The sequence below is a fragment of the Columba livia genome, chromosome 3 (genome assembly GCF_036013475.1).
Source record: "Columba livia isolate bColLiv1 breed racing homer chromosome 3, bColLiv1.pat.W.v2, whole genome shotgun sequence".
In the NCBI taxonomy this organism is placed as follows: domain Eukaryota; kingdom Metazoa; phylum Chordata; class Aves; order Columbiformes; family Columbidae; genus Columba; species Columba livia.
Window position 1 is genome coordinate 52,119,526 of NC_088604.1, and position 264,116 is coordinate 52,383,641.

The 264,116-nt window shown below is 40.5% G+C and overlaps 1 protein-coding gene across 3 annotated transcripts; it reads left to right on the top strand.

Moving 5' to 3' along the window:
* Window positions 1-2,245: 2,245 nt before the first annotated feature.
* On the top strand, window positions 2,246-243,217 carry SLC35F1 (solute carrier family 35 member F1). 3 transcript variants are annotated; one of them, XM_065056741.1, is made up of 8 exons: window positions 2,254-2,888; window positions 137,147-137,322; window positions 189,523-189,650; window positions 203,654-203,813; window positions 209,474-209,630; window positions 212,564-212,616; window positions 220,719-220,873; window positions 239,117-243,217. In XM_065056741.1, exons 1-8 carry the CDS (start codon window positions 2,686-2,688, stop codon window positions 239,339-239,341), a joined length of 1,257 nt encoding a protein of 418 aa, XP_064912813.1. In that variant the 5' UTR covers window positions 2,254-2,685; the 3' UTR covers window positions 239,342-243,217. The 3 variants fall into 3 exon arrangements, with proteins under 3 accessions (XP_064912814.1, XP_064912813.1, XP_064912815.1); XM_065056743.1 differs by lacking the exon at window positions 2,254-2,888 and adding an exon at window positions 36,100-36,279; XM_065056742.1 differs by lacking the exon at window positions 220,719-220,873 and having other exon boundaries at window positions 2,246-2,888.
* Window positions 243,218-264,116: the final 20,899 nt, after the last annotated feature.

Consider the following 264,116-nt stretch of genomic DNA (forward strand, 5'->3'; position numbering starts at 1 on the left):
GCTGATATTACTAAACAGAATACATCCAGTATAATTGTTCCTCTCAGTAGCTTTGTTTAATAATGGAAAAAAAAACCAGCATGGCTAAGCTGCAACATTAAATGGATGAAACCATGTGATGGCATAACACTATTAATACATACACGGTATGATAGTGAGACAAACTGAAAAATAATTGGAAACAATTTTATTCAACACATCAAAAGTTTGGCATCGTATTTACTATAGACCCACCTGTGCAAGAAATCCGTCAGTCATGATGGCTGCAAGGCTGTCTGCACAGACCCACAACTACCCTCTGCATGAGTAAAAAGGGGGCTGCCAAATAAGGGGACTGCCCTGAGGAGAGGAACTTCCCACAGCCCCCCCCCACCCCGGTTATTGGCAGATACCAAATTGGACTTCAGGTATGCATTCATTTGGTTTAATCAGTAGGAATAAAGTTACACAAACACTGTTGTTCTGATCTGCTCAGCTGTCGGATCAGTCTGAAGTGACCACTGAGCACCCAGAAGCAAACACATCTCTTATCTAAACCCTCTCATACCAGCACAGAGAGTATTTCCAGAATATTTGCAGCTGGCATCCAGCCACAGCTTGGAGAAACAGCATGTTTAACCAAGGACATGGAAGCATTTGCAAATAGGTGCTGAAGGTACATGGAACAGTGATGAGCATGTGAGTTGGGGGTGCTACAGGTGGACCCCCATGGTGACGGCACACAGTGGCCTTGGCTGCACCCGGTGGCCTGCAGGTACCTCATACCACCCCAGCTGCAGACACCAAGGCTGCAGATGCTCTGTCCCTTCCACTTCCAAGAGCTGCCAGGGAGAATGAACCTCATCTTCTCTCCACTTATGGAAACATGTGGTTGCCATGGGGGGAACAGGAGAGAGGAGAATCTTTTAGTAGCATAATCCAATTCAAGAGAGGTTCGGCTCGTGCTGAAAACAGCTGGCTTTTTGCCCAGAACAGAGAATGAACTTTAGAGGATTTTGAGTGAGTGAGCCCCATCTTCAAAAGCATTCCTCTGATAGAGCAACATGCTCCACTGGATCTTGTCTGAAGACCCGTTAGACTAAGGCTGCTGAGATGCTCAGAGAAAACTGACACACTAAGTATTAATATCGGCAAAAGGAATAGTTCTTATAAACAGATATTACCGACCTGAAATCTAGTAATCAGAAAAAAAAAAAGGCAAAAGTAATTTTGAGTATTACATCTATCTGATTTCCCTGGAGGACACTCCACAGCTTTATAACCACATTTCCCAGCTTTTTATGAATGTTCCTCTCATCTTCACACCTTTGTGTGAGATGCACACGAACAGGAATATAGGGAAAGAATCTTTGACAAAAATAAGTAGAGGAAACAATAGAATGGAAAAGGTAAAATTTCAGATTTATTTCACTTAAGAGGACTTTGCAAAATTATCAAGTAAAATGTTTCAGTGAGACATGATTCATTTAAAAGGTATATATACGTTTTACCTCCATGGAGCCTGATTCAATTTTTAAAGCGAAACATCTTACTCTTTAGAATAAGAAATACTAAAACCACGTTCATTCCATTTCTTTTCAGACAGACTTCCTGTGTTTGGAAGAGACTAACACAATAGTCTGTAACAAGCCTCGACCAGGCACGAACTGGAAGTGCACCGTCCCTATGAAAAATGTATGGAGCTCTGAACTTTATGGCAACTGCCATCGCTCCCACAGTCCCTTACGTGCCTCGCTGGCAGTGTAAGAGCAAGGGTGGTGTTCAGAGGCATTTTTTATTTACATGTTTTCCAATCCACTGAAGACAAGACAGGCCATGCCATGTTTCAGAGGACAAATGCATGTCAGTTCTGAGGTGCTCATGTCGATGGAGCAGATGCCTTGTTGCCCAGCTGCAAAGAGGCAACTGACTAACATAAAAAACACCCCCAAAAGGCAACTAAACACCCCAAAAGAAAACCGATGAGTATTTAATGGGGTGAAGTTTGGAGTAAGCAAGTGCTCAGCCGGGCATTCCGCTGGCCCCGTACCCCCGAGCCCTCCCAGCCCAGAGCTCAGCGGGCGCGGCGGGAGGGCGGCACAAGGGACCCGGGAAAGGAGCCTCCCCGCACCGGCAGGTCCTGCCCGACTCCGATCGCTCCACGGGGCGACCGCGGCAGAACCGGGCGGGTGCGTGGGGGGGGAAGCGCGGACGCTGTCGCCGGCGCCCCCTGGCGGCTGCCGCCGGCGCCTCCGCCCCGCTCTCCCGGCGACACCACGGCGCGCAGGGGCGGGCGCCGCCGCTCACGGCTCCGAGGGGGCTCCGCCGCCGCACCGTGACGGGCCGGGCCGGGCCGGGCCGCGGCTATACCCGTGCGCTGTGGAGGTGCGCGGGGCGGCGGCGAGCGGGAAACAAAAGGGATCGAGGCAGCGCAGCGGTGGCAGCTCCGCCGGGGGGAGGCACCAGCTGGGCGCAGGGGGTGTGGGGAGGAGGAGGGTCGCCAAACTGCTGCCACTTCGTCGACCGTGAGCGGCACTCGCTGGCGGCGGCAGCCCGCCCCTCGCTGCATGGCAGCCCAGTGAGGGAGGAGCGGGCGAGGGTCTGGCGCTGTCCGGAAGCCGAGGGAGCCAGCGCCGGTGGCAGCAGCGCCCGCCGCCCTCCCGCCGGGATGCGCCCCGCTCTCCGCTGAGGCGCAGCCCCGCCGCGATGCTCTCCCCCGAGCGCCACCGCCACCACCGCCACCCCCCGCCGCCGCAGCCGCCGCCGCCGCCGCACCACCCGCCGCAGCCCAGCCATGTCGTGGCCACCATCGAGAACCTGCCGGCGGAGGGCGGCAGCGGCGGCGGCAGGAGCGGCATCTCCGCGCCCTCCTCCAGCGTGCGCCAGCGGATCAGGAAAGTGCTGAACAGGTGAGGCCAGGGGATGGACCGGGGCTTCGGCGGCACGGCAGGGCACGGCATGGTACGGCGCAGCTGCCCGCCCCGCTGCCTCTCGTCCTGGGGCGTGGAGGACCGGAGGCGGCCGTCGGGGGAGCCCCGGCCCAGCCCCCTCGGCGGGGTAAAGCGGAGAGGGGCGCGGATGCTCTGGCGGGGCGGCTCGTCTGGGCTGGCAGCGCCTTTCCCCGCTTAAGCCGCGGGCAGGGGGCGGCAGCGCGGAGCCTTCCCCGGTCCATTGTTGCCTCCGAGGCCACGACGTGAGGCGCAATGCCGGTCCGCTACCTCCCCGCCGGGGCCGGTGCCGATCGCACCTGCCCTGCCCGCAGGCACACCCCAATAGCGGGGCACCCGCTCCTCCCGCCTGCTTCGACTTTCCTAGCCCGTCGCGGACACGCGGGGGGCGGTGGGGAGAAGGGAGCCCACGTTCCCGCAGCCGGAGCCCGGCCAGTGGCGGAGGCACCGCTGGCCAAGTCGGAGCGCGGGCGCCGGGCGAGCGGAGTGGCCCTTTGCCGTCCCGGCGGGGTCCGCAGCAGCGGCCGGGCAAAGCCCGGTGCTCCGGGGTGCCGGGTGGCCCCATGTGAGGTTTGTGCCTGATTTGAGACCAGCTGGCGTGGTCAGAGGGAAGCGCGCTCTGGCTGCAGGAGCGGGATGCTGCCGAGACACTGGCTGGTCGGTTCTCCCGTGCGTGTGGCTCAGCATTGCCAATGCAAAGATGAGAAAGCTGCAGGGTACTTGGGGTAAATTATTTCACCGAAGGCACAAGAAAACACTGGAACCATCTTACTTAAATCCTTTATGCTCGCCTTTTTGCCATTTATTTCTTCAGCACTGTGTTTTATTAGGGCTCAGGTTGTTACTACAAAACAGTGTCTATCCAGAGCCTAACTGGCTGATTCTGTGAGCCTCTGAGCTCCTGTTTGAAAAGCCAGCTGAAGATATCACTTCTGCCTAATGACTTTTACGTGCTAAATAGAGCACTTGCAGGGTTTTGAGCAGCAGTGGGATGGTGCATACCAACGTTGGTCTCACTGTCCGCACTTTAGTTTCAGATATGTGTATTATGGATGACCTACTAAGAAAAACATCAGCTCATCTATCTGGATATACTAATTTTGAAGATGAAGCCTGTTGACTCTTTCAAGCTTTTAAACATTAGGAAATGATAAATGTTCCTGTCTTTGTTAGAAATACCTGAAGGTATTTGATTGCTCACAGATCATTGCTATTATTTGCAACAGTAACAACTGTTACCATTCTAGGAGGATCCTCAAAAGCATCAATAAGGAAGGAAATATTTATCCTTTGTTATTTGAGCACGAGAAGGATTGAAATGAAGCTGCGACAAGTAAGAGCTGCTTCAGCTCAAACTCAGTTACACATTTTCTTATACATGCACATTTGTAACTCTCAGTATAGTAACATTCACGCAATTCCTCAACCAAACGGTCTGTGTCCTCTTAGGTGTCCAGTGCTTGCAAAATCCTATTCTCTTTCTGCTTGGTCATCCTGGGGTGTGTGTCAGTCCTGAGTTAAGCCACCAGAGAAAAGAAGTTTTCTCAGGGGCAGCACGAGATGTATGAAGATGTGGCAAGGCTATCAGACACAGAAGCAATAGGTACTCTTGTTCAAGTGTGGTGATAGTGACCTCTGGGTAACCATCAAATTGACCACAGTGTTTGTTCATGGTTAGGAAGTGTTCAATTAATTCATATCGTTCAAGCAGTTACCATGCTTATGCATATATGTATACCATAGCTAAAGAGTCAAATATTTGTTGTTATATATATTATTGAAAGGATAATTGTTTTTGTTTGTTTGTTTGTTTGTTTGTTTGCTTGTTTGTTTTTAAGGAGGAAAAAGATAGAAATTGGCTTTGGTGACCAAAGACCACATCCCTGTTCTGATTCACAAACTTGAATCTAGAAACGAGGTCTTGCATCATCCAGATGCCCAGCTCTGTAATGAACAGGAGCCCAGTCACTTTCTCGCAAACATATTCTTTTCCCCTCCTCAAACATGAATCAAGAATAAAGTTTTCCAAATTTATGCGATTTATGTATGTGTTTTTATGGAAAGGGAAAAGACTCATAACTGTGGCATTTTAAGACAGTATTTTCTTTGTGTAAGAGAATCCTTAGCCCATCCCAAAGTCTGTATCAAGCAAAATTTTTCCTGAGTTAGATTTCCTTCAACTTTGCATGGGAACTAAGAACTCAGCCCATGTAAAGTCATGTCTTTCATGTAATATTTCTATTGATAAAGGGAAATGAATCCCAACACAATGGAATGAATCCTAACACAATGTTTATGTTTTCATCTTCTGTGGAAACAATAGCATGGAAATGTTTAAGGTAAAGGAAGAAATATGTATGCTATATCCCGAAAGAAGTAGGAGCCCAGAAAAAAACCCAAGCATTGACTTCTTGAATAAATGTTTTTCTACTGGAAAAGGGTAACACTTTCTCTGTGCTGTCTATACTTTGTGTTCACCATCTGCCTGTGACCCATTTGTGACAGGTTCCTGATTGACTCGTTGAGTTGAGCACATGTGCTTCTGTTTTTTGCTAGACAAAGTGGAGGCTTCTCAGGCAGATGAACAAAATAAAAAGGCTGACAACAGCCAAGGTTACCAGAAGCCTGCTGGTAGAATTATAGAATGGCTTGGGTTGGAAGGGACCTTCAAAGATCATCTAGTCCAACCCTCTTCAACGAGCAGGGACATCTTCAACCAGATCAGGTTGCTCAGAGCCCCATCCAGCCTGGCCTTGAATGTCTCCAGAGATGGGGCATCTACCACCTCTCTGGGCAACCTGTCCCAGTGTTTCACCACTCTCATCTTGAATAATTTCTTCCTCATGTCTAACCTGAATCTACCGGCTTTTAGTTTAAAACCGTTACCCCTTGTCCTACTGCAAGACGCCCTGCTAAAAATCTGCCTCCTGGGAGGGGACAGACTCTGGTATGTCCTGGGAAGAAGCAAGACAGCAGGAAAATGGGGATTGACACTGGCAGAAACTGAGCATAATTTCTCTCTCACTTTTTATGTAGTAGTTCGGTCACCTAGGCACTCAGTGATTCCTGAATTGCCTTTGAAGGCTCCTCTTAAAATTGCTTTACAAGCTGTGGAAACTTATTTTAACTTCACCTTCCAACCCCTCCTCCCTGTTCACTCAATAGATCCCGAGGTAATTGAGAAACACTGGCACAACCACCCCCCACGGTGTTTGAGAGAGAACATACTGAAAGCAAAGCTGGTTGGCTGTAAAAATGTATTTCAGTGATCACAGTGAACACTGCACTCTGTGAAAAAGTTTACCATAACAGAAAACCAAAGTAAAATGCAAAACCAAAGGTCCAGGATCATGGAGGACCGGAGATGCTCAATGAAATTGTAGGTTTTAGTGGGACAGTTTGGATATAAATTCTGAGCTGCCAGTGGTGGTGAACAAGACCTGCTGCAACAGGAGAGAGCTTTCTGTTATCGTTGAAGTCTGGAGAGGATGACTTTGAATTGCTGTTGCATTAAGGGCAAATGTCGTGGTGATTACACTTTGCAAATACGTTCCTGGACCTGTGACTCACACCCATGGTCCATGAATCCCAGCTGCAGGGCCCTGCCTGGCACCTTTCTTGTGACGTTTGCTCAGCAGCTCTCTCTGGCTGACCCTGCCCTGCTATAGTTTGCAGGGGAGAGAAAGAATAATGTTGGCTGCTTGATTGCTTGCTTGCTTCCCCACAGCCTCTGCAAAGCCAAAATTGGACTCCACCAACTCTGTCTGCTTGTAGAGGACCATTTAATAAGCAGTGACTCACCTGCTCCGTATTGCCTCCCACCTATAGCAGGAAGCAAGAAAAAAAGGAGAAAATCTTGCTGTCTGGAGCTCTGTGGTTCTCCAGGCCTCCATCCTGGTGCCTCCAGATTCCTGAGATACCTGTTGGTGGGTCTGAACTCACCCTGTCTGTCTGGATCCCAGCACAGAGTGGTGGCTTGTGTCCCTTCTTTGCACTCCCTGAATGACCTGAAGAGCCAAGAGTAGAGAACCACCTGCATAGCACTGTGTGTGGCCTCTGAAGCTTTTTAAACTAATTTACGGGTTGATCTCATCTTAAGAATGCTGGTTACCGCCTCCTCAGAGGAACTGGGCAGAGAATAAATGTTGCTGCGCCACAAGGGGAGCAGGTTGCCAAATGATCTCTTTGGGCGATCCGTGCAGATTATTTTTCCAAATGAGATCCAGCAAATGGGGTACCTGCTTATACATAGACATGATCTCTGTAACCCTGGGCACCAGGACACAGAGAGAAAAATGAATTTTCTGCAGGGAAAATTCGTTAATATCTTTAGATACTATGACAAAGTTATTTTATCTAAGTAAACAAGATTATTCTGGGAAAGAAAAAAATATTGTAGCCATGTCAAGGAACTTGGGTCTCCAAAGTAATGTCTAAGGCCCCACTATTGTATTGCTTACCCTGATGAGGACTGGTTTAGAAAGCTGGATGGCACATACATCTTTCTGGGTTTTCCCACTTTGATCTTCTAGTACTTTCTCAAGGAATACTAGCTATAAAATCTAGCCGTGCCTTACATTGCTGTTTCAAGGCTGTCTTCATGTGCTTTTTCTTGCTCTCTATTGCTAAATGGCACTTTGTATTTTTTCAGAAGTTTCCTACAAATCGTATCAGAATATTAGAGACATATTCAACTTGATATCTGAAAATGGAGCAAGAGTAATTTCACGCACTCAGTTCCATGCCATCTTTTAAATAGCTTTGTAGTTACATTCTCTGCACTAGTGGATTGTGAAAGCTTTCTCTGGAGCAATGTGAGTCTCTCTCTACTTTGCCTTCTTATTCACTTTCTCAGATAAATTTTAGCCTTGTACTTAAAGCCAGTGTATGGTCTAATTACCACTACCTTTCTTAGGAAAAGGAAGACAAAATAACGTTGCTAATAAATATGATTCATTAAGCTAGGCAGTGATTTAGTGAATCAAAGTATATGAAGAAAAGCATTTTGGATGCTTCTTGTCAGAAAGCCTGGCTGTTTGGGTATGGTCTGAGTAAAACTTTTGCATCTTTAGCATGTTACAGGCCAGATTCATCCCTGATAATGGAGTTCAGGAAAAATTTGGCCCACTAGCTGATTAAATTTGAACTTGAACCATGTGTCAGGGCTACTAACTTTACAGAGATAAGAGTTGTTTAAATGACACTGCAAGCAGCAAAAACTATGACCCAATTATTATTTTTTTTAATAACGCGTATCCACATAGTAAGTCAGAGTGAGTTTATGTGCTTAAAAGAACCTGCAACTGAATAATAATATGGTTGACACATTGTATTTCATTGCCCCAAAGCAATAACATCTTTCAGTTGACTGATCAGAGACGCAAACAAGCCAAATAATTTATGGCATTTTTCTTTAATTAAAAGCAAGTCAAGGATCAAAGGTATCATTTTTGGAATCCAAAAAAAGAGTGAGTATTCATAACCTTCAGTTGCTTTGCTTTCTTCTTCAAAACAAAAGGATTGGCTTCCTTTGGGATTTTTATTCTTAAAAAGTACAAATAGCTTTTCAAAGTCCACCCAGAATAACAGCGACTGTAGAAGAATGAGTCTGAGCCCAATTCAGATAGCTGTAGCTCTCCTTTTAGGTAAAAATATTTGTACTATTCTGAAGTAAGTAAAAGAAAATGAGTTCAGAGCATAGATAAAGCAACTAGGTTGGCTTTCTTGTAACTGTTAGTATTATTCATTTCAGTTGGGAAAATGGGAAGGTCATATCTGCCCATAGGAAAGCATCCTGGCAGAGAATATAGAAATCAACCAATTAAAAATTGTCCACTGTTTCCTTTTCTCATTAGGTTACTTGTAATTACCATTTTGAAAGCAAGTGATGTCTGTGAATTAGCTGCATTCCCAATAATTTGGGTGCATAAGGGAAATACCTGTAAAACAGGAGAAAAAGATGCTCTTCCCCTTCTCCTCCAAACAACTTATTTCAGTGAATACACACTTATTGGTAGGCCGTAGTACACTTAAAATGCATTGATTTAGGAGTGGAGATGAGCTAAAGTACATAAAGCTTCCATATTGCTGCTTTAGCAAGTGCTTGGAGCGTGTCGGAGTGTGGTTTCCTAACAGGTTTTGGAGTCAGTGTTGGAAAGTTTTGTCCCCTTTGACTCGCTTTTGCTCATGAGAATTTGTACCTTAGGAGTTACAAGACTTGCCGGTTCTATTCTGAAACAGGAATTGTTTGGGGTGATTTGATACGATAAGTACACTGTAATCTAAACCTGACAGCCCACATACTGATTGGGAAAACACTTTTCCTAGGAGGGGCAGTTTGGCAAGGCAAAATATATGGGTGTCTTCTGTCTACCTGTGACACTCAGAAGGCTGGTACTTGTTGGATGCCTGCCTTTGTCACTGGATGTGCTATGGGCTTTGGGAAGGGGTTACTGCCTCTTGAACTAGGCGGGTTTCAAAAGAGCAGCACTGTAAATGGCTCCATAGAGAAAGCTGGAGGAATGGACAGAGTGGCTCTTATGGAATGGACAGAGCAGCTTTAATGTGCTAATGAGGGGAAGGCCAGATGCCAGCAGCGATCAGAAGGGCTCTTTGTGGCTCTGTCTCTTTGGAGATGGCTGGAGTCTCTGTCCTTATCACCGTTGTTTCTGAAGGCAGAGGGAAACACTGGGGCTATTAGTGAGGTGTTCCCTTCCTTTAAGTCAGAAGATAGCCTTATGGATCAGTACTTGAATACTGATTAGGGCTGATTAACAGAAAAGCTTAGGGAAGAGAACTTGCTGAAGAAGCTCGACTTAAAAAACTACCAAAAATCACCCCCAAACCGAACAAAAACAGAAATCTCATGCTCAAAGGCTTGCAAGCTGAGCTCAAACTCAGCTGAAATCACCTCTTGTAAGAACAGCTGTATGGGGACTCATAAATTGCTATGACTGTAAAGTGTGTGAGTATTGGTGGTTGTGAAATTCATGTTGTGAACCACCTAATCTACCTGTCTCTGCTTGTTTATGTCTGTCATCTGTCTCTCTGGGATTTTTACTGAAAACATGCCAGTTTTGAAGCTTGTCTTTCAACTTCCTCTGACTTGGTTTCTCTCATGATTTAAAAAAGCCTCCCTTCAATACATATTCACTCCCTCTCATTTTCCTCAGAGACACCACATGATTGAGGTAGTGGGTTTGGCTCCCATGCATCACATTCTCCTCAGCATGGCTGGAACTAAAGAGCAAAGAGATGGAGGAGGGAGCATCCCCACAGCCTGGCTGTGCTTGGTGAGAGCACCCATGCAGCAATACTGTGCCATATTTCTGCAGGGAGCATGCCTGCTTCTTGGGATGTGTCGCTGTACACACTGCCAGCCAAATAATTTCCTAGGCGGATGACCCTTGATCTCACGAGAAAGGTCTGTCCATGAATGATGCCATATAGGTGCCACTGTAAAAAATAGGGACACTTATTAAGCCAGGCTTCTGTGGCTGATACAGCCATTTTGGCCCTTAATTTAAGTTTTCCCTTGGTGTGGTGGTCAGTTGCTTCCTTACACTGCATTTTCCCGTACTGATGTGGGAGGTCATGCTCTAACTTCAGAAAAGTCTGACCCGTGGCAATACGTAGGAACTTAGGAGCCAGACAGCAAATCTTCTCTTTTGCTATAACTTTTCTTTCCTGTCAAAAAATGTAGATGAGTCAAAACTTTGGCAAGATGGACTAGATTTTCTCAAGACTGCATGTTCAGCAAGGTTTCTTATGTCCAGACTAGACATTTGGGATGGAGGGTAAGACTTCATGGTAATCTGGTGATGGGAATACTTATGTAGGAGATCATATTTAACTCTGCTTTGCTGTGTCCCTGAGGGATGCCATGAACACATGGTCTGTGAGGTTCTCTTGGGATGAAGAACCTCAAATGATTGTGGTTTTGACTTAATGCAAAATGGGGGAAGTTTTGAAAATTAAAAGTTTGGAACCAGGTGATGCTTTTTTGCCCAGCTCATCTCCCAAGACATTTCAGGCTTCAAGGTGTTCATTTACAAAAGCCCACTATGCTTGAAACAGATTGCTGCATCTCTAATACAGATAAATGAGGTAATTTATGTGTCCAGTAGCAAGACCATAATTATTACCTCCCAAGCCCTAGTGTTAATTGCAACCTATAAGCCAGTATTACCTGATGACAGAATGAAAATAAAATTTGAAACATTTGTAGTGATGGTCATTAGTTTACTCAGCCCTTTCTGGTGTTCATTTGTCAAAGAAACTGTCACATGTGTGTCCAAAAGCCTGCTTTACTGTCTTTTTACTAGGCCGCATTAATTTTAAAATGGTTCTGTCTTCTGTGCCACATTCATTCTCATTACTTTGCCTCGTCTGACATGTGTTTTGATGTGACCTGACTTTTTCTGGTTTCCATTGGGTAGGAATGGAAAATGAGTTAAGAGGGGACTAAATGTTTCTGCGTGTTTGGTGAAATGGAGGGGAAGCCACTGGCAGCATGGGAGGGAGATACCAGGATCTGTTTCAGCTGTGGTGGCCCTTCTTCATCCTCATGGAAGAGGAGGAAAGCTCCTGATAACGAAAATCCTGATCTTTAACTTAGCCTCAGGGCTGGTAGCTCAGACCCTTTCAGGTGAAGGGAGAGTCTAACTGGGATGGGCTGAACAAGAATGGTAACTATGAGGTAAAAGCAAGTTCTTGCTGCCTTTTTCTGAAGAGAAGAGGTAGATGTCCATGTCCAGCTCTTGAAGACTGTGTCACAGACAACGGAGGCGAGGCCTGAAGTGAGTCACTTACAGGTAGGGGCCTAATGCTCCAAGGGGGGTAAGACATAAGCTGTACCCTATCCTGTGCTTTCTGGTTTTTACCAAAACTTGGATCTTTAAGGTGTCAGCCTAGGTGCCTCTGTGGCTATGCCAGGGTGCAATATTCTTCTCCATGGGTCTTTGCTTTCCACTCCCCCCCTCCACGGTGATGCAACAAATGCTGAAAAATACTTAATACAATTAAATTAATTTATGCTGTGATTATTTTAAGTTCAGGTATTTTAAGGAGTTTAAATAGCTCTGTGTTTTCAGTGGATTCTGCAGCCTGATTTGGGCCATTTACCTTCTCAAATATCTTCTTACTAGAAACTGTAGAGCTGTAATGAAACTGAGCAAGTATTTCTTTCCCATTGCTCTTTACTTTTCTCTCTCTTCTGCTGCTACAGACATGAAATGCTTTTGATTATGTTTTGTTTTTTTTTTTACTCCCTGTTGTCAGGATATTGTGGTCTGTAGAGTCCATCCTGGGTAGATTGAAACTGAGGAAGGACAGCAAATAGCAAGTAGGTTGGGAAGAGCTGAGCAGGGAGCTGGAAAATACTTTAATGGTTGTGGGATTTGATACTTGAAGGAAATAAAACTTTAATATTGTAGATATAATTTTCATCAGGCTAAGTATGAGGATTAAGTACCATCAGGCAGGAAAAGTTTCCAGGCTTTATCTAATGTGGTGAGGAAAAAGTAGCTGGGCACCCAAGTATAGGTAATGGTCAGACTGAAGTGTCTCCTTCTCTTGTGTGACCTGCCTGATATGCACAGGTAATTTCCAGTCAGAATTTGAATACCTGATCCCTGCTGGTTGGTGCTAAGGGGGTTGCTTTGTAGCAAAATGACTTTTTCTGGAATTTAGAGATCAGTTTGCAGAAGTTCATCCCAGAGTGGACAACACCTATGCACAGCCCTGGAGCCTTTGTTGCCTCCTCTTCAGGTTTTTCTACCAAAGCTGCTTTGCTTAGATTCAGTGCTCACCAGTGATTTTTTTCTGTGGCATGGGGGATCACATCTTTCAGTAGAGTCCAGGACATTTGGAGGACTTAGTCTAGAAGCACTGGAGAAAGGTGGTGTGGTAGCTGTAGTACATGCATGAAGGCACTGCTTACTGGCATTGAAAAGGAAAATTCCAGGTTTTCCCTCATTTAAGCAAAACCACGACATCTTACTGGAACAACTGTTCAGTAGCAGAACACTCTCAAGGAGTGAGGCACCGTGGTCAGGGTGAGGTGCAGTGCCATGCAGTGGTTGGAGCGCTGCCCAAAGTGGAAGAGATAACCAAGCGAAATCTGAGATTCAGAGTTTCTCCCTTTCTAAAGAGGTTATTTGTATTTAAGACACCAAATCATTCCCTAATAATTCACTTTAAAAGAAGCACTCTGTGTGTGAACTACAGAAGTTACCCAAATTTAATGTTCTGTTATAAATTCTAGCACATTCTAGCTCATAGAAGAATTTCTGTTAAATTTGATGTCTGAAATTGTTCATACATATCGATTTGGTAGGTATTACCGTGTTAATGGAACTTATTATTACTCAGCTAGATTAATTTATTAGATTTATTCCTACACTTTTACAACCTATAGATGTATTGAGACATGAACCTGCAGAATCAATACCAATTTCTTTTCTCATTTATGAATGGTCTCACTAACATCCAAAGTACTTTTACACTTGAGAGTATTTAGCTGCAATTTGTTTTGAAGCACACACTGACAGTTTTAAATTTGTCTTTTTTCTCAGTCCTTTAACGATTTTATTTTTTTTTACATGTATGTTGGCTGTATTTTAGCAAAATACCATGCATCAAGCATCAAACGAGTCATGACCACACTCTAGTCATTGGCATTAGTTGGCAGCTTATGTGTTTGCAGGATGAGGGCTCTGAGATGCATTTTGGCTGTTGTTCTGCGTGGCAGGTGCAAAGCAGGAAGGGGGAACAAAGGTACAAATTTAATTTACGACTAAGTTGCCTGCCAAATGTGGTATATTGGCATTTTATCCTGCAAGCAGTGGCCATGCATGTGTTTTATCTTTTGAAGCAGCGGTGCTTGTCTGAGGAGCAGTGGCAAAGAACAGCCGAAGTGAGTAATTCATGTGGGGTTTGTTCACTTCCTTCCAAAGCATGAGGATCCCATGGGACCTGCTGAAGGCTCATGGTAGGAAGTCAGGGAGGTGAGAGCTTGATGAGGGAAGAAAGCTATTTGGTCACCTCTGCTCGTGCTGCCAGTTCAGGACTGGTACACAGCACTGACAGTAGAGATCCATCTTCAGGTGATCCTAATGCAGGCATTTCTGCTGCCATCACAGCACCAGCGGTACCTGGAGATACCATCCTTTCTTCCTTTGGATGGACCAGAAATATTCTGTAACTTTTGGGAAGAGACTTACAGAGATCAGTTGACCTCAGCCCCCAGCCTTCAAATCCGGTAACTCACAAACATTTCTGTGGAGAAACCTCCAGCAGCTGCAAGTGCACAGAGATGATGTTTTGTCCAGTGGTCTGGACTGTGAAGCTCCTTAAAAGTAACTCTTCTCCAGTCAGCCTTTCTTTGTTTTCTTCCAGTAAAAGTTGCCGTATCCACTTGATATACTGCTCATCTCACCCCTTTTTGGTTGTTACTTACTCTTGCTGCCATAGCTGCTGCTTGTGCACCACTGTGGTTGGTTGCTGAGCATTAAAAGCTCAAGCCTGATAAATAAACAACAGCATGCACAAAAATACCAGCCAGATGATAAGGGAAAAAAAAACCCAGCAGCTCATACTTAAGTATGATGCAGAAGTAGGCATCAGAGTTAGAAAGATGGGGAGATGCCCTGTGAGTACACCCTGCCTGATTCAGGTGCGGGGTTTGGGTCCAAAGACAGAGCGTGATGATTTGTGTCATCCTGTGTTTGACTAAAAGTTACAGGAGAGTTGGTGGGCAAAAAGCAGCTCAAACAGCCCTTTGCAATGAGGGCAGGGAGGGGTGGGCTTTTGCCTGCTTTGTTTTCAGGGAAAACTTGCATTACAGCAGCTGATGAAGGGAACTCTGCTGCTGCTGCAGTGAGAGGCTCAGGAAGACGTTACACATGGCAGCTCCTGATTTACAATCCAGGATTGGACACCAGTTGGTTTTTCAGCCTTGGGCAAATCTCTCAAGCTCCCTGGGTCTGGTTCAGCACCTATAAAATTGCGATAATTAAAGTTAACTACCTGGAAGAGTTGTTGATTAGTTAATGCTTGTAAAATGCTATACAGTGCTATAAAATACAGCGTAGTACTCAGTAGCATCTGGTCTACACTCACTGTGGTGCTTCTCTGAAACTTTATGGGCAAACATTTGCCAGGAAACAAAATGACTAATGTGTACAGTATGTACGGGCTTTGGGAGATGAAGCGGTGGCATCTTTTCAAAGGTGGCTAACTTTCCAGAGGTACCTGCTGTCAGAATACAAGGGGAGGTTTCCTGGGGGTCCTGCAGTGGTCTGGCACTGAAACTGGTGTTGGGTGGTGCTGGGACTGCAGAGGGGAGCTCTGGCAGGTGGCAGAACTTCTTCCTCCACTCCCAGCTGCTCATTCTTACTCTTGTCCTCGTCTCTAGCTTCTTCCCCCTTTGTTGTGCTGGTGGAGCTATTTGCACAGCGGCATGGGGAGCCAGGTTGGTGGCGTGATCCAGATGGGAAAAAAAATTGAAAAAAGTTTCTGTTGTTGGTTTGTATTTCCAGATGGAACCTCTGTCCAGTGGAGTTTATGATGTGGCTACAAACACATGGCACTAGCACAGGGGGGAAGCTGGTACAGGGGTGAGAACAAATGCCTGGAGAGAAAGTGGGTCTGGGGCTGCTGGAGCTCTCCTGGCACTGGAGATGATGCCACAAACTGTTACCCAAACACAGAAGACGTTGCCATCACAGGGGTTTGAAGGTGCGTTAGTGAGCTAACCTTCTTTCCTGCCTCCTGAGACATGTTACACTGATTTCATTGGAGATATGCGTATGGCAGCATAAGAGAGAGCATTTTGTGAAGAGCTGATCTTGGCTGAAGCTCAACGTGCTGTGTGTGAAACTTTGCTAACAAGGGGGAAGGAGCTACTGGTGTATTAGTGATGAGCCTGTAATAATTTCTGAGATTTGCATCTTTGACAGTATTGCTTGGGGTACTTATGATGTGAATATTTGACTTTATGTCAACAATGCAATGCACACACAGCTATTGGTTTGGTATAGTAGGAGACTGTAAAAAAAGCAAAAAAGGTGGTGGTGGGAGGAAGTTATTTCCTAATCAGCCACTGCTGAACAAATACCCAGAAGTTTTTGAGAGAGGCAACTGAGTTATCAGATGTGAAGTTTCACCCTCTCAGCCATTTCACAGAACTGGATTAAGATAAACATGAGCTAAGGCTGAGGAATGAGTTTGTTCTTAAATCACAGTTTAGAGAACTGCCAAAAGGTGGTCTAGTTTCTGTTTCTTCCGTGTTTCTGGCCAAATTGCTCCTTCTGCTAAGCCACGTTTGGTTCCTGCCACATCTCACAGTCAGCTCACTAAAAAAGCAAAGAATTAACCAGGCTGAAAAAGGTCGTTGTTTGTTGCTGGGTCTTTAGGTAACTTTTTATTAGACTAGTGCCTGGATGGATGAAAGGAAGTAGCATGCGAGCAAGGAACAGGGAGGAGCAGGGGCAGAAAAGGTGAGGAAAATAGGGATTTGAAGTAAAAAAGAAAAAAAGGGAAAACAGGAAAGTATCTCTTTTTGTTTGGCACATCTATATTGTAATGTTGTGCCTGTGCTGCTTGTTGGAATGATCCTTAGTTTCCTGTTGTCTTGCCTTCCCCTTATCACAAACCCCAGTGCTGATGTTCCTGAGAAGAGTGATGATGACCCCAGGTGAAACCTGGTGGGTATCAACAGTTGGTAAACAGTGAGCTGTAGCCAATTCCTCACTCAAATAGGGTTGAAGTAATGTGATTATAGCCAGAGCAGAAAAAAAAGAAGGTGGCTTGACATCTGGTAGTGTAAATCTGGATGGAGCTGGGGGAAAAAATCTGCACTGTTAGGCTTGTGAGTACTTGCTGTGTGCTGTTGGAGGTGATGGTGGAGGTGTGATGGAGCCCTAAACAGACATCAGTCTTCCTTGTTATACCTTTGGTTTGTTTATTTTTAGAGAGGGCTCAGCTTGGTGAGTATGGACATTTGTGGAAAGGCTTAGTGTAAGCATACTATGTATTTCCTTGTTTCTAGAAGACAGAATGGGAACCTTATCCCTGATACTTTTTTTTTTTTTTTCAGTGACTAAAATAGAGCTGCATGTTCATCAGGTCTGAAATCTTTATATCTGGAGTGTGGTAGTGCTATTGTGGGCTTTATGACTCACTTTTGTCTCTTGAGCAAGCCATGCAGTAGTTTCCCTGTTGCTGCTTATTAGAAAAATAGCAATTGATCACACAGAAACACAGAATGTTAGGGATTGGAAGGGACCTCAAAAGATCATCTAGTCCAATCCCCCTGCTGGAGCAAGAACACTTAGATAAGACTACACAGGAATGTGTCCAGGCAGGTTTTGAATGTCTCCAGAGGAGATCAATGACCGCTGAACTTGTTCATCCCACTTTTCATCACGGTATGCTGTGTATGCTGTGTTACAGCCTTCCCATGTACAGGGCTCTGTGAAAAGCTGTTTTTATTTGGTTGATGTGACTTTGGAGGCCTGTTGCCACTCCCTGGCCTCCATTTTTCTCTTCTTTTTCTCCCTAGAGCCAGCAGCCATGTGCTTTCTTTCCCAAAAGCCATGTGTTTGAGGGAGTGCTGTCATCAGCAATCCCATGGCTTCAATTACAGGAAGAATTTCTGAAGAGCTGAACATTGACCAATTTGATCACTGTAGGAGCAGTCTCACCAGAGCTGCTTCTGGGCAGGCAGATTGCACTGACAGAGAGAGACAGTTTTCTGGGAGCATTTTTAGTCTTGCTTCCAGAATCACCCACTGTCACTGGGCAGTACCATTGTGGAAAGGTGCTGCACAGTCCGTCTGTATTGTTTCACAACACCTTCTCCTCTTCTGCATCAGGTAAAGCTGTTGGATTTGGAGCACCTAAAGCACAGGCAGACAGAAGTAAGGAGGAAAATGTGTTGTAGAAGACAATAAGCATAAAGCAGTACAGTTGTTTCCTGTTCCTGAAGACAGGTGAGGGGTTAACAAATCCAGATAGAGAACATCTCCCATTGTTCAGTTCTTCATTGTGATCCTACTGAAAAAAAGATGGAAGTGATAATAGAAGTTCCAGATCAGGGCCTAGAGCCTCTTTGGGTTGTGATTTTTCTCTTGTGGGTGAGGGGGGGCAGGGAAAAGGACGTGGTAATTTATACAGCTTTTAGCAAATATGAGGTTGTGCTTGAGTTTTTTGGCCAGTTATTTTTTTGACTACTGGTGGATGACTACGTTCTGATTCCTGAAGTGAAATTTTAGGAGGTTTCACTTTTGTGGTTCAAGTCAAACAGTTGCATTTATGTCCATATAAATAACTGAATGTTTGATAGGAGTAAAAAAGCCTAAACAGTAATCCCAGGTGTCCCATGGGCAAGTCCAGCGATAAGCTTCGGGCTGGGAAGGTCTCCATTAGTAGGAGCACAGCAGTTTGTGGTTTGATACCAAAGTGAGTGAGCGGGAAACTGGGGAAGAAGGTAAATTCTGTCAGTGTTTGAATCCCAGTTTTTGGGAGTGGGGAGGTGCAACACAGCAAAAATCTTTCTCGTTTTGTCTCTCTGTGTCTAAGTATGCTTCTGTAGCACAGAAATAAATCGGGAGATGGGAAGGAAGAACCTGTTTCTTTGCCTTTTGGGTGTTCCTAATGATTATAGCTGTGCTCTGGCATCAAGTAGGCAGAGACTGACATGTGGCTTGCCATGAGCTAGCTTGCACATGTGGATATAGCATGAACACATTGACCATTCTTGTAAGTGCAGTGATGGTGATGTACTGAAAGAGGGAGGGACATTGTTTTTTATAAAAGACCCCTGAAACATATGAAGAAAATACAATAGCAGCAAAGGAAAAAGTGGTGTGACAGTTCTTAAGATGAATTCCTACCTGGATCCCAAAATACATGGTACCTCAATTTTTGTTGACCCTGTGCATCCAACATTTTCTGCTTTTCTTCCTTTCTCCTGCTACGTGCAGCCAACCCTCCAAAGCCCCAGCAGTGCCACAGTTGCAAGATGTCCTGTGGAGGAAGGGGGAGCCCGGGCAGAGACCCCATCCCCAGTGAAGAGGGTGTATTATAAAGGATTAATTGTGCCCAAACAATGCGGCCCCTCGAGGAGCCGGTCATCCTTTTGAGCTGTGTGTGTGGGTAAGAGGGCACACTGCTGTCCCTCTGTCCCAGCCCATGCGTGTGCGGTGATGCTCTGGTTGCCATAGCAATTAATCGCCACTTTTAAGGGCTGGTGTTTACTATAAATCCCTGTGAATTGACCAGAACACTAGTTAAAGCTGCTCTTTAGGCATCTTTCTATTTGATTTTTTTACCCAAAATTATGGGATGGAGGGTTTTTTTGGTATGTGGGGTTTATTTTGTTTTGTTTTGGCTTTTTTCTCTTCATACTCATGAAAAAAGCCAGAATAACTTGGTGCATGCTGTTGGGTTGGCTTTTACCTTCCTGGGCTTGCTGAGACACAGGGAACTTCTGTGAGTAATAACTGCAAAAATAGATGGGGGTGTGGTGACTTCTAGCTCTGTGCATATAATCTTCATGTGACCAGCACATCGTGCATGCCTGAGAATTGTATAGTCTTTGAGATGTCCATGGATTCATTTTTTTCTTATCAGGAGATGTACATCAGACGATTAATGTGTATGTGTTTGGTTTTTCTTTATGCTGTAAAAAGAACAACTGGGAATTACTGTGCTGCTTGTATCTATTTGTGTAACTATGATGGAAATGAAAACCAGCTACAGCAAGACTGTATTCTGTATTTGTCTGTTTGCATAGGTAAGGGGAGAGACGAGATGTTTACTACATTATTATCCCAGAAATGTGAACAGTGGTGAACACAAATTCTTCTTAAAAGTCTTCCTATAGGTTAAAGCCTCGTTCATTTGAAAGGCAGTCTTAACTTCCTCAGTACATTATTAGAACGGCTGGAAAATCTGTCCAGATATTTGAGAAGTTCTTTTTCCCTTGGAGGCATCAAAGTCTCTCTTACCTTTAATATTGCTTCTCAGGGGAAAAAAAAAAAGCAACAAATAAAAGCAAACAAACAAAAAACATGAAGGGAAACAAGCTTAAAGGAATAAGTTATCAAATGCACAATATTCTTTCTTAGCCTTGAACAAAGGGATAGGTACGATTCAGCACAGTCTCGTTTTTTTTTAATGAATGTCACCTTGATAAATATACATCGTATGCATAACATATGTGCATCTTCACAGCTAAGTTGAGGAGGTGTGGTCTAGACAATAGAGTAGTGAGGTGGGTTGCAAACTGGCTTAAGGAGAGAAGCCAGAGAGTGGTAGTCAATGGTGCGGAGTCTAGTTGGAGGCCAGTATCTAGTGGAGTGCCTCAGGGAACATTGCCACTGACCAGAACCCCCAGATCCCGCTCTGCAGAGCTGCTCTCCAGCATCTCATCCCCCAGTCTGTATGTACAGCCAGGGTTCCCATGTCCCAGGTGCAAAATCTGGCACTTGTCCTTGTTGAACTTTATGTGATTGGTGATTTCCCAGTTCTCGAATTTGTCCAGATCCCTCTGCAGGGCCTCTCTGCCCTCAGGAGTGTCAACAGCTCCTCCCAATTTAGTGTCATCAGCAAACTTGCTTAGTATTCCCTCAAGTCCTGTGTCTAAGTCATTTATGAAGACCTTGGAGAGTGTTGGCCCTAAGGAAAATCATTATGTCTGGGGAGGAAGACCTCACCGACATCTCTAACACAAGGCAGCTATTTTCTGAGGGGCTTACTTGCTAAATGTGGTGGAGCTGACAGATTCTTGTCCTATTTTTAGAAAGGTGGAAGATGGAGAGAGAGAGGGGAAAATCAACTGGTATTCTCAGACAAAACAATACTTTGGTATAGTGTTGGTGAGCTGGTAGCTGGCTTGTTCCCACAGTCTCCCACCTACCAAAGCTGAGCTGCACCAGGAATGGGGGTGAACAATGGGGCTGGTGGGGTGGGAAGAGAAACCTGAGTCCCACATGTGGAGCAGTCCATCTCTGATTTTTTTTTTCCCTGCTGAAAGCCCTGGATCCCCACCACTGCCATGTCACCAGACGGCTGGCAGGAACCACTGTGGTGCACAGCAGGAGCTGCTCCTGCAGCTCCATGTCACACACATGAGACAGCTTTTGCACTGAGCCCTCCCATGTCATGCCTGCTTCACCTGCCCCAGGGCCAGCACTGAGAAACCCATTTTATTTTATTTTTTTGTGTTTTTAGTGCTCTGTTTTTGTGAAGCGCTTAGTTGGTTGTCCCTTTTTTATCTTTTCCCTGTGTGGTCGCTGTTCTGTTCAGCCTCTCACTTGCAGCTTCCTCTTCTTTCTTCTCCCCAGCTTTGCTGCCTCTTCCTTTTGTCTGTCCCAGAGAGAAGATACTCTTAGGCAAGGGTCAAATGCTCAGGGGACTGGAGGAAAGTAGCTCAGGGTTTTGAGACTGAAATAGCACTGCTGCATTTTGGTGCCTGCTGGGAGGAATTGCTAGCCTGTGTCCTCTTCCCTGACTTCTCTGGGCTCTCTTGGAGGCATTCGGTTCTGCTTAAACATGTACGTGCTTGAAGGGACTTTGAGGAGCAGAAGTAAGCAGAGTCTGTTTTCCCATAGCTTTAATTTAACTTTTTAGTATGTCTCACACAAGCAACATGTCTGGTTAAAAATAAATACAAACTTACATTAAGATTTTATTGCTGTGGTTGACTTTTTTTCCATGTGATAATAACCATTGGGTTGGAAGAGATGCCTTTGTTGCAGCAGCTTCTCCATCACCATGTACAGGGCTTTGAGTTGCTGTTCTGATGTCTTGCCCTTGGAGCTATGGATCTTCCAGGCACAGAGAAAACTACATAGAGCACAGCATCCCCTCTAGTGGAAGAGCAGTTTTGAGCAATTTCATTTATATCCTTGTTAAGTTATTTTTAGATATTGAGATTATTGCTGTAGTGGGATAATAACAGTGTAGCTGCATGAACATAGAACAAAGCCTTTTTAGTTTTAACCCACGTTCTGACATGCAGTCCTTACCTCTCAAGCAAGGCATTTCCCTGGTTTGCTTCTGGTTTTCCCCCTTGGATGCAAACACCAGCCCTACATCAGGAGACTTGAACTATTTAATGGAAAAACAGGAAAGATATTTATAAATGCTTCTAATTTTTGCTGTAAATACAGGCTGGCAAGGGAGAGGAGCAAGCTATGGTGAAGGAGAGTAAGAGGCTATAAAGGCCATGGCACAGATGATGAAGAGTCTCTTCCATCTCACGATGCAGTTCAAGACAACATAAAAGGGCAATGTAATTGGAACATTGAATTATGTATAATATTGGCACTGAGTTCTCTATTAGTTTCATTTTGCTAATGCTTTCTTTCTTGCCAACAGAATAGTCTCTGTAAATAAGCTGCCTCCTCATTTACTTGCATGGCCTGATTATATGCAATTATCCCTTGGCTGTTATTTTTAAATAAATATTGAGCTCAGCTGGGTAGGTATTCTGTGATTACGTCTGAAATATTTCACTGCTTTAACTGACCACGTAAAGGCACATTTTCCCAAAAAATTGGGAAAAATAATTCTGCTGAAGGCTCCACTATCTGCCTTCAGTTTTCATAGCACTGGAATAACTTGTAACAATAAGACTGACCTCCGACATAGTCTTAAATAGACTGTGCTTTTTTTCTTTTATAGAGTATAGTATATCATGAACATTGTATTTCTGTAGCCTTTATGTCTTAAAAGTTGACCTCGAAAGAGCAATAACAAACCTGGGCAGAAGGTTGTTGTACAGCTTCAGATCCAAACTTGTCTGCAAGTACATTTTGGTGCCGACTTTGCATTCTTCTTTAGCTGAGGAAACTTCTGTTCCATATCTCAGTTCTGTGTCTCTCAGGCACTGGTATCTTGCTTAAGTGATGGAACACAATTTTTTCTTCTCTCAGAAGCAGAATAGTCATCTACAAATGCAGTGGTCTGACCATGATATGATAGCCTAATATATGCATTCATAAACCCAGATAAGCAAAAAAGATTGAGATTAGGATTTCAGGGTTTAGAAATCTACAGCAAGCAGTGTTACTTGGATGAAGAGGCAACTGTTGACAAGCTAACATTAACTGCAGCTAATGAACCTGCAATTTCACTCTTAAGTATTTGAAAAAGCTTGTCTTCAGCATATAGAAAATAAAGATCATTGTGGAGTGAGTGTTTGAAAAACAGGTGTTTTCTTGTAAAGCTTGTGAAATTTGGCCCTACAGAAGTAGGAAAAATCGACAGTTGCATCCTCTGTGTTGTCTGAAGGAGGTAAAGAAATGAGAAAGACTTTGTATTCTCAAGTGTTTTGGTATCTTTGTGGGGTGGTGTTGTGTACTCATGAAAATCAGCTTCAACGCAAACCTCACTGTTCATCCTGGACTACAGTAATAAGCTTAACATAAGATTTATTAACTTCCTAAATAAAATATTAGTTCTTCATGTGTTAAGTTGAATTTTGCTGGCTGATTTGGGATAGAAATTAGCCTCAAAATGCATTGAAGGAAGTCTGTACCCTCCAGTATGTCAAAGATTGATTTAGCCACAAAAAGCTCCCTAGTTTTTCATCAAATTTTCTCCTTGCTGTCTTTGGTAGAAATTTTTGTGATATCATCTTTTTCTGTTAAGTCCTAGCTCTGTTGTCTTGCAACATGCTCTTAGAAAAGAGGATGTGTTCGTTTTGGGGTAGGAAGGCTGAAGGATGTGATGGAACCTGTACTAGCTAACCTGCATGTGCTACTCACTTTTATTTTCAAGGGACAAAATCTGAAAGTCTTGCTTATTTTCTGTGCTGTACCAGAAGGCATTTGGGATATCTCAAAAAAAGACATAATTAAGACTAATGGGATAGATACAAAAGCTGGGTAATAGGAAACGGGACTTCATGGAGTTATCTATTTGAATGTGGACTAATCTTTCATGGAAAAAGAGATATTATCCAAACTAAATTGCAGAAAGCCTTTCCAAACCCACGTGGAGGAAATAGTTCTGTGCTGATGGGAGGAAGGAGGCAGAGATGATCCAAAACATTCTTTGTATCTCTGGATTTTTTTTTTTTTTAAACTCTTTGTCAAAGCTGCCATTTTAGAGTTATTAAAGAAAAGGATATAGGATTTGCATTCAGACCCGAGGTTTGTTGCATCAGTACACTGTACCACTCTTTAATTGTTTCTCTCGGTGCAGGGATATCATTTGTCATGGGCACCTCCCTGTGTTTGGGCAGGTTTGAGACCCTGAGCAGTGGGCTCTGGTTGTTCCCCACAGAGACCCCAGGCCCTTCCCCTCCAGGCAGTGACAGGGATCAGAGCAGCACCCCAGACCATGGCTGGTCTCCCCGTGATGGGGAGCAGAGCAGCACTGTCCCCCTTGGCGGCCGCCGCTGGGTGGGAGCTTGTACATGAGACCCGGCACAGCCACAGCTCCCGTGGCTTTGATGTGCTGCTGGGCCGCTTTGTGCGGTGCCGTCCCTCGTCCCCTCCTTTGTGGCACCTAAACTGCGATTAAAGCCTCAATGAGGATCCCACCGCTAGGCAACGGGGGGAACGGTGCCTGGAATCCGCTCAGTTCATTGATAAAACCCGAGCCTTAAAGAATGACGATGCCTTTGTGTGAGTGCACCCAGGCCTCTGCCGCCGCCAAATTCTGCTGCCCGAGCCCTCTGTCCCTTCATCCAAGTGCCAGGAGGTTGCCTCTTGGGACCTGTCATGAGGTTTTAACATTTCTTGTGTTAAAATAACGTATCGCCACAAGGTGTTGCATGAACGTGGGGGCCGTGATGACTTTTTCCATAGAACTATGAGTATTTAGGAGCAGAAACATAGCTGAGACCTCCTGCATGAGGAGGTGAAACTGCACTTTGTAGGCTGCTTTGAAGGATTACAAAGAAAAAGGTTCCCCCCCACCCTCCCCCACCTAAACACGAATGTGAAACAATGGCTATCCCCTGGTAGCCAAACAAAAAAATGAGTATGAGGACCTATTTCTCCAGTTACTGGCCCAAGGGCAAATATCATATCTAGAATAAATGAGTGAAATTCCATTGAGTTAGCAGAGTAGCACTGGCTTGAGGTAGTGCTCTCCCTACTCTAATTATTCTTATGGAAGCCCCAGTCACACTCTGAGGCTGCGAATGAGTGGAATTTTTCTTCTAAAGCAGATAATCAAACTACTTGGCTATGAATGGGGAATGGCTTGTCTTTCAAATTACCACACAAACTCTGAGAGCATAATGATTTTTCTGAGATTTACAAGTGGAATTGTTAAATTAGTTTGTGATTTTAAAGTGAATTTAAAAAATTTCAAATTTGCTCTCCTGAGAATTCTCTGGCTGCTTCTTTTTTATGGCCTAAGCAGAAAAATAATGCAAAGCTTGCATCTTCTTCTTTTCTTTTCTTCCTTACCCCTGATTTGTTGTGGTGCCTGAAAGTATGATGCTTTGACCTTCAGCCTCCTGATGCTGATGGATAGACACTTGAGAACTTTTCTTTCACAGAATCACAGAATCACAGAATCGACTGGGTTGGAAGAGACCTCAGAGATCATCGAGTCCAACCCTTGGTCCAACTCTAGTCCGTTTACTAGATCATGGCACTAAGTGCCATGTCCAAGTGCCATGTTCTTTGTAGCAGAACTGCTGCTTAGAGTAGGCATCTTCATGCTGGAAGAGCGGAGGAAAACTTTGGCTCCCCAAAGGTTAGCCAAACTAAAAAAAAAAGGCCAAGAAGGAAGAAGAGGAGGGAAACTTACCCTCACTTTTTGGCTGTCTTAAGATGCTAGCCATGATGCAACTATCAGTTGGCTGTTTTTTCTTCTTGGTGTGGATATTGTATTTTTCATCTAAGCAGGCTCTGCTACCTGACGTAGGCTTGTCACAGCCAAGAGCCTGAGTTATTTCCACAAGCTGTGAAGTGCTAAAAAATTGAATAACTTTCACTGATGAATTGCCAGTGTAATTAAAAAAAATTAAATTATTTATACTTTTAAGCTCTGAGTTTGAGTACATGTTTAGTAAATATATGTGCATTTAAGAAACTGAATCTGGCTGGTGGGGAAATCACACATCCTATATTTGTGCCCTTCCTTGTTCTCCGTGTGAGAACTTAGGCTGCACTATATGTTTTGTGAAGTGGGGTTTAGACCACTAAATGTTTTCTGCTACTGTGACAATTTTTTCTCCTAGATTTCAATGATCGTCAAGTGTTGCCAAGTTTCATGGATGTAGGGTCAAATTTGATAGTGAACCCATGTATAAAGAATAGCTTATTAATCCTAATGTAGATAGGGGTTTGTTTTGCCTGACTTTGGCCATCTCTTCACTGGACCTTTGGTAGCACATGTTCCCTCTGTGCTCAGTGGCGGGAAAAAATCCTCCCAGAGAATAGCTTGTCCTGTTTTAAAATGGGTCCTCGTCTTCTGAATGTGACTTTCCCCTTCCTTCAGGGAATAGTGAGTAGAAGTGACCTGGCAGGTGGGGTTTTGATGGCTTAAAGTAAATGGCATGGATTGCCCTCTTAAATTAATAGTAATATATTGTTCTCTTTGTCTTCTTGAGGGAATCAGAATCCTTGACAAACATTAACTGATCAAGACTGTTTACCTCCTCCCCAACACATATGCAAGGTAAACCTGTGTTGTTCAAGACAGCCCTAGAGTTAAATGAAAGGACATGTGCTTATCCAGGAATATTCGAGTGGTGCTTAGAACAAGGTTTCCAACGTCACGTTGTAATGTCTAGAATACGGTCTCTTCTGTGCCCCGTGAATTGGCGGAAAAACCACCTTGTTTGTTTTAGAAGGAGTATGAAAGGGTGGAATGATGCTGGCAAGAGCACAGGAAACGAGAGTGATGAGTGTTTTTATAAAACCTTTTAATTGATTTGAATGTCTTGCTTTTAATAGCAGCATTTAAAAGCCTTTTAGTAAATAATCTTCTCAGTACAGACATTTATTTGGAGAAGAGACATCTCCATGAGAGATTTTTAAATGACAGTGCTTCATGCTATAGGTAAATCAACTAAATGGTGTTTTAAATACCCATCGATTTCCTTCTCCCAGCCCCTGTACTTCTGCTATATTTCATGCTGCCATGCTATGTGATAGTACTGGGCTGTTGTACAGCTAACAGTATCTTACCACTCTGAACACTTGCAAATATAATCCCTTATTTTTGTGTTTTGGACACAGCATTGGAAATTTTCTCAGCTAGATAATACCAGGGTAGTTCTGCAGCATTCACGCTGATGGGTGAGTAGTTGTGGAAACCTGTCAAACCTAATCCTTGTTGCTACTATGTAATCTTTTCCTTCAGCTTTAATTTCTATCGATTTTTGAGTAATTTTAGGTGAGTGTCTGTGTTATGGAGAAGCAGCAGTGAGTACTAGACTGAAGTCATTTAATAATTCTTGTAACTTTAACGAGGGCTTCATATCAGCAGAGCCCTTCAGAGCTTTCAGTGAAACCTTAGCACTGAGCAGGTGTGGAGGCTGAGGGACTGTATCCACTTGCTTTATGACAACTTGCTCCAATTTGGCTAAGTGTTATGCTTCTAAAAAACCACAAATCACATAGAGATGTCATATAATATAGCTTGTGTTTGGTAACATGCCAGACTTCGAAAGTTCCTCTAGTAAGACACAGATGTGTCTCCTACTTCAATAATGTAACTCTGCCATGGAGCCACCCAACAGGACATGGGGGAAGTGTCGTCTTCCTCCTGCTTTTGCTTTCTGCTGTTAAATCATTATTGACATCAGGGAAGAGGTACTACTGAGCATGGATAGCCCATTGTAACCCATAGATACCTTATCTCAAACTACCTTATTTGTCAATATGATATTAATCTATCATCACTATTTGATACCATCATGTTGATATCTATATGTTGTTTAATAGATGCCTGGCATCTAACCATTGAGATGGTTTTCTTCCTAGCAAGTGTTTCAGATTCTGAAACCCCATTCAGTCAGGGCATGGGTCCCTTTTAAACATCAAGCCTTTAAAATAATGTCTTTTGTGAGTGTCATCTAGAACCTTTGGACATGTGTCTCCTACCAGCACTTTTAGAGCTCTGTAAATACGTTCCTGTCTTCAGGAACAAGACCCGAGTTTGGGAAATCTAACTTGAAATCATGGTACCATAAATGTCAGGGTCAGATTCAGAAAAGGAAAATACATTCAGATTCCACATGAACAACTAAAAGGTGTGTGGGGGTGTATGTGTGTGGTGTGTTTTTGGTGTGTGTGTGTTTGGCTGGTGTTTGTTTGTTTGGTGGTGGTTGTTGTTGTTTGTTTGTTTGTTTTTTAGAAAAACAGCAAAGAAGATAAAGTTTTCCATAGTGTGACAGTACCATTCTCTGGCCTGCTAATGTAAAGTCTAGTATCTTGCAAATCAGCAGCAAAGTTGCATAAAGATGGTGGCTGCTGTACAAAAGGGCTAGATAAAATTAATTCAGCTTCTAGAAAAATAAAGGCACATATCTTTACCTCAGTGACTTTGCAGTAATTACCCTTAGCCTGCTAAATCTTGGTTAATCTTAATTGATATACTCAATTATAAAACGATAAATTTGGGAAAGGAAGGACCTCCCTTGTCTTTAGCTGCAATAGCATAGCTAATTCTAATAAGGGTTTGTTATCTCACCAAATACACTTAGCAAAAGATTTTCTGATAGTTTGATGTCCCTACAAGAAAAAAAGAATATGCACAATCTCTGAAGAATATAAAACATGCAATTGATAAGTTAGTAAAATTGATTCTGTCAGTCAGTAGAGAGGAGGTGGGGTTCTCCTGCTCTCTGACACTGTAGTGGCTGCAAATGTTGACAGCTGAGAGAAAACAATGAGATTGTCTGTGCAAAATCAGAGATCTGTTTCGTGGCTGAGAATAATTATATTTTGAGTTGTGTGGACTCTCTTTACATCTAAATACAAGTTTTCCAGTTTTACAAATGGAACTTTCTTTAATCTTTGACTTGGAGGCAAAAAAAAACCCCAAACCAAACCAAACCAACAAACCCCACCAACAAAATACACCACAAAACCAACAACTGCTGAAAATGCCCAAGATTAAATTTAGTGAAAAAGTTTAAAGCCTCATTCCAAGTTTTGCATCATGGTCCTGTAAAATGTAGTTTATCATACCAAACAAAATATTTAAAGCAGCAGCTTCTATCTCTATCAATATTGAATACTATTTAGTTTCTGAAAAGACTTGCTGCTACCAGCAGCTTTGGAACATTCTCTTGGTTTGGCTGCTTCTCAAATGTGGGATCCTTGATGCATATTTTGAGGAAAGAGGCATAACAGGTAAGAGCATTTCTACTTTGTCTAAGTATCCTAAGTAGAAAGTTGTGATTTTCAAGAAGGGCTGTAACTCAGCCCACTTGTTGATTCTTGTCCACCGAATACAGATCACATGATACAGGTTTACTGAGAAGAAAGTTGTTGGACTTTTCTCTGAAGCAAATAACTGGTGAACTATAGACACCTGGATGTACTTAGTAAATCACTAAATATTTGCCTGCATACAAGTTTTGGGTGCTGTAAAGATCACAAAGCAAGCCCAAATAATCTCATATATCATTTTGAGGATCTGCATTCCCCTGAAGAGGTTTTACAAGATGAAACTGGCTGCTGCTTCCATATACTCTCCATGTGCATGTTTGGAAGTGCCTTCTCCAGGCTCGTCTGTCCCAGCAGCAACCAGGTGTGGCTTTGAATTTCGACCCCCTGCTCTTCATGTCTTTTATTTTTGGCACTTATGAACTGACAGGTGGGTCCAAGTTTGGGAGTCATGTGCTGCCAGGCTTTGGTGGAGGTGTGTGTGGTCCAGTTCCTGCACAAAATACCATCTCCAGGGCTGTTCAGGAGAGCTGTTGGTGCCCAGTACCTATGGTGGGAGCTGGGGCTTGATGCTGTGGTGTGAGCAGTCATGCACTGGTACAGATAGAGCACACCAGTGGGGCAGGCACCTGCGAAACTGTTGCAGGCAGCATCCTTAGCGAAAAGCAGTAAAATAACCGAATGGCCAGAGCCTCTGATGTTACACACAGATGGGCTATGGGTTATATTGGATTTTTGAATCTGATTTATACTTGCAATTTAAAAGAACTTTGCTACAGCTGCCTTTTTCTTTTTTTAATCTCTAAGGGCTATGGAGGAGAACAGAGATTCTTTTTACTGAAGTTGGCATCACCCTTTTTTTACTGCTTTCTACGTGATTTTCCACAACAACCATAGTGGTAGTTTCCAGCTGACTTTCACGTGAACTGGACAGAAGCAGGAAGAAATTCTGTCTCTGGCTTTTATAGCTGGTTTCTTGGCATGGGAAAATGAGAGAGCGTGCAGACCACGAACACAGGCAGTATTTCTTGAGATGACTTTGAACAGCAGCAGCATCTGATCAAGTGGAAAAATGAGCTTTTCTTTTCCAAAGGTTTCATATTTTCTAGGGCAAGGCAGGAAGTGTTCTTTTCCAAAGGGAAAGGAAATTGGAGAGAGGCTGATGAAGTGATATGCATGCTGACAAAGGAAGAAAAGGCAAATAATACTTCTAAAAAATATTATACACCCCCAAAAAAGTCTTAGTGGAGTTTTTAGTGGTAGAAGTGGTTTTCTGTCTTTTTGATGCCATTAACTCACAATGGATGACTGCATCAAAACCAATTGTAATCTGAAAAGACAGTTGTGTCCTTGTTTCTTCCTATGTTTAATTTTGTGTTTTGTACCAGAGAATATAGACTTCGAGCTCTTTAAGCAAGGACCGTGTGTTCAGGAAGCGTTTGCCATATTGCAGTAGTTATCAGTGATGAATACATTATTACTAGAAGCCTTTATGAACTGGATGTTTCTTTGACTAAGCAGTATCCTCCCACTATGCCTTTGTCCTGGGAGTTTTACAAAGCCATGTTTTGCTGTGGCTGAAATAATATTGAATGCTCTTACTTAGCATTAAAGTTACTGGGTGCTGAGGTTGCTTGGTCTGTAGCTGATACAGGTCTTCAGGCTGCTACAAATAATGAGGCGTCAGGATAATCAGCTTGCACTAATGGGGAATGGTGATTTATTCTAGTTGATACCTTTCCCGAATAGTTGATCTTTCAGTAAAAAAAAAATAAATAAAAAAAATCTGTTTGCCTAGATATACAGCAGTGTTGGCTCCCTGGGTTAGTAGCTAATTATAAAATGCCCCGCAGTTCTCTTTCAAAGCAAGATGAATCTAAAAGGGCTTTTGTATGTTTTATTTTTTGGTGCAAGGTAAGAACTTAAAGCTCTCTGGGCTTCAGGAGCACCTCGAGAGCCTCACAGAGGTGGCACAGCCAGTGCTGCGGGGCAGGCAGCCGGCAAGGGGTGCAGGTCTCACTGCCCAAATAGGTGGCCAGGGCAGGGTCTGAATTGGGGTCTTTTTGTCTTGTGCTTTTTTTCATTTTTTTTTCATGGTAGTTATGACGTTACAGCAGACTTTTCTGTGGCTTCAGTCAGGTGTGGATCAGGTGCAGTGGGGTGTGCTCTTCCAGCAGTGACTGCAGTGTAGGAAGAAGCAATTCTGCACCCAGGGTCCAACCAGGACAAGTTGTAAGTGCTGAATGCTCTTTGTCAGGGTGCTAATAAATAAGACTGAATCAGTCACTTAGGTTCTTAATTTGTCAGAGAGAAATACCCGTGCTGAGAGAGAAGCTTGTCCAGCAGTCAGTGAGGTCATGGGTGTCCTCCCTGCTCAGCAGTAGGGTGTCATGTTTGGTCTCTGATTTTCTTTCAAATGTACCTTTTGGCTGTATTGTGAACTCCTGATCTTGATCTGCTTTCCACGTGCTCTTTTCCTACTTTTGTGCCTGGCTTTGTACCTCTCTCTAGACTCTCTGGTTCTTTCTAGCATGCTTCTTGACCACCTCGTGTCTTCATGCTTGCTTTCACACTTCTTCCAATTAATGGATTTTTCATAATCTTGTTACTCTCATACTCCTACATGTGTCTCTTTTTGCTTTCCCAAAATGAACCTGTTTTAAGAAGAATAATAATTTCTAAATTAAAAAAACAATGAACAATCAGTCTTCCTTTTGTCTTTCGTGGTGCACATTTCCCATGACTGCAGTGCATTTAAAATACACACAGATGTATTCCAAACTACACGTTCTGCATTTGAAGCATGTAGCTTATATCACTGCATGTGAGAAAAATGATTTATTTTTTCATTTATCTGGATGATAAATGTAATCCTTGTCCATCTGGGAGCATTCAGAGGCCACAGGCAGCAGCTAGAGCCATCTCCCAACCTGTGCTCCTCTGTCATATTAAGGAAGACTGATTATACTTTTAATCATTAATATGAAGTGGGGTTACTCGAGATTTTATTGTTTGTAATTTATGGATTTGATGGAAAGGTTTTTGGAGGAGGGTCTCTCCATATATGTGTAGAGCTTCACTGAAGTTATCTTTTGAGAGTGTTCTCTCCCTCACACGCACACAAAATTTACACCACTTTCTCTGTAACCATAGGAAGGAAAACGAAAACAAGTTAATATTGCTGAATGCAGCTTGAGGGCAACAGGGTGCATCTCAATGTATAATAATTACTGAAGCTGGATTTTGGCCAGGGCTCCAAGCCAATAGACTACTGAAGCCTAGAATTATAGGGTTTCTTTAACGATCATAAGTAATCGAGATTTTGTATTTACATTTTATATTAGAGGCAACTGTTAGAAATAGGTGTAGCCAGCTGTCGCACAACCCAATTTAGAAGAATGCTCGCGTTTCCAGCCAGAAAGGCATCCGTGCAGCTGGAGGTTTTTCCTGTACGTTTAATAAAAAAAACCCAAACAAACCTGTCAGTAGCACATGAAAAGGCTTCAGTTTCTTTAATCTCAAACTGTCTTAAACTGTGCTTTAGGGAATATCTGGTAAAAATAATTGGATTTTTTCCCCCCCTAAATACACACTAAAGGGTTGCACAAACCACAATGAAAAGCTGATTTACATTGATACAAGTTGCTTTTGAACCTCTTGCATTATTTTAACCCAGAGGTGAAAATGATATATTAAGTATGTGTTCCCATAGTGTTTCCTTTGGTTTGACTTTTCTTTTAGTACCAAAATATTTCATTGATGCATATTTCAAATGCATGTCAACTTTCTGTCAAAGGCTGCGGTGAGAAGGAGAAGCAATAGATTTTGCGGGAGTACATCTTTATACATCTTACATCTTGCAGTTATGGAAGTTTATTGTATATCCTATAATTTACTTTTTCTTCTTGTATTTTGCAGTCTTATTTGGATAGAAAAGCTGGAGAAATGCAGTGTGTGTGTGTATATATATATATATAGAGAGAGAGAGAGAAGGAGAAAGGCATAAACGTCAGTATTCAATGGAGTTCAAATAGTAGCTCCTTTTCTCTGCAGTGAAGTCATCTTTTTACAGACTGACCTTTGTGTTACCTTGGCTTTAAAAACAGTAAGAACAGTCCCATGTTAGATCAAGCCTCAAGTTTTCAAATAAACTTTTTCAAGACACCAGTATCTTTCCATCTTTTTTTTTTCTTTATGTACTAGAGGTACAGTTTATTCTTCAGAAAGCAAGTAGTTCTCGAACAATCTGAAGAACTGACTTGCCTTTCATAAGGTCTTTCTGACTCGCGGTCTTAGAGTACTGATGTATTTGTAATTTTGTTTTCATCTGCAAGGTAAAATTCTTCCATGCCATAATGTGTAACTGTAAATTAACGTTTTTGTGACATAAATTTGCCTTGTTATGCAATTATCTTTTTTTTTTTTTTTTTTTTTCCCAAATTTTAGACCTGGCTATGACTAAACTAAAGCCTTATTTTGGTGGGGAATGGGGTATTTCCCAGCTTCTTTATGTAACCTGAGGAATGGCTTCATTAACTACCTTAAGAATAAGTACTACAACAGCGCATACGTGTTCTGGTTTTGTCTACATTTAATTTTACTTCTTGTTTTTAAGATGCCTTAGTACCTATGGCTAATTCTTTAACTACTAAAATGAAAACCAACAAGGGGCCAAATTTGCTATTCTATAGCAAAGCAAAATCCTACACATGTGGGTCTGAGGAGTACGTAGCAACCCCATCATAATAAGGGACTAGCTATTTACATCTAGAAATGCAGATAAATCTTTAATGTTGCCATTACGTTTGCATACAAATCTCAGACCTTAAAGCTGTCCTTAGCTCCCCACCACACTCTTCAGTGGATGCCTGTCCTGTTTACTCTGCTCTCAAGCCATATTTACTGTAACTGAGTGCAGAGTATGACAAGGAGAGAATGAGGAGACAAAGGTTATTTTTAGCAGGCAGAGCTTCTGCCAAGCTGGGGCTATGTGATGGGGAGAGGCTGCAGGTATGGCAGAGGAACTCTGGAGGGGGCGTGGTGATGAGGGCTGACACCTCTGCCCGTGACGGGGACCTGGCACTGTCCCCATTGACATGCTGTCTTCTGATGGTCCTTGCTGCCCTGGGGTGAGCCTGCCCTCCTAGGGATAGTGTATTTGGCAGCGTGCGCAGTGGCTATTTCTGGTTACTTTTATTTTCCAAGCTTAAGCCGAAATTTACATTTCTGAAAATATGACCAGAGAAAGAGAATGTTGTTTGACTGAGGAAATTCTAGTGTGTGTTTGTTGTGCTACCTTTAGAGTTTGAACATTAACACTGAACTCCAAGTGAAGAGGTGCAGTGTGTGCTGTCTGTCAATCTCTCATCCTTGGGACTTTGGTGTAATTACATGGCATTGAAAAATTGCAGTTAATGTATCCTCCGCAGAGTCTTTTGGGTTCATGCTTATACTGGGTGAGCTCCAGTTGCGGGCTGACCTGGAGTCACCCTGTAGTTGCAACTCTGGCTTATGTGGACTGTTTTAGGGCTCAACTTATGCATCTGAATGGAGCACACAGGACCTGTCTCTCTTCTGCAATGTCGATTTGGACCCACTGTAGACTTGGACTGTGTTAAGGGAGAGGTTTCCCCATTCAGATGTAGAGAGAATATGATCTAGATGAACAGAAAGTGATTTTCTGGAGGATGAGGGCAAGACTGAAACAGGCTATGCTACTCAGGGGTGATAATTTGTTGGGAACATTTTATGAAAATGAGAAATCAGAGAAATGGGGGGAAGTGGGAAAGGACCGATATCCACCACCAGGTAGGAGGAGATGGATTGGACACACAACAAAGGTAAGAGTGTAAGAAGGAGTTATGCTTGCTGGGTGTGGATAGAAGGATCCATTGTCATGGCAGTACTGACGTCCAGGTCTGGAAGGGGATGTGGTTTTCCTGGGTCTCACTGCTGCTGAGCTTCCACGTAACTTGAAGCCTCATGTCGGAGAGGGCTTTCTTCTTCCAGTGCTGGTCCACAACAAGAATGACAACCTATGACTAATTTCAGTTGCTTCATTAGTCCAAATGGCAGACTGGTAAGTTCCCTTTGTGTCAGTGAGCCTTGGCAGCACAGCAGGATGACTACTGAGGACATTTCTGGGTTTGCAACTTGTTATTGGAAATCTAAATGATTAAATGCAAACACGTATGGAAAAGGTGATGTTAGGGTTGCATGTGAAGCACCTCTCAGTTGCCAGAATGAGTAACCTGTAAACATTGAGTTTGCTTCCCCATTCCACTACAATAGAGCTTCAGACCATAGTTGTGTGCTGCAAATTCCATGCCACATCAATAAGCAGAAGAACTTGCTCAGGACCTCATCAGGACACTGAACTACAGCTTTACTGCTGCCTCTCTGACCCAGTCCCAGTGTCAGAAGCTGGAAAACATCAGTGGTAGAGAGAGAGGTTGTTTTTTTTTTAAAGAGGTTTTTAGAGAGGTTGGCTGGACAAGTGCGATGCCTTTATAGAAAGGTATTCTATGATTTCGGATTGCTCAAAGCTTTTTCCCTTTGCTGCACTTATTTGGGGGAGGGAGGGAATCAAATGTGTGAGGGCAGAAATAATTTCCCTTTTCTTTAACAATTGCACCCATGATGTCAGCTGCCGCAAGTAATGTAGAGTGATAAATTGACATTGAACTTGAACAGAATTCATGGCGTGCCGGAGACAATAAGAACCTCTGAGGAAATAATTATTTTGCTGCCAGGAGCTCATGCATCTCAAATTGGTCGGTGCAGGCACTTTTGAGCAGCCTGCCTGCCTATTGACTGGAGCTGAGAGCTGGCGCTGCCGACTCTGTGTTACTGCAAGAACTTGGACATTGTGGTTTGCTCACAGCATGTCAGCAGAAAGAAAAGAGAGCGACAAAGGTCTGATGTTGACCACTTTTGCTTGCTTGCATGGAGAGAACAGCGAGTAGTGAAAACCGAGTTCGGTAATATGCTTTTTTCTGTGAATATATGGCTTTGGTTCTCTCACCGTGGTGCTCACTGCAGATGCTCGGGTATAGCGTGGGCTCTAGTGAGTGGGAGGTTGCTCGCACATTGCAGTAGCTAAAATTTAATTTAGTGTTTGTGTGCTCGATTGATTTGGGGAGGGCAGAGTTCCTCTGATCACGTGACCATTGCAGTCAGAATAATTAATTTTCCCATGGAAAGAATTAGTTTGCATTGTACACAACACTCTTTTTTGCTCTTTTTTTTTTGGTTGTTATGGTTTGTGGGGGGGGTTTTGTTTGTTTGGTTTGTGTGTTCGTTTTGGGTATGGCAGTTTGAACTTAAAATCCTGATGAGGCTGTTCTCCTTCTGCTCCGCTTAAAGACAGTTTGAATGTTAAGGGTGTTCCCTGATGACCTATAATTAAATTCTTGCTTTTCATTACAATGAAAAGTAAATGACAATCATCTGGCACCCACTTCCTGTTGACTTCCAGTGAGAGTCAGGCACCTTGATGCCTTTTCTGCCTTTGGAAACTTCATTCTGCTCAAAGGTCATGTTCTTGCAGAGAAACAATCTTTCACCCTGTATTTCTCTTTTCTTAAAAATATTGGTAACTGTGAGGGAAGGGAAGAAAAGATAACCTGTTAAAGTTTATAGCTTTTTTATTTTCAAGGCGATCTCTGCTGAGTTTTGACATAGTGAGGATATGTTCATTTGTGTGCTTCAAAGTTTTGGAAGTTTGTAAATTAGTGTATTTCATCCCTATTTAAATAACAAAACCAGTCCTATATGAGTTTGTATTTTATTCTTAGCTGCTCTTTGTATTGCAGATCATACACCCCTGGATTCATCTTGCTGTGCCTCTCAACCCCTGATTTGGGCTTGGCTACATCTAACAAACCTCCAAAATGTGGGACATGCAAAGTAAAATTTTTATATGTGAAAATAACATATTGTGGAATCATGCCTTCAGCAGTAATAACTTTTAATAACAGTAGTCTTACAGTTCTGTATTTTTAATGTGTATGATTTTCAATGATGAAATTGAGCTTTAGGTGTAGCGTGAAACAGCAGCTTGGGCAATAAAGTTGACATCATCTGCTGAAATCAGGTTGAAAGCTAAGTCTGAACCACCAGTGGAAAAGTTGTCTCTTATGATATCTATTACTTGGATGTTCATTGCTTTTCAGTGATGCATCTCTGGCCATATATGGTTTATTTGGCCTCATCAGTTATGCTGTTATGCTGTATAGGGCTAATTTTTGTGGGTCTTATTTAAGCATGTAACAATATAAAATAAAGTGTAATCAGTATGTTCAGTGATGCTCTTGTCCTGACAATTGATGGTAGTCTCTAGAGCATTGATGACCAAGCAGAGCCCCCCCAGTAAGACAAGAGAGAAGAGAGGAGAGAGAGAGCAAGGAAAGAGCTGTAGATTTCCTCTCTGAGGAGTCCCTTGCTTTGCTGGGTATTTTCAGAGGAGAGCTCTGTGTTCAACATCCTTCTTGCCTTCCTGCATGGCACTGAGGTCTTTTAAATACAGAGAAGATGTTTCAAAGTTTGTTACCTATACGATAGTAAATTAGATAGTAAAATTTAAACTTTTTAAAGAATACCTCGTGTGCAGTGAATTGGTCTGATTAGCTGCTTGTGAGATAACACAGGCTGGCCTGTCTTGACTGATGTAACATAGAATCTGAGGTTGAGACTTTGAGACATGAATTAAAAGGTTATAAAGTCTGAGATACCTTCACCCAACACAAATGGACCTCAGTGCTCTTTTTTTAGGAGAGTTTTGGCCAGTCACTGGGGAAGAAGGTTTTGGTGCCACTTGTGCCACAGGGCAGCACTTCTTCCGTGACTAGAAAGTTTCAGTACCCTGTTTGGCCTGTCTCTTCAGTTGAAGCGACAGTTCACTTAAAAATCTTAATTGCTGAAAACCTAAATGTTCAATGCAGAAAAATAATCTTTCCTGTGGAGCTCCAGCCATTGTTGTAGCAAAGGGGTTTGTCTTCGGTCAGGAACTTATTAAAATAGGTATTCTAGAATAAATACTCTGATACAATTATTCCAGGAAAAAAAAACCCTTTGTGGAGACTTTCATTACTCTGTAAAGAAAGCACAGTTAGAGTTTTTTATATTAATTAATAACAGGGGGATTGATTTCAGAAAAATGACAGTATTCCAAAATAATTATTGCAGATGTGATATTCCACTAAATTGCCAAGCAAATTGCCAAGTACTAAAGCTTTCTCCTGCTGTTACAAAGTCTTGTTTGAAAGTCTGTGCAATATGTAGTGGCTTGATTTTTCTGTATAAAGCTCTGCAAACACCCTGGTGTGAATTCAGAATAGGAGAGTTTTAGTCACAACAGGATAATAAGCAGAGAGAAAATAAGGGCTTGAGTATTATGTAGGTAAGTTGGGTTGTTTAAGTAAGCAGTAGCTGTAACCACTTCTCTTTTCCTTTTAGCAGTATCCCATGTAATGCCAAAGCCATAAAATGGACCATAAAATGGAAAGGTGAAAGGGCTCCTTGTCCTATATAATTACTAGACCTTAGTTCTTGTTCACTTACTCCCATTGTAGGAATGCTTTGTCTCTGGTTCCCTGCACATATTCTTTAATGAGTTACTGGCATTTATACTAAAAAAAAAAGGAGAACACTACCCTTTAAATCTTTTTTCTATTTTTATTTAATTAGTGCTATTTACAGAAGGAAAAAAAAAAATCTAAATTTGCTAGTTTTTCCTTTTATGCCCTGTAACAAATGTCTGGGATGCAAGGCATCAACTGTACTGATGCTGATAGGAAAGTGTTAGTTGTCTGTCTCTGGTTCTCTGTTCTTTAGACTGCTCGAGATAAAATTTCTCTGGACTCTCAGTGGTGACAGCAATATGAAGGGTTTTTGTACCCTCCATTGTACTGACACATAATTGTGTGCTGTGGCTGAGGGCGCGGGCTGGCAGCGCTGAGTGCAGGATTCTTTTCGCTAATATTCAGTTCCTTTTTCTGTATCAATAAACAGCTATAAGTGACACAGATATATAAATAAATGAAGATGTGTCCATAGCTAGTCCATGCGACATGGATATGAGATGGAAACCCCGACTGGTTTTGTGTTGTGATTTTAGTCCCAGTTGGTTGGAAATAGGCTTTTAAGAGAAGAATCCAAGTGCTGTGATCATTATGCAGGTCACTCAGTTATCTGAGAGATGCCTTTTTTTGGCTTCTCCAAATCTCCTGAAGCAGTCCCTCCTGACCCACAGCAATCTGACCGTGCCTCTTTCCTGACCAGAGTCAGCCTGATCCCTTCCCTGCATTTGCTCTTGTTTTACTAGGAGCAGTTTTTGATCAGCTACTTGCATAAAGAGTTTGTTGAAATCAGCCTCTGCTTTGGGAGATTGCTCATGAGCAGCAGTTCTCACTCCTGCTTTGGGATTTAATTTCTTTAGGCCTATGTATGTAACATAGGTGTATTTTGGAAATGCAGCACACTGGTGCCACTAGGTGAAACTACCCCTTGTACCTGCACTATGTAATCCTGTATTTGAGTATCCGTGGTGTCAGGCATCATTAAGCACAAGAGACTTGGGTTCAGGCCTTGATATGTCCTGACAACAAACAGAAGCAGCATAATAACATGAATTTTTACCTGGCTTTGTGTTTATAGTGTTAGTTTTGCAAAGTTTTATTCCTCTATGATGCAGAAAAAACATCTCTACCATAATGCCATTTGCAGAGGAATGAAGGTGAAATTTAACACTAAGGTTGTTTCTACTTCCCAACCAGGGATTTTGAAGCTCTGTTCATTCATGTGATCTCTTCTGGGCAGAAGTTTCAGTTTGAATTACCAGTAGAGATTGCTAACAGTCTGGGAAAGGAAAAGATAGCCAGAGACAAACCAAATGTCGTGGAATTGAAGGTTTGATGTCAACCCTTCATGTCACAGCCATCAGTTTCAAGACCTTCATAAAATCCAGGAAAAATAGCAACAGAAGGTAAGAGTAAGAAAAAAGAAGGTGGCCACTAAACTAACATTAATGAGAATGGGCAGGATTAGCTCTAGACTGAAACTAGTTCAGGATGTTGTAAGACTTCATCATTATAACAAAACCAAAAGTTAGTGTATTGTTTTGATTTTAGAAGATAAATCGCTTTGCCAGCTGTGCATCACAAACAGGCTACATGGACCATTTTTACTCCTGGAGCTGCGGGCCACCAATTTAGATTGTGATTGACAAGCATTGATCATTATGCCTTTTTGCACAGCCTTTGTTATTCCTGAGCTGATTCCTGCTGATAAAATTTTGCCCCAGTTACTGCTTTAAGAAATGAAAGTGCAACATTTAGGTTTCATTAGGGGAAGAGTGTTATAACAGCTGAAGTTTTCTGTGGTTTTGAACAAGATGGAGTGACCTGGAGGCTTCTTGGGTAGTTGACTCTGATTTACAACATGGAAAAAGCAAGTAGCTTGTGCTGCCAATTCAGAAGGTGCTACAAGTGGGTTTTGGTAGCAGGAGCCTGATACTGTGTTTTCATATAACTTTCAAATATATATTGGGATAGGGAGTTTTCATTCTTAAGTATGATGCAACTCAAATCTAAAGCAATGTTAAGCTGTTAGACAACATAGATTAATATTATCTCTGGGTCACTGATTAGGACATAATGACAGTTTTAACTAGATTTAAGGTGGAGCAGCCCAGCAGGTGATATATCTGTATCTGCCGCTTCATTGCCATGTCAGCGGTTAGCAGCTGCTCTCGGTGGCTCAGACAGCATGCCGTCCGTAGAATATTAGAGTTGTAGTTAATGCTGACAGTAAGGGCTACAGTAGACAGATGTCCACGTTATTATGTTGTCCACTGATTAAAACCACTTATAACAATATACATTAATGTAAGGGAGTAGAGTACCTAATTCCTATTGAGATGTATGTAAATGATTGTCAGAATCCCTTATGCTGTTTTGAATGTCCTGTGATGTGCATTTTGGCTGACATGCAAGGAATACATTTTTGGATTTTGGATAGGAGGGTAATCAATGTGCGTGTAGGCTGGGTGCCATATGCAGGCAATTTGTGCCTCCAACTTCACTGCAATCAATATTTCCTCTCAGACCAGTATGTACGTTGAGCACAGCATTGTTTTGTACATTTATGTCATCATTTTGCTAAGTGAAATTTGTCTCTAGTGATATCAGTAACAATATTTATTAGTGAGTTTTTCTTGGTTTGAGGGTTTATTTACTTGGAGTTAAAATAATCTTCTATGTTTTCATTCAATTTCCATGGCTTCTGCCTCTTCAGTCAAGCCTGAGACTGTATTTTTACTTAGCTTTCTCTTGTTGTATAGACATATTTTTAGTACAGACCTGCTAATTGAATTTGGGTATCACACTAGCACATGCATACATATACTCTCATGTACAGAGTTTCCATTAACATATGTTCCTGTAGACAGTGACATTTATTTAATTAGTCATCACAACCTGCAAAAATCTGGTTAGATTATGTTGTGGCTATGTGCCATTTAAAACTGTGTCTTCACAGTGTTCTGTCTTTTGGGTCATTGTAGTCTAGTTAGAAATTAATTTGAGAACATAAACCTATGTAAAACACAAGTTTTAAAGAAACAGGATGATTGTGTCTGTTGTGATTCATGTCTGTTTAGATATTGAGAGGTTTAAAAATTGTTAATGATATTTATGAACATATTATCTGCATTTCCGTATTATAATAACATAGAGCATTACTGGACCTTAAATGCTTCTAGTCTCAATTTGCTAAGAGGAGCCTATTAGCTACTTGCTAACTCAGAACTCAAGTCACTGGCAAAGTCATGCTCTTAGCTGGCATCCCAACTTCAAGTAAAGATGTGCCATTCATGTACCTGTACAGCATCCTCATGTTTTTCCCCAACTTTTCTCTTGTGGTTTTTCTCCTCCACTCTTTCAGTTTCCTGCACGATGTGTTTGATTATAGGACTGTGGTGTCCCAACAGTAACGTTGTGGTACAAACACAATCTAATATGGTCTATCTGCCTTTTCAGTGGAATGGCAATATTGAAGACAAAAGCTTCATCTTACTGATTATTCTTCAGTTTTTCTTCCTTTTACATAGGATAGGCTTGCAGGTCTTTAAATATCTCAATACTGTTAAACTTAGAGTGAAAGTATCTGGGTTGGGAGGAACTTCATCTGAGGCAGGCACAAGGGTACTAGAAGGTGAAAATCTCAAAAAGGCACTGACTGCACATAAAGAGCTAAATCCTGAGATCTGCCTCATGCTCACTTTTCCTTTTCCCCATCCTTGCACAGGAAACTCCTCCATTGTTGCTATGTTGGATTTCTTTTAGTAAGAGCATGGGCTCAGCAACATCCTCAGGATTTGAGAAATTTTGATCCAGAAGTGTTTTTTTGGTTTTTTGGTTTTTTTTTTTCGTTTTGTTGTGGGTTTTGTTTGTTTGTTTGCTTGTTGAAATTATCACTTTGAGTTTAAAAGGCTTTTTAGCAACGCAGAATATTGTCTACTGACAGTTATCAGGGGCAGCCTAAAACGAGAGGCTGAATCTTGGGATCCAAGTGCCAATAGCTGCAATGGGCTGAGCTCTGCCTGCTGGCCAGTTTTATCAGCTCGCTTGATAATACAAGGACAGCTGAAGACATAACCTTTAAGAAACATTACCTCCTTTGAGTAGATACCTGTGTAATCCCCACAGCACTAACGTAAAAGTTCACCAACTTGTTGAGGAGAGGTGGACAAAGGTCTGAAATGTATTGTATTGAACAAGCACTTTTAAGTGCCAACCTAGTTAAATTACAGAAATTTGCTCTAATTAATGCAGCTGTAACTAATACAGCTGCACTAGTGCTGTAATTAATGTCTTTTTCAGCTATGACTTGTGCTATGGAAACAAAATACTGTGTAGCAGAGTTCTGTTTGCATTAGATGCTTTGATTTAGCAGTTGTTTGAGCAGTTGTTTTAGCTGATGAGAGGAAGCTCTAATAGGAAGGAATCCAAAAGCCCTTTAAGCATCTTCTTAATTGTAAACAAAGTTACTGGATCTATTGCTTTCAATCAACAGTTTTGGTGTTTTCCTAGGTAGAACACAGGTTAGCTGGAGCATTGGAGTACATAGGCAGTGTAGCTGTTGCATGCAATCAGGAGGTAATCAACAGAGTGAACATCTACTGTGAGTCTTTTACAATGCCAGAAAACAAGTAGGACTAACTCACCATGTACAGTGTACATAGATTTGAGGATCAATTTGCTGGTTTTTTGCCCTGTTCTGTAGTTGAAGGATGTTGATTTGACACCTGTCCTTATTCTGTTCTGCAGTGTCACCACACCTGCTTTTTGATAGTCCTACAGTGAATCACATGCCAAAATACATGAACAAATAGAAGAAATGCAAACCAAAAAGCCCTGCTGCAAACTCTGGGAGCTTCGGGTTTGAACATCTGTAGTAGAGTGGTTTATGTCCTTTGTCTTTTGCTGAGGCATCTAAGCATCAGATGTAGGATGCATACGTGTTGACTCTGTACCAGTTGTGGTAACATGGCATTATATGCTTACTGATGCTAAAAAACCAAAACAAATAAACAAAACGCAAACAAAAAAACAAAAAAATCATTTCTACTTTGTTGTTCAATGGAGTTTTCAGTTTTGCCAGGTTCAGTCTGATTGTTAACATAAGTGTTTCATTCTCTTATTTAGAAATGGTGTATTTCAGCAGCCTTAACATCATGGTCTAATAGAGGAAAGTTTAAAGCATTAGCCCTGCCCTGGGGGGCACTCTCACTCTTTCTGGCCCCAGGGGACACCTTATCCCATGCTGTGCCCTGCAAGTAGGGTGAAAGTGCTGCTGCTTTCCCTGGTGTGTGTCCCTCCTAACAAAACAACCTTACTGAATAACCAGACTTCTAGGCTGTAAAGCTTTTTCTTCATCAGTTACCTTGCCACAGCACCACTTTTGCAGTGTTTGAGGTATTTTTGGCCCCAAATAGAGTTTTTCTATTTAGACCACATCTGTTCTTGAATAAATTAGAAAACTTATGGTTGCAGTGGTGGTCTGGTTCCTTGCTAGTACATGGGGGTGCTTCTGTTTTGTCTAACTTATATGGTTGTCAGTAGTATCTGAAAGATGATTTTTGTACTCTGCTGCCATAAGATTTGAAAATAAGGAACTCTTTGTCATCTAACTCAAGAAAAGTATTGAGATACAATTTATAATTAGCTTTTTTGCCCATAGTTGCCAGTGTAAGTATGCACGAGCCACTTTTTTTTTTTTAATCCAAGGCATAAATGGAATTAGAAAACTGTCATGAATGCTCAGCTTTCTTATGTGCTATAATGAAATAGTTTGTGCTCATTTTTTTTCTTCGTCTTGGAGAGGATCTATTAGAGTACAGTTTAAAGTGATTTTCTGGATGTTGTAATACAGTTGCTGAAGCAGATTAAAGGGTAGCAGTGCAATGAAAAATTCCGTTTCTTATTTTCTGATGAATTGTTACTCATCACAGGAGTCATCTAGCTTCTCCAGGTATATTCTTGCTTGTTTTGCATGTATCTTTTTGGATATGCCTAAGGGTCTAACTCTAAAACACAGGTGTGGTGGTTTTGGTGTGTGTTTTTTTTTTGTTGTTTGTGTTTTTTTTTTTTTTTTTCCTCAGATGGCATCAGTCCATGCTTCATTTCTGATCAAAGAACACAATAATGATGTGACTTGTTCTTCCTTAAAAACTTGTAGAATTGCACCGAACATCTGCACATAATGAATCCATTCATGCAAAGAAAGCTAAGTGACTTATTTATCACACTGCATTTGCAAGATTTTATTCTTTTCTGCAGGCAGCTTCAGAAGTTTGTTGCTACTGAGGGCAAATCCCAACATCCTTTTCATCTAACCAGCAAGGTGCAGGATAGATACTTAAAAACAGGTAAATGTTTGCATAGTGAAATGAAAGAAGGGCAAGTGTTCTTGTGTTCTTTGCTGTTATTACTTACTGAGTTCCTGTGACAGCTACAAAGCACTGAACACTACCAGCGCCATCCTGGAGGACACAGCAGGTATGACTCAGTTTGAGGTGAAGACACCTATATGGAGTGTTACAGTATGTACTGGATGCCTAAGCTTCCAGTCAGTATAGTCAGTAAATCCTAGAGAGCAGTGCTTCAGCTATTTCATAGAGTCATAGAATGTCCTGAGTTGGAAAGGACCCACAAGGATTGTTGAGTCCAACTTCTGTCCCTGCATATGACAACCATACAGTTGACACCATGTGTCTGAATATGCCAGTATGGGCTCAATTCAGCTGCCTAAATATTGGTGTATAGAAGTATTTGAGATGCACTAGAGAATCTGGGACATTTTCATAGGTGGGTAAGTGCCATACAGCCTTGCAGAAGACCTGCTTCATGCCATTTTGGACAGGCACGTGGGAGCTAGGATGGGTATTCTAGTGAATATGGCACTTGACAGCTATGCCTAGTGACCTATGTCCTGTGTTTATGACAAGTGGATTGTACCCTAGACGTTGACTTAATGTTAACTGAATCATGCTCTAGGCCCCACTGATTGTATTGACTAGATCTGCAACAATTACAGTGGTAGTGCAGACAACTGGTACCTGTGTGGACACCTACATGGAAGCATCTTACTCCCTATAGAACTTTGGTTCCACAGTGCAACATACAGAGTGGGAAGGGTCAAGGTGAATACATTTACATTACCACATGTATAATATTTTTATTTATACACGGCAGACGAGGGGATTAAGGGATTTGAAGTTGAGAAGAGAGGGTAGTGGGCACTGTAGTGGAAGAGGGACTTGATGGGTAGAAACTAATCTTCCAGAGAGAAATAGGGCAATGTTTGGATACAGTCTCAATGTGGTAGACCCAAGAGAGTGAGAACATTGAGAAGCTTTCTTGCATACTGACTGAGTGATGTTTAAAAGCAACAAGGGTGCAGTAAACTCTAGCATGGTGACTTCTGAATAGAAGTAGATTATAATAGAAGTGCAAGAAAAGAAATCCTGCTCAATCTGTCTTGCAGGGTCAATTTTTTTCATTTTGGTAGCTTCCTGGCTTGAATAGCTTCCATCGAGCTCCTTGCTGCTCTCGGGAAAACCTTTGTCTTGACATGACCTCTGCTGTTCACCTGGTTTCCTCCTTCCTTCCCACATGTCTCTTACCTGTCGTGTGGTCTGGAAGGTTTCCCACAGGTCAGCATGGCCCATTGCTTTTTGGGGAAGGAAGAGCTTCCCACTCCTACCAGCAAGCTTCAGCCCCTGCAGCTGGGAGCAGGCAGGCAGAGACACCCTCCTTTTCTGCAACCCACTCGCACAAAACAGCCTTATCATGTACTCCCACAGGAAACCAAATAAGTAAAACTGGTACCATTCATCTTGGGCTTAACAGGGGTAAAGAAGGAAACAGAGGAAGCAACGGAGAAGTCAGGATGCTTTTATACAGAAGTGTGGCAAGAATCGTTAGTTAAGGCCCGTGCACTGAAGTAGAAGAAAAAGGCAGGAGGAGAGTAGATGGTGTGAATCAGGATGTTGTGTTGAATATGAACTTTTGAAAGTCATAAGCATGCCAAGGAGGGCGGGGGGATGGTGTCAAAGCCTTGAATTTGGAGGATTTGCTGGAGACCTCAATGAGAACAAAGCTGGTAAAAGGGACAGCTGTGGAATTGCTGGTAACAGCAGGTGAAGTGGGAGGAGTGAAACATAACGTTTCATTGTTAAATTTACCTTACAAATAATGGGAAGAAGGAATCTGAGAAGCGGCTAAGAAGGTAGATTAGGATCAAAGGTAAGGTTTTGGAGGAGGCAGGAGATCCCAGCAACCTGGCACTTCAAATACAGCTGCTCTGGATGTATTGAATTCCTTTGCTTTGTGGGCAGCAAAGTCACTTGATTTAGGATTGTATTTCTCCATCGCTTATTAACGAAAGCCCATTCCCACCAAATACCAACAGCTCTTATTGAAGTTAGTGTCTCAGGGGATGAGGCCCAGAGAGGATGAGGGAAAAGCATCTTTCTGCTCTGGCAGAGCTGCCCTCAAGGCAGAAATGAACAGTACAACCCTCAGCGATGTTATAAGAGCTGAAGAAAGGTGAAAATTATTTTCTTGCTACATTTTGTTTTATCCTTAGTTGCACCAGGCTGTTAGATCTGGTATAAAAGGGGAGAATTTTTCTCTCCTAAGAGTTTTGTAGTTACAGGATTTGGAACACATAGGTAATTTGTTTAATGTATGTTTGTGTGCTGTACTGAAAGTGGTTGTAACCTTTTTCAGACTCCGTGGTTAGATTTGAAGCTAATCAACACTGAATGCTGCTTTTCGTTTTGGTCAAAGGAACCAGTGAGTCGCTTTTTTGGCTCTAGCGGCCCTGTTAGCTGTGCTGCACTGCTGTAGTACAGTGTACAAATGTATAATGGAGTGCAATGAGACGGGTAAAATCAAGATAATTTTCAGTATGGTATGCTGAGGATCATTTGGCACACAAATGTGCTGAGAAGCTAATCTGGCTATGGCCTAGGATTTCAGAAAAGAGCAATGATTTCTGATGCATCAGTTCTTATGATTCATTAACGTCTGTCCCTGCTCCCGTATCTCAAGACAGACACCCTGAGCCACCAGTCACTTGGAAGCATTTAGGCATTATCCCTTGATTCTGAGTCCAGGGTCACAAAGGTTGTCTGCAGTCTGGTAAATCCCAGCAGAAATGGGAAAACTGGGTCAGAAAAATGCTTAAGGGATTACCATTGCATGAGATTGAGACACTGATATTGTCAAACACGGTTTGAAGTTCTTCTTTATTTTCTTTGTCTATGGCAGATGATTTCTAGAAACAACAATCAATTGCAAGTTTGAGCAGCGTGGGAATAAGTATCAATAACTATGGAAAATGTACTCTCCTAAACCAGGGCAATGTGAAATCAGCTAAAACTTCTGTGTTTCATCTACTGTTGGAAGGCTTTATTTTGTCACCGTTGTGCACTGAAAAACACTTGTGATATTAAAAAAGTCTGATGTTAGGGGTAACACAACTGAAGACTAGCAAAAATGTGGGGGAATTATTAGCATGGAGGTGGATGCTTATGTCTGAGCTCATGTCTGGGCCCTTCCATATAGTCAGTGTAGAGAAGACACCTGTGGGACTGATGCATTTCCTGCAAAATGGGAGGGAAAAAAAAAAAAAAGGAAAATTATTTGATGAATTGGGCCTTAAATGTACCTTTTTATTGCCACTGAATTTAAAAGGTGTCTTAAAATAGCGAATGTGTCTCCCTTGTCTGACATTTAGCAAGAAAACATTCCAAAATCTGAGCTGAAAAGAGCAGTCAAGAGCAATGTCTGCTGCTGGATTTTTGGCTACTTAAAAAAATGAGGGGGCAGCTTGAACCATTCAGGTCCTTTTAATAATTCTGTATTAAAAAGCATACGCACATGTATGTTCTATACCTTCATTGCAGGAAAAAGAACATAAGATTTATATATCATCCCACATTTTTAACAGATTTATTACAAATCAGAAATCTTTTCCAGAATCTTTGCTCAAAGCTGTTGACTTCAGTGTGAGCAGTGTGGAACATCTGGAATCTTATTTAACTTCTGTTACAATAGCACCTAGAGGGTCCAGAAAAATCTGGGCTTCATAGCACAAACACAGACAAAACAGACCTGTCTCAAAGAAGTTACAGTATATGTACATTTCTCAGAAAGAATAATAGAAACTTCAGATAACAGTGTGCCAGAGAAAACTGCAGGAGAGATTAGGGATATTACCAGTTAACTAGAACAGAGCAATAAAAAGTAACTTATGAAAGTCTGATTTTTAGGAACGGATCACTCACTGTAAGGACAGATAGAAAGAAAATGTAATAAAGGGTCCTGCTCAGCCTAGCCTGGAGGGTGCTTTGTAGCACCAAGTTTGAGTGGGCATAGATAAGATGTAATGCTAACAATTGAGAGACTTCTCAGTATCTTTAGAAGCACTAGTGTAATTTGTCTAACACATGAATGATGAGCTGTGACTCATATTTAGATAAGGCCTGGGTTTGGATCTGGCTTAAGAGAACAAGTTTTATTTGTTGTGTTTCAAGTATTTGATAAAATATAGTTTGAGAATAACAAAGAGTATTCATCCTCAGTTGAAATCTTGTGATTACTCATGTATAATGGATTTAAGGGCACTTAAAATCTTTGTGCAATTTCTATGTTATTTAGGGGTCAAAGGTAGGGAAAAGTATGTCAGAAGTCACATGTAACTGGGGAATTATTTTCAGGAGGCTAGGCAGGATGACAGTGTTGAATGTCCCTATACATGGTATAATTACTCAAGGCAGTTATCAATAAATCCATGCATATGAAGTATCTTTTGTGACATTAAATGTAATTCAATATTGATACAGATATATATTTACTTATGTTAGCTCCCTATTATGGAGTTAAATATACTATACTCTTCCCAATCAGGAAAGCTCAAAGAAAGCAGTTCTGTTGCATATTTATGAAGTTCTTTGGATTAAAAACAAAATTTAATGCTCCTGATTCTAGTGTATTATACTTCTCTCTGCAGCAATGAAAAAATATCTTAAATGTAAATCGAGGTGAAGGCAAATAAATAAGTACTTGGTTAAGTGTTTTAACATTGTCTGCTTCGTCCACCAGCAACAAACTCAAATTGGAGAACGTATGTCAAAAGTTAGAACTTTTTTTGAAGACCTTATAGCATCACAGGAGTATGACGTTGAAAGGGACAGTCTCTAGTCCAGTCTACCGCTCAAAGTCAGACTAACTTCAAAGCTGTAGCAGGTTGCTCATGGCCTTGTGCAGTTCAGATCAAAAAGTATGCAAGAGCGGAGAATCCACAGCCTCTCTGGACAATCTGTTCTAGGGCTTAACTACAGATTTCCACTGATTAACACAGAAGCTGTATATTCTTCATTTTCCTTTGAAATGACTCCATTACCATCAAGAAAGTTGCGAAAGACTTGCTTCCAAACCGTTTTTCTTCTTCGTCAGTAAATGACCCAAGGAGCATTTAGGTCAGTAGTGCAGAGTGACCCATGATAAGTGTACTAACCCACAGGCTGTGAATTATTGCAGGCCACTTTGCAAAGAGGTTGCATCTGCTTGTTGAGCAGCACTTCTTTGTTTGCAATGCAGGAAATACCTGCAGTGGATGCAGGCTGGTGGTTGGAACATGCAACTGAAGGGAATAGTCTCTGAACTGTTAATACCTTTGAAAAATGCTTTACTTGACAAAGCTCTTTGTAGAGGTTTGCTGATTTAGTTGCTTGCAAGAAAAGCCTAAGCGAGGAGAGCTTGTTTATGTTTTCAGAAACTACTTTTTCTTGGGAAAGTACTGATTCAACAGAACCACAGCACCTTGGGCAATACAATGGTTTTCACAAGGTTTTGAAGTGCCAGGTGAGATTAGCTGGTCAAAACAGAGGACATCAGTGAGGAACCAGGACATTCCTCGCTAGCGGTAGATACAGCTGCACAAGACGAATGAGGTGAATAACCCTCTGGAAGTGTTTGTCTTATTCATGAACTAGAGCAAGTCCAGATGCAGATCTTAGATGAGATGCTGGACTCCTGTAGGGCTGAAGTCAGAGGTGAAATTCTTCTCTTTGTGATACTGTAAAACAGGTACTTCCTGTTCCTTTAATATTTTGTGGATGTAAACTGCTTTGGAAACATGTATACCGGTTACAGGGGAAAGGAAATAAACTGTGATGTAATGAGCTTGTTAAAAATCATTGTGTGATGTAGAGTTGCCCTCCCTAGAGAGAACATGGCTGGACTTGGTTGCATGTTTATGCCATTCACCCAGCAAACGATCGTTAAGGTGCTTTATGAGCAGTTTCGGTCTCTGTTTTGTACCCAGGCAGAACCACTTGTGCTGTTTTGAGCAAGTTTTACCTGTTGTTGTGCTTCTGTGTTAAGTTTAGCCCAGTCAGTGGTTAGAAGCACAGAGGCCTCTTTTTCCTCCAGTTAAACTTGCAAACTTTCTAGTGATACCAGTTTTTACACATATATGTTCTCAAAAGAGACAGTGGTCTTTCACATAGATGACTGAGCTGGATTCCCACCTAGTACTGTTTAAATGCAATCCATAGTGATGAGAGATTAAATGTGCTTTCTTAAAGATGAAGAATTGTATCATGTAACTGTGCTCTCATGAATAAAGCAACTTGGATGGTTGGACCTTTCTGTTCTGCTACCCCTGATGGTGTGAAAAAGCAGATTCTCAACAAAATGACATTTTTGTCTATGATTTGAGCTTTTCTTAGTGAAATGGATGCAGCACTGAATACACACACTGTCTTAGGAAAAGGAAACATTTTGCATTAGTATGGACTTTTGATGATTCTCTACAGCTACAGTAGAGCTGGGCATGTGCATGATACACATTTTCAGATCTTCACCCTTCTGTCTCCTCAAACCTCAGATGCTGTGAGAGTAGCTTCAAAGTGAAGAGGATTCAGAGCTAAAACACAGAATCAATATGAAAGTATTTGTTTGTGGATGTGTACACAAACATTTATTTTGTGGTTCAGTACAGGATTACAGCAGCTAATTCCAGGAGTTACATCTTTTATCTAATCCAGCCTGTTCTCTTGGGAGCATCCATCTTTCTTCAGACTTTTGCAGTGCCGTTATGTCCTTTTAGAAACCATTTGTTCATTAGTGCAGCAGTAATCATGGAAATAGGTCACAGCCTCTTTGGAGTTAAGCTGTTACGTCCCCGCAGAGAACAGCACTTAAATATCAATAGCGTAACTGGGAAAACTCGGCAGTTATTTCCCTGTTTTCTGCAATTCAATGAGGAGCTGTTCCATGCAGACCCCGTTGCACTCCAAATGAATGGCGGTGATTGTGAGAAAATGATCTCCTATTAATGCAAGATGTCACACTGAGAACAAAGACTAGTTCTTACCATGATGGGATGAGCTCACTCTAATCCCCAATTTGGGATACTTTGATGCTTATCCAGGTGCCAATTTTTCCATGTATGCCATAGCAGAAAAAACCTTTTTTAAAATGTTGAACAGGGCAGTATTAGACTGATACATGACTTCTGAATCTCAAGGTCATATTGGGTGAGATGTCGTATAATTACCCTTTTGCATGCTATTTCCCTGGGAACCACCTCCCCTATCAACAATTTGAGCTTTCATGGATGCTAAGAAAATAATTCATTTTATATTAATACACCATCACAAGCAAAGAAGCACAGACTTGTTTTTGAAATCCCCAGACCATTTTAGTTTATGCTTGCATGAATGTCTAAAATATGTCAGTTTATTTCAAACTAGTATTGCTTCTAGGGTTTCTGCACTGCAGAACTTTGCATCCCCATCCTGGGATTTTGGTGTGCGGTCAGTGAAATCCTGGGAAGACTCCCTGTGCCTTCCTGATTCCCCTGTTTGCAGTGCCCACTCACCTATCAGAATGGGAAGGACTGGAACATAATGACTGCTCTGTTTGAGCTATTTATGAAGCTGTGATAGCTGGAGATTTTGTATCATTGATTTGGTTAATTTACAGTACAATTTATTTTAAAAGAAAAAAGAAAGATACCGTCACTGTAGCCTGGAGACTTGGAAATAGTGAGCTATCTGGTAGGATTTCAAAACTTGATAGTCCAGTAAGCATACTCTTTTTCTCTGCTTCAGTAGTATTTCATGTTGCCTTCCCTATTCTGCTAAAATGTCCATTCTCTTAGTCCTTAATCTCTTCTGTCTTTTGCCCAAGATCCTTAAGACGGCATTTGGAAATTCAGGTGGCAAGATCTAATAAAAAAAGACAAGACATGCTGCTCATCGCTCTAACAACCTGTTCCCCTTTTCCCACATGGTCTGATGTAGATGGCAGAGGAAGGTCCAGCGAGTGCTACCGCTGGTGTCCTGCACAAGATTGTTCTCTGTACCATGCAGAATATTTACTGTGTGGAAAGTGCAGAAATGTTTCTTATGCTGTGCACCCCACCAGAAAAAAATGTGAACGTTGCAAGAACAATAGGATCAAAGGTCATTAAAAACCTAAAAGAAATAGCCTAAAATTACAACATTAGTGGGAAGACTTTTTTAGGGAGGTGTGTACAAAGTCTCAAGAGAAAAGAAAATTAACTCCCTGAAGAACAGAGAAATAAAATATTCAGAATAATGCTGGAATTGCCAGACTCAGAATTGTCAGGGAATAGAAGTTTTTGTTTTGTATGCTGCTTTGTGAGGACTAAAACCCTCGCAGTTTCCAATTTCAGTCATGAGTTTATTTTAATGCATCTACACGATGATGTAAATTAGAAGCAGAACAATTAGTAAAGCAAGAGAACTAGGCTGACATGCTAGAAAAATGTAACCATTAAGATAAAACCAAAGTAGCATTCCTTATACCAAATAGAGACCTGTAAAATTCCAGTCTATATTGGAAAAAAAAATTAAAGGCAGAGTGATTGGAGGTTCAGAAACACTGTATTGGAAAAGTGGGCCACATTTTGCATGTGATGACAGATTCAGAAGAAGAGAAATCACAGCAGAGACATAAAAGAAATCTAGTACTTTCCACAATTTTAAAGGCAACTTTGAGTTACGATTTGCATTTGAGTCAGCAAAAGTGCACGGTTAATGAAATGCTGTAATGAGTCTGGCTACATCGCTAATTTCTGGAAAATGCTTTTGCTTACCCTGGAGACTGTTATTTATTTTTCCTACCTTTCATTAACTCTAGATGCAGAATCTTTATGGGTTATCATCAGGCTTTATCTCAGGGACTTTTCTGAAGATTTTATAATTATTACCTTTAATTAATACTGTTGGAAAGATTGTCAACATCTGTAGCTATCACCACAATAACCAGGAAACCGTGAAATTGTGCAGTATTGCTGTTCTTTGCATCTCTTCCTGAAATACATTCCTGTTCTTCTTGGGTGACATGGAATGAATTTGACACCCACTGCGGTACCTGCCCATACTTGCGATTCCTGGCAATGTCATAATACCTCTTCAACAGCCTTGTATAATATGAGCAAAAGTTGCAGCGTTCTTTTAGAGATCTCTCCCCTCCCTTCCCAGCGGGCTGCAAAGCTTCAGGTCATAACTGTGGCTTGCTGGCTGCTGGATCTCTTAGCAGCGGTAGGTCCTGGAGTGTTATCAACTAAAGAAATCCTTCTGATTTCATACGATGCCTGGGAGCTCTTCTGGTGCTCTCCTCCTTCAAATACAACCAATTCTCAAATTCAGAGCATGTCAAAAGCCTGACTGCAAGTAGAGAGGGCTCTTCTGAATAATAGTCATTTAAGCAATGCTGTGAACTCGTACTAATTACGTTTCTATCATTCATCAACAGTGAGCTTTTTGCGTTAGTCCTAATGTGAAAGTGGTGTTATTTTAGCCCAGTGGTGTTATTTTAGCGCTCTTCTGTAGAAGGTACTCATTGACTGAAGTGCTTGAAATCAGCTCTTTTTATGTTGTTTTGCTGGAGCTGTTGCAGTCTAAGAAGAAATGAGAGACATGTGAACCACAGCAAGGAACAAGTGGCTACTTGCACTACGAAATTGAAGGCCAAGCCCAATTTCAGTGCAGAAATAGGTAAGTTACTGTGCTGGATTCAGGGTTGATGGATGAAGTGGCATAAGCTATATGCAACTAAGTGGATGTAAGTGGATCTGACTATGTCTGAAGGAGCAGAAATGATATCCCCAAAAGAAGGTCCTAATGACAGTAATGTAAGTGATACTGGGACAATTTTAAGCACAAACAATGGAAAATAACAGCTTAGACAACAATATGTACAAATTATGTAGGGTTGTTGGGAGAGAGCTCTTTATTGCTGACACCCTCTTTCCCATTTTTCTTTAATTTTGGAGTGCTGCATACATGGTGGATAGAAGATGCCAAGTACTGTGTGTTCTCCATGCCTCATCAACCTTGTCTGATGGCTACCTTTCTGTGTATGCAGGACGTGGGCTTAATAAACTGGGAGGGCTTTTGGGTATTCCTGGGGCAGAAGAACCACTGTGCTGCTTTTCTCCTGTGTTTTCCTTCTGATTATCTGTCAACTTGACCTGCTGAGCCTTGCCATTTCTGTTATGCACTAGTGTTGTAGAACATCACAGCAATGGCAATATATAAAGTAGTAGATAGTATCTATGATTTTTTAAAAACACAGGCAAGTGTTTCTACGCATAAAATTTTAAGTGCTGAAGAGCCAGTGATGGAAAAGTTAACTTAGACTGTCGTTTCATTCAATGAGAGCCCAATGAGCATGAAACTGCCAAGACTATGCTGTCAATACTTTTATATTGATTATGTGACCTTAATAGAACTTTTCAAGGCCTTGTACACAAAAAGACACTTTGGGATGCTGTTTTTCTACCTTGTGCAATCTTTTTTTTCTTGCCTTTCTCTGCTTTCTTAATGCAATAATAATAGTGTATGAGGATTGGTAAAGTAGTTCTCTTCTTTGTTTAAATATGCCAGGTTAGACCATCAGCATTGTTATTCCTGCCTCGGTGCCCTTTCGGTTCTAGTTTGTGCAGGATTATTTGAAACTCATGTGTACATTAGTTGTTAATACAACTAATTTTCTCCACTTCATTGCTTGACTAAGTTCTGCTGCCTCGTGACACCAGCGCTTGATTAAAATTAGATTTGTTTGTAGTGGGGCAAGGAGCACTGAAGAGGTGGTTCTGTCCCAGAGAAACACGTGCTTATGTATGGATCGCTGATGCGTTTCATCTATTTGGCAAAATGTGTTTTGAGTGAGTTTGGGGGATGGAGAGAGTGCTTCAGCTGCTCTTCAGTTCTGACAGCAAAGACAGCAATAACCTTGGCAACCAAGGATGCTGAAATACCACTTAATCCTTACTCATAAGTCAATAGAGTTTTGCCTAAGTAATAAATTATCAAACCTCTCAGCATGTGAGTGAAGAAACTACGAAACAAATAGGGTGCTGCAGTTGAGATAAAGTATTCACACAGCAATTAACTGTGTGGCCACACAAAATAAATTTGCTCAGGAATTTTTTGGCAAGAGTTTCTTCTGTCAGAAAATGCTGATTCACAGGAAGCAAAACTGGGAGAATATTCATTTTGAAGTCTCCCATTTCCAAACAAGTAGTTGTCCAAATATGTTTCTTTGACGTTTTCTTGCCGAAAATGTTAAATGCTTAACAGAAAAATCTTTTACTGGGTAAAAGACTCTAAACCTAGCAATTGTCTATGATGGATTGTTTTGGAGCAAGCAACTACCTGAGAGAGAACCCCAGATTTCTTGGTGCATAGTGTTCATCTGGTGGGTCTGATTTGTCTCAGGGCTGTGTGCGTGCCAGTGTCAGGGGATGGAGGAGGAGGAGAAGATGAGTGGAGTCACCCCTGTCGACTGCAGCCTCTGCTTGGGCTGGGTGGAGGAGACAGTGAAATCACACCTTGGGTTAAGGTTTTGCTCTGTATCACCTTTGGAAGACCTTATCTCTCTCCATTTATTAAAGGAAACCTTGGAAAATTAGATTTAGGAGGCTAAAGTCAGTGTTTCTGAAAATCCTCCCATGTTTGTTCCAGAGATTGTAGTCACTATGACTGAAATACTGTGAATGATCAGTCTGGGTTTCAGGATTTGGTCTGGATTTTTTGTGTGTGGTTATTGTTTTGTGTGTGTGGGTGGTGTTTTGTTTTGTTTTGGTTTTGGTGGGTGGGGGTTTTTTGTTTGTTTTTGTTTTATTTTTATTTCAAATTTTGTCTTTATGGCAGAAGCCCTTAAATTGTTCTGGGCTTGCAACACTTTCCTGCTCATTCTACATTTACACCCCTAGGTGAATAGTAAGGAAATGCCTTTGATATTTCTAGCAGGGATTTTTTGTTTATTATCTCAGGGTCATCCAACATGGTCAAAAGGCAGTAAATGTTTCTCTATAGCCCAAACATCTTTAGAGGGTGTGGAGTGTAGGTACCTATAACAGGATCACGAGTGTGCAGAGCCTTTCATTTGCCACGAGAGCCTCCTGGTAGGGAAGGTTGTGGTTGAAGTCAACCTGCTGTAGAAGGTGTTTTTGCAGAACAGTGAAGACTCTCTTCACTTTTTTCCTTCAACTACTCATTAATCTAGGGGTGGCCAGCCAAATACATATCAGTTGGTTGCGGGGCAGGGGAGGTGGGGGGTGATGGAAATAGCAGTAGGGGCAGGGCTTGGAATCAGGACAGGAGGACAAGGGAACTTGAGTTAAGGTGGGGTGGGCAGGAGGTGAGCTGGGGTCTGCAGCCACCACCTTGGCTTGTATCACTGCTTACCAAGCCTGGCCTGGGCGTAGTGCCTGAGAAGGTATGACGGACTTTCTTCTGCTTTGTTTTCTCTTCCTTCTTCTTCCATATTGCGGCCTTAGTTCACCATTGTTTGTTTTGCTTTTAGTTTGCTATCCTGCACAGTGTTAGAAAGGTTTTCAGGTCATCTATAGAGCCCTGTTCCTTTGGCATTTCCTGTGTATATATATACACATATATAAAAGAAAAGTTACCATTACAGTTCCTGTCATGTCATCTTGAAAGGTATTTTCAAGGCTGGAGAACAAGACTTTAATCACTGTCACTGTTGTACGGTCATCCTGCCTTGTGAAGCTAATCCATCTGCTGACTTCTGTTAGCATGTTGGTGTACATTCTCATTTTATTCCCCTTACTTTTTCTCTTTTTAGTATCTAATAGAAATGCAGCTCAGTCAAGCAGAGCATATTTAACCTTGCAATGCTTTGCTGTATTAGTTTGGCAAGCTCAGTTGGGGATATGAGCAGTCCAATATTCATATGAAAGATTTGTCCCCTGCAGGAAAATCCTTAAAAACTTAGCCAAATGTTCTCAGAAGCCAAGGAAATAAAGCTGGGATTTTAGAGTGGCTAATTGGATCTTGTGCTATCCCTGTGGTTTTCCAACAACTGAAAAAAGCATCAGAAGCGGTTTTGTATGTTTTGTATTTCCCTGTTGTTCCCCCTCAGATCCCTTTCTTGGCGTGTTTTTCTTAAGAAACAGAATCCAGATGGTTTAGAAAAGAGTAATAGCTACTACCTAAGACTGACTCTGTCTTTTCAATTTATTGTGTGTTGAAGGCCTGTCAAAAAAGGATTTATCACTTAAAAAGGCTATGCAAATAGAAATGAAGGAATCACTTCACTTTTGCAGATAAGAAGTGTTAAAAATAATTTGTGGAGATCATAAGGCAAAAGATTCTCAAAGACGATTTAGTGTTGTCATGACAAAAAAAAAAAAAAAAAATAAGGCTAGAGATGTTAATGGAAGTGGAAATCTTCAAAATCTCTTTGGTGAACCTTTCCAATTGTGCTGTCCTCATCCTGTGTGCCCTTTGCTCTCACGTCCAAGATGAGTTATTGTTGGGGGAGGGCTGGATGTGGTCCCTCCCGCCCTGCCCCGTGTCCAGACAGGGGCTCCTGGCTCTGGGGCTGGTTTGGCCAGCACCCACACTGCTGCCTGTGCAGTGCTGGTGCCTGGAGGCTGCTGCCAGCCAAGGCTGCGGGAGTGCTCCCCACTCTCATGAAGTTTTTTGGGGGAAGGTTTAGTTTACTTTGGCCAAACCACAGAATGACATGATTGCTCTGTGTGCTGTTACTTTGGCTTCTTACTAGTGTAGCCATCAGATTTGCAGCCAAGTCCTGCCATCGCCAAGGGGGTCCTTTCCACCTGCCCACTGTGTGTTCAGTGCCTGTGTTACACTTATGCTTACGTGGAAATCTCAAAAATTGTGGCATTTTAGATCCCTGCTTGAACCAAAATCTGTTCTGTTTAACCCTGACGTGAGCCTTAATGTTACTGTTTAACTTTGTGCAATTGGGACTTTGTTTAAACAAAGGTCTCTGAATCTTTCAGGCTGCCTCCACTAGTACCTCAAGCAAGATGCTGTAGCAAAGGGCTTCTCGGACTCTGTAGCATCCCTCATCCAGATGTGCCATTATGTTGGATATATTTGCACTAGCAGCAGGAAACGCAGGTGAAAAGATAAATTTAGGGAAAGGCAACTAATAAGGAGGCAGAGGGGGGCAAGGCGCACTTCTGGGGATGTCTTATTTAATAAAGGCGATTTTGTACTTACACCATGTTTAAGGCTGCCCTTAAGGTTGAATGAGACTTGGTGGGCTGCCACACAAGCAACAACGCTGATCTGGAGTGCGGTGGTTCATGGCTGCAGTCCTTTGAATATCCGCACAGTGCTGGTTGTTTGGTTTTGGTTTTTTTTTTTTCCCACTTTCCAACAGGCTTGGGCAGTGGAAAGGGATGCTGCACAACATGCTGAAGCACCTCTGATAAATCCCCCAGGGGAAGAAGGAAACCCACTAGACTTTGCTTAAGTACGGGCCTTTGGCATTCAGCTGTGTGCTTAAATAGCAGAACTTGTCCTCCTTTGCCTGGAGTGATACATCACTTTGGTATGTATGATTGCTGTGGCAGTTAGGTTTATTGCAGATTTTTAATCTTATGGTGCAGATCTACATTTTTCTCAAATTTTTCTTACGTAGAGTTTGCCTCTTTAAAAATTTTTCTGTCATCATAATCACCTCATTTTTATTGCAGTACGTTAAGGTAAAGGATTTAGAATTTTCTCATTTTTTAACAAAGATTTATTTTGTTCAATTTCCTGCAGAAAGTTGCCTGCTTTTTCACTAAATCAATGGCTAAAATGAAAACTGCTGACTCCCACAACATATAAATCAAAATTAAAGTTTTCTTGATTGCTTGGACTTCCAATTAATAGAACATTTTAAATGAGCATCGATGCCCCTGAATAATAGACTAAAACATGCTAGAATTAGGCAAAAGGAACATTTGTAGAATTTTAATGAGTTTTGAAGCAGCTTGTGGGAGTATGAAAATTCTGTCTAATTGCTTTCTTTAAATGAAAAGTGACGGGTAGGTATTGTGTCACATAGCAGTGTTGCTCTGCTCCGAACTGTCCTTCATTTGGCACTAGTCCCACATTAGGCAAAACCAGCCATCCGGGATGCAGCATTATTTCCCTGCAGGTATTAGGCAGGCTTGTTGCTTTCCCTCGGCCAAGTAAGATGCCATGTGGAATGGCAGCTGAAGCAACTTGGACCTGACTGACATGGATTCAGGTGTTAAGAGTAATAAGCTGATGATCAGGAAAGCTCAGATGGAGAAGCTTCTAAGTGGTTTTCAGCCTGAGGGAACCCAGATCTATTTTACTGGAATGTCACTAGAGCTGGGCCACCCAGCAGCCTGCATGAGAGGCTCCTTCTGTAACTTAATAGTTAGGGTTCTTTGTTTGGATGGAGGAACCAAGATCCATCTCTGTTTTTGGTTCTCTCGTTTAGCAAATGTCTCCTGCTTTAGCTTAGACCTATTACATGTTCATGCTGTGAATGCTGATCCTAAAACACTAATATAAAAGTTAGCACTTTATAAACTACATATGAAACTTGATTCCCCAAATAATTTTGACTACTAGGATACAAGAAAAATAAAATGTGATCTCATTCCACCTAAACGCTGAAGTGTCCCGTTTATTTGTGATGAAACTGAAGAAAAGAGGAATTATTGAAACTGATACTATTTTTTCTGCTTTCTGAGTATAACGTCAGAACTTTGGAGATAGTTCAGGAATCCAGATATGACTGAGCATCAATGAAATTCAGAAGGTCACTTCACAGCTGAACTGGAAGACTTTGCAGAGACCATTGTGTCTTTTTGCTCCCCGAACGAAATGATGACATTAGTGGCAAAGCAATCTTTTAAGGTATCCTCTTTCTGTTTTGTTTTCATTGGTTAGTTTTGGAAGTCACCCAATCTAGGGTAAGAAAATGTAGAATCTTTTTTTTTTCCTCTCCTATTTTGCCATGTGTGAACTTTGCAGTTTGTACAACCAGTTTCTCTTGCACACCATGTCATGCACAAGGGTGGGAAGGTGACCTCGCATCTTGGAAGAAGTCACTGTGTTGTCTCTGGGTGGGCTTGCCCGTGCTCTCTAGAGGCAGTACCACCGCGCTCAGCCCTCCTGCCTTTCCCGTTGCATCCCCGAGTTTTAAAGCCATAACTTTGTCTCTCACTTGGGCAGATGGAGTTCACTAAACACAGCTACTCAAGGTTTTTCTTCAGGTTGATTTTGGTATGCATTTGTGGATGTTGCTCATGAAGGAGAGAAAATGAGAATTCTGGAAAGTGAGAGCCAGCATATGGAGCCAGCAAATGAAGATGGGAACAATGAACTAAATGTTGTTTTGAGGAGTCATGGTGTTAAAGATTTGGCTTTTCAGTTTTACAGCATAGGCTGTTTAAAGCTAATTTATACTCTTCAACCCAGTGATGTCTGTCTTCTATCCATTTACTGGAAAGATGATCACAGTTTACGTAGATGTTTTCATGCAGTTACTGTGTTGGCAAAAGGGGGATAGTATATTTCCCCTTCAAAAATCCCTTGGCTCACAGTCACTGTGCACATTTTCTGAAGGGTACATGAAACAATTTCTCTATTCTCTGTGTAATGGAGTATCTCACTTATGTGCAAGATTCCTGGAAACAATCACAAGGGCCTCAATATTCTTAATGATACAGCTATTGTAAAGTGATGGGCAAAGGAAAAAGAAAATAACTTTTTGTTTTGCTCTAATGTTCAGGCCTTTTTTATACATTTTCCATTCCTCAAGTTTTCTCAGTATCAGTAATGCTGTTCTCTATTAGTGTTTATGAAAGGTTGCTTGACTTCTCTTATTTCCACCAACTGAACAAATAGTTTCCCTTCCTTAATAAAGATGTTCTTCCTCCAACTATTGGTAGTACAGAAAGCTAACAACACACTTTCATAGGCAAATTCAGAGTGCATCAGCAATTATATTTGGGGGGAAAAATAGAAAAAATTAAAGCAAGAACTGATTAGATTGTGTTTTTGTTGGAGAAAAAAAAAAAAGACAGGTCTAAACTAAAAAACACATCCCAAACCGTTCCACTTTGCTTTCAAGCATTTTACTGCGCTACTGATGAAATTGTTCAAATTAGTGCCACTGAAATGTATGTTACAATGCCATTTCTCAGTAGTCTTTCAAAGTTGTTAAGAGCTTACATTGTCAAATACTTTTCAAACCCTGAAAAGACAATACAAGATTATGCAGGTGTTGAAAATAAACCAAATTTGTTTGCATTAATGGAATTTAAAGCAACACACAGGTTTCCAGAATCTTTATTACCAAGCACTTTTATCAACATAGTGAAGAAGAATGCATAGGTGAAGGGTAGATTAACAAGTAGTTATCCTCTACACATAAGGGCAGGTAATTGAATCACACAGTGGTTGGATCTGTTACCGAGTGCCTCTTTGAGTTTCATTAACTTTGATAACATCTTAGCAAGCTTTCAATGAGTCACAACATATGGATCTGCAAATTGTAATTTAGAAGCAGATATCAATTTAAATCCCAGGAGTTTGATTCCAGCCACCACCTCTGCTGATAGCACCGTACACCCCCTTCAGGCTGTGAGCCTGTCAATCCAAAACACGTCATGTGAAGTGAAAGAAAAATCCTGGTTAAACACTGTGACTTGAGTCTGTCCTCTGTTCTGCTTGAGGCCTTGGGAAACTTTCCATGTTGAAAAGAGATTCAGTCACAAGTTGTTGAGGGTGTTGCACTTTTTATAGCTATCCACAAGTTGTATTGAAGTTTAGGATTGGTTTTCATTAACATTCACTCAATGCTGGATGGGTTCTAGAAAGTAAAAATATTAAATATAGTCCCAGAAAAATCTAATTTTCTCTAGTAAATTGCCTGGAGCCGCTGCAGGTACAGTTGATCAGCTTGGCACAAACTCCTCTTAGGTTTGCACATGGGTATTGTGGCCGAGACTGATTTCCCCTGAAGGAGGCTCTCCTTACAAAAAATAAACAATTCAAATCTGTTGGAAAAAAGCCCAGATTGTTTATTCTTAGGCTAAAAATGTTGATGTTTCGTAAAAATCCATAGACAATCTGCATATTCAACTAAGATTCACAATACAAGTGAGCAAATGCAAGTCCATATGTTTGTTGCAAACCCTGAAGAAATGACAAGAGAGCTCTTGGGCTTGTTCTTCTGCTGGCAGCAATGGCTTTCCCAGGAGTCCAACTCCTTTATACAGGGTTTTTTTCTTCAATGGGTTTGCTGCCCTTGTGACAGTGGCAAAGCTCCTTCTCCCTGCCAGATAGCTCAAATACTGAGCATTCTTAATTAACTTTAACACCTTTTTGGTCTTACTATCCCTTTCCTCATTTCATTCTCAGGATATAAACTGCTCCTCTAGGATCTAATTGTTGGACAGGATTTAATAGATACTGAGAAGGACTCTCTCTGTTAACACTATGTAACGGGCATTGTTGCCAGTTGTGAGGTTTTTTGGAGATTTTTCAAATTCTGTGATGTTTGTCTTGCTCTTTGAATTTCGTGGCTGTTCCTTCTTCTCTGCCCTCCAAATTGGAACCTGTGTTACTTCCAAAATTGTTTCCAGGTATCAGGAAATCAAACATCTCATTATAAAACTTATGACTATGTACCTGGGTGTATAACTGTATCAGAGAGAATGCTAAGCCATGCTACCTAACAAACCTTTCCTATCTTTTAGTATCTGGTGTTTCAGGGATCTTGAACCAAAAGCTAGAAAGGATGCCATTGTCTGTAGTCAACTTTGGACCAACACAGTAGGACTCAGTGGCTACTGTGAGCAGACCAGTATTTTACAAAAAGTAATAGCAGTGGCATCCATAAAGTTGTGAAATGGAGAACAGCTGCCCAGAAACCAGCATAAACGATATGTCCATACCTGCCATGAACGTAATGGGCTGGGAATGGTTTGTGCCTGTTCCATCTGCTTCTTCAATGGTCAGGCTTTGAGATAAAATGACACATCTTTAGTAGGCTGGGCACCAGGTGACACTAAAAATGGCATCTACTGTCTGAATTAAGTTGATTTTATTTTTTTATTAGTCATTTATATGCAGTAAATATATTAGCTTTCTTTTTTTTATATATATATATAATCCCAGAAAAATAGTTCATATATTATATTTTTTATATAAATCATCTGCATGTCATACTGTCCCAATACAACTTTATCCTCCATTATTGTTTAAAATTGTTGTGTCTGCATCATATAGCCATCATTTAATGCCTGATGTACTCTGTGATTGCAAATCATTGCTGTGGCTTGTTTGCAAAGATTAGTTCTTAACTGCATTCTTAAATCAATTTTATAAATATATTGGAAATAAAAAGCAAATCATAAATCATAGATAAATTGGTTCCCATATGACTCTAAGCATTTTGATGAAAATATTGCTTACTTTCATTAGTTGCTGGGAAAAATCTTAACAAAAATAATAAATGATGGTGTCAGCTCTTGATTTTCCTCAAAACTGAGGCTAACTTTCCTTGGTCTTGATCTCATATATGCTTGCTTATATAAGAATAGTGCCAGTACTAGAAAACAGTTAAATTTAGATGTTTAAATCTTTATGTGATCCAGGCTGATGCTTTGTTCTGCTGGTGGCTGAAGATTTGCTCTAAGGGCTCAGGAATACCCAGTGTTTGCTGGTGGTCAGATGTTGAGCTACAAGAAAGAGCTGCTGGAGCTGGACCTACTCAGCTGCAAAGCACCGGTGATATTAAACTGTTAATGTAACACTCAGGTGAAAAGGCAGATCACCAAACATCAGAAAGTAATTCCAGCAAGAGAATTAACATTATCTTGCTGTACCTACTGTGTATTTTACAGTATTTGTTAAATGATGTAAAATGTAGTTCTGTATTAAGCTGTATAATTAATGAGAAAAGCAAGATGAAAAATATTAAATATATGTAATAAGGCTGAATTAATACTGCTAGTAGAACAGTGATTTAAAAGTTTACTGACACTGCGGACTTTTAGAGTGTTTATGATAATAGTTCCTTTTCTATTTAAACTCCTAATCAGTAAAAAACCCTAAAGTGTTCTAAGTGCTGTGTTTGAGCAGAATATTGGAAAAAGCAAATGCACAACCTCTCTGCTTTATAATTAACTCACATGTTTGTTCCTGATACAAGTTCTCAAACCACCATATAATGATTCAAGCATTTGAAGGATTTGAAATGCTTACCGTGACTTAGCTCTTTACTTCATCATGAATATTTAGGGCAGTATTTGGATCGTTTCAGATGGTCTGACTCTTTGAGCTACTGCGTGGAGCTTCTGGTCTTTAACACAGTAATTTATCTTTTTCCATGGTGAGTCCAGAGGTTGGATCCATGACCCCATGTTGTAGAGCGGCACTGGCAACGTTGGGTAGAGGCCACGCAAGCCTCCGTGTGCGGTGTTGGGGGGATATGTCTGGAGGCTTCCTATTTCTCATTCAGTCACACAAGTCTGTGGCAAGATTAACAGGTGTGGCTTTGAGGATAAAGCCTTGCCACACCAACCTTCAGAAGTCAGATGAGTTACAGTTTGAAGATATGGTTATAGTTTAATAAGTATTAAAGGCTTGGAGAAAAAAAACAAAACACACACCACACCACTTAACTGTACGGTTTTTCTCCCCAACTTTCAAATAAAGAATACAACTTTGAGCAGAAACCAACCATGGAAATTTTAAATCTGAAACAGATTTAGATATTACCAATACATGAGTAGGAGCACCTAATGGAAATTGCTTTGTAAATGTCGTGCCTACTGAAAGCTATAGTGAAAGTCCGACTTGCATTCTAATCCATTGGTTCTGATGAAACTGAAAAAGGCAAAGATTAGTGATAAAACCTGCTGGAACAGAAGAATTCTGTTCTCATGGTACAGCAGAAGAAATGATTTTTAATTTACACCTTTGTCTGGGTCGACAGAGATGGTTGGACTTGTTACCCGTTAAGTTATGGGACACTTGAATTCTTCAAAGTTTAAATTGGTAAATGTTCAGAAATTGATTTACATAAAAAAATGTGTATAAATGCAGTTTCTGTCATGTGCCTGGCAAAATCAGCCAAGCTACTGGAAAGTTCAGGAAAGCCATGATGAAAATAGAGATTATTTGCTAAAACTGATGGATTGTGATGGAGGAAATCCAATGACAACTAGAAGTGTGCTCTTGGCTGTTTGCACCCAAATTATTCTTTTTGTCTATGAAACAGGTGAAGTAGCATAATGAAATAAAGAGTAGAAATCAAGGTTCTGAACCTGCTAAGACTTTCTCAAATGCATATTTTTATACAGTGTGTATATTTCTGTTACTGTCTTAAAGGAATAAAAAGAAATCCAGTGAAAATCTTTCCATTTTCAAGAAAATGTCAAGTTTCCATGGTGAAGCACTCAGTATTAGTCAACATCCAGTATTAAGGCTGTGTAGAGTTGGTATCCAAATCATAATGTTATTCCTTCCTAATTTTTGATTTTTGTTGTTGTTGTTGTAATTGATCATCTTCGTAGCAGCTTTTCCCGTAGACTGAGCTAGAAATACACAAACGTGTAAAAGACTTCAATAACATGTCTGCAACATATTCTATTAGTGAACCTGATGCAGAATTATTTTTTGGGTTAAGAACTGTGCTAAAGCAAATGATGTCACTCGTCCTTGTCTTGAGATTGTCATTCTCACAATAAGCAGCAGAGCAGTTCCAGCCTTGGTCTCCTCCAGACAACAGCTGGAATTTTCACTCTCATTTATTCCTCTCTCTGCCTTCTCATTCTCAGGGCCCCATATATTACCAAGTAATTTTTTCATATATTGCATTTTAAGGCAGTACCAATTTTTCTTTGTGTAAAAGGGTATTCTCTGTAGGTGGAAGATACTGCATGGCTTTATTAACTCCTGACTCCCACAGGCCAGGCACTTAAAATAACTTTTTTGAGACATTACATCTTCCTGAAGGCCACAAGTGCAACTATCAGAATTTTTTTGGTCCTGATTACTGTATTGAGACTCCTTACCTATTTATCAATTTTTTTGACTGATTAATTTCAGTGAAGCATCCATAAAATGCCAAGCGTGATGGAAGTTGGCAAAGACAACTGGTGCTGTGTCAGAGCCCGTGCTGAGCTGTTCAGTGTGAGGTGTCACAGAAATGGATTAATGCAGCTCATTTGTTGGGGGGGATCAGCCAAACAGGTGTCTGATGGATGGATGGCTGCTCAGAAATCAAATTACTGATACATACAGAGCCTTGCTACTGTTCTTGCCACCTGTGTTGTCAACTGGAGGGAAAAATATTTCAGTGTAGTGCTTTGATGGAAAACCTACACAGGGATCACTGCTCAAATTGCTACCCAGGAGGGTAGCTAAAAGTCAGGACAAATCTTCATGAAAATAATACATTGGTATTAAAGCAAGAATTTTCACGTGATGTAAGGATACCTGAAGACATGTTTTCTGTAAGGTTTATAATACTCATTTGTTTGCTCATCTGCCTGCCTTCTCAGGTCACCTTCTTCCACTCCACAGTCTTCCTTGAATTTAAAATTGGCGAAGCTGTGATTTACTTTTCCATGAAAATCATGGGTGATATGTTTATGTCTGCACTGGAGTCTGCCATCGGACTCTTCATCTGTCTGCAGACTTCAGACCTGCATTAGATCCCAGGATCTCAGTACATCTGACTCCTTTGACTAAATGGGGATTTGGGTGTTTTTAAAATGAAATTTCAGATTCTTTAAGCAAGGTTAAATAAAGGTTATTAGTAAACTAGTTTGTTTTAAGTTGGGGAGAAATACTGGCTGGCTGCACAGCTCTTCTACACATCTTGCATTTTACGTATCGTACAAGACTCAAACCATTAACACTTGACTGACCAAGAGTTCAGATTAGCTTTGGGGTGAGAAGAAAGAAGCTGGCAGGTGGTGTTAGGGAGCCTCGTGGGTGGGGGTACCTGCCCAGGGAATAGGACAGATTTCCATTGTGTTCTGTTAAAAGGATGCACAAGAGAGTCACCAGGCACCTGTTAGTTTGCTGTTAAACTAGATATTTTTGTATACCAAACTTTCGCTAGTGACATGCGCTTTCCATTTTTCTGTGCCATAAATTTCTGTCTGCTATGCAAGACGATGTGTTCTGGTGCTTTAGACTAGTTTGTCCTGAGTTCCTAGAGTTCTCATGTTCAAATCTCAAGGTGACCCATTAGCAAGTGACCAGGTAGCCCAACTGAAGGAAGGCCTGACAATTTATTCTGATATTTTTGAAGGTACAAATAAAAAGCTTCTAAAATTTCTAAATGTTCTGAGTGTTCTCAAGAGGGTTGTTAAGAGTCTTGAGTTAGTCCTGTCTGACATTAACAAATTCACAGCATCACCCTGTTGACCCAGACTTTGCATGACTTTATTGAGCTACAGAAGTGGCTCATGTTCTGTGTAGGTCAAAAGGGGATCTGGGTCCCTGTTGCAAAGAGCAATGATACTGGAGAAGTTTAGTGCTTTCACTTCATTATGTCCTTGAAAGCTCCTGAATTCCCTGGCACAAAAATACTAAAATTGGAGTTTGACAGAGATGTTTATTCAATGCTTGATTTCTGTAAGGCTACAGTAGACTCTGTCTGTCTTGTGTTTGAATGATGGCACTGCAAGAGATCAGCCAAAGTTCCTGAATGATATTTTGTCTCTTTTTCTTTTAATTTTCTACATTCAGAGCTCTGTTTTTGGAGCTGTTGCTCTCTTTCTCAGCTCTGCAAAGCCCAGTTCTGCAGCCTTGTGCCCTGCAGGAGCCTGGGAGAAGCCGTGTGGTGGAGGCCTCTGGAAGCGGGTCCAGAAGCCTCCTCACACTGTCTGCAGGAGAGCCAGACTCTGCGTTTGTTTGGTGTTTTCTGCCTTCTCTCTCCCTTTTCTCTCTCTGCTGGAAGGTGCTATTGAGCACTGTTTTGCTGAAGATTTGAATATTGGCCATGAAGAATTGCACTAAAGTAGGTGTGATAGTGTTTGTTGATCTGTAGCAATAAACTGTTTTCCCTGTAGCTTGTGATGTAGGTAGGTGATTGCTTTTTAAACAGGGTGTTCTTTACTAAACCCTTTACTGCTTGCACTGCCGTATGTGCAGGAGAGGGTGCTCACTGCTTGTTCCTGACGAGGATGCAGTAATTACAGATAGCAGAGGGTGAAAAGGGTTGTTTATCAGATAACCTGGCTGCCCTAAGACCTGCATTTTATTGGTGGGATTAAATATCAGGTACCAGGCTTTAGAAGTGACTCCTGCTACAGTTTGATGAATACTTGTACTTTCCCAGCACACAATAAAATAGTGCCTGGAGTACACCAGGGCTTTAAAAACTAATACAAGAAACAGTTTGCAGCATCATGAGACTTTTGTCATCTTTCCCATATAGCCCATATCACCTGAAGGCGCTCCCACCTTAGAGCAGATTCTTAACATTTGTAAGAAATTAGCTTGAGCTCTACAAAAACAAGCTGTTGTTCTCTGTGCGGAACAAGAACATTTGCAGTAAAAACAAGTTATGAGAATAAATATTTTCACATGTCTCTTGAACACAGTGACTTTGTAGTAATTTTCATACAAGCAGTGGCAAAGGAAGTTTTCAAAGTGCAGTCTTCCAAGATGCAAGCATAAACCACAGAGGACAAATCCAAGGTGTAGGAGATTTTAATTCTTTTCCTCTCTCTTTTTTTTTTTCAGTGTTCCAGGTACTCTTACTCAAATAAAGAGGAGCCATCAGGAAATTTGTTTCTCCCCTTCCAGTAGGAGAAGGGCTCTGGTGGTTGGTGTGTATTCCCACCCCAAAAATCCCTTTATTTCTTCCTTCCTGCCCCCTGACATGTATTTCTCCAATGCAGAGAAATAATGATGTGCCTGCATAATTTCTGGTACTCAGATGAGAACATAAATCACCAGGTTCACTTTAGTTCCATACTTGATGTTGTAAACTTTTATCAGTCTACAGTGCAGATACTGTAATTGCAAAGACTAAACTACATCCATTTTCCAAGCACCTCCTCGGAAAAAAACGTGCACCCCGAACTAGTTTGTACTGTATTTCTATTAGATTAATTGGAAGAGCTACAGGGATGGGGTATAATGCCCCAGTGACCTTTTCTCTCTTCTCACTAGTGCCTCTTTTGGAGAATTAATATCAGTGACTGGTCTGCTTTCTGCCTTGCTTTGTTGTGAATGTCTGGTGAGGTTTTAGATCTTTTACAGATGGACACTACAGGAAGGAGGGTTTTCCAAAGTAGGCAGGCACCTGAACAGGCTTATAGGCATAACCTGTAACCGTCTTATTGATATGGATACTTTAAACTTGATGTGTAAATCGTGGGCTCAGATCAGCACAGCTGAGCGTTTTGTCACCAGGTTCTTCTCAGGCACATGTAGCTGCTGTTGCACCAGTTTACACTTGCAGCTTACTAATGGTCTAGAGTGGTGGCTGAAAAACGTGTCTATGAGAGAGACCATGCTTTTCAGAATGACAGGCTGGTGAGGAAGATGTTTGGTACATTTTTCTAATGATATAAATTATGTCACGTCATTACTTGGAATAAATAAAGCTGTGGCCAAATGCATACTCTTAGACACATGAAGATTTGGGTTTGGAGTTTTTTTGTTTGTTTGGAAGGTATTAAAAGAGTTTGAGTAGCTTTATTTAAGATGTTACGAAGTAGCTAATTGTTTTACAGACTATGACCTAATGAATTACTATGCCTGTTTTTTTCTGTGATTGTATAATCAATGAATGCATACTATTAGCAAGTTACAGAGTCCAGTTAACAAGTGCATTTACACCTTACCATGCAAAGTTGCATTTGTTCATCATTTGGTTTTACCGAGCTGTTGCATATCTAGATGCACACCTCACATTACTAAATTCAGTCAGGCATTACACACATTTAATGAATAAGAGTGTTAAAAACCCCATTGTGACACATTCCTCAGAAGGTCAGCATTATCGTCTGGAGTCTTATAAAAGAACAAGCGAAGTAAAAATAAATTCAACCATCTTTAAAAGCTATGAATATAAACCAAATGAGAAGTTAACCATATTAATTTATTCATTCTTCTTTATGTAGCCTGTATACCTTCCATCTATGAATGTGCTCTGAAAGAATAGTATTTGTCTGTTTGTTTAAATTCTTTGGGATTTTTTGAATAAAAGAAGGATTAACTTGATACATTTAAGGAGAGCTGCTCATGATGTTATCACTTCAAGAAATATTTTTGCCATGCCCTTCTAATAATCTTTAAATGATTTTCTAATATGTCAGTCTCTAATGGCTGCGGAAATACTGTGTGGCAGGTTTGTCAGATGACAGATGCCTTACAGTTGCTTTATGCATTGAGGCAGATTGCATGCTCGTGTAATTCTGGACTGCTCCACTGAAACCATTGCTACCATATCACCTTTTAAGGTTTTTTTACATACCACGGTTCATGACAATTCTAATTGATTTTAAGTTGTTTTTAACTACGAGTCTGTAGCTTTTGACCAGGTGGGCTGAAGTGTTCATGTTTGTCCACCTGCATCTGCAGGACCTAATTCTGAGGATAAGAGGGAATTCTCGGGAGAGGAATACCTGCTTGCTTTACTTCTACAAAAGCCATTCAGCTATACCTTAGAATAAAGCTAGAAAAAAAAAGAGGTCTTACTTTCAAGTTATTAAAAATTCTTGTAATTTTAGAGTCTGGACTAGAGACTTGAAATTTGGCAAGGCTATCTATCACACACACAAATTTTTTTCTAAAGTAATATGTTATGAATAATTTACCTTTTTGTGAGTTAGCTTACCCAACTGAAAAAAAAATACTTCAGGTCAGCTGCAGAATAATATTTTTATTCCTCGTGAAACTGGAAAAGAAAATGGCTTTGGATAATGGTCATTTTTTAAATGTTGAGAAGAATAGCAAGGTTGTTTTGTGGTGGTGTGTTTGTTTTTACAGATGCCTTTAACTTTCTTGACAAGCCCTTATAAACTTAGCGAGCGTTGTTTGCTCAGACACATTAATCCTGTTGCTTTTTGCAGGTAGCACTGCGCAGACACCATGGTGTGGTGTCTGGCAGGCTCACTTCTGAGAAACAGGCAGACTCTTTCTGTGGATCTGCAAGTCAGCAACACACAAGGCTTATTTTCAGATGCTTCTAAAAACAACAAGCAGTATAGGACTTCTTCTATGTTTTTATAAGATGCTGATGTTTCCATGGTCCAGGTGGCAGCACTGCTATCTAAGGACTCCTATGTTGTTACATGTGGCTCTTACTCCTGGGTGGGTTTTAAAGGAAAATGCACTAAGGAACACGACAGCAAAAGCGTCTTTACCCCTCCAGACCACACAGAGCAGCATCCAGAAGTGGTACCCCAGCTAACGCCTTTGGGCTCAGGTGCAGCCCAAAGCAGATTTGTGCTGTGCTGCCAAGGCTCCAGCCTCTGTTTTGGGTGCTCTGTCAGGTTCAACATCGATTCCTCTGTGCTGTGTTTTTGCACTGCAGTGATAGCATTTGATGTGCTGTTTGCTACGGACACGTGGAACAGTGGCAGCCTCACCTCTGCACTGGATTTGGCAAAATATACCTTGGGAGTATTCCTGTTGACTAGTAAATTTGTGTCATTTCTGGTTAAAACAACGTATGTCGGCGCACTGGCAAAGAGCACACTGGTGTTTGTATTCCTGATAAGCACTGAAGGTGATCCAGGGTATTGCAAACCAGTAATGCCCTATCTCGGGACCTGGCAGACTGATTAAACAGAAAAAGAAAAAAAACTACTGCTATCAAGCATCTGGAAATTCATGATAACATGAGGTCAAAATAGCATGACTTGTGCGAAGGCAGCCTGTGCTTCACTAGTTAATCTTCTTGAATTGTTTTAATATAGCAATAGAGGAGCAAATAAAGGAATATGATTGGTACAGTTTATGAAAATAAGGGAAGGTCAATGAGGCATAGAGCTATTGTAGTAGAGAGCAGAACAAAAAGGAGAGAAGGCAATTATACCAGCAGTGATAAGGCTGCAATGTCTTTGATGCAGAACAGCGACTGCCTTGCCTGAAATCTGATTAAGACTTTCAGGTTCTTCCTTATCCATAGAAATTACTACGATTATTAATAGTGGTTGTAGTATAAAAAAACCTCTGAAAATCGTAAGAGGAAGGCTATTTAAATAAAAATTCGGAACAATTTTGAATAAAAATATACACGTGTTCAGAGTGAAATTTGCTTTGGTGTTTTTAAAAAGTTTCATGGAAGTGTTTTCTGTTCTATGATTTGCTTTGATAATATATAGCCATGAAAGAATAAAAAAATATAAAACACATGAAAGATGTTAACATTTGACATCAATTTTGAACATGTGAATTTGTCTAGCAGTGGGATTTAGGTGCTCTTGGCCTGGTCGTTATAAGGAATTTGTGTGGTTACCTGTTGTCCTTTCTCTTTTAATCCTAAAGGATGATGTAGCAGAGGCTTACTGTACCCACTGAAAAAAGAAATTTTCACTTAAAAGCCTTTGAAAAGTTACAGAGCTGACGTTTGTTGTTTGGTTTCTCTTCACCTGGTTAATTCGTTTAACTGGATCTTGGCTGCTCTGGGGTTTTGCTGATGAGAAGCATGAAACCAAAGGAGGCCACTGCTGCCAGCATGAGGGTTGTGATTGTTCAGGGTGGTCACCCCCATGGTGGCTGCTTCTCAGATAGAGAGGTGCTCAGCCCAGAAGGACTATGAGATGTAAACTCATGCAATGACAAACTATTATAGTTTGCCTGTTTTTTTCTTTGCGATAGCCCAAATCCAATTTAGAGTCAGATGAACCTTCTAGAAGGGTGCCCAGCTTTGGCTTGAAGACAGCACAGGTGCAAAATGTACCATGTTTCTCAGCTGTTTGCCTCAGCAACTAGATTTTGTACCTTCTTTCCAGTATCAACTTATCTAGCTTTTATTTGCACTTTCTCAACTTAATTGAAGACAAATTTTGCCAGGAAATAGTCTATTTATAAAGGTATCTGTAATAAGGTTTTTTTGAACTAAACCAATTACGCTTTCACAATGAGGTATTTTCCAAGATCTGTAGCCTTTTTACTGGCTTTTTTTTATATATAGCCTTTTCCATGTTTTCTGTGTCTTTGGAGAAGATACATAGCAGAAGGATGCACAGCATTCCGGTGCTGGTCCCAGTGTGTCCCAACACAAAACAAAACAAAACAAAACACCTTTTCCCTCTTAGCCCTGGTTCTAGCTTCTCCTGGTGTGGTGGTGGTGTTGTTGGTGTTGTGGCTGGTGGTTGCGGTGTTGTTTGTGTTTTTTTTTTTTAAATCGTATTTATTTATTTATAATAACATGTAAGTAACTTGGGTACCTGCTATTTCTGCGTTTATACCTGCCAAACATTTTTTTTTCATCCTAGAGGATCCATTAGTTAAAAGATTACAATTACATGGTTGTAATTCCATATTATATTTAGAAAGGAAATTATTATTACTCTAAGTATATATGTGCAAGAGCACTGGATTACGAAATATCTTATTAAATAGGATATACCTTTACAAAGGCTACTAATTTTGCTTTTTACATGCCGAATGTTATTTCAACATAGCAAAAATTCTTAGGCCAAAATGGCTTTGCCACAGCTCTAAAGCTGCCACCCAAGCACTGTTAGATTTATATATGCCATGAGGCCTTATGCAGATCCTCTGCGTGAACGAAGTTAAGGTTTGATGGATATATCATATTCTTTCTATGGTTCAGCTAAATTGCTTATCACAAAGCTAAACTGAAATCCAAAGTCACGTTTTGGTTTGTAAAGTGAGAGGAAAGATTGTCCAATGGAAATTTGCCTCTATGTAGAGTGTGCCTATCATCTCTTTAAAGGAAGATATGTTGATAGTACTGTTATTGTTGGAGATGTAGAATTTTTGTACACCTACAGAAAAAGATCTGCAAGTACTCTGGGGTCCCTCTTCCCCTTCGCATTTGGTAAATCTCCTTGCAACTTACAGGTTTTAATTACATCATAGTACTGAGCCAATTTTCCAACCCCACCCCAGTAACTTCAGCTGCAGCACTGTGATGCAGATAATGTTGCAGCATTGCCAGCGTGCAAAGGCAGCCTAGTGCCCTGTTCAGTCCCTTCAAGGTGAAGCGGATACACCTAGCTCCCTGGGACAGATCGATGGAGTTGATTCATCTGCAGCCAAGACTCGTTCCCCACTTTCTCACTTGCTAGAACTGGTAGCTGTTGAAATGAAGTTTTGGTGTTTACTAAGCAACAGTGTGGCACGAATGTGAGATGCAGGTGTGTTATGTTGTCTTTTCCCTTTTGGTTTGCCTGGCTGCCACCCCTTGAGAATTTGTGTGCATAACATGATGATGGAGGGTGTTGGTCTCTTCTCCCAAGCAGCAAGCGGTAGGACCAGAGGAAATGGCCTCAAGTTGTGCCAGAGGAGGTTTAGATTGGATATTAGGAAAAATTTCTCTACAGAAGGGGTTGTCAGGCATTGGAACAGGCTGCCCAGAGAAGTGGTTGGGACACCATCCATGAAGGTGTTTAAAAAATGCGTAGATGTGGTGCTTAGGGACATGGTGTAGAAGTGGACTTGGCAGTGCTTAGTTAACAGTTGGACTTGATGATCTTAAAGGTCTTTTTCCAACAAAAATGATTCTATGATTCTATGGAGGATTACTCCCTGGTGAACAATACCCCTCCTGGTCAGATTTCATCATAAAGATCTTAAAATGTGACAAATTCACTTTGATGTCTCAGAAGCACGATCTTGCTGAACGTAGACATCTTTCCATTGCTGCTACAGTCAAGTGTTACAATATAAATTTTACAAATTTGAAAATGAACTTACTCAAATACTCTCAGTTAAAACCTCATTTCTAATATAAACCTACTGTGTTCTGGGGGAGGACTATATCTGATCACAGTAATACTTGGTTCATTATTCTCTAATCTGCAGCTTGTAAACTGGTTGGCTTCCTGTGACAGTGATGTATGGTCCATGGTGCGTAACTGAAGTTAACATTTATTTTGAACTCAGTGATTTAGATACAGTTAATCTCTTTATTGATGCTTATTAGTAGTCTGCATGATCATGTTTTCATTTCTAGTTGACAGAGAAGAACATTTGCTTAATTGCATGGTGAAAGCAAGAATGTGTCTTTTTACCCTAATTGCAGCTATTTGCAACAATGAGTATTGTTTTTTATAATTCATAACAACAAGAAATGATGGTGATGGAAGCTGAATAAAGCATTATAAACAATTAGCATATATCTCAATATTACCTTAAAACGTGGAACTCTATTCTTCAGTTTCATGGGATAATATCATTGAAAAACAAGCTAAGTCGCCTTACTCTGCTCTGGACAATATCCCTGTACATGGACGAAATAGCACCAGATCTTCGTCTTTACTCAGTTCTCAACTGATCATGAGGACTTTGGGATTTCTCCTTGGCCGTTTCCATGCAGACTGTACGTTCAAAATCTGCCTGGCACGACTGTTTCTTTTTGAAGTTAAGAAGTGGTGTGGAGCATTTTGGCAAAGCTGCTGACTCACTTAAGAAACACTGTCAGTCTTGCCTTTCTTTTTGAAGAGACAAAATGGTACTTATAAAACCGGGAGCAAAACCAATGTACATGTTACTGAATGTTTAATATTCTGTCTGAAGATTTATTAAGTGTTGAGAAGTGGTTTGCTTTGGTTTGGAATATTAAAGGGATAATTGTATTTCCAGAGTTGTCTGCGTTTGAGCTACAAATCACCGAGTGTTTTAATTCAGGCCAGGTAATTGTGCTGCTTTGACTGATTGCATATTTAAGGCAAAAGAGCACTTTTTAATCCAGGCTGAACATTTTAGTCATTTTGCTCTTGATTAAAAGTGCCTCATGGTGACATATTGTCAGAAAGAGTTTTTTTCACCATCTTGGGTAGTAAGAAATCACAAAGTAATAACACTCCAGTGTTTTGCCTGCTTCTCTCTGTGGGAAATGTATTGTGAAAATTGCATGCTCTCCTAAAATGGCCCAAAGGGAAAGTTAGAGTTGTGCATATATATGTTTCCATTAGGAGGAGTAGGTTTCCGTATTCTTTGAATGGAAACGTCGCTGCCAGCCCGTCACTTGCAGGCTGTGGCACAGTCCTGCTGCCACGTAGTGACTGGTGAGAGTCTGGGCCTGTGCCAGTGGCAGGTGTTGCTGTCCCCAAATTCACTAAGTCTTGCTTTCGAAACAAGTTTTCTCCTTCATGAAGCAATTAATTCTCCTTTTATCTCCTGCATTAATCTGGATGCGTGCACTCTCTTCCCTTGCTGCTGTGTAACGTGTCACTGTAATTAGACATCGGCTTTTGCTGGGGAAGTTGCATCATTAGGAGAAAGGAGGGGGAGGTTTCTAAGTTCCTTTCTTGAACTGACGGACTTAGAGCATCATAAATCCTGCTGTTAGGACAGGTGGGCCCGTGTGCCAATCTCATCATTTGCAGAGCTTGAGGCCTTGCTGTTTCAGCTCATGGACAGCTGTTTAACAGACGTGAGGCTACAGTGGGTATCTGAGGTTGTAGTGCAGGTGAGAGTTATTGCAGCGGATCCAGGACAGACTGAGTGAAAAAAGGAGCTGCAAGACCAGCTGAAGCCAGGCTCAGAAGTGGGGAGGAGAACTGAATAAACAACTACTACATCAAAAATGCCTCATTTGGGTAAAGGGAGGGATGTGAAGGAATGCTGATGTTAAAAATAAGTGATTAGAGCAGGCAGTCTCAGTGTCCCAGTGAAGATAGAGGGACTAAACCTCTTATATGTTGTGCTGCTGTAAGATGTGTAGCCAATGTGCCAGGCTGCAAGGGGAAGGGCTTTTCTTTCATAGGCTGTTGACAAGGATGGAAATTGAGTGATAAATTTCAGTGGCCAGTCACTAGTGTTTTTGGAATTAGACTTTTTGACCAGTTATCTGCTCAGGACTCCTATTCCTGACTTCTTCAACAGAGTCATAATCTAGAAAGGTTTTTATACAAGTATAAATACAGAGTGGTGGTGCTTTAACTGCACTTCTGTAGTTCAAATGACAGGCACATTAGAAGAGCTGAAAACAGCCGAAGGGTGCAGCTGGCCAGTGGCACAGAGGTTGGCCTTCAGGCTTTGAATATGGTGTTGACCAGCAGAAAGTTGACAGTGTATGTGGGAGAAGGTGCAAGAAGAATAGGGCCCAAGATCTCATGAGTTACAGTCTAAATTCTGATAGCCTTTCTATCAATAGCTAAGGAGAAACGATTGCACATCTCTGCCTCAGTTTCTCCAGGTGTAGAGTGGAGATGTGAAAAATATTTTGTGTCGTGAGAATGCGAGAAGTCTTCCTGTGGAGAGGAGCTCCCATGCCAGTGTTTGTTCTTGGCATGGACCTTTAGGAATTTTGAGATGGTGACAGCAAATATTCAACTGGATACTTCTCTGGCGTGTGGAGGTAAGTGGTAGGCTTTTAATAAGTATGATAAATATTATTTTGGTCATAAACGCGCTCCTCTTGTGCTGTGAGCCTTACCAACCAAAAGTTGAGGGTGTTCAAAGGAGATAAAATAGCAGTTCCTGTCATTATTCATAAAGCTGGATATTTCATGTCTTCCCATTGCTAGAGTTCGTTTTATTTTATACACATGGATTTAGTAATAATGTGGTAATTGCATCTTCTGGTGATTAACATTGCCTGGGTGTAAAATATAACAGCCACAGCCTCTAAGGGCACTGTCTTCTAAAGTCATCCTATCACATGGCCCATTGGCAGAGGCAAATGAAGTTAAGTAATTTAATTAGCTACGATTAGCATTATAAAGCTCTCTGCCCAGAAACCAATAAAGAGGTTCACAATTCATCCTGTATTATTCTACATAAGGCTTTAACAATATTAGGTAAAGGCAGTCTAGTTCAAGGAGGTTCAATCTGTCCTTCTCTGAATTCCTGGTTTAAACCAGTAATGAGCAAAGGAGGTTGTTCTTAGGCAGCTGCTAAACACCTGGTGATGACTGAGTAGGTGGCAGCAGCCCAGTTGCTCCAGGACAGCCTATGTAAATGACAAAAAGCATCATCACGGCTGCTGCTGAGCTGCCACCTGGATTGGCGAGAGCAGCGTTCACCCTGGCCTGTGCGGTGCCTCTGGCTGGTCCTGAATGGTGCTGGAAGAAGGAGTGGGAAAGGCGGCTTTCTCGCTCCCCTCATCTGCGCTGCAGTCAAACACAAGTTTGGTTCTCAGAATTGCAGATTTGGCTTCTTATAAAGCTGCTTAATTTGCTTAGAAAAGCAAACACCCCCTCTCCTTCCAGCCTCCCCATCGCACCTTTAAGGGGCGTGCCAGTTGGACATGCAGCAAAAGCCATTTACAGTTGGAATAAAGTAGGACCTGGGGTGGTGCTGCCATACCTGACTCCCTTTGAAACCGCGGGAAAGGCTGCTGCAGCGTGGGTGCCTGTCTGTACCCTTTTGTGCGTTAACACTCATGCCAACTGGGCTAGTGCAGACAAAGGCAGAGTCTGGCTTAATGGCACACAAAGCAAATGTCAGATAAATAGGTTTTCTTTATCTTAATAAGTGATGTTTGCTACAGTACAGCCGTGCTGGATTGCGGAGCAGCAGTTTCCAGCCCTGCTGTATGCCATCCATCTTTGCCATCCCACCAGATGCTGAGGCATTGCTGCCCACCCGGTTGTCTCCCTGGGGACAGGTTGGCTGTGTCACCTGCACACCCTGTCAGAAACGCTCCAGGCTCACTCAGCAAAATTGCCTCCTGAGAGCCTATTACCTGACCCAAATGGCACCTTGATTTTTCAGGTTTAAATGCACCAGCAGCCAGAAAAAAAACGAAGGTCAAACCGTGCTTTAATGGTGTTGGGATTTGTCAGCCAAAGAAAATACCATGAGCAGAGTTGCCATTCAAGGTATTAATGAACTTTCTAAAAGCATTAGTGGAAAATTCAGTGTTCTTTATAATACATTTTTTAATTCTTGCAGCCCTTCAAAATGCAGGGAAATAAAGCAAGGTGCTTCTGCTTCTTACTTTTTGCCAAGAGAGAGAGGTTTCCAGTTCTCTTGACCAGCTCTGGTTTTTATTCACCTCCTGCCCAGCACAGCGGGACAGTGCCTGCCTTGCATAGCACAGATGAACACTCAGCATATGGGTAACGCCAGCAAGAATTAAGAGGAGGAGTGAAGCATGAAGACATGTTACCCCTGACACCTCGGTGGGAGCTCCCGTTTGGGGGTGTTTCTCTGCCCTGATGGATTGGCAGCAATGCATGATATAAAGCCTTTCTCTTAATTTCCCTTGCCTGGAGGAGAGGGCTTTTCCCCCCTTTAACAGTCCCAGTACCTTCTTGTAATTCAACACACCTGCATGAAGATACTTTTTCGGTAGCTCAGGGACATTATTTTTATATGGTATGTAAGTATCTTTAATAGCCGACATGCAAAATGTGCCATTTGTCTTTGTAATAATGCTTTCCTTCTTAATCATGTTCTTTCTTTGCTATTTTTCTGCCAGCCCTTGGCAATGTTTCATTTTAGCTCAAAGTAAAAGAACAGCCTCTTAAAATAGACTGTAATCCTCAGCTATCATTTGATCAGTTTTAATTTAATTTCACTGCTATGAAAATATAATGGGAGTCTGAACTCCAGAATGTGCAATTCAAGGAGAGTCACTATCAATGTTACCAAATCTATGACTAACCTTTCAAAATAGCAATGGGGGTCTAAGCCCAGTGGCTCTTTACAGTGTGGTCTGCAGCTCTACAGTTACTTGCTCAAGTGTGAGGCATAAAATAAATCTCTAAATTTTTAATAGATGGCTTTGGGGATGCTTATATGAAATGTCTTGGGTCTGCCTCTCTGTTGGGCTGATTGCCTTTCATTTTCACTTAACAGCAGTGCTCTTTGTTTTCTGGAGTCTGTTTCTCAGCAGGCTTGAAGACCTCATCAAAAAGTTAGCACTTGTCCTGTGTGCTTTGAGTAGGGGTGTAGCTCAGAGATCTCTGGTTATCAAGATTCCATTGCTCTTTTATTTTTTAACTCTGTATAGGAGAGAAAAAAAAATGCCTCATTCTCCCCCAGACTGCAGATATTCTACCTTGTCTATGTCCTCTGATTTTCAGCAGCATGGTACTGTCGTGACTGCTCTGTCTCTGATCTACTTGTCCTCTATCCAGCTTCAGCCTGTGACTCTGTCAAGATGCAAACACAATTTCTCACTCCTCACAGGAATTATTTTTGGAACTTTTAAAATACTGTGTCTGTAACGCAGCGTTCCTGTGCAGCTGCAGCGAGCTGCCTGCGTGGGGAGGATGCCTTGGAGGAGGGAAGAGAGGCTACAACCTCCCCAACAAAGCTGGTACAATGCTGCCTTTGTATCTGGCCCCTATTCATGCATGACTGCGGCATAAGAAAAGAGCGGCCTCAAACTAGTCCTGCTCTTGGGACTGGTCCAAGACCTGCCTGGAGGTGAGTGTGGAGTGCCGAGGGGCAGGATTCTTCGCCAGTAACCTGTACTCTGCCCCATTTTACAAGCAGTAGAAAGCTTTTGCTGAAAGATGCAGAAGCTGATGTTTGAAGCTGATGATGCTTATTAGTTAAGCTTGATAGGAGCCCCTGAGTAAGATGAATGGTGGCAGGGCACATGCTATTTCCATCTTTCTTTGTTTTCTTTGTTTGCATTTTGTATAGCTTCAGCCAGAGAAGCAAAGATTAGGTCAGAACCCCAAGAAAACTATTTGTTCTTGTGAACCCACCAGTGGTCAGTATGTCAGCCTGGGAAAGCATCCTTGTTTGCGCTGGCCACAAAGCCCTTCCAGGCTTGGAAAGTCTGGAGTCACTTCTGCTGCCTGTGATTTGCATAACAGTGGATGTATCTTTGGGGTCAGTCGGCTTGACCTCAAAACACCCATTCATCTTTTTAAGCTGGCCACAGCAGCAGGCCAGGTTCAAGTACTGCTTGTGCTGTTTCTTCACCTCTTAATATACTGAGGTTCTTGGTTGAGCAGCCAGTTGCTTTGATACCACAAATAGAAATTAATCAGCTCTGTGCAAAAGAAGATACAAGAATAGCTTCGATCCATTTGAGTGGTATCTTTTGGTTCTCACATGATGTTATTTTGGGTTATATATATATGTGTATATGTACACATACGCAGGACTTGCAAGACACTATGCTTCTGAGCAAGATCATTGTTTCTGAGATGTAACTTAAGAGGTTGAGGTGAAAAAGAATGCACATCAGCTTTCAAAACAGAGGCGAGAAGTGATACGTGCAGTTGGTGAGACAGCAGTGACTGAAAACCAGTGTGAAAAGGGAAGACTGCAGAAAAATGGTTGCAGACATGCAGAGTCTCCTAGAAGGAGCTCTGGTACTGCACAAGCTGTTGCAGTGTATGGATCCAATCGACATTTCTCTCAGGAGTGGGGCACCTGCATGTCTTTTGACAGCAAAAGTTCCCAGATCAGAGAGGCTGATAGGTGGGTCTTAGAGTTCTGTCTGTAAAACTGTAATAAGTCAGGAAACACATGCAAAAGCGGGGTGTGTGCAACCAACTTAATAATGCTTTAATTTTCATTAATTTGTAGAAGGACCTGGGAGTAAAATTTACTATGAGGTGAGATTGCTTTCATGAATAATGCTTGACTCCAGCCACAGACTACACATGACAAAAGGATGCTTATCAGCCTCTTAGAATTGTCATAACACTGGAGGAAAATAGGATTATACAGTTAAAGGTTATGGTTCCAATTGTACTCCCTTATTTAGGAAAGCTGCATAAGTATTCACTTAACTTTAGGTTTGCACTTATTCTTTTCATTTCAGAGGGATTTAAGCCCATGGTGAAATAATTTCCTGAACTAATACTCTCCAGATGCATAAAGGAGCAGAATCAAAATTTTAAGACAAGCAATTTTTCACTATATGTTCACTAGTGCTGGTTGATTCTTAGTAAGTATTTTTAACATAAGATCATTAATACTATTTCTAAGGTTAGTTTATTTTTACATGCAGTGTGCATAGTCTACAAACCTCACCTGTACTTGCAAAATCACAGAGAAGTGCTCTCTCATCTACTGACCCGATCAATTTGTGAAGTGTCCACTAGCAGCTATTAAAACATCTCCATTGCTCAAGCGTCGGTGAGGGACATTTGCCTCTTAAAATTTGAAGTATACATAGAATTTATATGTATTTGCCACCAGTATGGAGTTGGCCTAGCAGGTATGGGGGAAGGCTGATGTTGTCAGCAACCATTTCAAAAGGGAGTGTAAGTAGGTGCCTGGACTCCACCTCTGCTCCAGACTGGCTGGAGGCTCCATCTATGCGTCAGTTGGAATTGCTAATGCATTAATGCATAGCAATTAGATTTAATGAACAGAAGCTGCTGATAGCTTAGACATGCTGACAGCCTTTCTGTTTATTTATTATTTTTTTTTCCATAGGGAAATGGATTGTGCAACCTTTTCGTATGTTTTGGTTGGAGCTGTGTTTTTGTTTTCATGAACTGCTTTTTTTTTTTTTTTTTTAATGGGTTTAATTCTTTTGAACCAAAAGCCTATGTGCACTCAAAATTCGTTACAGGTTTGCTGAAGTTATTTTGTATTGTGTTTCCTCTTTCTGAGTCCACAAACGTGGATTTGTCAGGCCTGTTTTGGGAAACAGGAGTTGCTTGTCCACAGCATCTGTCAGGCATCCTGTTCCTGACAAGACTGTTGTGCATCTGCCGGCTCTTCCGTGCCTTCCCGGCTGCGTGGCTCATCCATCTGTCCCATTTTCTGTCTGTCCTCTGCTTGGGTGACTTATTCTGGATGGATATCACTTACTTGCTTGTGTGCTGGCTGCTACCAAAGCCTGTCCTGAGATCACCTATGGGCTGGGGGTCACTGCCAGCGGATACAGGCTCCTTCAGGGGGAAGAGCACTTGGGGCTTGCACAAGACATACTGTGGGGTGTTTGGGAAAAGTACCAAAAGTGGGGAAAGGGAGGCACTGGGCAAGGAATCAGCATGGAAAACTAGAGGAAAAGGATATAGAAGGGGCTGGCTGTATGTAAGCAAGTGGCTGTTTAGTGCTCATGTCTACCCAGGCTACAAACACTGTGGCAGTACTGTATTCCCTATCTAAGCTGATGTGTGTGACTGTGCACATACGTGTCTATATAATGTATTGCCTGATTATGTGCACCTGTGCCCTATTGGGAGTACATGCTCAGCCTGGCTTCTGCCTGGGTGTGGGGACATGGAGCTTCATGGGGACATGTAGTTTCAGCAGCCTCCCCTCTGTCGGGTGCCAGATTTGGTGAGCCTTAACACCACTGGGACCCCCATGCTGCCCTTGGAGAGGCCAGGAGTTGGGGCCGACTTATGGGAGCAGTGTTCATGGCTGTCTAGTTACACCAAGACCAGATAGGTCCAACATAGGATTTGTTCATTTCTGCCTTCCAGAGGTCCCCTCTACTTCAGGGGAAACGTCAGGTTTTACTTGTACAGAGATCAGAGACAATTAATATTTTTCAATTATCAGAAACAAACTAGTACTTCTGTATTTTTTTTTTCAGCCTGGTTCCTCTCATTGTTTAACTTGGCCTGGTGAATGGAAGTAACCTGGGAAAGAATCACTTCTTAAATGTGCCTTTTATGTCATATTTGTTTCATGAAGGCATTTAAGAAGCCCTTCCCCATCCTATTGTTTATTACATCTGGATACTCAATTCTTATGAGCTGCACAAATTGCTCACATTAGCTGTTAAGCTGTGCCGCTTAACCCCGTGCTTCATCACCAGGAAAAAGATAATTATATTGGACATCTCCAGATGTTCTCACTTAAGAAAAATGACATGTCTGTATTTTCTTTACAACTTGTGACTGAGGCTGCTGTGGTATTCCCAGGTACTGGAGTAGCTTGAAGCAAGCTTCTCTGTCATACATTCTGACGACTTTTCTTTTTGCAGAGCCAAAAAGCTTCATTAGCATGAACAGCGCAAGGAGTAGTCACAGGCCCCCCATGTGTGTTTTCAGGCTCTGCAGCTCCTAGGGTGGGTGTGACTGCGTGTTGGTAGAAGGTCTTTGCCACTGCTGTCTCTGTCATTGATGGTGCCAACAGGGAAGAACTTGATTATGAATCCTGGATCCTGTCAATTTTTCAAAGAACCCGCGGGTGTTATCCTGAAAGCACCGGAGAATATCAGAGCATAGTCTTCATGAAAGCCACGGCCCCGAACTGCGTAGCCTAAATCTTCTGGGATGCTTTGTAGAACTAAAAAAAAACCACAGCAGGTGTTAAACACCTTAATCTGGCTGTTTCTTCCTACCATCCATTTTTGGGGTTCTCTCTGTGGGTGTCATAAAGGTCATACACAACACAGCAAGCAGTTATTTTGTCATAAGAGGTGGATATTTATCATCAGCCTTGGCTGTCAATACCACCATGGAATTTTTCCATCGAAGAAAGTAGACATCATAAAAAGCTTGGCTTTATGGTTTTTTTCAGACTATCCTATCCTATTAGTGAACCTTCCACACTGACCATTAGAGCTTTGCAGTTTTTCAAAATAACCCTCTCTGTGCTGACCTCCAGGATATGTGTGTGTGACCTGCGGAATAAACTCTACAACTCAAGACGAGTTATAAAGCGGGTATGTTTATTCTGGCGCCAGGGTGCAAGGGAATCGCTTCCTAAAGCTTGCACACCTTTCACTTAAAAAAGTAGCTATTTTATGTTAATACATCATACATATTCAGAATAGGGGTTGGATTAGCTCCAGAATAGGAGTGGTTATTATAATCATTTCTCAAAATTCATTATCATAGGGCTCCTCCTCTTGGCGCACGTGTGCTGTCATCTGGTGGTTGCAGGCCGGGGTCTTTGGGTGAAGACTTTGGGTTAGTTACCTTTGGTCTGGTATGATGAGTTGGCTGAAGCCCAAACTGCAGACCTGCTTGAACTGTCTTCTCCTTGCGTGCTGGAGGCTCCTGTTATCTCATCCACCAAGGACGCAGGCTCCTGTTATCTCTGTTAGTTAAGCTGACCCCATTGTATACATTCTTAACTGTTACCTAGTTACACAATACATTACCGTCTAAACAGTAAATTTCTAGTAAACTGTATATCATGTGTGGATGAGGACTGAAGAGCAAGTATGTTGGTCTACCTGTGCAGTCCCATTAATAACCCTCTCTATGTCTCCTGCTTTCTGATCTGCAAGGACAGCTGACTTTTTTCATTCCTGATCATAACAAAAGTTATACTGATAATTCTAAACATCTGAAAATAGATGGTTTTTACAAAAACAAATAGACCATGGGATTCTTCTCCTTGTTTGAGTTCCTATATTGTCTTTTCAATAAAATATTTATTTAGGAAATTTAAAATATTCACATGGCAGTTGCTTGTAATTGTTAGAAGCAAAACTAACGATTACAAATGGAAGCTTGGCTTTATTTATTGTATTAATGGACAATTTTTATCTGAGTTCCTGAAACTAGCAGAATAATACCATGGTACAGGCATGCCTGTATTTTTTTAACCTATACACCAGTTTTATTCAGAAATTCTGTTAAATTCAATGTAATAGCATGTATTTATCAATGCAGGTATGTTTGTCAAACATACACATTCACTAGGTTTTCCTGGTCATGACGAAAACCTGCGTGTTTCAGATAACCCACCAGAGGTTGTTCAAACATATCTCCATATGGGAGATTTGCAAATGTTGACAAAATCTTTATGATAAATTATGGAAGGCAAATTCTTTGAAGCTGTGCTAAATGTGAGCAATGATAAAACTCCAGGACCAGAAAATTCTTCATCTAAATTTCACCACTTGTTTGAGGAGGTCTTGCTAGGTGCCTTGGAAGGAATCATAACGTTGTTTAGTTACAGCAGGAACTTCCATGGGCTGTAGCAAAAGCTAATAGCATTTTTTCCCTGTAGTTGGAAGCAGCTTTACCATTGCACTTCTTATGGACCCGTATTATGGCAGAATTGTGATATAAAGATTTTTATAAGTGACTAGTGAGATGATTGCAGACTCTGCTCTCACTTTATATACTGAGATACACCTAGATGCACTTACAGGGCTTTGCTCATGTATGGAGCAAAGGTGGCTTTAGACAGAAAAACAGATTAGCAGCAACACATGAGAAAACAATTTCATGTGTCTATTCTTTTTTTATGGAACTACGAAGATTTGCATCTAAACAAAGGCTGCATTGTCAGAAAGTGAGAAGTCTGAGGATGAGTTATGTCAATCTGATGGGCAAGAAAATATTCCAGACTCTGAAAAGTCATTTCTTTAAGCCATTATTGGTTAAAATGGGCACACATTTATAAGCTACATATGAATGTAAATCTTAAACAGTCCTGAAGAGCTGTATGATTTGGTTGTCAGATGACTACAATAAGTGAAATATGGGAGAAAATGTACAATCTCTTGTTGGGAAGAGTAATTGGTTTTGAAATGGATGTTTTACCAATAGTTTTTATGTTTCAAACATATCCTCTGATCACTCCAAATAAAAGCATATCAGTAAATCATAAACCTTGAACTCATAGGAATATTTTGTAAAAAGAAAGCAACCACCTGAGAGTGTAGATATGTAGATTATACCCATCAAGCAGGTTGGTCTAATCATCCCAAGTATTGTGTGTTTCTGCTCAAAGCAATAGGAGAGCAACCCAAACACTGAATTAAATATAGCTGCATTTTGGTAAGCTTTAGTGTGAAGCTAGAAAATTGTTTATTTCTGCTTTGTCAGTCATTGCAAGTAACTCTTATTTAATGAACTTGCACATGAGAGTCTTGAGATTCAGGGAAGCCATTATATGCAAAGCTGAGTAAGTACCTGTTCTTCTAAAAACCTTTTCTGCTTGGCTTGTGATACATCTCATCATCTGCTTTCTATGGAGGGGGATATACATGTGTTTCTGTAGAGAGAGAGAAAGCACTTAAATAGCAATCTTAAACTAGGTACTGAAGTTTTAAATTACTACATTTAGATAACATAAAGATAAGAGGGATCCCATCCACTTAAAAAAAATCAGAGTCAATTCTATCTGGCTATTCTTTTGTTACCACATTTGAGAAGGTGATTATGCTTCTCAACTTGAAAAAGTTGCTTTATACATTAGCTATAGTTGAAGAGGTAGACTTTTGATTAAAAAAGAGAACAAAAAGTTGGCTTGAACCCTTTTAAATTACTTTCTTGACAAAAAGAGTGTCTGTTCATGTCAGGACAGAGAAAGAGTTTCTTGCAATTCCAGTCTGTAACATGATAGAAGTTAACTGCTGTAATATATGTAATGCCTCTCTCCAGTTAAGTAAATAAACATACTTGTCTGAATGAGTGCAAATGCTAATGAGATTCTACTGAAAGAGCAGATCTCATATGCTCCTGCTTTGACATTATTAGATTGTAGAGAATATTGGGGTGGGGGTTTGTAATCAGTTCCTACAAGTTGTATATAATCAAATAATAGAAATTACAAAATACCTGTGTGGTTGTTTATATAAATTATGTATTCTATTCTATTGGTAATCCTAAAATATTCCCTGTATCTTGCACTATTCAGGTGCCCAATAATATTTTTTTATTGTAGTATCCAAGATCCTCAAAATTTTCTTTGGATAGGTATGAGATCTATTGAAGTTAAATTCTATCACTCTTAAAATGAAAAAGTTATTTAGAGAAAGCTGTGTAGGCATAGACCCAAGAGCTGGAACTTCAGAATTTGTTACTTATGGTTTTATGAAAAAAAATACAGTATAAAAAGCCAAGAGGGAACCCAACTCAGTATTGAGCTTTTCCAGAAATTGAAAACACCTCTGTCAACCATGAATTAGTGCAATCTTAAAAGGTATGCTACAGGCCTTTCTAGTTTACCTTAGGGATCAGATTAAGCCAGACTAAAAATATTTGTAGTCCATTAGAAATATTTGGGGAGAGTTCTGACTTGCTTTTTCAAAGATGCTAAATGGCTCTAGTTAGTTGGCAGTCAGTTAACTTGAGATTTTTAAAAACTCCCCAAAGAGTGAACAGGAATATCTCTATAGCAAAAATACTTCAGTATGAGGATATGCACAAATAAAATCCTCCAAAAGATGTTATTTCCAAAAAAGGAAAACTTAGGAGAAACTTCACCAGGATTGTAGTTGTGTTTGGTATCCAATAAGCGCTCTAGTTTTGCATTGGGATTTCCCTTGGTTTTATGAAAAGTCATAAGAAGGGACTTTTTGAGAGAAAGGAGGAGAAAACTGTCTTGGAATATTTCTCTTTTTAGTGTTTTGGGAGAAGCATTCAAACTAAAGCAGACTGTCCTAACCCTGTCTGTGCATGGAGGAAGGGATTTGTATCTCCGCTCTCAGATCCATGTTTGTGTCACAGTTTGAATTTCTGCAATGCTAGGGACAAACCCAAAACAGTACCATCAATAGGAAGCGTGTATATCTGTGTGTAAGTGCTGTCCAAGACATAAGTTTTGTTAAATACAGTGATGGGATTAAGTATAATATGTTTGTGCAAGAATGGCTTTGAGTGCAGCTGGTTACAGCTTCCAGGTGAGCCTCAAGTGACATATTTATATTGTATGGAAAAGACAGATTTTGGGTGAAATCAAGGCTCAAAGGCAGGAGAGCAAGTTGAAATGGATTGATTTGCATTCAAAAGAGTTTCCAAGTGGTTTTGTGTTTTTTTTCAAGTCAGACAATATTTTCCTTGCATTTTGTCTGACAGGGGATGGTGATATCCAATTACATGGAGTTGAAGAGGACCGAGAGAAAAGTCTGAGACCCAGATTTGCTAGATAGTTCCTCAGACTGAGTATTCCAACAAGGTGGATGTAGCTGATAAATGAAGGCCACAGGAATGGTTCAGCTCTTGGAGTTTCCATTTGGAAAGATGGAGTATGTGCTGAGGTTAGTTCCCTCGAGAGACAAGCTCTGAGGAGGAATTCTGCACAGCCACCACATCACATCTGAGTTTCAGGTTGATCTCCATTATGACTTTTGCTGGTTTTCCTTCTCTTTGTAGCTGTTCCCCATTTTATAGTCAAATACCTAAGCTGTTACTCAGCTGTGTTTGAGCTGCTCTGTCTTAATCGTCATCTCGTGGCAACTCTTCACTAGGCAGGAGGCACTCAGGGAGCGGTGAAGCTATTTACAGAAGTACACCGGGTACCCTTAAAGCACCTCGCCCAGAGCGTGACAAGGTTTAGTGGTTTTCCTCTTGCTTCAATATACCATCGGGCTTTTTATTTGCTTTACAAGTGTAAGATCAAAGCCTGTGTACCTGCTGCAAAGCCAAATCTGTGCAGCCAGCATGGACCTGCAGAGGAGAGGGGTTGGGAGTGATGGCTCCGTGTGTTGGGGGGGATGTGGGGCCAGAGGAGGAGATGGCTGCTTCTGGGGAGGGAGCCAGTTGGCCTTGAGTGGAAATATGTCAGAGCCCAGCAGACTTTACCCCTGAGAGGATATTTGCCTTTATTTGGCCTTCAGAACCAGGAAGCCTAAAGATTCATTTCTTTCCAGGTTGCTTCTCTGCAGCTCATTTTTGATGTGGCTCTTAGGTATAGGAGATTAGTCACATCCAGAAACAGTGTTAGTCCAGCTCTTCCCTTTCCCATCTTTCTTATAACTAGGGGAAATAAGTTACTGTAGAAAATAATTGTGCTAGAAAGTATTTTTTTCAAACTCATAATCCAGTTATTTCCCATGTAGTTAATTGCTTTGAGAGGTTTTGTGTAACCACACAAATGGTTCTGTTTTTAAAAAAAGTTTGAAATTTATTCCTTTTCATTGTGATTATGAAATTAAGTTAATGACAATAATAAACAGCGTGGATATGATATATTTTTTTTTTTTTCCTTATGTGAGATCAGCTACACCAATACAAAGTGTTTTATACACTTTAGTGTACAAAAAATGGAATAACCTGTATTGGTGTAATTGTATCCATGGTAGAGAAATTCTAGAAGTTGAACCCAGCACGAAGAATATATATAAAATAGACCACATTCCACCCAACTCTGAAATTTGAAGATATACTCTCCCCGTATAAGAAATAAAGCTAAGAGGTCTAAATGTCAGGAGGCAAAAGGACTTTAACAAATGAAACCATACATAACATTTCTTGCTGTGTTATTTCATGGTTCTCTTTCTCCCTGCCTTGCTGTCAGCTGGTCTGATGTGTTTTTGTTCTGATTAATAGTGGTACCCTTTCTGATCAGACAGTCATTGCTGGTTGAGACTTGCTAGGATGTGTGGCAAAGAAAATTTGTGGTTGCTGTCTGAACTTTTAGGAGCAGAGACTGCATGGTAGAAGATGCAGAAAAAGTCATCTGACCAGGGCTGCTAATGACTGATTTGGCAGAAAGTATTTTTCGGTCTGGCAGGTGACATTGCTGTGCTGGCTTCCCATTCCACTACTCTGAGGATTGTGAGGGAAGTGTCTACAAGGAGTGACTGGAAACGTAGGAAATATTTTTAATTGTCTCTGATATCCCAAACATATGAGGAACTCTTGACAAAAGGTTGGGATTTTGGGGGGATTTTATTCAATTAATTAGTTAATTAATTAATTAAAATCAAAGCTGCTCCAGTCTTTGTTCCATGCTGTCAGTGGTTACTGCCCACCTAAGACAAGAGTCTTGTCGTGGATAGAATGACATGACTGGACGCCTGCTGTGCCTCATCAAGGAAGAAGAACTCTTGTGTCTTTTTCTGTTCATTTTCAGCTTTGTCACTTTACTTGCTTTAAGGTCCATAGCTAAGCTATTTACTGCATCCATGGGCTCGAACCTGTCAGTAGCCCAGAGAGCCTGACTTCTTTATTTTGCTTTACCAAAGTCCTTACACACTCAGTCCTGATTAGTGTGGTAGGTAGTGTGGCAGCATTCGTCATGGTAGGGTTTGTCCTTTCTCTCATCCTCTCTTTCAGATGGAGAACTGTGGTGTGGTCCTAAATCACTCCAAAAAACCTGACCCTTAGGTCAGTGCTCATACAGACTGATCATATGTATATCTTGTTTACAGAAGAAATTCTCATCCTTATTCCTTATAGATATTGTAACTATCATCTTAGAGCTGCTGTTTGTCCCATGGGCCCTGTAAAGTTTGCAGAGAGTGTCACATGCCTTGTCAGCTTTCCAAGTGCTCTGATGGACCTCAAAAGTCTTTAATTTTATTGTAGGAATATGTGCTTATGGCAAGTGGCAGAGGGACACTGGGGAGTGGGCTGCAGCTTGACAACCACACTAGTAACTAAGCTGCCAGATAATTATCACTTGTTTTTCGCAATGATTTATGCTTCATATGACTGTGTCACAGAGCAAGGGCTGACTTAGAGTTTAGTCAAGAAGAATTAAAGGGGATCTGGGTTGCATGCTCCATGCTGTGAAGAAGAATTCTACAAAAAGCAAATGATCTGTTAGACAAAGGGATAGGTCAGGGGACCCTTTGCTTTACAGCCTAATGAAGCATCCTGAATTGACCACAAAGATATTTTTATTTTCTTTTTATAATTTAATTTAAAAAAATGAACAATGGCTTATTTCTCCACTGCCTTTGGGATTCTCTTAAATACTGATATAAAAAATGTTAGTTTTTATAAGCGAAAAATATGAAAAAAGACTATGACCCATCTGTTGAACTGTGCGCTCAGTACAACATCACTGTCCATTTTCCTCCTCTGGTTTCTAGCTGTATATTTCAGGCATGATAGACACCTTCTTTCTTTCTTTATTCTTCTCCAGCCTTCAGGGAGCTCCAGGCTCTCCTCTAAAGCCCAGTACAGTCCAGTCAATGGAAAGAGTCCAGTTTAAATTGCACGCAGAAGATTTTTTTGCTTCTTAAGCTTGCCCAGAACATGGTGATGGCACTTGTCTCTTGTGCCAATTTGAGGGCACTGGCATTAACTCTGGCACTTTGATCAAAAATCAGCACATTTTATTCAATAAAAACTTTCTGTCTTGTTATTAATGTTATAAGTATATAAACCCCTCTATAAATGGTTAACTGTTCATGTGTGCAGCTCTGCTCCTTTGAAAAAGAATGAGAAATTTGGGTAAAGGCCTTCTGTGTTCTTGCAAGACTGAATTCCAGACAATGTTAAGTTGGGCCAAATAGTTGAAATGAATTATTGTGATTAAGTCAGTGATGTGAAAATTGTAAATATCAGTGTGGGGAAATATGATGCATTAAAATGAGTCATATAAAAGCAAATATTTAACAAAAAGAGTGGGAGGTGTCGCTGTTCAAAAGCATCCTTAAGTCATCATACGCAGAAAGTAGAATTGGAGGAAATATTTCTCATGTCATGAAAAACATTTGGGCTCTTTACAAGTGGAAGTGGAGAATCACAGGCTTTGTGTGTGGTTAAGTGGTAAATATTTGCCAATTCATGTGCGGGAATAGCTTTTTCCTGCCTTTTTCCTTCTACTAGGCCATTGTAAATGTGTGCCCAAGCCAGGAAACCATTTCCCATGGTCTTTCTGTTTGGTTTTTTTGCCTTTATATCGTGGCTGATTGACTGTTATCCATTTACTGCCCCAAGCCAATATTTTAGCTTATCAGAAACAAGTGAAGTATCAGGTTAGTTTTTCACATCTTTTTAAGTTCAATTTGTCAACTTATATTTTAACATGTATAAATTCAGGTTTAGGCATCATTAACTAAAATGCTGTCAGTGAACAAGTGACATCTCAGGCAAGATTTGTGCTGTGCTGTGGCTCAATTGCTGTGCACAGTTTAGAAGAGGGAAAGGGTCACTCTCAAATCAAAATTAGTTCAGCTTCAGATTTTTTGTGAGCTTCAGCAGCTATAGTTATTTGAAACCAGCTGGCTTCACTAGCTCTGCTCCACAATGCTGGCCGCATGGGCAAACACCCGTATTGTGCACTATCAGAAATTACATGGAAAACTGAGCTTGTGACTTAGGCAGCAATTCCCTGTTCTGATTTTTCTGGGGATGCAGCCAGTTTGAGAATCTCCTCTTGCCCGGCTTTCCCTTTTCCCTGAGCAGGAGTGCCAGCTCCTCTGTGGCCCTGGCTGCAGGTGTCTGCCCCTTACCTCTGGTAGCTGCATCATTTCTTACCCATGTCCTCAACCAGAACACTAAACCAAACCCAAACTCTGTTTGATGTGCACTGTGGCTGAACCAAAGCAGGTACCATGGTGGCAAGGCAGTGGAGGAGGTATATGGATAGTGAAGTGCTTGTGCCAGAAACTATAATCCCAGTTAATAAGGGAAACTTTTTCTTTTTGAAGAGTGTGGATGTAACTGAGATTCTAGAAGCAGAAATATTGATCTGATGGTCTTCTAGGCTTTGTGGTCGTTAGGGGAGGCGGAGGTTTGGAAATTCTAGGAGAAAATGGAGAGTGGCTTAAAGCAACCTGTGCAGGACCAGGTACACTGACTGCAGTGGGGAAATGTGCAGAACAAAGGCATAAGGCAACATCGCTCTCTGGCTGGCACAGAGCAAAAAAAACCTTGATGGAATAAAGGAGTGTTCAGGAAATATAATTAATATTTTAGGGAATATATTTCAAGGAGTGTGAGTGGTGAAGAAAGGGGAGGAATGTGAGCAAAGCAAAAGGCAAGTAAGATGTCTATGGAGAAAATATATTTTTATTAATAACATAGGCAAGATTTGGGAATTAAAAGGCCATAAGGTCACAGAAATCTCGCTTAGAAAGGAAAAGGACTAAAAGAGAGCAGATACTATGTGAGCAGTGAGGGGGTGTAAAGAGTAGATTTTAGGGATCTAGGAATGAGGAGTAAAAATGAGACACAGGTAGGGATGCATGGAGTAACTGGAACTGAAGTGGCTAAGGAGGTTGGAACCTGTTTTCATGGTGAAAGAAGAGGAGGTAAAAAGGGATATCTGCACCTCTCCAGAGCCCACAGGAGCACCCTGGTGTGACTGTGTGGGGAAGCTTGTGTACATGCTCCCCATCTGTGTCTCCTCCTGGGAGATGCAAGGCATGTTTGCTCGGACTGTCAGACCAGCTCTTCTTACACTGTGTGGAAGGGAACAGGAGGGACGATCAAGAAAAGAGAACAATATCCTCCCTTTATCTAACAAATACTCACTGTTGGATTATGCATGATAGAACACAGGCAACACGGATATCTAAAATACTTCCAATGTCATCAGATGAAACAGAGAAGAAATATGTAAAACATTTGCCATGTGTGTTTTGGAAGACGTTTTCTTGTTCGCACATTCTGGCTCTTTGTATTGTGCTGAGAACAGGTTGCTCTGCCCGTCGGTAGGAAGGAGTCCCGCAGTGGAGCTCGCCATGGGCCACCGCAGCACGATGCTCTTGTCTGCTCCTACAGTTGCACCAGGACAGACATGCTGGGTTTTTGACACCAGATATGTAGGTGTTAAAGCACAGCGCCACTTAGAAAGCTTCCACTTTGTAGTGAGTTGAAATTACAGAACTTGAAAATATTCCTTTTGACACAGAAACGTAACTGAGGTCTTATTTAATCCTTTTTTTTCGAACACCATTGGAAGAGATTTCATTGCACTGGCTGAAATACAATCAGTCAAATTAGAACTGGCACAGCATTCAGAAACTATTTACTCTCTAAGGGTATTTATCATTAGCACCAATAGTAATTTGGATTCTCTGTCGGATCATACAATGGGCTACTGAACATTAGTTTCAGCAGTATAATAATAATAGAGAAATAACTGCTTAAAGCCTCAGTAAGTGGAAATGTAATGGTCCCTTCATGAAAAATTTAGTCATTAATTTTATGTTGGTATCTTTTTAACATTATTAAACTGTACGCTGGAGACAGTGGTCCCATAAACTACATTTTTCCTATAGGAGCTGTATGACTTAGATGACTGCAGCCCAGTAAGAGTAATGAAAATGTTAAAATGACTAATGCCATAATTAGTTGTGCAAATAGCACCAACAGAAAAACACTGACTAATAGAGTATATACGTTTGTGTGTATGTATGTACGTATATAATAGATATTAATTTGTATATTTGGTTGGTTGCATGAAGCCTCTAAAGTCTAATTAGGACATTTTCTAATGTGATATTATAATCTAGGTATGTACTTTAATATTGTTGTGAAGTAAGGCCTATTTATGGACATGCACTGACCTTATCGAGTGTCAGGATTCTTATTTGATCAGATTGTGTTTTTAGGTTGTCAGTCTTTCTCTTTCTTTTCAATTAAATGGTTATGCAAAATCCCTCTTCAAGGTCAGCAGCCCAGAAGGCTTGTTCTTCAGGTCTGTTCACTTAAATAGCAACAGAAAAAAAAGCAAGAGACATATATAAGGATATTAAGAAAGAGGAGACCTTTGTACAGCCAGCCCTTAGGGAAGTAAGTGTAGGCTCTAAGTGGATCAATCAGTGAATAAAATTACAGTGAGTGCTAGAATTCTCAAAACTGTTATTGCAGTATCTTGGAAGTCTTGTTGAAACCGTGGGCATTACAGGCTGTACCTTGGAAAATTGGTCTCTCCCTCAAAAATGTTTTTGCCAAGATGAAATCAGATATCTTGCCTGAGATGACTGTGCTCATGCTGAGGCTGGTATTTACATTGCAGAATATAAATGCAAGTATTAGAAGGTGATCCCAAACATGTATATCCCTGTGCATAATGCACGATAACCTTTGTGTTCTTGCTGGACTACAAAATGTGGGGAAGCCAAAGTACAAGAAACCAGGTACCCACTGGAGGGAGCTATCAAAGACCATGATGGTTATTTCTTCTGATTGGTTGATAATGGCTTTTCTGCTCCTAATTGAGTGGCTAGAAGCTGAGCCAGGTTCGAAATACCATGGACATGCTTGCAGCATAAGCATGAAGTGGTGATTGAGGAGGTGGGATACTCTTCAGTCTTGCTGGGCTCCTGATCATTTCCATGCTTAAAATGCATTACAGCCTGTAACTGAAGGTTTACACAAAGCCTGCCACTTACTCCGTGCTGCCTTTTTTTTTCAGGTGGGGCTGATCTGCTGTTGCCAGCAATTTTAGACAAGATACATTGGCTAAAAGCATTGCTGTGCAGTGAAACACAGAGTAAAACTTCTGTAAGAGCTGGTTACATTACAAAAGGCACTCCAGATTGTTTCTTGCATATTCAGAGGAGCACTGATATATTGGCACTGGAAATTTTTGATTAAATCAATTTTGACCTCTGGAAGTGTAAGATGGAGTTTTTTTGTCTGGTAGCACTTGTTTTCAAGCAGATTGTTGCAGAATTTCTTAAAATCTTTGCTTGTGTACATTTGTCTAGGGATACTCAAAGGGGGTTTACCAACAGAAAATCCCTATTCAATCTTACTGAAGTGTTTTGTAGAAACACGTCAATTGTATTTATCTTTGTGGAAATAAATTACTCAAATAATTTGTTGAGATTCAATCAGCACATGTAATCTGCAATGTTATGATAAATTATATTATGGTGTTTTTAAATAAGATTAATACTGAAATGCTTCCATATGAAACACTTCTGTGGGTTCAGAACTGAATATTTTGCAATTACTTGCTGTGTGAAAATTCTGAGATTTCAACATTTTTTCCAAAATTTCTAAATCTTACTATTCTCTGGGGAGTAAATATAGTTCTTGTTGGCTTAATGCAGTTTCCCACTAACTTCATTAGTTGAATGTTGAAGTAGGAGAGGCATCTCCACTTTCAGTAACTTTTTTCTGTAATATATACATATTTTAATGATATAACAGCTATACTGGGTCTGCATGGACTATTCTTTTAATGCATGCTGAGCATAAACACACTTCTTGTAGATGGGTCTAAACTTCTCTACTTATCTCTGCTACATCTGTAAGTTGTTTGTCTGATTAGCAAAAATTTTTTAACTTAGCAACAATTTTTGTGTTAGGAGATGTTAGCTGCATATTTTTGGAGCACCCTAAATCAGATGAGTTAGGATGTTGCTGCTTGCCTCATCTCTTGAGTAAATGTAATAAATTCGCTTATTTTATAGACTTGCTGTAACAGATAGCTTTTCAATTTGTCCAGTGCCGTGAAAATAAACAGTTTAATACCAGACAGCAATGCAGTTGCTCAGTACTTGTACATGTAAGTAGAACATGTTCTGCAGTTCACAACTTTGCATATTTTGATACAGATATTCATGGTAGTTTTATTGTAGGTAGGTGAGTTACGCTCCCTACGTATTATTTACATTTGTACCCTGCTATGGTTAGCCATTTCTTCCTTCCATTTGTGTAGCTTCTTTTCACAAGGTTGAATAAATTGTGCCCCCCCCCTCAAAATTAAGACAGGACAAAAGGACCAATGTAGTATCTGAAATCACATTTCACTCTTTCTTTGTAATTGAGTCAGTCCTTAATTGATCATGCCCTTTATTTGACTGTGGCAAGGAAGAAAAGGTAATTGCTCAGCTCTCTCAGAGCAATGTAAGAAAGAAAATACCATTATATTGTTAAACTGATGCCTTTTTTCAAACTACCGGTTGAATACATACTTCCTTTTTTTAATAAACACACTAAGGTTGTCTTACAGAAGAAAATTATCCTAGCTGTGATTCCTTAAGATTTTTTAAAGTTAATTTGCAGACTTATGGGCTTGGACGGGCTTAGTTGATGTTCTGCTGAGTCCCAATGGTGTTACGCAGCACCCTCCAGAGCTGGCAGGTGAATTTGCTCAGTCTCTGCAGCTCCCAGAAGCTCATCCAGATGAGCACCATCGTGATTACATTTCTGTCTGTCCTCCACTCTCCTCCTTTCCATTCAAGCAGCTGCCCAGCAAATGGCAATGGAGGTCACTTAAGGAACTTGCATCCTTCTGCTGATGAATAGTCAGCCCTGCTGGAAAAAAGGAAAAACCTTGTGGTCCATGGTCTGCTAATGCTTCACATTTTATTTATAGGTTTGTTAATGTTAATTTGGTAATTCCACTGTACATTCCTCCATTCACTTTTGTATTTAGCAGGATTTCTGAGTGTACCATGTCCAATAGCTGTTCTTCTGACCTGTGGCCAAGTTTGGTTGCTTTCTCTGGCGGGAGACTAGAATGTAGCCATCCAGAATTAGTGGGGCTGCTGCTGTTGTCATTATCCGTGCTTCATCATTTTTCAGTTGGTATAATTACCAAATGCTGTGCATGATGGCATTTTTAATTTTTCATTTACCCACATTCTTCATTGCATCCTATACCTCAGTAGCCTTCTTTATACTGTATCAACCATGCTGCCTTCAGGAAACTCTGTTTATCTAATCTGAATATCTTTACACCCTGACATACCATTAGCAGGTACCTATACCCTTTTGAAAGATTTGTATTTGGCAGTAGAGAAAAAAAAATAGCCATTTTTATCAATGACCACCATTTTTTTGTGAGTGTCAGAATGTTTAGGATTTCTGTGTAAGTCCCAAGAATAATAATCAAGATTCATTGTTATGTTGGTAGTAATTTATGTTTCCAGAATAAAGTTTGAAAAAGTTAACCACGAAATTTTCAGGAGTTGGAGAAATAATCATAATAATGACTGGAATATTTTTGTTTAAAAATTGTGGGTTTTTGTAGACAATCTCCTGCTTTTAGGACATATAACTTGGAATCTGAATGCTTGTTGTTTGGAATACTGTAGAATAAGAAAAGTCATATTGTTCTAGTAGCTACTCTTTCTCATTCTATTTTATTTAAGAATATTTGCCTACAGGCATTCCCAATTCCCTTTGCCTTCTTTCTTCTGTAGATTTAAAAAATACTACATGCATTCCTGCCGGCTGCTTTGTACTTTTCCACCATCCCCTGTTCAGAGGCAAGGGCTGGTTCTGGCCCAAATGTCAGAGGGGTGTGCACACAGGGTTTTTTACCTGCCGAGCGAGAGACAGCTTTCATGGAGTGACATTTCTGTGAGTAGATTTACTTACATGGGGGAGGTTATCTGAATCCCATTTACAGAATTATTCAGCTGGCAGCTTGCAATAGCTGATAAACTTGCAACAGAAATACGCAAAACATAAACCAAACAAATAACACTCAGGTAAAAGCTTGAATAACCGTCAGAAAAAAAATACTGATTACATGGTAATTATTCCAGAGTGCAAATGTAAAGTCTATTGTGACCACATGGAGGCTGTGCTTATATACTAATGGATATATACTTTAAAATTCACAAACCAATAACAAAAAAATCAAAGCTTTTCACTTGGAAAGCAGAAATCAAAAAGAGCTGAAAATTAGCATGGCCACACAAGTACCTTTTAAAAACTCACCTTTTGGGAAAGAAAGGGCTGACAAAAGTATTTATCACAGCTGAATCTCCAGCAACATAGCTTTAGCTCTGGCAGACCTTGTGGTTAATTTATTTAGACCTCAAGAAAGACCTCAATTTAGACTCTGCTTGTTTCCTATTTCATAGAGTTTAGCCTAGAGATGAAACCTGCTTCTGTCAGAGTCTCCTTAATTTTATTTGCTTGGCTCCTGAAAGCCAGTAAAATCTGCTGTAGAAACACAATTTGCGAATGAGCTCAGTTGGCAGAGTGAATATAAACCCGCACAGGTATGCAGATGCTCACGGCTGATGCTGGGATGCTGCTGTATTTCTTGGCACTGAGTTAATGCATAGCTCTGTTTTCTAGCCTGTCCCCAAACCAAGAGATTAGATTGTGCTGGGAGGTGGAAAGTAGAAGGCAGGGCTTTTTTTTTGCCTGTCATGGTCTTCTTTTTTTTTTTTCTCTCTCTCTCCCCAAAGTTCCCCCTTCATCCAGCGCTCACACAGTCTTGCTGCAGCAGAGGGAAGGAATAGTACTGGCTCTCAGAGCACCAGTGGCATGATGTTGCTCATAGCTGTAAACAGCTGTTTGCAGTGAGCTCTACTACAGATTTTAAGTCAGATGTCACATAGCCTTCAGCTGTGCTCCACCACTGACTGGGACAAGGATAGGACAAGAAGATGCATGAGATGCTTAGTAGATCTTTCAGGAGTAGGTTCATTCAAAAGAGTCCAACAGAAGCAGAACAGGAGGGGAGAGTGTGCTGGAAGGCACCTGGGATTGCTGGATTCAGATGTGAGAAGTTGCAGTGTCTGGGTCAGATAGAGCGTCCTGTCAGGAGATCTGTGTTGAGGAGGAGGAACTGGTGTTCCTCCATTATCTGTGTATCCTTTCCCAGAATCTAAGGAAAGTAAGACTGGAAGAGATAATTTACTGCAGAGGTTCCCAGTGCCTCGTCTGCTTTGTGGACCCACTAGCAGCAGTAGTAGCTCCTACTTATCACAGGTCATACAGGTGCTTTGAAATGGGGGATTATCACAATCTGGGACACCTTCCTTCTGCTACTTTTAATGTACTCTTTAAAAACTTGAGTGGAGCAGATTCTTCAGCTTTCCTAGGAAATATCTCATGCAGCCTTTTTTTTCATCACCAGAAAGTTTTGCTGGTGAAGGCTTGTGGAGATGTGCCCAGTGGGAAGACAGTTCCTGGCTGTGAGACCTGCAGAGATAGTTCCTGAAGAGAAGATGTTGAAGAGCTTGGGCAGGTGATAGGAGGTTGAGAAACTGAGGTTGGCTATGGAAACCTCTATACGATATTGAATTTATTTGCAATTAGCTGGTCACATTGCTGTTATTGCCACTACTGTGACTGTTTTTTGTTCTCTCCACTCTGACAGGTTATCTCCTAGCCATATCTGGCTTCAACAGTTATAGTGAGAGGAAACCAGCAAGTTTGCTCTTTGGGTCTTTAGTCTGGTGATGAATGCAATTGATGGCTGCTGAAGTCCATGCTCTGTCAGCCTTGCCATACCCAGCCCTTGGCAAAATCATGTTGTAATCTCTCTACCCCTGTTTCCCATCTGTAAAGCAATGGTAGTCCAGTCCTAACTGATGGGAGCTTTGCTAGGCTGAGTGTGTTGAATTTCCAAGCTAGTGGTAACGAGGGGTCCATAACAGGTAGAGTTTGGCTGCCTGAGAAAACACAATGGCTGTTTGGCTGCTAAAAACAGTCTGCGCAGTGGCATCTAGTGCACAGTGGGAAGAATTACAGATGTCCAGCCGCCCTCCAGCTGAGCTGGGTGTCACCGAGGAAGGACTGCAGGCTGCATTTTGGTAAAGCTCTGGGGCTTGCAGCCTATTTCTTCCTCCACTTAACTGCTCTCCGGAGTGGAGCACAGAACCACAGGTTTTAGGGCAGCTCAGAGCATCACAATCTGCTGCTCTGCTTTTGCTTGCCAGCACTCAGCCATGCAAACTAATGGTCTGACATTAAAAAAAAAAAAAAAGAAAAAAAAAGAAAAGGGTAATCTAGTTCAGGCATTTATAGAGAAGAGGTAATGTCAGCGTTCCTGGTGGCAGGAGCACTGATGGGCCAGAGAAATCATACGTGTTTTGACTGACAGGGGATAAATGTCTGAGCATCCAGAATCTCAGTCACAGTGGCAGAACATGCTTATCTCTGTCCCTCCTTGAAATGACACACAGTGGGTGTCAAACTGGCACGTCACAGCATCTGACCTGAGTCTAGACTCAAAATCCAGTGCAATGCCACACTCTTTTTCTCACATAAAAGGAACACAATCAGCATGTGAAATGGCAAAGGAGAGGAACAGAGCCATCCTGGGATAGCATTCTTGACCCAGGGAAGACCAAAAAGGATGTTGATGCAAATAAGAAATTTAAGGAATCAGTATTAGGTCCAAAAGAAAGTCTGTTTCCATTTGATGTTTTGGTTCTTGCATGATGAAGTAATTCTGATGGGTATCACAGTGTGCTTATTTGTGTAGGGACCTTGCACGCTCATTTTCAGCAGGAAAAAAGTGTGAAATATACATGCCTACATACACATACGCATATATTTATATACATATGTGAATGCTGAGTTGCAGTATTTTCGTAGCAAACCAAGTGCAGGTCATATCTTACTAATACCAATAACTTACATATTTTTTTGTTGGAAGGTTTTTAATACATAAAAATAATTATCCATATGTTCTAGATAAACATAGAAATTTTAATGGAAAAAGTTTACCATAGAATAAATATATTTATATCAACAGAAGACTTAATTCCACTCTTACTGAAGTCAATGATAATCCTTCTATTGTAGTAGTCTGAGCAGGATTGACCCTAGAAAGCTTCAGTTCCCAAATGATTTCTCATTAATGACAATGGGTCAAGCAAATCCTCTTATGGAAATACTGGAAACTCTTGGATTTTGCCCTGAGAAGGAGGAGTCAAAGTTCCCTCCTAGCAGCATGGATAATCAACCACATCTTTATTCCTTTTCCTTTCCTGTGTATTATCACACATGCACAGCTTGTAGGTATTGGATGAAGCCTTCAAATCCCATTGATTCTGGCTCTGGAGAACTGAAATCCTTAAACATGCAAATCAGAGCCACCTAACACAGAGGAGGAAGGGAATAATAAGTTTGTCAGAAATTCAACTTCAGTTGTCACAAAATGGTTCATTAATTCTGTTGGAATAATCCAGTAGATAGTTTTATTTTAGAAATTAAATGCACTGAAGTTTAGGTTCAGTGAACTGCCAGAGATGGTGTCTCCCTTCTGCCCTGTTTTTGTGGGCAGGAACTGGCCAGTGAAGTATTCAGGCTTCGTTCTTTACTCTCAGACTTGACCAAGTGTCTCTTAGCTTTTAAAATACCACTTTATCTACCAAGAACATCTCTGGCCCTTTTACACTGCTGCTACAAGCCCATTTTTTGATGACCATGATGTACGGGGCCTGCCTTCCTTTCTGACAGGAGTGAAAGAATGGACCCTGAACTGAATATTGCTTTTAAACAGTTATTTCCTTGGGCTGTAATATCTAGTTAAGAATCTGTTGTCTCAAGACAGTGAATGCTCTAAAGAAGATTACCCACATCTGTTTCTCCTGTCTGTACACATCTCATTCATCTCATCTGGATGATCCATAGGAGAGATTCTTCTAGATGAAGGGAGGAGGCAGTGCTTTGGGGAAGCGTCTTTTTATATGAGCTGGGTAGGATGTACTCGAAGGCTTACTTTGCTTTTGAAAGCAGAGGAGAAGATCAGACCCAGTTTATTCCATTTCTTTGTATTAAACTGTAATTTTTTTAAAAAATGATTTTATGTTAAACGATGAATTTCTTTTGAGGTCTTTAAAATCCCTTCGGCTATTACCAGACTGGATTTTACAATCGCAATGCTGTAAGTATTTATTTATGAAATGGAAAGTTATTTGACGATGGTAGCTGCACCATTGAAATTAATATCTGGTAGCAACAAATTCACTATGTGAATTAAAGCTTGTGTTTTTTCTAAAGCTCTGCTTGAGATCACAAGTAAAATCCCCTAATTTCTCAGGTGAAAAAACCACAAAGTTCTGTAAGAAAAACTCATGCTTGCCAGTTAGCTCTTGGACATGTTGTTTTCAGAGCCTGTATAACTCCACTGCATAGTTACTGCTATGGTAGCTCACTTGGAGCCTGCATTTGGAACATCTGTAGCTGCCCGCACGTTGTTTTTGACTGCAGTTAGCTAGGATTAGAAAAGTGGTGCTGAATGCTAAATTCGTCACGTGTAAGACATTTCCTGCTGCCTCTGGGTGTAAGCACTGGTTACCTCACATGTTCATCACCTCCTTTCCAGTTCTTGTGTCTAACACAAGAATGTTCTCTAACACAATGTTCTCTATTACAGAGAGTAAGATTAAATCAGTTTTCGTCATTAAAAAAAATGATGCACTGTTCTTAATTAAATAGTAACCTATTTATCATTTCAGCAAGAATGCGATCCAATTGTGGTCATTTTTTATTCTGTCCCTTAGCAAATCTGGGCATGGCAGATGTAAGGCTAAGGCCCAGGCAGAGCAAAAGTGGAAGGTGCCCCCAGGCTGTGGAAACGGTCCCTAACAGAGGAGGCCGTGTGACAGGGGAGTCTGAAATGGGTGGGAAAAGAACCCCTCTTGGGTAGTAAAAATGCAAATACCTTACAGCATCTTCTGAAGTGTGCATTGTCTAATGACTTATAGGTTTGCTTTGTAATGCCTTCTTACTTGGCTATTTTGATCTCTTTTCTTTGTCCTCTTCTTCCTTTTGTAAAGGCATTGTGGATATTAGGGAAGATGAAATGGCTGTTTGAATAGTTCCGAAATAGAAAGAAAAAGTGTGAGACAGAAGTGCTCAGAAATAACACTTCTCTGCCTCTTGTGAAATTAATCTTTTGTGTCTGGAATTTGAACTGTAAGGAGACTACAGACTGGGGACAGTGCTGTCCTTTTCTACAGTGCCATGGAAGTCCAAATCAAAGCCTACTAAAATCTGGACAGATGCTTGATTACACTTATGAGATAATTTCATACGGAGAACCAAATTAGCATAATGTGCTGCATCTCTACTATTGTCAGATAAGTAATGCCATTTATGCTCTGCGCAATTTGGTCGCCTAACTTTTGTTTATGAAAACGTGGAAGAAGTCTTTTAGCATCAGTTAAGTTACAGCCATATGAAAATAATATAGGGGGATGTAGTGCCAGGTGTTTTGAACAGAGTGTATTGACACTGATGGGGGCAGAGGTCAAGAGCTGGCAGAGGAGCACTGGGCAAAGAGCTTGTCTGTTCTTAAGGAGTGCTCCACCTGAGATGTGCAGCCAAGGTGGTTCCCGATTGCCGTCAGAGGAACACATGTGCTGGGAGAAGACCAAATTACCAAATAAAAACTGTCATGCATGGTATGTATTTGGGCATGTATATACTGTCAACTCATATGTAATATGGAAGAGTGGGAAGTATTTTTTCATTGTTCATCTGAAACAAACTTTATTTTGCCTACAACTGCTCAGGGTGTCCTTCAGGTTGTAGCTATTTGATTAGACTGGTTTTAGTCCATGTGCTGCAAATGACCAGTTTGCTGGTCCACATTCAACTATATTGGGCCAACTCCTATTGTATTTGAAAACATGAATTTTGCTTTCTAAATTCTAATGAATATATAATGTTTTTCCCATATCATGAAAATTATGCTTCTCATAATTTTAAGTGGTATTTATTGTTTATTTTTTCCATTACGTTAGAAGCCAGGGCCCTCCCTCATGCCTGCCTACATGCCAGCTCTGCAAAGCTGCCATTTCTGCAGTGCTGACTGCTGTAACTTTCTTTGGCTGTGAGATCCTAAAAAGAAATGTCTCTTGTGTGTTTTTTTGTTGTTGTTGTTGTTGTTTTTTGGGTTTTTTCCTTTTCTTCTGTCTAGTCTAAATGCCTGCGTACAATCTGGCTCGTCATCAGGATATTTTATCTTGGTGTTGACAAGTGCCATCTTCTGTGCTACTGCAAGATTTTCTTTGGGGGATGTAGTGAGAAAATCCCACCGTCTCAGTGAGCAGATGAGGCTGTCAAATTGCAAGTGCCAGAGCTGCTGTAGATGCGGTAGGAGACAGCCAGGTGGGGGTAGAAAGTGGGTCCCTGTTCATTGCACACCTGTAAAACACAACCATGGATACAAATACAGTGGGGTTTTTTTAAAGCTCTTTCTGAATACAGGTAATGCGTGTTGGCTGTGAATCTCAGGACCTTGGAGAGTCTGGGCTTTAGCAATGTAACAATAGGTGTGTTAAAAAGGCAATAAACCCCGATGTAATGCTAAACTGGAAGTAGGGAGGAATTTCTGTCGGAAAGCATAAGAGAGGCTGCTAGGCCAGGAAAAATAGAAGAAACCAGTTTCAGAAGAAACTGAAGTAGTGGAGAGAAGCCAAGGCTTTGTATGAGAACAAACATGCTAAAATTTTGGGCTGAGAAGACATAGTGACTTTGCTTTCCTGTTGCTGTTTTTTCAGTTGGTCAGAAAATAAATGGCCAGTGACAAGTGCCTGCTGTCCACGGTTATTTGTGCAGTGACGTGTTTTAGGGTTGCTCGGTGATGGTGCTCTGAAAGTGAAGAGCAGCTTAAGCAGCGAGAGCAATATCTGCTCTCCCACGAATGACAGGGGTCAGGATGTGCACCCCAGGCCCCTCCTGCCCACCACCTCTTCCCTTTCTTAAGCAAGACCACTCTTGGCTTGCTGTCACCATGAGCTGGCCCAGGTGCCCTTTTCCTAAAGTTGTGTTATTGCCTGCAGACCCACCACAGCCAGGAATGCTCCTGCTCCACCATGTGCAAGCCTACCTGTTCTTTGCCTGCCTGTCCATGGGGACCTCCAGTGCCCCAGGGCTGCAGCCAGACCCACTCCCTCCCAGGGCATCATGGCCACATAGCAATTACCCACAGAAATGCAGTCCTGGCAGCACACAGGTGTGTGTGGAGCTCCTGTTCAGCACAGACATGCTTCCCATCATCTTTAGTTTGCCCAAAGTGGATTCAAGCCCAGCTACCCTTCTTTACACAGTTTAAAGTAATTCAGGGGTTAATAAACTGGTCCACTGGCTGCGAGCCCGGATGCTGCACCTCTAGCATCCATAGTGTTCTCTAGTGCTGAAGCTGCAACACCACTGTTCCAGGCAACGTGGAAAGACTGGAGTGAAACTCTGAGAAAGGATTCACTGAAGCACTGTGTCCTGTGAAGCTGTTTACTTCCAATCGCTAATGCTTTAGCTGAAATATTTGGTTGGAGTTTAAAGCTTCATTACTGACAGTTATGGATTCTTTCAGTCTCATCTGCCCAATTTAAGGCTTTCTAGTGGGCTTCTCATAGAACGTGCAAGCAGAGGATTTCTGCAGCAATTTCTGAAAGGCTAAGCTGAGCACAACTGAAAATCAGGCCACCCATCACCTTTTCCAAAAGTGTTGGCCCAGTGATCTCCACCCATTGCAAAGGTATATGATGCAAACCTTCCAGTCTTCCTAATTTTTTAAATGTCTGGTAGATTTCTCTTCTTAATAGTACAGGAAATTCAAACAATGTCTCTGGCAATTGTAGCACTTCTTGGATGGTTAAAATTTAATATCTTATCCTACCATTGTTGGTATGATACTGATACCCATGGGTATACTCCTGCCATTTCTTACTGCTTAATTACATCAGTTAAGAATCAGCCAAAAGAAGCAGGAGAAAGGAAATAGAATTAATTCTTGATTTAGATAGATAGAAGTCTAGAGAAAAGAACAAGGTTCATGCTCAACTTCTTCTAAAGCAATCTGGCCATTCACAGACTTAATTAGAGGACAGAGACTTCAAAATGACAATTTAAAAGTGAGTTAAATGAGACTAATATGCACAGCTGTCAGAATAATAGATTTCTAAAGTTAAATCTTACTTCTTGCCTGTCAAGTATATTTCAAACTGCAGATTTTTTTGCATAGCTAAGTACAGTGTTCTAGATGTACAAATAGGATTTATTGTGTAATATACCAGCTGTATAGAAAAAATTTGAGATCTCTTGCTACTTAGTGGTTCTGGTATGATATTCTTCCGTGTCATCTTCATTAAGTAAGTCTTAACTTTCTAAGCTTCATTATTAGGAGGGCAGAAAAAGGAGAAAACACATCGTTTTGGAGGCTGGATTATAAAAAGACAGCTCCTTTTCCTGCAATATGTGTCAGGTTGGGGTACATATTCAGAAAAAATGAGAAATAAAATATATTTTTTTGCAAAGAGCATTGCAGTAAATGCAATACCACCTGCAAAGAGGAAGGTTATAATGATCACATTAAAAGGAATCTCAAATATGGCTTAGAAATCCCACAGCCCCACACAGGACTGAAATTGTAATGTACCAAAAGGAATACCCTAACCTCCTATTGCTCTGTAAGGTCTCTTTCTTGTAGTTTTCCCTGGTGTGCCCTTACTTGCTCCATCATGCCACATGGCATAGTAGAAGCCTGTGCCTAGGAGACAAGTGCAGCAAAGCTGAGGAGGGATCATACTCCAGCCTGTCACATCGTAGGTGTGTGCTCTGAAGTTTAGCTTCAAATTTCAGGTGAGCAACTAGTAAACGAGGGGTTACCTAAATACAGAACTTGGGTTGCCTAGAGAAATTTGGAGATGAACAAGGAGGTAGGTGGCCAACTTCATGTGAGCTGAGTGGGAAGGGGACTAGGACTTAAGTAGTTTGAATAAAAGCATTCAGGTTGGACTCAGCCTGCTTATTAGACGTACAAATATAATTCCTTAGACCTGATCTGAAGGTCCTACAGCATCCTTACTGCATACACCATCACCTTAGGCTTTCTGACTTGAAGGATTTCTCCCAAGACCCTCAGCCGCCCTGACTGCCCTGCTGAGGGAATTGCTCTCATTTTCTTAGTGCCCAGGGCAGAGCTAATAAGCAATGTCTGACCCACTGGGACAGCAGAACCTCTACGGCTTAATGCAGAGTTTCAACACTTGCTTATAGGACAGGTCACCAGGGAAATTGTGCTCCCTTCTTACAGGAAAAAAAAATAAAAAAGGAATCTCGGATTTTGTTCAAGCATTTCCATTTTAAACAGGAATGGATGACACCAAAGACCCAAAGATAGTCCTTCTAACAAGTGGGAAATTTGATATGGACTTTATTTCTTTTAGAAAAAATGGTAACTACAGGGAACACGTGCTTGCTGAGTTCCAGAGCCACCTGCAAGTCCTACAGAGTGCATGCACATTTGAGGTGCACAAAAGGCATATCATTATCTTTATCTTTTCTGTGCTTAGGGTATCAACGATGCTCTCAAGGCCGATTATTTTGTCAACAAATCTAAGAAAGTATAATTTTCAAGTTGGCTGAAGTTGAGATAATGGCACATATCACACATGAAGCCTAACAACCTGGCCTACAGCAGTACAGTCTATAAATGGTGAAAAAATGACAGCTCTTTAGTGTGCTGGTGGCCAACTTGACTGCACCCTTTCTGTCCACTGAAATCCATCCCTGAACTGCCTTGAGGGTGCCCTGGAGAAGAGCAATATTTTTTCAATGTGTGCACTACACGTAACACTTTTCACAATAATTTTCTCCAGAGTATGAAATTAATAGCATTTTCCTTCTACAAATAGTTTTAGTTTTTAAAGTGAAAGTTTCAAATTATAGTTTGGCCTACTGTCATATTTCTGCTAAGAGTTATGTTTTCTTCTATGTTTAGTTGTTTGGTTTTATTCTTTTCTGCTCCTGGTGTGAACAGAGGTTCATGTTGGTCTTTTTAATAATGAGATTTGGACTGCAAAACATGGGAAAATAAATTGAATTTATATATAGTGTACATATGTACATAAAACCACACACACACATATATATGATATTTGATATCAAGCAGAGAGACGTGACCAAACAAATACGGACATTGTAAAAGATTGAGAAAAGCCTCTGCAACAACATTAGCAGAGACATTGCATTAGCATAAGGGAGAGAACTTGATAAATACTGGTCAGAAAAGCAGAACTGAATTTTATTGAAAGCACATACAAATATTTGTTCATGTCTTCAGGGCTTTGTGTGCAGAACTTCAAAGCAGCTGTCCTGACAGTAACTGATAGTGGAGAAGGCAGGTAAGCTGAGAGGTAAAAAAGTGGAATGAAGCAGGGAACTAGTGGTAGTTTAGCTGACAGAAGCCCAGGGATGTTTGTGTGATCTTCTCAAAACAGTGTTCCTGTGCAACACGTAGGGGGTGGTTGGAGGGAGATGGGACCATTGACAACCAAGTTTATTAGTAAACTCTGTTGTGATCCCTCATCAGGTACATGCGGTTTTTGGAAACTATTTCAAAGCATGCAGTGAATTATCAAAGGAGAGTTGCTGTGTGCAGTAAGACTCAACAGCAAATCTTCATCCTACAGACTTCATTCCTCCTCCGGGGTAGAGAATATGACAAGAGAAGCCTTTCAGGGACTGTGTGCATCTTTCTCTAGGGATGGTTCAACATGTTTCTTTCATCCTAAACTGCTGAACAAATAAAACTGCGTGAAGGAAACCCAACCTCTCAGATAAAGGCAATGAACCATGAAGAGAAACCCTATTCCTTCAGATTTATTGAGGATCAAATGTAGATATCTTTCTTTATGTCAGACAATGCCTCCCCATTCTCTCTGAGTAGTAATGATAGCATGAATGTTTCCAAGTGGAAGTCACAGTGCCAAGCACGGCAATACTGTCAGTAACCTGATTGAATCTGGCTCCCATACGTTTAAATCTAACATGGTTTGGAAACACACACTCGTTCTAAAATACAAAACATTTCTATTGAGATAAATGGCAAGGTTAAACTAACCATCCATGATAGAAAAAATTTCACAGATTTTTGCATTTCCCTCCTTTTTGCATATCACATTATTCACTGTTTTCCACATTTTTCAGTCTATGCATACAAAAGTACAATTAATTGCTGTACAGTGCTTTGCTCTATGTGTATTTTAAGAACTTAAAAAATAGATATGCTACTGTACTCTCATGCATTTTTGAGTGGTCTCTAGCACTTCTGAGAATTCATCTTGCACTTGTGTAAAAGAGATTTACTTTTCCCACCAGCACCTCTGAGGAAAAGAGTGATCCCATTTTAACCTGTTTCTTCACACAATGAATAAAGCCCTAAGGAATTGCAGAGCCAATAAAAGAATCTCCTCCTTCCCCTTTGTAATGCCAGGCAGTGATATTATATTTGGTGTCACATAGAAGGCAAAATTATGCTGCAATGGTGTATTATAATAAAATAATTGAGTTTGTCAAATTTGTTTTGTAAGGGCAATTTTCCCCCAGTCTCCTCATTTGTTTTTCTCTCCTGTACATAGAAATTGAAGTGCAACAATACTGGAACATAAACTGTTATTGTTTGGTGGGTATTGAGATAACTCACATGTAGCAGAGATTCAAGTAGCCTGACAGCTTTGCTCCTACTCCCTAGCTGTGCTATACATACTGGTATTAAAGATTCAGTAAAAGGAGGAGGGCCATTAAAGATTCATTGTTGTGCATAAGAAGGGGTGCCTTGATGCCCCCTTTGGAGGAGTTACACCAATCCTCCTGCGCTGCTGAAGAAGACACAGGGCCTGAGGCGGGCAGGAAGGTCCTGTCCCATGTCGCAGCCTTGCTGGCTGAATTCCTCTGAGGTTCCTGTTGTGTGTAGCCAGGCATTTTCTCTCCCCTCTGGTTTTGTAGTGCTCCCCGGTGCTGTTCAAGAGCTGCGAGGTTTCACATGAGAGATGGCTAATGTGAGGGGATTTTAATAAGGTGGAGTGATTAATACCTGCATATGTTTCCATCTGCTGTTGCTGAAAGTATTTGTGTTCTAGGGGATTAAAAAATGTTGTACTTGCAAACTGGGAAGTTACATGGGTGATCTGGTGATAAAAAAAGGAGCAGAGGTGTGCATGCTGGTTGAATGTCATAGGGGATGTGGAGACCTGGAGCTTTCCAAGGCACATGGGGATGTCGCTCTAACAGGGATTTTGGAAAAGCCAGGACGGCATGGCCAGGCTGTGAGTCCAAGGGCCACATCCACCCACTGTGAGCTGGGCCACAGCCCAGCCAGGCTTTCGGTCCTGTGAAGGTGACTCAGAAAAGGCTCAAAAGAAAGATGGGAAAATTTTAAAGGGAGAGATTTGATTAATTTGTTTCATTCAGCTGAGTTTTTGCCTAGACTCAACAACTGTGGAAATTTGTAGTGTAAATGTAGGAGATGTTGCTGAAATTCAGTGGAAGCTTGCAATAGCATTCAAAACAGACAAAAAAGGAGGTTTTTTCTTAATTCACTATTGTATCAGATATATACTGGAAGGAAGAAGCCATAGAGAGAAAAGATGATAACCTACCAAGGGGCTATCTGTAAGTAGAGACCTCAACAGCAGGAACTAAATGGTGGGAAAATCTTTGGTCTAGCAAGAGTGGACAAGATCCAAGAGCAAGTGAATCATGGTAGATGCAAACTTGATCTTGGACACATCTTTTGAATGGTGAAAACTATCAGATATGGACACAGTGTAAGGCAGTTAATTACTATCACTGGAAATTTAGGAAATTTGGAAATTTGGGTTATTTTCCTTCAAAATTAAAACCTTTATGTATGTAATATTGTTTTTACACAGTAGTATCATGCTTGGTAGAGATATATCTAGTCAGCTCTTTCTGAAACCTTTTGCATATCTTTTTAGGAATCTTCTCTGCTTCAAAAATGAGTCACTTTTTCTAATTATTTGTAATTAATAGTTCTGGTAAATGAATGGCATGTCTGATTATTTTTTGTGTCTTTGCTTGCTTCTTTTTCCAGAAATGTTTAGAAGAGATGTAATGCATTCATTATCAAGAAGTTAACATTCATTTAATGTAATTACTATCCTTTTTCCTAAGTAGAAGGACTCCCTTTTCAGACCAGAAAGCCACACTTCAATGAGCGTATCAAAACATGGGAAAACTGACTTTGGTGAGGCAAGAAAAAGGTGTTGAGAATTGCCTGAGGAGGGGGACACCAGAGCTAAGCATCAACCAGAGAGAAAATGGGGAGAGGGGGAAACACTATATGCAAATATCTCCTTCTCTTAAACATTAAAATGTCAAAGGCATATTCATCCAGTAAAATCATTACCTTTCACCAAAAGCAAAAGGAAAATGCATAGTTTTGCTCACTGAAATATTGCTGCATTCCACACAAAGAGCTATTGTTGCTCCGTGAAAGGAGAGGGCTTTATGGCTGCAAAGGATTCATGAGATGCAGGGAGCATTTCAGTTTCATTTGCTAATTCTCACAAGTTGTAAACGAGCAATTTCCTCAAAATTCTGTTCACTTTTTCTGAGATGGACTAGAGCATCTGTTTGAAAAGCTAAACAAAGTCAGAAAGGCTAGATAATCTTCAAATCACACTTTAAAAGCCCAGCTGGGCTATAGGTGTTGTACAAGCAGGTTGGTTTCACTCACTGCTGCTGCTAATTCAGCCAGGCTGTGGTTAATAAGTTGTCTTTTCCACTATGTCTGGTGAGTCACTTCATGCTTGCTTTTAGATAGACCCAACGTAAAGAGGATAAAGAAAGGCAGGAACACATTGCTTGTCTTTGGAAAACATGGGTCATGGTCCCTTTCATAGTGACGCTCATTAAATGAAGGATAAAGCTCCTGGATTGAGAAAGGGGTTGGAGCAGATAACCTGGGAGGACAGGGATGTGCTCATTTGGTCTTCGTCCTTCCCTAGTGCCAGTGATTTTTACTGAAAGTGATCAGACGCAGAGGACTGAGCTGAGTCCCCATTTCATCACATCCATTTTAGTAGCCTTTCATAATGTTTGTTGCCTTAATTTTCAACACCCTTTCCTAAGGTAAATGAAGATTTAATGTTTTTTAAAGTTATCTTTGTTCAGCTTGGGGCTGACCGAATAAACATGCTTATTACAAATGGAGGACAAAATAAAGCAGGAAGTAATGTCTGAGGAAGGCAAATCAACCCACGCTGCAGTGACAAATTCTTTGTATGTATATCTAACCTTCCAAAAAACTGAGAGCATTGAGAGGGGAAATTTGCTTCCTGGAACTGCTGAAATCAGTAATAGAAAGAATTCTAATTACATTCTAAATGATAGCATTATAAGGCTTGCATGGGTGCCCTTTGGTTCATTTCCTTGCTTCTCTTTTTTTCACCATTTACTGCTAGCCTTGTGTAGCCTTGTAGCAGGCACAGTCTTTTAAAAAAAAAAGTGAGAATAAAGAAGCTTTTTTATTTTCTCTTTCCATCAGCTAAACTTCCCATAGAAGTTGAACAGCATCCTCTTTATCAAGATTATGGGTTTCCACATCTTGGCATGCTATTTCTTTCCTTTAGTGCATGCCAGCAAGCTAAACTAAGAGCGATGAAAGTAGAGAATAAGGCATATATAGAGCCCTACTTACATCAAGAGGATTTATTTGCATGAGTAAGACAAGTAGGCTACAGCTTGAGTTTTGAACTATGGACAATGTAAACCTCTGTTTTAAAAGGTGACACATCGGCAACGTTCTGCCTTCCACTTGAAGAGATTGATATTATTCATAGTTATCTGAGTGAAAGAAAATCTCTCTCAGTCTTTTGAGCCATTTCAGAACAACCGTGGAGCCCAGCTCTGCATCTTTCCAATAGTGTAGCCTTGACTCGCCTTGACTGGGGAGTGTAGTGCTGTTGTAGGGTTATAAGCCTGTGCGTTATTAATGATAAATACATACTGCTGAATCATGAGAAGGCTTTTATGGAAAAGGCCTCTGAGAAACCAAGAAATTTCTGCTAACAGCCTGACTCTTTTTCTCATTCCCGTTAACTTACACAGGAGGATATGGTAAGCAGCATCCTCTGGCATCAGTGCTGCATTTGGTTCTAGTACATTGAATCACTCGAGCTTCAACATGAAAAGAAAGCCATAGTAAGACAAGTTGTGGCTTAGCAGGTTTGAACTGGACATTAAGGAACACTTCTCTGCCAGGAGGGCACTATAGTACAGGAACAGAGAAGTTACAGCATCTCCATCCTTGGAAGATTTTAAGTCTAAGATAAGAAAAGCCAAGGCTGATCTTTTGTTGCTGATAGTCTTGCTGTGAGCAGGAACTTGGACTAGGAGACCTCCAGAGATCCTTGTGAATCATTGTTTCTGTGATTCAATAGCTTTTTCAGTAAAAATACATAAACTGAGCTCTCATTTTCACTACACAGTGTTTCTCAAAGATCAAAGTATAAGCCATTATTTTCACAGGAAAAAAGGTAAACCAGAATCAACACCCATTTTTTTGTTTGTTAAAGTGCCAGTCTATTTAATAGTGAAGATAACATTTTTTTCCCTTGGATCACTAAAGAACAATACAACTGTTATTTCAGTGAGGCAATAGGTAGAATGATTTTAATTTGAATCCAGCTGTTGTTACAGTGAAATTCAAAAAGCAATGTGGGCCATAATAAGGAGCTAAAATCCTGTAGTTTGATACTCAGTATTGATCTCTTTCCTATTGATTTCAAGGAAACCAAGATTTCATTCTATGGCATGAAGAGGACTTTCCAGCAATTAATTTCCTTTTAAGCCTCCCTCTAATAGCTCAAACAGTATTTTTAAATTAATTATGCTGGTTCTTTGTGCAAAGATGATTCTTTCCATTTGTAATAGATTTAAAGAGGTATAGACTACGTGCACATTCAGGTGCAAAACCTCTGCTTTGCCAGAAGAAAATGAGTCTTTTATTACGAGGACAGATCAATTAGACTCAAGTAACTCTAATAAGCTTTCTCACAGCTATAACATTCTTTACCTGCAGTGGGGGATTATTTAAAAAGGGTTATTCTTCCCTATCTTGAAAAAATGTCAGTGTCTGAGCTATAGAGGCACAGTCCCTACTGAGCAGCACAGGAAAGTCTTCATTCCTATGCAAATTTTGTTTTGGAAAGCAATACTCAGTCTATATAGCAAAAGATCAGGACAGATGGATAACAGTGAAACTAAATTTAATTTGAACTACAGTGTAGTTTTCCAGGGTTTCAAAGTTTCCTGATATTTAATGGAACTGAGAGCCTGAGTGGATTTCTTTGAGTGTTTTGAGTGTTTCATAGCATTTTTAAAAAGAACACCGAAAATATTCTACCTTTTAGTTACTTGTGCTTTCATGGCTACATTAAAAAATCAACAAAAAGACTTAAAATGTATAACCAATGAAACAAAAGCAAAGCAGATAGGAATTTATGTGCAGCAAAAGCTGAGCACCTGTAGAAAGGATGTGAGGAGAGCTGAGGCAGAAAGTGGGAAGAGGGCTGATTTTGGTTGGCTTGGGGGTTTTTGGTGGTGTCCTGCAGGGAAAGGGGAGTATTTATTCATTTTGTTCCAAGAGAACAGAAATCAGAAAAGTGGAAAGATTCTGAGAAAAATCCAGGTGGTATATTGTATGGCAACAACAAAATACTTTCTGTTCCAGCAGTAATTAAGGAAGATATAAAACTGAAGCTGGATACATGTAAATGTGCAAGTTAATGCAGTCTGCATCCAGAGGAGCTCTCTGTGCTGCTAATGATGGTTTGCAGTGGGGAGGTGCCAGAGGAGAGGAAATAAATTAGGGTTGTACTGCTTTATTAAAGGTCAAGCAGGTGATACAAATATTCATTGTCCTGTCACCTTGCCATTGACCTGAAATTGCAGCAGATCTGGCATCTGATTTATCAAATGTTAAGGAAAGGTTAAAATAATTAGTTCTAATCAATGTGGGGGTCTATGATGAATACCTTTTGTCAAAACAGCTCTGTGCCTTTTTTTGAGGAGGTTACTAGTTTAGGGATAGTCTTGAAGTTGTGTTTTTCAACTCCGCTCAGTCTTTTCAACTTGATTTTACGCAACTCTTTGATTAAGAAAGTAGAATGACCCAAAGTCAACATTGTGCACACATAAAATGGTTTTAAAACTGGCTTAGTGGCAATTTTTAAACTTAAATGTGTTGCTTGAACAAACAGGATGATGAATTGCATGCTATTTTGCATTATTATCAGTGGATGTGGAAGAAATGAGAAAATCATTCTGCATAAAGTTTGCAGATGACACAAAGTTAAAGCTGGTGATAAATAGTTAAAAGAACAGTGTACAGAATGGTCTGCCCTGATTGCTGTGAATAAGAAAGCAGTAGGTGATTGTATGAAGCCAAGTAAAAGGACTATATATAGGAATAAATACTTTAGGCCATGCCAAAGGGATCATTGATGCTTTCGTAGGAAGTAGTGACAGAAGGAGTTGAGACATTTTTGAGTGTAATTAGCAGGGTATGAGTTTCTGCTACAAGTGTATCATGCAAAAGGGATAATGAGATTTTTTAATATGTGAACAAGGGAATATTGAGGAGGGAGACTACATTAGCACTCTTCTTGGCTATGGTGTGACTGATTTTGGGACACTGTCCCATTCTGTTTCTCGAGATTGAAGAACAGTGACAAACTAGAGAAGTTTGAGAGAAGAGCCACAAGAACACTAAAAGGAAGAATGCTTTATAGTGAAAAGCTCAAGAAACTTGGCCTGTTTAATTAATCAAAAATAAGACTAGAGGGTGACTTATTAGAATTTTGTATATGTTAAGCAAAAATTGGTAACGGAGCATCAGGAAGTAGTAGTAGACTGAAAGCTGATGCTAGACAAATATCTCCTAGAAATAATAGACACAGATTTTTAATAGGTAATTAATCTCTGGAGCAGTTTGTCAAGTCTCTCCATTGCTGCACATTTTTAGGACAATATTGGATGGCTTTATAAAATATGTACTCTGCTTCAAACAGGAATTAATTCTGAGAGAAGTCTCATGGCCTTTGTTATGCTGGAGGTCAAACAAAATGGTCATGTGGATCCCTGCTGACATTTTAGCTTATTATATCTATGTTAGAAAAAAAAAAAAAAGTTAGAATAAGTACCTGGAGTAATTGTATTCCTTTTGGTGTTCTTTTTGTACATGTTAGCTCTAACTGTAACAGAAAGCTTCACGGAAAAGCCAGAATGTTCACAAAAAAGCATTCTGCAATAGTTTCCCAACCAGAAGCAGTGTAGCCAGGGTGCCAGGTCATGCACAATACAGCTGGTTACAGGGTCAGCCAGCTGCTGATCCCTTGTAAAGCTCTTCTGTGAAACTAGTTTTCTTCCAATGTACTTTGAGCTATGTTTTCAAGATTTTCAGCTAAACTCAAAGTTTATAGCTAGATATTTTCTTTTCCCTGTTTTAACTTCTTTTCATATAATAGATAGCTGACAACAACCATAATACGACCTGGTGGTAGAAAGTGGAAGCTACAAAAATTCAGGCTAGAGTTAAGGTTCAAATAAGCATTTCTTCAAATCACCTAATTAGGAATTTGATGGGTTCCCATGCCCCTCAGTCAAACAAGACTGGATGTTTTTCTAAAAGAGGCTTTTGTGTAAGAAGTGCTGATTTTTATCCTGGAGTTGCTCTGTAGAGTTGTTTTGGTGTGTGTTATACCCAGGGTTAGACTGCATGAATGGATTGTTTCCATTTTCATTTTAATACCATGGCATGAAAAGTATCAGGCTGTGTATTTTTCTAAATATCCTGTACTGCTCAGGTCAGCTGTTTGATGTGAAGCTGCCTGAATGCTAGAATTGGGATAAAAATAATTTTGTCAAAAAAAAAGAAGGAAATCAAACAGGTGAATATTACACTTCTTAAGGAAGTGACAGATAGGATTCATGAAAAAATAATTTAGTGATAATTCAGAGGCTGTATTGTCTTGTCTACATCTATGCTGTGATGGCTTACTGTTTTCAAAAGTGATTTTGGTATTAAATATTGCGTTGAACATTGAAAGTTTTGAGATGGTAAGCGCAGGACTCGCATGTACTCATGAAAACCTAGTGAGATATTGAATATGGAAATGTTGCTTCTTGCTACTACATGTGGATTAGCTGATGCATGAAGAATTTTCTTTGGGAGTTTCTTCTCAAATTGTGAACTTTGCGTACTTTGGGTATGAAAATACACTTCATGGTTTTCTTCTCGATAATGAAACAAAAAAGCATTTACCCTGGCAACCTGGGTTGCCATTTTCCCCAGGGAATTCTCAATGACAAGCAAAAATGTTTGGCTGCTGAGACTTCCAAGTCTGACTCATATTTCGCTTTAAAGAATCTGAGTTTCTCTGTGTCCTTTTTCAACTGATCAAAGAAAGAAATAGAGACATAGCACCAGGTTACCTCTAGTGAGACTGGACATGCCATCATTGAATTTTGTCAATGTAAATTTCTCCTACGAATTATATTCTGACCTCAGTAGCTGTATGAAGAAAATAAAAATTACCTATAAAACCCCCTGTGTATAGATCACAATTTTAACTACCTAATTGTCTGCAGAACAAGTTCACCAAGGTAGAGGTCTGCTTTTAAAACACACATTCTGAATTGCATTCAATTCCTGGTCTGAAACGCCAGGGATAAGATAGAAGAGATGAAAAGAGTAGACAAAGTAGGAGGCTTGAGCTGAATGGGCATTATTTCTAAATGATGAGTTTAATCCAGTTTCTTTAGAACTATTTCTTCAGTCAGGAGCAAGGGGAATGGGATTGTGAGACTCAGCCTAAGCTGTGTCAGCGAAACCTCAGAAGAAGGAAAGCACAAAGCTTCAGGAAACTGAAAATCAATATAACTGGGCAATGAAAGCATTTTTACTACAAAGAACCAAAAGCTGTCACACAACAAAAGGTTCACTCAAAATAGAAACAAGGAAAGTTTAAGGCTTTAGCTGTTCCAAGAAAACAGTGAAAAATAAACCACAGTTATGAAGAGACAATATAATATGCTTTGCTTTGAGAGATGAGAAGGTCTTGCCCACAGGGAGTTAGGAAGGGTGGAACCAGTAACACTAGTGGGCACCTTTCACTGGGTTTTCTTGTGGAAACTCTATTTTATGTTGCTTCCCAGTTCCTTTTCCGTTTCCTACATAAATGAAGGCATTCTGGTAGGTGCTGGTTTAATAAATGAGAGTCTTTCTCTGAGATTTTATGACCTGAACAGACACACCAGTCATTACTGGAGAGTAAACAGAGGCAGAGAGAGCTGAAGATATCCATGGTAGGTCTGTGTTAGAACTGGGAATATAACTTGGTGAAAGAATTCCGCAGTTGAAGACTTCTGCCTGCTTTTCCTGATCTCCACTGCAAGGATAAAACCTGTGGACCAAGGACCATAATTTCCATCCCACAAGCCAGGCTGGACTACTGGAGTGCTTCTTCTGTCTGGCCTTGCAAAAATAATCAGACACAATATCAAGCCTAAGAGATGCTTGCCAGAGGGTCAGAAGATGCAGGGTTGCTTTTTATTAACTGCTTGACACTACTGTGACCAAGTTCTGGGTGTTAGGTACAGGTAGAGGGAGGGCAGAAGTGTCTCAAGGTGAGACTTCTTTGCTGCTGTGGTTGTGTGAGGCTTGCCAGTGTTCCCCCACATTCATCTGCAAGCCTGTGGTGGTTTGACCTTGGCTGGCTGCCAGGTGCCCACCAAGCTGTTCTCTTGCTCATCTTCAGTGGGACGGAGAGAGAATGGAAGATTAAAATTAATGGGTTGAGATAAAGGTAGTTTATCCCAACCAGACCCAGTGTGACACCCAAGGACCATGTAGACATGTTGTTCTCGTCTTAGCAAGGTCTTCCTCTTCTCACAACAGTGCCAATTCCCAGCCATTCTCAATTCCAGATCCAGACACTCCTTCTGAAGTACAGCAGTGCACTCCCCCAACCAGATAGTCCAGGAGTGCCCTAAGCATTCATTATTCTAACCCAAAGATTAAGAAAGCAATTTAGCCAAGATTAAACAAGTGATTACTTTGACATTCCTCATTAATTTGATCTCTCCCTGCGCTCACTCAGCAGCCCTTCAGCACCCCAAGCAGGCCCACCTCCATGTTCACGCATGAATTGTTTTGAGCAGGTTGTGCCGAGGAATTCGTATGTTTATTATTGTGTAAATCTCACAATCTTCATTTGCTCAGAATGTCATAAAAACATTGACCTTTGTGTAATGTTTTTGTGGAAATGAGTATTACTGTTATTATTTCTTCCTTCTCCAAGTCTTGTTTGAGGAAAGAAATGAAGTTTAGACTCCCATAATTTGTTCCACAGTGTAAATCAGATTTTTAATTCTGATCTCTTAACTATGAAAAACATTGTTCATTCTGCCACAAATGTTCTTTCTTAAAGTGAAATACTCTTCCTGAAGGAGTGATTTCAGAAGCCACTGCTCTTGAATTGTTTTAAACTAGAAGATAAACTGATGATATAATGAGTCTTCCTAATCTCTAATTTCAATAGTTTGATGAATTTCAGTGTAGCTTGTTTCATTAATATTATATAAGAAAATGATTTGCAGGCAAATTAAGTGGTTGACACAGGTACTAAATAATAAAAGCATATAAATTAAATGCAAGCACACAATTAATTACAAGATTAATCTCTTTCATCTAGTCCCATGATATCTGTCAAGTATGCCTGCATATACATAATCATGCTAGTTGAGCATGAAAGTATTTATATGTACACCTTAATATGATACTAATGATATTCTGTACCTCACATAGTTGTACAGTACACACAGGTGAAGTCTGATACTTCCCAACAGTGTAAACTAAAAACTAGCAAAAAATAGTGTCTGGTCCTCAGATTGCTCTTGTGTTTGAAGGGCCATGTACTACCTACATTTACATAGTGATATGTATGCTGTGAGAAAGCTGTGACAGCAGTGTGACATGATTTGTTGGCTGATGATACTGAAAGATTTTCATTGACAATACGAAAAGGTTCTCCTTGACTGGTGATGTTTTCTTTAGATAATTTCCCTTGTGAAGACCTCTGATGTCTGTCCAGGCACTAGTGATCAGATTTAGAGAGGAACAGGAAAATAGTCACAATGAAAGAAATTTCTTCATTAATTTCATGTTAAGATGAACATTTGAAAGGCCATTGTCATGCCAAATCTGGGTTTTGTGGATAAAGATATTTTTGCAGCTGCAAACAGTCTCCTATGATGTCCTTTCCATCTGTCCTCCTAAGAAAATAAATCTTCTTTATATAGAACACAGTCTTAAAAAGCAGAACAACGTCCCATTGGGTAAATCACATTCATTGTATTTCATGAGTATCAACAACTTTTTAGTCTTGTTCTGGATTTCCCTGGTCCTGCTTGGGCAGGCCACCGGGACGTTTTGACCTGCAGCCTGCGTGGGGAGCTGAGGGGTGCATGTGGTGGCTTTTGGAAATGCGCTTCCAAGTCACAGAGAGCTCCAGCTTGGCCTTTGGTCACCAGTGATGGGAGGTTGCAGAGGAGCTGCACCTGCTTAACTCAGACATAAACACGGATCTGTGTGTTCAAACTGGGCTTTATAAACAAAAGCATTTGACTTATACAGAGTAATTTAATTACAACTGAGTTGAATTTATTTTAATACATAAGTAAATGAAGGAAGGAAATGAAAAGCTATTTTTGTAATGTCTCCAAAGTATTTAGGTGCTTCATGGCTCCATCTATCCCTTGTCAGATAACCCCTTCTAAACATAAGTTACCCAGAGTACGTTGCTCAAAATAAATGCCAAAGGTACCTACAATCATGTCCCAGTATGGCCTGCATGAATATAATCCCTTAACCCAGTGCATGTGCTGTACATGATGGGTATGTAATTTGATTCACACAAGCAGTTTACGAGAAAATTTCTGCGTTTTCTCTATTTCTCTTATTTCTTACTATAAAAAAATCAATGGAAATGAAATGCATATTGTTACAGTGAAATCCTATTTAATGACTAGCGTCAATTCCAAAAGGCAAGGAAATGGAGAACTAAGGCTAAGATTTCATCCTTCAGTTATAAGTATATCCTTAGATGCCTTTCAGAGGGGTGATTTCTGAAGAGTAAATGCTATTGAATAGCACAGAAATTCTTCCTCTTCTTTTTAATGCTAATGGTGGGTTTATTCATGTATTTTTGTAACAGTAGCGGTGTAATACTTTAGAACAGAGTGTCTCAAATGTCATGCATGCACAGAAAGTTATTTAATCCCTTTTTTTCCATCACACTTTTCATTTCAACTGTCAGACTGACCCCCTGATCTCTTCGCTTCAAGCACAGATCTAAACTGTCCTGGGAGGGGAAACAAAATAAACTTGCCAGCTGAAGGTTGTGACCGCGCTTGTATGTGACTGAGAGGTAAAATATCCTCTGCTGAATAAAAGCATTTGTTCTGTGAGGAAGCCTCCCTGTGCCCCAATCGACCTTTTATTCCATTTTTGAGAAACCATCATTTTGGAGAGATGCCAGAGCTGGAATGGAATCCTCTGTGGCTGTCTTTGCAGGAGATGGGCTTCTTCAGAGGGCAGTGTCAGCTTGTCTGGGCTGCTTTCTGATCCCTGTGCATGAGGGTGAACCAATATGAATGCCTCTGGTGAAGCGCTGCATGCAGAGCAACCCAGGGGTAGTTCTGTAGTAATACAGGAGTGCCATTTCCCAGTGCTGCAGTGGGAGATTGGCACATCTGAAGGACAAGGGGAAGAACACAGCTGTGCCTCCTCTGTATCCACCACCATCAGGAGAGTAGTGAGGTCCTGATTAACTTCCCAGCGTAAAGCAGGATTAGCCTCATGGGGCTGATCTCATTTACTGCATCTGGCTGTCAATTCTGATCCATGTTCTCCTGGTTCACAAGTGCATTTTGGCCTGCCGTCGACTTGTGTGCGGGAAGGAGGTGGTGTGTCTGATACACACACTGAGGAGACCCTCAGTGGCCTGGTTATAGCCCTCTCATTGCCTTGGTGCAACTCCATGGTTCAGTGCTGGGAAGGCAAAAATATACTCAAATCTCATTGAGAAAATCTATTATACATTACTGAGTTTTCTCTTTCTCTTTGTCTCTTTCCCTTTCTTTTTCTCTTTGTCTCTTTCCCTTTCTCTTTTCTTTATTACGAAGCTAGGCAGATCAAAATGTCAGACCTGGCTTATCTCCTGCAAAAGGACTTTATAGTTCCTCTTTCTTCACAGGTTTCATTTTACTTTAAGTGAGTCATCATTCTCATCCTTCAGGTCGTTGGTGGCTTTGGTCGTACATTTGGCACCACAGCAGGATCCTGTAGGCCAGGAATTTCTTGGTCCTGACCCTCTGAAAATATGCAGATGACACTTTTTTTTTTTTTTTTTTTATTTCAGACACCTTGGAATTCTGAACTCTATTAAAACAAGCAAAAATGAGAACAGTGCCCTTATGTGGTTTTTTTTTTCAGCTGAGCCTATTCCATCACTGTGTGTCAGGTCTGTAGTAAATTTACAGTGTTGACAGAGGCAGTCATGCAGTTTCACTGAATTGAAAGGAAGAGAGGAAGGGAGATTTATCTTGGAGCCTGAAGGTAGAGCAGTAAGCCAGAACCATTACACTCATGCCTAAAAGTGAAGAACTTTCTGTTGCAGATAGCTGGACTTTCCATTTAGCAGGAGGTGGATTCTCCCCAGTTGTAATTTCTGCTCAAAATATCTTTTTTTTTTTTTCTTTTTGAATTATACGGAATAGAAATTTAAACGCAGATGCCAAAGTATGGGCCTCTTGTGTACTTTTCTCTGGGTAACAGCCATCACTGCTGTGTAGTGAGCAAACAGCAAAAGGGAGAAGGACCTGCACTCCACTGTGCTGTGAGGAGGCTGGCTTTTCAGTGGCTCCTTTCACCTTCCTTTCCTGCAGACTGTGGTATCACTGAAGTAAAAGGTAGAGAGGACCTGTGAAAGCAGCTGTGGGTTATTGCTACATCAGTTCTGGGCACCCAGCTTGAAATGCCTTAGAGGGGCCTTTCCTTTTTTTGAAAGGACCAGTAGCAGACGTAGAAGAAAACTCAACACCTTTCAAGTCCTGTAAGCAGGGCACTCAAAATTGGTCTCATCCTTAATGTATTGATTTTGGCCACATCTGCAAAGGGATGTGGAGATGGTGATGTTGAGTTTTGTTACCATAATTTTTATGTGCTAACTCTTGCAGAGAATTCATAAGCCTGCGTTAAGCACCATAATTCCCTATAAAGGGAAAACGGCTGAGCCAGGAAGAGTGTAGCCTACTGAAATCCCTCATTGCATTACCCACCAAATTAGAGGTAGTTCTGATGAGGGTATTTTCTGTTCTTCCTTAATGAAGTTGTGCCCCCATGAAACTAAATATGCAGGTTTCACAGGCAAGAAGAGGATAGAGAAAGACACTCGCCCAAAAGGGAAAAAACCTGGTCTCTGTGCATTAAAGAACTGTTGGGAAAAAAATGCATAAAATTTTAATGTCCTTGCGCTTGTCATAATATCCATGAGCAAGCAACTTTGCGCATTTCTTGTGCTTGAGGGGCTGCAGAATGAGGCAGCAGCAATACTAACCCACACATGGGAAACAGTGAAAGAAGGTCAGGACTTTGAAAAGTTGAAGTCAGAATGAGCCACAGGCACATGAGCATCTCTCCTTTGAAGTAGCTGGAGATGTGGAAAAGTGCCATCCTCAGTGAAATGTTAATGTTGGTATCCTTTGTCTTTCTGTACCAGGGGTGCAATTAAGGGGCCAATATGCAGGGGCCAAAGTAAGGACATTTTTTCTTAAGGTTTCTTTTATGTGTTTTAAGGATGTAAATGATAGTTGAAATTTACTGTAAAGAAAATTCAGATTTATGGGAATTGCACATGCTTACCTGGAGAGAAAATATGTCCACTGAAGCAGGCATTTTTCAAATTTCCTGTGTTTCAATTTTATCAAAAACATTATTGATAACTCTCAGAAAAGCTGGGAAAAAATATACTCTGAAGCATTATATGTAGTTTTAGCCAAGCAAAAGATTTTGCAAAAACCAGGCAGATCAATTTTATTTTTAAATTAAACTTTTACATTAGATACTAAATGCTTTCTAGAATGAAAGTAATTTTCATTTAATATCTGCATTTTGCAGATGTGCTGATATAAAAAACTAATGAAAAAATCCTACATCTTGTAATAATTGAACTAGTAGGTTTAGTTCTCCAAAAGCTAGCCATGATCTTCATCGGTGCACCTTTGCACTTTCAATAGTCATACCTGTCACTTTTATAACCTCTAATTTTATTGGAGAAACAACGAAACTATAATTGCTTTAGGTGCGTAATTGTGGGTTTACAGCCAGTACTCAGAAGTGCATATGCTTAGAGTTACGTGTCGCAGTTGAGACGGACAAACGACATAGACCAAGTTCTTAAGTACAAACAGCAGTCTCCATTTATTGCCACAAACACTTTTTTATGTAGTCTTTACAAGTTCAAGTGTCTTTTTGCTATTGGTTACAGGCTGCAATAGTAACATATCATTGGCTAATTTTGCTATCATCAGTGTTACTCTTTTACTCCCTTCTTTCTCACAGGCACACCTTAATATGTCCAGACACTCCTTTACTCCCATCTTTCTCACGTGTAGGCCTTAATATCTTCAAGGCTAATTTCCATTCCCATACCCTCTGTCAGGGAATCCATGGACCCACTGTAGTTTCCCACAGTTATGCATTTTACAGGGACAGAAATTGAGGAACAACTTTCACAGATTTCAGGAGCATCAGGAAAAATCTGAAATCATCCATCATGCCATCATACTGACTCACATACATACCATTTTCTAGGTACTCTACCTAAATTTTCCAAGCCCATAATTCTTGTTTCTGACAACACTGAATGAATTTACGGTAACATCTATCACTGGAGGAATCTTGAGTCATTTAAACTTGTTTTCCATCAGAGCATTCAATCAAGATTGGCTTATCAGTGGCAGGGGTATAACATGAGCTCTAATGCTGTTCACCTCTTTCTTTATCAGCTGTCTCTCAATAGCTGTAAGACTTAGTCCATAAACCCCCATCAGTTTAATTGTATTAACACTGCACAGTAATGGCAAGAGAGCAGTAAGAAGTGATGATGTACTTCCTAGGGCACCAGTGAGCTATTTTTCTTGATGCTGGGAGTCATCCAGGTCTGTTACTGTAGGCTTTCATCTCCTTTGAGAAAACTGGAAGCTAATGATGATATTAACTGAACTGAAACTTTTAAAACTGTTTCTCACATTATATAAAGATATTCATCACTGTATTTATAATGTCCTGAGCCTCAGGCATAAAAACCACTGCAAGTGAGGTGAACTAATGAAATTTGACAGAGAACTTGGTTTTCTCCAAGAGACAAGAGAGCCATCAGTCCTTCCATGTCCCAGTTTCCTCCAACAGCTGAAAGCTCAAACTGGTGTGTTTGGAACAGAGTGAGAACAAATATGTCTCATAAAAAGACATCTATTTGTGTTCTTTATTCTTGAATTATAAAAATAACCATGATTGGCAGCCCAGTGACTGCCTAGGTTTCATAGACTAAAATGTAATATTTTCAGCAGCTGTCATATTTCATATGGAGATCTAGCTTGAGAGATTACAGATTTGTCTTAATCCATACTTCAGTCCCTTGTTCTAAGACTGGAAAGCTCACTTTTTAAATTAATTTCTGGAAAATTATGGAAGAACAGTTACTTGCTTAAAAGTACTGTATTCCTCAGTTAGTGTTTGTAGCTAGTTTTGTAAGCTCTTGTGTGGAAACTTGAATCTGTCATTTGTTATTCCAATCTAGATCATATCTTTAGGAGTCTTAATTTCTCTAGTCATGCTTGAGCAAACAGTGACAATTCATAAAAGTTTATGGGCTGCAGCTAGCTTCACTCTGTTTATTTGGCAAAAATAACCTTAAATACAATTCTTTTATTGCATAGTCATCTATAATTACACTTTGGATTCCATCAGGAAGACTGCAGTATTTTCAGTCTATCCAGTGCTCCCTAGACTGAGAAGTTGCCAAGAACTGTATATGGAGAGACCTTCATTCTTGAAGAGAACCCTGTGGTTCTCCAAGTCCTGTGATTCATAACTGAAAAAGCACTAGTAAATTGCTGATTGGAAGGCAGATGGCTGTTTCAAAACTCAGGCGTGTTATTAGGATAAACTTGCTTTTTTTACTTTGTTGGCTCACTGGTAGGATGAAACTGACTGTTAACAAGTTGCACCAACACACACCCCGGCCTCCAGTGTGCCTGTAACGATTGATCACTGGGCTTCATCAAGATAATAGCATGGAAATTTTGTCACCATACCTTCCTTTGCTATTTTTAATTTTGTTTTTATCAAGAAAAAGAAAAAGAAAAAGAAAAAAGAAAAAGAAAAAAGAAAAAGAAAAAGAAAAAGAAAAAGAAAAAGAAAAAGAAAAAGAAAAAAAAGAAAAAGAAAAAGAAAAAGAAAAAGAAAAAGAAAAAGAAAAAGAAAAAGAAAAGGAAAAACAAAAGAAAAAAGAAAAAGAAAAAGAAAAAAAACCACTGTGCCTCCCTTGCACTTGCAGTCAGTACAGCAGATTGTCTCAGCACTATATTGCTAAATATTAAGTGCAGGGATAAGTTTTATCTATTTAAGCATAGCCTTTAAAAGAATAGTCTTTAAAAAATTCCAGTTCCTTTGTTACTAAAGGATTGTAAAACATGTATTTGTGAGCATGTGTGTGGTGTGAAGTTGGGATAAAAGCTTATAATAAATGAAACAAATTTTCAAGAATTGCTGTAATTAGCAATACAGAAGAGTTGGGAAATTTATTAGGTAAGATCTCATCTTAAGAAACTGCTCCAGAGTCTCTTGAGACTTACAGAATATGGTTCTGCTTTGTTTTAATCTGGAGACAGCAATCTGTGCTGGTCCCTGAAGCTGTCACTTAAAAGCGTCAGAGCCTGAGTCAGCCACAGCTTTGAGGCGGGTGTACCTAGACCTTGCATTTTAGTGAGCTCCCCAGAAGGCTCTTAAATTCAAGCCCAGTTGTATTTGAATAGAAATTAGAACCTTAACACTTTAAATAGAAAAACCTCAGAGCAACTATAAAAGCCAAAAGAAGAATGAGAAATGTGCGCAGCTCTCCCCTTGCCTGGTGTGTCGTGCCAGTCAGGGTGGTGACTGCTGGAAAAAACAATTCCACTTAGTTGGGATACAGATCAGAAAACAGACGAGGAACTCTTGGGTAGTGTTTTACTCCTCTTATGGGTTTTCTTCAAAACACAGGCCTCAGGAGTCAGGGCCTGCAGCTTTTCGGAGCAGCCTGCAGTTTTCTGATGTGTGGGGTCCACAGTGGTGTCCTCTCATAAGAGACTAAAGTGTTCACACTTTAAAATAAAGAGCTAATGCTCTGCAGATACTGCAGAGAAACTACATTTCTTATGGGCATCAGTGGGAGCTTGAGGTGCTCTGCAGCTCACCCTGTAGAAAATTTACCCTTTGTGCCGAGATCCGGTACAAAGTCTGTACATCATTTAAATGCAACTGAAGATTTCAAAATAGTGACGCAGGAGGAATTAAGTGAGGGATAGGCTTGGTGTTATGAGGGTTTCACTCACTGATTTGTAGGTTAATATTAGAGTTATTCATGTTCTAATGCAGTGCATGAGTTTAGCTGGGATTCAGGCGCTGGTATGTCAGTGTTCAATGATGGCTTGATGCTTATATTCTGAAACTATTTTAGGTTGATTTCTTTTTCCTTACCACAAATATTAAAAAAAAAAAAGTCTTTTGTTTAGACCTTTGAGACCGTTATATTTTCTTGACACATCATCTAGTATGATCATGGAGAATGTATATGATGGGAGTACTTGTCTGATAGAATAAACGTTGTACATGTGCGATTGGTGTTTTTATCAGTATATATGTGGGGAAACTTGTTTGCTTTTTAGTGCTATGAACATTTTATTGTAGAATATTGTGACTACTTCTGTAAATTGCTCTAAACCAGCATGCAGCAGCTTTGATTCATTAAGTGAAGACAGTTGCTGCAATCCTTACTTTATTGAGAGAGACAGAGTGGAGGGAAGGGTTGCAGTGCCAACATAGCATTTCTCCCTTGTGTAACAGACATGTCAGAATAACGGAAAAGTAAGAAAAGTTTCCATGCAACATATAGTGTAGAATTGTGTTTTCTAGATGCAATCAATTTCAGAGCAATGCAGGACTAATAGCAGACTTCATATGCTTAAGACCCATTAGAAAATCTCCAGCTTTAGTTTTCAATGAGAGCTCAATTGATTGTCTTGAAAAAAGTGTTACCAAATCTTGTGAATTTATTCTTTCACGGGCTGCTTATGTGTGCATTAAGTGCGAACAGCAAAATAAGTGAGTAATGTCTATGTCCTCATTAAGGAGCCATTTAAATGCAGGTCTTGCAAGAACTTAGGAGTTCTGCCTCAGTGGAAGCAGCTACATCCCACAGGGTTTGGTATTTGAGGTTTTGACGTGTTGCATTTCCCTATAGTAATGTATGTCAACATTTCTGTAGATGGGATAGGTGTTTAAGATATGATTCCACATACGCATTTAAGCATTAAATAAATTTTACTGTATTCTTCTAGTGGCATACCTTCACTTTGAATCAAAGTAAAGTTTTTGAGACCTTGTTTTATTTTTCCTTGCACTTCTTTTATATAAACACACTAAAATGCACTCAAGTAAAGAAGCTTGGCAGAATCACAGTGCTGTGACAGACATCATCAACTTCTGTATGGCATAGCAGTAATCAGTCTCTAAATGAAGCATATCTGTTTTTTCTCTTTTCAAATACACACTTGGAACATTTGGAGCAATAACTCTGTGTAGCAGTCATTACCATCACAGGGAAAGTGTGGTCCTGCCTACAAGCCCAGTCTAACAGTGCTTGGAGCAGGCTTTACAGATGTGTTACTCTAATGAAATCTCAGCTCAGGAAACAGACTGTTAATCTCTCATCTGCTGGAGCCTGTGGCATGACGAAGGATTAACACACTTCATGGTGAGGATTAAAAATAGTGGTAGCCTCTCTTCTTTACCTTCTGAAGTACTCTTTACCTGATTCAGTGGGGACCTATCAGTGGAAAGAGACCAAATAAAGTACGAAAGAGAGAAGAGAAATCAATTAAGCTAAAAGAAAACTGACATGGAGAGTGCTTTAAAACAGGATTTAGTGTCAGAATAAAACAGGCCTGGATGTTTAAATCACTTGGCCACCCCTTGCATGTCACTGATTCTCCAGCATACAGCAGCTGTGATTGTGTGACCACTTCTGAATGTTGCACTGCATTGATTTTGTGTTGTGAATAGTGTTTTAATGTTCTGGAGAGAACATGGAAATGAACTAATAGTCAAAGATAAATGTTTTTACTTTATAAAAAATAATTACAGGAAAAATTGAGGATAGCTGTTTAGTACTTTATATTATGCCAGCTTGTATGTGCTAGGAACCAAGCACTAATGTCAGAGTTCTTGATATGAAAGTATCTGCCTTCAGAAGTTTCTGGTGTTATCATGACTGATAAACAAGGAGATGCTTGGAGGAGCAAGGAAAAATGATGCACAGCAACTACCAGCCCAGGCATTTAAACAGAATTAAATGGCTCCCAATGCAAAAATGAGGGTTAGTCTTCTGTCTCCACTTCTAAAGAGGCAATAAATAAATATTATTTAATTTCTGTTAGAATATAATGAAAAACATGTGATTGATGCCTAGCAGTGTGACTTTCAGAGGTTTAGGAGTAATTCTGATCTACTTCTTACTGCAAAGTGCCCATCTGAACAGATAAACTAGCAGGTGTGGCTGCAGTGAAATGGATTTGATTAGTTCCAATGCAGGATTTTAATTCAAGAAAAAAAAAAAAAATCAAGGAGAATGCCTCAAATTGGTGGTTTACAGGAGAAAAATGTCTTCTATTTGCTCTGTATTAGTGAATGACTGATAGAATGCGAGGAAATGGCCTCAAGTTGTGCCAGGGGAAGTTCAGGTTGGATATTAGGGAAAATGCCTTCACAGAAGGGGTTGTCAGGCACTGGAACAGGCTGGCCAGGGAAGTGGTTGAGTTGCCATCCCTGGAGGTGTTTAAAAGATGTGTAGATGAGGTTCTTAGGAACACGGTTTAGTGGTGCACTTGGCAGTGTTAGGTTAACGACTGGACCTGATGGTCTTTTCCAACCAAAATTATTCTATAATTCTATGCATTCATGAGATCAAAGCTCAGAGACAAAGATGAAGATCTTCCCCTGTTTTATCTTGGCTTGAGAAGATGCTGTTTATCTTAGTGAGGAAAAATGGGATTTTTTTAAGAATTCCTTTATTTTGATTTAAATACAGTACAGGTAGAGAAATAGAATAGCACTCAAGTAGAGAGGAATTGGACCCTGAAAGGTAGAAAACCTCACTTTTGTAAAGCGTCTTGTAGTGAGACTCTTCTTGGTGTTCTGTTTGAAGGCCCTGAAACCATACAGCTTTTCTTCACGATATCAATGAATGTTGCTTCCTCAGTGCATGATTGTAGTACTGAAGCCAGCATGATAGTACAAAGGCTTAGGGAAGAAATCATCTTTTGCGCCAGTATTTGCATGGTAGAGAGTATGAAAACCAACAGGGAAAGAGTTGCTGATAGCAGCCATGTTGCATATTTGAACACTATTATGATATTTAGGAAGGATACTAATGAGCGCTGGAGACAACAGCAGTGAGTTATTTGCTTTTTGTTCAGTCTAAAGGAATTAGTAGGTTTTCCACAGCCATGGAAATCTTCTTTTCAATATGTGCTTACTGCTGCTTCTTAAAAAAGAACAAGTATGTTATTATTCTTATCCAGGTATTAAAGGCTCAGAAGCTAAGACTCTTATATTATTAGATCATTGTTGCCAGGAAAAATGAAATACAGGTAATGCTGTCAGGCATTTTCTATACAATTCAGGCATCTTACATGGGTTATTAGGGTTATCCAAACATTGTATTATTCTTTGTTGCTGCTGATGTTGTCACTAATTAATACAAATAATTTAAGACTCGTTTCTACTTTTCTGCTTGGAGAGAGGTGAATTGTTCTCTTCCCTTCACCCTAGGCAAAAATCAGCATTTTATTGATCTTGTGCTTTGGTTTCTCTCATTTATTGATTTCACTTGTTTCCCATGGTAGTGGTTAGCATTGGTTGCAGCCTATACCCATGAGAGAAGGTGAGCATACCAAATCTGTGCCACTATGTGTCATTCCCATCTGCAGTGGACATATCTTTAGGTATGGCAGGAGAGTTAATGTGGGCATGAACACTCTTAGGAATAACTGTACTGTGTAAAATGGATCATCTTTGCTTGAAGTCTGAGCACTTCACGGACATTTAAATTAGTTCTGCTTAAACATCTAACTTATGCTACTTATTTCACTGACAAGATAAGAATAAAAGAAGACATATATCTTTCTATGTCCTATATCATCTGTGGAACTTTAAACTAAGTTCTAACTGGAGGAAGAACACAACAGCTTGTTTTCAGAATTAGTTTTCTTACATAATTAAAAATACTGAATGTGTGCAAAAAACAGAGACAAACAGTACATATTCAATGTCATTTATACAGTCAGTGTCTTGAAAGCTGGTGGCATTGACAGTACTACTTGCACTGGTGTTCCACAAAGTCTTTTGCATTTTTTACATTCTGTTACTATCTAAAAGACAATTTTTACTTAAAGACTATTTCAAGCTACAAAGATTATACTCTTATCCACAACTAACCGTTATCTGCAAACGTGGAGGTGTTCAGGTTCATAGTCTTAATTCTTGTCCATGTCTGTTTTTACTGAACTCCTAATTACCCTTTGTCTTCATTGATGACTTCATTGATGACTTCAGTAATACAATAGCGATAGCAATTTTTGACGTATTTTGCAATTGACAGAGGAAATAGAGATCTATTCTAAATTAATTCTTAGGAAGAAGATCATAAAATCTGAATTACCTTGAATTACCTACTTTGTTGTTTGTTTATGAATTTTAAAAGACAGAAGCTGCGGACAGGCTACATATATATATAAGGCTGTAGTCATCTGCTTGAACTCTTTAGAAAAACTTGTAGATGTGGTTGAATGACTTGCCAAAGAATCAACTATGTAAAAATGTCTGGTTTATAAATTGCAAAATGGCAATGACAGAATCAAAAGGCACTACAGCGAGGGCTACAGCTACCATATACAGCCTGAAAAATTACCTGGTTTGTTGGTTTTTTTTTCTTTTGTTTCTTTGTTTGTTTTTTTTTCTCTAGGTTGGATTTTTAATACAGAGGTCAGTACTGCCTGGTTAGGCCTGGTGACACATCTGAATATAGAGAGCAGAGATAAAAAAGTTATGCCTTTTCTAAGACCTCATCAAACTTCACACCAGTCTGAAAAAACAATGATTAGTGATGTCGAACAGCTAACTGCCATATGGAGGAAGAAATATACTATTGGGAAAATCTTTTAATGAGTGAGGATATATTTAACTTTCTGTAAATCTAAGTAGGATCCAATATGCTTCATTCCAGAACAGATGTAATACAACATACGCTAACAGGCATAGCTGAAATACAGGGAACAGCTAATAAACACCTGCATCCCCTGCAAGGCAGACAACACATTTAGAGACACAGGTTTGCAAACATTTAATTTACTAATGAAATAAACCAACAAAAACTGCAGTAGGCAAGAGGACAGCCCTGTGTGAAACTTCATTGCAGTAGAAGGCTGTAAGAAACATCCAAATAAATGAAGAACTTTAAACAAGTTTACAAGATTAATATGTGGATTTAAATTGCAGTCACTATTTGAATTTCCCATTCCACATCAACAGCACAGCAGGTAATGGCAGGAACTGGGGGTCCACTATTTTGACAGCATTCACAACGTAGTCTCAGGTGCTGTCTCCAAGCAGTATGTTTGTTTCCCATGGTTATGTTTCACAGCAGAGTGAGTAACGTGAAAGTGGAGGCAGCAATTGTGGAGCCTTACTTGCTACTTATCCAGCAGTCTCCCGTGGAAACAGGGGTTTTAGCACAACTAAGTTGTTCTGTTGCTGTGTCAAGCTGTTTGTCAGCAAGGTATGTTAGTTTAATATAACTACCCAGCCTTCTGTGCTTTCCAGTGTCTCTTTGGTTGAATCACGTCATGACTGACACTGAGACACATTAGTGGGAGGATTGTTTATGAAAAAAGGGAAACAAATTTGACACTTGAGTTTACCAGGAAAGTTGTTGTGGGAGCACAGATACTCATTGCTGCCGAATACACGCAGCCGAGGTCAGGGAAATCTGTCAGGGAAAACAAAGCATCCTTGAAGCAATTTAGTTTTAACTGTCTGGCAGAGGAGAACACCCATGAGTGCTGCCGTCCTTCCCCTGCTCCCTCAGGACTGCCTGATCCCCATTCCTTGTACCAGGGTCTAAGGAGACACTGCAGAGTGTGCTCCTCTCCCACCTTCCCCTCTCCCTCGTGGGGTCCTCCAGGGACCTACAGGCCCTCTTTTCTGGAGATCTGGTGACAGTGACAGCAGCAGCAAAATGTCCCCTTTGGATGTCCTTTGGCTCTCACTTGCAGTCATCATGTTTGCTGCTCTTCCAGGCCAACACTTTGGTGTTCTGTGCTTCTGCATGGGGAAGGTGTAGCTGTGGAGCAGGCCTGGTCAGCATGAAAATGCTGACACATGGGCAACCTGGGAAACCTCTTCAGGGTAATTTCAAAATGCACTTGTTTCTGCGCTGTGAGTATAGGAGATCCTGTGACAAAAGTTGGAAAAGAAGGATTGTTTCTACTGAGTTGGGCTCTATGAGTTGTATGAGAAGAGTAAAAGTGATAAAAATAGTTGGAAGGGAAAAGGATATCACTGAGAAGAATGACAAAAGGACATAAAAATAATATACACTGTAAAAGGGTGGGCTTTCAGATATAGCAGTTTCTTGAGTAAAGGAGAAAACTACATGAAGACAGAGAACATGCACAAATGGAGCAACTCCTGGAGTCCTGTGGGGAGAGAGAATGAGGAACATTGTACTAGCGGAATGCAGAGGAGGCTAGAAATCAAAGTGAAAAAAAGCAGATCAGAACAAGAAGCTGAATCAGAAAATACATTTTTAAGAACCAGAAGGAGACAAAAAGGGAAAAAGTGGAAGCTCCTGTTCCCATCAAACAAAAGGGGAAGCGGTGACAAAGATGAGAGAACAGATGCATATATTCGCATGGTAAATGGAAAAGCTTGTTTATACAATGAAATGGAAATTAAATGAAGGGAAGGAAGTTATACAGTAAATTCATGTTGATGGTGAAACACTATAAAATCCTTTCTCTGCTTTTTTTTCTGTGGTTACTAAGTCCTGGAAGAGCTGGGATTCCTGCTCTATCTGAATGATACTCCTGGGTATTTCTGTTAGGGAGATGCTCAAAGGAAACAGTGCTGTATTTTGGTTGATTTAAACAATCATTTATCCTTTGTGAAATGCAAAATTAAATGGCAGAGATGTACCACCTGCTGTTGCTTAATATGTGAATAAAAGCTAGTGTGTTTGGGAATGTTTAAGCCTGTGATAAGAGCAGAAATAATGGAAACATTATGTCGGCTACGCCCAGTAGATCCCTCATTGACTGAAGCATCATGTTTCCCCCCATGTCTTAGCACTGTCAAAGATGATTTCTGGAGGAGGATGAGCATTTCTTGCTTGGAGAGGAGGCAGAGTGTTTTATGTCTGTTTTTCTCATTCCTTCTAGGGATCTCTTGCTGTCTGTGGCGCTTGGCCAGGTACTCTCCCTCCTTATCTGTGGCATTGGTCTCACGAGCAAGTATTTGTCAGAAGATTTCCATGCCAACACACCTGTTTTTCAGAGCTTCCTCAATTATATCCTTCTGTTCTTGGTCTACACAACTACACTAGCTGTCAGACAAGGTAAGTGTCTCTCTGAAACTGTTTTGTAGAAAATAGCGAGGATAAAGGCTTTTGCAGAATAACAACAAGCAATGTGATTTAGACACATATCCCATTAACATTTTTTACATATTTACATTACCTAGTAATACATATTGGATGAACTGGAAAAAAAAATCTTCTTTAGCAAAGAACGAATCAGAAGATGTCAAGGATAGTGGTGCTACCTAAAAGCAAAAAGAAGCATCGGTACTTTTGTCTTCCTAACTGTTCTTATGGGAATGCTCCTCTTACACCTGCCACTTTGGCACTACAACCACACATTTGGGGTTCATTTTAGATTTGACTGCATAATGTGCTGGGAAATATTAGTATGCTTCACATCTTATGTAGGCTGACGAGAATTCAGATACAAACAAAGAAGAGCTTGCTAGTTCTTGTTGCTGATCAAGGCAATTCAATAGTTCACCTATTGTTAGAAAAAAATAGCAGCCAATCTTTAACCATTTGGAAGTAGGAGATGAAGGGAAGGAATTCGGGGTGCTGTCTGGTCAGAGCAGCTTTGTGACCCTGCCACTGCTTTGCTACAGGATCTGTGGAACTGATCTGACCTCCAAAGTGAGAAAATCATTCAAGTATGCTTTGGTACCATGTATCAAATGATCCTCTGTTTGACAGTCTATATATAACACAGGGGTTTTGTGCTTTTCCTGCCTATCCCTCCCTTCTTTGAGATTTCATGTCTAGATGAGGTGTGGGAGGTAAATGCATTTAAGTACATTTCTCACCCACTCTCTTTTTTTGGTAATCATTTTATTTAGTCACCTTCACAGAACACATGGATTAGAAGCAAAATAAAAGAGCGAAAATATTATGTGCTTTCCTGACTCTGCTCTCCTGACACAAAGAGAGAAGCGCTCTATGGAGTAAACGAACTAAGAAATTTATTAGGCCATGGTACATTAATTGGTATGGTGAAGGGTTTACGTTTTCTTACAGGAGCAAATATTTTTGGTTTGTTCTTTGATGTTACATCCTTTAACAATTTGGGAAATATCCTGAAGCATAAGTTCTTCCCTCTTAGTACAGTCTTGTGATACAATACTATGAAGTGTTCCGAAACAGCAAGGACTTCATTTCCAGGCAAAAAATGAACAGTCAAAAACATACCATGGTGCTCCAGCACAAAGCACTTAAGTGTATTACAACTTACGTTTTATAAACCTTGGTCTCCATTGATGTTTTTCAGAAGCAATGAAGACCAATCTGCAGAGGAAAAGTCAACTTCACAAAGCTCTTACATAGGGAGAGATTGCAGTGTTTTGTTGTATTAGTATTTCAGATTGTGTAGGGGGAAACATCACCACATGCTTGGCTCTGCAGAAGGTTTAAAATGTGTATTAGTAGCATCTTTCTGGAGAACCATGTTTAAAAATAATTCTTGTGAGTGCAGGATTGCCTATATGTTCCCAAGTTCTGTTCCAGAAATGTCCTTCTTGGGACTGATTTAGATATTGTGGGGGTCCAGTCCCTATGACTTTTAAATAGGTTTTACTTTTTTGAAAATTCTAGCTTGTGAGAGGATATATGGACCAGCATACTGCTGTGCATTAAAGGGGTTTATTTAGAACAATGTTTGACACCTGGTGTATATTGACATTTCAAAAATGCTGTCAAGCATTGTTTGACACATATGAAAATAGGTATTAAAACTGTACTTTACATATAATTTTCTGAATCTGTTTAAAAATGTAGTGGTGGACTAAAAAGTATTTGTCGGAACTATCTATTGTGCCAGTAAGACATGTTTGGAAAGTGAATGGGGAAAGTGTTATGGATACATGAAAAATATTTTGTGCACAAGTGAGGGGGGTTAGGGAAGGTGTTTGAACAGGCCTGCAGTTGAATATGGATCATACAAACCATGAGAGGACAGTGTAAAGGGTACCAATGGTGTAGGCTGGAAAAGGAGCTGTCAAAAAAAAGAAAGATGGTTTGGTCCAAAAAAAATCCAGAACAAAATTAGCTACAGAAGCAATGAAAGCAATGATCAGGCCCTCAGCATAACATTCCTGCTGAATGGTGCAGCACTACACAGCCAGCTCATTTACTCGGCATTTAATATTGCCAAGTGATTGAGCCTGACATTGTCTTTTTGCTTGTGTATTTATTCAAATTCATTATCTGTGTTTGTTCCACTAAGGCAGTTTTTCTAGCAGTTCTAATCATTTGGCTTCGTTAACAGATGGAAATCACACAGTAATTATATTAATTTTATATGGGATGATTCTGTTCTGAGTGCTGGGAACATCAGAAGGCTTTTTTTTCAAGTGCAGTTCTCCTACTCTGTATGCAAGATTTAAGATTCTTTAAATTATCTCCTTTCTCCTTCAGAAATCAAACCATCATGAGTTGGCTGCTAGTCAAAAATAACTGCATCTCTTTGTCTTTTCGTTGCTTGCTTTATCTCTGGGGTTTTTGCAGAAATGTACTGGCTGAAGCAGTTTTCGCTTGGGGTGGCCAAAAAAACCCTTAATTCACTGTAGGACTGAAAACTATAATTTCCTGAGACATAAGGGATGCCTCTTTCTTTAGCGGCTTCTTCCAAATTTGAATTTACTGTGGATTCCCTTTGACTTAGCTTTCCCTTACTGTTCATCTGTTCGCCCTATACAACCTCCCTGAGTGATACTGAAAAGGCAGAATTTGCACTGGTCCCTGAAAATCATTGTTAGCAGGTGATTAAGGCTCCTGATTCCTGAGCTCCTCTGACTAGAGCCTTCTGCAGTGAATGCCCAGCTTCCAGCAGCTAAGTTAGTCCATGAGCACCAGCAGCTTCCACTACAATTTTATATTGCGGCTTGAGATGGTTTTTTTCTCCAAAATATCTCCAAAAATGGGTGCAAAGATTAGGGCTACCACCTTGCAATGGATCCATATGTGATCAGACAGTGCAGGAGGTGCACATGTCTTGCAGGTGCCAGAATCTCTGAGTACTTTTAAGCTTCATTTCCCTGGGAAGGAAGGAAGGAAGGAAGGAAGGAAGGAAGGAAGGAAGGAAGGAAGGAAGGAAGGAAGGAAGGAAGGAAGGAAAGAAGGGAGGAAGGGAGGAAGGGAGGAAGGAAGGAAGGAAGGAAGGAAGGAAAGAAGGGAGGAAGGGAGGGAGGGAGGGAGGGAGGAAGGAGAAAGAGAGAGAGAAAGAGAGAGAGAAAAAGAAAGAAAGAAAAGGCTTATCCTGTAGCTCTAGGTAGGGAACCTGTTTAAATGCAGTAAAAGTGGACTCAACAGTTTTAAGCAGTGATATTCATATAAGGCTTTTCATCATTATTGCAATTTTGTTCTCATGACCAGAAATCAGCAGTACCAGAAGAGTCACAAGAACATCTGTTCTTGTGAGATTTTCTTATGAGCCTTACAACCTGGGTACTACTCAGGTAGCAGTCATGAAGAGGGAAGGAATTTGGCCAAACTGTTTTTTTCCTGATGCAAAATCCAACCAACTTTTCTACCACTCGAATTCTAAAGTTTCTGTCAGATGATGAGTGTAGTATCAAAAAAACTCTCTCTTTTATTCTGGATGGCTTTGTGCTCATTTAATTTTTTTTTTTTTTTTTTTTGCTATATGCAAATTGAAGTTGAATGTATTATTTCCCCAAAGAGGTGAGTGCAGAGGTTCTTCACGGTTATGAATGCGCACCCTCAGGCATACATAGATGCCAGTACCCATTTACCCACAAATACGTATCCACTAGAGCTTCCAGTCCAATGCTCATTAATGCACCACTGCTGAGGTCTGAATATAATTCTCTAGGAATTTTCTTTGTATGAGAACAATGCTTTAAAATTAATGTCACTAATGCAGCATTGTAAGGCAATGAATGTCATTATGTTTTATCTGGCTGGTATGCTAAAAATTTAATAGGTAATGAGGACCTCCCTCAGTTCTTTCTCTTGAGGTAAGTTCCTTTCATGCCTGTTGTTTTCACAGCCAAAACTTGTATTTGTCTATGGTAACACCTATGAGTTGAGAAGAAGGTTTTAACACATATTATCCCAGCTCAGTCCCCCCATCGGCAGAGGATTCTGCTTAGCAAAATCTTGTCAAAAAAATTCCAGATACTCCTTTGGGTTGTGTGTTGTTATTAACTGAGGAAAAAAAAGAAGCCTTGGCTATCAAGAAGAAAAGCCTTCTCTCAGTGAAATGGAGCTACGGGATGTGGAGCTAGTGGAGATTACTTTTAACACCTTAAAAAGCAGTAAGTGGGAAATTGCCCATAGTGGACCAGAAGGTGTTAATTACTAACAGTCAACATGAGTGCAAGCCTCAGCAGCTTGCCACCAAAAATAAATTACTTCTAAAAGCCACCTCACATATGCTACAAATGAAAACAACACATCTACTAGACATCATTTAAAAAACCAAAAAATCTGAAACTGCTATTTTTTTGTTGTTATTCTGGAAAACAAGAAACGAGGAAGCAGTAGAGATCTCTTTTGAACAGAAGGGACCCATAAAGCCTTAAGGGGCCAGATTCTGTGAGAGAAAGCTCCACATTGCAAGCTGTTCCTTTAATTTGAGTGCAACAAGTTACCAAGTATTTTCAGCCCCCCATTACTAAGGGCTGGCAATAATTTGCTAATTCAGAAAAGGTTTTATGAATCTGTGCATGGATGAATTCTGCTTTTAGGCTAAGTGATGAAGTTATAGCATATGTCAACGAAAATACAGTCTTCCCTAGAGTAAGTGTAATGTCTTAGATTTGACATATAATCAGATGTGATCCGTGCCCCTGAGTCAGCTAGAGAGTCCTGTGAGACTATTAAGGATTGCAGTACTGTTGCTGGAACATAATTTTGTAGGCATTTCTATCTAGGATTGGTTTAGGACATTAGTGTCTCAGTCTTATGTAAATTCCTGATTTATCTGCTATTCAAATCTGTATCTCCATTTAGATACATGAACACTGCCCCCCCCATTCTTCCTACTTCCCCAAAACTGACTGGACCAGGCTGCCTGAAGCAAAGCAGAGCACTATATAAGAGTTACTCTGTTTTACTGCAGTGCTCATCAGCTATTTATTGAATGATAGAAAGGGTAAATGTCTCTTTTATTACTCAGTTTCATTCTACTAGAAACATTATATTAACACAAAGCTAGCATTATGCACTTAACTTGGGCAGAGGTGCCAGAATTTCTTTGATATTAACACCTTTTTTTTGTCAACTGCCCATAAGAACATACCTCAGAGACAAAGAGAATACATGATTTAAGCTGATCAAACTGTAATATATTAGATATAATGTACTTTGGGCAGTATGTGTTGTATCATTGAGATGAAATGTCTTCTGGAAAGGTATTGATCCCACCAGCATTTTCAATGAGAAGCCTTCAGAAATATGGGACTTTCTGTTCACTGAGCATGACAGGGAGTATTTTGATTAGAAAAAAATGCATTTCATTGTCGTTTGGTTTCCTAAGTATGCTCATGCCTCTGCTGTAGAACAAAGAGCTCGGTTACCCCTCCAGTGTTGAATAAAACCTGCACAAGCTGCAGCCAAGCAGCTTCATGGTCCTCTCTGCCTACGACAGAAGTGGTCCTCAGTCCCTCAAGGTGACAGCCCAGCCCACACCATGGCCTGCAAGTGCGTGGCAGATGTCACCAAGAGTGGCAGGGTTCCCCTTGAAGCACGGAGGACAGCACGTCGGGCTGGCCCTCCCGCTGCAAGGGGCCGGGCTGATGCTGGGCTGTGAAAATGAAACACGGCAGCGAGCATGGCTTGGGACCAGTGAAAAATAATGACCTTCAGGTCTTTGGTATTCACACAGCAGCACTGTGGGATTTCCCTGCTGTGCCATGCTTTGCAGTCTGCAGTGTACTTTCTCCTAATTACTCTGGGCTTCTAATTAGCGATGCCAAACTGCGTGGGATATATTTATTATGAAAATGGTCAGCCAAATGGTCCTTTTGTCTGGGATTTGAAAGAGCTCTTTTCATATTCAGAGGGAATTCTGCACTTCAGGAGAAATGAAACTAGAATGCTGGGTATTTACAGACACTGCAAATAGCATGGATCTTTTTTGTAATGTGTAATTTCCTGGTTTAGATACCATGCTCACAGGAGCAAGAATTATGAAGTGTTACATGTATAGGATTTGCCTATCACATCATGGACACCAGAGCAAGCTAGTTAGAAAAGAACAGTCTGACTAAAGCCAGATTCCTGTTCAGTCCCATTTACATAATCATTGTGTTTGTGTTTGAATTTTCCCTCTACTTTCAATTGAGTTCTTAAAATTTCCTGCTGTAAAATGCTGAGTGCTGCTGCTCTCCCTACTGCATGAACCTTTATTATTTTGCTCCTTAGGTGGTTGCAGTTCAGTGAGGTGATAAACTTTTGCTGTTTTTATAGTTTCCCTACAGGATCTTAGGATCCTATTCTTTGTGATGATAGTTTCCCAAAAGCACAGAATTTCCCTTCCCAGTCCAATGAAGTTTTCTCACGTTCTTTTCTGTAATACAGAAACAGATGCAGTTTCAAAAGAGTACAATTTATTCCACACAGCTGGTAGGAAGTCAGGGTAAAAAACAATAGACCACGTTCGTGATACAAAGGCAGGATTAAAACCAGTAGACATGACCTTTCTGTGGTTTGCTTTGTTTTGTTTTGCTGTTCCTAGTGGAGAGGTTGGGTGTTTTTTTTAAGTCCTCAGGGTTTTTCATTGTCAGGGGTCCTTGATACACTGGTCAGCAGACAGATGCTTTCTGCTTTGGCCCTGCTGTTCATTTCCACCCACACAAGGGACTGGGTAACTCAGGACATCTCAGGGCTTAGTCAGTTTTCATTGTCATCAGGTACGTTTTGCTTTGCCAGCTGTTTAACAAGGTACAAATAAACACTTACAGAGGGGAATCCTGGCCCCAAACACAGTGAAAATGTGTTGGCAGGTAAAATCTCAAAAGAAACCTCAGCAGTTTATTTCAGTGTTTTTATTTCTCAGTTTTGTGCTCCTTATTGTTAGGTTAGGCACCTGCTGTCCGAACTCACAGCACGTGTCCCGCGTTACAAACTGTGTATCCTTCAGTTACTCCTAGCGAAAGCAACACAGTCTATCTTGCATCATATGATTGGAATAAATCATGTACATCGCACAGCACATAAACTGAAAACTGGAAAGTACTGTTCCTTTAGGGAGCAGGTGGTGACAGTTAAACATGAACACTGTGTGTCATGGTTTAACAATACAAACACTAATACACTCATGATGACCCCAAAGCAATGAAGGCCAGGCTTAAGCCAACATTCATGATGTAGCATTCTCTGTAGTAGTGTCTCATGGTATCTGATACAGCTCATTCAGTCCAGAGATGCCTCTTTTTTTACTAGGTTGCTTCAAAATAGCTTTGCTGCTCAAAGGAGTATCTTTAGTGCCATCAGAGACAAAAGAAGTGCAAGAGGGCATTGAGTGAAAGGACAGGAGCACCTCATTTTTCCTGTCAATACAGACAAGAAGACACACACACACACACACAAAAAAAAAGGGGGGAGTACTGTTGCCATCTTTTTGACCTAAATGAGGAAATGGCAGGTTTTGTCCACTCAGGGAGGTAAATTTGTACTAAGGCTGCATGTGAACTAGGGGTACCTTTCCTTCTAACTAAGTCCATGGAGCATTCAAATCAGGCAGTTCAATGCACAGGTGCTCAAGTCACTCTCACTTCAGGAAGTTCAGACCTGGTCATGTTCCTAGCTGCCAGGTTTATGCCCTCAACCAGTTTCTTCTACAAATAGCATTCAGATTTGCACCATGGTTCAAAGACTGGTGCATCTTTCATGAGAGCAAACCTTAGAGGCACTAAGTGCAGTGAGCACAAAAGGGATGCCAAGCTTTAGGCTGGCCAAAGCCCTGGGTGAATGGACCATATTTGCATCAAGATGCTGTATCATGGCTACGAGGTAATGTCTGTACTGAATATACTACTTGACAATAAGGCAGTTTTACACTGAAAGTAAGTGTACATACAGTTTAGGAACATTTAGCCAGTGTGGCCATTCCATGCCTGTAAGTCCCTAAATAGAAACCAGAGGCAATAAAATGGTAGACAATGCAGCCATTCAGCTCACAGCTGCAACATCGCAGGTAGCTAGTGGAATTTAGCACAATCACAAAGTGATCACAGTGTGGCGTTTTATACTGTGATGCTTTTCTTGGTGATTCCAGCACCTATATCTGACACTTGGGGCAAATCTGCAATATATTTGCAAGCATTTATGTTTGGATCAAGATTTAGAGTTTGTTGCTGAGCCTGGGAAGCTCCCTCCTTGCACACTTCTCCAGGAGCCATGCCAGCTTTTCAAACATGGTGCTAATCTGAACACAAGTCCACGAGTACCTGTTTGAGAAGACAAACCTCATTACTAGAGGCAAGAGGGGGCAGGCTCGAGGAAACTCTGAAGTGCAGTTTGAATACTCATGCATCTTGCTGCTTGATTTGCATCCTTGTCTCAGCAGCTGCCATTAAGATGTGTTTGTATCCCAGATTCAGATAGGGGCACAGATGTTATGAGTAAAAGAGTCACGGCTTTTGAGAGTGCAGAAAGACAGGCATTGCATGGTACAATCCTGGAAGTGCTTGGATACCATGGCATTGAGCACATACCAAGCTTTGAAATTTGGTCCACAGTATCAGAGTATTTTGCAGGGGTGAATGTGGTTCTTGATAATTTTATTTGAGGGTAAAGCAGTTCCCTATCTAGCCAAGATTGCCTTAGAGTATGTAAAATAATAAATTGTCTCTTAAGGATGTGAGCTGAATCGCAAACCATTGATTTTCTGTAGAATTAAGGGATAACTGTCCTTTGTAGTGTAGTATACAGGTCTGACTCTTCTTCTTAATACATAAACATCTCGATTGCCATTTACAAAACCAACCATCCCTTCCTACCACAATGAGGGAAGTTAATGGTTCTGATAAACTAGTGTACCCTTGATCCTACAGCTGTAAGCATAATGCAAGGGTTGTCTCTGCCGCTTCATGCAGTATCAGTATTTGCCTGTGATTTATTGAATATTTAAACAGTCATCAGTTCAAGCAGCTAGCAAGGGTAGCAGGATCCACATTCAGTACACGTAGCTCCTGCATTCATACGGGAGATTTGAAGTGTGGTTACAAGATGATAACTGTATTGCCTGAAGGAGATAAGTCCCACTCTGCCAGAATGGTGCTTTGTGTGTAATTAGTGTAAAAATTCAGAGGAATAGAGTTTATCCTTGGAATCGTCTTTCTCATTAAAAAAGAATCATAATGAAAGAACAAAGCAGCCCCTGCAGTGAATTGGATTGTCTTCCTAAGTTTTCATTAAATCAAAGACTCAACAGCATCCCATTTGCAGAGCCCAGTTGTAAACTTGCAGCAAAAGTCGCTGTGAAGATCATGTCCTTTCTGAAGGTTTGGAAATGCAGTATATTTTGTTTACATAGAAAACAGCCCACCTCTCCATTTTATTTTTCTGATTTCATTAGCTTCTAGTAACAAGATCATGCTGGGACAGAGGAAAGAGCAAAGAATGTATGCGATGCTTCAGGTAACTCACAGACACAACTATAAAACTTAACCTAAGTAAACTACCTTTTCCAAAATGAGGACTATGAGACAATATTAATCAAGGAAATAACAAGTTATGCTAGTGGAAAAAAAGCTCTATTATCAACTTATTCTTCTGGTTCACACAATACCAAGCCATAGCATTAGCAGTTATTTCTTCTTCTTTCATCTCCATTATTGTAGGGTAATCCATATAATTATTGTTACAATTAAATATATCTTTTGGGCAAAAATATGCAAATATCCTATAAGTTTTTCCACCATTTTGTAAGCATGTTTTTTCCTTTATATTTGGCTGAACTGTTAGCCACTGGCATATGGTTAATTCAAACTCCTGTTGCATTTCTGGATGATAGTGTTGTAATAATAATTGCAGCTTCACCTGAAGAGTTGCTTACAAATTTAGCACTCGATATGCAAACTGCAGTTGTGCTGTATGCTCTCCGTTCAGCTCATAAGCTGCAGAGCACAGGCCGGAGCACCAGGTCACTTCTGGAAGATGCTCAGAATTCAGGGACCTGGGGCCTCACCTCTTGGCTGAGGCCACTCTTTGGCTTAAACTTTGCCTCATAAGCCCTGAGGATGCTTTAGGCCTAGTTCACTACTGAATAGAGCAGCTCAGGGTCATTAGCAGCTCTGTTAGAACCTCTTCCTACATTATCTTTCCTGATTTAGCATTGAAGAGAAAAGAAGGATAATATATGCCATCTAGCACCCTCCTCCATTTCTTGCACACATATCCCCTGATGGCAGGAGGAATCTTTTGAGGAAAGGTGGGAGCTTTGCTGACAGAAGTTGTGACCTCTCTGAATACACAGGGGAGGGAGAGACCATGTGTGTGTCACAGAGGAGCACTTATCCTTTAGTTTTCAGTAATATGACGATGATGGTCAGTTCAAAGGGAGGTTTTTGTAACTGTTACAGAAATACAGCAAATGAGGTTTCAAAGGAAAGTTACGCATTTGTACCTTTTCCAAGTTAAATATTCATGGTCTCGCTTCTGTGCAGCTACTAGAATATTTACACAATATAACTTGTCCACGCTTCTCTGAATATCTGTCTGCGATCTGATACCTGGTTTGGTTTTATTTAATTCTAAAGGAGGTTTTAATACCCCAAGGTGGAGGTGAACTTTCACTGCTGTAGTAAAATGGGTCTGCACTGATTTGCACCATCAATGATGTAGGTTGCATGTTCATGACCATGAATTATGATATATGTTGTTTGTTTTCATTACTATTTTAAATCTTGTTTGAACGTGTTCTTAAGTGTCCTATTAAGATTTCAGCTGCTTGGTGTTCAAGAGGAACAGCTGGTTAGTGCCCTTATTTCCTATGTTTGGCATGTAAGAGGTTTGGCTTCATTTTAAGCTATCTGTAGCAGTCTGCCCTTATGGAGTGGTCCTAAGAGTTTTTCCATGCACACACATAATTACTTACATGCACACACATATATACTGATTTACGAAAACCCCTATATAGTATTAGTAGAATTTATTTTTAGTATTATTTTACATTGCTTATCATCTCAAGATCGCAGTGAACTTCAGGTGTTCCTGAGCTGGGCTTCATGCTTATTTGGACAGGCATATGATAAGAAGCAGGGCATGGTGTAACCAGGAACATCTCATGTCCACTAACAGCTTTTTGTAACGTTTCACAGAGATGGAATGCCATAAAGTGGACAGGAGCTTGCCAATAATCATGTGAACCAAGCTGCCAGTGAGCTCTTCCTAGGCATAGCCCAAGGCAAATTCCTGAACGTGTGGACACTGATAAAGGATCATGTGGAGTCTTTTGCCACAGCATGTTGAAACTGTGGATCAAATGTTGTGTTAAGACAAAAGATGTCTTGTGTTAAGACTTTTGTGTTAAAACTGTATTCCAAAGCTGAAGACAGCAGCAAAAACATTTGAAGGACTCCAGTGAATTTCTGATGCCCTCATCACTGAGCCAAAGCTGATGTTGTAGAAATGCTTGTTGGGAACTAGTCCCTGCTAAAGCTGAAGGTAGGAATGGATTGAATGGACTTGGCCATTGAGCCAGGCAGCCAGCAGTCACTAGGTTGAAGTAATTGGGTTGAGTGCCTTCTAAGAAAACCAGCCAGCTGAGGCAGCAGGCTGCCAGGAGCTGAAGTTACAGAGTCAGCTTCACAGTCAGAAGTCTGAGTGAGAAAGAGCTTTTTAAGTGGAGACTGGAAAAGGTCCTGCCCTAGTGTACGCCCATACACAGGTATGTGAGGAACCCCAGCATGTCAGGTGGGCAAGGCGGAGAAATCATGTCAATGGAGAAGCAGATTGTACTAATGAGTGCATGCCCTGGTATTTTAGTTCCTGTTTAGATGAAAGTGTGGTTGGTGCATATCACTGTCACATCCCAGGGGACATGTTGCTCTTCCCACTGGAGTTTTCTTTTTCCTATGTCAGACTTTGCACCTTTCTGTAAGAAAATGCCCTACAGAGGATATGTAGGGAAAGTAATAATCACTAGAAGTTCCTAAGCAGAAGCAGGACTCTCAATCTGTTCTCAAGTTTTCTCCCCACACTGCAGCCGTAACACTGAATTTGCATGGATAGTAAGACTTGGGAATACTTGCGGATCTGCAGCGTGTGTTGGTCTGAGATCTGCCCACTCAAAACTACCTGCTTATTCTCTGGTGAATAGGGTATTAGAAATGTGTGAATCCAGTCATTTTTACTCCAGTGAAGATTTTGAGTATGTTTGTTTCTTCTATTTTTATTTGCTTAGAATATATAAAATAGGCTGTCATTATCAGAATGTCTCTGAAGTATGAAGCAAAATAAAACCGATAAAAACAACGTAGGGTTCTTTTTTTCTTTAAAGGCTATGGCACAGTGAAGAAAATAAATGTGTTGTTTCAAGGTGGGAGAATTCAAGTCAGATCTCAGAACAACTTGCCTTTAAGAAGACAAGTGACTGATACTTACGCATAGTAATTTTTTGAATAATATAATGATGGGTGAATAGAATCCTTTTTCAAAATAGAGGTCATGCTCACCAAGAGCTTTTCATAATGCAGCCCATTGAGATAAACATAAGATACAAGGCAATACAGAGGTTTGAACATGTACACACAAGTACTTCTTGCTGTATATATTTGCATTTCCATTAACAGAAATGCATGAGTGCAAGGAAGAGCTCGCAGAGTGTCTGTGAAAGAATTGCACCATTACTATGCCTTGACAATAGAAACATTTCTAGCAGGGCCGACTCATTTCATACATAGGTTGTATTACAGTGTCTGTGTTTGTAAGGATTGTATCCATGTCTAAAGCTGTGTAAAGTCATGTAATCTTTCAGCCAATTAATCTTTCTTTAAAATAATCTAGATGTAGAAACAATCTTGATTGAAAAGCAATGTGCTTGTTTCTTTTGTCAAGCAGTGAAGACAGTGATGGAAAAAAGAGGGGGCTCTAAAGTGTAGAGATGCCGTGTCAATGAACACGTATAGAAAAGCTATTCTAACCAAATGTACACGGCAAGCATTTAAATAGATGTTTATAAGCATGTGCACCTGAAATTCCAAGTTAAACAGTCTATTAAATACAAGCCAACTGACACAAGTAAGAAAACCACGTCTTTCAAATTTAAACAGGGTGTATCTTCCTAAAAGTTTCACAATTGCCTTCAGTTTCTGTTACATACCCACCTGAGCCAGTACAGCACCAGCTCATTCCTAATTGGAAGCTGCTTAGTGCAAATTGTCAGGTTCTATCGACTTTCCTACTCAATTTGCTCAAAAGACTCTGTTTTTCAGTCCTTGTTAATATATTTCATATTTTGTCAGTAATGTGATGAAATGTCATCTCTTTATTTCTAAATATTTTGAACAGTGGAGAAAAAATGGAAGTTCATTGTCAGCTGTCTCTGTCATATTCATTACAGAGGCATTTCTTCTCATGTGTTTGATGAAGTTCGTATTTATTTCCATAATTTCCACTAATACTACCATGGTGAGGGAACAGCCTATCTTCTGTTAATGACAATATTGAGATATAATCTACTTGAATATATTTCTTCAAAAAAAGTATCATAGTATTAATATTTTCTACTGTTGCTTTTATTTTGTACTTTCTTGGTATGTTTTATGGATTTAATCTGTTGTGTACTAAATAGTATTCAATGTACTTGACACATTATTGGTTATAGATGTAAGGAACACAGAAAAGAAGCAGACTTTTTCAAAAAACCCTGGATGTTGAGAGAAAGGTTGTTGGCAGGTCTAGAAAGCTGTAGAATTAAAAATTAGCAGGTAACGGGATAAATAGCACTGATGCTTGCCATTGCCATTTGCAGTCTCACAGACAAAGCTTCATATTTGTTAGGCTGGAACTAATTAGTTGTAGAAGTAAAATTTTATGTCTTTAGTGAAGGGTTAGTTATTGGTAGTGATTTTCAACTGTAAATCATATCCCATATCAACAGTTTAACTACAAAGTAGCATTCCAGAATAAGCCATTCCCTTTCAGTGAATTTAGTGAACTAATATCTTCATTACAAGTTATTTTCATTGCCTATTAACATTGCTAACTTCAAAGCAAGGACAGCAAATGTTTTAATAGATACACTGATAGTAGGTATTTCAGAGCTTTAAGTGATTGTGACAAAGGGCTTTTTTAATTTTCTTCCAAAATTATATCACCTAATGATAATTACATGATCATAAAAAGTAAAAAGACCACCTAAGTTAAACTTGCAGAGAGCATTGTGCAACCCAATTGAACCACCACATCAGCAGTCACCAACTACTTTTAAGATCTAGTGTTAGAAAAATATCTTCTAGAGATAATATACAGATGCAAGAAAGTATCTTGCAAGGGGCTCAATTAGATGATTTATATTTCTGTAAGTCAAACACAAACAGTGTTTCCTCTCAGAGGAGGGCACCATCTAGCAGGCAAGGAAAATATGAACGTAACAGAGTTTGGTGAAGCTTTAAGGAGACGTGGTCAGAGAAGGAGTTCTTAGGAAAGTTAGCAGACAACATCAGCAAGGTGGGAAAGCTCAGGAAATGCAAATATTTGCTCTGGAAACGGCCCTTGCGCCACAGGAGCATCCTTAACAAGAGGATTATTTTTGTTACATTGGGTCATTTGCAAGAGTGTTCCCACTAGCACTGTCGAAGTCCCTCCCAGAGACCTGCGGAGGCCATTCTTCCACTCCAGTGGTCAAGTGTTCCCAGCATGGGAGAGTGATACTCCATTAGCTGTGTGTCACTGCAAAGAGGATTTGAAACACCACTGCTGGAACTCTTGTTTTTGCTGGTTTGGTTTACAAAAGGAATCTGTGAAGGAACTGCTGAGGAAAGGGACTGCGGACAGGAGCACTTAGATGGAATAGTTCCTCAAGGATATTCCTGGAGAACTAATTTCGGTTTCCCCAACTCAGAATAGAACCAGAGTCACAAAGGGACATTACTCAGAGATCATCTCTTGTAAATTCTTTGAACTGCCACTCTCCAGTGGTGAACTGGCCTAGGGGAGCAGAAAGGATTTTGTTTCCATCATGTGGAAGCAGAAATCTGATTGCATTACATGTCTGTGATTTATCTCTGCTAGACTCAACAACTAGGCACAGGCTGTGATACCTCATGCCATGGATGTCTGTATTTGCTGATGACACAGTCTCCAGATGGTTACATGGTGGCTGGCTGTTTAAACGGTCAGATTTGGTTTTTATATCACAACAAAGCAGACCATCCCTATCCAAACTGTGAATTTGTGGGGTTTCTTTGGTAGTAGCTCAGTTTAAGGACAAGAGCTGATCACATCCCTTTCTAACTCCTGGACTCCCTCAGGAAAGAACAGGACAGAGAAAAAATGTATTTTGACCTTGTCCAGTTCCAGTTGAAAAGACAAAATGAAATTAAGGCTGAAATAGAGATGGCCATGAGTTTGAACACAGAATTTAGGTTTAGGACTTGGATGGACCGGGCAAAAGGCAAAGTGCAGCAGAAAGGAATTTACTGTTTTAAGTTCAGAACATTAATACCATATGATCTTCATGTATCCTTCTGAGCAATTTTGGAGACTGTATACAAAGAAATCTGTGAAGGGTTTACCTGAACAGACAAGCAGACATGTAAATCAAGAAAACAAAGCTGTAATGAGCAGTGGGAGCTGAGACCAAAACACTGACGTAGACGTGCAGAAAGCTGAGTGAGTCAGCATGCCTGGAGAACAGCAGTTCTCATCCCCTGCTTCATTTGAGAGCCTTGTGTTGCATCTGTGGTCGGAAGAATTCCCTGCTGATCCTATTTTTCCCTGTCATACCAAAATTGTTTTTAAGCTGCTTGTCCCTGCTGTCAGTGACATCCAAAGCTTTGTTTCTCTTCCCATTCCTGATGGTCTGATTTCCTTTTTTACTGAGTCTCAATATTACCTGTAGATGGAAAATGCTTTTCAAATTATCACGTCTTTGCATCTGTCCTCAAATGTCACATTTGGTTCTGAGTCAGGCATTAGCTTCTTTTCCACCTATTTTGTGTTAACATTTCAGGAACGATATATATAATAATATAGTTTCACATGGATGCAACTTGTTTACTGCTTTTGGGAGGAGATATTAATGAACATCAGGACAGCAGGTTGTACAAGGCACACTGCTATCAAAAGAAATTATACAATAAGACCAAATTCTTAGGTCATTTTTCACGGCCTTTTTCTGAAATAATTACATTATAGAAGAGACGTATGTAGCATAGAGCAAGAGAAAAAGGAAAACAACCTGCCTTTTAGAACAAGATGTTTTCTTTGTTATAGAGCTGCATTTTCACTACATCAATAAGGGATTAAATCCAAATCTGAAATATAGACAGAAGCTGAATGAAATTTCACAATGATTTGATTTATGTCTAAGCTGTAATGAGAATTTTTCATATAGATGAATTTTGAGAAAACATAGACTATTTTGTAGTCAGGCATTTTATTAACGCATAAGATTCTGATCAGCTTCCAAGCTATGTGCTCTGGTAACATGGACAAATTTGCATCTTGATCTCTTTGAAGTGTAGTAAATATAAATAGTAATTTATAGAGGTTTGATGGTTAAACATTTCATCACAAATATTGGTGCAGTTAGTCTGAGTGGGATAACCTTTTCATAGCTGCTGCCAGGGAAATAAAACCAATGAAGTTATGTTTGAAAGGTATGCCCCTTGCGGTTAGAGTTCAGTCAAGCACAGAGTCATAGGGAATTTGCAGTTTCAGGGCTGTACAGCACAGGTTCCTGGAAGGCAGTAAATCACCTCAGAAGCACACAGATTATCTGTCTGTCCATCTGTCCATTACTGTGGTAGCTGAATGCCTTTAAGAACTATTTTATTTCTGACCATACATGTTCAAGTATATTACACAACACATTTAAAGTGTCAAAAATTCTATTTCTAGCTTTGATTCAGTGTGTAACACTAAACAAGTTGTTTAAAGTATAATCTTATTCTTGTTTCTCTGCTGTGAACAGGAAAGAAAATCAGCAGAGGCAGTGAAGGGAGCTGCCAAAGACTGTGCTTCATACAGAATAGTGCTGCCAACTTTTATAGAACACTTTTGTGATTTAAAGAGATTCATGTTAATAAATATGTGTCTGATTTTTTCTTAAAAACCTCATTTAGTTTTGTCAACCGAGAATATCTCCTGAGTTTTATAAGAAGTATGTTTCTTATCTGGGAGGAAAGAAAAGTGTTCAAACTCAGAACCTCTATTTCTTTTCTTTTTTTTTTTTAATTTCAAGTTTAGTATGTTCAGCATAATATGATTCGCTGTAAGATCTCTCTCAAATTTTGAATGAGATATCTCATTCAAAGAGACTTTTGAATGTTTGTGGTTGGCTGTACTGAGAATGGCGCATGCCTGCACAATAGGTTTGGTAGTTTGCCGCTCTTAATAAGAGAATACATTTGCCTGTGAGCTTCTTGCCCAGTGCAAAAGTAGTGACAAGCCAGAGAAAAGACTGAACGGTGCTGCTAATATTATGCCCATTGCATAGTGGTTTGCCCCCTGATTGAAGCTTTTAGAAGTCTAATGGACTGTGCAGCCTTCACTTAGTGCAGGAGTCCCATGCCACTGTAGGACACAGCCTGCTGATGTCTTGTCATGGTGGCTATCTGCTCCCTCTGCTTTTAAAAGAAGAAATCCTACTGGCATCAAGTACAGAATATGAAGGACAAGGTGCTCTTTGCCTCTTTTGATGGTCATCTTGTAGAACAAGCTCTTAGGAACATACTGAAGCAGTCATGTTCTCCTATATGACTATGATGGGTCGCCTGGCACTCCAGCTGTAATCCAGTTTCAAAAGACTCTCCGGGTCTTAGTCTTGCCAAGGGCTGTGCACTGGATGACATGCACTTCCAATCCCATTTAAAAGATCCTTTTCATTCTTCCGTGGCCCAATGCCCCAGCAATGCCCCCAGTTGTTCATTTCTGAAACCAGCCATAATGCCTTTGCCATCTCATCCTCCCACTCAGCAACAGTATGTGGCAATGTATTCCTTCCAGTAACAGATAAATCCTCATTTCCTGATTCTGGATGATCACCATCAATATTTTCCTGCCTGGCCTTGGCAGACTGCCTTCCATCTTTTGGCTCCACTAAGTGAGCAGCCCCTCCTTCCCTGCTGTTCCCAGTTGCCTTGTTAAATCCGTCATACTCGAAAGCTCGGTTGTCGCAGTAACGTGGAAGAAAAGCCACCTGATCAAGAGGCAATCCTGTGTTTCCATTTTGCACTTTCAAATGCCCCACTGGCAGGTATAGCTAGCTTGTTGGAAGATTGCTTCCCCTACTGAATGAAATAACAAGCATCATTTTTTTCCAGCTCTGTTTTGATATGGAAAATGGTAGAACAATGTTGAACAAATTCAGATCCTTCTTTCTTACACCACATATAAACTCTGAGGTTTGCTTCCATAATATTTTGCTGTCTACTTTCTTTTACTCAAAGAGCTAAAATAATCTTGATTTCCTAAAACCAAATAGCATCATTCTGGGATTTCTGAATTTATCTGTAATATGACCTAGAACCTGTGAAGTATTTCACAAAGCAATATCATTAAGCTGGTGTGTATCCTGCCTAAATGGAATTTCTGCTGTTTCCAAGTCTAGATAATAGTGGGGTCATGTCTCTTCATTAATAAGAACAAAATCACAAAGTAGAAGATTAGAGAGTTTTTAATTTTCCAGTTGAATATCTCTGATTGCTCTTGATGTCTGACAAGGTTGGGCACAGCTGAAGGAACATTGCTGGAATTTTAAATTACTGTAGAAATGAGAAAAAAACCTTTTGGTCTTTCCTATCTTCAAGCAGGAATCGGGAGTGATAATGTTTTCTGCTGTAACCACAGGATTAGACATGACTTAAGTTGGCCCTACAGCCAGTTGGGAATGTTCCTATATCCTATTGTCCTCATAATTGTTTATGAATTAGAGCAAACACAGAGCACACAGAGAATGGCTTTGTAACACTTTCCTTTAGACAAAGCCAGTGTCAGGGCATGGTAGTAATAGTATTGAAATTTATACCACCCATAAACATTTTATAGCAGTGTAATTAGTTGGGCTATTAATACCACCCAAGCTTAGCCTTACTTTATTGCTGTGAACACAGTTTGTAATCACATAAATGATAATAAGTAATAATGCTTAAGGGCACTGTATAAACCCAAGCATTTTAGTTTCTCTAGTGAACAAAAGTAGGGGATCCTACAGCTTTTCTGCTCCTATGGGTACTTATTTCCATGTTCTTCTTAGAGGATTCTCTAATGCAAAACAAGGTCATAAAACTCCTATTTTTCTCTCACGTTCTCTACTGTGACTCTGCTGACTTCTGTGCTAATGCAGGTGTAAATTAGGCAATAAATAGCAAGTAAGAACTGGGTTCAAAGAGTTTGGGGATTATTTCTGCAAATCAAAGGTGTGCTACTTCCTACAGTGTTATGGTGTTCTCAATAGGAAGTTACTCTAATCAACTCTTTATTGCCTTGTGTTTTTGTACTGTTTCATAGAGTTAATATTAGTCTGTGAGCAAGGCAGTATTTTGACGAAGAGAACAGGTGACTTGTTTGTCATTTACAGTATCTTGGTGAATAAAAAGGAGCGATGTCCCACAGTTAAGGAAAGCATAGTCGACTTTGCAAGGCGTTTCTAGCTTACTTCTGTGCCCTGTGGAGAGGAGTGTGGCTGGCTCTGCTCTCCTCATGTGCCACTCTACATCTCCAGCATCCTGCCACATTGGCCTGCAGCACCACCATCTAACGATGTGTCCTGCTGTTTCTGGACCTCTAGTGCAAGTCAGCTGGTTCCACGGCAATTCTGTTGTTTAACTCTGTTGAGAACAGGGTGTTCACAAAACCAAAATGGGGTATTTCCTTGTCACATTAATAGCCAAAGAAGATCCACTGTGCTAGTGAGCAGCTGTTTGAAAGGAGTGAAATGGGCCAGGAGCTGACTGCAGGCAAATTGGTCAATACTCTCTGGCCAACCAGAATAAAATTAATTTTAATTAAGTGGCCTGGAATGACTGTGTATCAGTCTTTGGCATTCTTCCCACATTAATAATCTAAATACTTTAGGGAACAAAAAAGAAGACACTACTGATGACTCAATTTGAAATGAAGTTAAAGGCATGTTTTAAACAAAGCGGAAGGTGAGAGGCAGAAAATGACCCAATCTATTACACCAGCACTGATAGCACCCCCTGCTGCTGCTCAAGCACAGGTGACCCCCCTTTTGGGGGAGCCCCCAAAGGGCAGGGCTGACCCGCAGCTTCAGCAGCTGCTCTGTGCGTCCCCACCCCCTGGGTCAAGAGCTGCCTCCCCCAGCAGGGGCTGAGGAAGAAGCTCCCTGCAGGCTCTGCCCACAGCCTGGGGCACCCCGGGGCACTTGGAGTTGAGGGCTGGAAATAAAACAGCCAAAGTATACCCCTGTGGAGCCTCCCTACACACCCAGGGTCTTTTTGGCTCTTTCCTGTAGCTCAGGCTTTAAGGACAAAACTCATGTTTAGACAGTAAATTTAATTTACCCGCCTCGAGGAGACTGTTTCAAATCTAGGCAATTTTGTCCGTCAGCTTTTGTCTTTGCCTATTTATTTAGCAGTTTCCAACACACATAGACCCCTCAGGACTGCTTCTAAATCTCCTCCCCCCCCAAAAAAGAAAAAAGAGATCTGTATGACAGCTCAATTTCTGTTAAATTTAATATCATGCAGTATTTTGCACAAGGCTGAGATAAATGTGAGTATCAAAGAGCACAGTCACTGTCCTCTAGATTTCCGACTTTCAGCATTATTGCTTAGTTGCATAAATGCATTCAAAACACTCTTTTTGCCTGATATCTTCTATTCTTGCCTTTTAGAACCTCTCAATCTGCTGTTTAGTTTGTTTTGGGTGTTTGAAAATACTGGTACGTGTTTCTTAAAAGCATCATCTCTTCAGTCATGATTTGCAACTGGCATCAAAAGAATTACAAAACCAAATTCGGAACATGAATATACTTGTCCATGGTGCTGCTAGTCTTCTGAACACATCATGATCAGTATTATCATAGCAGACTTTATAAAGGAAAGTTGAACTTTTGACTTCAGTGCATTTGCTGGATGCTTGCAGTTAGTACCGTTTCTTCCTCTGCCATGTCAACTGTTCAAGCTCTTTCAGTGCTTGTGGATTTAATGAGATTTTGTTTGACAGCTTGTCTAGAGATCAAATTTTGGCCTTCATCTCTATTCTCTAGAGTTTCCCAGCTCTTGTGGAGTATTGGTTCTGTGCTAAATGGAGGGTTATGTCCCCTGCTGTTTCCAAGCTTAATCTAGTCCTGTTTTCTGGCTTTTACATGGGACCATTTAATTTTAAAGCAATTTTTAGTGTTGCTTGAGAAACAAGCCAATTCTTAATTTATAGCATACTCCACTGCTTGGAAAGTGTGATAGAAATTTTCTCATTTCAAAGCATTCTCCAAAAGCTTAAATATTTTTTAATTGTTTCCTTTACGATTTCTGGTTTATTGCGACTTAAGCATCCATAAATTGATCTCATGCTAAGATATCTTGTAACTCCTCAGGTCCTCCTGATATAACCAATACTCTAATGGCTTTTAGGCACTTCTGCTAGAGTTTCCTTGTGTGCTCCAACACAAAAGTCAACAAATTGTGGCTGAGAGGGAGCCAGCCAGTTCTCTCCATGAGCTTGTGACGTGGTGCAGTTACTCCAAGCTGAGAGAGGAAATGTAGCGGAGGAGAGGGCATGAAATGAAGAGCAAAACAGAGCAGCCCATTGAAGTTTTACAAGACAAAATGCTTATTAAAGCCAGCTATGTTTCTCAGACAGATACTCTATGAAAGCTCTTGCTGTAGTTGAACCAGGTGCAACACAGTTACAAACCCAAAAGGACAGACTCCCTAAAGTTGGCTACTGTTATAGTTCATGAATAGTTGCTTCATAAAAAATATTCTGAAACTTTCCTTTAGGATTATTAGTGGTTTGAAGTTTGGCAGCTGCTTTTTGGAGTTCAGTTGTAGAATAGTATGAATTTTTATGAGCACAGAGAAAAAAGCATTTTCTGTTCATCTGTGTAGTAGATCGTTGGACACTCTTAGCTCAATGAGGCATGAGGTTCTGTGGATGGCTTTCCATTCACAGCCGTCCCATCAGTTAAAGCTTTCTGAGACTAAAGCAATAAAATTTGCTATCTCCATTTAAAATTGAGATCATAGACATCTAAGAAATGTTCCTTATGTGACAGAAAAATACCAAAATTTAAAAAGTAAATGCATTTGTTTTTGTGATAGGTGTCAAAAGTGCATGTTTGACCAAGCAACTGGAAATGCCCTATTCAAAAGTAGATTAGTATGTTATAATCAAACAGACAGGGAATGCAAGTATGTCTGAAATACAAAGCAGCAGCTTATTCAAATAATGGTGTGGAGCACTTTGATTTCTGTGTTAGCGCACGCAAATTTATATAATGTAATTATACAGAGAGAAAATCATGCACAATATAGTTCTTCAGATCCTCAGTTATAGCACCACACAGGCACAATAGCATCCAATGAGGGGACTTTAAGGCAGTACAGGTTTGACTCCAGAAGCTTTCAGGTTAAAAGAGTTTCCCAGAACTTTGCAGCTACATCTGCAGCTTCCGAGCACAGGAGGACAGGAGGAAGACGCCTTCCTTGCAGGATAAACTGCTTCATGGCAAATTCAGTATTGCTCTGTCTTTCCTGTTGCTTGCACTTTTCTTCCCACACGAAGTCTGGGATCAGCTAAGGTTATTCTCATCAGGAAGAAGCTTCATCTTCTATTTGATATATATGTGAGTGGGATCCTGCAATGTGGAGGCAGAAAAGCCAGTCCCAAGACTAAGACCAGTCCTGATTTCACATCTCCTTTACCAAAATGCAGCCTTCATCTTCTAGTGACATGTCTATTAATCACCGTTCAGCAAAGAAAAACTGTCCCTTTTAGGTAAGAAAAAAAAAAAAAAAAGGGTTTACATTTGTTTGTTTGGGGTTTTTTTTTACATTCTCATTAAAAACTATGTTGATAATTTGTTGATAGTAGCTTTTTTTAGCTGCTGTGTCCACACAGATTAGTCAGATTTTTGGCTTGTTAACGTTCATTGTAGAAGTGCTCAGTTATTCTATAAGGATTGTTTTTTCATTGAGCAACAAAGAGTCTTGACCTTTGATTTAAAAATTGCCTTCAGCCAACCCTTTATTTTTGCAGTTAACGCTAATTACAAGAACAATTTGCACGCACTGATTTTTGGAGGCTGAGTTATTCCTGTTCACCTGTTTAATTTACTTCTGTGTGCGTGAATACAATCAGCTGTGACTAGTAACAATTCAAATGAAAAATTGCACTTGAAGATATGAGCAGGTTTTGCTTTAAATAGAAACTTCTTCCACTCCCGGTGAAAGCCAAAATTGCCTTTGCAGCTGTCTAGAAGAAGTATTTTATAGATCTGGTTGGTTTGTATTGTTTGTTAGATTACATTTCATATTTTATATATGTGTATACAAATTGTATCTCAGTTATCTCTATTTCATTGAGTTCTTTAATTAAAATATAAATTGAAAAACAAATGCTGGACTTTAGATTTGTCTCAGTTCAAATATATTTGGGATTGAACTGAGTTTATCTCTCCTGAAAAAGTTCTTACTGTATAGAAAGTGTATTGATACGATAGTGATAATTCCCAAGGCTCCCAAAGGTCCTGATTTCTAGGAAGGCAATATTTATTTCTGTTTCTCTTACAAACTTAAGGGTATATTTCATGTATGCAGTAACTCTTATTTACAGACTGGGGAAACAGAGGATTTATGTTTCTGTTGTGGTTATGGTACCAGATTTGTCAACCTTAACTTCTCAAATACCATGCAACTGATCTGAAAAAAAAATCAAGCAAACAAATGAAAAAAAAACCCTGAATTTGAAGAATAATAAATTTTGGGTGTCTTTTGGCTGATGGCAGGTTTTAACTTATAGAATACATGTAAGCCATATTTTCAAGTTTTGCTGTATGAAGTGAATACTTGTGTTCAGGTTTTAATAGAGGTTCCAATAGAAGCAAAATGAATTTTTGCCACAAGCTGTATTTTGAGAGAAATATCAAATATTGTAACTAAAATGAGGGGTTGGTTTTGTGCACGCAGTATTTTATAAACACAATTATTTACAACAGCATTGAAATGTTTTAGGAATTTCTCATTTTTCTCACATGTTTCACGCTGTAATTCTTTAAAAGTCCAAGAATACTCTGTCAGCATTTTTCAAAGTGAAACTCTTGTTTATTAAACATGAAAGGCTTTAATTTAAAAAATGTAATTTAATTGTCTTTTAAAATGTTTTCTTCAATCCTAAACACCCTTAACATTTTTCCTGAAATTTGAAATTTTTTGTCTGTAATAAAAAAAATCTTCTGTTGCTGTTGTCTAAGGTTGCTTGTACAATAGAAAAATATGTTCATTACCTTATTTAAATCATGAAATACATTGAAGTAGTGAAAATTAGATACTGTTCAGAGTGCCATGTCAAAGCAAAATAATTGTGTTCTAAGCTTTTTGCATTGTAACATGTCGTTTTTGCATAAGTATAAATTGCAAGCAGGTTGTTTCAAGTCACGTGCTGTGCAGCCATGCACAATATGACATTGCATGCCCTTGGGTTACGTACTTAACAATGGACTGGAGCATAAATTATTCAATATCTTATCACTTCTCGAGGATTATTTACAGAATTAGGCACTAACACACTTTTTCTCTGTATTTGCCACAAAGCGGAGGAAATGCTACATGACTGCTGTACCACCCAGGTTTCTAAGGCAGCATCAGAACACATACTGAATTCTCTATTAAAGTTTTAGTCTACTTTCAGCATTGGTAACAAACACTCCTATCTGTGTCACTTTTAATTTATTTTTTTAGAATTTTTTTTCTTCTTCAGGCATCTTTCACTTCAGGCATCTAGTCTGGACCTTTCCATGCTGACTCTGGGAGTGTCTCTTGGGGTCACAGCTGAAGGACCAGATCCTCACTTCTTTCTGCAGAACAAAGCTGTGCCAACAACTGGTCTTTCACTGAACAATTGGTAGAACAAGCAAAGCTGGTTTTTGTTTAGTTAGGTTTTTTTCCCCTTATATAACTGATTGTGAGGTAGTAGCAGGTTTGCTAGAAGCTCACTAAAAATCTCAGTGCTGATCAATTCCTTTCCTCCACTTCCTGACACAAACCCTTAAAATGCTCCTTTTTTGCTCTTTTCCTCCCTTTCTCCATCTGCCTGCTTCATTCACTTTCTCTTACTGGGCAGCAACTATTTTCATTTCTTTAGCACTAGTACAGACCAGAGATGATTTCTGATTCCTCATCCCTGCTATGTGCTGTGATATTCTTATGTTTGCTTCTGTTAAACTACCTTCTCATTACAAAAGCTCAAAGGTTTTGATTCAATGGCAATGGCAAGCAAGATATAATAGAAACTTACAGTTTTTTCAAGCTTTTGCAGAGGAAAATTTTGTTGTCATTCTGGCTGCTCACAGGAGAATTTGCATTTAGGTCTTCAGGACAGGTACGAATTGACTAATATAGATCGACACTTACCCTAATCCAGCTACAATGGTTTGTGTTGGCTGAGAATTGAGTGTTTGGTGGTGTTTACAGGGGACCTGTTGGAAGCAATCAGCATCACAGGCACAAGAAGAGTGAAGTTGTTGCAGCTCTGTTTGTGGTTGGCACTGGTGATTACAGTCATCTGGAACCATCATTCCAGCTGGAACAGCCAAGAGTCAGTGGCCAACAGATAGTGAGAACATACTAGTAGGAATACAAGGACAAATGAAATTAATATAAGAAATGTAGGAATTTCTCTGATAAAAGTGGAAGGAGGGCAATATAAAGATTAATTAAGAATGATTTGAACTTTGCAAGGAAGGCAGAGCACGAATCGTGAATGTACAAGGATGTTCCCAAATACTTCACTGACATTGATTTCTTAACATTTTGTCTGTGATTAATTGAAATCTTATTTCTGTGCTAGAAGGTCCTTGAAGCAAATCCTGTGTAAATGCCCTCATCAGACAATGGCACTGTCCATTTTATTTGTCTTCCTCCAAGCAATCACTATCAAAAGTGCAAATAAGCCTCAGCAGACTATGTCCATATAGCCGCAGTACTGATTCTTTGGGTATTTTAATCATTTTCATGTTTATTTTGAAAAGTCTGGTCCTAAAATCTAAATAATGTGCCAGTCAATTTCTGTTAAAACTAAAAAGCGAGCTTTTAACTTTTCATGTATAAAGAAAATGCTGTAAATAAGATCATGAGTGCTATAAAGCAGAAAGCAGCTAAAGAGCATTGTGCTCAACAATTATGAACAAAAGTTAATTATATATATTCTTATCATTGCAAGGAGCCCCCATTGTGATTTTAAATCAATGGAGACGGTGAATCCCCCTTTTTCATGTGTATAACCTACAGAAGTTCAGGAGTGTTGGATCTACATAGCTCCAGTGGGAATAAAGCCTATTCTTTAGTCTGTGTTTACATCTTATACACTTTAGTCATGCAAACTCTGACTCCCAAGCGTTAGAGAGCTTAATTCTAAAACATCATTTGGTAACATTAATCTTCTCTTCCCTTCAATGGCCTCTACTCCATGCTCAGCACGTTGACATATCTCCCAAACAGTTGTAAGAAAATAGAAGTAGGTGCACATTATTTATCAGTGTCTCATCACTTTTAACTATGTGCTTTCTAAATTACTTGTGAGACTAAATGCGAGGTCTGGACGCCGGACTGAGAAGTTGACCATCTGTGGGCTAACAGTTGCAAACTAGTGCATTCTTTCATAAGCAAAATGCTGGCCAAGCTATTGCTTCAGCCAGCCATGGCAGCAGAGAAAAAAAAAAAAAGGCAATCCTTAGCATTTATGCATATTCAGAGGAGGTCACCATGTTCACTCTGTGTCAGCTGCACATGTGCTCTGGATGAGGCACAGAGAGGGAGAACAGCAAGCAGGGGAAGTGAATGATATTACTGAGAAGGATACTTTTATTCTCTGCCAGAGTCAGTCGAAAGTGCTGTCAATAACAAGCACCACAGGAGAGTAATGACTGCAGAAGACCTCTCTCCCATAGTGCGATGCTGCAAAGTCTGAATGCCAATCAGACCCCTCCTATTCTGGCTGTGCAGCAAAAAAATTCCCTTTGTTTCGTGCGTGTGTGGCTGATTGAAGCTATTGTTGTTTACCCTGGCTCCCTTCTCTTTGTGGCTTGCTCAGGGAAAAGCAAGTGTTGAATTGGGGCTTTCTCTTCTCGATGAACAGCTATGAAGGAAATCAGTCCCATTCCCAATTAAAGACTGGAGTCCCACAGGAGATTGACTTGGCTATCGCTTTTCATAGTGTTCCAGGTTGGGAACAACAAGGAGATGGCAGAGGGAAAAACTGCACAGTATTTTCTGGATCTCACTGCTTATGTTTAATGTAGGATATTTATAAAGTTTCTTTAAGGTTCTCAAACTTCAGATACTTATCAGATCTTGGGTTCCAGAGCTGATGATACACTGTCATTATGTGCTGGGGAACTGATTAGATGCTCACACAGAATACGGAGATGCTCTGCTGGGGAAATTTGGTCTGGGTAGCAGTGGGCTGGCAGACACCATGAAAAGAAATCAGTCTGTTGAAAAATTTAGAACAGGTTAAGAAAACATAGCACTGAGCAGAACAACAGAACCTATGGAGAAATTACATTAGTCCTTAGTTGCTACACTGGTCTTTCATTCTATTGTTTGTCTTGTCAGACAGCAGCAAAAAAGCTGATCTCTGTGTTAGGATTTCTCCTGGCATTCAATTACAGTGGTTCCTGGTGTCACTGTTGTCAGGTGAGCAGATAGAAAGTCATCATTTTCTATAGAGAAAGGAGGATTTTGTTAGGTTGGAATAACCTGTAAGATACTAAAGGGCTGGCTGAAATCTGGACGAGCACTTGTAAATGCATGTATTAATAATTAGGTACAGCTACAGTTAGGACCAAGACAAACTGAAGAGCATAAGTAGAGTAAGTGGTAGAAATAAAACTGATGCTGAGTTCCTCTTCACTGGCACCTCCATTGTAATCCCACTGACTTCAATAAAATCCCTCTAAGCTGAAGCTTTCCCAGCACAGCGCTCTGGAGCCTCGCTGACAGGCAGCAAATCCAGACAGCAAAGCTGGGATTAGCCAAGCCGGCAGTTGAACAAGTACAGATGGAAGGTCCAGTCACAAAACCAGAGCTGAATCAGGCTGGCTGCTGATGTCCTGTTGTCCTGATGTGCGATGTTTCAGCTGGCACTCCCTGCTCTCTTCCTCTCTAGCTCCCTAGCTAATGCCTCTCAAAAGTAAAGTAGATGTCTTCTCCTTTGCTTTGCTGCTGTCACGTCCAGAAGTGGTGAGAGTCTTGCCTCAGCTCCTGAGTGACAGGATTAGGAACAGTGTGACCCTGTCTGCTGTGGAGTCTTTTAATCCCTGCGACTTTCCAGTTAAGGCTGAAGTTCAGATCCTGCACTCAGGCTTTTTTTTTCAACTATTTGTATTGATGGCCGAAATTTTCTTTCATTGACTTGCAAGCATTCATGTTCTTATTTTTGAGTGCTTTAGCACCCCACACCAATAGCTATTTCTGAAAGCTTTGTTCTTACCCATCCTGGCCTGCAGATAAGATGTGATAACGTACAAAGCTTACCATATGTGTTTGTGAGAGTTTTGGCTGAAAGAAGTAACATAAATTCTGTGTGATGCCTATGGCAGACACCTTAGAAAATAATTAGCCATTGCAATTATCACGTTAAGAGAGATGTAATGAAAACTAATCTTTCTTTTATTATTTAGATCTCTTATAATGGACTTATGAAGTCCCTATGGATGCCAAGCTGGCAGTTATTGTATTACAGACATCAGCTTATTATTTCTGTTCGTCATCAAGTCTCTATTTTAATGGACAGGACTGCCCATTGTAAAGAAAGTCACAATAACCCATCAACAATACCCCTTTTCTCATGTTTTCTGTCTCTACAGCTTCTTAATAATTTATGGCCAAGAATGCACCATGAGATCACAAAAGCCTGGAAAGCATAGGTTCCTTTCCCAGAGAACTGTAATTAGCCCCATCAACAGGCATTACTGTAGCGTTACTCCTCTCCATCACTATCCCAGCTCGCTTCTGCTTGGGCAGTTTCCCCACCGTGGGGTAAGTCAGTGTGAGCGCACGACTTCTGCAGAAAGCTCATCTCCCTGCTGCCTCATCATCTGTGTCAATCACTAACCTCTGAAAGAATTTATTAAACTACTAGCCAAGTGGCATAAATTAGCATAAACCATCAGGAAGAAATAAGCCAGACTTAAAATGAGAATGAAGATGAAGTAGAAAAATACAAAATACCAATATGTTCGGAGAAACAAAACAAATTAGATGGAGCACTTTTATCTGCTGTTGAGTGTAAAGGGAAGTTGATTTTTTGTATAGCAGTAAGAGACTTTTCTCCCTACACAGTAACTTGTCAGCCTGGTTGCTCCACACACAGTACATTTTATTTTGTGTTTCACAGTTTGAATAGTGCCAAAATCTGGCTTAATATACTTCAGTATAGGTGAGAGATTTCAACCAGCTGTGAAATTCAACAGCCTCATATCCAGTATTAGCAACCTTCTGTTATTATTTGAATCTGTTATTATTTATATCTGTTGTAAAGTAAGCTCTTTAGAGATGCACAAGAAAATCCACATCTTCCCTCCAAGCTAAATGGCCTCTAAATCTGGGCACCAATGCTGTGGTGCTGCTGAGCTGTCAAACAGCTCAGGACAGGTCACCGTGCTGCAATCAGTGCTGGGAACTACCTCACCTGGTGGTCTTTGGCTGAGCCAGTGTCACTTCACCTCGCTTACTATCCATCCAGGAAGAGTGATATGAATTACTGGCACCTGAAAGACTGACATATGAGGGCTTTTCTCTGAGTGAAAGGGAGCAGTCCCAGAGTCTGTGTGTGATCCTGCTTTTTATTGTTCTACTATCACAAAATTGTACCTAGGAAGACAAAAATGAACACGGTACAGGAATCTGTTAAAATCATAAAGACCATTATTTCTCTGTGACTGCTTAGACTTAAAGTTTCCCTGTCCTTCAGCTGCTATTTTCTGGAATTCCATTTCATCAGTTAATCTATTTCAGGAAGCCATTTAAGCATGTGCTTGACTTTAGTCAGGAGTTTAGGCTTCAGTAGTATTCTAGAGTGCCTAAAGTACTGTTGGTAGAAAGAGGATGCATGTGCTGAGCTGCCATTTCTGTATGTTTTAATCCCACTTGTCATCTATGTTCTTTTGTACATACCTGTTCCCAGTTCAGTGTATCACTCAAGCACAAGTTTAGCTCTAACCTGAATTGAGGCCTGCACTCTTTCCTGTTAACTATTTCTCAGGTTTCTCCTTTTCTCATTCTCCTGCTTGTTTTTAACTTTAATTTGTTACCTTTTCTTTCCTTTCTTAGCCCTTTTCAAACCCTTTTCTGTTCACGTGGAGGAAACGTTTACATGTGCTTTCACTAATTCTGACCCACTTTAATTTCAAGTTGACTTTTTTAAAAGGAGACAAACCATCTGATGGAGCTCAGCAGCATTAACTATTCTCTTCATGCAGGCGGTCAGGGTAGGTGCACCAATCCTTGTCAAGGTATTGAATTACTTGTTGGTTCTCAGCCATTTGGTTCATTTAACTCTTAATCAGAATAACTGTATTCTGACAAAGGCAGGATAACACAGTCACAGCTGTGGGGTCTATACTTGTAACTGTTGAGTTTCATTATTCAATGGCCTGATCTTGCTCCAAGGTGCTTTGATTCAACTACTGTGAGTGGTTTTGCTGTATTAGGTACATAGAGCATCTATTTGAAGGCCTCTATTCATCAAACATAAATGAAGAAGGCGGTGAGTGAAGCTGGGTGCAAATATAGCAAAGGCTGTTGCACTCGTCGCCTCTCCCCGGCTTCCCTGGCCCCCTCCCTGCATCAGTGCCAAAAGCAGGTGCTGCTGGAAGAGGCTAGAGGTGACACAGAGATACCGCCAGGAGCCTTGCTGAGATCTGTATGTGCAACACCTGGTGCCTCTCCCTTGCCCATCACACTTCTTTCCCTCTGACAGAAATAAGCTTGGTCCTAGACAGTTTGTTTCTGACAAAACTGTGTCACTGTCACTCGTCTTTGCATTGCATTCCCTCACACTTTATGAATCCTCAAGCAGCTGAGGACAGTGCTCTTCAGAGTCAGCTGATTTTAAGACAGAAAATTTATCTAAAGCACTCCAGTCTATTGATACTTCCGCTCTTCTGGCCCAAGCTGTTCCCCCTTTGCAACCAGCGAGAGCTGGTGAGACCCTAGAGCATCAGTGCAAGCTGTGTGACCTTTCTGTGCTGTGTCTCTTCATCTGTAACAATACACCTCTAGAGGTGCCAGCCTCCGGGAAACTATACATGTGTAACGTCAGAGGCAGCCAGGGAGCCTTCCTAGAGAGACAAGCTTGCAAAAAGTGGATGGTTGGAAATATTGTCTCAGTTTTATATGTGGAAATTTGAGAGGAACTGAAATTGAGTGATATGTGTACAGTTACAATGTCTGCCTCTGGCAGAGCCAGAAGAACCCTCTTTTTTATCTCTTACTGTTTAATAATATAACTAACAATATAGATTTAATGCAATCAAAAGTCCTGGCTACCATTTACAGTGCTGGTGTTTTTCCAGGGTGTTAGTTCTGCTACAGACTGACACTCCCTTCAGCTAACCGTTCTGCCAAGGCTGCTGGAAATCTAGTAGCCATGAACTGTGCTTGTCCTTGCCCACCTACGCTGTCAGTGGGCTTTGGCACTGATGAGAGTACGATATTTCATTACTGATCTGCTTTGCACTCTAGTTCTTTCAGCCTTTCAGCTTTGATTAACAGGAGTAATTAATCGTACACTGATGAGGCTTGTGGTGACCAAGCCTGCCGCAGTTAGGGGAGCAGCATGTAGAAGCTGGGGAGCCAACTGTGAAGAAAGGAGGAGAACAGGAGAAGGAAGCCCTATGGACTTTTGTTCCTTTGAAGTGACCTTTCAGTGCAGGTTGTATACTTTTTCATTTCCTTTATTTTGTTCTTTTTCTGATTTGTTCTGAAAAGAGTCAGACATTCCTTGCAAAGCAATTCATATGTAAAAAGTTTTCACATTGGGATTCATCTGATAAGGTCTGCAGAGGGGACTTATTTGCACTGACAGGTTGGCAGCCAGACAACCTCTCCATTTTCTAAATGAAAGGAGAGTAGCAGCAGGACATCTCCTACCCTCTGCCTTTCGGCACTGGAAGAGAACCAAAATCTGGCAAACAGCAGTTTGGGGGAGCCAACTATTTAGAAGCTGCAGAAATGCACGGACACTGGGAACGTAACATACGGTTTGCCTTCTGTGAGAACCAACACAGACAAGTGACATTTGGGTTGGTGATTTTCTGGGGTGGGGGATGGGATCTGACCTAGCAGATGCAATTTGCTTGCCTTTCTTTTTAGCATGACAGTTCCAAATGTGAAGTAGTCTAAATGTATTTTTAGTTCTTGGTTGTAAAAGAAACAGCAAGCATAGAGATTAGATCATTTTTCCCCCATCCAGTTTTATACTCTAGCATGCAATAAATGTGAGATCACTTTCTCCTTTTCTTCAAACATACCTGTGGGGAAAGAGGATTAAGGTGCCTTAAAAGCCTGCTTCCCACCCTGTGGTACCAGTGTCAGGTTAAGAACACAAAGGTGAGGGGCCCTCAGCCTTGTATTAGAGGTGTGATCACTCCCTCCATGTTTATCCCTATACAACAACATACACCTTACTGTGGGCTATGCATTTTAAACCAGGACACCCATATCAGGGTGACAGGAAAAGATAATCTGTTGATTTCTGCCTTTGCGCTGAGGTAGTCTGCCAGGCATCAGCAAAATTACTTTGTAAGCTACTATCCAAGAGTGGCATGGCTTGCATCTCAGGAATATAGGAACGAGATTTTTGTGAATGCGGTAACAAATAAATGATAAAATATCACAACTTACTGTTAATCCATATGCACACAGTTCTGCACATGGCATACTGAAAAAGAGCGTGTGCCTTTAGTATTGTGGGCACATCCCCCTGTGTTGAATGCTTCAGCATATGGAAACCTCTGAAGAAAAGATCACTGCTGCCTGGATGAGTTTTAAGCATGTTTTTACAGAGGCATAGCTGCCATTAATCTTGGTATTCATCTTAATGGTGTTAAGGGCATTGGGAAGCTATTAGATTAAGAAATCTTTAGCTGCATTGCGAAATATGCTTTAAGTGGAAAATGTTGTAGTATAGAGATGATAACTGTCATAGTTGCTTGTAAATGTACCTAATTAAACTTTATCTTCCAGCCATTCAGGGGTAAAATAGTGCCGATACTTGAAAATACGTGGCTTCTTGTTAGCCTGATCACAGGCTTGTCGTAGCGCCCAAGCACACTGTTGACCCCCACTCTCACGCCTCTGCCTGCTTTCCTGCCCAGCGCACACACCTGGCAGCTCTGCTCTGCTCCTTCCCAGTGCAGCTGTTTGCAAGAGCTCACGTTCCTGAAAGATGGGGAGCAGACATTAGTGACATTGCTGTGGGCTTAAAAATCAGATAAATTAGTATTGTGCCCTGCAGAAGACCAGAAGTCACACAAATGGCACTGCAGCCTAATAGCAGTAAAAATAATTAATACCCCTGCCCAGGTTCAGTGTTTCTGCATGTATTTATTCAGTAGAAGCTAGCACTTTATTTTGCAGACTTAGCTAGATAAATGGCTTGTTGTCTTTCAGTCACTCTTCATTAAAAATACTGGTGTTCATTTTATAGAAGGGTTTTACAATAATTACAGTAATGTTAAAATAAGTTTGTTTTCTGTATAACACAAAAGCAAGTTGTTAACTGTCTTTCATGGAGCTACTAGGTTATTTATCTTGAGAGGAGAGGTGAATGTCAGCCATATGCCTAAAACAACATTGGCCTTTTCTACTGAATTTATTTACAGAGCCTGAACAACTGCCTTTAGTACCCACAAACACTGGGGATGCCCCTAATGGAGGCAGCTGGTAAGCAACAAGCAGATCACAAACGTTTCTAAGGGCCCAGATGAACATTTTTCAGAGGGGACCTATGTGTCGCAGAGAATTCATGCTGCTTAATTTGACCATACATGAGTGTGAATTCCACTGGGAAAACATGACCTGGGATCTTTTCCGGTCCAGCTGCCAGTTGTCTGTCTTTGTTAGGTGATAATAGACCAAACACTAGAAATATGATTGATGTCTATGACCCAGTAAACGGTGCCTATGTACAATAGCTTTCACACCACCTCTGAAGGAGACAGGAGGTCCTTTCATTGTTGGAGAGGGAGTTTTTGGTCAAGGCAACTGGAGCAGGAAGATCAATGTTTCCGTAACTACTTTACATTCAAAAATCAGTGCTGCTGTGAGCTACAAGAAAAAAGGCAATCGGGGTGTGGGGGAAAGAGAGAGATAATATATGTAAAGAATAAGGCCTATAGTAAATTTACCAGATCGAAAAGTGAAGTATTGCTGGATAAGCTCTTATTATCCAATGTCAAGCCCAATAGCATGTAAATGAATATAACAGAGGTGATGAACTGCTCAAACTTTAGCTAATGCTCTTAGCAATGAGAATTAGAAGTACAAAAGGTTTTTTAGAGCAATATCACTGTGGTTTTTGAAAGGTATTATTAAGGGAAGCTAACTCACTCATGACAATCTTTTCTTTCCTTAAATATGACTCTTGTGGTTAGAGATGACTGTGTCCCTCTAAAGAGCAGCTAAGCTATAGTGGCAGCTTATATATAAATGACAAGAGTTCATTCAAATTGCACTTTGGTACTGAGGCTGATGATAAAGGTGGTACATTAAAGGTAGAGCTATGAAGCAGGCGTAGCAATATTTGGGAAGGCACTTGTTCCTTTTCTCAATCTTTGCCTTATATTGGAGTGTTAGACATGGAGGTGGATGAGAAATGAGAGCTCAGGGGATGCCAATGAGAGCATTTGTGAGCTGCCTCGCTTGTCTAAGGAGGAGGAATCAGGGTTTCTCAGACCCATAATGAGCAATTTTTACTTTTTAGACTGTAAGCCTGAGAATTGGGGCTCCCCCCTGCTCATTTTCCTCATGTCCAAATAGGCCTCAAGAAAAGCAGGATTGACAAACAGGAAGATTTAGATAGGAAAACTTGCCTAAAATATTGAAGGTATAGTGTGGTTCAGCTGGAACTATCATAATATAGTGGTATTAATCTGCTGCGACATTTAAAATGTAGTTCTTCAGGTTTCTCTGTATAATTAACACTCCAGTCACATTTCAGATCACAGGATCTCCTTTCACTCCCATCTAAATAAAGTTTGTGTATGAAACTCCACGTTTCCATTCTACAGCATGAAACAGTGATTATGGGAAAAGGAAAATCCTCTATCTTTTACTGACGTAGAAATGTAAAGAATAAAATACCGAAGGCAGGCTGAATTAGTGTTTGGGTACGCAGAGCTTTCTCCCCTCTTGATACTCCCAGCTTCATTCCCAACTGCAGCTCCTAAGCCTTACAGTTTCTTTGTGAGCTTACGTTTTCTCTTCTACAGAGAAAGCAGGCTTGTGGTGGAAGGGATATTGGCCAGTCCTGTATCTTGCTCTTTAAGCACCTACCCATGTTTTGCAGTGGGCTGAGTGTAAACACATATCTGTAAAACAGGTCTTTAAACTGACATACCAAAATCCTAATTTTTATGTTGAGTTTGTTGCTGGGTATCTCTGGCTTTCAAGAGCAGCAGCATTGGTGAGGAAGATAGAGGTGACAGAGTTAGCCAGAGTCTTCGTGGTGCTCTGGGTGCTAAGGATATTGTGAGTAATTGAGTCATTTGACCCCTCCTGGCTGGAAAACTTTGATTTTTTAAATGATTTTTGGGAAAGGCCTTGGTTTGTTGGCAAGTGTCAGAGGAGAGAGGACCAGCTGTGTGGCAGTGAGGGGAGGAGAGAGGGATACAGGAGGGAGAGAGTAGAGGATCAAAGAAGCAATCACATTGTGTGGGGCATAATCCCAGATAGCGCTCAGCATAATTCCTGTCTTTTGTTGGAAGACAAAGCAATGTAATCTGAAATGATTTTAGGGAGGACTAGGAGGAAAATAAATAATTACATGAAACCACGTGCATACATGGCATGCCTCAGGCCAGGAGGTATTCATCGCTTTTAGTCTCTTGAACAAGAAGCTCGGTGGCTGCTTTCCCCTTTCAGAAGCAAGGGAAGATTCTCCTTTTCTTGTGGAAGCTGGACACAGCCAGCCCTGCTCTTTTCTGTTGGATGCAGGTCAATCTGCCAGGTTTCTGAGCGCGATCATGAAGCGACGTGCCAGCTCCTGACACAGAAGATAAAATGGCCCGAGGCTGGTGCCACTTGCTGAACACAGTCAAATGGCAGCGTGGTGGAAGGTCCTAGCCTGAATTGCTTCAGGCTGACCACAAAGGCAGGCATGTGAATATAGGATACATTTGTATTTGAATCTAGCAAAATAGGTTACAATAGCAAAGGTAAAGCTGCAGTGGGCAGGTAGGGGAAAAAGTACAAAAGTACAAAAGTAGTATGGGAGGAGAACAGGAAAATAAGGAAGGGAGCATAATTATTTTGGGGGATATTTTGCATTTGAATGCTGGAATTTTCCAGAATGCAAATCAAACCAACACTTGGAAACATCTGCATGTGTGTTTCCAGCTCACAAAATACTCTGATTGCAAGAGCTGTTAAAGGCCTGTTGGTATCAAACCCTCTTTCAAAAGAGGATAATTTCCAATATTTAGTCTTAATTCTTTACCTAACACCAATACTTGCAATAGGTAAAGGTATATATGATATCGCAGAGCAAGAGTCCATCAGTTCTCATTGGTTCTGACATTCTATGAAATGATTTAAAAGTATATGTGTAATAAAAACACAAAAAAATAATTAACTAAAAATCCAAAAGAAATCTCAAACTTGTATCTGTAATGAGTGTGTTGGATACACATGTAAAGGTGATATCTGTAATCATATAATACCATGGCCCTCATGTAGATAAACTATAGTGACCCATTCTATCCAAAGTAACTTAATCCCCTAAAGGAGGATTTACGTATTTTTATGCCCAAGTATTATGCATTCCTCTTCAGCAACATTAAATAGAGCAAGGCATAGGGAGAGACCAAAAAACATAAAGAGGGGTTGTCATGAGAGCTCTGTGGTCTTTGTAGTAGTGATGCTTTCCATTTTTTGAACTAAAAATGTCTTGCTACCTATTCCTTTCTAGAAAAAAAAGCTAACTCTATGTGGCTAAACGAAGACAATTTGTTATTAACCACCTTAACAGGCCTAAATCATCCTATTGGAGTTTTCTTCTAGCTCACTTAGTAGCAACAAACATCTGTTATGCAAGTCCTGAATATTGCTAGGCTGAAATTACTGAAGATGTTGCATACGCATGAAAGATGGTTAAGAGCATAATGATAAATTGATCTTTTCCATAAGACTGTGGAAAGGCTGTCTGTAGTTTTCCATTAAAATCTTGAGAGTAAGAGAGAGACATGGAGAGCAGGAAAACAAAATAAAAAGCGATATTTGAACTCCTAGTGCACTTGTGGCTATAGCTGGCTACAATACTTGCTTGGGGGTTGAGAGAGATCCCGTGATCAGTGTGTAAATCATGGTGCCTCACAGATCTCTGTAGGGTGTTTCTACTTCTTGCATAAGCCTCATGTCTCCACTAGCAAACCAGATAAGCACCCTCTCCTGTGCAGGTACTGCACATACGGTTTCAACAGGTGAATGCATATATCCAAGCAGCAGAGTTATATCTGAGTGCTACCCTCATTCTCTTCTGTCTGGCATGCTGAATTTTATGCCATTAAATATTAATTGCCTCTGGGGAGTTTCTCACTAGAAGAGCTCAGCCTGGTGCTTGCAGCTAGAGACCCACAACTGTGTGAATGTCCCAAAGGATCTAATTCACCTGGGCTGTCTTGCATAAATTTCACCTGAAACCTGTGCTCACATTGCAGAGCTTGTCTTACCATTGCTGTTAAAGTTGGCTGAAAGGGTGGAGCCTTCACAACAGGAATACATTTCATGATTTATAGCTCTGCTCTAGAGAATGTAAGCAGAGACACCCTAGTGCTGCTTTCCCATCATAGGGAGCTCTGACTTTTTGTTGTTGTGCACTTTGTAGGGCTGTTACCATGTGGGACAAAGCTGCTGTAACTCATCCTTACACAGGTTGCACTCACTGAGCACAGGGCTGCAGAAAATCGAGGTCATAATTTTAAAAATGTATGGATGTTTATTTAAATATCAAAGAATGGGAACAGTTATGGGCTGTTCAGTGGTGCCTTCATTCTTGTTTGATGGGGTTACAGAACTTTCAGCTTTGTCTTCTACTGTTGAGGGATCAGTAGTAGTTACTGCCTCCTTTTTCCCATCAAGTTCATGTGCAGGTTCATCACCTGTAAAATGTCTTCTGTAAAAAAATTTCATCTAGTAAAAAGGTTTTGTTGATGCTGCTGAGTGTTTTATGGGGGTTATTATATTAACTGCATTTCCTGGAAGTTTGCTATGCTACTTGTCTCACAGTGTGGGGCTTTTTTACTGTTGCTGGCAAACAAGATTTCACACTTATCCATCATGACCTTTATGATGAAGTTTGAGTCTTCTACACTGAAACCGAGGTAACATGTCTTCTCTGAAAGAGTCAGACAACCTACTCAGGCTTTCTGACTGTCTGGTCTTGTGTAATATACCTTCATTCCACCTGTGCTGATGAGTTTTTTGAGACATGAAATTGGTAAGCTGACCCCTACTTTTGGGATGGTTTCCTCTCCTTGAAGCATTGTGCTGATGCATATATAAAATATCAAAAATGCTCTCTGTGCAGTGCTCTGTCTCTTTTATCAGCAGCCTGTGCTAGGAAAGTGCATTGACTCCCATCTTTCATGTGCTGAACAGTTGTTGCATGACTGAACTGCCCCTGGGCTTCAACTGTGGAACAGGGGAAAGGCAGGAAAATGATCACAGTTTCACAGCTGTACTGATGAAGTTGTCAAAGAATATCAGTAACATCTGAGTCAGATATGCGTGCTTGTGAGCGTAGGAAGATGTGCTTGCAAAATGATAGATGGCAAGATGTTGAAGTTTTTGTTGGTGTAACTAACCAGCTAGATGTGTAAGAGGGCATCCTGTAGTTGTGGTAAGTGGTTGTAATTCATGCATTAATAGCTGAATACCTCATCAGTTGATGGAATTTCTGCTTGGGTTTTAATTGTATGGGATGCAAGTTCCTCTTACTCTAACCCTGCAATTTCACATGATAGAACTTCATGTTGCAGTTACCAGCCCGAATATTTTCCTAACACATCAGTTATTCCCTTTCCTAAAAAAAAGAATCTGGCATACTTGTACTTAGGTATTATTTCTCAATGTTGCAGAAAGGCGACTGTGTCAATTACTGTTAAAGCATGGGCAACATGGTAAAATAAATGCCAGTGAGGTATTCAGCAATTTGCTTATCAATCAGTATTCATGTAAAGGCAACATTTTTCTCTAACAAGTTTGTTCATTGCAAGTATCACTGCTTTTTTACTGCTGGAGATTTTTTGAGCTCCATGGCAATCAGCTGGGATCAAGGGAGGAGCAGTCACTCCTCACAGCTGCCATGTCAAGTTTGCATACCACTCAGCAGGGTTTTCAGATACACATTCTCTTGAATTCTTGGTGGGGAGGAGTGGCAGATGTTTGACTTCCAGTGCACCCCGCTGAGAACCATATGATGCAGTAACACAAGTTATGGGAGAGTTTACGGAAAGTGACTGAGAGTTTCAGAGATGACAAGCACCGAGTGCTGATTATTTCAGGAGGGATCTCAGTACGCCATTGCCATCTACTTGTATTTACCCTGAAGCCAAAAGGGAGTATTAGCTGTTTCTTCCAGTGTCAGCCTGTCCCACCAATCTCTTCTTGCCCTCCCAGGACTCCCAGCTCTCCTAGGACTGGACCCCAGTGGGCACCAAACCACCATTCTGGGCAGCACCTGCTTATGTGCTGGCGCCAGATTCTGCCTCTAGTACCAGCTTCTCCTGTAACCATACTTGGCTTTTCCAAGGTGCACAGTTCAGTTTCATACTGGATTAATTACTGGAGTTTCTTTTATTACAGTAGGATAGCAAGTAGCATGTGTGATACTGGTCTTTTATTGATTAAGCAGCAACAGTGGTATTAGCTCTCCTGCTATGTGATACCTGAGGATCTAAACTACAACACTTTATCATATGTATTTAATGAGATCCTGGATTTCTCAATCATACTTTTATTGGCTATCACTTTCTACCATGGAAAGGTAATACACATTATTCTTCAGTTAATTTCTTTTTCAATGCCTTAATCATGTGTTCAATCTCCAGTCATCAGTAGCACTAGATACATTATTCAGGTTATCATACCACTGAATGTCTCTCAGTTTTACATCTCACTACAGGTAATTTTTGCCAGACTTTTGGAGGACTGCATCTAACCGCTTATTGGTCCCACCTTCAATCTCCTCATTATTTTACTTGCACAGCTACAGTAACAAGATTTGGTATTTTTCAGACTTCATAGACTAGCTTAAGATTACACTAGGCAGGGACGGAACATCTCCTTTGTCTGTAAGTCTTGGTTATCACTTTGTATGCTAGTTGTTATTTTGCTCAAAAACAAGACCACGTGGGGTTCAGTCCTGGCTACAAAGCTGCTTTGACCAGTTTACTGAAGCTAAGCTGGTGCACACTGTGCATTTAATTAACATTTAATGTTCTACCTAGGGCAAAACAATGTTTGAACTGTATAGCATCAGCTTGCACAGCTCTCTGCCTGTCTGACTCCACTTACATGCTAGTCCTGACAACTGTGCTTGTGAAAGCTGGCAAAAAATGCACAATAATGTACTACTCTGACTATACACATGCTAGAGGTGCTTCCTAAACCTGTAAGTTACAGAGTTTGAATCATGGAAAAATTGTATTTTTCTTGTCAGAAATGCTACCGACCTGTCTCTATTGCAAAGTTTTTCTAGCCCAGTTCCACCAGCTCAGGAGGAAAAAAGTGCTCTCCATCATTCCTGTTGTCCCCAGATTTCTTGCTCTCTTATGTAGATAGATATGTGGATGTATTTGTTTATCTGCTTATTCGATACTAATACTGCTGAATTTCCAAAGGTCCCATTGACACCCCATTGTTTTAAGTACACGACAGGTATGCAACCAAATATCACTTGCTCCGAACAACTTGTCATCTAAAAAAATATCTGGCCTGGTTGATCATTCTGGATAACTCACTCAGGATTATGTGAGAATGAATAGCCAGTTTCTTTAGCAGAATTGCATATAAATGTCTCGTTGCTGCAGTAGCTGTGTGATGCCTTATGCCAATTAATTAGCATGGGTTAGTGATGGCTTATGGTTTTAGTAGCATACATTAGTCATGCTGCAAAGGATATAAACAGGGGTTGGGTTTGAGTATTTTTGTTCATTATAGATGCAACATTCAGCTTTCTAATGTGCATGACTCCTGAAAGTATCACGAAATAGGCAAATTATTGAATGCACCAGCTCTGGGTGTTATTTAAAGCTGTTGTGTTCCACATATTTCTATGTGCTCATGCCTGCATTTCCTCTGTTCTTAATGGGGTTTACTCATGCCTTTTGGAATTTTTGCCATGCATAAAACAAGGTGCTCATGCTGTGGCAAACAACGAAGGAGCCACAATGGGTTGGTGTGTCTTGCATGCTTCTCTTGAGCCTCTGCTGCTGGTCACCTTGGTGACAAGAGGTGCCCTGGACCAGGCCCACAATTGCTTTAACCAAGTGGCAGCTCCTAAATTTTCTGCGTCATGTATAATTAGTGAGGTTTCTTGAATAATCTGTGGTTGTTTTGATGTGAGTTTTTTGCTATAACCCGTGATGGTGACACGTTCCCAAAGCTTCTATATTCCTCCAGGGATAGTATTTAATATTTAATTTGGAAGTTTAGCAAACCTTATTCCAGTTCACCAGCAGTGGTTTAAGGAAAGTCCCAGAAGAGGAATAACTGTTAGCTTTTCCCATGGCCGCTACTGCAAATAGATTCTCCTGGAGAATTGAGAGTATGTTTGCAGCCTTGTAACACAGAAGAATATTGAAATACCTCTACAGATCAGAGAGCATCTGTAAAGCCATATTTATCTGGAGCCCTCCAGCCCTAACATATTCCAAACTCTTCAGCTCTCCCCTTGGCCCAGGGCAATGATGTAAAATAGTGCTGAGTTTTACAGTTTTATATATTTTCAGTTAACACTGTTGACTCCAGGTGCAGTTTTAATCCTGTCAGCAATGCTTCTTTAGCATCAGCTTCCCATCTTATTCCACTTTAAAATGCCCTTTTAAATGTAAGTTTAGTTGTTACTAGATTAACAAGATTTGTCACAATCTTAGAGTGTCTATGTGCCCTTAGCGCTCGTACCACAAAAAAGAACACTCCCATTTTCAGCTATGCACCAATAGCCTTTTTTCTCTTACTAGTACTATCCTCTTAGTAGTCATCAGCAGGCAGATTTTTTTTCTTAATAGATGTCTTCAGGTTTCATAGCCTGTAAAAGCAGGTTCTCTTTCATGCTTATCACATGTTGTGTACAGTCCTTGCTTGTATTTCATGCCAGCACCTTCTACTGGGTAGTAGTTTGGTGAGCCCCAGAACTGGCATTGCCCGATCCCCTGGGGATTTATGACTCCTGTTGAATGAGCTGGTGCCTCAGAAGATGCAGTGTCCGAAGTCTGGTGTCTAATAGTAGTGAGTTTACCTCCAAGCCTATAATTAGTGGCAACAATGTTAGGTTTTCGCTCTTCTGCTCAGTTACCTATTCCCATTAAACCTGTAGGAGCTAATACCTTTGCACTCTATCTGTGTCAGATTAGATTTAAACTGGATTGGTATATCGGTATGTTCAAACGTTATTGACGGAGAACAGAGAAAGATACACAATCCTTTATTTCCTTATTCTCTTCTTATTGTCTTCTAAAGACAAGACGAGAAATTCAACTTTAATTTGATCTGCTTGGTCTGTGGGTCATTAATGGTAATGTCAATTTGCTTCATGTCATTTTTTTTTTCCTTGTTATCCCAGGGAAATCTGATGCTTTGGAGAATAAACTTTATAGGAATCATGAATAATAAGTAGATAATTCATTATTCGTGTCTGTCTGCGGAGGGAAAAAATGTCACAGAGTGGGTAGGTGACTGGACCAAATTTTTGTGGTGAGTTAATGAAAGGGAAAAAAAATAGCTTGTGTACCATAACTAGTTCCTCTACCTTAAACAATGAACATTATTTCAAGATTATTTGACTTTAAGTAAGTCTTGTGAATATGATTAACATGCCCAAGATTATCCAGGAGGATAAATTATTCATGCAAATTACAGATTTGTAGATGATATACATACAGAGATATATAGAGATTTCATTTATTTCACTAACACTCTGGTAAATTTGAAAATTAGATTTTTTTTTCTTCTGAAAACCTTTCTTTTCAGTGCTATAAGTAGCTTCATACTAGATAAAATAGGATAAAGAATGAAAAAAGAGCCTGACTGCAGAGCATACCAAGTAAAAGAATAGTATTGTTTTAGGCTAGACTAGAATAGAATATTTCAGTTGGAAGGGACCCACAACAATCACCCAGTTCAACTGCTTGTTTTGAAGTTCTGTGTGAGGGTGAGCCACCCCGAATGCTGGCAGACCACAGTGATAGCTCAGAGGTAACTTAAATCTGAGGGTGCTGTAGATCAGAAATCAATTTTGAAAATTTCACACACAAAGACATAAGGACATAATCAAATGTCAGGCCTGAGGGAAAGCTCCAGCTTCTCGGTGTACTCATATCCCTCTGCAGTACAGAGGTGCAAGTGCTTTTCCTGGGGCACAGTTTGCCATTTCAGTAAAGGTGCTTACCTAAGTGTAGGCTGGGAGATAAAACAACTTAAATGAAAAAAAATTATGTTCTGGAAACATGACAGTGTTTTTTATCTTGACATAAAGGACTGAAATTTTAGAGGTCTATTTTTTTGAAACAGTACACCATTCAGAGCTTTCTTCAGGTCTTACACAGTTCTTGACATGGTCTGTTTCTTGCAGGAACCCGTGGCAGTAACACAGCATTGTGTCTGCCACCGAGGGAAAAACTGCATGTAACCTAGTGGGCAGGCACATAGAAAGAAACTGAGACATCCGCAAAATCACCAACTACATTATTGTTGTAGTTTTCATTGTAATTTACTGTTAAAAGTAAATTGTGTGACCAGTAATCTCAGGAAATCAAAAGGCATCTGAAAATTAGCAGATGTAACCACAGATTTTAGGCTGGATCAAAATCAAGGCACCAGAAATTAATTCTTTCATGTTCTTTGAAAATGCATGTTCATATTCCTAGATCTGACTTCAACTATTATGATTTACATCCAGGATCAAACCAGACTGTTTTGCAAAATCTCTAAAAGGAAATAACAAGTCTAAATACTTGAGATGAGCTTGTAGCATATCTTTCCAATTACTGTATTATGTGATGTTACTAGGCTAAGCATATTATAGAAAAGAGGAGGTTCAAAATGACAGAAGTAGCAGACAGAAAGGACACAAACCTTGCCCTCAGTCTGTGTTACTCCTATGATAATCTGGAGATCAAAGGTTATATAAGGTACCTCTTACCAAAGTGCCAGCCAAGTAAATGTTAGTGTGGTAGAAACATTATGGGTGGATGTTCAAACACCAAGGAGTTGAAGCAGGCAAGGAAAATAAGTAAAACCCCTTCAAAACTGAAGAATCCTGTTGTTTGTGACTGGTAAATAAGATTTACTTTCTGAGAAGGTGAAAACTCATTGTCATAGTGTAGCTCACCCCTGTCGAGGTGTGTACTCCAGCTCGCATCGTATGAGTGTATCCCACCTCAGCAGCACCACTGGTTGCAGGTTGCTTCAACACGCATGGCAGAAAGACCTGCAACCTGGTTGTATGCTGCATGTCCACAGCAAGGGGGGTGATGGTTGTGGCTGCTGGGTTTGTTCAGTGGCCCAGCAATGGGTAGGACATGTGTACAATTCAGCCTGTGTCAGAGAAGGGGGGAGTTGTCCCCTGCCTAGGTCCCCTGTTGGTTGCTTCTCACCTCCCACAGGACTAATATTAATTTGGTCACAGACTGCCTGTGTGCACATACGCAGGCACGTCGCAAGAAAAGCCAGAGGCCACGAATGCATTGCAAAGAGCAAGTTTTATTTTAGTTACCTCTCTACTGGGGGATCTCCAAAGTCACACCTAAAGCTCCCTTGCAGAGGTAACACAAGTGGGGACGCAGGCTAGTGAGTTCAACCGTGTTAAGAAGATCACCGGGACTGCTGAGCTCACCTGTATTTCGAGGCTTCAGGCAGGTGCAGCCTCCCACTCTTTCTTGCAACAAAGCAGGAATCTCAGACATAGTGATAAGGTGCCTAGAGTTTCTCAGAGGCCTATGTTATCTAACACAGAGGTTCTACTCATCAAGCACACAAGGTCAGTAAAACAATTAGTGTGATGTATGTGCTTTTTCTACAGACAGGTGCAAGTCACTTGAGTGTATTTACATTTTACTAACCTCCTTGCCAAATCTTCTGCTACATTCCCATATACTGCCCAAGGGGACAGTGTGAAAATTGATCTGAAAACCCAAAAATCTTTGTTTCTAGGTAGTTCTTTGCCCTGGTTCACTGTGCAGTCCCACAAACACCAGCGCTGGCACAGGGCAAGTGGCAGGATCATGTGGCCAGCAGCTGGAGGGCACGGGAGCCACTTGTGGCAATGACTCTGGGCCATTACATGGGCCGGATGTCTGTGGATTACCCAGTTTTCCCACCAAGGGAGAAGAAGCAGAAGGGAGCTGTGGATAAGATCAGCTTGGATAAGATCAGGTGTTCTGAGGAGGCAAAAGGAGCTGAGGTTATCTAGTGTTCCAAAAGGCTTACTGAAAACACGGTATAGGACAAAAGCAGTGCAGCCTATAAGCAGTTACCTATAAGGCAAGCAGAGTATATTCAAGTGTTTTGTGAAGCCAGACTGGAGAAGCATTCCTGTAAGAGAGCATTTTCTCGATTGCATAAATAATTAAGCAGTGGTGGTGTTTTGCCTTTAGGCAACAGTATTACCATAAAGTAGTCATCAGTAATACAAAAAGGTATAAGGAAATAAGAAACCACTCTGGGTCAAGGATTTAAAGTCACACAGAAGAGGTACAGTTCTTTTGAGCTTGGTGGAGAGCACAAACCCATCTACCACAGGCTTTAGGTCCCCTGAACCAGCAACTTGACCAAGCAAGAGACAAGCAAGGTTTTATTTTTCAGGCTTGGGAGCCTCTTGGCATAGTAATACAGAGACAATCTGTGTTACCCATACATGGTATTACCCCATTTGACTGCCTCCTCCTCCTGGTCTTGTGGGGGCTGGATGACTACAAAATCTACAGGGAAGCTGTGTTGTTACTGGTGAAGTTGTTTATCTGCAAGACTTACAGAATGTGTGAAAATTGGAAGAGAAACAATTGTTCTGTAATTGTGCTTTGTAACCGAGATTCATTTTCAAATAAAGTGATAATAAGTAAATTCTGGCCAAATCTTCATCCTCTGTGAGGCTTTTGCCTCTTTACCGTGTAGCACTTGACTCTGACGCTCCTGTGAGGGTCACGGAGGAGCAGTGTGGCCAGCAGCTCTCCCTCTGTACTGCCTCCTGCCCACATGGAGATCTCCTCTGCTCTGCTCTATGCTGCAAAGCACGAGAGCAAAGCCCCTCTGAGCTTGATCTAAAGAACAGGTTGTCATCTGAATTAAAAGGGGGAGTCTGCAGCAGATGAAAGAGAAGCAATAGGCTTCTCTTCTGGTCTAGCAGTGTTGTTATTCTACCTGTGTCCCAAGCATGTATACAAATAATTCTGAATTTGCTGTCTTAATAGCTGTTGGGTTTCTCTTATTGTACCTCTGTGGCTGTGTGGGTGAATGTGAAAAGGGTTTTGCACATGTATATATGCATTTTTGGTAGACACTGCACAGCTAAAGCATCTTTTAATTTTCTCTCTAATTTATTTTTAATTTTGTAACCCCCCATGGGTAAATCCTTGTTATATGATGTAAAATCATCTCTTCTACAAAGCGACTTATTTGTTGATTTTTAATTTGAGCCGGCAGAGACAAAACTGTAGGGTTTTTTTCTAAACACTGAGAGCTTCTCTGTATGTACAACTGTCAAGTGTGTGTCTCACTGCAAAATTAGGAAAAAATCTAAATTATATACCTATCTTTCTAGAAAGGGTAAAGAGAGGGGGTTTGTAATTCTCAGTGTTAACAATACGTTAGACTTCTGAATCTTAAAATATTCTTAATGTAGATTTAAAAGCAAATTGGATATTATATTTGAATTAGACTCAATATGAGGGCTTACATTTTTGGAAGCTCAAGTGCTGACAGGAGTTAGGGTTTGGTTTTGTTTTTTGAAAGGGCATCTCTATCAAAAGATGGCACTGTCTGAAGCTGGCATTACTCTGTGCACTCAAGTGCATGTTCACCAACATCAGTATGTGCTGTTGGCTCACTGGAAATGTTGCCTTTAACCTAACATGCACACTTTCTGGTTTAGTATTTGTTTATATTACTGGCTGGAGGCCTTAGTCACAGTCCTATTGAGATAACAACAAAAATACCCAATCTGACATAATCTCTCTTCCCTTTACGTTCAGGAGGAAAGTTGTTTATTTTCAAAACAGTGGTTATATTGTCCTACATAATTCATCTGGGATATGTTAGGTGAAAAATGCTTTAAAAATGCCTTGCCAGCTGGTTCCAGTTTAGGCATCTACATTTGGTCCTTCTGGCCTACAATGCTTACAACTTAAAAGACCTGAATAATTTGGTTTGAGTTGTCATCAAGGAAATGATGACAAAAATGATGATCAAAAGCCCAGATAGCCTTTTTTTTGTTTGTTTTAATTAAATCAAAGACTAATTTAGGTTGTAAAAGACTTCTAAGATCATTGAGTTCAACCATAAACCTAACACTTCCAAGTCCACCAATAAACCATGTCCCTAAGCGCCATGTCTATACCTCCAGAGACGGTGGCACAACCACTTCCCTGGGTAGCCTATTCCAGTCCTTCACTACCCTTTCAGTGAAGAAATTTTTCCTAATATCCCATCTAAACCTCCCCTGGCACAATTTGAGGCTATTTCCTCTTATCCTATCAATAGTTATTCATTAATACAGTGCAATTAGAAGATATTTTTCTTCTATAAGCCACTGATTTAAGGCCTGTTCCTTGATATTTTTGTTTCTTGAATGAAATTATCCCATCACTTGTTACTTGGGAAAAGAGACTGACACCCACATATTTTTTTTTCCTCCACTTTGTTTTTGTGCAAAGGTGATGTTTATTTTTATTCAGGATGTAGACTTTTGAATGAAACTCTTGATTACTTCTGCTTCTCATTTTAGTCTTCCCAAGTTAAGTCCAGGCTTCCCACTTATCTCCCTAACTCCCATGTCCCTTTTCCTTGTTGTCTGAATTCACTGAAGACGCTATCTGTGGCTGCTGACCAGAGGTCCTCTTCTGCTGGCAGCCCATGCCTTCTCCAGGCTGTCTTCCACCGTTGCTTTCTACTGGGTCATTCTTCTGTGACATTTGAATGTGGTGACTTTATTTCAGCCCCATCTCAAAACTGCAACTCCACCAGTCTCTTCCTTGGTTTCTTCATAGCATTGTACTAACTCTCACTGCAGATGATCATCATCTTTCTCCTGCCCTTCCCCCCAGAAAATCTCCCACTTCAGGAGCAATTCATTCTCTTCTATGAATTGTGATGACAATGCCAAAGAAATGGAGAGTGGTAAAGAAAGAACGGTCCCCAGATTAACAGTGTTAAACATGCATTGCTTTTCGCTCACATATCCCTCAAATAGGGTCCATCAGTTCTGGTGATGCTTGTATATCTGCAGAACTGATATGTTAATGATAAACAATAATAATAATGTGGGCAGACGGGCCTGGTCAAAAGCCAGACCTTTCTTACATCCTGAGTAACGGGAGGTGTAGTGAGTGGAAGTAAAGACTAAGTAGGTGTCACAGAGAAAGGTGCAGCTGCTGCACAAGGCTTTTTTTCCAGGAGCAAATTCTTTGTTTTATTTCAGTCATGCTGAAAGCCTCTACATCTCTCTGCTTTCCACTGAGTAAGGCAAAGACACCTGCTGTGAAGCTAAACCAATGTTCACCAGAGCTGCACGGGACCTGCATAAATTCATTTTGGTGTTGCTTTTTGTTCTGCCCCGCCTTCTGAGCTGAACCTAATATTTTGATGTTTAGAACATCTCAGTGCTGCAAATCAAAGATAAAATACCACTTGCCAAATATTTTTCTTATTTCTGTCAGTAGCAAAGAAAGGATTGAGAAAGCGAAAGAGAGAACGGTGTATGTCAGTTAAAACCGTAGAAGATTTAATTTCCATTTCTGGAAACTGACTTTACCCATTAGCCAGAAGTCATCACCATACATTAGTTTTTAAAGCTAACTTATTTGGCCACATCTGAGCAGTGCAGTGCTCTGTGGTTGGAAACTGAAGCTGGAGAAAGGAAGCACCAGCAAACCAAAGGCACCAGAAGAGTCCTCAAGCTGTATCCATAATCCTCATTCAGGCAACCCAATTCCAGTGCAGTTCTTGAGCCTGCTGCTTCTTTCTGCTCTGTCGGTACCACCAAGGTCCTTCTGTAACAAAAACAGATCCAGGTGGGATTTTCACTGCTGGAATAGAGACTGCAATTTATGTCTTTGATTTTTAAGATTTCTCTTTACAATTAAAATGAAAAATCACTCTGAAATGTTAACCATGCCATTCCATAGCATTGATGTTTTCCATTTCATGTTTTAAAGGTATTATTTGGGCAACATAAAAACTAGAGATCGGGCTCCAGTACCTGGAAGGAATCTATCTACGTGTTTTACCTTCATTTTAGTAGGAATTATGACATCTAATCTCAAATGCTCTTTTAAAAATACCTCCCTAAATGTATTAAAAAACAAGATCTAAAATATTGCTCTTTCTGTATGCACAAATCATCATAACAAATACGTAAATGTAGTCATAATTCATGTCTGAAGGGTGGGATTTTGTTTTTTGTGAGTTCTCCTGTGGGTTGGTGGCAAAAGGAAAGCATGGTATGGTTGAAGGTATTGACTTCATATTTAGTTTCTTGAGTAATTAGCCTACTCACCATCTTGTTCCTGCTATTCTTCTGCTGCTTACTGAAAGAAAGGGAAAGAAATAGAAATAGAAATAGAAATAGAAATAGAAATAGAAATAGAAATAGAAATAGAAATAGAAATAGAAATAGAAATAGAAATAGAAATAGAAATAAATAGGGAAAGGGAAGGGAAGGGAAAAGGAAGGAAAAAGGAAGGAAGGAAAGTTTTGCAGTCAGTGTCGTTGTCAGTGTAATGAAGAATTAGGTTCTTGCCTAATAATATCCCACTGGAAGTGTATGTGTTCATCTGTTAATCAGCAAATATCAAAATATTTGGGTGCTTTGTTCAAGTAAATATGCATTCAAGTGACTCAGTGGGGCAAATATTTAATGTCTATGATTTCTGAATCGACTTCTGAAGTAATTATCCATTTTTCTGTGATTGCACTTTATAAGAGATGAGATAGTCCTATGCTATTTCTGCAATTTCTGATGGTATGGCAGCACATATATCACTGTGTCGGTTTGAACCAAAGAGCGAGCACACTTGTGATGATGGAAAACGATGAGGGAGAATTGAGAAGCCTGAGCAAGTCTTGGTGACAACTGACGATAGTGTTCCTTTTCTTCTGTATTTTCAAACACTCATTTCGATGATGACAGGCACTTAGAAAGGCTGCAGGAACATGAACATGGGGTGTTTTTTTAAAAAAAACTTTCAAGACAATTCAAATTCAATTCGTAGTACTTTGGCAGTACAAGTCAACCCTACTTAGATCCCTGTTCTGGCTACAGACTCTTAAAGACCTCCAGTTGTACTGTGTTCAGTCTCAGTTGGTTTGCTGGCCCCTATCACAGTGGGGTCCCATCACATGTGGAGTTTACTGTAATGCAAATAAGTAACAGGTCTGCCCACCCTCACTAATGAGCTGGTTTCTTTTGAACAGAAAACAATAATAATCCCTAGCCTAGCATGAGGAATTCTTTGACCTTTTGAAAGTTGTGGGTTTGATCTGCAGGCGGTTTTGTACTGTCAGTCTTCACATGGTGGAAATTAAGTACTGTGTGATTGACAGGGCTCCCTCAGAAGGCAGCGAGCCTCGTGCTTCAGAAATCGATCCTGGGAGCAGAGCAACCTGTCACACAGTATCTGTTTGTCTCAGTACAGCTTTTCTCTAAACAAGTCTGATATTTTGAACCTCTAGGTTTGTAATAACCATCCTCGCAACAAGATCTGTAATTTGTCCAAAGGTGATGCTGTCACACTCCTGCTCTAATATTCCATCATATTTGCAAATACTGGTAATCTCCCTCTCCGGCAAAACCCTCTTGTATGATACAACATTTTTCAGTATGTATGGAAAGTATAAATGTATGTAATAAACTGCTCCATTCTTTAGCATTTTATATGTCTGTATATATATGTGTATATATAAAAGTAAAACTAAGAACACATTTACAATCTGTTCAAGCTGCACTTGTTTATCCCAACATTGTTTATATTTCAAGTGAAGTGACAAGCTGACCCTCACTTATTACTTCTCCAAGCTGGCTGGTTTAATATCTGCGAGACCAACAGGGTATGTTGGTTTTCACCTCCTTGCAATACCTCTTTATATATGGTGCTTTTCAACTGCATATTGTAAATGCAAAAGATCTTCTAGATAATTTCTCCTGACAGGCAGGTGTTGTGTGCATGTAAACCTAAGTCTTTTACATAATTCTTCTGTTTTATTATCACAGGAGAAGAAAATTTGCTGGCAATCTTGAAAAGGAGATGGTGGAAGTACATGATCCTGGGGATAATAGATATAGAAGCCAATTACCTGGTAGTCAAAGCTTATCAATACACCACTCTTACTAGTGTACAGGTAAGGATTCAAAGGATTTTCCCTTTTGAGGTAAGGTAATAGGCCCAGTGAGGTCAGAGATGCAGTGTCCATTGGCTTCATTGCACTAATAACTAGTTGCTGCCTTTGTCTTCTGCGTACTATTTAATACTGTATCATAAGACACATTTTTTTCTTCTCGGACTATTTTTATTAGTCAGTATTTTCCAAACTACAAAAGCATACTGACTTTCATTTTATTATCATTTATCATTTATCATTTATCATTTATCATTTATCATTTATCATTTATCATTTATCATTTATTTCATTTTATTTTCCTGTGCTAAACCATTCATAATCATATTTTTGGCATTATCTGCTTAATTTGGCCCTTTTATGAAAATATATTCAGATGGACTGAAATGTTTTTCTTACTTTATATTGTGTGAAAATAAATGAGTACTTAGATCTAAGTGCAAAAGTTGTCTGGTGGGTTTGCCCTGGCTGGACACCAGAGGCCCACCAAAGCCATTTGATCACTCCCCTTCTCAGCTGGACAGGGGAGACAAAATTTAACAAGAGGCTCATGGGTCTAGATAAGGACGGGGAGAGATCACTCACCAGCTACCATCATGGGCAAAACAGACTTGACTTGGGGAAATTGGTTTAATTTGTTACGAATCAAATCAGAATAGGACAATGAGAAATAAAACCAAATCTTAAAAACATCTTCCTCCCACCCTTCCCTTTTTCCTGGGTTCAGCTTCACGCTCAGTTTCTCTGCCTCCTCCCACCAGCAGTGCAGGGGGATGGGGAATGGGTGTTGTGGTCATTTCATCACACGTTGTCTCTGCTGCTCCTTCCTCCTCATGGGGGCACTCCTCACACTCTTCCCCTGCTCCAGCTGGGGTCACTCCCACAGGAGACAGCTCTCCATGAGCTTCTCCAACATGAGTCCTTCCCATGGGCTACAGTTCTTCACTAACTGCTCCAGCATGGGTCCCTTCCACATCATACAGTCCTTCAGGAACAGACTGCTCCAGCACAGGTTCCTCAATGGGCCACAAGTCCCACCATCAAACCTGCTCCAGACTGGGCTCCTCTATCCATGGGGCCACAGGTCCTGCTAATAATGTACTCCAGCTTGGGGTTCCTATGGGGTCACAGCCTCCTTCAGGCATCTGCCTGCTCCAGCATGGGTTCCTCCATGGACTGCAGATGGATCTCTGCTCCACCGTGGACCTCCATGGGCTGCAGGGGGACAGCCGGGCTGCACCATGGGCTGCAGGGAATCTCTTCTCTGGCACCCAGAGCACCTCCTGCCATTTTTCTTCAATGACTTTGGTGTCTGAAGAGCTGTTTCTCTTGCATATTCTCACTCCTCTCTCCAGCTGCTGTTGTGCAGGGTTTTTTCGCCTTCTTATCTGTGTCATCCCAGAGGCGCTACCACCGTCAGTGATGGGCTCGGCCTTGGCCAGCAGTGGGTCCATCTTGGAGCTGGCTTGCATTGGCTTTATTGGACATGGGAGAAGCTTCTAGCAGCTTCTCACAGAAGCCACCCCTGTAGCGCTCCCCTGCCAAAATCTTGCCATGTAAACCCAATACAGGATTTTTAGGATTCCATAAATAGATCTGAGTGCAGAAGTTGTTATTAAGTAAAATGAATGTAGTTACAATGAAGTCTTACTTCAGTGCAAGTAGTTAGATGTGTTATGTTTTATAACAACTTAGCTACAGCTATTGAATAGTGTACTCTCCCTTAAAAAAATCATATGTGCAGTGAATAAAAGTTAGGATAGCGATTTCTCCAAAGATCCAACCTGTATATTTTAAATGCAAACACAAAAGAATCGTTACTCTTCCTATTGAAGTTGAAAATGTAATAATAGAAACATTTTTAAGAGACTGGGAATTATCTGTCTTGGGAAATCATTGCGTACTTCCTTGCTAGTTGTTCTAAAACAAACCTACTCCCTTTTTACATTATCTCTAAATAACTGGGCAACACTAGGTAGTGTTCAGTGTATTTTACACTTTATTTACCTGAAGTTTGCTTTAGAGACAGTGAAATACAGGACCACCAGATAATGTTCTGCAAAATCAAAGCTAATTAGGAATATACTTCATCCGTAGTTGAAGAGTGATATTGAAAAACACTGAGCTTGTTTAGCTGAATAAGAAGCAAAAATAGAAGAAAACTATGAATTCAAGGAATCTGAATGTGAAGTTTATGTTAAATGTTCACAAATGCCTCAGCCATCAGAATGTTGGTTTGAGAATTCTTTGAAACATGCCCAGGCAATGTAATATTCTTTAACACTTTTTCCAAATCAGATTACTGAGTACAGTGTAAAGCATAAATCCATACTGTCTCATTTTATAGCTACTAAAAGTGTTGAAGAGAAAAGCAAAAACTGAACTGCTTCTTTTGCATGTTCACTCATAGCAAGCAGGAATAGCAGACTGAACAAGACAATCCAGGTCATTAAATCCCATCTTCCACAGCCACCAACAAGCACGTTTCAGAGGTTCATCTGGCTGGACCCAGGACACAACAGTTCCAGAAGGTGCAAAACCTCCCACTCTTCTGCAATGAGCATGGCCTTTAGTGTAGGACAGGAGTGTCAAACTCTTTTTCACCAGGAGCCACAGCAGCCTCGTGATTGCTTTCAAAGGGCCAAATGTAATTTTAGGACCATATAAATGTAACTACTCCTGCATTTATACAGTCCTAAAATTACATTCGTCCCTTTGAAGGCAACCACGAGGCTCCTGTGGCCCCTGGTGAAAATGAGTTTGGCACCCCTGGTACAGGAGATCAAAAACTACAGCATGAGGAGGAAGCAGCAGGATTGTTCAAGGGCATTGCCGGTGTCTCAGCAGGGAATTTGTTAGCTGAAATGAGCCTCTTTAAACTGAGAGAGAGAGGAAGGGTGGAACAGGAGAACTGTCATAGGGCACAGACCGTGTCATGTCTATTTTAGACCTCTTCCACATCAATATTACAACATAGTTCAGGTCTCTTTTCCATGCAGCTTGAAAGAAGGAAGAGGTAGAAGCTCAAATGCTGTCAAGCTTTTTTCCAGGAGTGGAATGAATGCAGTTGTCACCTTTTCCAGTAATTGTCCTGGATTTCTCAGATACATGTGGAATAACTGGGAATACCTGCTGCATTTTAAATTCATGCTTTCAGTTGAATGAGATTCTAAGTGTAGACAAGCCCAAAGATACAGTGAGAATGGGATGGGGATGAGGTAATGCATTAAGATGTTGAATCAAATGACACATTTTATGAAATGTAGCCAAACACCCTATTTCATTTAAAGATGAAGCAGAAGAAGCTCAGGGGATTATTCAGCCTGAAACAGTGTTGGTCAAAGTGTGTAACAGTATGAAATGAAGACTGAAAAAAAGGAAATTAAAAGATGAAAAAAGCAAGCTTTTCCTGGAATCTGATTTCTGAAGAAGCAAACAGGTCCAGTCTTTCAGGAGCATTATCTGAAAGGCCTGATCCTGCAAGAGCACTACCTGTGAGGCTATAAATCCTCACTGGCGTGTAGCAAGAAGTGTTCAAATCCCTTCAGAATACAGACCTGAGAAACCATTGCTACCTACCACAAATCCGCACATCTTTGACTGAAGGCTGTGGGAGCTGTGCTGATGTCCACACTGACTGAGAACTGAGCCCCTTGAGTCAATTTTGGGAAAATTTATTCTCAAGAGGCTTTACACTAAGGCTTTTTTGATGTGAAGAATATAAGAGGTTTTGAAATTATCACTTCAGTAAATGAAAAATCTTGCAGTATTTTTATAGTGGTGGTACATGGACCATTTCAGTAGGAAATCAGTTTTACAGTATATACTTTTTTTAACCATGGTATCTCTACTCCGTTACGCAAAACTAACATGCAAGTGTACTGGGCTTGTGGTGCTTTTAGGCAAAAAAATTAAGCTGCTCACAGCAAAAAGCCAAAGTTTAAAGCTAAAAATATACCTTTATTGCAATTGATTTGCACTTCTGCTTCTACAAAAAGCCTCTAAGCAGCCAACAGCTTTGTTTCCCAAGGAGCTTTAAATTCTTAAGACTGTCAAAGTTTCTAGTTTAAGCTCTTTTTTTCCTGTTGTTTATTTGTTTTTTGTTCATTTTGGGTTTTTTTGGTTGGTTGGTTTTTGTAATTGACATAATCTCATCATGGTTCCAGGAAAAGACTGAAAATGGTGCCCTGGTTTTCACCATTGTTTCACACCCAAGTCTTTCCTATATTTTTCTTTAAGAATCCATTTTGGTTTTGGTCTGGGAAAACAGAATTTTCTTATAAACCTTCCTATATGTCATTCACTGGATGCCTTCACAACTACAGTGAATGAGGATATACACAGGCATAAATCAGAGATGAATATGGTGCCTAACCCTTACTTTTGGACGTGTTTCTAGTTATTTCAAATCCTCATGTACTCTGTAGTTGCTGTCTGAGAATGTGGCACTCAGTTCCGTCACAAGATGAAAAACAAAAACACAACCAATAATGATAAACAGCTAAAAATAAAAGACCCCCCCTTATAAACTAGTTGACATTAAAAAAAAAAAAAAAAAAAAAAAGATTGAAAAGCAATGCACTGTTTATGTTTCAGACATCAAGGTGTAAGCCAATTGCTAAGGCTGAAATCCAAGGTACCCTTTAGGTACATGCAGTGCAATCCAGGGTAAACTACATTTAATAGAGCAATCCAAGAAACTCACACCTTATTGTCTACATACCTAAAATGTCATAGACATCTAACATCCCCTGGTCTGTGTGTACTAAACTGCTGCTCAGAGCATAATCCTGGGACATGAAAACATGTGTTTTAACCTCTCAGGTTGCTGCTTCTTTGGTAGCTTTAAGTTCTGAAAGAACTTGCATGCCCAGAGTGCTTCTGTATTGATGGAGACAGATGCCTAACCACCGGCCTCCATTTTAAAATTCAAAAGCTAAGTATTCCTATATCAAAGTACCCTGAAGAACCCAATTTGTTAGGTATGATCTTAGTATGCCTCAAGTGCTTACAGAAAGCCTGGAGTGCTTACCAAATGGCAAGGGTAGAGCCACCTTTTACATAAAGTCATAGCTGTTAAAATAGTAGACTGCAGAAGAGGCTTGAGTTAACCCCATCTTAGCTTCCCACAGCCATGAAAATGCTTGGGCCAGTAAGTGAAGACTGTTCTCTAGAGGGTACATTTAAAAATTGGGTATACACCAGGTAGAAGGCACAGTGCTTTGTCACTGGATCAGTTTGATATCCAAAATGACATATTTCCAGAAGTACCTGAGATCAGTCACACTTAATGCTCTCAGACACGTGTCCTGATTCCCAAATGGCCAAAATCTTGCAAAAAGATCTTTAGTTTCAATTTGATGTATTAATCTAACTTGCACTAGATTTTGCAGCCTTCTTGTGTGTCAACTGTACCCTGTTTCCCTCAAAATAAGACAAGTTCTTATATTAATTTTTGCTCCAAAACTGATTACTGTTTTACATGGATAGTTACCTGCACACTATTTGAATTGACTGTTTTTATGAACTGTAACTAGGGCTTATTTTTGGAGTAGGGCTTATATTTCACGCATCCTCAAAAATCCTGAAAAATCATGCTAGGGCTTATTTTTGGGGCCGGTTTTATTTTTTGGGGAAACAGAGTAACAGGGGACAAAGTGCATTAAACACTCCATTGTAGACTAGCACCCAATCCCATAAACTTTTTTTTAAAACTCTGCACTTAACTTTCAGGGCTGCCTGTGGTAATGCTTTCCATATTTATCCTAATGGTTTAGAACAACCCTGGTGTAGGCCTGTGGAAGGTTTAATAACTATTCAAAAAGGATGTTTTAACTGCTGTTAAAGACACCTTTTACACAGCAGATAAAATTAGTTACCCCAGAGGGAATTAAAAGATTGTGAAGTTCTTTAAGTTATTTATGTCTAGGTATTTAATTTGTTTGAAACTATGTTTTGACGTCAGCTTTCCTGTACTGCATTTACAGTTCAGTGCACACATACATTCTACCAAGCCCATAACATCTTCCACTAAGCCTGTTATGATGCCAGCGCTTGTAACCTTGGCTGCCAGGGGAGCGCTTTCTCATCACACTGATCTGCGTTATGAGGCAGGCTGCCCTCTCCCTTCCCCCGACCTTGTCCCCATGTTCATTAGCTCGCCTTTCTCCAATAGACCGTTCTGTCCATCTGCATGTTACCCTGTTGCGTTGCACCGTCTAGAGGTAAAATTATCCTTTTTCTGTGTTATGACATCACATAAAATCTGGACTATTTCTGCAGTGCCTTTCATAGTGGCACTGGAGAATATGCATACGATGTCACAAGAAATAAGATGCTGTCAAAGAGAGAGCTATGTTTTCAAATAGTGATTTATCTGGTAATTCATTCCTTGGGCAATCAAGCCTTTGATTGGCATGATGGAAACAAAGGTAGTAAAAGCTGGGATTTATAGACACCGTGAGACAGACAATAAAACTACGATGCTGATGTTCTCAGCTACTCTCAGATCACTGTGAGGCTCAGCAGTACATCATACTTCCAATTACCTCTGGCAGTTTTCATACCTCAACAACTGCCACCAGAAAAGGAAAGGAGTCAGCAGTAAGTGCTTACTATAGGAGAGCTGGATGGCAATAGACTTTGCTTCATTCTTGGTCCCTATGGACTCAATGTATGTTGAGGTAGAAGGTTTGAGATCGTTTTGAAGCAAATCTAGGAGGTGAGGAGGAGGGGACGTTCAGTATTGAAGTTGTTGATCCACCTTGTCCAGTGCCTGCTCACTTGGAATATCTCAAAAACAGAGATAAATTCCACTCCTTCCCTTCCTCCCCACATCTTATGCATGGAATACTGACCATACTTCCATGTTGTGCTTCAGGGCAGAGAGGCAGTACTGCAATGTTCATAAGGTTTGCAGATCAGCATTGTGGAGAAGTGCTGCACACCATACATTTATACTGTGAGTCTGTGGGCTGTATCTTGCATCTGATTTATTATTGCACTTTGAGTTGCTGTTCTGACTTTTAGCTGCGTTACATATCATGATTCTGTGATTCTGTGGTTCGCAGAGCAGCCTCTACAGTGTTCTTAGTTTCTCTACGTGAATTTGGAGTCAACTAAGCTCTCAGTCTCCAGAGCTCCTACCTCTAATGGCAAAATTACCCGGAGCCACATTTTTTACTAACATAAATATGCAAAATCTCATTGAGGTCTGTGGAGCTGTACCCCATACAACAGCAAAGATTTTTGCATTCTGTGCCCATTTTGCATATTCTTACAGGTGAAATGCAAAACCAGAGGTTTTTCTGCAGGAAACATCCTGAGGTTGTTTTTCCGAGACCATGATCTAATCCCCTGCATAGTTTACAGCAGCTGGTGACATGGAGGAGTTTCTAATAAGTAACTTTGAGAAAACGGTCTTCAAAGCCCATATCCAGTCATCTGACTTAGAAGCAAAACAGAAAATAGGGTGGGGGTTTTTCTGCAGAAACGTGTCACTGCTGGCAGAGCTGTCTGCTGTCTTAGAATGATCTTTTTCTGACAGTACTATGTAAAATCAGAAGAGGAAGGCAATTAAAGGCCATTTCTGTGATCAGTTTGTTGGTAACTCTTCCTGTTATTTGAGCAGATCATGCACAGGCACAGCTGGAGTGCATGTAACAAGGGGAGAGGATGAAGTGGTACATTGTAAGGTTGATTTTTTGTTTTCTTTTTAAGACTTGAGATGTATTGGTAGCAAACTGTGTCCACGGGTAGAGAGTTGAGAGCAGAGGAACTGTGGGATGGATGTGATCACCACCTTCCATTTAACATAACTTTAAAAAGTGACTCAATTCCTTCTCTGTGCACAGAAAGCTGAAGCTGTGATATTATTCATCTTGGGTGTTGGTGTGTTCAAGTCAGGTGGGGGTCAAAGTCTTTCAGTAGTGAAGGTTTTGAGGGAATTTCTGTGTCCTTGGGGAAAAAGAGAAAATCCTGAGAACAGATTAAAGGAATTGATGGGAACAGCTATAGAAACGTCAGTCATGTGGCTCCAAGACAAAAATTAGAGATCTTGTAGGCATAATACTGTTTTAAAGAGGATTCAGGCTGGGAGCATTCTTCTGGCTTTTGTTTCTTCCATGTCATGGAAATGAAACTTTTTTTTTTAAACAAATGACATCACTAACTGATTCTTTCACCAGTCTCCCTACCTGGAGTACCCTACATTTTGGACGGTGAAAAAATTAATAGCTTTTACAGTAATTCCCTGATTATATAAAAGCTGTGCAATGAAATTATCAAGTTGTGATGAAATAGCTAACAGAAACACAAAAGGTAAAATTAATGCTGCTTTTTTATTTTCATTGCTTGAAATAATGCTGTCAGAAATGCTGGCAGCATCCACACGTTCCCTGTAGAAGGTTTCGGTCACAGGGCAGCATGATCATGACGCAGTTCCCCTGGAAGCCGGCAGCCAGTTCCGTGAGGGTTCACATCGCAGCTGCTTTGGTACAGCTGAATCAAGTGTGTGCGGTGTTGTGAAGGTAGTGTGAAACTGGAATAGAAAGAGCCCTCAAATGGGCAGCAGATCCTTTCTTCCCTTGAAAAAGAACAAAGCAAATGTCGGAAGGTGTGTTTCTTACTGGTGTGTTTCTTACTGTGTTTCTTACTTTGTTGTTTTTGTAAACTTAGCAGTTTGCATGCTGAAATTCAGTAGCCATCACAGGTACAACATTGGATGGGTACGACATGGATTCTACTGATCCCTCTGCTCTGGAGATGGGCTTAGTAGGGGGTGCAGCTGATTCTCTGCGTTATTTGCTGGAGGGCAGCACTAATGAGAAACCCCTAATGTGAAAAAAAGGGCTTATAACTGGGGGGTAAAAAAAACAATGAATGTTTAAAAAGGGAGATTCAGCTCAGCTCTTCCCATAGGGAGTTTGCTGACCAGCTTTTTTGGTTTTTGATATTGCTGCGGATCAGCAGTTTACCCTCTGTGTTTCAAACCTTTTTTGTAAAGCTTGCCCGGTCTCCTTTTCAATGACTAACACTACATTCTTGCTGAATTTGTGAGATCAGAGAATGGATATTTACTGTTAGCAAGAGAGTATTTGTCTATTATTCACTAGTATAATAAAGTCAATGCGATTTAACAAACAAGTGATATGAGGAAATACATTTCAACGTTGCGTGTCATCAACAGACTTAGAAGCCGTGTGATATCTTTTAGGGTTAAATAATAGTCTTCAGTCTCTACGACGACACAGCACTTTTATAATAGAAATTAGTGTCTGGAGGAGGATATATCAATAGTTTATGCATTTTTGTATCCTTCCTTCTAAAGTAGCCCAATTCAGAGCTGTGACTGAAAAAAAAAAACACAGACAAACATGTCAGCATCAAAGAACGTGGTCTGCACCACATACTGCTATCAGTTTTATTATCTTCCCATGGCAAAATAGGAAATACGTTTTCTTCTAGTTTAGTGAGATCTGAAAACTTCCGTAATTAACAGGAACATTGATTAAAATCAGGTCACTTATTAATTCCGTATAATGTCAGGGTGTAGGCAATACCTTTTGAATAAGCAATTAAAAAGAAGGAAAACATCGAAGGTATTTCTTAGGGAAATACTGGTAATCAACTGACCTTTATGTACTATAAATGAAATTCAAGCTAAGCATAATTTATCTTCGTTATTGTAAAAACTTTATAGTCAGAAAAATTGCAATTAGGTATAATGTTTTTTTTCCTGATAGCTGAAATAACTAATAACAAACGAAAGAAAGAATGTAAAAAAAAAAAAGAAAAACCAACACACAGAAGAAGGCTCTATTGCAGATCAGGTAATCCATAATCTCTTGTCTTTTGTCTGTAGAACATGGATGCATTTTTTTCTTCTAGTAGGCAGGTTTAATGATAAAAAGAAAGGCAGAGCAAATTTAGCCCTGGAGAACTGAAATGTAAAGCAATACCTGAAAAACAGTATTAGCAATGTACACTAGGTTATCTTATTGCTTGTATTGTAATAACCTAATATATTTCTGTCTACCCCATTGTTTAATTGTACTAAGCATAATTCAAAAACTGTATAATGTCAGTGAACATTACTTACATTTAATGTTTACATCTATTGATGCTGCAATATTCCAAATAGCAATTTGTGGATTAGACCTTGGACTAACAGCCCCAGAAGAGTGTTTTCCAGCTGCTGTCAGCATTGTTTGTTTGTAGCAGGTTCTGTTCATGCATCCCTTCATGTTAATGGTTAAAAGACACATCTTCACATACTGGAAAGCATAGATATGTTTAAATATTTATGGAATGAGAGGAATTTTTTAAATCTTCCCCTGAAAGATTGTTAGTGGGAATTTGCATCTTGAAGTAAACATGCTGCAGGTAAAAACAATTTTTATAACTGGCTATTGAAATCACACTAGCACCCTAATATGTCTCATATTCGCAAGAAAATGTTCTTTTTTGTGTGCTTAGCCTGGCGTAAGTAAAGCAGCCCGTGTCAGAGCTCCTGTCCCACAAAGAACAGGCAGTGTCATGTCCTGTGTGTAGAGGTGATTCCAGATGTTAGGGGTCAGAAGTATCCACCCTTGAAAGACAGTAGTTAGTGGCTGAAAGGGGACATTTTCATATTTTTAAATTTATTCTTAAACACTGAGTGAGTGACCGGAGCTCCTGATTTTGCAAAATCAAATAATTGATCCAGTAATGACTGAGGTTCACTCACCTTCACACAGAAAAGAAAAACGCTTGCAGATGCTTACCATCTTACTTAACAAGTGGTTTCTTAAAACACCTCTGTACTTAGCTGTTGCATAAGACTTTCTGCTCTGTCTTGGGCACAATTGTCTCTGGACAGTACGTGTATGTATGGGGAAGAGGGTGCTCAAATCGTAAGTGTTTGCCTGAAGAAGGTGATGGCAGACTGCATTACCTCTGGCTGGCTCTATTTTACTCACATCCAGCTCAACTCAAGCGTAGGTTTGCCTCTTCTCCAGTGCAAAGTTAATTCAGTTGGTATAACCTACTGGTCACTGGTAACTCCAGGACAATGTGGAAGGGAAGCTGTGTGCACTGAGCCAGGTAAAGGTGGCTCTTCCTGGTGGAAGATTTTGGTTGCTTTCTCCAAGGTGATACAGGTGCCTGCCCATGTGATTTTCTCCACATTGTTTTGATGCCAACTACCAATTGTTAGACTCATAGAAAAGCCCAGCTTGGAAGTGACCTCCAAAGATAATCTGGTCCAACCTTTTGTGGGAAAGGGATCCTAAATAAGACTATCTAGCATCCTGTCCAGTTGCATCTTGATGATCTCCAGTGGTGGGGACTCTACCACGTCCCTGGGGAGGTTGTTCCAGTGACTGACTGTTCCCAGTATAAAATATTTCTTTCTTATATTGAGATGAAACCTCTCCCAGTGCAACTTATATCCATTGCCCCTTGTCTTCTTCATGTAGCTTCTGGTGAAGAAAGAGCCTTCATCTTCTTTGTAGCCACACTTCAAGTAGTGGAAAACTGTGATGAGGTCAGAAAACTGTGAGTTAAGCTCACCTGTTCAGTACTGCACTGGAGGGTGGCATAGAGGCAGTCACACCTTCAGGGATAGCTGTGAGCAATGTAAGGAGTAACTGTCTGTTGCTTGGCACCACCTTCCCTCCATCTTTAGCAGAGATGATGGGTGCAGTGTGTGTCAATGCAGCTAATGATGAACACACATCCATCCTGCAGAGCTGTGACATGAGCTGTGGATTGAGAGGGCAGGTGTTGAGCTGTCTCCACATCCCATAGGTTACAATGAAGAGTGAGCCTCCCTCAGATGTGCCACCTGTCGCTGGTATGTGCTAGGGATGTGTTGGCAAAGTACAGAAATCCTCAGTGCATGAGAAATGTGCAGGGGATGTTATCCATGCAGCACTGACCATCTGTGCTGGCTAGGTGGGCCCTCTCCCTCCCTCCAGTGACAGGAGAAGGCCATGTGCTACCACACCTGCACCACGTGCCAGGATTTAATGCATGTGCTCAGTAGTCCTAGTCCTGCCACCACCCCTCCCTGCCCCAAGAGCTGCCTTGCTCCCAGCAGCATGACTTGTGAAGTAGTTCTTGTGTAGGTGGTATCTTGTATATGCATGTTTTTGCAAAGACTGGGCACTGAGTGTTGGCTGTGTCAGATGCTGTTCAGGTTACAGACTCTTCAGAGGCCAAGCAGATGTCCCATGCAGACAAAGGAACTTATTGCAGTTCTTCCAGACCTTGTCCCTTTTTGCGTTCAGTCTGTGAAGGACAGCATTTTGAGGACTGCTGGAGAAAGTTTTCACTTTAGAGAGGTTTGACCATGCCTTTTAGATTATCAGCTTTCATTTTAAATGCAGAACCTGCTTTTAGCACCAACCTTTCCCATTTGTAATTTCACTCATCTGTTCTGCAGTTCTTTGGGACTGCTTGAGCCTCCCAAGAGGAGTGTGGTCCCGCTGTGGAACTGGTTCTCTTCCAAAGGCTTTTGCCACTCACTGTCTGGAGAATCTTTGAAATAGATGAGTTTCCACTGCACATTCTTGTTTTTCTAACAAGGTTTCAGGGAAATTATCCATAGTCCGAAAGTTGGTTTTTATATTTTTGCTGATCCCCCAAATTTAGTATTTATTACACAGGTATCTCACATGTAAAGGATAATTTTTTAAGAACTTAAATCCTTGAAATCATAAAAAAAAATAATGTTTTCTCTTCAGATAACACATAGACAAAAAGTTAAAAGGGATGTGATCATTATTTGATAATACTTAGTGTGCTTAGTGGTAAATCACACTGAGGGAGCAAGTAGGATGTAATAGGCCCAAAGGGAAGAAAAAATAAATTGCATAATTTAAAATTGAGGTAACAACATCTGGAGCAGTTTTCCAGGATTATGGACACAGTTTACTGCTTTGGTTGTTGCAGACATTTTCATTAGGAAAAAGATGCACAATTGTAGAGCTCTTGTTCCTGCTGTATCAATTGGCATTGAACAGTAGTGTACCCTGCACAATTTGTTAAATCTTATTTTTAGGTCACAGAGTCACGACTCTTAATTATCTGTATCCCTTTAGGAAGTGGGATTAAAGTCAAGTTTCTTTGTGTGCTCCTTACCCAGGATTTGTATTTCCTGGTGACATACTGGTAGTTTCTAAAATATATTTTAATTTGAAAATCTCACGGTCCTCTCACAAACTTTTGGCATGTTTCTGTTCTTGTGGGTTCTCTGATTTTATTGCTGGGTGCCTCTGGGGGAAAAACAAACAAACAAACAAAACAAAAACCAGCAACAAAACAAACAACAACAAGAGAAAAAAAACCCATGAATATTTTATTTCATAACAATTCTTTGAGAAAGCTCTTACCCAAGGTCTCTTGACAAGAAGACTGAGCTTCTTGCACTGCAGGCAAGGTGGTTTTGTTTGTTTGTTTGTTTGTTTCAGAGGCATATGGGACTGTGTTTTCAAGGCATTAACAGTCCCCGCAAGGGGGCAGATTTTTCACAAGTATTCTGCATGCAGAAACCCCTTGATTTATATGGCCAGATTTAATAAATTTGATCAACTTGTGCGTTATGAGCATTCCTCCTAATTGGACCTGAAATGTCTGAATTGAAGCATATGTCTAGACTGCAGGAAAACTGCCATCAGTTTTTGTCTGTTAATCACCAGAGGTGAGGACCAGATGGAGTGGTGGGGCTCTCTTTTGGCCCAGGTTTCATTCCCATGGATTTGAAATATGCATCTGAATCCAAGAGCAAGGCAGCGCTTTTGGGTGTTACCGTAGAGCAACAGCTCTCCTGAATTCATGGAATAGTCATTAACAGAATAGCATTATCCTTTGTTGAATGACATAACTACCTGAATACACTTTCTGGCTGGTAGAAAGTGCTGTTACTAACTAAATAACACTGCTTCCCTCTGCTGGAATCTATCCTAGAATTTTAGGTCAAAGTGTTAGCAGGTTGATTTGTTGATTTTTCCTTTCTTTCTTGACAGCTCCTAGACTGTTTTGTCATCCCAGTGGTGATACTGCTTTCCTGGTTCTTCTTACTGGTACGATACAAGGCAGTACATTTCATTGGGATCGTGGTCTGCATTCTGGGCATGGGCTGCATGGCAGGAGCAGATGTCCTTGTTGGGAGACAGCAAGGAGCAGGTGAGTAAGGATGGATGGGTTGTATGACCAGGTTCTGTTCAGAGAAACCATTGACCAGAACATGCCAAATCGGGACAAAAAAAACCCACCAAAACTGTACCTTCAAAGCATTGTACCATTCCAAGTTGCTTCTTTGTCAGAAGGGATAGTGAACAAAAATGGGTCGACACTTGGAAGTCAACACTGCTGCAAACAGATGTCATGGGCCCTGTGTCCAGAAGGCAGGTTGCCCTCTGTGCAGGTTGGGGGGACGGGGGAACAAGCTAAATACTTGTAGTTTCATTCTGGTTTGGCTTAGTTGTTGATCTGCAAACCTCAGTTTCTTCCTTTCCAAATTGCCTACATCTTTGAGTCATAAGCACCTCTCATGTCTACTGTGTGCTCTTACTTCTCTTCAACATTGTTCCCTTTTTGTACAGAGGCAGGGTTGCTGGGTAGATATGAAAAGAACCTGAACCTACATACTAACTGTACCAATTGAGTTTTGAACACAGTCTCAGAGGTAAAGGTTTGGGATTTGCCTGAGTCATTATTGAAAAGAACCTCCTTGTGTGTAAAATGTTCTTTTTTTGCACGGCATCATATGAATAATGTGTGTGTAGCTATTAATGCAGACTAGACAGAGTTAGATTTCATTGATCAACTTCCTCTGTCACATTGATTTCTCTAGTGCCAACCCAAATGATGTGGGAAGGCTGGAAATTCTTTTCAAAGATTGTCAATTAGGCACAGTTTTCATTCTTAATTAAAAGCACTGAATTGTGAGCTGAGCATAATACACTGGGATTTAAAATTCTTGACTCAGCTTTCTGAATACAAATGCAAGTGCTGTAGGAACTGCATTTGCTGAGATGCTACTAAATAAAATACGGACTTTGTGACAGTGCTCACTGTATCTCCCTGCCCCCTTTTATCCTTGTCCTTTATCCTAAAAGGAGACTTTTAATTCATTGGTCTCTTCCAGAAATAGCCCTGCCCCGGCTAAAAAGGAAAGAATATACTCTGTACTGTGAAATCAGCCAGCCAAAGCTGCGTTGGAAATTCCTGATTTCAGAGGGACTGGGATTTCAGCCCTGTGTTCCAGTAATCTAGAGAGTAGCGCACTAGGGCGGGTGAGCTGTGGAGCGGCAGGAGCGTGTGGGGCAATGGACCTCAGCAGACTAGGAACAGGTTGAAGAGCACTGACACTTTGCCATCGAACTGTAATAATTAGGTATTATTAGATATTACTAAAGCACGAATAATAATCACTAAAGCAATAATTAGGTATTATTAGATGTTGCTAAAGCATGGGTATAGCTCTTAGGTAACTGTGTCCAGAAAGAAAACTGGTAATATGCCTTTTAATTCAGAACTTCACATGAAAAACTGTGTCCTTGCTTATTGCTATACAGAGAGACTTCAAGTGGCAAAATGACATTATTAATTATGTTGTATTTAACAAGAAAATAGATCAACTGGTTTAATTTATCTGAAGGGGTAAGACTATGTATTAAAAATCTACAAATAAAAAGAATTCTTGGCACCAAGCAAAATAAATTGTTGAAACTCTTCATTAAGGGATTCCACACCATTTATAGGATATTTCCTAGGACTGGGTAAACAAAAGAAAGGAATACACCAAAAGCAATGGTGCTGCATTAGTCCCCAGTAAACTCCTCTGTTTATCCTATATATTATAGGACAAGATGTGTAGACACCTGTGTGCCCCTGTAGACCATACTGTTTACTAGATTAGAAGTTCCATAAGGCTCTGCTAGACACATACTGCCTACAGCAATCTAGTCTGCTAACTCTTACAGTAAGGGAACATGAATTTGAAGTTCATCACTGAGAGATTAACAGGTATTTTCCAAACTGTCTGCAGGAATTAGGTATAATGTGCAGACATGCTTTCAACTTTCATAAATATATGGTAGTTTACCTCTTTCTGTTGTATCCTGGCTGATGTTTTGCACATTACTCAATAGGAAAAGCAATTACTATCAAGTACTTTGTGCTCTCTCACATGCCAAGTATACCTTAAAATAACACTTTCTTGAACTAATATCCCTGAGATCCCTTAGTACTTGTGTTCTCATAATACACAGGGGTCCCTTACACAGAGGTCTAAGTGTTTCATGCAGATTTTTCAAAGCACTTCACAGCTTTAGCTTACCACAGTATCTGAAAAACAGTCACTTCAGTCCTGTTAATAAGTATAGGAGAATATGTTTAGTCTAAGATGGGACACATTGAGACTGATTTTTAGATATTATGAATATCAGTAATTACAACAAAAATAAAAAAGAGAGAGAGAGAAAGTGAAAGAGAAAGAGAGAGATAAAGAGAGAAAGATAAAGAAAGAGAGAAGGAAAGAGAAGGAAAGGAACAAAGGGAGAAAGAGGGAGAAAGAAAGAGAGAGAAAGAGAGAGAAAGAGGGAGAAAGAGGGAGAGAAAGGAAGGAAGAAAGAAAGGAAGGAAAGAAGACAACCACCAATCAAATAAACAAATAAAAAACTCTTAGTGCTGGGGATTAAGGTAAATATGTGGCAAAGTGGTCTAGTGAGAGTGTGAAAAGCAGTTGTGTCAGAACATAGTTCATATTTAAATGATTTATGTTACACTATAGTGCAATAACTAGTCCCCAAAACATTAACTCCTCTCTGGACTGTAAGTCTTCTACTTCCAGAGAACATTAAATATGCTAACAATTATTAATGCAAAGCCTGTTTTGCCAAACTATGTTTTGTGTTTCTTCAAAAAAATTACCTACACTATTAAATGGGTCAAATACAACTGTATTAACCTAGAATTCTTTAGAATGCCTCTAACCAGTTGATATATATTTCACTGGCAATGAAACCAGTAGATGCATGTGGATTTTACATCCATGAAAATATGTCAGTCTTGGGGGAAAGTTCCAAAGTCAGCCTCTTGAGGAAGCAAAGAAAAGGCATTTGACAAACGGGATGCTAGGAATTATTAGGAAAGAAACCCAAAAAATAGTATAAAACATTTTTATGCCAGTATATAAAGTTTTGATGCGCTGACCTCTTGAGTACCATGTATTACTCTAGTCAGTGCAAGAAACAACCAGAAAATAAGCCTATAGAAGGAATGGAGAAAGGTGAGAAAGCTGTTCAAGGGCATAAAATGGCGTCAGGGTGATGAGACTTTATGCAGACTGAGACTTTTCATCTCTCAGAAAGGCAAGAAAGAGGCAGAATACGATAAAGGTACACAAAGTCTTCAGTGTTATGGAAAGGGTCAGTACAAAGTGATTCTTAAATATTTCTCACAATCGAAAAATTATGGTATGCTCAAGATAATTTTGAAGTATCAGGCTTAAAAGGTAAAAACATGAAGTACTTTTAAATATAATAGTAGGCCAAAAATATACAGACTTTACATAAATTAATGAAGAATCCCTCGAGATCTATTAAGTTTGACTGTCTAATGCAACTTCATTCTCAGAAAATCCCTAGTCTGCTGAGAACTGGCAGATAAAAATCCCTCCGTCCTTCACTATTTCTTTACTTTTTCCTCAGCCACCCTGTGCTGCCCAGTGCCAGAGGAGGGTTGGGCTGGGCAGACCTGTGTTCTGACCAGGTCTTGGCTTCCTCTTCTTAAGGCGTTTAAAAGACATGTAGATGAGGTTCTTAGGGACATGGTTTAGAGGTGGACTTGACAGTGTTAGGTTAATGGTTGGATTCAGTGATCTTAAAGGTCTTTTTCAACCAAAATGATTCTATGATTCTATGAAAGCCCTGAAGGTTGAGGCTCACGCCCTACAAGCATGAGTGCATTTTGGGGAGAGCCATCATGGTATGATGCTCAGGGCCATCCCATCTCTATGAAAAGGTTCATCCTCTGAGCCGTCTTTGTTTTGCAGATGCAAAAGGTTGATATTTTTGTCCCGGTAGTTCAGCACAGCCAAGCTCTAAGGTCAAAAGCTTTTTCAGTAGTACTTCCCCGAAGTGTCAGTGAGTAACTGTAATAAATACCAAATGAATGAGCTCAGTGAGGGTTGATTGGAGCCACTGTGGAACACTAAATACATCAGGCGTATGAAGAGGTTTTGTAAAGTGCTGATGCTTATTTTAAATTAAGGGCATATTCTGTGTCTGATTGCAAAAGAAGGCTAAAAGGAAAATACGTACCAAATCTTAAAAAGATAAATAGTCAAATATAAACATGCTGTTGGTTAAGGTACCTGCAGGACAGAAATTCAGTGACAGACTGGATGTGTTCGTGATAGAGAAATCTAGTGATGTTTGCTAAATAAACAGAAGCCATATCTCCTGAGCTGAAAAATGTTGGAGACTAACAGAGTGTCACTGGGAGTAGTTTAAATTTTACCCCATTTCTATTTGGTCCTAAACAATTTATACTTTTCTGGTGCTTATAGCCAGTGCTGGAGACAGGATACTGGATAAATAAACCCTTGGTCTGTCATCTTATGACTATTCTTATTTTCAGAAATTTCTTCTCACTGGAAATTTCAACACTGTAGTTCGGAATGAAAACTGAAGGCTTAAAAGAATTTTGTAAAGAAAAATGTTGAAAATAACATCTTGAATGAAGGAGAATGTTTGGCTTCCATTTTTATTTACTGCAGTGTGCGTTTTACAAGTCAATAATAATAAAACCTAAAAAGGCAGAAACTTTTAAAAATAAATCGAGAGGTATTTTAAAAGAAAACAAGGTTTCTTTAAAAAAAAAATACAGTCTAGTGCTTCAGCATTTCAACTGAACCTTTTCAAAGGAAATTCCATTATACCGAGCCTTTTGGAATATGGTTCTGCAGCAATGTCTGACAGTTTTGTGAAGCTGTAGCTCTTGTAGAAATGGTTTAACAAGCCATATGTGCAGAGGGAATTGCATGCATCCACTTGCAAAGTCAAGGCCTCAGTTTTCAAGCTGGAACTTGATCTTGAATAAATCTCTCTCCAGCGCTCCCTTCCCGTCACTAATAAAAGCCCCTAAGACTTAAAAATGTTTCAAACAGTCTTTGATTATATGATGTTTTAGTAATTATATATACCTGGGGGTATTGAAAATACATCTCGATGTTCATTGCATGCATTAGGTACTGCAGTGTTATCTGAACCTCTTTTAAAAATCTTGTCATTATCATCACCCTGTCTACACCCTCTCTCTTCCCTCTCTCTTTCTTGTCAAACAGCATCATGTGAGAATGAGGTCAATATTGGGGTTGTAATGATTTCTTCACTCATTTCACAGGTAGACAGAATTTTTCAGTTGGTTTCACATCTAAATACTGGACATGTTTTAGGCTGGTTAGATTTCAAGATGAGATGCAAACTGCTCTGTATAGCTGAGTTACATTCTATCTGAAAAAAAAAAGTAATAGCAATAAACTAAAAAGGATTAGTCACTGAACACTGCCACTTGGTTTCTATATTTTTTACAAATTTTTCATATTCAGGTTATCTTATCTACAGCAAGGATAATGCTCTCCCTTCACCTCTGCTAGATTTTGCTGGGATATCGAATGAACATTGTTAAAATGACAGGACATTTGCATTCAGCTTATTAACCCAGGTATGGGCTACTTCTTGACTAAGGATTGAAATCTGTAGGGAGGAACTTGCGATGATTCTAGGCAAAAGATAATTGTTTTGACACATTCTGATTTTTTCCCTGTTTATTCCTAGGTGAAAATAAACTGATAGGGGATCTCTTAGTACTGGGTGGAGCAACGCTATACGGCATCTCGAATGTTTGCGAGGAGTATATTGTCCGAAATCTGAGCCGAGTGGAATTCCTGGGCATGATTGGACTCTTTGGCTCCTTCTTCAGCGGAATTCAACTGTAAGTGAGCAGATTTGAGCCCCAAGGTCATTCAAATAAGTGCAGTTGTGGCTTCCGTTGTGGTACTCTAACCCTCCCTTCAAAGGTAGCCGTCTCCTGTGGAGGGTAGGCATCTTCTAATTCTGGAATTTGCATTGGTTTTCATATTTCAGATCAGTGTTTTTGAATAAGAACACAAATTTGTACCTAAGTACTCTAATTCAAGGACTGGTGTCCTTGAGTAGTGACATAAGGAGGGAGGAGTAGAAGACACATCCTGCCATCTTGTTGCTTGAAGACAAGTGGATATTTCACATGCTGGTCTGATCTGTGAACAGCAAAATCTACACCTCTCTCTGGTTCTGTTTCATACTTTTCACAGTCACTTAAATTTCTAAACAAGTAGAAAACACGTCCAGTGAGAAGGTATTTTACTGATTGGCTTGTTCTGTGTAACTATGTTATGATATGGACATAGTGAAAAAACGTTTAGGAAACTGGCCTTTTCACTTAAAAATATCTAGTACTCAGGTGATTGTTACATGGATTTCAGGAACTACTGAGTCCTGTCTATAACCATATGTACCTAATGACCATCTCACCTACAAGCCTCAGAATATGAAGGTAGCTTCCAGTGTTGTAATACTGTCACTGATGAAAGTGTAGTAGAAGTCACCATGCAAGATAGCCATACTTTATGCAGATCAGTCACTGGTGCTTGTCACACAGAATAACTTTTTATTATAAATCAAAACCAAGTTGCTTCCCTGCGCATCTGATCTACTCAGCTTCTAAGAACAGAGACTGATCAAAACTATGACCCATCCATTCCCACTTAATTAGTTATATTTCTTTAGCCAGAAAGCTTTTTTATATTTATGTAGGATCTGAATCCATGGCTTTAAATTATTTGTATTAACTGTCTGCCACACAAGTAGTTCCTTTTTTAAAAATATAGAATTCAAGATCACATAAATGTGCCTAGTATCTTTGGCTAAAGCTTTTTTGTTACCTCAAGTGTTGGTAGGTATGGACTAACAGATTCTGAGGGCATCAGAGCAGTTCCTTTATCTAGCTCTGTGTGTGTACTAAGACAGCCCAGGATGCAGTTGTCCTTTTCTGCTCCAAGGACACATTTCTGACACCAGGACGTTCTTGACGTCCACCAGGACTCCAAGGTTTATTTCTCAAAAGCAGCTTTCTATCCAGTCAGCTCCCAGCCTGTACTGTTGCATAGTGTTATTCAACACCAGGAGCTCATATTTGCTTTTCTTGAACCTCATGAAATTTCTCTTGGCCTTTTTCTTCAGACTACATTGTGGGTAGTCCGCACATCCAGTCCATACCTCTTCAGTCTCTAAGGATCTTTTGGGAAATCAAGCTGGAAGCTTTGCTGAAGTCGAGATAGGTTACACCTCATCCTCTCATCCATTCCTTCTCATTTATTTACTGAGCCAGTCATCTTATCATAGAAAGCAGTCAGTTTGGTCAGGTATGGTTTGCTGTTGAGAATTCTGCACTGGCTGTTTCCAATCGTGTCGTCTTCATTTCCTGCAAATGGCTTCTGGGAAGGTTTGCTCCATGATCTTCCCAAAGGTTAGCATAAAGCTGAACAGGCTGTAGTTTTTGCTCCTTTTGAAACTGGATATTGCATTTGTCTATTTTCAGTCACCAGGGATCTCCTCCAATCACCACAACCTTTCAAAGATCATTGTAGTTCCAATTATTCAACGAATCTGGCATCACTAAATGGCAACTTCTGGCACAGTTGCTCTTGACTTTGTTTCACAGATCATAATTCATCACTGACCATATCATATTGTTATATGCTTCTTTTGTACTGGATAGGCAATAGTATGATAGCAGTGTTCCTGCATTTAAGTTATATTAACATTTGTTTGTGAGAACAAGAGATGTTAGAGTTTGTTTTCATTATATTATTCAGGAATTGCTGATAAAAGAGACATGCGGCTTATGCATGCAAAGACATTAGTTATTTTGCAGGGAAAATAATCTTATTATCCTGTACACAGTATTAGATTTGCCACATCAGCAGCAAGCAAATTAGAATTTCCAGGATGCAACTCTCTAGACCAGATTAATCTGGAAGGCACTGAGTTCCTGCAGTTTCATCATTAGACTTGATCTTCCATATACCAACTTTTGTACTCTGTACTTTGTTTTTCAATCTGTGTAATTCCATATTTTATACTTGTTTAAAATAGCTTCCAGACTAGCATGCAGAGTTCTGCACAGCAGGAGTTATCTGGAAATCACAGATCAGAGAAGGGAGTTATCTGAGTGAAGACCTAGCTCCTGAGACACCTAATCTTCAATGGTCTGTTTGTCTGAAAGAGCTGACTTGTTGCCACCTTAGGATTTTCTGGATCTGGAATTTTGATGTTAATGTACAATACAAGACTTACACAATGTTCAAAGTGGACTTTTGTGGCTTGGCCAAACCTTTGCTTTGTTTCCTGACTTTCATTGCTGTGACTATTTGATGTCTCTCAGAGTGTAACAAATCATTCTCCCCAAAGTCAGCCTGTGGTACCTATTTATTTGACACTGCAGAGCTGCTCTGAAGGGTGAATTACTCAAACAGATACTTTATTAATCATTAAAGTTCAAAAGTTTTCAGAATATTAAATCAGAAGAGTAGAAGAGGGTTGAACACATAGGGGGATGGGCACTTTGGACAGGTGCAGGGAGAGCTGGAAATAAACCGGTGGTGATTGTATGCTATCACTTGTGATTACTGCCGTTAAGATCTTTCAAATACATGGGCACAGGGATAATGCCAGAGTGGATTAGCAAAGTGTGATTGTGTTTGGTTCCTACAGAGATTTTTTTATGATAAGATTGTGTATGTTGTTTTGTACAGCATTTGAATTGAATAAATGAATGTAATTTAACTTCTGTTCTCTTCCATTAATTTTTTGCTTCTCTTATAGTGCAATCATGGAACACAAAGAGCTGTTGAAAGTTCCCTGGGACTGGCAGATAGGTAAGAAAACACTTTACATCATTGAAGATAGTTGCTGAAGGAGGCGTGGAGACAACCAGTGTTTGGAGGGGCAGGCACAAAGGTTCACAGGAGCCAATGTTTGTGACTTTTCTGCCAGTTACTGCCAAAGGTTGAACCACATGCCGCATAACCTTTCTTAAATGATCTGTCCTCCCATTGCTGTATTATGCCTTCCTTGCACCATTAGGTTAAGCATATGAATGCCACAAGTTAATTATTCAGACAGCCATGAAGTGAAACAATAATAGGGTTCCAGTTCTAAGATTCAATGCAACACTGGGACAAATAAATGAGGTAGTCATTAAAAGCCAAATCTTTTCAATGAATGTCAATGAAATAAAATGGAACCTAACAAAAAAAAAATTAAAAAATAGCAGTACTTGCAGTTTCCAGGCATATTATAGCCTCATAAATGCATGTCCAAGGGGAGCATTTCTGTATGCAAATGACTAGTTGCCTTCCAAGTAGTCTTGGTGGAATATAGCAGCTGTGCCTTTTAGACAAGTTTAGGTAGCATCATGCACAATGAAGCTCTTACAGTGTTTTGCTATGCAGTGGATTGCACTTTCCTATTTCAGTTTGAAAGCTGAGTTTATGAGCTAAGACTCCCATCTAATTAGTCCAACAAATTATTTGCTTTAAAACCAAATCAACATTTAGGATAGTCCCTATAATAATTCTTTTACTATTTGTGACAATAGAAGAAATAAAAGAATACTAATAGCATAGAGCAGATACACGTGAGACTCTACCTGGAGCACTGCATCCAGCTCTGGGGCTCCAACATAAGAAGGATGTGGACCTGTTGGAGTGAGTGCAGAGGAGGCCACAAAGATGTTTGTAGCGCTGGAACACTTGTCCTATGAAGACAGGCTGGGCGAGTTGGGGTTGTTCAGCCTGGAGAAAAAGTCTGCGGGGAGACCTTATTACACCTTTCCAGTACTTAAAGAAGACCTACAAGAAAGCTGGAGAGGGACTTTTTCAAGGACATGTAGTGATAGGACAAGGGTAATGGCTTTAAACTGAAAAAGGGTAGATTGAGATTAGATGTAAATAAGAGATTCTTCACCATGAGGGTGGTGAGACACTAGGAGAGGCTTCTTAGAGAAGTTGTGGATGCGTCATTCCTGGAAGTGTTCAAGGCCAGGTTGGATGGGGCTTTGAGCAACCTGACCTAGTGGAGGGTGTCCCTTCCCCTGTCTCAGGGGGTTGGAACGAGATGATCTAGATGATCTATAAGGTTCTTTCTAACCCAAACCATTCTATGATACTGTGATTGGCAATAGCTTGTTAACTAGTTTCAGAATTAACTTCAGTCTTGAGCTGGAATTCAAGAATAAAAGGAAAGTTTATGACCTTTGGATGGAGGTACAGGCAAGTCAGAAGGACTACAAGAATGCCGTGACCTTATGCAGGGAGAAAATTAGAAGGGCTGAAGCCCAGTTAGAGCTTAATCTGACTACTGCCATAAAAGTCAACAAAAAATCTTTTTGTAAATATATGGGCAACAAAAGGAGGGCTAAGGAAAATGTTCACCCTCTGGTGGATGCAGGGGGAAACATAGTGACAGAGGATGAGGAAGAGGCTGAGGTACTTAATGCCTTCTTTGCCTCTGTCTTTAATAGTAAGACTAGTTGTTCTCTGGGTACACAGCCACCTGACCAGAAAACAGGGGTGGGAAGCAGAATGGAGCCCAAATAATCCAAAGGGAAATGGTTAGCGACCTGCAACATCACCTAGACATGCACAAGTCTATGGGGCTGGATGAGATCCACCCAAGGGTACTGAGGGAGCTGGTGGAGGTCCTCACCAAACCACTTTCAATTATTTATCAGCAGTCCTGGCTAACTGAGAAGGTCCTAGCTGAATGGAAGTTAGGAAATGTGACACCCATCTACAAAATGGGCCCAAAGGAGGATCTGGAGACTGTCAGTCTGACCTCAGTGCTGGGGAAAGTTATGGAACACATAATTCTGAGTGCCATCCCAGGGAGCATACAGGTCAACCAGGTGATCGGGCTCAGCATGGGTTTATGAAAGGCAGGTCCTGCTTGACCAACCTGATCTCCTTCTATTACAAGGTTACCAGCTTAGAGGATGAAAGAAAGGCTGTGGCTGTTGCCTACCTAGACTTTACTGAAGTCTCTGACACTGTATCCCACAGCATTCTCCTGGAGAAGCTGGCAGCTTATGGCCTGAATGGGTGAACTCTCTGCTGGGTAAAGAACTGGCTGGATGGCCGGGCCCAAAGAGTCATGGTGAACGGAGCCAAATCCGGTTGGCAGCCGGTCACGAGCAGTGTTGCCCAGGGCTCAGTATTGTGGCCAGTTCTGTTCAATCTCTTAATCAATGATCTGGACAAGGCATCGAGTATGCCCTCAGTAAGTTTGCAAATGACAAGTTGTGGAATACACTGTTGATTTTCTTAAACTTAGTTCACAATTTTCTCTCATCTTCATAAACCTTAATAAAAACAGTGTATCTTTCACAAAACACCGCACCTACAAGTCTTGGAGTTTTGATGGTTTAGCTGTAAAACTAAATGATGAATAAATTTAAAGTATCCATGGAGAAACACACTCAATTGCATACTATAAGTGTTTTTGCCTTCTTTAATCTGAGATAATTAGCATAATTGCATCAGTGTTTGTTTATACTTCATTATAAGGTGCTCAGGGACATAATTAATCTAGTACTGTTGGAGCTAGCAATGGTCATAGTGAATTAATCTACTATCCGTGTAAATGTCATATATACTTCCTTGGGAGTTCTGCTGTAACTCAATATTAGTGAAATGTTCTATTAAAATAAAGTCTTACTTGGTCTGTGATGCCATTAAAATGTCATTGAAAGTTAGTCAGTAATTCTGAAGCATCCCTATGCTTCATAAGGAGGAGATCATCTTAGCAAGAGCATCATAGATACCTACTTGTTTTGTTAGAGCAATAATTGGAAACGCAGTACAGTTGAACACAGATTAAATGGTGACAATTATGTGTAGTTCTGTGTTCTTCCCTGGCTTCCACTGCACTCAGTGTGCTTTCCATTGCGTTGGCAGTGATACAAGGTTGTCAAGTAGTGGTTGACAAATCTATGTCAGGGTGTTCACAGCCTTGTCCTGAATACTTACCCACTGCAACAGACTCAAACCTGCAGTCCAGCAGAGTTAAATCACCAGCCTTTGGAATGATAGTGATAAACTCACAGCAGGCAACCTAATAAATAACTCAAGGTGGCCTGTTGCCATCTGCCAAAATTGTGCTATTAAGAATGCATGAGCTACCTTTCAACTGATGTAAAATGCGAATAGTTTTTGAATATCAAGATCTACAGCCAATCTGTGATGTCTATCATGTTTAAAACAGATTGTGGCTTTCCTGGTTTTAATTTTGGAAATTCCCCTGATACATAGCATCATCTTCATACTTGGTATAGATCAGTGTAGCCCTGTTTGAATCCTTGAAGGTTTAAGTATTAAATACTTGCTGACAACCTGACTGAAAGGAGAATGATTATACTGTTCTGAGTCATTATGTATGAGACCATGACATGTTTTGTAAAGTGATACCTGAAATAATAACAAATAAACTAACATCAGTTTTAATTAAGAGAAAAGCCAGTTTGAATCTCCAGGAAAGTGTCCTTTGTTACCAGGGGTTTGAATATTTCTTAATGGTCTTTATTCCAAGAAGAAAAAGTTCCAAGTATGAAAAATTATAACTGATTCCATTTCATCCCAGTGAAACAATAGCTTTTGGAGTCCAAACGCAAAGACTAAAACATGCAACATTCAACCAGCATGCTCAGGAACTTAAACACAGAAGTTTCCAAGGTCTGTTAGTCTTGGTGGTACTTGGGCTACTTCAGAGCAATCCCCGAGGGCAGGTCCTGTCCATTTGTGTGAAGATGCCTGGTCTTAAGAGAAGTGGGGAAATACTGAGGGGTTTGGGTTTGTTCAGCCTGCAGAAGAGAACGCTTTGGGAGTTGCCTATAAGGAGGTTATCAAACAGACAGAGCCAAACTCTTTACAGTGGTGCATGGCAGGAGGATGAGAGACAACAGGATGATGCTCAAATGAGAGATGTTCAAATGAGAGATCAAATGAGAAAATCTTCACACTGAGAATAGGCAGGCAATGCAGCAGGTTGCCCAGAGAGGAGTCTTCATCCTCAGAGGTTTCAAGACCAAGTTCTGAGCAACTTGGTCTGATCTCACAGCTGAGCCTGGTTTGAGCATGTTTGAACAAGAGACTTTGAGCTCCCTTCCAGCCTGAATCACCCCACAATCCTGTGATCCCAGTTCAGACACTTGTGAGGCATTCACACCCAATCAGGCAAAACTGGTGACCTTAACTATCAAGATGAACACTAAAAGACAAGATGAGATTCCTTCCACCAAGTTTAGATACCTGTGAAGTGAACATCTAATTTAGATAAATTATCATCAGCAACAGTAAACATGCATGACACAAACCATTCTATGCTAAAGCTACTGTCTAGAAGACGTTAGACAACCTGCACTCTAAAATTTCCAAGTCTATTCATTGGCCCAGTCTGTTCATTGGCCACCAACCCTCAGTATGTGTCCAGAGTAAGGTGTAAAGAATCCCATCCAGAGCTGCCTTCATGCCTTTGGTTCACGACAATGCCAGCACCTCTGAAAGCAGGCAGTTCCAAGTTTCTCAGGGTTTAACACAGACCAGCCAATCAGCAGATCATTGCAAAAGCAGCCCCTCTTACCAGTGCCTGCTACAGGCAATCAGTGCCAGTGACTCAGTACCTGGTTAGACACAGGTCCCAGCACCTGGGACTGCAGCACTAGTGGCAATTCCCAAGGCTGCCATTTGCACTGCAGGGATACCTGAGGAAGCCGAGTCTCCAAGCCTTTGACTTAAAACGTATTTTTAGTCTGAAAACTGGCTCTCTAAGAAGCAATATCTGAAAATCACAGAATCACAGAATCGACTGGGTTGGAAAAGACCTCAGAGATCATCGAGTCCAACCCTTGGTCCAACTCTAGTCCATTTACTAGATCATGGCACTAAGTGCCATGTCCAATCTCAGTTTAAAAACCTCTAGGGACGGCGAGTCCACTACCTCCCTGGGTAGGCCATTCCAATGCCTGACCACTCTCTCTGTAAAGAATTTCTTTCTAATATCCAGCCTAAATTTCCCCTGGCAGAGTTTAAGCCCATGCCCCCTTGTCCTATTGCTAACTGCCTGGGAGAAGAGACCAATCCCCACCTGCCTATAACTTCCCTTCAGGTAGTTATAGAGAGTGATGAGGTCACCTCTAAGCCTCCTCTTCTCTAGACTAAACAACCCCAGCTCCCTCAGCCTCTCCCCATAGGTCTTATGTTCAAGTCCCTTCACCAGTCGTGTTGCTCTTCTCTAGACCCACTCCAACACTTCAATGTCTTACCTGAACTGAGGGGCCCAGAACTGAACACAATACTCCAGGTGTGGCCTCACCAATGCAGAGTACAGGGGAAGGATCACTTCCCTTGTCCTGCTGACCATGCTGTTTTTGATACAGGACAGGATACCGTTGGCCTTCTTGGCCACCTGGGCACACTGTTGGCTCATGTTGAGCTTCCTGTCAATTAGTACCCCCAGGTCCCTTTCTGTCTGACTGCTCTCCAGCCACTCTGCGCCCAGCCTGTAGCGCTGCAGGGGGTTGTTGTGACCAAAGTGCAGCACCCGGCACTTGGCCTTATTGAACTTCATCCCATTGGAATCAGCCCATTTTTCCAGTCTATCCAGATCCCTCTGCAGAGCCCTCCTGCCCTCCAGCAGGTCGACACTCCCTCCCAACTTGGTGTCATCAGCAAATTTGCTGATGATGGTCTCAATCCCCTCATCTAAATCGTCAATAAAGATGTTAAACAGGACTGGACCCAACACTGACCCCTGGGGAACACCACTAGTGACTGGCCGCCAGCTGGATGCAGCCCCATTCACCAGCACTCTCTGGGCCCGGCCCTCCAGCCAGTTCTTAACCCAGATGATGTTATTTCCAGTTTCCTTGTTGTCACCACTGAATGCCATCCAGCTGGTGGGTGTTGCATGTATTTTAAAAATGTAAATGAAATACCAATTTACATTCACCTCTGATAGGACAGCTACAGTTTAAGAAATTTTCCACTGGATCTGAAATGCCCTTTGGAAAAACAGCCTGTGCAGTGCATGTATTTGGCTGCCAAAGAATACAAACACCAAGGTAGTACCATAAAATTATACTGTTGGTTGAGAGCATAACTCATATGTATGTTAAATCCAGAGTGACTAGCAGGAGCTCAGTGAACCAACTGGTGATTGGTAGACTGTTTTTTGAGAATGCTGACTTTGGGTCCAGAATGGCTTTTCCATCTGACCTGTTCCTGATTTAAGCCTGGCAGAAAAACTGTCTTAAAGCTCATGTATGCAAACAGATTCTCATTGATCAAAACTACGCTCCATTTGCTGCAATCATTTGCCTACTACAGAAGAGTTGTGGAGTTTGCATAAAGCAATTCTTTCAATCACTGCCTAAGACTGATTCTATGTTACTCATATAAAATGCACACCGTAAAAATTTGCTACCTGTTAGTAAAAGCAGTTTTACAATGTTTATCCATATTCTGAATAAAATTTCAAATTTGTTACCATGCCATAACAATCAATATACGCACACTGACATTCTGTGACTGTTGTGTTTGTTTCACATAAATGTACACTTCAGTTCAGATACTTCTAAGGGACTCAAACTATCACAACTGATTTTCTCCTTTAGATAGCTTTTCTAAAGAGTGTTTAACTAAGTGCATCAGCAAGCAGATAGGAATCATAGAGGCTTCCCTCCCACTTCTGATTCCTTTCAGGACTTTGACAATCAGATTTTCTGCAACTTTTAGTCAATAATAACATGCTCTGAAGAGCTGGCATGAGTCTAAATATGGGCTTGTGTACGTATCAGCTGGGAATTTTGCAGCATACGGCAGTCTAAGAAATATTATTTGCATGAGAGCAGATGAGTGAAGTGTTTGCTGTTTTGTTAACTTCATATAGATTAATTTCTCTTGGGACTTATCTAGTAATAACTGAAGCAATGAATTCTTTCCCAGTAAGTTATTTAGGCTTTTAAATGAGATTACATTTTTACTGTAAAGTATTTTTATTATATTAGTGTCTAACAATCTAATTTGTCTGAGGCACTCTGTAAACATGTGGCAAGAACTACTCTCTGCTCTGGAAATCTTTATTAAGGAAGGCAGACAAAATGTGGTAGAGGAACAGAGGCATAAAACTGTGAAGTGGTTTGTCAGGTTTGGTGGCAGAATAGGACAAGGGTTTGTGTCACTTGAGTGCAATCCTCATGTATTCATCCATTGGCTCATTAACTCCTCTGTGAACATTTTTGCATCCATTGTTTGCACCCGTTCCCAAAAAATATTTTGCGCTTCATCCAACTCAGCCAAACTCACTTGGTGTTGGAGACATTTGAGTTCTCAAGAGATTAAATTTGATGTGTCATAGAATCAAGGAATCATCAGATAGTTTGGGTTGGAAAGGACCTTCAGAGGTCATCTAGTCCAACCACCTGCAATGAGCAGGGACATCTTCAACCAGATCAGGTTGCTCAGAGCCCCGTCCAGCCTGGCCTTGAGTGTTTCCAGAGATGGGGCATCTGCCACCTCTCTGCGGAACCTGTGCCAATATTTTAGCAGCCTCATTTTAAAAAATTTCTTCCTCATGTCTAGCCTGAACCTCACCTCTTCTAGTTTAGAACCATTACTATCATTTCATCCAAATGTATGTTGGACATGAGGTATTCACACCAACTTAAAACAGCACTGCTTTTATGGGGACCACAGAGAAAGGACCTCATGTCCACTGCTGATTTGATTTTCACTAGTTTTCATACATATTTAGAATGTTACTCTTAGTTTCTCTGTCTATATATGTGTATCTTAATAATTTGGATCCACGCTTCCTTGCAAAAGCATTCTTCATCCTTTTCTGAAAACAAAGCTTTCTTCTTCCCAGCACAAGTAATTTCTCCGGGCTACGGAAAGTCACTTTGCTCCTTGTTTCTCTTCCGCAGGCTTGTTGTATGTTGGCTTTAGTGCCTGTATGTTTGGCCTCTACAGCTTTATGCCAGTGGTCATAAAGAAAACCAGTGCTACTGCCGTCAACCTCTCCCTGCTCACAGCTGACCTGTACAGCCTCTTCTGTGGATTATTCCTCTTCCACTACAAGGTATGTGGAAATGAGGGATGTATGTGGGTAATAGCAGTATGTCTGAAGAAACATCAGTGCAGAACAATGAAACAGAAGCCTCCAAGCTTTGTTAGATCTAAGTAGTAAAAGTGCAGATTTTTTTTACACTTCAGGCTTCCCACACCAAAACCAATTTTATTTTATTATTTCCAGTTGCTAAAGAGAGTTTATTTAGTCTCATTGCTACAAATTCTAAGATTTGAGTACCTGTATCACGAATTTCATTTTACTTATCGGGGTAACTTGCAGATGCTGTGACCAGACCCAGGGTGGCAGCATGAAGGGAAGAACTCTTCCAAAACTCACGCAGAATCTTTTTGCCCAGTAACAAGGCTGTTTCATTCATGCTGATTCTGAATTTATGATTTATAGTTGTCCTTTCTTGTCAGCCAAACCAATGGCTTGCCTGTTAAGTGTAAATGCCAAAATATACAGCAAATTTGTGTTGAAGTTAAACTTTTACCTATCAGATCCTCTAATACTTAAAATATTGTGTTGTACACACACATATTTGGTCTCCAGTTGCAAGGAATGGCACTTGATAGTTCACAAATATCACCCCAAGTCTCCATCATATGCAAGTGGTATCAGGGTGCAGGAGGCGACTGCTTTGAACCATAACTTATTCATCAGAGAAAGGTAACTTGATAGCTAAAATGGTGGCCCAGAGAAGTGTTAGGTAGGTGAAAGCTTTAAAATACTGAGTAGCTAACAAGCCCAAATGAGATACTGTGATACTAGTGGTACCTAAATCAATATGAATGAGACAGTGAAATTTTGAAGCTTCTGAGTCCAGCACAAAATTGGTTTTCCGTATTGCCTTTTTATCTTGGTTTTATGGCTTTAAGAATTTTGCAGGCAGAAGGAAAGCAAATACAAAACCAAAACTTTTACTAAGAACAAAATGTAAAGGCTGTCTGCTACTTCACAGGTCTGTCTCATGGTAATTTACTTCCTAGTTCTTTCTGCCCCACACTTCAAATCCAAAGTGTTTGACATTAGCTAAAATTAGCTGAAAGTGTTATCCTCTGTTAATAATATTATTTGATACCTATAGCAAAATAGTGTATTTTTTTGAATCAAAACGTCTTCTGTTACACAATAAAATACAGACAAGTTTAATTTTGGAAATAGTTGTGGTGTTGCTTTAGCAAAATCAAATTCCTTTTAGAGGCAGAAACTCAAAAGGCAGAAGGTGTTGGAAAGCTTTGTGCTCAGCATCGCTCAAACCTGACAAAAAAAAAAAAAAGGCAGTTTTGCAAAGGCAGACCTTAAATTTCAGGCACTTGAAAGGCAGAAGGTACATAAAAAGTTTCAGTTTTTCCCTGTGTTTGATTGTTGGGTACACTGACAGAGCCAGGAAGGCAGAATTTTCAACCTCATTGACCGCCTGTCTTTCTACTGTATGTGCATGTCAGCTCTTGACCACAGTGGCACCTTGGCCCCTCCTTTAAGAGCTGTACTGAAAAAGTGGTTGGGAGGAGAAGGCTCTGCAAGGTTTTCTGGTTGAAAGCAAGGTCTCATCATCTGTCCTAATAAACCGATTAAGTTCCACCTCTGAAGTAGCTGGTTGGACCCTCTGCCCCTTACTCCTCTGATTAGAAAACTGTTTGAAAATCTCGTTCTCCTGCAGCTAACCATTTCACGCAATCTTCTTCACAAACTCTTATCAAACTGTTAGATCAGCCTGTTTAGGTTTTTTACCTCCACTGCTCTCCTTGGGATACAGTCTCAGAACATCACTCCAACAACTAGAAACCTTATTTCCAGCATAAATTTACTGGTGGCTGGTTTTACTTGATTGGTACATCAATAGAGAGCAACGATATCCTCTCTCATCCTCTAGTTCACTAATCAGAGCAAGCCAAAATCTTACCTGTTCCTCTGAGTACCTCTCTGTCCTTCTCTGCACCTCACCTGGTTGGATTTATCATAGAATCATCAAGTGGTTTGGGTTGGAAGGGACCTTATTGATCATGTAGTTGCAACTCCCCTGCCAGTGGCAGGGACACCTTCCACTAGATCAGGTTGCTCAAAGCCTCAACCAGCCTGGCCTTGAACACTTCTAGGGATGGGGCATCCGCAGCTTCTCTGGGTAACCTATTCCAGTGCCTCACCACCCTCACGGTGAAGAGTTATTTTTTGCTTAGAAGGTGTTCTTTTTTACATTTGAGTCTCGGCCTTAGCTTTATTTTTATGTGATTTTTTTAAAAGTTCCTACTTTTCATTTGCCAGCTGTATGTTGTGCTTTGGTCATTCTAAGCAAATTGGGTTCTCACTAAATAATCTAAGCAGTTTATTTTGTGTTTTCCACCAGCATACTGATTGTGTTCTGCACCAGCAGGTTGAGTCACACTATATTATATCATTACCTAGCAAGCCAAGCACAATCAATTATATTCTGCCTTGGCAAATTCATTCATTATTTTATCCAAGATGCAGCTATAAAAATTCAGGATTTCTGGATATAGTAGCAATTTGAAGTACCAAATGAAGAAAATGCACATATTTCATAGTAAATCAAAGAAGTCATTCATCTTGATTTAGGATCATAGAGAGTATCTGTGACAAAGGAGTTGGCTACACAGATAAACTTTATACTCAAAACCTTTCAGCACTAGAAATCTGAAATGATGCTAGTTGAAACCGCACTTACTGATGCTTCTAAAAATGATGTTTCAATGCTCATTCCCTCCAATGGAAGGGAGCAGATGACAGCCTTCCTGTTACATCAGAAACAAGCCATAAAAGTCATTTTCAACCTAATGGAGAAGAGGGGGTACAAGTTGAGGGCAATAGGATCCAATTTAATTTTTAGCAGCACGGATCTTAAGTGATGTCCATGAACTGTGGATTTACACAGGCTTCAATGAGATGAAATTAGCCCTTACTGGAAACAAAGGAGAAGAATTAGGAGCATGTGCTTTACCATCCTGATCCAAATCACTGAAGCCAGTATGAGCTTTTCTGCAGACTTTGGTGGGCGTTAGTTCATTTTCCTAAATTAGGAAAGTCTGCCACTCCAAGATTAACCTTAAAAAAATTCACAGTTTCATGACTGTGGGAATAAAGACCCTGCCTTATTGCCACTCCATATGCTTCAGACTGTCCTATTTTTTTGTTCGTGGAGGATGAATATGATGTCTGTGGTTTGAGAGCAGGAGGTGGAATTGGTTTGGTGGAGGATTGTTTGTTTATTAGTTTGATTTTCACTTGGCAGCCATCCATAAACACCTGAGAGACTTTTCCCAATCATCTAACCAACCTGAGAAAATACTCCAAATTATGTTCTTGCTTTTTGTTTTTTTTAAACTTATCTGCAAGTATAAGCTGAAGTCAGTAAGATCCTTTTCTTTGCTTGCACTTCTTAGAGGACTGACATCTGTGTATTTTAAACTTTTACAGTGGTACTGTCAGTGGTGCATCGTTATTTCTAGTAGAGCAGGCAGCACAGTCTAAACAACTAGTTTGTGTATTATTACTTCCTCAGTCATATACTTCAGGATTATTTTCCTGGTGAAATATCAGATATGCAAGTTGCTTGACCTGTAAGCTCTCTAGTTGAATGGAATTTAATCTCCCAGGGCATTTATCCTGGTGAAGGCTTCCGAGCCTCTGATAATAATGAGGATAAACCATATTAATAGTTAATTCTTTATGCCACTGGTAATGTGCAGAAAACTACATGAGTGTTTCCCTTTCTTTTCCAAACCACTAAATTTCATAGAGTGGGACTCTTTCTCAACAATTCCATTGCCATGAAGCTGTATTGTCTGTGCACCTTTCACCTAAGTGGCATTTTAAAAGCTGCTTTTCATATGTCTTTAAGTTTCTTTATTTATTTATTGCCATTTCCTCCTCCAAATTATAACCAATTAGAAAATAGTTAGGCTTCCATATTTGAAGAGCAGCCTTGAGTGGGAAAGGAGTCCAGTGTGTCTTTGGTGACACTTGAATATACATTCCTGTGACAGATATGGCCACAGCCTCTCACTGTTTGTGTGATGGTGCAGGATGTTGTACAATAAAACAGCTATGAAGTAAAATGACACAAGAGAGTAGAAGCTGGAAAACAAAATTACTCCTACCAAGATGTCGCAGTCTGAAGTAGATTTTAACAACACAGGACAGATATGGCAGCTTTCTGAAAATCCTGCGTTGTTAAAAGGATATCTCTTCTATCTTGCAATAGATTCATTAGTTGCAAAGCATGAATAGTGAAACACATACTCACTGTTTTGGAGCCATCAAAACAGAGTGTAAAAGAAATGGCATTCGTATTGCAGAAGTTGTGATGAAAGCTTCAATTTCAATAATATTTTTTCAGTTGCTCATCATAAATGTCAAATTTTGTAGGTTGTTTTCAGGGCTTTTAGTTTGGGGTTTTTTTTTTTGTTTTTGTTTTGTTGTTGTTGTTTTGGGTTTTCTTTGGTCTCATGTTAGAATACAGCTCACAACAGAACAGGTTAGGAGTTTTCTAGCAAAATACATTTTTGTTGGAAATGCCTAATTATCAAAACAGAAGTGCTAAGTGAAAGCATCCTGTTTCCAGTATGGTCCCAAGTAAACATAGGCTGGCATTTCTCAGCCCCTGACTGTTGTTTTACCCACTCATCTAAGAGGTCGCAGTGGCACGTGGTTTCTGATGTTTTCGGCCAGGTATCCCAGGACTGGGAGATCTCAAGCATGAGAAAACACCAGTTATGCAGCTCATGGATTCTGGAAGCAGGAGAAAAAATATCAGTCCTGCACTAGGCAGCCCAGAACCACAAGAAGGAGCTTTCAAAGCATCCAGGCATCTGCCGTGGAGATAATCCTGGCAGCTGCAGCCAGCAGGTGCTAGAGTTTCCAGCAAACATGCTTTAGAAACAACAGCTATAGGTGTTTCCATACAGAAACAAGTGAAGGATTTCTGTTCTTGAAAAAGCTTCAGTTTCTACTTCTCCTCTCCATTTAGGATTTTTTAAATTTTCTTTAATTACCGAACAATGGTTTGGTTTCCTAGCCAGGAACTAGTTCATATTTACAGCAAGAGAACAGCCAGGAGTTTATCTACCTACCTATGCATGGGTTTATGTTCTATTGACTACATAATTTAGATTCCTTAATATTCTTAGTGAATGCCTGGTTAACAGAGTTTACTGGCAATAGCACTGTTCTGTGCCTTGCTGCTCCATGCCTGGTTGTCAAGTGATAGTAGGATTTTTGCATTTTTGTATCAATTATTAGATGATCATATTTCTTTCTCCATTTCTCCCCTCTTTTTATTGTCTGTAACTTTTGCATCAAATCTTGTTATGTCTCAGTATCACATCTTCCTGCATAGCATTAAGTATTAAAATGTAAAAATATTTGTTTACAATTTCTAAAGAGCTTTTCTGTCTGATACATTTATGCTCTTGTTAAATACCTGTGTAAGGCAGGTAAGCAACTAAATTTTCATTTGTGTAAAAGATGTTTGAGTCCAGTTGAAACTTATATAATCACTAAATAGAACCAGTAAATAATCACTAAATAGAACCAGTAGTTTATACTGACAATCCAACCAGTCAGGAAAAGAAAAAACACCACTATGTGGTGCCTTTGGTCATACTAGATAGCAAAGTGCTTAATGGATATTGACTACTCAAAAGAATACATGAAATAAAAAAAATAATGTAAATATTAACTGTAGTAAACAAATGTGTAAAATCAGCCTGTTCACAGACATTCTCCAGAGAAAGAAAAGAAATAGAATATTTACCTGTACAATCTACTTAAATTGATGGTCAGACTTGCTTGCAATGAACCCCTTGAGTGCTCTGACCTACAAGGCACTGGGAAAATGGTTTCCTTACCTTATAGCAAGAAGTTGTTATTTTCCAAACTACATCATGAGCAAAGGTTTTGAGACCTAGCATAGAACCTATTTGTTTCCTCTAATTTTTCATACAAAATGAAGAGGAACCACAGGGTTTTAAGAGTCCAACACTGATATTTCTCTATATGGACAATGTTATGCTGAGGGTCAGCAATGCTTTCAGTTATAAAATACTCTTTCTTAAGTGTCTTCAATAAATAATTGTCTTTGGAGAATGGGTTGAACATGGATAAATAAACAGGAATGTACTTTGACTGCTTGAAGAAGGTATAATAATTCACATTACTGTCATGGGACCTGAATTTTCAACTCCTTGCAGAATGCAGAGTCCATCATCCCCAAGTCTTCATTGCTTTCTTAGCCAGGTAGGTAAGGGAGAGCTGTGTTTAGGGAACCAGTGAGAAATGGTAATGGAACTGCTGGTGTGTGCAATTCAGAATGCTGTTTCATTTTGTATGTAATTTGAAGGTGCTGCTGTCTGCAGTCAGAAGAGGTGATCCCACCCTTCTCCTCTGCCCCCAAGCTCAACAACACCCCGGACACTTGAGCACTGTAGCATCAAAGGGAGGCAACAGCATTGTACTGGTGGAACATGTGGCAACATCCTTATAAGGCCTCCATTCATCAATCATTTTCATTTGGAGCTAATAATTGAATATTATTATATTTAAGAAATACAAAAAGCCAAATATCGTAACAATGGGCTTTGAGCACTTGGAGACAAATAACAGTCATCTCACATTACCTTGTTTGAATTAGTTTTTGTGTTTCGATATGAGGAAAAAGGTGTTCAGAGATCTCTTAAATGTACCACAGAGTACATTGTGAAGTTTAATTCTTACACTCTGAAGGAAACAAATATTGTTTTGGAAAGAGTAATGGAGTCACGTGGAAGGTAAAAGTGAAGTGCTTATATTCTCACTCAATATGTAAGTGCAGACATATTGACGGAAATCTTCCTGTTAATGGAAATAATTAACTCTTGAATGGCAAATCTTCAACAAAACCATTTGGGTTTTAAAGGTGCTGGTTAGCATGGATTGAAAAAGGGAAATTGGGAGAGTGGAATAATACATATGCATAGGAACAGAGAACAAGAAAATGGTTCAAATGGACTGCAGAAAGCAAAAAATATTGTAACAAATATTGCCTTTTTCTTGATTACAAGAAAAAGTGCAGACAGGAAAACACAACAAAGATATCCTATTAAAAGAGCTGGCTCTTACCAACAACATGCTTTTTCTAAATGATACTTAATGAATATGAAAACCAAGACCAAGAGGCTTAGCTTCATAATTATTTGTGTGGAAAAAAAAAATTAAATGAGAACCTCAGCATTTCCAAGGTCAAGTATACTTTTGAAGACAAGGGATTACAATGAATGTGTCAAGTTACATACCTCAGCAATAATTTGCACCTCAGAGGAGACAGCCAAAAAAAGTAATGAATTAGCAAAGCAGCAGCTGCATTCAAAAGCTTAAATAAGGTTCAGATACTGAAAATCTACAAATATTTTCAGATTAAGGTTCCTCAAATTTAATACTATTTCCACCTTAGCCTATGGAAACAAAGGCTAGAAGTTCCTCAGAGATTTAGACAGAATCATCTTTGAAAGCAAATGTTAAGGGTTAAGCACAATAGCTGCATTATAAATTGGGAGATTTCTTGCAGAATTAAACAAGTCCTTGTTTTCAGAAGTTACCAGAAAAGAAGGTAGAATATTTTAGAAGCGTGTTAAGAATTATGCCTGGCCATCCACGTGGTCCATGAGCCATTGGGAAGAAACACAGGTAAAATTGGAAATTAATGAATTAATCTGTTTTGATTAACTAACTGGATTGAAGTGCTTAATCCAGTTGTGCCTCCTACCAGGCAGATCCATGAATGCTACATACATACAGGGTTAAAGCATCCAATTTACCTTCTGTTTCCTACCACAATGGAGGAATGGCTCAACAGGCAGACAGAAGACACAACTTCTACATGCTTTCAATCTAAGCAGTAGGATATTTTATTAACTGCTAGAAAGTCTTCAAAAAGCATATTCTTTTTGTCTAAACTCCCCCTTCCCACTAAACTGGAAGCTTTCAAACCAATGATATGGGATAAATGCTTGTCATCAGCACTGCTGCTAAGCAACTTATCTTAATTAACTGGAGTAAAGTTCTGGAGTTATTCCCAGCACCTGCGTGTGTTAAGTTTAGCAAGCACAACTATCTGCTCTTTTGTGTGATTAAAAGGCTCATAATCAGTCTGAAGGAGATTTGAAGTAGCTTTGACTCAAAGTAATCTGGATTTTTACAAGAGAACTTGTAAAGGAGAGCTCCAGATGCAACTGGACAAACCATCCCTTTAAAAATTGTTAGAAATAAATAGAGATGAAACAAGGAATAATGAATAATCACAAAAGAAAACTGATATTGTGCAGCTGAAAATGGAGTAAAGCCCAATTGCTCTAAAAGATAAACCAAGCTTGACAATTAAGAAGAAAGTGAAAGAGCAAAAAGTTCTTCTTGTATATGAAGAGAAGAAATAGTTTCACTATGCAAAAACAGCAGAGGCCAAAATTAAACAACATTTAGTTTGGGACCAAAATAAAATTGGGACCTTCTGTCATATTCAGGAAAGATGAGAGTTAAATATTAAGATAATGCACAATAATTAATAGAAATGGTTGCAGCTACATCAGAAGTAGAAACAGAACACAATAACCTGAATACCATCAAGCTTGGGAATATAGACAGTTGGAAGGACTGTATACGAAGTAGGCAGTAAACTAAAATCAGAAGTAGACACCAAGGGGGACTAATTAGGGAAATGAAGCTGAATGGAAAACCGGATAAAATGCAACATTGTTCACAGAAGGTAAATTACGTGATCTAAATCTGGTGTCTGTCTGATAATTTAACAGATTTTTGTAGACAAAAGTCAAATGGTAGATCGAATCTGTAAGGCTTTTGTACGGTGCAGTGTAGAAGATTACCAATTAAGCTAAGGAACAGGATTAGCACCATAAAGACTGGAAGATACTTAAGAAACTGGTTAATGAGAATAAAGGACAAGGCAATGTGCTTAGAGGGAAACAGCTTGCTGGAAGGAGCATACTGCTGGAGATCCCGAAGAGCTGATCTGAAGACTGGTCTTGTGTAGTGACTCTAGTAATAGCTCTGGCACCCTCAGTAGGAAGAAGGATTAAAATAATCAGGCAACAAGAACTGGATGACATTGAGAAATGCGATGAAGCACGAAGTGCGAGGTAATGTCTGTGGCAACAGATGGGAGGAATTTGAGCACAGTTGTGGCAAAGCTGTTTCCAAATGGGTCAGACCAGGTGTTTCTAGTATTGATGGAGAAGTGCTAAAGCCGTAGGACAGGACAACTTGCCATCACAGGGCAACACTCTGCTAGCTGTAGCTACAGAACTTTTTGGCCAGCTCAAGAGGGACAAACAGAGCTTTTTATCTTATCTGCTCCAAAGCCCTGACAAAGTGTTTGTCTGCTAACAATGTTCTAAATGTTCAAATCCTGAAAAATGTTTGTTGTTTGTGGCATAGCTCTGATTTCTGGTGGACCAAGAGGGACTATGGTATAAATTAATCTGTAAATTCACAGGGAGGAAAAGAGATTTATTTGAGCTATAGACATAGTAATATATGTGTGGAAACTAAACATGCATGAATTTGGAATAGAAATTAGGGGGATGTTTTGGCTATCGTAGCAGGAAGGTCTCAGAACAGACTTCAAATAGATTAGGGGGGAACTAACAAAAACCCCAATAACGCTTTCAGGAGGACAGGGCTTATTTGCCAGATGGAATATGTGATCTGACTGTACGCAGTATTGGGGTACTGGATTTGACAGCTTAGGACATACTCTCCATTTTGATTCGGCTGTGCTCCTGTCTTGTGAGTTGACTTGGCTGGGAGCTCGTGGAGCTCCTGAAGTTTGGCCTCAGGTTGGCTGCAGCATACACGCCAAAACACAGAGAGCCCTGATGCAAAACACCCGTATCAGGGTCCCTCCATACAGCTCAAATAGCCTCTCGTGGTGAGGGCAACAGCAGCTGCATGTTCTTGTTTCTCAGTATAGGAGTGTTCCCCATTTGTGTGGCAGGGAGAAAAGAATGTTGTTCTGGGAGAGCATTACTGCAGGAATATATTGTTACGTTCAGCAGAAAAATATAAACAAAGGATCCAAGATTAATCAATTATTGAAACCGTGGTTTTGAACACATTGAAGACAGTTAGCTTCATATACAGTGATACAGAATCAAGTACAGCAGACAGATGCTATGATACTAAATACTTCCACACAAAACCAGAAAGATAAATGGCAACAGAGCGCTGATAGACCAAAACAGAAAAGAATATTGAAAGGTGAAAGTGAGGAGGGGAACTGGTTTTATTTTTATAAGCATTTCTGTTGTGCTTCTCCTTTTAGTATTAAGAACATTTAAAAGGATAACTGCTTTACCACTCTCTCACCAAGTGACCAATATAAAATAACCAGAAATTAAGCCCCTTTATCCCACAGTAAGGATGCTTACAGCAAATTAGAGAAGTGTGATATAAGTGTTTTAACTTCACATAAAAATCACTTTCCTATGTAGATGATAAGATTAAAACAGATTGCAGAACTCATTCTACCTTGCACTTTTTAATTAGACAGACTGCTGGTACCGCAGGGGTACTGAACACGGGCTCATTTTTTCTCCACATCTGATGGCAGAGGCAACAAAGGGAAACAGAAGAGAAAGCAGCAATCCCATCTCTCCCGGCTCTCAGGAAAGGAAGATAAGCCATTTCACAGAAACATTTAGCCCTAGCAGGCATGTATTTAGAAAGGACAGCCTATTATAAATTTTTTTCTGATTATACTATTTGCAAAGCATGACATCATGCAGATTTGTGCAAAACCAGTATATGCCTTACTACAGCCAACATCAGCTTCTGAGATTTTTCTCCAAATACTATCAGTTCTCTCCATAAGTTTTTTTTTGTATTCCACCAATGAATTCCAAGAAAACTATGAAGTTTCCCAAATACTAACAGAATTTGTGGTGACATTTTTCTGTTAACCCCTTCCTCCTTTTTCTCCTGTGTAGATAGCCCCGGCATTGAAGAGCTTAGAACTTTCCCACTCACCGCAGTCCTACCAGTTAAACTGTGCCCACCAGCAGATGCCATGCAAGGACTTGAAAAAGAAGGTGCTGCTATCTGACAGAAGGCGTGGAATATTGTTTTAACTGCAGTAAAACATGCAAGCACTAAGACAGGAGCTTAGAGAATCAACTGGAAAATGCAGAAAAGGTGTCATATGATTACTTCACATCAGAATTTCTGTGCAACATTTGCAGTTCAGTATAAGCAGCAGTTGATTAGCCATAGTAACAGGCAGCGTTTCATTTGAGTTGGACCACGTTGAGGATGCAAACAGGCAGCAGGGATTGAGGAGTACGGCCATTCTCTCATGCGTGAAATGACAGAGGCAAAACTTCCTTTGGCTTCTTTGTTTTCACCAAATGGCAATGTGGCTGATGTCAGGTTTTCACTGTCATTGAAGCAAGCCAGATGCTTCTTTCTGTGCATTCTGGCCGGCATGAGCAACAATGATGTGTTGAGGCATGCCCTGCAGCTCAAGCCTCCTTCATCCAGTGAAAAACTTCTTATGTGACAGCCAAGGGACAGGAAACAAAAAGAACAAGGATGTGGAAGAAGGACTATGTCCTCACAGTTTGCCTTGAAAATAGCTAAAGTTCATTTAAGTGTGAAGATAATGCAGTCCTGCTGGTAGTGGACAGACTCGCTGCACAGAAGCTATCATTGTTCCTGCTGAAGGTGTCCAGCACCCCTTGATACCTGCACTTGGAGGGCTGAGAAGGCATGCTAAACCATATAATCAGTGGTTTGCATCCCTTCAGGATTTAAAGATCTGAGACATCTGGCAGGATATGTAAAGGTTCAGGTGGACAAGTTCTATCTGTTTGAATGCAGTCTGGAAAACTCACAGCAGCCCTTCTGGTGTTTGGTGCCACTTAGGTTTTACAAAATACTGTATTTCACTGTTAGTGGCCATTCCAATTTCTGTTGATGACAGAGATGTATCATCACCTGCCTAGAGCTTAGTTCTGCAGTCCATTTGGAAAGATGTCTAAATATCCCTAGGAAATATTCTGCCCATAACTCTCACCTGGGATCAGTCACCAGCCAAAAACTGGGTCTTTATCTCTCAGCCCTGAAGGCAGACAGCAGTAATTGAGACTGAACCAGCAGATTGTTCTCCTGATAAAGAGCAGGGCAGACTCTGAATCCCACAGAGACCGTCCCTTTCTCCCCAGTAGGAAGAAACAGAGGCAACTTCCCTGCAGATGGGTACAAAAATAGTCTGCAACAGTTTGAGTGAGTCATAGTTCCAGCATAAGACAAATTTGGCCAGACCCTCATGGGTGTGAGCCGAGGGAGTCACCAGAGAGCACTATGAGATATGACTTGGATGCTGGCTCCTGTTCCTATTAATATAGTAATACGTCTGTAATACCCAGCTACTCAAGTGAAAGCACTATGTGAGTTCAGAGCTCTCAGATCCCTCACTCCTCCTGGCACTGCTGCTGGCTGGAGGGTGTCTGCATCCTGCAGCACAACTGCACTTGGTCACAGCGAGCTTCATTTGCTATAGTGGAGGTGAAAACAGTGTGAAAAGCAGCTCAGTCTCTCAACCAGTTCATCAAACCGAGTGGAAATGTCTCTTTGCTATATAAAAGATAATGAGAAAAATTTGGTTTTAACTCCCTTAGCTCAGCCTGCTCAGGTACTCATGTGTGAAATTACCCAGGGGGAAAAGAAATAAGTTGGTGCAGGAGCCCTGATTTGCTTTAGCTTTGATTGACTCTGCAGTGTATGCTGTAAACAGAATTAGTTCAGAAAACAGAGAGGTTCATCAGACCGCACAGACCCACTGATTGGAATAAGACACTGGTGGGAACTGCCTGTCTGGAGAGCATGGAGGATGTCAACAGAAATACAGGACTAAATTAATTCCACCTGATATGTACATTTTTGTCCCTCTTCATCGGTGTTATCCTGAGGAGGTAGCTTCTCTCTAAGATTTAACATTTTAATTCACAGACCTCATTTCTTTATTCATTTTTGTCAAAATGTGGAGAATTTCTAGAGGAGGTAGGGGAAAAGGTAGTTATTCCATTTCATTATCACCGAATATATGAAGCATGGCAATTCTAGATTTTCAGTTAGTCATGTAACAAAAAATTCCTTTTGAAGACTTAAAAAGCAGAGTTAGTTTGCCATAGGCTAGGTGTGGGGCTTCGTACTGCCGACCAGGAGATTCAGTCTGTGGCTGCTGTTGTGAAATACAAATGGAGCTGAAGTGCCACAGCTCCCGTAGTCTGCTCCTGCAGACTGTTTCCAGTTCAATAGACAGAGTAAAAGAGAATTTGCATTTTCATAACCAGAATAATAACGGTCATGATCATTATCGTGGTAGCTGAGTGAAAAATCAAAATTAGCAAATCATTGAGTTTCTTTGTGTGGGCGTTTCTGGAGACTCAGATCTATCTGGTTTTGTTGCTTTTGGATATTGTTTTGCCCTAGTGTCAGTGGTAACGTGGCCGTGGCCACCTCTGACAGTCAGAAATACTTGTCTGCAAATTCCCACTGCAGAAGTCAGTCAGTCAGAGCAGCATTTCTGAGCTGGGATACAGCGATTCTTCTGTGCCCTTTCTCCCTGCTTTCCCTTCTGCATTCATGATCTGTGGACTGAAGAACAACTCACTCTCTGTAGACCCAAGCACGAATTTACTGCCTTCTGAATGATTTTTTTCTTTCTTTTTTTTCTTCTGCTGTTATTGTCTTATCACTGTTCAAAACGATGAAATCAGATGCACTGTTCACTCCCCACCAAGAAGTTTGTTTTGCACCAATCTTCTCAACTGTATTACTTTAAAACACAAGACTCTCAAGTGGAAATAGTAGTACTGTTTTAGCCAAAATGGTTTAAAAGGGTATATGAAAGACAAGTTTTGCATGGAGAGATAAGAAGAAGTGGAGGATAAGAAATAGTAGAGAGTGAGCTTTGAAAGCCTTAATTGTGCATTCTGGGTTTTTAAAAATCTTGAGTTATCAGATGCCTATAATAACAAAAATATCCTGCAGTTACGTTTGAGTTCTTCTTTAATGTAAAAGAATTTGTGCATAAGTAAGAGAAGGTCAGGCTGATTCCACCATGTATTTTCTGTGGTTAGCCAGACGTTTCTACTGCAGTGGTTTGTGGTGGGTTTTGCAGCAGCACAGGTGGGAGCGGGAACCGAGACCCCCATCTCCTGCAGCTGAGCCATCAGGTGCTGTTCACTTTTCTGCTGAGCCTGGCTGGGCAAATGCATTCAGGCACTGGGTCCCTGAGGAATGTCTCTGAGACAAATAGCAGAACCATTCGCTCACCCAGAATCAATGCGGGTTTTGGTAGGCTGAGCAAATCTTGCAATACATGTTATCCCATTACATTTGTCTAGGATTTGCTTTGTATGTTTATCTTCAAATTGACAGGCACCTAAAATGTGCTTTTTATATGCTGAAAATTATCAGTAGCTTAGTGTAAGTTATTTTCACCACAGGTATTAAATAATATCTAGAGACGACATGTTTTTTATTTTTTCCTAATTTTTTAATGGTTGCAAATATCATTGTGTGTTCCATATTGAATAGTTTTGGTTGAGAAAGTGTTTATAGACACCCCAAAGTCAGAGCAGAGCAGGAATGGTAAGATCTGTAGGGCTAATTTAGCTGTTTGATTTGACTACTCAGTAAGTTTTGGCAGATGCCTTTTGTGTCAGTGATAAAATCTAAAATGTTAGTGTAATTAAGACACTTTTTCTCTGACAAGGAGGTCTCTGCTTTCTCCTCAGAGGGTGATGTCCCTGTTTCCCATTTTTATTCTCTAAACCTATCTTTATTCAATAACTAAGAGTTACTTTCTCATTTAAATGTGTAATAAACTGAGGATCATCTAAAATCATTGTCATTCACAAAAGAAATTCATAGGCTGAAAATCAGTCCCAGAACTTTAAAGTGCTAGGTTGTCGATTTAATCACAAAGTCATCTGCTTTCTCAATAAACTACACAAGCAAGGTTATATACATATGTACCTATATGTGTAGATACAAAATCTATAGTAAAATTATTTAAAGATGTAGAAACTTGAGTTATTTTTTGGTTGCTTACTCTAGGGTGTGTGACACCCATTAGCTAATCTAAGCTAAACAATTTCTGACCGTGTTACTTTTTGAACAGCTTATGGTTATCCTGTTTAGCATGGGGGGAAGTGGGATTTGGAGAGACATACAAATCTGGATATTCTAAAAAATATTTTTTTATTAGAGGAAATATGTTTCTGTGGAAAGTGAGAGATAAGTCAGAAAAATGAAGCACAATATCATTCTCAAGTAGCTTTTTAGCCAAAGAGAGGAATTACTTCTTGAGAGCCTGCGGTTTGGTACTGCAGTTGTGTAGAGGATAGCAATGAAAAATGTTCTTATCTCGCTTCATTTCTTAGAAATAGCTCTTTCTGCTGGTTTTGAATGCATCTCTTTTACTGTCTATTAATAGTGAATCTCAGTACACGAGGTTTGCAGGTCCAGATTAAAAAAACCTTCCAAAACCTACATGGTGACATAGCAGTAGAGTGTACCTGGAAATCCTGTCTTCAATAAAGTACAAAGATTTCAGCTAGAGACTGAGGGACACAATACAGTGAACAACAAATTTTGGATTTGATGAACTAATTCTTCATCCTCCCATCACACTGCTGGATTCTGTTTTAAGAGGAGGAAGGTGCCTTGGGTCAATCTGACAGGATATTGACAAAAACCAGAGATTTCTCATGTACCTACAGTATATATTGCTATATCAGTATATATGCCTATATCAGCCTTATTAACAACACTTGTGCTTCAGTGCTGCAGAGAGCTGCCACAGAGAACAGCTTGGGCTGAACCTTAGCTTGTTTCTAAGGAAAGATGGAATCGTTGTAGGCTTGTCAGGATCCGGGTCTCTTTGCATGAGCTGTGCATAGATAACAAAGACAAATGAGTCACAGGCCTTGGTTTAGATTTCCCCAGCTACATCCAAACCTGTTCTCCCAATCTGGAGAGCTGCCACTGGGGAACATACTCCCATTGAGAGAATATTATTAGGCGAAAGAGCCCACTGGCAAGAAGCCCCTGAGAGAAGAATGAGAGATGTGGCCAGGAGGAGGGAGATGTGGCAGAGCTGGAGCCACGAAATAAAGCGAAAATGAATTGGTTTTGGCAGGGCGGCTCCTAGAGCAAGAAAAAGAGCACATTTAGCTGCTGGAAGCCCCACAGATTCCTCACAGCAGGACACAAGGCAATCACAAGTCTGGCTGGCACTCTGGTGATGCAGTAGAGAAAGCCAGCTGGCTGGCCAGGGTGAGAAATTCAGGCATAAGAAGGGACAGTGGGAAACTAGGAAACTAGTTCCCAGTTTGGGAAATGAGGTGTGTTTAGCTCCTCAGTTTTGCTTTAGCTTAGTTGAGCCCACAGCTGCCAAGTGGTACCCAAGTTCAGCGTGCAAAGAGGAAAAGGGAGGAAAAGTGCTGAAAGAAAATTTGAACTGAAAAAGGCAAAAAGGATCAATTGCAAAATGCTTTGACTTGGGTTCGATTGCCACATGAGGGAGATCTAAGCCTAAACAGTCCTTTAAGAGCTGTGTCACGTGGGGGGAATCCTTCGGCATAGGCGCAATGAGGCTCGATGCTGTCTTTATGGCTGGTGGGACAACTGGATAATTACATCAAATCATACTGCCAGATGACATGTGAAGACCTGGTGACATTCTTGGAAAAAAGCAATTAACAGTTGATGAAAAGCAGAATGCTTCCTACCCTTTGAACTTTCCCCATTATGGTGCTTCCCCTCTAAAACATGCATAGTAGCTGTGGGAAACAAAAACATACAGCACCTTGAGTTATGTGCCTGAAGCTTTCAAAGATACTGTGGATTCTGTAAAAAAGTCAAATGCTTCCTCAGGTGAGAAGTTGGGCACAGGTTCTGTAGGTTGTCAAATGACAACCGATTAACATCACTACAAAGTTAACTTATGTCAAATTTGCTTTAACCACAATGAGTATTGCTTTAAATATGAAAAGCAGAATTTCTAAAAAGCTTCTTCCAAGATAATATAGTCCAGTATATTCATTTTGTGCCATGCTAAAATGATTCAAAGGAAACAACATTGGCATCCATCAAAGCACCGTAGTCAGTTAGGACTGACTTCCAAACACCTTTGTGTAAAATAGTGAAGTAGCTCATAAAGCAGCTAATAACAGGTTGCAGCTCGTTGTTTGTGTAATAATAACTGGTGGAAATAACTTGTATTCTAGGATCTGGAGACAAGTCATATGGGCTTAAAGCCATTTTGGTGTCTCTTGTAGCAGGAACCCAGTATCTGAAGCTAATATCTGACGGTCTGTACTTTTAAATCCCTGCTTTTACCTGCAAGAACTAACACGTTGCCAAAAAGGTTATTTGTGTTGTATTTTTAGTCCAGGCACACTGAGTCTGGATATGTCAGAAAATTCAGGTTGACCTCTGATCTAGTGAAGCTGTGTGCCAAAATGTGCATACTTGAGCTGTCAGTTAACTGCCCTCCAGACGTACTTTCAAACCTGTTAAGGTCAACCCCAAGCCTGTTTCACAGCTGAAGTTCATCCTGTCTGAACTCACATTAAATCTTTTAGCATCTGCTTTCTGTTCACAAGCCCAGAAGCTGCAGGTGGGCTTTTTAAGTGCCTTTATTTTATTTTTTTTAATAGTATTTATGTTTTAACTGCTTATTTAAATTATTTTGATGTTTATGTAATGATATTTTTAAATAACCAATGGCATGTTATACTTCACAGTCCTGTGGTTTAGCTGTAGCTAACTTCAGATTTGTCCACTACCTATCAGACTGTGAGTGATGGTACCCCACACTGGAGCCAGAGGAACTTGCACTCAGAGAGGTGGTTGGCTTGACTAAAAGCACAACAAAATCAGCTTTGGATCTGTGACCAGAACGCAGCTTTCCCAAGTCCCACCTGGCCAATATTTAATATGCCTGGGCCATGGGAAGGCGTCAGGTAGCTGTTGGTTTTGGAAGACGGGATCTGGTGAGCGCAAACCAGCTTTCGAAGAGACATTCCCATAAAAAATGGACATCCTAGTGACAGAGGGTTTGTTCTGTGCCTTTTGTGCCAAAACAAGGATCTGTACCTACCGCTGTCTGTGGGTCTTCATGAGCTCGGGATAACTGGTGCTGTGTCTAATGACTCTACTCTTATTTCTGCTTAGTTTTCAGGACTTTACTTGTTGTCATTCTTCACTATTCTTGTTGGGCTGGTGCTCTACTCCTCCACGTCCACCTACGTAGCCCAGGATCCTCGGGTGTACAAGCAGTTTCGAAACCCTTCAGGACCTGTTGTAGACCTGCCAGCCACCGGCCAGCTGGAGCCTTCCGTAACATACACCAGCCTGGGGCAGGAGACAGAAGAAGAGCCTCACGTTCGAGTTGCTTAAACCCAGGGCTGTTGATCACCTACTGATGATTCAGTGGAGCTCGTATATCCATTATCTCTGTATTGTACATAGAGAAAGGTATTTACCAGGTGCAGTTACACTGGTGAGCTGCAAGGTAGCAAATAAGGAAAGCTCATAAAAATACAAATCAATTGTTCTAGGGTGTTCATTGCCAAGGAGATGCCAGTCCCTCGACTGTGTTTTGAGCAGCATGTTTGTAATACAAACTGCTGTATATCAATCCATTAATTTCAAACTACCTGTGAAAGATACTCAAAATATAAGCTGAAATTGCAAAAAGAAATTCATAGAAGGGTGGGTTTGTACCACTGAGCGATATTATGCCTAAGCCACACCAGTTTTGGAGAAGCCGCCTTTTTACAGCAAATACACTTGTGCAGTCACTGTTAATTTCTCTCTAAAATTTGTTTGTTTGCACAAAATATATGGGTTACTCATGATAGCAACACCCTGACACATTTTTGCCAGCACCTTGGATTTGGTGAGGGAAAGACAATTAATTCATCTGTGCTATCTGTCTAGTTGCCCTTTCTAGGTAATCTGTTCCATGAATCCAGAGGAGGGACAACTTAAATATCCGTCTCTATTCTAGGAATAGGTATAAGGCGAGCATTTTAGCCTTTCTATATTTGCAGAAGTGAAGTACTCAAGCATTGACCTCTCTATGATCCGTGGCAGATTTCCTAGCAGCTGAGGTTCTACATTAGGTGACAGGGACTTAGTTCCTCTGTAGTCGTGACTAACACAGATTTCTTACTTTTTAAATTTTAATCTGTAAAAAGAAAAACATATTTTCTAGTTTCCTGCGTATTGTACCTCTCTGTGGTAAGATGACACATCATGTGGATCAGTGCACTTATTTTGGACACTCAGTGCATCGAGGGCGCCTTCTGCTGTTCCAGTTTGCTTAGTCTCCTGTGGTTCATTATTCTAGCAATAGCTACTTAGAAATGTGTTGGGTTTTCACCAAAATCCACAAATTGTAAAAATCAGGAAGATTAAGTGAGGAATTCATGAGCAGAAAGACTGGACCATCTGCTGGTGTAGCTGCATTAGTGCAAAGGCATTCACACCAGCAGGGTGCTGCCAATTATTTTTCATTAATTACAAAACTAGCAGAAGAATTCAGCAGTTTCCTTACATTCCTGGAAACATATGAAAATAGTACGGGTGTGCTCCACAACTGTGCTTCTGCTCCAGGAGCCTTATGAGAATGGGAGAAATCTTAGTCACCGCCATGAAAATCCACCTCTACCTGTACGTTTGCTCTTACAAGGGCACAAGAAAATGAAATGATCCATCATCTCTTTTTAATTTAAAATTAAGGAAGGGGAGATGGTCTTATGTCTAACAGATAGGAGAGGGATCAAGGAAAGCTTGGTTTTATTCACAGACCTGCTGTATCTCTGCAGGATCTTGGGCATGACTTACCTTCTGTGTGGCTGAGTTTCCTGATCCGGATGTGCAGGAATAATGATATTTTACCTACCTCACAGGGGTGCTATGGGACCAAGTTATTTTAAAATGCTTCAGAATCTTCAGAAGGAAGAAGATTAAGAAGTACACAGTAGCGATGTTAAACCATGTATACATTCATTGTATTTGAAAATGGAGTTTACAGCAGCGTTGATGAATATTTTGCTTGTGGGCATAGAAGATGAATTTGATTTGAATGTTATTCTGCTGAAGAAGCCTGTATCAATTGAAAATCTAGGGCTTCATGTTCGAAAAATACAACTTACCTATTTCTATTTTAAAAAGAAAAAAATAAAAATCAATCTGTACTCCGGAGATTAGAAAGGCCACACAGTTCAACCAAGCAGGATGAATTTCTGCCGAGGTAACATTCATCTTTTATAGTCGTGTTCTGCTTTAATATAGAAGGGACTTCCCTGAAGCAGACTGGGAGAAGTATGTATGCATAATATACGTGAAGTGACAAATGCCAAAATGCTATTGAGCAGCAGAAGTATGTTGTATCTTGTTCTTGCTGTGGAGGAGGAGAAGAGGTGATTTCTGTCCCACTGTGTTCAGGCTGTTTGCCACAATCCTGCTGCAGCTGAGGGAAGGGTCTGCAATATTGCCAAACCATGCCCAAAATCAGCCCAGAAGCTTTGGTTAAGATGGCTTGGGTTTAAACTCATGACAGATATATGATCTTTTTTCCCTGCCTTCTGTTTATTTAATCTTTTTAGCACTCACATTTCCAAGCTTTTTTCTCTTAAACTGCTGAGGATTAAAAAAAAAAAAAAAAAAAGAAAAATATTCCCACAGAGAAACAGAGTCCGTATTCAGGGGCTATTAAGGAAATTCTGAATCTTATGGGATTCAAAGAAAAAACAATTAAAAACCACACCAGAAAGATACCTGATACTTCAAGGTAAGGTGTGTGGGGTGGAAGTCCAGGTGGGAAACACATGGTCAGGTGGAGCTCTCATGCAGTGGCCAGCAAGCGTCCTCAGGTCAAGCCCTGGGAGGGCTTCAACTTGAGGTGGTTTTCATACCTTCCCCAGGAGCAGGGGCTCTGGTTACAACCACCACGGCTCCCTCAGGTACCCAGAGGCACACTGGTGGGCACCTGTCATCTCAATCTTTTTTGCTACCTTTTGTACCAATTAAATACCTTTCTCTGAGCATTAGTCCCCGTGTTGGTCTTGAGACCTTTGAGGATTGCGTGCGTGTGTGTTTGTTTCAAGTTTACAGTTCCTTCCTTTTGCATAATTGTTTTGGTTAATTTCATTATTAGTATTTATTTTTAAGCCAAATGTTTGTAGACCTTCCACCTCCCCCTCCTCATTTTTCTGACACTAATTTGTAGATGTTTGTTAAAATCTTCTCAGAAACAGCTGGGCAGGAGTCATCTTCCCAGCCAGGTCCCGGGGCTGGGAGTTTTTTGCACACAAAGAATTGCGATCCATGAGTGGCTGAGAGGTGCCGTCTGAAGCAGCTTTTGTAGGCTATTTTAAAAGGCTCTGTTGTACGGAAATAAATTGTGAACGTGCCGGTGTGCCCTCTGCGCCCAGACACCACCCCGCGTTTCTCGCAGCACAGGAGGGAGGAGTTTGATGTGCAAAGTGGGGCTGCTTCACCCTCCGCGTCTCCCGTTAAACAAGGCGGATAACCTGGCTGAGGAAAACAACAGTATAGCTTTACAAGGAACTGTGTTGACTGAAAAACTGACATCTAGTAGAGGAAAATATTACTTCTACCTGCTTGTTTTCTGCAGTTCGAGACCTCAGTATGCACCAGCAAAGGTTCAGCTTTCTCACTGGCAGCTACTCTCCGTACAGCTCCTTGCCTGAACAAGCTGGAACTCGGTTATACTGCTGGCCCTGAGCAGCCCTTGGCAAGACCGATGTAATTTGCTGCTGCTGGATGAAAACCTTCACTGGGAGACAGACCTTGTCTTTGCTCCAGCTATAAACTTTCAAAACACACACTGATAGACCAAGCAATTGAAAATTTTGCACCACTGTGTCATAAGAAGAAGTTTCAATGTATAGTGTAGAGATTGCTAACTTGTGCTATTAACATTTTGACAAGCGTGTAGTATCGTTTTCTTTCCTTTTTTAAAAACCATTTAGTATTCCTGCGCTAGCTACAACTATAAATTTTACCCCATGGGTAGGATTTTATTGTTAAATGCCATAATAAAGCACACTAATCTTGACACTGCTGATGGAAATATGAACCAAAACCAAAACCAAGTAAACAAAATCCCAACCCCAAATCCTGCATCAAAAAGCTGAACAAACCTTTCTCCATTTTGATATTTGCATGCTCCTATATGGACTGGCTGTGGCAATGTAATGCCTGTATAATGTTTTCAAATTAAAGAAAAAATGCTTTATGAAAGTACAGTTTTTCATTTCATTTCCTTGCCTGTTTCCTTTTTGCTTTCTTCACCTAAAATGAGTTTTCTGAAGTGTAAATCTTGACTCAAGGGCATAATTTTTTTCTGTGATGAGGACTTCTTTCCCTTGCGAGGTGATTGACCTACAATTCCTTCCAAGGTGTCTAAGCATAGGTGCCATTAAGCACCCTCAGATATCTTGCCTGGGCCCCAGGTGCTGCTCAAGAAGCTGGCTGAGATATCCTGATATTCCTTGCACTCATTTGGACACAAAATCAGTTCCCCACTGCCTTCTTGAACTGGTTAATCACTCTAGAATTAATCTGGAGCAACACACGTGTGTGATGTTGAAGGGTTTATCTGGCAGAGGTTACTGAGTGTCTGCAGCTGCCTTGCCCAGCCTCCCTCTGGACTGCTCTGCCCTGTAGCACCAGTCCCTGGAGTAGCCTGAAACAGGAAAGGAGAGGCTAGAGATAAAAAAATAGAGGCTTCAGCTCATTTAAAGTTCACAAGGGAAGAAAGGAAAGGAAGATCCTGAGTGTGTGAGAGCAAGAGATTTTGTGAACATGTATTCACTAGCGTATGCATATGTCCATCTCTCTTTGTCTGGTGTCGCTGCAGGAAACTTTGCATCAGCATTTCTCACATAGCATCACAGAATGGTTTCGGTTGGAAGGGACCTTCAAAGTTTGTCTAGTCCAACCCCCACAATGAGCAGGGACATCTTCAACTAGATCAGGCTGCTCAGAACTCTGTCCAGCCTGGCCTTGAATGTCTCCAGGGATGGGGCATCTACCACCTCATGCTTCATTGCTGAGAGTAAAGAAGGAAATGGAGACTGATGAGTCCTTTCCAGCCTTTAGGTGCACTGTACCTGCAGGGAACCCCAGACCTTGTGGAGCCAGCAGTGCTGCACCAGTGTGCTGGTTTATGTCTGATTTTCTACTCTGAATGCTTCCTGAGTTGTCAAGAGCTCCGGAAACTGAGTGTATGCATGGCTTTATCGTGCTAACAGTTGATTTGTATTTTCCTCCAAGTCTGCTCAAGAGTCTCTCTGACATGACAAAAATCTCCTTTTATGGCCTGTCTAGAATTCAGCCCAGGTGCTTGAGTCATATGAATAGTAATTGCTTGGAATTACTCTAAAAATAGATCATAAATAGGTATTAATGGATTTTTTCTGTGCTTTAATCATTGTTTCAAAACTGAAGGACACTCAATCAGCTTAAACTTACCAGTCTTCCTTCGTTTTTGGTTCTCAAAAATATTACAAATCCAAAGCTGAATGCGTAACAGTAATGTGCTATGGCATGCAAATAAGGAAGAGATACTTTTTACACTTACAGAAGCTTTGTTAATTCTACTCCACAATTTAGGACAAAAAATATGCCACACCTTTGGAAAAGGGAACATGATGCTTGTGCAGCCATAGACCTGTTCCCAGAGCAATTGCGAAGTGGGTAGCAAATGCCAACAACACAGCAGTGATGATGTAATTGGAGTAAGAGCATTGGCCATGTCATCTTCCTCCTCCAATTTGAAGTGTGGGGTCATGCACTGTGGCACTTATTAATAAAAATTCCTGCTAGATGGAGGGTACTCATTCCATAGGACTGGGATCACTCACCAGTGATTAGTCACAGCCTGGCTGCGAGCCACCAGACAAAAACCCACAAATTGACCACAGGAGACCAGTTGCAACCCTCAAACACCGTAGCTTACATTACAGTTGGTATTGTGGTCTCAGTACAAGGCCCACAATGTTTCTTCAGACCCGGTTGCTGGCTGGGTGGCCCAGCGCAGCCTCCACACAGCCTTGGAAAACACCACGGGTGGCCCATGGTCCCAGGAGGTCACGCTGCCGGGTGCAGGGAGGAACAACCACTGCACTGCCTCTCAGCAACTTCTCCTTGGGTGAGGAGGAGCCCCTGCTGCCACTGCTACTGTACAGAAATCAGGCAGGGGAAAAAACTCAGCTGAAAGCAAATCCCGAGGCTCAATGTGAAAAGTCAACCCTCTTTGCAGTCCTTTCTGTTGTAAAAGCATGTGTTTGTGATTACCTGGGGACATTTTTTTTTGTCTTATCCTAGAAGTTCCATTTTTAATTGAAAACTATTGCACCGAGTTCCTCTAATACACATGAGATCAGAATTTGGCCTTTTATGGGTAGTCTAACATTGTAGAATCTCTTTAATGAATACAGATATTGCCAATCCTATATACCATACAAATATTTGTAAATTGAGACTAGGTGATTGTATTGGATTTATAATTTCTATTCTACTTAGATTCTGATTTATAATCTTGAGCTATAGTTGACTATTTTGTGACTCATGATTATTTACAATGCTCTCAGCCAACTGCCTAGTGGTACCCTAATCTTAATAATGCATTATTAATGCCTTACTGTTAAACACGTTGTTTATACTAACTGTTGGATTTTATTCCCTACATCTTGATAGCATCAGATTCATGCTATTTTAACATAACTGCAGAGCTGTCAGTATGAAATCTTCACCTCCTTCCCATATGAAATATGTACACGTCAGGAACAAAGCATTGGATTTACAATGAATAAATAAAGGACTTTTTTATTCGAGACCTTACCAAAGCAGAGACAGATAATGAACATGTGCTGAGTTTACATGATCACTGAGGACTGAAACAGAAAGTGATCCAAGTAGAAGGCTAGAGATACTTTGCATACAGAACAGAGACTGATAGTTGGTAGGCTCGGGTTTTTGCAGGTGCGGGAGGCTCATGAGCGCACAGATCAGCGTTACTTCAGGTCATGCATATTTAAGTTCACACTGCCTATAGTAGCCAACATCACAGAAGCCTGGCTTTTTGCCAGATTCAAAACAATCTAGCAATCAGTGTTTGCATATTCTTCAAATGGCTGCTTGCCTAAATGAACTTCTTAAGTGAGAAGGGGGAAGGGAACGGACTAATCACAACAACAATCTGAACAGTCTCATTACGTGACTCCTTGTGAGCTTTGGCTTGAATTAACTGATGTAGTTCTTGGCATTAAACAGATTTGCAGGTGCTAGATAGGTCACACATGTGTGCAACCATTGGAGTGGATTTCATAAGTCTTTATGTCCCTATACATCCTCTGTGAGCCTACAATTTAATTAAAGAGAAAAGAGAGAACCCACAAAACAGGGCAACAGCTTTATTCATTTAAAACTGTTGCAGTTCAGATTTTCCAGACTTCAGCCTCCATTCATCAGTATTCATTTAACAACCAGGTTGATGAGGAATGTTAGCACTGCAGGACCTGCTTTGATGTTGCATACTCAGAGCCCACCAGGGCTGCTAACAGTGCCAGTGGGCCACGCCTGCCAGCAAAGCATTTGAAAACCCCCAAATTTGAGTCTTTCTTTTAGTCTGCAGCTTTAATACAACATACAATAAGAGGAAACAGGGCTTTAAAGTGAAACAGGTGTGTATTGAAAGAAGAGGATAACAGCTAGCTGCCTAGTACCCATGCTCTGTCACCCAGATTGTCTGATGGTCTTTTTTCCCAAGTCACCATCCTCCACATGGCCAAGACAACTGCTAAGCTCATCTTCTCTGCCCTTTTGCTCTAAGCCAGTCACACTACTTCTGAATCTCTGACCTAAATGATTTCATTCACATCTCCAGGTCCCTCAGATGTCCTGCCTCACCCTCCCAGCCTGTCCCCATGGTGTGGGTCCTCTGCCTGCTCACTGACCTCACAGGCTGCTTCATTGCTTGTGTAGTCCAGCAAAATGGGCTTCTGGACTTAACATGAGGGCAATTGATGGCAGAATATTTGAACAGAAACTTATTTTGGTATCTATATGAATGTCAGATTCCAGCCCTGCTCCAGTGCAACTGGAGATATTAAAAAATAACATAAAATACAATGCCCCCCAACACAAATCTACTATCTGATAGTTATCCAATGGTATACCGATATGGTATACAACTGGTCATAAGAGATTTGAAAAAACAAGTGTGAGAAAATGTGTTTGTGTATACCATTTGACTTACAGAGAAGGTGAAGAGGCTTGCTTGCTAAATCTGTCTCAGACTTTGACATTGGGGAGTGGGTGGTGGAGGATGAGCTATAGGTATTGTTGAAGTCATTTGCTCTAACAAAAAAAAGCCATATTATTTCAGGCTGTGAAGTGACATTTGGACTAAGCAAGCGGCAGTTACCAACGTCATCCCTTCCTGATGGAAAAGACAAACACACAAAGCAAAATACCTCTCTAGCTTGTAACTACTTAAATAATTTAGAGAGATTGCATTGACAATCCATTCACATACATAGACACTGGCAGCTTCTTCACAAGTCTTCTCTCCTGCAGCTCATGTTTTCCTCTCCAGCCTCTCTGCAGCTGGTCACACCAAGGAAAGGCTTAATTCCATCAAAAAAAAAAAAAAAAAAAGAGAGAGAGAAAGGGGCAGCGTTTATCCAATATATAACTGTGATCATTCACAGCTTCTCATTCTTCTTGTACAAATGACTCCTTTGAGCTGTGTTTGGTGCAAACGTGAATGTGGATGAGCTGGCATTTGTCATCACCAGCTGACAGCAGGATTGTGACCACTCAGCCCCAAACCTGAATTTTCACTTCTACCCCAGACCTCAATTCATGAGAGAGGATGGAGAGACAGATCCAGCTGAGCTCTTTCTATTATTTCCTCTGGGTGTGGGTGGGAAGAATATGTGCTCAAGACAATATGAGAAATCTTGCGCTGGTACAGCTACTTGAGTTCAAATTTTGTGTTTAGATATAGGGCTGTGCTCAGCAGAGCCAGGAGACTCCACCTTCCATGGGTTTACTTAGATTAGAATTGTTGTGGACTGATGAGCTAAAGAAAGTAATTGCAGCAGCTGCACTAGCAATGGCTTGTCTCCACTACCTGGGAAGGGGAAACATCACTGCCAGCTACAGCACAGGTATTTAATTATGGCAATGGAATATCGATGGACTTTGCTCTGAATGTGCATGATGAAATATCAGGGAGAAGTGACATGTACATTTTTAAAATAATATCACAGCACTTCCACTTTAGCTTGTGCATTTTCCTTGTGAGTTTGCCGTGCTTTTTGCCCACACATGACAACAAGAGACCTTTCCACATCAGTGTCTGAGACACAGAACAAAATGCGTATTTGGCATAAGGGCCAAAAAAAAGGGTTTGGCAGCCCAAGAGACTTTCAGTGACATTAAATTCAGTCCAGCACCTCACTTACATAGTAAGTAGTCAAGGCAGGAAGGTGTCTTGCAAGACCAGATCTGGACTCCTGCAGACCCTGTGATGGGGAGGGAGAAGGCTCACGGTTGTGCAGGGGAAAGATGTGGCAGTGGGGAAGAGAGAAAAGCACTGATTATGGGGTGGGGTGAGTCTCTTGGGGTGGAAAAGAGTTAAGAAAGGAATATGAATTGTGAAGGAGAGAAAGGCTAGGGGCAGAGGGGCTGTGGCCTGGGGGGATACTTAGGAGGCTGGAGAGGGATGGGAGAGGGGTTCATTGCCCCACCTGCTACCCAAACTCTGCAAAACCCTGAGGCTCCAGCTCTCTCCTTGATCAGCAGTGGGTGTGAAGGGAATGTGCTCTGCCCTCATCTCCTCTAGAGGAGCATCTGCCCTTTGCTGCAGGCAGCCATCTGTGACTTCCCTCTTCGTTTTATAAAGCAAGAGATCTCCTTTGCACCACAATGTCATTTCTGTTGATTTCTATTAACACGGGAAAGTAAGAACATCTACTCTTAGCTGTTCCCACTGACTTTGAGTGCTGCTCTGGTGTTGCCTCCCTTTCTAAGCATCAGCACTTTGCCTGGGGGCTTCCACTTTCCTACCTCTGTCACCTGCCTTTGAAATCATGGTGGAAACAAAAAGTAACTGCTTTTGTAGGAGGGTCCTCCTTTGAATTTGTGATGTTTGTGTTAAGGGTGTATGTACCCAAAACAAAACACTGCCAAAGCCAACAAACAATCCTTCCAAGATGCTCAAGAGAGAAGAAAAATTCCTCAAACGAGAATACTAGTATGGAAAAGAACTTTATTCTTTTTGCCAGACAAGGTATTCTTCTTGCCTTGCTTGTTGGTGTTTTTTTCCTATTAGTGGCCCCTGCTCCAAACTGAGCTGTAAAATTGTATTTTAATGTATAAGGGAAAACTGTTGTCGTGTTGGATAGTTGTATTTGGCAGCAATGACATCTCTGTGCATGTGAGAGATAGTCAGTATGTCTGAGCAATGGGAAAATAACACACCCTAGTTTGTCTTTCTGTGTTCCACAGTGTTAATACTGTCTGTCTTCTGTTTTTTGCAAAAGCTGAATGGCAATTAGTAAGTGTATTTGAGGCTCTGTAAGAGAAGTGCCTGGAGTTTAACACTGACACTTTAATATAATGAGAAGTGCCTGGCACTTTCTGTGCAATTTCAAAATATTTTGCTTGGAAGAATTTCAAGCCTTATATAATAATTTAATCATGTTATGTCAACGATTCTGGACAAAAGCAACTCCCACATCTTAGGTGCAATGTTTCCTCTCCTGTGTTCCTTGTACTTGGCTTGCAACAGACCTACCAAAAAACAGTTGTTCCTTCTTTCACTGCTTGTTCTGCAGGAAGAAGAAAAGATGAAGGGAAATAAATAGCAAGAGAAAAATTGTTGAGGCTCCACGGGCTTCTCATGTAACAAATTTGCCTCTGTAAATGTGGGTTCATAAAGCAGTAAAGCCACAATTGCTCCGAACTCTCCCTCTCCCCTGGCCTAGCAATGTGACAGTCTTTAATAATAGAGCCCAAGGCGTTCATTTTGATACACAGATTTGATAGAAAGAATAAGTAACTGCAGCACACTGAACAGGAGCTTACAACCACTAACTGGGAACTGTTTCAGTCTATAATGGTCACTAACACATTTGGAAAAAATAGCACAGATAAAATGCTTGCACATTCTGATTTCCATTAAACGAAAGGTGTGGTGTACAGAAAATGAACCAGTCAGTTACACCATCCATTGGCAAGTGCAAAAGGAATAATCCCCAAATGGAAGATGCCTACAAAGAACTATTCCCAGACTGCTGTAGCACGTGCTGGGGATGAAAACACATCTTCCATAGGAGCTGCTATACTGCTGAGGCAGTGGTATTTATCCCCAGCCCCACAGAATAAATCTTTCTGCAGGGGCCTTTTGCTTACAGTTGGTGACCTGAACATAATCAGTTACCTGACATTTGCATGTGTAAATGTGATTTTTCACTTTATCAATTTAACATACAACTATTTGTATTTACATTACCTAGATATAAGCAAAAATATTTTTCAGCCTGCTGAGGATGTTGCAGGTGATACTCAGTTGCATACTGTAGATATTTGCGCTATCCAGTAGAACTTCAAAAGAACTAGTATTTTTTGTTTCCTATGAAGTCTAAGACTTCAATTTATCACATGGAGAAATGTAGTACTTGTGACTAGATCGGAATGCTTCTATTGTGTTTGTGGAGCTACATATAAGAGTTTGTATACAGCAGAGCTGTATATATATAGAGTTGCTCCGTGTGTCTTGTGGGTGACACTTCTACCATGCCCAGTTGGCCTTCACACTTTCTTCCTACTGAGGCAAGTGGTCAGTGTTAATTCTGAGCAATGGCAGAGCCAAGTCTGGTGGTTTTGGTCTTGCCATTGTGATGACTTACTAATTTAACCTGCCATGATTTAATATCCAATTTTTTCTATATATTTACATCTCTGCTTGGGATACACTTGAGATATAAAAGCCCTATGCTTTAAAAAAAAAAAACCAAACAACCAAACCTTAAAGAACACAACTTAAAATTATGGAGGTGGTAAGTATTTGAATTATATTTGTCCTTTTCTGAATTTTATATGGCATAGCTCTTAAAATTTAAAGATGCTGTTGTATTTTAAACTAATGCCATAAGTCCTGAATTGCTTTTACTGGGGTTTCCACATTAATACTTGTTTCACCAACGTATGTGTGGTGTTCTATGCATTGTATTTAAAAATAAGAGCAACCTAATAGATTTTGCATTTAAACAGAAAAGAGAATGGCTGCAAAAGTGTACAGACAGATTATTCTTGAAATGTATTACTCTCCTGAGCTGTTAACTGATGTTTTACTTTAAATGGGTTTTTTCGTTGTAGATGCAACCTTCCCTTTTCCATCCCCTGACAATGCCTTGAGGCATCCATACATATGGAACACCTTCTACAGAAAGCTGCTTTAGTAACAGACAGCTGCAAATTTTGACCTTTTCAGGAGCTGTGCTGTGCAAATGCTGCCAGGGCATCTTTGCCTTCTGCCCAGCTGCCAGATGTTGCCGAAGCTTCTGGATGGCTCCTGTCCAGCCCTTGGGAAGATTTTCATGAACGTATCTCTGAACCTGCACTTTCTCTACTCATTTTACTGGCAATCACCTTGACATCATCCAGCAAGTTTCTTTGGCAATTGCATATTCTCCTGAGATCTAGAAATTTGTCATTCTTTTGTTTTGTCTCTTCTCAGCTTTTTAATTTATCTTCTGACTGCTATTAAATGTGCCCTCCCTAGCTCTCCTCTAAGCCTCAGAGAATTCAATTCCTTGGTAGTTTTCCCTCTCTTCCTTCTGCATATTTTGTTTCTTCTGCCTCTTATTCATGGGTAAATTTGTTCATATATCTGCCAGGTGAATGCAAATGAATTCCAAACCTTCCCCTCAAGTTCAGATAAGTCTTCTGTGTCCGAACTAAACTGTCTGCTGGTCTCTCTGACATGGGTGACAGTGTGGCTTAAGCCTTGCTCCGACTCTTCCCACTGGAGCTGCTCATCTCTGTTCTTAATTACTGCGAACTTTGCAGCCTGGAAGCCATGGCCTCTTTCAATGGGTGTGCAGTTTTGTCCTGAAGAAATGCTGCTGCTCAACTTGGTTTAATTAAAGTAGTTTCTTCTTAAAGGTTGTTCTTCAGGCACTGCACTTAAAAGATCAATTCCACTTCTTTTTTGCTTCTGCTATAGATAAGGAGGGGGAAGAGTAATTAGCACAGGTGTCTGCAGCAGCAGAGGCTCCTCACTGTTTATCACTGAGGTGGTGTGTATTCAACTGGCACCAAGCAGGTGGATGTTGTTTTGGTGTCTTGGGGTTCTTTTTAAAGGTTTCCTTAGTGCAAGGAAGATAGTCACTTCTTTCATTGCACATAGATCAATCCTCTATTACCTTAAGTCTTGTAGAAAATTAACATAAGACAAGTCTGTGTGTTACCTCATGGGAAGGTAAGGAGATATCTTAAACGACAACTGTTGCCACTCACTGTCTCATGGGTTGCACCCATTCACACCCAGGTACTTACAAGCCATCCCAGATCAGTCGTGAGCAACACCAAGAGCTAGGACTTCAGCTTCCAAGTCCTCAACACTTCTTAGGAGAGAAAAATTTGTTTCTGGACAGACCTGATATGCCTCTTTGGACTCAACAGTTACCATGGGGTGAGCTTTCACCTTTGAACCTTGTTTATCTTGTCTTCTGTTTATCTTAGACACAATTGCTGTCTGTTGCCTTTTTTACCTTGTTTTGGTTATCTTTCTGGCTGCAACTTGACTTCTGGTTGGGTGACAGTGTGGGAATGGCACATGTGGTATAGCCTTGTTGTCATCATCTTGTTTACATCTAGATGAGAAGACCTGCATCCTGATGGCAACACATCCCTCTGTGTTTACAGGACTGAGTGCTGTCCCCCATGTACTCCATTATCTAGTGCTAGATGCTATTGTCCTAACCCCTGATCTCTTAATTTTCTTCTGGTGCCCTCACACCTAGGCATTACGTTCATAATGCACTCAGACAAGTCTCAATATTTCTGTTACAAATAGTTCTGTACCTACAGTCTGAATGAAGTAGAATTTACTTTTGCAATTATGATGGATTATTACAGTTGTTTGGCTTTTTGCTGCTATATTAATATTTAGTGCCACAGGCTTTCAGTTCTATTTCAGTTTTTACCTGCCTGGTTCATAATAATCAAATAATTTCAACACTGTTTTTGGTAGAAAAGATGAATGCTGGGTCTTACTCCAACTCAGCTTCCTTAAGCTGTCCTTTTACAGGTTGACAATTCAGCCTTTCCCTTGACACCAACACTTTTATCATTGTTTTGCAGATATGAAGAGCGGTGGTTAAAAGACCATTTAAAGCCCTCATTTCTGTGTGTCTTAGTTCTAAACCTTTCAAGGTCTATGGGAATTTTGTTTATGAGTTTTAGGGCCTGATTTTTTTCTCCTTATTTTGTACTAAAATGCAAACCTGAAGTTCCAGCACTTAACACAAGCCCAGAAAATGAGCAAAACATTGAAAGCATGAGCAGTCAAGTTGTCTTTCATCACAAGTCCTTTCCACCTTTGCTTCGCTCCACTGACTTAGGGCATTCTCTACTGCTGTCTACTAGACTGGATTTTGGCTTACAAATGAAAATAATATCTTATGATTATCTTTGCTGTTTTTGGAGTCCTTGTATGTAAGAATTGGACTCTAATCCAAACAACAACAAAATATCTTTATTTTAGACTGCAATAATTTAAACCAAAAGTCATTAATACAGGTAAGCTTTCCATGCTTACCTCTCTCCTCAGAACTCAGAATTTCTACTTAGTTTATCTGCTTGGGGTAAAAAAAAAAATAAATATATATATATATCTATAAAAAAGGGAGAGAAAAACCGCTATGATGTGTTCTGCTGCTGCAGTTCAGTTATTGTTTGTTTATTTTCTTCGACAGCATTTGAGATTATAAATTTCTTGCAGTTACTCTATCCTAAACACTTTTCCTGCTCCTGTTACAAAAAGGAACTGGCAACAGCTTTCAGTTCCCTTACTTCATCTTATTCATTTTCTTACCTCACTTTGGGAAAATATGTAGTTTTTGGACACTGTTGTGGGTTAATGTAGGCATTCTGTAAACTTCTGTCTATTAGCTGATCAGACTGAAACATTTTCAAATGACCTGTGGATTAAAGGCAAGTGAGGGTTAAATCTGAGTTTGTTTATTTCTAATTGATTGTCATACAGCAGCTGTGATAGGACCATTCTTTGCCATGGGATCAAATGATGGCTTTTCATCTGGTGGTTGTTGTTGTTGTCGGATATTTCTGTTTTGATGTCAAAATTATATGACTTGGGAACACTATCCATTCGGTCAAAATAGTTAACACAGGGGTACAATGGGGGATTACAAATTCCAACATGATATGCTTAATTGTAAAGGAGAAGTGCTTGTGCTAAATTAGAAGTTTCCTTTCTCCATGAAGATTACATTGCTATGTAGATTTCCGTTTTTCTAATTTTTAGATCAGTAGAACAATGTGGCTTGCAGTGAAAACTCAGACTGCAATTGATTTTTAGGATTTAACTTTTCATTTGTAATTACTCAAACAGAGGATTTATTCCTTAAGAAATTAATGAATGAGTGCCTTAGTGCCCTAGAGTTATGACTGGTTTCAATAGAAATGCAAAAGAAAACTGAAATCCTTTCTTAGTGAAATTAGTAACTAGAGCCTTTCTGGCAATTGACACTTAGATGTGAGTCAACAAAATATATTTTCCCAACTGATTTCAAATGTTAAATGTGTAAGGAACCTCAAAGATACACAGCAGCTCTTGAAAATACGGTCTCTTGCATTTATATGCAATGCAATATCTAGCATCTGACTTTTATCTTGAGATAAGGAGTATATTCTTTATACAAGCAGGTGTGTGTATATATGTCTCCTCTCTCTTCAGTCATGTAAGGATATGAAGGAACTCACTACACAGATGTACACTCAACATGTACGCTTTAAACACCACATAACTCTTTATGAATGGGCAAAGACACAAGAGAGGAGAGGTGAGAATAAAAATACATGCTATGAAAAAAGAGAGAGAAGGGAAGGAGCCGTCGAAGGAGGCTACACCTGACCTGGGACTGAGAAGTGATTTGCTTGCAGGTATGTCCTATCTACACATCAACTCCACACTGATGTAAGGTCTGTGGTGCACCAGTCACTTCTGGCTGGGGTTTGTACATACTGTACTCCAACAGGTCCCAAAAACAAGGAATGGGGTACCCAAAACACAGCACAAGTCCTTGCAGGCAAGAGAAAGAGCTGAAAATAACATACCAGGCAAAAGTTGTAGCTACGTGCACACCGCTGTGAGCCGGAGGGCTCTGATGTGTGTGCTCTGGGAACGGTGGCTGTGGCTGGGACGTCACATCTGTTACCTGAACTGTTTGAAGTAATTCTTGCCAAATTGTTGTGCTCTTCTTTTAATTGATGGTGCCTGTGGCTTGCTGAAAATCTCAATGACTGATGCATAAAAATGAGGTGTTACGGGAGCTGTCTGTTTGACTTTATTAAATAAAGATTAATTTATCCTGTGTGTACATTGCAGGGTTATGTACAGCTTTGGTCCTGAGCTACAGTTTTTGACATTCTCCTTAGGTAACAATTTGTCATAGCCATTAGTGTCGCTTTTCTGCAGTGCATATTCAGAACAATTGGTCAACTGTCTTTTGCTGGTGCTCTCACAGGACCTCTTAAGTTGAGGGTTGAACTGCTACCTGCAATCTTATATAACAAGCTTAACAAAGCCCATAAGAACACTGGAAACCTTTTGTACACTCCTTATGTTTTTCTTTTATCTTCATTTCCAGTACACATGCTTCGCTTCTGAGGTTTGTTTAATTTCACTCCACAGTTTCAGCAAGTACATCTTTCAGAGAGTGAAAATTTGCTGTTCAATTTCAGATTTTGAGAAAAACTTGGTAGGAGAAAAGAACTACTTCTCTGTGAGAAGAATTCAGCTTGATAAAATAATAATAATACTTTTTTTTTAAAATCTCTGAAAGATTTTTAGCTTCCTCAGATGTGTGCTGTGCTGTGTGATTAAGCAAAGTTCAGCCAGGGCTAGTTTATGTACAGCCGCACCAAGACCTGGCTCTGATCTCTGACTTCCGAAGAACTGGCTCTGGCAAATTTGAGTAATTACAGGAAGGGTAAGAGGTCTTGAGAGACTGTCAGGAATGTCTGAAATGTGGAAAGATTGATTTGTGGGGGGGGGGGGAAAAGAGCTTTATAAAAGTAGGCAAATTGACACTATCTGTTCCATAGCTGTGAATTTTCCTGAGTGTCTGAAAGGCTGGACTCTCAATGGGGGGAGATATTCTGAAATCAATGGCATTAAACTAATTAATAAAAAATGTACCTTGCAGATGACTTCATAATTCTTACCTATTAAACTAGAATGATGTCCTAAAACATAATGAAGAAGCCACATTACCTAGGGTGTTCAAAGCAGTATAAGAAAAATGTCAAAAATAAAAACTGGAAGAAAAGGCAGGATAAGAAAATCTCTTTGATGAGTCCACTCTGTCGATACCCTACCAGGTGCTTGTTGTCTCTGATTTCTAGGAGTGGTGTTTGGCAATAACAACATATTTGGTTTTTGGGAATCAGTTCTTCCTATGCCAGCTACTGCAGTATAAAAAAAAATAATCAGAAGCTTCGGCAGATTCTTCGCTGTTCTGCTAACAAAAGGACCTTTTGTAATTTACAGTTAAATTGATATATGTTTAGATTTGCTTTATTGGAAGTAGTATTTCTTGGGGCTCACCTGAGCCAGTCTCAAGACCCTCCGACAGCTTCCGCAACGGAGATGGGTACTCCCTGTTTAACTTTATCCCTGGGGCTGGCTGGCTGAAAATTTCATAGTTACTCATTTTCTGATTTAGACTTGAGTTAGGGTTATTGCATTCACATCAAATGGAAATTATAGCTGCTAATCACATTATCTTCAATGTTGTTTATCCAAAGATTATGGCTGTCTAAACATGTATTACAATATTAGATTTTGAAGAAGATGTCTCTAACAGTTGTGATATGTATTAGTAAATTATAAATGACTCAGATTTTTACTCACTTGTTGTGGAAGCTTCTTCTGACACAATTGCAAAACCTCATTAGAAATCAGCACTTAGCTGTGATTTTTAGATTATGTGCATGATGTCCACCATATTTCATATCCTAATACAATATTTGCCTTCCCGTATTAGTAAAGCCACATCACCGTTGTCTGAGTTTTACCAAGCTGGAAAACCCCTGCAGTTTATTGAGGTTAAATACCACCAAAAAAAAAAAAAAAAAAAAAAGAAAGAAAATTTAGATCCTAGTGAACATCTTTTCAATGTATAGAGCTGCTTTTGGAGCTACACACCTGAGTCCCTTCATTCTGGACACTTTGGACCATCTCTCTTTAAACATGAGCTGATGGCTCCTCTAATGGGACTATAAACCTAAGTACCCTGCTCATGCTGGCAAGATTCTTTTGGGGTAAAGTATTTTTCAGTGCAAGCAAACAAGATTGCTCTTTAGTACATAAAGTACCTCCTTTGCCTTCTCAAACATACAGCCAGTTGTTCAGATGAGAGTGTGCAATTTATGATCTTAATCAACATGTACTTCAGTTTCTTGGAAACAGCTTTGAGATGAAAGAGCTCACTACCTCTGTTTACAGTCTGTTACCAATGTGGTATCATTCTATCATAGCCTTTACAAAGGCCACGTAAGGAAGATTTGGGAGGGGAAGGCCAAAAAAAAAGGCAAAATAAACAAAAAGCTGTAGATGATCTCTGTCACTGTCAAGAAAGTGCAACTTTTCTACCTCCCTTTCACCAGTTGTAGACTCAGTCTTTCGCTCAATATATATTATTTTGGAGGACTTGCATAAAATCCAGCCTGCCAAAATGGCAAAGGGACCAATGAAAGGTGAGCAGTGAGTCAACATGTTCCAAAGCGACTCGCCTGCTGCACAACTCAGCAAAAAGCAGAAGTGACAGCGCTCAGCTTCCCATATTGTGGGGATGTCAGAAAAGATGATGAGCAAACCAGCTGGGGAGAAATTGCTGTTGCTCATCTTAGAGATGGGAGAGTTGTTTGCTTGTTTGCTATTCAATCTGAATGGATGGATTACTTTTTTTCCTTCTTATGACAATGCTCTTCACCTTTAGGGACCCAGCTTGGATGTTGAGAAAGGTGTTGACTTTGCTTAAGATTACTGGGAATTTAGAAATCAAAGAAGCCCTTTAAATTTAGGGAATAGTATCACCAAAGCAACATTTTTTAGTGAGCTGTTGTTATTTTCAAAAATTCCTAATGTATTTCCAGTATTTAGTAATTACCAGAGGATTTTTAAGTAGGGAAGATAAGTAGTACCAAGTATGTTGCTTTTTTTACAAATATTGCTGGGGAGAAAAGTATCCCCCTTATTCCCTGAACCACTCTGAGGCACAGCAGAAAGCTACTGTAACATGTAAAATCTATTGAGGCTGTGCAACACTCAAAATTCAAACTGATGTTTTGCTCTCTTTGATAATACAGCCGTGATTGTCTGCATCGTCATCACTGGCATTTGGGATTCCTAAAGCTGTTACCATACTGTTTGTTTAATCTTTCATAGTCACATACTGGGCATCTGTGGGCAATTCACCCTTAGTAAATAATGGTCAGTAGGCAGAGGGTTTTCTGTAAAGAGACTAAAATGTAATGTTCTATACTTGTAACTGAAATAACAAGTGAAGTCATTGCTAATAGGGACCAAAACAAAACGGACTGGGAGCTTATCAAGAGAGATTACACACGGGACATGATGGCCAGTTTGTGACCAGTTACCTAGCAAAGGGCTTTGTGTTTTGTGACCTGCATAAGCTGTCTGTGGGTGCCAGCATCTCTGGTTTCTTTCTCTGTGGACCAAGTGCCCAGATTGTGAAAGATGTTGCATAAACTGTCTGCTGTAAGTGGGGACGGTAGATGATTTCAAGTTCAGATAGGGTAAAAGATGAAATGTTGTAACTAGAGCAGCCAGTAAAGCAGAGGTTTCAACACTGAGAAATGTCAACCCCTGTCCTGGGGAGCCAGCGCAAGGTGTTTTCTGCCTCCATTTAGAAATGTAGCTTCAAAAGGCTGACAAACACACACTGGGCTCCTTTCCTGAAGGAGAAAAGAGTCTGTCTAGATGCTGCAATCTCTTGCCAGCACTCACCCTGCCTTGTATCAATAGCTGGACTTGGAAAGTGCTACTCAAAACAAGAAACTCCTGATAACCTAATGGCAAGCATAGTGTTGTCACACAGTAGCAGTTTGGTACAGACTCCAGAGGAGGTAAAGGCCTGAGCCATAGCCAGGCCAAGAACTCCTTTTAGGAAACCCACAAGGAAGCAGAACAGCAACTGAACACTGATAATCTGTGGGTGCAGGGAGTCTCATGCATACGTTTCCCACTGTGTGCGATTTGACTACGAGTCAACCATTTTATTCTATAAATATGACAATCTGGGTGAGCCTATTTTGAGGTCTCTCTGCTAAACAAGGATGGCTGTGGGGCAATGGTTTTTACTGCTCACAGGTCACTGGATGAGCCCAATTTAAGTTTCATATCAATAATTTAGCTTAAGTAAATGCATACTAAATAGAATTAATTACCTAGAATTAGAAGATTTTGTGATTTTTTTTTTTTAATATACTCTCTGCTTCATGTTACTTAGTAAGCTGCATGTTGTAAAGTTCTGCTCATATTTATCAAAAGTGGCTGCAGACTACACTGAACATCTGTGAGATAAGGTTTGGTTTGCACTTTGCAGGGAAGAATGGAATTGACTGGGGAGAAAATGGTGACTTCAAGGCTAACACAAAGACATTATGAACATCTGCAAGACAGGGCCTGTTCTGCATTTTGCTTAGAAGAAAAGGATTTATTCAGACAAAACAGCACCCTCAAGTCTATGGACTATAAACAATATCTACAGTTAAACAAAACTAAGGCCCATGTGAGATCAGTGAAAAGGATCCAATAAGAAGCAAGAAGACCCCAGACTCAGATCCTGGTGTTGGACTGAATCATGGTTTGGTCTGTAAAGACGTAAAAATGGAGGGATTTCTGTGTTTGGCTGGGACCTCTGCGCAGGCACCCAGCTTGAGCCAGCCCTCCTGCTATACTGCTCCATTAAATTATTTATTGCTACGAACTCTGGTGCCTGAGAGTTTGCTTTGTGAGTCCTGGGATCCAGACTTCAGAGCAACCAGACACCAGGCCTCTGGAGGGAAGGTAAGCAGGATTTGGCTTGGCATTTTTCCTCCACGCAGTGAATAATAGAGTGAACCTTGCCACCGAACTCTCTTAAGTCGCACTTTCCTTTGAGTGATCTAAACATTATTCTGTGGCAAGCAGGACCCTAAATCATTCGCCTGCAACAGTGGGACACGAGCAGCAGTGCCGCAGACAAAAACTCAGCGACTTGTCTTTATGGCATGCTTCTTTTTCCAGCCAAGGCAAATGTTGGTTTAGTGTTCTTAGTCTCTAATCTGCCTTCTCAGAAACTTGTCATTGTGTCCTTTTCTTCTCTCAATGATTTGCCTGCAAACAGAACAAGCCTTGGCACTGGGCCGATCTCAGGGTACAGGACTTTTCTAGCACAGGAACCATTCTGCACAGACTCCCTTTCATGGGTTTTTGACAGGGAGAGGTGGTTTTGGGGGCTTTTTGCAGTTTACCATAGAGGACTTTGTAATTATCAACTGTGTGAGCTTATATAAACCCTGCCATTGTACCACTTGGATGAAATACAAATTCAAACCACCTGCTATTGTGCAGCCTGAAGTGTGAAGATCACTCTGGCTTCTGTCATCCAGTGTTCAAAGCCAGGGAGGGTGTCGCTGTGACTTCTGAAGGACTCACAGCCAGACGTGGTGACAGTGGCACCCTCTGAGTCATTCCCCTATTTGAAAGAAGCTGTGTTGAGTCTTATTTTGGAAAGATGTGGACTTGTTTGTCCTCAGAGAGTGTGATTCAGCCCTGTCAGATAGAAAAGTTCTTCTCCATGTGTAAATTTATCTAATAGAGTCTCTTCTGGTTATCATCTCTGTTTTATTAGATCATAATTTTTAGAGTCTGTAGTCTATCAGCTGAATATCTGCTAAACCTGGTTGAAATGCAGGCTCTCACTATTGCTTTCTGATAAAAGCCAGGAACAGTTTCATCCGGAGCGGTTCTGTATTACCGGCTCTCACACAAGGGAATCTCTACTCATCTGAAGAGTCCTAAAGAGCTTCCTTTTCTGCGTGGTCACAGGTGGGCTAATGCCCACATTTTAGGGTTGGCTACCCAGTGGGCAACAGCCATAATATAAAGATCACAGGTCTAGATGATGACATGCACAGGCAGCTTATCTCTCAAACAGTGCATGTCAAAGCAGTTGTTATTTGGTGAGAAAAGTCATGTTTTTCCTTTTATCTATTAGTCTCCCAGGAAAGCTTTCTGATAACAGAGCTAAATTCAGAAGAGTCCATGGCTGTGCTCGTCTTAACATTCCCTTTTTACAGATGACCATTAGAAAATAAGGAAGAAAGAAAAAATTTTTAAAATGCAGAAGAGATTTCACAAGCAAACACTCTTACTGGAGCCTGTGAATTAATCAGTAAAAGGATTATTTTGTTCCAGGCATTGATAAGTTGTCATTATAATTCTAAGAGCATTTCAACAGCCTTTAGCCAGTTATGTCTCTGAGAGTCTTGTGACTTGTTCGTTGGAAAAACTGTACCACGTGTGCGGCTGTTCTGCTTTTACAAGATAACGAGGCATCAAAAGATGCCAGGCATCATGCCAGATAACGAAGCCATTAGAGCAAGACGACCCCAGCGCTTCTGCCTAAATGCCTCTGCTTGTTCCAAAATCATCAAATGGTCACAGCGGTGAGCAGCTCTGTCTCCTGTGAGGGATTCCTTTGCCAAAAGCAAGAGCTTGAACTCTGCTGAGATGTGTGACCCCAGAGTTAGAGGGAGCCATTAACTAACTCTTGTGGTGAAAGAAGAACATTAAAGAATACTGGGTCAGGCTCAGGTGGTCTAATACAGGTGAAAAAAATACGTATTCTTATTATTAATGATAGGACTACAAACAGAAGGTTATAAGAGAGTCTTTTCTACTACTTCAGTAGTATGTTAGAACTTGCTTATTCAAATTTTGCTGGTTTTGAGAGTAAATGTAGATACCTCAGCCTGCTGCCAGCAGTACATTAACTGCTGGTTTCTGCAGTCAGCTCTCTTTATTCTGAAAATGGTTTTTTTCTTCCTTATTCTCTTCCCCTCCATTTCCAAGTAAATATTTGGTGAGTGAATTTATATGCCATAATTCAGTATTGGAAAGAATTAATTATATCTATTAACTCACAGGATAATGTAGTTCATCTGCATATTTCCCCCTTTTTTTTAATTTTAATCTGCAAAGGTTATTCCAAATCCGGCTTTCTTTGGGGCACTTTAAAGACCAAGTAAACCTAAACCTTTGTGACATGGGAGAAGGAAAACTGGGGTTGCAAATACCAGCTTGCTTGCATGGGTGACAGAAGAATGAGAAACAAAGCCTGTGGTTAATTTCCTTGAGACAATGATGGTGCAAACCCTCAAAGCAATCCCTCACTGATACAACAAAGCCCACAGGAGAGAAACAGGGCCCACTTTCCAGAGCAAGAAACTGTAGCAGATCTTAAAGATCTCCTTGTTTTTAGTTTCTTCGTGTTTTGCGTTCCTTTGCTTTGGTCCTGCTCTGTCTTACACAGCTGCACAGAAGTACTATAAGTCTATAAAAATGAATTTATTAAGTCAGTGGTTTCATCTTACTTATCTCTGCAAAATGTGTGTACAGCTGTCCCTGTACACAGTGATATATTCATAGAGTACAAGAATAAAGTTACACTTGAGAGAAAAAATTGATTTCAAGTTCAGTAGCTGGTGCTGGCACCTGGCACCCTGCCTGAGAGGGTTTGTTGTTGTGCTTGCAGGTCACTAGTGTAGGTGATTTTACTGACAGAGAGTTGGGCTACTCGGGTTACCTCAGTGTGAAAAATTTAAATTGGTATAACTGAGAAACGTAATGCAGGAGACGATGGCTTTTGCATTTATTTTAAAGCTTTAATTTTAGGTTTATGAGCTCTTTACAGAGTTGAGTAGTTTTTTAAGATCAGTTTTCTGAATCTGGAGTTTTAAACTCTGCTTTAAATTCCTTTTCTGAGTGCAATGAATAGCATGATCTCTCCTTAGCCCAAGCAGACCAAAATTGTTGGCCCAATTAATGGGCGGGTGGATGTTGCTTTGAGCGCAGATGATAGGATCCAGCATCCCGCTGCAGGCATCATCACTTCTATTTAAAGAGAGAATATGCTGTGGCCTCAGCTGTCCCTTAACTTTTACAAGATGTAGTTTATAAGACACGAAGGCTTCGTGTGCATTTTTGGGTGGCAGGGAGGAAGAATGGCCTCATCCAGAGCTGCCAGCCACCCTTGGGATGTGCAGAACAAGAAGCCTTTTCTGCAGCCCAGGAAGCCTTGCAGTCCCGGGCACTCTTCTCCCAGCTTCAGTGCCAGATGGGTCCATCTTCTTCCTGCTTCAGCCAGCCAAGGGTGTGCTATCCCCTCCATACTGGTTCTATGAGGGGCTACAAAGACCTTGACCCGTGCTAGTCCCTTTGTTCTGGCATTCCCTGAAGGAATAATAAAAAAGAAAAAGGTTGTGTGCCATGGCTGCTCATTTGCAGAACATGTGTTTGCCTGTCTCTCATAGCCCATGAAGATTATGCAGGCAAACAATACAGATCAAAGAAATCAGAACTATGACTTGTGATGATCTCTCACCAACAACTCTGGCACCAGCCGCAGTGGTATGCAACCTGAAAGAGAATACTATAAACCTTTTCTGCTTCTGCCTCCCTAGAAAGCAACGTTCACCATATTCAAAAGCCTGCTGGTTGCCCTCCTTTAGGAGCCAATGTGCTCCAGAGGGGACTGTAAGAAAAGCAAACAACTAAAATGATTGCAGTAGGTTTGTTGTTTTAATGTGT

What these genes read in the sequence shown, in the direction of transcription:
- SLC35F1 (XM_065056741.1), top strand. Translation starts at nt 2,686, where the DNA reads ATGCTCTCCCCCGAGCGCCACCGCCACCACCGCCACCCCCCGCCGCCG. An exon ending in TACACTAGCTGTCAGACAAG is followed by an intron (nt 137,323 to 189,522) that starts GTAAGTGTCTCT and finishes TTATTATCACAG; the next exon opens with GAGAAGAAAATTTGCTGGCA. An exon ending in TGGGAGACAGCAAGGAGCAG is followed by an intron (nt 203,814 to 209,473) that starts GTGAGTAAGGAT and finishes GTTTATTCCTAG; the next exon opens with GTGAAAATAAACTGATAGGG.